General features: G+C 33.1%; 20 protein-coding genes, 4 long non-coding RNA genes and 2 other non-coding genes across 42 annotated transcripts; 16 read left to right on the top strand and 10 right to left on the bottom strand.

Annotated features, from left to right (window-relative positions):
- The first annotated feature begins 11,219 nt into the window (after positions 1-11,219).
- On the top strand, positions 11,220-14,857 carry LOC145726617 (protein charybde-like). Its single transcript, XM_081975790.1, has 3 exons — positions 11,220-11,428; positions 13,393-13,744; positions 13,850-14,857. Exons 1-3 carry the CDS (start codon positions 11,383-11,385, stop codon positions 13,932-13,934), a joined length of 483 nt encoding a protein of 160 aa, XP_081831916.1. The 5' UTR covers positions 11,220-11,382; the 3' UTR covers positions 13,935-14,857.
- A 62,200-nt stretch (positions 14,858-77,057) lies between these two features.
- Positions 77,058-78,759, top strand: LOC145733055 (uncharacterized). The gene is made up of 2 exons (XR_014179113.1): positions 77,058-78,079; positions 78,144-78,759. It is a non-coding gene; the product is annotated as an uncharacterized LOC145733055 (long non-coding RNA).
- A 3,185-nt stretch (positions 78,760-81,944) lies between these two features.
- LOC145739719 (uncharacterized) lies at positions 81,945-82,950 on the top strand. Its single transcript, XM_081995022.1, has 2 exons — positions 81,945-82,043; positions 82,135-82,950. Exons 1-2 carry the CDS (start codon positions 81,945-81,947, stop codon positions 82,948-82,950), a joined length of 915 nt encoding a protein of 304 aa, XP_081851148.1.
- A 10,648-nt stretch (positions 82,951-93,598) lies between these two features.
- Positions 93,599-95,151, top strand: LOC145726075 (uncharacterized). 2 transcript variants are annotated; one of them, XR_014177482.1, is made up of 3 exons: positions 93,599-94,280; positions 94,345-94,474; positions 94,543-95,151. It is a non-coding gene; the product is annotated as an uncharacterized LOC145726075 (long non-coding RNA). The 2 variants fall into 2 exon arrangements; XR_014177481.1 differs by having other exon boundaries at positions 94,345-94,432; positions 94,543-95,150.
- Positions 95,152-98,889: 3,738 nt separating this feature from the next.
- LOC145739709 (uncharacterized) lies at positions 98,890-99,502 on the bottom strand. The gene is made up of 2 exons (XM_081995006.1): positions 99,485-99,502; positions 98,890-99,438 (listed from the first exon to the last, which is right to left on the bottom strand). The coding sequence occupies exons 1-2, from the start codon at positions 99,500-99,502 to the stop codon at positions 98,890-98,892; spliced, it is 567 nt and encodes a 188-aa protein (XP_081851132.1).
- Positions 99,503-105,786: 6,284 nt separating this feature from the next.
- On the top strand, positions 105,787-106,447 carry LOC145739558 (uncharacterized). The gene is made up of 2 exons (XM_081994952.1): positions 105,787-106,186; positions 106,239-106,447. The coding sequence occupies exons 1-2, from the start codon at positions 105,787-105,789 to the stop codon at positions 106,445-106,447; spliced, it is 609 nt and encodes a 202-aa protein (XP_081851078.1).
- Positions 106,448-108,019: 1,572 nt separating this feature from the next.
- On the bottom strand, positions 108,020-119,561 carry Pif1 (Pif1 DNA helicase). The gene is made up of 10 exons (XM_081977890.1): positions 119,082-119,561; positions 118,813-119,025; positions 116,351-116,568; positions 116,099-116,292; positions 115,806-116,046; positions 111,208-111,351; positions 111,047-111,153; positions 108,567-108,720; positions 108,328-108,514; positions 108,020-108,274 (listed from the first exon to the last, which is right to left on the bottom strand). The coding sequence occupies exons 1-10, from the start codon at positions 119,381-119,383 to the stop codon at positions 108,103-108,105; spliced, it is 1,932 nt and encodes a 643-aa protein (XP_081834016.1). The 5' UTR covers positions 119,384-119,561; the 3' UTR covers positions 108,020-108,102.
- Positions 119,562-120,136: 575 nt separating this feature from the next.
- On the top strand, positions 120,137-121,903 carry RpL38 (ribosomal protein L38). Its single transcript, XM_081996013.1, has 5 exons — positions 120,137-120,211; positions 120,378-120,407; positions 120,528-120,588; positions 120,732-120,854; positions 121,829-121,903. The coding sequence occupies exons 1-5, from the start codon at positions 120,152-120,154 to the stop codon at positions 121,852-121,854; spliced, it is 300 nt and encodes a 99-aa protein (XP_081852139.1). The 5' UTR covers positions 120,137-120,151; the 3' UTR covers positions 121,855-121,903.
- On the bottom strand, positions 121,832-122,962 carry LOC145740436 (uncharacterized). The gene is made up of 4 exons (XM_081996012.1): positions 122,621-122,962; positions 122,331-122,559; positions 122,101-122,274; positions 121,832-122,050 (listed from the first exon to the last, which is right to left on the bottom strand). The coding sequence occupies exons 1-4, from the start codon at positions 122,811-122,813 to the stop codon at positions 121,936-121,938; spliced, it is 711 nt and encodes a 236-aa protein (XP_081852138.1). The 5' UTR covers positions 122,814-122,962; the 3' UTR covers positions 121,832-121,935.
- Positions 122,963-123,015: 53 nt separating this feature from the next.
- Positions 123,016-127,901, bottom strand: LOC145740434 (UPF0764 protein C16orf89 homolog). The gene is made up of 5 exons (XM_081996010.1): positions 125,387-127,901; positions 125,193-125,330; positions 124,560-124,833; positions 123,387-123,544; positions 123,016-123,320 (listed from the first exon to the last, which is right to left on the bottom strand). The coding sequence occupies exons 1-5, from the start codon at positions 125,568-125,570 to the stop codon at positions 123,079-123,081; spliced, it is 996 nt and encodes a 331-aa protein (XP_081852136.1). The 5' UTR covers positions 125,571-127,901; the 3' UTR covers positions 123,016-123,078.
- Positions 127,902-128,164: 263 nt separating this feature from the next.
- On the top strand, positions 128,165-133,203 carry LOC145740435 (L-xylulose reductase). Its single transcript, XM_081996011.1, has 5 exons — positions 128,165-128,363; positions 131,683-131,763; positions 131,821-131,992; positions 132,576-132,893; positions 133,056-133,203. The coding sequence occupies exons 1-5, from the start codon at positions 128,312-128,314 to the stop codon at positions 133,165-133,167; spliced, it is 735 nt and encodes a 244-aa protein (XP_081852137.1). The 5' UTR covers positions 128,165-128,311; the 3' UTR covers positions 133,168-133,203.
- A 181-nt stretch (positions 133,204-133,384) lies between these two features.
- Positions 133,385-135,136, bottom strand: LOC145740438 (uncharacterized). 2 transcript variants are annotated; one of them, XR_014181427.1, is made up of 3 exons: positions 135,122-135,136; positions 134,642-134,861; positions 133,385-133,690 (listed from the first exon to the last, which is right to left on the bottom strand). It is a non-coding gene; the product is annotated as an uncharacterized LOC145740438 (long non-coding RNA). The 2 variants fall into 2 exon arrangements; XR_014181426.1 differs by lacking the exon at positions 135,122-135,136 and having other exon boundaries at positions 134,642-134,912.
- A 1,703-nt stretch (positions 135,137-136,839) lies between these two features.
- LOC145740433 (maltase 1-like) lies at positions 136,840-140,211 on the top strand. The gene is made up of 10 exons (XM_081996009.1): positions 136,840-137,061; positions 137,119-137,238; positions 137,291-137,505; positions 137,567-137,795; positions 137,844-137,982; positions 138,037-138,244; positions 139,304-139,436; positions 139,496-139,615; positions 139,673-140,009; positions 140,074-140,211. Exons 1-10 carry the CDS (start codon positions 136,848-136,850, stop codon positions 140,144-140,146), a joined length of 1,788 nt encoding a protein of 595 aa, XP_081852135.1. The 5' UTR covers positions 136,840-136,847; the 3' UTR covers positions 140,147-140,211.
- Positions 140,212-142,294: 2,083 nt separating this feature from the next.
- Positions 142,295-154,948, top strand: LOC145725592 (uncharacterized). Its single transcript, XM_081974393.1, has 6 exons — positions 142,295-142,638; positions 142,733-142,881; positions 148,533-148,662; positions 151,834-152,160; positions 152,959-153,227; positions 154,445-154,948. The coding sequence occupies exons 1-6, from the start codon at positions 142,419-142,421 to the stop codon at positions 154,928-154,930; spliced, it is 1,581 nt and encodes a 526-aa protein (XP_081830519.1). The 5' UTR covers positions 142,295-142,418; the 3' UTR covers positions 154,931-154,948.
- On the top strand, positions 149,693-149,811 carry LOC145740538 (5S ribosomal RNA). The gene has a single exon (XR_014181475.1). It is a non-coding gene; the product is annotated as a 5S ribosomal RNA (ribosomal RNA).
- On the top strand, positions 150,717-150,835 carry LOC145740514 (5S ribosomal RNA). The gene has a single exon (XR_014181453.1). It is a non-coding gene; the product is annotated as a 5S ribosomal RNA (ribosomal RNA).
- A 4,613-nt stretch (positions 154,949-159,561) lies between the features above and the next one.
- LOC145727386 (uncharacterized) lies at positions 159,562-212,869 on the top strand. Of its 4 annotated transcripts, none has more exons than XM_081976932.1 (6): positions 159,562-159,953; positions 165,215-165,733; positions 171,970-172,086; positions 183,489-183,641; positions 209,618-209,761; positions 210,585-212,869. In XM_081976932.1, the coding sequence occupies exons 2-6, from the start codon at positions 165,334-165,336 to the stop codon at positions 211,070-211,072; spliced, it is 1,302 nt and encodes a 433-aa protein (XP_081833058.1). In that variant the 5' UTR covers positions 159,562-159,953; positions 165,215-165,333; the 3' UTR covers positions 211,073-212,869. The 4 variants fall into 4 exon arrangements, with proteins under 4 accessions (XP_081833058.1, XP_081833067.1, XP_081833042.1 ...); XM_081976916.1 differs by having other exon boundaries at positions 159,564-159,953; positions 183,486-183,641; XM_081976923.1 differs by having other exon boundaries at positions 159,564-159,957; positions 183,486-183,641.
- An 872-nt stretch (positions 212,870-213,741) lies between these two features.
- On the top strand, positions 213,742-217,304 carry LOC145727248 (protein-lysine N-methyltransferase SMYD4-like). The gene is made up of 10 exons (XM_081976760.1): positions 213,742-214,053; positions 214,105-214,276; positions 214,621-214,950; positions 215,000-215,204; positions 215,265-215,487; positions 215,974-216,103; positions 216,202-216,403; positions 216,459-216,677; positions 216,736-216,951; positions 217,003-217,304. Exons 1-10 carry the CDS (start codon positions 213,847-213,849, stop codon positions 217,091-217,093), a joined length of 1,995 nt encoding a protein of 664 aa, XP_081832886.1. The 5' UTR covers positions 213,742-213,846; the 3' UTR covers positions 217,094-217,304.
- LOC145727262 (putative inactive peptidyl-prolyl cis-trans isomerase-like 6) lies at positions 217,095-219,255 on the bottom strand. Its single transcript, XM_081976784.1, has 8 exons — positions 218,989-219,255; positions 218,743-218,940; positions 218,519-218,581; positions 218,370-218,452; positions 217,941-218,141; positions 217,706-217,892; positions 217,337-217,544; positions 217,095-217,274 (listed from the first exon to the last, which is right to left on the bottom strand). Exons 1-8 carry the CDS (start codon positions 219,175-219,177, stop codon positions 217,168-217,170), a joined length of 1,236 nt encoding a protein of 411 aa, XP_081832910.1. The 5' UTR covers positions 219,178-219,255; the 3' UTR covers positions 217,095-217,167.
- Positions 219,256-221,551: 2,296 nt separating this feature from the next.
- On the bottom strand, positions 221,552-224,016 carry LOC145727255 (uncharacterized). The gene has a single exon (XM_081976772.1). It carries the CDS (start codon positions 223,944-223,946, stop codon positions 222,468-222,470), a length of 1,479 nt encoding a protein of 492 aa, XP_081832898.1. The 5' UTR covers positions 223,947-224,016; the 3' UTR covers positions 221,552-222,467.
- Positions 224,017-225,820: 1,804 nt separating this feature from the next.
- swi2 (Protein singed wings 2) lies at positions 225,821-258,843 on the top strand. 3 transcript variants are annotated; one of them, XM_081974123.1, is made up of 11 exons: positions 225,821-225,973; positions 239,516-239,800; positions 239,861-239,939; positions 254,529-254,802; positions 254,860-255,010; positions 256,367-256,506; positions 256,599-256,816; positions 256,928-257,045; positions 257,121-257,240; positions 258,436-258,519; positions 258,579-258,843. In XM_081974123.1, the coding sequence occupies exons 3-11, from the start codon at positions 239,884-239,886 to the stop codon at positions 258,762-258,764; spliced, it is 1,347 nt and encodes a 448-aa protein (XP_081830249.1). In that variant the 5' UTR covers positions 225,821-225,973; positions 239,516-239,800; positions 239,861-239,883; the 3' UTR covers positions 258,765-258,843. The 3 variants fall into 3 exon arrangements, with proteins under 3 accessions (XP_081830249.1, XP_081830258.1, XP_081830268.1); XM_081974132.1 differs by lacking the exon at positions 225,821-225,973 and adding an exon at positions 239,319-239,468; XM_081974142.1 differs by lacking the exon at positions 225,821-225,973 and adding an exon at positions 239,320-239,456.
- Positions 227,471-233,534, bottom strand: LOC145725393 (uncharacterized). Its single transcript, XM_081974149.1, has 2 exons — positions 233,166-233,534; positions 227,471-228,353 (listed from the first exon to the last, which is right to left on the bottom strand). Exons 1-2 carry the CDS (start codon positions 233,377-233,379, stop codon positions 227,773-227,775), a joined length of 795 nt encoding a protein of 264 aa, XP_081830275.1. The 5' UTR covers positions 233,380-233,534; the 3' UTR covers positions 227,471-227,772.
- On the top strand, positions 249,722-251,584 carry LOC145725370 (uncharacterized). Its single transcript, XM_081974114.1, has 2 exons — positions 249,722-249,874; positions 249,942-251,584. The coding sequence occupies exons 1-2, from the start codon at positions 249,860-249,862 to the stop codon at positions 251,508-251,510; spliced, it is 1,584 nt and encodes a 527-aa protein (XP_081830240.1). The 5' UTR covers positions 249,722-249,859; the 3' UTR covers positions 251,511-251,584.
- Positions 258,844-259,122: 279 nt separating the features above from the next.
- On the bottom strand, positions 259,123-260,486 carry LOC145725401 (uncharacterized). The gene is made up of 2 exons (XM_081974163.1): positions 260,329-260,486; positions 259,123-259,813 (listed from the first exon to the last, which is right to left on the bottom strand). Exons 1-2 carry the CDS (start codon positions 260,378-260,380, stop codon positions 259,371-259,373), a joined length of 495 nt encoding a protein of 164 aa, XP_081830289.1. The 5' UTR covers positions 260,381-260,486; the 3' UTR covers positions 259,123-259,370.
- A 4,424-nt stretch (positions 260,487-264,910) lies between these two features.
- LOC145736958 (uncharacterized) lies at positions 264,911-287,493 on the top strand. Of its 10 annotated transcripts, none has more exons than XM_081992041.1 (9): positions 264,911-265,092; positions 268,225-268,307; positions 268,381-268,404; positions 276,159-276,271; positions 276,323-281,331; positions 281,383-281,672; positions 281,722-281,766; positions 284,145-284,255; positions 286,846-287,493. In XM_081992041.1, the coding sequence occupies exons 2-9, from the start codon at positions 268,272-268,274 to the stop codon at positions 286,906-286,908; spliced, it is 5,691 nt and encodes a 1,896-aa protein (XP_081848167.1). In that variant the 5' UTR covers positions 264,911-265,092; positions 268,225-268,271; the 3' UTR covers positions 286,909-287,493. The 10 variants fall into 10 exon arrangements, with proteins under 10 accessions (XP_081848167.1, XP_081848242.1, XP_081847978.1 ...); XM_081991852.1 differs by lacking the exon at positions 264,911-265,092 and adding an exon at positions 265,279-265,300; XM_081991683.1 differs by lacking the exon at positions 264,911-265,092 and adding an exon at positions 265,630-265,772.
- On the bottom strand, positions 273,487-275,279 carry LOC145737481 (uncharacterized). Its single transcript, XR_014180402.1, has 2 exons — positions 273,839-275,279; positions 273,487-273,704 (listed from the first exon to the last, which is right to left on the bottom strand). It is a non-coding gene; the product is annotated as an uncharacterized LOC145737481 (long non-coding RNA).
- Positions 287,494-288,358: the final 865 nt, after the last annotated feature.

Genomic DNA, 288,358 nt, shown 5'->3' with positions numbered 1-288,358 from the left:
ACTTTAACGTTGAAACTGTCAAAAATGTATTTAACATTTTATTAAAAAAGTAAAACCTGTGAAAGTTGTCAAATTAACGAAAAAAGCCAAAACGACTCTGACAAGTGATTTTCACGTGTCAATTTTGACATCAGATTCTGACGATTATAACTATAAGTTTAAATATGGTCCATTTTATTTCCCGTGGCGGTTACGTCATCATTTGCCTTTCTTGTCTATTACATGCGTTCCGAGCGCGATAGAATATTGACGTCATCTAGTCACGTCGGCAATGAATCAGGACGACAAGGCTCGGAAAATCGGCCGTCATTGTTCGCAAAAAGTAAACAAAGAGACATTTTTTATTTTTAATGTAAATTTTACAATATTTTAACGAGTATTTCGATTTAACTGCGATACTACGTGTGAGACTAGATAATGTGTGTGTGTTTTGGTAGTCAGTTTTGAAAATGCCACCTTCTTAATACACTTTACAACTATCAAGGGGCCCAGTGAATCATTCTGAAGGAACTAGAGTTTGTGGAACAGAAAAGGATGCCTTTTCTAATAGAAAACAGTGTCACAATGAAACAGCCCATATATTTACTTACTCCCAAGAAGAGTTTTTACAAGAACAATACAAAAACCAAGTTTATTCAAGCCAGTGGTTCTCGAAGAAACATGGATATAGAGTAAAGGTGTATTTAGCAGAAGCTGACAAGGTGATTTACCTAATATTATAAAAAGACTCTGGTAGAGGTATTAATGAGCTGCTAATACTAAATAGCTTATGTTTCATTTATGTTATTTGCCTAATCTGGAGTTTGCTTATCATGCTTTGAAAGCGTCCAAATTTAAAAAGTCCCATTAATTGCTCTAAAAGACTCTGAACAAAAGGTGTTTGAAGCGATGGTTATAATGGTGTTGTCAAAATCCATATGCAAGGTGTTGAAAAAAAAATTTCTAATAAGTTTCAGGTAATATTAGAAAGATACAAGTTACTTAATACATAAATTTGATCAAATGCCATTATTTTGCAGAATTAGCCCTTATAAATTTTGTCGTATCTTCTCTGAATCTAAGGCTAGAAACAGATGGTGCTACTGTTAAATACTTTTACATCAGATAGTAGGTTAAATTACTATTTTAGTTGTATTATTTACACATTATGAAATATACAAATAAAATCTTTAAAAAGTACACTTGAGTTTCTTTTTTTCTGGTCTAGTTTTCTTCATAAACAATCATAAAATTAGATAATTTCGACCTTAACTGAGGTACCTACCTGCTCTTACAATAAATTGAACTAAAATTGAAAAAACATGTTAAATAAATCACACAACAAAACCAAATTGATATATATTTAATGCAGCTGAGTAAATTTACAAAAGGAAATATATAAGCAATCTATATCACAAAACCAAGAAGCAAGTTCTTAAAACACCAACAATTCTGTTATAAGTTAAAACACTGCTTTAGGATCATCACAAAACTGCAAGGATTTAATAGTCCCCAGGATGCACACATTGCCTTTCTTTTCTTGCAAATTTTATGGAATAATTCTTGAAACGTTGGTATTGGGCTGTTAATGACCCATTTGAATGCACCTATCTGTGATGTTTTTTTCCAGATAATTAAAATTGAATGTGGTTGTTGTTCCCAAGCCAAAGTTTGATTGGAACTTTCCGCCTTTGTTTACCACCAAATGTTGCAAGCTTTCCAGTTTGGTGAAGAAAAATCTTAAATTCTACGAATGTCTCGCAATAACAACACTAATTAATAAACTTAAACAACGCTAAATTAAGTTTTTATTTCTTCTGTTTGTAGTTTTTGGTGTTTTTCAACTTTTTAAAATTCCTATACAATAACAACCTACAGGACAAAATGCAAATAGACAAAACAGCCTACATATTGCAATACGCTGACGACACCGCACTTATCGTCCATGACAAAACCACTGAAAAAGCGGTAAACAAACTTCAATCTCTAACAGACATGACAATGACTTGGTTTTATACTTGGAGACTCACACCCAACGCGACGAAAAATCAACTCCTGCTTTCCAACCATAGAATTAACAGAAAATCCCCTGCAATAACAACAGACGGTCACATAACTGAACCAAAAAATTACGTAAAATATCTAGGACTCACAATAGACCAAAAACTTAAATATACAAAACACGTACAAAACATCCGGACAGAAATAACTAAAAGAGCAAAACATTTTCGCTCACTAACATACAAAGACAAAGGAATAAGCATAAGAACCGCCACAAAAATATACCAAGCCATCTGCAGACCTTTGTTAGACTACGGACATTTAACTATGACAAACACAACTGAACGAAATAAACGGCACTTACAAACAACAGAACAAATCGCACTAAGAATAATAACACGAATAAGACATCCCCAAAACCCACTCCATAACCCCTCAAATGAGTTACTATACCAACGCACAAACTTACCAAGAATAACAGAAAGACTACAACAAATTCAAACAAAATGGAAAAACAACCCACATAACTGGACCATACTAAATCCTCTGTGTCTCACAAGACAGACAAGACAATCTCGCTTCCTATTTCCTACAACTACCCTACTAGAACACTTACACATAACATAATCCTCAAAACTACTTTAGACTAACTTTTTTTTTTAAATATGTTATTTTGTAAATACTTTACCTAGTTAAGTTATACTTTATTTTGTAATCATATTACAGTATGTATCTCTTATCACATAGGCAGAAAGACCAAACTGGTCGATAGCCTGTTTCGTTGTAAACGAAATAAAGATTGTATATATATAAAATTCCTAACCTCAAAATGTTAGTCAATACGGCAACGTCCAAAAAAATGAACCATATTTACCTTGTTATACCATTTATAGTGATTTGCCTGTAACTATTATTTTTCTTTTCCACAATATAGCCCTGAAGACAAAAACAATTCGTAAATTTGGAGTAGCTAACAAATGTCTTAAACTATACACTTTCACAAGACTGAAAAACCAATAAAACTTTTTAAATTAATGATTAAGCAAACTGCTAAAACTCTATGATAGTAAAGCAAATAATCTGCATTTATTATAGGAAGTTTCCATTCCTTGTAGCCGTAGCAAAAAAAAATACACGACGAGCGATTTGGTTGTTTTATTCTTCTGAACAAGAAACCGAATCAAACGGTATAAATCTGGGCTGCGTGCAGGCCTGGCTCCGTAACGATCGCTTATTTCTGTATCGCTCGAACGACAAAAAAGCCTCGACAAATAAAATTAAAAAAATCAATTATAAAAGCCATTTCCCCAGTTTCTTTATACAAACCGAAAGAAAAAACCGTTCCCGTAAACTTAATTTGAAAAGTTTACGCAATTAAATTTATTTATTTGGCTTTGGGGGAGCCGTTTTATTAATAAGTCGGGGCCGTAGTCGAGTCGGTTTCTTCGTGAAAATTGAATGACACCAACAAATCCTAACGAGAACTCCTTAGTCATGTGATCCACTAAAGCCGGATCAATGCGACCCTTCTTTGTTAACGTCAGGTTCGTCGACTAACAAAGAAAGTGGTCCCTTTGTTATGTCTTTTTTTGCCCTGAAGAAACATGTTAATACTTGCTTTTTTTGTGCATACGGTTACTGTTACGAATTGAAGCCAAGCATGCAAATTTTATTGCATAAATTGTTCGAAATGATTCATTCAAAATTCTGCTTGACACATTAAAATGGTTTGCTGATCGTAAATCAGATGTTTTGTATAATTTCCAAATTTAAATGAATCATTTCTATATGATCTGTTCTTTTGTTAACACCTGTCACGGACTGTCAGAGTCTACAAAGTTGAATTGTCTTTTAATTAAGAAAATATGGTAAACAAATCATTTATTGTTAACTTTACCAGATTTTAATATATGCATTAAATTGTTGATCTGTGTCCAATCTAATACAATAAGTGTAAGTCAATTGGCAACAGTACTTTTGCTATCATTTAATGAAGTGTGACATCTGCGACAGTTGGTTCCTTTTTAAACTTAGCTCACTTACTTGTTTAATTCTACACGCTAGTTTCACATAAATTGCACCATTTTGAAATCCATTAAAATTCTACAAGGGTTCTAAACGTTCTGTGATTATTATAAAATTTGCCAGAAGCCCCTTATTTAAATACTACTGAAAACACTTGAAAAAGTGCCAGAGGTCTCCACCAGGTGCCCTAATTTTTAATATTTTTGTAAAGTTGCCATTTTCCATCGTTTTGGCATTGCCAAAGCGAATATACCCATACATTTTCCAAACCCATACAGTATACCATACATTTTCCGGAAACTATTTAAAACTCTTCAAGTGTGCTAAATCTTTTTTAAATTTTTTTTTCACAATTCTAGAAGCTTCTTAACAGTAGTAAAAACTGTAAAAAAAATGTGAGAAGAATATTTGGTATAACAATATTTGGTTATTTACTATATTTGGCCTAAATCTTCCATAAGTTTGTAAAATTGTCAGAGACATTTAGAATAATGTTGGTATCACCAGAGATTTACAAATACTATTCAAAGCCTCTCAAACACTGCCAGAGCTCTACAAGTGAATTAAGCCGTCCAACATTTTTTTTTACATTTGCTAAATCGTCCATAAATTTTGTAAACTTGCCAGATACCTTTAGAATCATTTTGGCACTGCCATAGGCTCCTAAATACTACTTAAACCTCCTCAAACTCTGTCAGAGATTTTACAAGTGTCCTAAACCGATCATAAATTTTGTAAAACTGCCTGAAACCTTTAGAATCCTTTTGAAATTGCCAGATACCTCTAAGTACTACTCAAAGCACTACCAAAGACCTCTACAAATGCTTACTTACTTAAAACTGGAAGTGGCCACTAGAATTAATTTAGAAATATCAGAAACCTCCAAATACTATTGAAATTCTGTCAAAATATGCCACAAACCCCTACAAGCGTCCTAAATCGTGCATAAATTTTGTAAAAAAGTTAAAGACTTTCAGATTCATCTTGGCATCCCCAGAGGTCTCTAAATACTGCTGAAAACCTCTCAAATACTGTCAAAAGCCTTTACATTTATCTGTCCTAAACATTAAACATTCTGTGAGTTTTATAAAATCAATTTGAAAATGCCTGATGTCTCTAAATATTACTGTAAACTTTCCAAAAAGTATCAGAAACTTCTACAGATGCCTCATATGTTTCATAAAGTTTTCTAAACAACCCTACCCTTCGTTCTCAATTGATAACTGCAGTAAGTCGATAAGTGACACTTCAATACTATAGTTAGTTAACAATTTATAGAAACCTTTAGTTAAAACTGCCTATTTTAGGTTCTAAAAAATCACAAAACATGGGCAAATTCGTGTTTTTGATCAACATAGGCTTTTAAAAGGCAAAAAATGGGTGTCAAATATGATTTTCATTTAGAACCTGAAAACAAGACTTAAAAAAAATACGAAAAAGCATTTAGCCTAATATCCGGACACTAGCCATTAAAATCAAACGTTTCAACATCAAAAGCATATCAAAATTCACCTAACCTAACAAATTTAAGCAAAGGTTGGCAAAACAACTGTAATTACAATAACTAACCTAAGTTAACAACCAGTCTTTAACGTGTTATTCTATCGCTAAGTACATCACCAAATAATCTAAATCATAAACAATTTATCAGAAACGTATTAGAAACTTCTACAGAGGCCCTAAATGTTTCATAAAGTTTCCTAAACAACCCTAAACCTTCGTTCTTATTGTAACTGCAGTAAATCGATACGTGACACTTCAATACTATAGTTAGTTAACAATTTATAGAAACCTATAGTTAAGACTGCCTATTTTAGGTTCTAAAAAATCACAAAACATGGGCAAAATCGTGTTTTTGATCAACATAGGCTTTTGTACACAAACAAGGGCAGAAAGACCACTTCGGTCGATAGCCCATTTCGTAATGAAATAAAGATTGTTTATTATTATATTATTATTAAGGCAAAAAAATGGGTGTCAAATATGATTTTCATTTAGAACCTGAAAACAAGACTTAAAAAAATTACGAAAAAGCATTTAGCCTAATATCCGGACACTAATCATTAAAATAAAACGTTTCAACATCAAAAGCATATCAAAATTGACCTAACCTAACCAATTTAAGCAAAGGTTGGCAAAACAACTGTAATTACAATAACTAACCTAAGTTAACAACAAGTCTTTAACGTGTTATTCTATCGCTAAGTACATTGCCAAATAATCTAAATCATAAGCAATTTTATTTTCTGTTTGGCTTACAGTACAATAACTTAAAACAATCAACAAATCATTTTACAACCATTGTAATTGCTACGTACTCAACATTAAACAATACCAAATAAATCATAAAAGGTGCTTATTGCATAAGGTGTTAGTCAGACAATTAAAAAAATACACTGGACACTTGTTTAATAAATCGATTGGCTAATAAATTGTTGATTTGCACGGTAATACATCATAATTGCATGTAGGTTCAATTTTACGGCAGTAACCAGTGTTGCCAATAATGGAATGACATACTAGCAATTTCACCAAAAGTTTTGCTTTAATTATATTTTCTTATATGTACTTTCCAAAATCTGTAAGTGTCCACTTAAAATGTTATTATTACTTCTACTCAACATTGTGTTGTTGATCTCAAAAAAAAAATAAATAAAACAATAAAATTAATTTAAATTTACTCATAAACATATAAAATGTACTTAAAATGATTTAGAGTTGTTTTTCTATGGTTTTTTTACTTTTATAGCTTCATAGAGTTGTATTTGACAGCTTCACCTCACATATGTCACGGTTCACGGAGATGATTTTAATAATTTTTCATACTCAAAATAAACAGATAAACTTTACGACTGTCCAATTTCTATTAATAGATCTATAAATAACCATTTAATATAATTTACAACTGTCTTAACTATAATAGTGTTTTTAAGCAGGTTTTGTAGTTTTGTAGCTTTATGAAGCGGTATTTGACAGTTTCCAAGTTTATAACAGATTGAAATATGATTAAATAAACATTTTTCCCAAATATTCAAATGTGGATCGAATTCCCCCTGAATGGAGAATTTTCCCCAGACCTGGCAACACTTGCAATACTTAAATTAAATAAAAGAAACAACACACGGTATTTGACAGCTATAGTTCTCCGAATTCGTTAAAATTGCGTTAAGTACATAACACACTCACACAACTTATCAGGCTTTAGCCTCATAAATATTAATTACATGTTAATTATTGTGAACAGAAGAAGAAAAGGATTTATCGGTCGACCATCCTAATATGTAAAAAAATTTCATCAGACTGAAGTAAGTCCATATATAAACAGCTGATTGACTGACTAATAAAAGAGTCATTACATTAGCAAGTGCAAAGGCAAGCAGCTGAAAGGTTTCGTCATCCTAGTTGCGAACAATTATAACAGTTAGGGCCAGTGCAACCTGCTGTATTTATTCCACTGTGCGGGTAATTAGGATTTTGCTGTTTTATTAACCGGAGGGAAAGTTTCGTATAAAGGAACGTAATAAAGACAATTTCCAATAGCGAACGTTTTGATTTTTCTTTGTTGCCCGGTTAGTCATTGCATGCATCCAAACAAAGACAGTAAAGACGGCCAGTTCAACAGCATACATAATTACTGGGCCTTAAGCGTGGTTTATAAAACTAAAGTTAACTTTACTAATAAAATTAAAAAAATATGTTCATTCAGAGTGGTGCAATACTGTAAAAGTATTTTTTCTTAAGGAAAGTACATATTGTACATTAGCAGCTTAACTTACACCAGCAGCTTATATTTACTTATTGTCTGCAAACATCCATACTATGATATAAGTAATTTTCAAACTTGTTTCTCGAAGCTCACAGCATCAATTTCTCTGTATTGACATTAAATGTTGACAATTTGAAAATCCAATTAATCACTAGGTGCAATCTGCCTTTGGAAAGATATCTATTGTAACAGAACATTTTTAGTAAATTATATTTTTTGTTCTTTCAAGAATTTTCAATAATCAAAAGATTTGATCCCTGTGGTATGTTGCCACTTACAGTACTTACTATAGGTAGTGGCATTATTCACTGCAACAAACTGTAATCTGTAAACCAGTCACGTCAAACCTTCCGTACAACCACAAAATTCATATTTCTTAATAAAATGGCATGATTCACAACGTCAAACGCCTTTCTTAAATCCAGCGACACCAGTAAGGCTTTCTCCCTTGTCAACTGTAATTTGCAACTTTTTTGTAGTATCAGTCGTCACAGATAATGTTACCGAACTCGAGAAATTCGTATTGACAACCATACAAACGTTGAAAATGTATCGTAATAATATTTGTTTTCGAACTTTTTTGATATTGCTGGCAAAACAGACACTCGGTTATTTTAAATGAAACACACTGTATATTGATTATTTTTTGGGTATTATTACACACCCTAGACATATTTCATGTATAATGTCACATGCCTATCGGTACCCGTTTCCGAGATATTTACCAATTTATGTAAAGTTTGACATTTGCTATACCTAAAACTTTGTAATAATTGTAATTTTCATGTAAAGCGAGTAAACGTTTTTTTATATTTGTGTTTTGTCCCGAACAAGGTTGGTTTTGAAAGAATATATTTTCATAATTTTGATGACAATTTCCAGTTTTTAAGTCAATATCCTGTTTCAAGCAATAAAATTGGTTTAAAAAATGTTGAAAATGACTTGACTGGTAAAATTTTTGTCAAGTTAGCTTTCAGGAATTTGACGTAAATTTTCAATTTTCATAATTTTTTTGTCAATAATTTTCATGAATTTTAAGTAAATATATAATATAGATCACAAAGAAATTTTCATCATTTTGATGCCAGTTTTTAGTTTTTGTTTTTAAGTCCATATTATTAAAAGATTCAAGCACCTAAACTTGTTTAAAAATTATGAAAATTGACTTGACCGGCAAAATATCATTTACCAATTCAGTTTTTCATGAATTTGACGTTGATTTGAAGTTATTAAGTCAATTTTTTTGAATTTGATGAAAATCAGTTCTCAAGTAAATTTTCATACTTTCTATGACAATTTCCAGTTAGCAAGTTAATTATCAACTTTCTAGAACTAAAATTTGACTGAACAATTTTGAAAAGTGGCATGACTGCCAAAATACCAATCATCAAGTCAGTTTTTCATGAATTTAACGTCAATTTGCTGTTTTTAAGTCAATTTTTATGAATTTGAAAAAATTCAAAATTGACTTGGCTGAAAATGTCAGTTGTATCAAATCAGTTTTTTATGAATTGCTGAGAAATCATTTTTTAAGTAAATTTGCATAATTTTGATATCAATTGTCAGTTTTCGTCAATATTCAGTTTTAAAGTCTTTTAATAAAATTTGTTTAAAAGAAAATCAACTTTGAAGGCACAATTTTAGTTATCAGGTTTTCATGAATTTAACAATTTGCAGTTTTTAAATCAATTCTCATTAATTGTATACAAATCAGTTTAGAATTAAAATAGAAATGTCCCAATGACGAATAAAGATAACCAAATCATAATTAAAGATTGTCTTAAAGTGCTTTTGCATTTATTTTAAGGGCCTCCTTAAAGAGTTACTGCGTTATTTGAATAGCTACAAAAAAAGTATAAAAAAGGAAAGTTGTAGGAAACTTAATCCTATACAAGATTGTATTAAGGAGTTTTTGCTCTTAAGGGTCTTCCTAAAGAGTTACAAGGCAAAAAGTGACTGGGTGCAACATTAAATGGTTTTTTAAAACTAACTTTATTTCGACTGAGCTTAGCTGCATTGTTTCAGGAGCTACAAAAAGTGTAAATAAGGAAAGTTGTAGGAAATTTTATATCTTCTACAAGATTGTGTTAAGAAGTTTTTGCCTTTAAGGGCCTCCTTAAGGAGTTACAAGGAAAAAAGTGACAAGGTGCACTAAACTGCTTTTTAAAACTAACTCCATTTCGACTGAAGGTAAGCTGCATTGTTTTAGGACCTACAAAAAAGTATAAATAAGAAAGTTGTAGGAAAGTTTATCTTCTACAAGATTGTATTGAAAAGTTTTTGCCTTTAAGGGTCTCCTTAAGGAGTTACAAGGCAAGTAAACAAATTTTCTTTCTACTGGTTCTAACTAAGCAGTTAGTGTATAAAAAAAAATGTAAAATCGAATACGATTAGAGGCAAACCAGATACGACGAGAACGAAGAAACGAGACTGACGTTGATGACAATATTACAGATACTACATTTGAGTTTTGACGATTTCACATCAACTGAGTGGAATCGTTAATTCCAGTTCCATTCGGTTCCATCAACAGAGGAACTCAATGAAACAAAGTTTCGAAAATCCAGGATGGTCAATTGGCTGTGTCACTAAAATAAAGAATTTGTGCAAACCATTCATTATTTTTATGGCCTCTCTGACATGATGACAATTCTAAGAGCTGTTATTAACAAAAAGTATAAACATTACAAAGACAGTATTAATTAATCACAAATTGTTCTATTATGATCTTGTAATACAGTTTGAGTTTGAGTCGTTTTTTAAAAATCTGTCTTGTAATAATAAAACATTGTCTCTTTAGTTCCTTATTAACGACGTTTTTTACGTTGTATTTCAATTATCCTGAAAGCAGTGGTCTTAATTACGAGGTACCAAGAGATATGAGGTGTTACGAAGATAAACAACGTACACAGGAGGTACGGGGATATATGACTAAAAATGATACCATTTGCGCTCAAAAAGCACCTGTGAGGAACCCCTCACTTTATAATAAACAAACATCTTTCTTAAAACTGATATTTAAATTTAATTGCTACTGCTATACTTACACCAAAAGTTAAAACATATTTTACATTATACTGAGCGTTATTCTTTACAAGCCGAAGGCAATAATTAAAAAAACATTTCACGTATAAAACAAAGCAGATAATAATTATCTAGTTTTTCGCTTCACCTCTTCATAAGCCATCAACAAGCCTGAGATCACGTACACACATCCGAACCGAAACGAACCAACCCGATGCGTACCTCAAATCAGCCGGTTTGCTTTTCTAGCTTCTCACTCGGTTGGCACAAAGTGCCGCCCACGAACATCAGCTGATATAAAACACCGGCGCGAGAGCGAGCGAGACGGAACGTGAACGGGGGGGATCGCATCACACCGCAACAAAAGAACATCGCGTTCGGCAAGTGGGGAGCGCTATAATGTTATAAAAGCACCGGCACAGCTGATCGGTGCAAACAGTTCACTCAGCGTTGCAGCGAAGATAAGATCAGCTACAAGAAAGAAGCGAGAAAAAGCCGGCAGCCGGTTTTTTGGCCTTCAGAAAGTAGAAAGTTTTTGTGATATTAATTTTAGTTTTAAACTGTAAAATAGTGATTCTTTTCTAATAATGGAAGTTTTACCCATCAGCAATGAAAAATACATCAATGATGAAGGTAAGTTTTTTTGGTGTAGTTTAGTAAATATTGCAATAAGAGTAAACAAACTTTTTTTTTGTTTATTCCAGTTTACTTGACCATAAAACGACTTTTTTTTGTGTTTTGGTCAACAAAAGTTTATTTTTCCTTTATTTACTTTCTTACTAAATCAAGGAAGTAAAAAATTATTATTATATTTGAAAAGGTTGATAATCAGGCTGTTTTACGGTGTAAACTTAATAAACTAGTTTCGGTAGATTAGGCTAGTGTAAGTCGGTCTAACCTAAATTTTCTCGTTTTGACACAACATTTTTAATCACTAAATTACAAAACTAAATAAAAAAAAAATAATTTTGCGAGAGAATTGTCCAGAAATTAACACGGAATCTCCGATTAACGCTTAACCCGTCCCGGTTTCCTCGTAATCAGCTGTAGTCAACCGGTCTCTGTATTACATGACCTTCTATTCTCGCTTAGCAACAACTTGCCAGAGAGAGAGAGCGACGTTGCCACATCTCACCCGATTACTTTCCACTTTACCGCCGGTAATCCATCCCTATTCGATTATTTGCCCATCTATGTGGGGGGTTGTACATGAATTTTAACTGAAAATTAAATATTTCAATGCCTAAACGAGGTTTGTCGGTGGTTTGTAACTGAACCGGCAACGTCGCGAAAGTTTCACTTCTCGCCGATCTTCCACATTAAAAAATCGTTTACCAATCACAGAGATAGGTTTCTAGATTTCCTTTTTTTCTCTCTCTCTTTCTCGTTCGGCGCTGCCGGTTGCCGTTTTCTCTTTTTTCGTCCACCTTTAATTCGTTATTTTTGCTCTGATTACGTCATTTTAAACCACCCTCTAATGAGAAAAGTAAATTGGGATTTTGGTCTGAAGAGGGCTTAGGACGAAACGCTGTAAAATTGTGAATTAATGGTTTTTATTTTACTTTAACATAACAACTTATAGAATGACAGAATTAAAGTAAGGAAATCGCGTGGATTTAAATCAGGTCGGCCGACAGGCCAACATACAGTCTTATTATTAAGTAAAGGTGGACAAAATTGATTTTTTAAATATTGTAATGTTAATTTTCGTTTTCGTATATTACTTTCTTTTTCTACAAAAATCGAAGAGGGACATTTTGCCCTCAAAGGCTTCAGAAGAAGTTATTTGAGTCCCTGAAAAACAATTTGTATCTTGATCAGAAAAAATCTAAGAGAAAAAGTGTAGCTAGATTAATTATTTTCTAAAACCTTAGAGAAATATTTAATCTTAACCTAACCTAACCAATTATAGAATGACAGAATCAAAGTAAGGAAATCGCGTGGATTTAAATCAGGTCGACCGGCAGGCCAACGCACAGTGTTTTTTATTATTAGGTTAGGGTGAACAAAATTTATTAACTGGCTTTTCTTTCCAATGCCTTTTTTTCACTTCTACTGATGGTTTAATTGTTAGTCTTTCTCAACTGTTAGTAAATTTGTTTTTCCATCTTTCCCTTTAAAATTAAAACACAGAATTTCTTTTCCTGGAAAGAAAAAAATCATTTTCTTTAAGTTCACAAAAAATTGTTTTTCTTGGTTCACATATGTTATTTCTATTACTACTATTCTTTTCTCACTGTAAGTATACCAAATGCAGTAAAAGATTCTGAAAGCAACCACAGAAAGTACTTATGTTGCATGTCTACATTACAATTTGTTACTTTTTTTGAAAAATAGTTTATTAGTTTTGACACAAATATACATTTCAAAGAATACATTAACCCAAATTACACATTTTGCTAATGCTGAAAGTACTTTAAATTATTAAATAAATGATATTTGCCTACACTGTGTAACTGACTGAACTTATTTTGATACAGTTTAACGCCAGCTGCGCTATATTTACACACAGCGAAGGTCAATACTCTGATAAACAGCGATTTGTTAAAGTTGAAAGTTATGATGCAAAAACTAAATATAGCTTTTCTTGGTTCCAGGTTGGGATTATCCAGAATATGCGGACTCCAACGAGCCAGCCCTGGTGGAAGCGTTATCAAAGCGACTCGAAGCTGAACTTCGAGAAGCCAAGAACACCCACCTGATGGTGGGTGAGGTGCTCCTGCCCAATGGGCTTACGCATAAGATAGCTCAAGATATCTGCAAATTGGCTGATACCGAGCCTTATGGTTTGCGAGGCTGCGCCCTGTATATCAATTTTGAGGGTGAAGGAATCAACAAGAAAATTAGTACATTCAGATGTGATCCTAGCACACCGCCTACTTTTGAAGTATACCTTACTTTGAAGCAAAGCACAGCTGGATGGAATGTTTTTCTTCCCCGATTTTTCAAGTAAGTTTTTTTTCTGAACCTTCAACCACCCACATCTTGCACCAACCTATACCATCAACAAACAACAAACCATAAAAATACTAATAAATAATCTCATTGTTACAGAAAAATCACTAGAAGTGGGGAAGTAATGATAAGTCCAGAATATCAACTTCAACTGAAGAAGCTCTACAGATCTTCTCTATATTAGAGAGCGTCCTTTCAGTGTGAAAAAAAAGTTCAGTGTACCTAGATGAGAAAGACTGAGATCTATCACAATGATAGGAAGTTTATATATCATACATTCATTTTTTTTCTTGCATCTACGTTTGTTATACCGTTCATTATCATCGTGTTTGTTATTTGTGATCATCAACGATTTTAAGCGCATCAAAGTGCACCAAGTTGTTTTTATTTTTGTCAAATTTTATATAAGTAGCGTGTATCTCTAAGTGTGATGAAAGTATTCAATTTTTGTTTCAACAAATTGTAGGTTTTAACTGAGCAATAATTATTTAATATGTGCATTTGTGACGACCAAAATCGGGATTCTAGGGTCACAAAGTGTCCGAATGTGATATCAAGTTTTGTGATCTTAAACTCTCGAATATTTCACTGATTTCCAAGAAATCTGCTGAAAAATGTGATAATAAAATTGATGTTTAGTTTTTTCTTTAATAATTATTAATAATTGTTACTATATTTCTATTAATAATAAGGAAGTTAGTATTTTGATTTCATCTTTTTTATTATTAACGAAGTCTTACTTTATTTTTTTTTTGTGATATTAGTATTGTACAATCAGTCCAGCCGCGGTATTAGCAAATACGCTTAAGACGAAAAAACAAACGCTAAACAGTATTGATATCATTATTTGCTGGTACTCGGCCGGACTTAAAAATACAGAGAAGTTTGATCTCAATGGAATTGTGTGGGTCAAATATGCGATTAGAATGTGACGAGGATGTAATGCTAAGGATTTTTGTACGTTTTATAGATGTAGATTTATGTTTTTTTTTTATATCTATCGCCAGTGTGATAGTACAGGAATCTGTACAAAAGCTTTTTTTATATGAAAAAAATTTATCAAAAAAAGTCTATTTAAAAAAAATATTAAAAATATTATTCTCTTGATATTGTGGTTTTATTGTTTTTTACCATCCTAAAATGATCTAAGTTCTAGTGTAGAAAAACAAAATTGACTGGAAAGGTAAGTGTTTCTAAAAAAATGAATTAAAAATGTTCTTTCAGACAAAATCGTATAACAAGCAATAATATACAAAGTGTTACATTTAGAATAAACAAGGTAAGTTCTTTAAAAAACCGCAGACCACCAAGGTGAGAAAACTAAAAAATTTACAAAAATACTTTTAAAATTTATTTATTTTAAAATCCAGAACTGTCAAATATTACTAATATCGATTTTTTGAAAATGTTATGATTTTTTAGTGCAAAATGTCGCACTTAACGAAAATTTATTTTCGGGGGTAATATCGAGAAACGAGTATTCCAATTTTTCCACAGGAAAAATTGGATGCACGAGGGATATTTGGTAAGATTATTTCCTGAGTTAAATAAACATTTTGTTTTAATTAAAACAATAAGAACAATAATTAATAAGAACAATAACTTTCAAGCTAGAAAGGGTAACACTATTCTTTATGTTGCTGTGAGGAGTGTGAAATTTGTTCGAATTTTTTTCCGGAAAAACTGCTGACAGCTAAGTTGACAGTTGTTAAGTGATTTTTCCACTTAAAATTTACATTTGTTATACTTTCTTGATAGCGATTGGTCAAAATTGATAGGAAGGAAATAATCAACATAAATGAATAAAATTAACTAATAAATGACTGACTTTTTTTTTGAGGATTTTGTCACAATTTTGTAGCTAATATAATAAATATACTATAATACAAAAATAGTACGCTTTTTTACTCATCGAGTTTTTTGATTTTGCATCAACCTGAAGATAATATTGAAAGTATAAGCTATACAACAAAAAGTAAGAAAATTTTTTAATATACTGCTTTTGGACATGTTTTGTTCTAAGCTTCTAAGAAAATTAGGAAAACACAAGAAAAAAGTAAAACGCGCAAAACTGTTTAAAATTAAGTAATTACGCAATATTTTAAATGGTTATATGTACCTAGTGACCCAAGGCAGCAATGAATTAACCAAACTCATGCAGTTATTGAATTTTCTATATTTTTTCATCATTTTATGAATGCACTATTGTTTTAATTCTGAACAGCGTACCAAATATCCAACTTACCCAAAAATCTCATTTAAGTGACCTATAAAATTAACAAATTAATAACCAATTAGGTTCAATTTAGAGGTCATCTGTTTGCACTACGATCCACAGTCAATACTAATCTGTAAATAACGGAAGCCAATACTTAGCTAAGCGTAGTGATAAAAACCATTAGGCATTATCTGGTTAAATGCTGTGGTGTGGTAAAGTGTAGTGGTAAACTAAACAGCTTTTTGACAAAAGACTAATCGCTGTTTTGACACCTTAAAAATATGATTTATGATGTTTTTTTCTGTCATTATCGATTGCTACTCTTGCCTATATAAATGTAAACCTTTCTAGGATCAGGTACGAAGATTGGTTTATTTGGGTCTACCTATTTAGGATAATTTGCAAGAAGTGCAATAAAGTAGGGCGGAGTTTTGCTAAGCAACCAATAGTGATGTAGGAAAATGGGGTGAATAAAAATGTATTATGCCCTTTACACAATGTTATTTAAAATATTTGTTTTAAATTGTTCTTTCTTTAAATAATAATGCTTTTTTACCTTAGTTTTATCAAATTTACTAACTGTGTTATTATAAAAAGATAATTAAATTAAAAACTGCTGTACATAAATTTTTAGTTTTAATGCTTTTTGTGATAATAATTATTATTTATTTCTTGAAACTAAAATAGAAATAGGTACATGTGTCTGTTTACTTGCTAGTTATTTATATTCAATTAGCTATTTATCCTACTATACTAAAATCAAATACATAAGGGCAAAACAGCTTGTCACGTCATATTAACCCTGTATGTAAAGGGTGGGTCAAATTGGACGCTTTTAAATGGAAACTACCATTTATTACAGAGAGATTATCTGAGGCTCAAATTTGAAAAAAAACTTAATGGCGAAAATCATTTGTCTATATCTAACATCATTTGGCAGATATAGACATTCTGAATTTTTTTTTGTGTCTTTCAGTTGCGTTATTTTTTATTTCTGAAAATACATTTCCACATAAACTTTTTGCGTACAATCCAGCCGTCTAAATAATTTCCATCCATTAAACACTGTTTGTGAAACTAACCAAATTTTTTTTTTATGGAACGTTAAAAGCTCCCAGGGCTGAGTCAACGATAGAGTTCATTATCTCATTTGTTTCGAAAAATACAAAAAAAAAGTTAAATACAAAAGTTTTAGAGAATATTGAGATGCATAATTTAAAATTACTTTTGGATATACAGGGTAGATCATAAAGGCGTGGAAGATAAAATATTAGTTTTTTTAAATGGAACACTCTGTGTATTATGTCATATACCTAATTTTAATAGTCTGCGAGTTATTTAAATTTTTTAACTTTTACCTTTGTTTTTTGTTATATTAACTAAAGTAAAATCTGAACATTGTCTTTGAGATATCAGTTGAGTAAGAATAAACATTTTAAATTATTGTAACTGACGTAAATAATAAAACATTTAAGTTATTTCTATAAAAATATCTAAATATACTAGAATCATTTTTATATACGTTTTTGGAAAGACTAACCTAAATAAGTCATAAATATAAGTAATAGTTTATTTTTAACTAACTTACTTATTTTGCATGTCAAGTTTGGCAACACCTGCATATTTAATTTGTCGTAAGCAATTTAGTTATAAAACTTAGTTTAGTTAAAATAACCAAAACGAAAGTAAAAATTAAAAAAGTACAAATAAATCGCAGACTATTAATATTAGCTACTTGACATACTTTATAAAAGTTAAAGCGTTTCATAAAAGCTATCAGAAAAAAAAAATAATGCACAGGGTGTTCCATTTAAAAAAAAAACGAGATTTTTCAAGTTGAATTAGTCAAAAAGAGCACCCTGTAGCATCTAATGCAAGTTTACTTGGATAAATCTTTTTTGGTCGTTTATGTAGAACGTTCGCATCAAATATGAGTATTCTACCTTTACAAACAATGGCGATACAGACAATTTTCCATCATAGTAAAAACTAATATTTTACTAAAAAAATTGAAATATTGGAAAAACTATTAGGTTTAGGTACATGACATTCTTAACAAAAAAGTTTTAAAATTTCATAGAGAATCTAAATATGTGTCAAAAAATAAGGAGTTCTATTTAAAAAAAACTAAAATTTTATCAACGGCTCGGGTAGTCGTGGGATGAGGAGGGTAACACAGAAACACCCAATTAACTGTAGTGCGACGTTTCTTTATCTAATAATTGTCACTAATATTTTATCTGCCACGCCTTCATGAACCATCCTGTATATCCAAAAGTAATTTTAAACTATGCATCTCAATATTCTCTAAAACTTTTGTTTTTAAAATTTTTTTGTACTTTTCGAAACTAATGAGATAATGAAAACTTTTTCTCTATCGTTGACACCCTGTACAATTACGAAGATTTTGACAAATTTGATAATAATATAATGATAAATCAGAATGTTGTTAGTTTTAATGATCTTGATTAGTTTGTTAAATTTCTCTTAATAGCGTTAAAGACCTGGAGTACTTTGACCAACAAAAGCCAATCACAAATCGTTCTGTTCCATTACACAGTAACGAAAATCAAATTGGGTTGCCAAACCGGGCACATAACATATTCAGTAGATGTGCATATTAACGCACACCGGGTGTTATCGAAGGCGAACGACTGGTTTAATGCTCGAAAACCTTATTAATAAATGTAGTAATCTAGACTCTGTTGCGTAATTTTTTTTTAGGCTTACGCACTTCCTTGAACCTCCCGTATACATTACTCGTAACATCAATATTTGCCATTGCTTATAAAGAGCTCTTCTGTGATTGAAGTAGCCGACAGTTTTTTCGACTGAACCGTCGGATATTTATACAAACTTTGAAATCTTCCTGTAGGTTGGTTGACAATCTACATACATATAGAAAGTACTTTGTGTATTTAATGATTTCTATACCTATTCAAAGAAGGCTTGCGGTAAAAGCTAGACTAAATATGCAAGTGCTGGGGGAATCATAAACTTTCAGTTAAAGCTGGGTATTAAAGCTCGAAAGCTCTGCTCTGTAATCCGATCTAGTGTATGTTATTGTTAATAGGCTTAGCAAAAAGGCAGTGCGGTATGGCTTCCTTTACCTAACACTAAATTGAAAAATTGTCTGCTTTTTCAGTTAAAAAAAAGACGTTCACCGGTATCGATCCGCAAGGTTTATTGGATGACTTCCAAGTCTTGGCTTATTTGGTAAAGACAATATTAATTCCAATAAATCTTTAAATGGGAGCACACGTGGCGAAATTGCCACTGTATTTTAATACATCCTGTCTCTTGTAATGTTACTTTTCTTTAAACAATAAGGAAACACCATGTACTGTTACCGTGTCTTATTGGGTAATAAGTAGTAATTAAACTACACAGGTGATTAATATGATTGTAAAAACGGTTCAACAAAGTTCAAAGAGACATTGTAAGCATTGAAAATTGTTCCCCTGATGTAAGTTTAAGCATACAGTGTGCCACAAATTTGTTAGTGGGGGATCTCGAAACTCGATTTTTATTTTTTTTGCTTATTCAGACATATCTCACTAAAGCGACCGTCACACGATTAGTATTATTGTCAGTACTTAATATAGTAAAAATAACAAATTTATTGAGTAAACATACTATTTACTCTTGTGTTTTTTGTACGTATATAAGTCGTCATTAGCTTGTAACAAGTTGTCACCTCTAAAAGTGACATTTATAAAACTACTAAAAAATGTTTAGCGCTGAAAACATTAAAGCCTGGTTTATAAAACAAAATTTAACTTTACCATTAACTTTAGTATTAGCATTAAGAATAGAGCTAGTAGTTTTAAATTGCGATGTTCATAAACAAAATTTAACTTTAACTGTAAATTTAGCTGTAACTGCTGACCTTTTTTACATAAAATTCTAAATTTTCTTACAGCTAATACTAAAGTTAAATCTGCAATGTTTAAACTTTCTCTTAAGATTGAATTTTTGCTTTATTTATGAAATTTCTAAACAGAAATTCAAAGAATATCTTTTTGCTATTGATTTAGTGCAGTAATGTGACATTAGGCAGCAAAACATGAAAAAAATAACATTAGAGTTAGGTTACTTTTCAGAAAACTGTATGGTTAAATTAGGGGTTTTATAAACACCCTTCTTTTTTTGGGGTTAATACTAAATTTATTACTAATGCTAAAGTTACAGCTAAAGTTAAAATTTCTTTTATAAACTAGGCTTAACATGCTTAACCATGAACCCTAAATCATTGTGATATAAACTGAGAAACATTAAGAACCAGTTCAAAATTAAGCCGACTAATGGTAATAGAAATGTGGAAAAACTGGACGTGGCTACCATCCAGCAGATTCCTAAAGCATTAGAAACCTTGAATTCCACAACAAAAGGACATTGTTAATAGTTTTATCGAAGTAAAAGATATACCAGCTGGAGACAATTAGTAATTGAAGTCAGACATGTATTTTTTTTTTAAATAATTTTTTTGAGGATACGTTTTGCTACTAATTTCAAACTTTATTTGATTGTAGTGTCTTGAAAATAAGGATTTTTTTTTTCAAGAAAATAAAGAAAATTTATTTATTTAATTTATAGAAAAGGTACATTTTTGTAGGGATGTCAAGTGTTTACCATTATAGTTAGTTTTAGTAGGATTGTATGTGGTTATTAAGAAAATTAACAGTATTACTGATGAACTTCAAAGGAGGTGAAAAAGGTGGTACGTGGAGGTAGAAGGTGGGAAAAAAAGGTTTTTTTTTTGTGTTTATGGTGGTTGATTGTCAGAGAGACTTTGAGAGAGCTAAAAAAAGTCAATTTTAAAAAAGAGAAATTCGAGCAAAAATCAGACTATTGAAGATCAGGGGATCTTAGAAAGCTTTTTCCTTCCGGAACGGAAGTTACTGGGTGTAATACCGAGTGCAACCAGCAATTGTACCGACTAGTCCACGTTATGACATCGAGCAGATTGTGATAGAGGACCTATTCCAGACGGTTTATTTTGGACAATTTGGACTCTTTGACGAAGAGTATTAGTTGTAAGTAGTTTGTAATTTTTTGTATTAAAGACATTTGTAGTTTCACTGATATATTTAGAAGCAGGATTTTTAGGTAGAAAGTAAGTTAGTTAGATAGGTTTAGTTATTTACCTTAAAAATAACTTGGCATCCCTGTTGGTCTACTAAAATAAAGATATCTTCATCCTTCTTATTACCTGTTACGGAGAAGTTAATTTGTTATTTTTTAAGAGTTTTAACGACGTTTTAGAAACAATGTTAACCCTGGTCAATATGGTAAGGGATAAGTCACTACAGAAAGTATCATTGATTTTACATACGACAACAAACAGACAACTAAAAAATGACATGAAACAAACAAGAATCGCTGATAATGACGTAATTGCTATTTATTTTAGTTTGGACCTTATCATGGTGACTGAATAAGAATAATAAGATGAGAAAATTGTGGTAAAATCTAAAGTATTTTCCCAAACTGTCTGGCAGACTTTTCAAGTTAAAAGAGTTTGCAATCAATGTTCGACTTTGTGGTCAAACAAAAAATCTACTCTCTAAAACCACTGAGTGATACTAAAATCTATTAATTATTCATGGCGTAATAAATAACGTAGCTCAAATCCAAAGGAAGCTGAAATGTGTGGTAACGTATCCTTAATATATTTTCAAGACATTGTTTACCTCGCATATCTAAAATGGTGTCATAAAACGATTCTAATGTTTCCGGTCGAATTATTATAGTCGCATATTTAAATTAATTTCAGCTTATTAAACTTGTTCGGGAACAACTTTTTCATGTTCTTATTGCCTTAGGCAAAACGCGTAGAAAATACACGTTCGATTAGTAAGCGTTGATTAAAGAGTGTATGCTGATTGTTTATTAGAGAAAACGGGTAAATATAATGAGTACCTGTGAAGATACGAAAGGAACCAGGTAGTACTTAATAAAACCGGAACAGTTTTTAGATTGAAGAGTAGCCGTTATAATAAATTTACTGGACAAATAAGTTCAAGTTATCTTACTCACCCTGTAGAGATAATCACTTATTATATCAGCAAGGCTCTGGGACTCTACAAATATGTCGTCAAACACTCATTTTGTAATAAAGGTGTCAAAGTTTTGATTTTTTAGTATTTTTATCAAAACTTTGACACCCTGTATCTACATTAAGAATTCCATTTTTAATCTTAAAAAAGTCACGTGAGTCAGTGTATCAGCTTAAAACTAAAAAGTGGTTACGTGACGCTTCATAATTGTATTTTGACGCCCTGTATTTTAAAAAGGAAAATTTTCAACTGCTTCATGGAATGCCGGAGTCTTGCTGTGCTAGTATAAACTAACTCACCATGTATAAATGTTTATATTGCTAACGTAATGTTTGTAATGTTTATGTGTTAATGTATAATTGTTTCATAATTTTGACGATCACATAACAATACAGGGTGGTCCAAATTGATTGTAGGATACTTTAAGGTAGAAAGTACATAAAAAATAAACTCAACTATGATTCAATGATCAACTATGATTGAAAAGTGCCCCCTTTCGGATGTATGAAATTTGGCATGCTTGTTCATCATTTTGAAATAATCATTTGGCGTTTTTTTAAATTTTTTAAATGAATCTGGACAGGTACTAATTTTTTTCATTATGGATTAACGTATACAAATGACGGTATCTGAAAAACTATGCAAAATGAGAAGAAATGTTCAGGCAAACTTTTCTTAGGAAAAGTATGGGCTATTCTATCATCACATGTGCCCATCAGAACGATCTAAAATTACAGTTTAAAGAAATTTAATAAAAATGGTGAACATGCATGCCAAATTTTATTTGAGTAACTTTTCGTCTAGGAATTACAAAAATGGTTTTAGTGGCTCACCTTTACGGTGTTCCAAATAAATTGAAATTTAATTGATAAAAGTGAGATTTGTTATACTTTTTTGTGGATAACCCTCAACGACTGAATGTATGAAGTATTTGGTTACACACTAAACATTTAAGGAAACATTTTATGAAAAAAGATGTGAAAAAACCAACTCGATTCTTTACCAAGTTTTATGAGGTTATAACCACCTGGGGTACCAAAGAGCTAAGACATTAATCCGTTCTTATTCTTTCGCACGTCCACGTTAACCAACGAGTTTATTTTTTTTTAACAAAGAACAAAAGGTCGTTAAACACACCAAAGTGCGAACTGTAATGTATTATACAATCGTTGAAAAGATTGATTTTTTCTCTGTAAACGAACGGGTCCGTTGACCGAGCGAGGTCTTTCACCCTGCCATTTTAACATATAGAAAAACGGTTGCGGCAATATATTGCGGCAAGGTGAAATTTCGTAATTCCGTAGTGTACGTAGTTTGTCGGCTTGAAATCGACATCAAATGGTACCAGATTAAATAATGACGGTGGTTCTTTAATTAGATTGCTTCTTACAGTAGCGATTCCGCGTTAGCGATTAAGCTTAAACTGGTAGCAGCAAAATGAAAAATAACATTTTTAATGTTCATTTATCAAAATTATAACATAAATTTAGAAGTCTGCATTACAACGTCCGATAACCCGCTATTATACAATTTGTGTTGCAACGTGTTTATTCACCAACTAATCTATTTTTACATTAAACTTTTAACAAGAAAAAACTGGTTTTGTTAGTAAGTGTTATCTCGTATTTTTGACCAGAGAACTGACCCGCTATTAATTAGAACACCACTGATAAACGAAATTAACTAAATAACAGTGGCGCAATATTTAAGTAAACAAGTTTGTAAGATCAGTGGCGGAAAATGTTCAGTAATGCAAATTTTGAGATTGTCCCCTTGCTACGTAATTAGCTACATCCATGTATGAGCATGTTTGGAGAAATCTTATCTAGACTCTCAATCAGTTGATTATTTTGACAGATACATCATTTTGTTCGCAAAAATGTCCAAATCGTTATTTCAGACTTTATTTGAGACCTTTAAAAATTTCAGTTTTGTGAAAAAACACTACAAAAGTTTGAACTGTCAGAAACACAGTTTGAACGAACAGTCAAGGACAAAATCACCTGTAAAATCCACTTGAAGTGAAAAAAATATAAGTTACCAACACATTTTTATAATCTTTATTATATTTCCTAATAACCTGAAAAAACACTACAAAATTTGGTAAGACAGGAATTTTAAAGAGACAGCGACAAAATTGCCTTTGGAAACCCACTTGGAGTGAGAAAATGACTGTTTTAAGCACATTTTTGGAATCCCCATTAACTTTCAAAACACTATAAAAACTCCAAAAGCTTTTAAAACAGTGTCTAGCAGCTTCCAAATGCCTCTGAAGAAATATAAAAAGCTTCCAAAGTCGTTTGGAACAGTCTGAAAGATTCTAAATGCTCTTTAACTAGTCTAGAAGCTTTCAACAGATTTCAAAACAGTCTGAAAGCGATTCTAAAGCAGTTTAAAAGCTTCCAATAATTTCTAGAACCGTCTAAGATTTCCAATTGGCTCTAAAGCAGTCCAGAACCTTCAATATGTTGTTGAAACTGTTCTAAAACCTCTTAAATGCTCTTGAAGTCTAAAAAGATTTTGGAAGCTTCCAAAACACTATAGAAACTCCAAATGCTTGCAAAACAGTGTCTAGAAGCTTTAAAAAATATTCAAACCTATCTAAAAGCTTCTGTATGATTTTAGAGCAGTTTTAAAGCTTTCAACAGTTTCTAAGATTTTCTAATGCCTCTAAAGCAGTCCAGAACCTTTAATATACTCTTTAAACTGTCAAAAAACCTTAAAAATTCTCCTGAAGTAGTTAAAAAAATTTCAGAACTTTCAAAACACTATAAAAATTCCAAAAGCTTTTAAAACAGTGTCTAGCAGCTTCCAAATGCCTCTAAAGCAGTATAAAAAGCTTCCAAAGACCTTTGGAACAGTCTGAAAGCTTCTAAATGCCCTTTAACTAGTCTAAAAGCATAAAAAAGAACAGTACAAAATTTGGTATAGCCAAACAGAAAATCAAGGAGAAAATCATCTGTAAAACAAACTTGGAGTGAAAAAAATATTAGTTTTTAGAACATTTTTATAATCTTCACTAAATTTCCTAATAACCTGAAAAAACACTACAAAATTTGGTACAGTCAGGAAGGAAAGTATCAAAGTTTATACTGCCAGAAACACAGTTTGAAAAGATAGTTAAGGACAAAATCGCCTGGAAAACCCACTTGGAGTGAGAAAATGACTGTTAGGGTCAAGGAGAAAGACGGTGTCAAAATTTGAACTGCCAGAAACGCAGCATTTGTAATTTACTAGTAACTTACCGGTCAAATTTGCGTGGTAAAGTAAGATATTTACTTTACCGATAATAAACCAATCACTATTTACCAGTATTTGGCCAATTTTGCCCCTGATTTTTAACCTAAATCAATGGCTTTCTTGTGTAGACAAATTAGGCTCTTTATGGCTCAAAAATAAGGATTGTCTCTAGGTTTTAGGCAATTACGCCCCTAACTCTCAGTCCAACAAAAAAAATCCACTCCGGTCAATTTCTAGGCACTTTATAACCAAGAAATCAGTATGTTTTATCTACCTCAAACAAAATTAATATATAAATTTGCTTTAAAAAATTAAACTTCAATTTTAAACTGCTGGAGATGCAATTTGGATCAAAATGTTGCCAAACTGACAAATTTTACAAATATGGTTAGGTTATGTTATATTAGGTACTTTGAAATGATGTCGACTTGAAAACTTCTAATAATTTTCTTCAAAATGTTGCTAAACTGACAAATTCTACCAATTTGCTTCAAATTATGTTAAACAAAAATATGAAAATACAATTTTTTATCAGCTGGCACTGTGTAATATGACTGATAAGTATTCAAACAGACTACTTAATTTGTAATGACTGCCAGCACATCCATAAGCGGTTATTTATCAAACACTCGAGGTCAAGCATCAAGCCCACTTTCAATTTACACAACAAACTGACCCATCTCAGTTCAGGTTCAGAATGACACCTCAAAGCCATTAAAAACCAGAGAAGCCATCTTTAAACGAAATAAAAACTGTTTTTGTAATGTGGCTCAGCATGTGGTGATGTGTGTTTAAGTCTGTTGCATATGGAAATGATTAGTGCGAGCGGTACCACGCCATCACCACAGGTTTCACTTTAGTCCCGGTACTATCTTCAGGTCGGCAAACCGAGACAATATTATTTTATAGCCGGTAGGAAACTAGAACGTTTCGTTTTTGCGGGCTGTGTACCAACAGGAAAGTAAACGGCATTTCGAAAAGGATGTTGGCACATTTTGTGTGCACAAAATGAGTTTGACGGTACCGCCCCCCTGACAACAGTACTGTTTATTTCTCCGTTATGCTTTAAAACTGACTACCTCTTATTAATAAAAGCTTTTTTTGCTGCTGGATCTGCGATTTGTTACAAAACACTTACTACGTTTATCTCGAGCGATTTCGATACGCTTATTCAATTGAAAAAACACAGACAAGACATAAACGATGAAATACTGGATACGGTTGAAGATTGCATGATTTGGATTCAAATTTGGCAAACGACAGTGACAAGAAGGTTGGAGTAACTTAAAAGAAAAATGCACAAAAAAAACTGGAATCTGACTTTAAAGAACAAAGCAATAAGACACACAAATACTAAAAACCAAAAACAATTCGGTGAGGTTAGGAGTCAAATTTGTTTTCTCTTTTCAGTTATATTGCTGTACTGTTTTGATTCCTACGAATTGTTGAAGCTGACTGGTAAATCCAACAAAACTGGATTAAATTGTTAACTGTCCGATCTGCTTCCACGATTGGATGGAAGAAATAAACGTAGTCAGTGTAAATCGGCAGTGTGTAAACGTGCCCTTAATTTATACGTCACACCATAATTACACTGATGAAGTGTTGAACGCTCGAAGACAGAAACTGTCAACTGTTTTAATAACCCATCCACATAACAGTAATTATAGGCAAATATGCGAAATTTTGTAATCGCAATTTACTAATTTATGTGTCGTAAAAAATCTGGGTATGTCATTCAGCATGAATATCGCCGGTTCCGGATTTGATAATATAACCTTGAATTTTAATTATTTTGATATGCATGTGGCAACATTTACCGCAAAATGTCCATAGTTTAATGCTAATGGATCTATTGTTTTTTTTTAAAGTTTACACCGTTTATTAGAAAAAATACATTAATAGACAGAACGGAATCATAACTTTGTAATTTATACCTCTCTTGTAGCAAACCTAGTTTAAAAAATATTGGAAATTATGCGTAAAAAGAATCAGAACTAAAAAAAAGAACAAGAAAATAGAATAGCAATATTTTTTACTAAAGATTTATTTTAAAGTTAATTATAAATTTGAGTAGTAACTTAATACTACTCAAATAATACATAAAAATCAGGAAAAATCCTGAATTAACAGCTATACATCCTTAATTTTCGTTATCACACCTTTATCTATCATAATACTTGCGGTGTGGCTTTACTAAAAAACTGAATCAGATAACAAATCTTACGCTACAAAATTACATTCCATATAAAAAATCCGATTAAATTAAAGTGGTAATGAAGAACTAATTTGCCGAACCGACTTGATGTTTCTATAGATATGACTTTTAATAAGAATTTCTTTACAAGTGGTAAAAAACCATACGAAGTCACTACTCATTAAATATAACATAAATTCCTCAACAAATGTTTTAATCAGTTACAAAAAAACGCTATTTACTGTTACAAGCAAAACCACAAAAAAGCTGAACACGACATGCAATATGTATGTATACTTGTGTACTACGTGAAATTCCTTGCAACTAATGCCCAACTGTCTATATCGGGCGAATGATTAATAAATGTCTCTTCTTCTTCTTCTTATTCATATTTAAGATCTCGCGATTTGCTAGATTTGCAGGTTTCTCTGGATCAGTTCCTGAGAGGTGGACTGCTAGCTGTCCTTCCATCTCTTAGGTGGTCTTCCGGGTGCTCTTTTCCATATTGGTTTCCCTTCAAGTACCCCAAGTTCTTCCCTCTTCCATTCTTCTCACGTGAGCGTATCAATATATTTTTCTTTGTCTCCCCCATCTTACGATATCTTGCAGCCCACATTGTTCCCTAATGTCAGTGTTCCTGATTCGGTCTATTCTTGTTTTTCCCATTATAATCCTGAGCGTTTTCATTTCGGCTACTCGAAGCATTCTTTTCGTTTTTTTGGTTTATTCACTGGTTTCTATTCCATATGTCATGATTGGCCTGATACACGTCTTAGAGATCTCTTAGGATCTTATAGATCCTGACCTTGCTATCCTTCTATCTGCCTTAAGCAGCCCGACATGGCAGACGCTTTGTTGATCTGGCTTCTTAGGTCCTTCACTGGGTTGTGATAACTCGACAGATCCATACCCAGATATTTGAATTGTGAGACTTGCTCGTTGATTTTGTCCTGAACTACCAGCTTACATCTTACGGGATCTTTAGCAAAGGTTATGCTTTTCGTTTTTCTATAGATATGGTCAGGTTCATCGCTTAACTGACCTGGCAGAATTTGTGTAGTGATCTCTGTAGATCGTCCTCCTGACTCTTTTATTCTGTCCCATTCGGTATCCCATATTTAGTGATGATATTTCCTCTATAATTCTGTCCATTAAGGGATTGAACAGAAATGGGTTAACGCTGTCACCTTGTCTGATGCCTCGTGGTGTCGGTAACTCTTCCGTATAAGTGTCTCCTGCCTTTACTTTAGTCATGTTGTTCATATTGAGACTGCGGACTGCTCTTACGATGGTGTCTGGGGTTTCTTTCGCTATCAGTATATTTATGATGTCATAGAGGCGAACCCTATCAAACGCCTTGGTCAAATCGATGAAGCAGACATATGCTGGTGTATTAAATTCGATTGATTTTTCTTTTAGTTGTTTGATAATGAATATGTCGTCGGTCGTGGATCTGTTTCGTCGGAAGCCTTGTTGTTCTTCCCGGTTTGTTATTTGTGTTTCAAGTCTTTCCTTCAAAATGCCAGAAGCGTTATGCCCCTGTAGTTGTCTGGGTGCGTCTTCTGTCCTTTCTTGAATATAGGGATAGTTATACTTTTGTGCCATTTTGTAGGTATTTCCGATGTTTCTAAAATTTTGATGTAGAGGATTTTTAGATGTTTTCCTAGTTCAGGTCCGGCATATTTCAGAAGTTTGTTTGAGATGAGGTCTGTCCCGGGAGCTTTTCTGTTTTTCAATTTTTTGATTTTTGCCATTCTTCGTTCAGTGTTATTTGATGGTTTGTCTCGTAGTTTTCGATGCTTATGGCTTCTTCGGTGTTATAGAGTTTCCTGAAGTATTTTTCCCATACGTCTTTGGTGACTCCTTTTTGTTTGCACAAACTCATTTATTGGCTTTTTCCTGTTCTTGAGCATCTTCCAGACTTTCTTCGGTGCTCCATACAGGTCGTGATCCATATCGCTTGTAAATTTTGCCCAGTAATCGCCTTTTATGGCTTTGATTTTGTTTCTCACTTTTGTATATTCGGAGTGTTTTTCTGGCGTTGGTGAGCTCCTGTATATGAGGTAGGATTTCTTTTTTTGTTGTGAAAGTTCTTTAACTTTGTGACAGTATCAGGGTTTTTTGCTATTATTGGTTCCATTTATGTTGACTTTTCTTTTACCAATGGATTTCGGCTGCCTCTACGATACATGATTTGATTTTATTCCAACAGCTCTCCACATCACACTCCAGCGTATTAAGTCCTTTCAGTTTATTTGTTAATCGGTTCTCATACAGGCTTCTCTAGCTCTATTAATAAAGGTGTGATAACAAAAATTAAGGAGAATATAGCTGTTCATTCAGGTTTCTTTTCATGATTATTATTATATTATATATATTAGTTACTAAATCATACCTCAAATTGTTAATTAACTTTTCTTGCCATTTTAACTATCTAAAATGCCTCGTTTTTACAAAATAAATAATATGGAGTTGCAATAAAATTTGGTTTTATCCATCTATTTTTCTTTTTTTTCAAGAAAGTGTTTATTGATAATTGTATGTATTTTATGTTTGTGAAATAAGAATTATAATGAAATTAGTGCTTCATATCATAACTGTTGGAATGGCTCTTGTAGACTTAGTAAAACACTTTGGAAACTTTAACTGTTTTTAATAAATGTCTGGTAAAATGCGAAAAATAAAAGGATTAAATACATAATTTTCTTTACAACTTCCAGACTACTACTACTACTTGACAATTGACGTACAGTGTTGCCACATAAACTAATTTTTATTGTCTTTTCCAATAGTAGACTTATTGGAATATTTTACACAAATATTTTGAGAATAATTTCTAGTTTATTAATCTGTTTCCCGTGAAGGATTAAAAAACTGAAAAAACTAAAATTAGGCACAGAAAAACTAACACAGAGAATAGAGCAAAATTACTAATTATATTATTCAAACATAAACAATAGTTTCATTGTAATAAACAAAATAACTAATTTTGTGTAATATCTGAGCAACAATGAATCACTTGATGGTGAAATTGATATGATGCAAACTGTTAAGACCAATATTTTGATAGTCGTTTTCTCTTTTAAATCGACGTCATTATCGCAGATTACCGAGTCGAATTTCAGCTTCTCCTACAACAATCAGTTTGCCATCCAAATCCCGTTATCCAAAAAAAAATTAAAATTAACACCTGCGTATTGTTTAACACAATAATCAAAACTATAAATATAAACAGTGTTTGTTTTGCCATTTAATGCAAAAAAGCTGACACGAAGAAACGTTATTACCCGGCTTTCTGCTGCTAACGCAAAAATAGATATGAGATAATGTCTTTAACTACCATATGCTAATTTTATTGGCTTTGCAGAAAAAAATTATGTTGGCTAGGCATTGAATTCGATGCGTGGTAACTTTTCATTCAAGGATTCAATTATTGTTGTTTTGCTATTAATGATTTATGGTTAAGTGCGTTCTTTGTAATTAAATTCAATCAGAACTTCTGAAGATTTCATATTCTGCACTTGTCTCTCCTATGGTTTCCGTTCACTAAAGAAATTAGCACTTTAAATAGGTAGGGTGAAACGATATGGTTATTAGTTATCTACTCGAACTGGATTGAACAGGTTATCAGAATAATTTTGCATAGTTTGCCTATGTAATATTCATATTTGTTAAATGTCAAGCGTGTTTTTTTCGTTTAAATACTATAAAAAACATTAGTTTCAGATCGTTCAGATAATATTGTAAGGTCACAGTTTTTTCTAGTTTTTATAGTGGTATATTTGTTATTAATAACATAAGTTGCAGTTATGTGAAAGTGTAGGTAAAAGTAAAATAAGGAGAGCTTGTTTTTTCAGTAGTGTGAACAATAAAAATTGTCATTTTTAAACTGGATCTCCAACAGAGTCTTATAGATAGAAGATTACTAAAACTGCAGAAGAGTAATTTACGTCAATTCATGAGACACTCTGTATGATAGATTAAAAATTGGTTAAGAGCATTCTAGCATTTCCATATAACTCTAAAGTTTACAGTTTTGTATACAGTGTAGATAAGGGTGCACTGCATGGAATTCTCCAAAATCGTAATAGATATGTCGGTAATATAATTATTAAGTTTAATTAGGAAAAAGTTGCGCATTTAGAAGGACATAGCGTTTTCAAAAATAAATTTATGTTTTATTAACAACTGATTTAGAATAAAGCAATTTTTCGTATTTTATTTCTCTTCAAAAGCGTTTATGAATATTTTAGCAGAAATTAGGCATTTTTTAACTTATCAGACTATGAAGGCTTTCACGGCCCGTCAAAACTGAAATATGAAAGTTATCCAGGCTTATAAGCCGTGATCCAATGGAATTTCTTCCTGACGTTTCGTCCACATCTGCGGCTGAGTGCGGCAGACATTATCCAAGGCGATGACGTAACGGACGAAGTGCTCTTCCGTACCTCTCGACGATGACTCAATTTCAATTTTTTAACTTAATCCTAAATAACTTATGTATGTCACAATGACGTAGTTTGGTTTTGCCATATTACATAATCGTGACGTAACATTTGTTGTGTTTACAATCTGGTATGGCAGCTCTAACAAAATAGTTGGCAGGGTCGCTGATAAGTCTAGAAACGGTCGATAATAATTGGAGAAATTATCAAGTATCGAAATTTTTTTCTATGAAGAGCAATAATTAATGAAATAGCGTATATGAAGGTGCTCATTATTGACTTCATAACAATAACGAATTCACTGAATAAAGTTTGGCACTGAATTTAGAAGAGCATTTTGAAGAATTTTATTGATTTTAAGTACTATTCTTGCTTGCAATTGGCCATGACATTTTGTGGTTTATTTTTGTAAATTAAATTTTTGACATTACCTCACGAATCAAGTCAAACGGCGTTATTTCGGGAGACTTCGCTGAGCTGTCAATAATACTCAATAACTAAATAGTAGTATACGTTCGGTTTTACTAAACCTGTTTACAGGAAATGATGATTTATTTACCTTGCGGAATTGCCTGCAGGGTTTTGTTAATTAAAAATATTGGTGATCCAAAAACATAGTAATAGAGAAAATTACAATTTTAGAGCTAGGATTATGTAATAAACCTAAGTAACCTAAGTTTCTTATTCAATAAATTAATTTCAAAACTGGATAAACTGAAAGCGGTTGAACTTAGGTACATACATTATGCTTCTTACCAATTTTATTTAAAATTGACTGAAAATTTAAAATATTAAATAATATAACAAGGTGTTACATTTAAATTAATGAAATTTTGGTGTGGCACACCTTTATTACCAATTCTGTACATACATACATAGTATACAGGGTGACTCTAAAGTTGGGGTTTTCCATTCACCTGCGAATAAGGCTTAAAGGCAATAAATAATGTATTTTTTTTTCGTCTGACGCTTTTTTGAAATATGAACAACGCAGATACAGGGTGTCAAAGTTTTACCCGAAAAAACAAAATTTTGTAGGTATCAGTAAATTTTTTTAAGAAACAACTATTTTCTACCGTTTACAAGTGGCGCGCATATATTTTTTGTCTGTTGATAAAAAATAACCTGTCAGTTAGTTTTTCTTCGTAATTTTATTAACGCTAGCAATTTAATTTTTTTTAGTAACATTCTGACACTCTGTATCTTCGTTATTGTTCATATTTTGAAAAAACGTCAAACGAAAAAAAAAACTATTTTTTGAAGCCCTAGTCGCAGGTGAAAGGAAACTTTGTAATCACCCTGAATAATTGATTGTTTCCAGACTTATTACCCACTCTGTATCTCAAAAACTGTATGATATATAAGAGAAAAAATTACGAGCTTAAAGGTGTCAAACAATGACAAATTTTAAATCTTTTTTTTATAGGTAATTTAAACAGACTGCATATGACTATTTTTTTAATGAACGCTGCTTTATGTATCCAAGCTCAATCACACCAAATGTAGTACCAAAAATAAGTGTTGATTTACAAGAAGAGATAACTAAACTTTGTTTTACTAAAATTTAAAACTACTAAACTACTACCAATAAACTTCACAATATCAAAACAATTCAAGCATATTCACCATATTTTAGAGCTCGCTTAAATTGCATAATCATCATATTCTTTACAAAACAATGCATCAGATAACCCCCAGAGGCTGAAGGAGACACAAAGGCACACAAACACGAAACGAATATTTAAACATGTTTAGGATGTCATAAGGACTAGAGAAAAAAGCGACCTTCTTGCTTTCCTGTTTGGCTGGCAAACAATTAAACATGCTCTTATGTTTGTTTCTTTTTTGACACGACAGTAACTTTCGAGTGTCTATTTTTATTTCTCGAGATTACGACTTTTATTATGCTGTTCCGAGATAAGGACGTTTTTAAGGTGTCGTCTGCATCGACCCGAAAGGTAAACGGACCATGTTGATCCAAAAGCAATCATACAATTCCGCTTTACAATTAATGAGGACTAACTAATGTAGATCGTAATTTTCACGTTATGATCCTACGGACCAGTGAAGGTTTTTGCAGTTGGTAGATCGCAAACAACAGCCTCTAATTGAATATTAAGTAATATGTGCTTGTTTAGTTCAAATTGGTACAATAGCGAGTTTATTTTTAGCTTTGTAGAGATGATAGCGCGAATTATTATCCACCATGATTAACTTCAATAAACATCACGTCAATAATCCAATCAACCGAGCCGCATACGAGGGGGTCAATTGATTGAATGTCGTTTGTTTGATTTTGCTGATTAGCATGGGTCTTAATTTAGACGTTCCGGTTAATTGCACCAAATACACAAAAAAAACGAATACGAATCACTCTCGGACAGGAAAAACAACTCGGTTGACATGTTGTACGTTAACAAGCCCAAAAAACAAAGCCTAGTTTACTCTTGCTAGCAGAAAGCAATAAAACAGTCTGCGAGATGCTGAGTGGATGTACCATTAACATCTCCTGAACGGGACGGACCGGTTTTACTGCAGCAAACTTGTTTTTGTTCGTTGTTTCTTGAGGCAAGTCTTTCAATGGGATCGTAGTCCGCCTGCACCATCAAAAAACACATTTTTTTTTTGGACAGACCAACTCGAATCTTAACTTATTTTCTCCTCTTTCTGATTTAATAGGAACAAATATGGATTCTTCAACTTCTTCAAGAATATTGGTTAATTAGCGGATAATGCCAAGTGTGCACAGTGAAGAACAAAGGGTAGTTCAGAAAAAAGCGTATATTGTGAACCGGTTTCGGTCTTTTAGGCCATCATCAGCACTCAAATCTGCCAAGAGAGAAATAAGGGACAGCTCAGAGAGGTATACTTGCTGTTTACAGGTTGGAAAAGACAGTAAAATGCCAATGTTACTGAATTGTCAGATCAAGGCTGATTTACCGGAGACCACCACGCAATCAGCCACTAAAATTTAAAAAATAAAAACAGTTCTTTTAACTTTTCAATAATTATTACCTCTCAAAACAGTTTTAACAATTGAACCCATTTGGCAGTTTTTAGTGCTGATGATGGCCTAAAAGGCCGAAACCGGTTCACAAAGGATCAATAAACAATATGCACGTAGCATACCCTTTTTTCTGAACTACCCTGTATTGGTTAACATTGTTAACAATCACAGGCGCTTTTAGACGTGAGATATCATATGAAATTGACACTTTCACCGTGCGATATGAAATAGATCAATTACAGCTAATCTTGACCGTATATTACCGTACTTACCTTACCAGAAGTACTTATATTTCAGCAATTTGTAATTTATCAGTAATTTACTGACAATTGTCAAAATAACTGACATACATCTCAGAAACACGTCTTGTTTCGAAAACTGTAGCAAAAAAACTGTGTTAAACTGTAATTCTTGCAAATTCTAGTCAATTTTTTACAGTTTTGATATTAGTCACAGATATCAGGTGGTTTAGTCACGTGACCACTTTTAAAATAATTCTCATAAATCTCGGAAACACGTTTTGTATCGAATACTGCAAGAAAGCTTTTCTAAAGCCTGATTTTTGCAATTTTTGAGCACAGTTTGACAGTCAGAGACAAAATTGCTTGCTGTCAAGCCCACTTGGAGTAAGAAAATGACTGTTTTGAGTCCATTTTTCAATCCTCGTTACATTTCCTATCCAATATGTTGAAAAAACACTACGAAATGTCAGTGAGAAAAGCGGTGTCAAAGTTTCAACTGCCAGAAACATAGTTTGAAAGGACAAAATCGCCTGTAAAACCTACTTGGAGTAAGAAAATAATTGTTTTAAGCAAATTTTTGAAATTCTCATTAAATTCTCTATCCAACACAAATTTGTTAGTCAGTTAGAAAAGCGGTGTCAAAGTTTGAACTGCCAGAAACACAGAGGAAAACAATCAACAAGTAAGAAAATTACTGTTTTAAGCACATTTTTTGAATGCTCATTAAATTTCCTTCCCAATAATAAGATTTGGTACAGTCAGGAAGAAAAGTGGTGTCAAAATTTGAACTGCCACAAACACAGAATTTGTAATTTACTGGAATTTAGTGGTCAAATTTTTCTGGTAAAGTAAAATATTTACTTTCCCGCTACTTTCAAAAATATTATATTTCAGCTAGAATTGGAAAGTTTCCACTTTTATTGTTCAAAACTAAAATTCTCTGAGAGTTACAGTGTGATACATTATATCAATTTGTAGCTCTCAATATTTTTCTAGGATCATCTTATATAATCTCTATCATGACAACTGTTCTTGTGATGATTCGCTTCTTTCTGATAGGAATACTCAGATTGGAATCACACACTAATTTTTTGGCTTGATTGTTATAATCGTATATTATTGATTGATAATAGTATTGAAGCTACACATTAATTGTCGTGCTAAAGATTCTTGAAAGGAAAAATAGACTTTCAACGTGCTTAACAACTTCTATTCATGATAGTTTAGTAGACAAAATTGTAAAAATTGTAATGTTAATAAAATCTTAATAGCCCGCGCGGTCCTCATCATACCCCACCAAGCTAGGTTAGGTTCTGTCTCTTCTTAACAAATATTCTTAATTTATACCACGTTGATGGCACTAACTACGGAACAACAACGTCAAATAACTGTCATTACTTATTTAATAATAAAGACAGATTAACTAAACTACTGTTTCATTTGAGTCATTTGCCAGTTTCCATTTCCAACAGTCTAAGGCCCGAATTTAGAATCACAATTGAGGATCTCCTCATCCTCACTTTACAAGCTCCTAGTTTACCCTCACTTGAACATAAACTGAGGCCGTCCTTAGAGAGAATCCGGCGTATATGTGCTTCATAGATCTGAGCAAAGCGTTTGATCGAGTGAGGCTAAATGACACAACCATATTGAGACGAGGCAGCTTTACCTAACCTAACCTAACCTAATCATGAACGAAATAATAAAAGACGTTAAAAACGCAGGGAATGGTTACAGAACTAACAAAGGAGAAATAACAATAATGAGCTACGCGGATAACGCAGTAATTATATCAGAAAACGAAGATGAGCTGCAGATACTACTTCATCAAGTCTACCTGACAGCCAGCGAAACGCTACAACATGTCGATTGCGATAAACAAGACCAAATCACTAGTTGTAGCAAAAGAACCTAGAAGATACAAACTAGCTATTAACGACGAAATAGTAGAACAGGTGATGTCCCTCAGATACTTAGTGGTAGAAATAACCGCCCATCAAGACAGGAAATCTGAGGTAAAGAATCAAATAGATAAGGCCTCTAGAATAGCCGGATGTTTGAAAGACATTATATGGAAAAACCAGTTCCTAAAAATAGAAGCAAAGACCAGAATATGTAAATCATGCGTAAGGCCAATAAACACATATGCCGCAGAAACCACGGAAGACACCAGCAGAACCAAGAGCATAACCCGAACGGTAGAGATGAGAACGCTCCGAAGTATCACGGGACACACGCTACGTGACAGAAACCCAACCAAGAAATAAGACGAATCTGCGACATACAGGACATTGTAAGACTGACGAGGCAGGAACGGCGAGAGTGGAATCAACACATCAACAGAATGGAAGACAATAGAATTGCTAAAATTGCGAGAGACGGAAAACCACACTCTAGAAGACCACCAAAGAGGTGGAGGGATAGCTGGATGTCGACGTAGTAAGGAACCCCGTAAAGCTGGAAAAACAGACTGAAAGACTATTTCAAGAAGAAAAAGAAGAAGAAGGAGGCAACCTTATTTTTGACAGGCTTTAGTTTACGTGTGTGTGTGTGTGTGTTGGAGAATAAAGAGCTAAAAGGAATAAATAATTATAAAATTAATTAGATCCTTATAGAGTAGATAATTTTTGTCGTTTATCCAAGGTTTTTGGAGTTTCCTTATACAGATACGTTTCTAGTGGTTACTTCACAACAATAAGCCTTCATTTTAATGCTTTCGTCATTATTAATTTACAATAACTTCAGTTAGATTCTAAATTGCTTCTGCATGAAAAGCTTTTAGAGAGTCGAGTATCTATCTAAAATTACCAACTATTGTGCTCGCGTCACTTTAAGTGAAACATCAGATTTAAGCTAACATTTGATGCCGGTTCTCAGATGTCCGATGTTTACCTTAGCATGTCGATTCATTTTGGTTATTAAACAACTCAATATAACACGGATATAAATTACATAAAATCTGTTCAGTAACTACGTCACAATCTTTATTAAAAAAATCGAATAAAAATGTAATGAAAATCAAGTCTATAATGGGAAGTAAAATTGATCTTGTTTTATGCTTGTACTTGTGTTCTGTTGTCTCGACCTATAAATCCAGCTTTAAACTCTTCTTTGCCCCACTTGAGAAATTATCCGTCAAAGTCACGTTAACTATGATCTGGACAGTCAATCAATATGACATCTAATCACCGATGGTGACGTAACGGTTAAAAATCGTGAAACAGACTATATTACTGGCAGTGTCTCCTAAAAATATTGTCAGTACGAGTATGTTTGTGTCACACCACTTATGATAAAATGGTAATTGCTGAGCGTGGCGTTAAAAACAATATAATAAAACTGAAAATATACCGTCTCAAGGCTCCCGTTATGTAGGTGAAAAAAATGGCAAAAACCAAAGAGTAATGCCGTTTTACTTAAAATAAACTTTGGTTGTTTATACGGATCGGGTGAAGTAGGTCTGCGAGCACGTTCGGCACCGCGCAACGTGTTTTTCAATAGGACTATTTATATATTTTATTTTAACTAACCAGTTATATGTTATATGTAATCGAGCGGAACCTAAACAAGTACACAGCTATTGGGTTCGGATTACTGCACCAATAGCGGTAATCCAAATTTAATCCCGTTTAGTTCAGCCTAATGTAAAATAAGAAAAACCGTACACGAATTCAAGAAAAATTTGAGTTTTTAGGCAAAAACGAATAGTGAATAAGATCACATAAGCTACGGAAAAAAGTGGATATTGAATAAGTAAATACAGGAAGACGAAGTCCTACAGATCATCAATCATCCTATCTGTATTAAGAGAAGCGTGAAAGAAGGCGTAATGTATACTGATGATATATCGGATATTGAATGAACACAAAAAAGTTTCATTTAGTAGTAGTAATTTGGGCAATTACGTTATTGCAAAATATTTTCTTTTCGTATACATACAGGGTGTGAAAACTACCAATGCTAATATCTCTAAAAGTAATCAAAAAATTGATTAACTTGGTTGTGGAAACATTTTGCTATAAATCTTACAATGTCTCTATGCAACGTTTTAGGAATAACAAGAATTTTCATAAATCTGTTCGTCAGGTATTTAAGTTAAAAACCATTTCATCTATCCACAGAAACTGTAAATACTTCAGGAATTGTTTGAAAATACAACTTTGCGAAGAAATTACAGAGAAATTGCGTATTGGCTGTAAAAAAATATTTGTTTTAGTAATTAGTATTACTCTTAATCTCGAAGAAATTGAAAATCGGTTAGATATTAATGGAGAAATGAACGTAAACGAAAGTTTAATCCTTTGTGTGGCAATTTTTTTAAATGATACATATCCAAATTAGTGGATTGGGAGAAGAATGTAGAATGGCCGGCAAGATCACCAAATCTAACACCCCTCGACTATTTTCTCTGTTGTATTTAAAACACTATCAACTTCACTGAATTATTACTGAATGTGCATCATTTTCAAGTATTTCAGAATGTAAGATATGAATTTGAAATTTGATTTTTGTTTAGTCGAAAATAAGCATCGACTTAAATAAAATAACCGCATTTCATAAAAAATACAGTTTATATTATTTCAATTGTACTTTTTATTTGACCCTTTATTAGATAATAGCAAAATTTTTGGGTAGGTAACTACTTAAAATAACACTATAATGACATCAGAGAATAAAAGAAGAATAATTGACAGGAGAGAAAAAGAAGTAAAAAGAAAAGAAAAACGTAAAACTTAGTGAATATTTTTTTGCGTCAAAAATTGTATTCTACCAAATAAAAAAAAGAAAAAGAAAATATGGAAAAAAGAAGAATTGAAAAGAGATAATAAAAAAATTTAAATTGACGACAGAGAGTGAGAGATGAATAACAGGAGAGAATAAAAAAAGACGAATTAAAAAAAGAAGAATAATTGACAAGAGAGAAGAAAAAGTAAAAGGAAAATTGTCAAACTTAGCGTATAATATTTTTGTGACACAAATTGTATTCTGCCAGATTAAAAAAAAGTGAAGAAGAAATTGAGAGAGGATTTAAAAGGAGAGAAGAAAAAAGAATAATTGACAAAAGTACAGAAGACGTGGTAAAGTTTGTTCCTAAACGGTTCAGAATCATGAACCCGAAAAAAGTTAATGTTACATACTGTATGGTATATCCAAAGAAAATATTGTATTATAAATTTTAAATAGTTGGCTAAACTGTTCTTCTCTTTTGACCACATTTTTTATGGCTTTTTACGGCGTAATCCACAGCACAGCAAAGTGTCCATTTTGGCTCATTTCCTGCAAATCGCTGAAAAAATATTAATAAAAGAATACACTTATAAACATTTATTGACCCGCATAACTATTGTAGTATCAACTCTGTTATTTAACATCATTTTTTATTTTCATTATTCACCTTTCTTTAAACAGCTGTATTATTCAATTAACGATACATTTTCATTCAAGTGTTAAATTTTCTATTTTAGTCACTATATTGAACCGCTTCCGGAAATTATTTGTGAAATCCAACCTTGCAAATTTCTCACGAGCCTTAAAAATTTAACAGGATGTTTTTTTTGCAAATTTTAATAAAAATAGCCAGAGATGTATCAATAATCTGCCCACTTTTCGTCACCTACAACTGCTCCAACTAAAATAAACCGTGACTGCTATTTTTTTCCTTCCGATCGACATTTCCCCGTAATTATTTTTCCCTTCACGCCCCCTGGTTTCCCCTCGTCATTGACGTAGGCCAATCCTGAAAATTTTCCATTCCTTTGACCGCAATTCAGGAAAATCTTTCACAAGATCGAACTTATTACTCCGGGAGCCAGGAAAATAAATTCGTCTAATCCGAGATAGAAAAAATAAACAATGCGGCTGGTAAACGTAAACTTTTATGTAATTCAGTTTTAATCAGTGGCGCGCTTCAATATTTTTTTCAGGACGTTTCATAGTGTTTCCGGTATAGTTGGCACTAATGACAGCACACCACTGGCTTCCATTTCGACAAAAAAAAATACATTCAGTGGCTACGTGATCATATACATATGTTTTGTGTTATAAGTAGTTTAGTTGTACCGTTTTGCTTTAAGCGTAAACAGAACTGGATATAGTAAAATGGATAAACATATCGAAACTGGATTTGGGTCTTAGCGATTGTAAAATTGAAAGGAAAAAAAACAGGTCGAACTGGTATTTGTTATTGACTTGGTATAATGAATGAAATTTTAATCTTTTAATCCGTTAGCTTGGTAACTGGCTGATAAAGCGGTTCTTTATTAGACTTGTAAAAATCAAATAGTGATTTATGATCCTGTTTTTCTCAATTGAAATTAAACTACAGACTAATTATAGGTCAGTGCTTCTAAAACGTTTCTTTTACAAGTTTATTATCAAACATTTTTCAATTACTTGAAAAGTAATCAAGATTGAAAAATGTTAGTTCAAACAAATTAAAAGTTTTAGACACTACAGAAAAGAAACCAGATTGTAACACTTTATAAACTTAATGGAACTGTGTCTGAAAGTGTGAAAATTTGTCTAAAATTGCATAACAAATGTTGTAAAAAGCATTATTACACACGAATGAGGGAGTTACAGCTCTACCAACGCTAGATTACTAAAATGCTTCTTACAAACTTTGCAAAAAACTTTTGTATACAATGAATCATGTAGAAATAAAATACACATAATAATAATACATATAACAAAATTAAAAAAGTTAAGTAAAATGTCAAAATTCAGTGTGAGTTAGTTCAGTGCCGGAGTTAGGGGGATGCATTACGTTACTTGACTATTAAAAACATGGATTTTCAATATTTGGAAGCCTATAGCAGGTGATCGGTTAAAGATAGAACAAAACGGTTTACATGTTCCGATCTTACGTTTTCAGATCTAGGTTACGATGGTATTTTAAAAAATTTCAAAAAAAAACAAGAAAAATATCCAGATTTTAATTTTTTGGAAAATGTGATGCTGTTACTATTGGAAAACTTATGCAAAGTGTCATTTTCTACTTCTTTAAGTATTAGCATATTCTAAAGTATCTTTTTAAAAATGACTTGCAAATAATAGCTATTTATGTAACCAGTTACGAAAAGTTTGATTTTGTGTAACGAATGAATGTTTGTAGGGCGAGCGCAGCGAGGTCCTACAATTTGAATGAGTTACACAATAAGACATTTTCGAAACGTGTTGCATACATAATTTTTTCTAATTTTGACCAAAAAGCTGTGAAAACCATCTTTTAAAGTGATTTAACACAAATATTCACTTTCATAGCACCTTGCATAAACTGTGACAACGACATGTTATGATGGATGTCGCCCATATGTTTCTACGGAAATGCATAAAAACAGGGAGTGATGAAATAAACTTTTCATAACTAGTTACATAAAGTGATAGAGACTAGTTACGAAAAGTAAAACGTTTTGTCACTCTAATCAGTTTTGAAAAGTGTCACTTTATATGCCAAAATTCGAAAAAAATAATGATTTTTTGTTTTTTTTAGGGTCTGAAATCTTTGAAATAGTTATTTATCTACTCCTAGCATGGTAATCATTCATTACATAGCTCATTTTGAGTTACGTAATGAGCGATTTTACCGCACTAGTGCGATAATAATCGATTTTATCGCACTAGTGCGATAAAAAAACTTTAAATGAAAATTTCTGCTGTAATTATTTATTGAATTTAAACATAACTTTGATAAAACCATGAACAGACCTATCTTAAATAATAACTATATTTTACTTTTTATAAATATTAAAACTATACTACAGGTTGCTGCCAAGGTTTCAAAGTACACGAGTAACACTTTTTCTTGAAAGGGACTCTTTATGTTCTTGGTCTCGCACCAGGTGACAAAACGTTGATACATTTTTTCATATTTCTCCTTTGACTTGGCAGGCAACAAGCCAGATACCACGTTTGCGGCAGCTTCTTCAATATCTGACGGAAGTTCTTCAGACATGTTCATAACGAAATGCACTTTTAAAAATTTGTGACTGACACTGTTAAATTGTCGCTTAAGTGATATGTGGAAACAAATGGCCACCATAGCAACAACACCAAAACAGTACAGCGTAGATGACAAGATTTAAGGGTAACAAATAACTACCCGTAGCAAGCATATACGAGACGTTCCTAAATAGTTCACATTGCACAAAATATGAATTTTTTTCTATAATGTTGTAATAAAATGTTGTACATCACCCGTGGGGTATGGCAAATTAACGTACTCGTGTGATCACCACAACTCGGTCTACGACCTCGTCGTGGCAACACTCCCACTCGTGACTATAAAAATGCTCATACCCCACTAGTAATGTAAATAACTATTATGCAACAAGTGCAAAATGTACATCTTTTTTGCACGTAAGTGAAAGTTGTTATACAAGACCGAAGGTCGATTTAACCTCGAGTTTAACAACACGTAAGTGCAAAAAGACTTTGTTGCTTTGTAAAAAAGATCATTAAAAAAGTGTACTTTTTGCACTTTATAAAAATACTATATTACAAGCTTTCGACTATGAGCCCTTGATTCTACGTTTGAGAGCCACTGTCGTAGGTCATGAACTTTACTACCTATTACATCAAAAATTGCCACAATTTAAAAATAATCTCCTCGTCTGATCGCTTTATTCAATAACATCATAAAACAATGTTCAATGTCGTACATTCACATCAGCTATCACCCCACCTGTTATTTCAGCCTGTATGATTTAAGGATGGAGACGTATACGTTAAATGCAAACCCTGAATTTCCAATTTTAATGAGTTCATTTTAAGAATATCTCGCTCGGCCAGTTGCACAATCCCAGGAAATTTGAATAAAAGCAAAACACGAGGAGACATTTAAGTTGTCACGTATGCATGTCGCATAGCATTGAACCCAATCTCACCTATCTCTGATGTAGTGGTAACTACATTTACAAGTTAGATACATGATTAGTAGCCGTAATTTGTGTATGTTTTGGTTTCCCGTCCCCTAATACATTCGTTCTAGTGTTAATAATTGCTGATAGATGTGTGACAAACAGCTTAGCAACCAACTTTCCTGGCATTGAACGCGCAAATCTGAAATTGACAAAACTCAATTAGCAAACAATAAATCTTCCTTGAAATCGTGCATTTGCCATTTGATAATGCTTTGCCCAGTTACGACACTGGTAATCAGCTATTCAATTGTCGAAGGATATTATAACCGTATATTCCAATAAAGTAAAGGTTTTCTGGGGTCAGTGTTACTGTCTAATCAACTAAAATAATTAACCAATCAGTGTTGAATTGAAAAACTGCTTCACTATAATAAATAATGCTGAGCAAGAGGAAATTAGTTGTCAGTAAAAAAGTAACTAAGTAAATTGAGTGGATTTACAACGTTGATTAGTTTGCTAGGATGAGCAAGCAAAATACAAAAAATTGAAACAGAATGAAGGTGAAAAGTTATGAATGTTTTGTTGCCACCAGATGTCATTGCTATATTTTTGTGCAAGTCTTTAAGATTTTCAAAATGATTTCAGATAGTTTAAAAGGGGAAGTTTTCAATAGAATTTATAGAGACCTGATGGAAGGTTCTCAATACTATTTAAAACCTTTTGGCAATTTCAAATTCTATTAGAGGCAACTGGCAATTAAAAAAAAATTAAAAGTTTAATACACTTGTACAACACTCTGGCATTTACTAAATATTTTTGGAATATATTCAGTAGCATATGGATGCCTTCGGCATATCCAAAACTATGTCAAAGGCCTTTGGCAAATTTAAAAAAAAATTGTAAGGTTTGGAGTATTTGTAGAGTCTTCTGGCAATATTAGAAAATTCTCAGAAGATTTAGGTAACTTGGAAAGTTTTGACATTTGTCAATTCTTTTTTATTGTTGTCAGTATCATTTGGACACCTCTGGAGGTTCAGCAGTTCCAAATGGGCAAATTTGAAAAAATCTTGTAAGATACTAGAACACTTGTAGAGTCCTCTGACTATTTTTTAGAGGTTTTCAATAGTATTTAGATGCTTCTGGTATTTCCAAAATCATTCTAGAGGCACTTGGCACTTTTAGATAATTAAAATCATTGGTCACTTAGACAATTATCTGACCATTTTTAGAATGTATTCAGTAGCATCTAGACGTCTTGAGTGTTTTCAAAATGTTTCTAGAGGATTATGGCAAATTTAAAATTTAGGAGAGCCTTCGGCTATTTTGAGAAATTTTGAAAATGATTTAGAGACCTCTGTCTTTCTTAAAAATTTATTAAAAAGTTTGGTCACTAGCACAGGCAAATGGCTTTTTTAATTAATGTATTTAGTAGCATTTAGACACCCTTGGAAATTCGAAAATAATTCCAAAGGCCTCTGTCAAATTTAAAAAGAATGTAATGTTGACATTCCAGTTCTACTGTTAATGTAATTTCTCTAAACTAAACTTTTTTTTTAGTTGTCATCCTCATAAAAACTGCACAAGCAATGAGTAATAAAACTTTAGAGGAACAAAAATATACGGTAGAAACGCACCCAAAATAACTTAACGTTACAACTTAATTAAAGCCTTTCCTGGTATTTTTTAACAAACCAGGCCATTATCAAGATTAAACAAAATACCTTTTAACTATATTATAATGATTTTCTTTTGAAAGTGTATCGCTCCTTAATGAGCACCGGAAAATGCATGTTTTCAGGTTGTTTGCATGGGAATGCTTGCAAAATTAATATACAACGCACGCATAAAATACTTATTGCAACATTACAGATTTGAGATAGCGCAAGAAATGCTGTTGAGGTAGGTTTTTTTTTTGATTCGTGGCAGTAAAATATCGAAATTTAAGTGGTACAAGCCGATCCAGAAAATCCTGGCGCCAGCGAATGTTTTAACCGCAATTTCCGCGAACAACACATTATTTTAAATTGTAATATCAAAACGTATAGAACGTTTGTTTTTCTTAACTTAAATTATGTTTTGCTACTTGGAATCGAGGGGAATCTGTTTTATCACGTTTCGTTGTCATTTGCAAAACGAGAAGGATTTCTTTGAAAATTACTCTATAAACATTATACTGAAATTGTTTAAGTGACAGTTTTATAATCATGTAAACAGGTATAAAATAGTGTCAGTTTAATTAGTAGACGTTTGCTAAATGGGTAGTGCATTTTAAAATTATTTTTACATTTAAAATATGGTTTAATTTTTTATTATTTCCTTCATTTTACTAGCAGCCATTCAAATTGAGAGAACCTTTCCATAAATTCCACCAATCCACAACTTTGATATTTTTCTACGAACAACAATAACCATTATAGGATGTGGGTAATTTATAGTGAATAACCCTGATTTTAAGAAAAACTATTTTAATGAAAAACAAGATTTTAATATTTTGAGGGAGTTTTTTGTCACTTAGATTCTTAAGATTGGACGCAATAACACCAACTTTATTACACTAAAATATCCATACAGTAATTTACTATGAGACCCAGAATTTCACTGTAAGTTGTGTTTACAGCTGCACGAAGCCAAAATTGTTAGTTACTTTCATCAGTTAAAGTCACAAATGTCAAATTTTGCTCCATAGAACTATAAAGACAATGGACACTGTGTGTTTCACGAGAATGTTTTATGAGTTTTGACAGCTGTCAGGTGACTATAAGCCTGCTATTAACCGTCATAGCTAGTTCAGTTCGTCAAAGCAGTCCACGTTTTTTCAACCACACGAATTAAAATCTTCTTGGGCTGTTCGACGTTGCCAATATGACTCTTGAAGAATCAAGAGTTTTGGCTTTGGCAACGTTGATTTGATAATAATTTACAAGCTTTTCCGCGTGGAAGAGGTGTTTTTGTTTTAGTCACAAAATTCACTTGCTAACTTTACTTGTTCACCAGCTTTCATAATCTTAAATTTTCTATTGTTTAAGTTTTAGTAAAAAACTTGAATTTTTACTTGAATTAGGATATTTTAGGCACCAGAACAGTTATCGTCGCCATTTTTTGTGTGAATTGTAGGAAATAATGCTGAATAATGTACCCAAAATTTACTTTCCTAACTTTACTCCTTTACTAGTTTTCATATGCTCCAAGTTGGCTATTGTCTTTAGTTGAAAATTTGCAATTTTACTTCTATCGATGCCAATTTTTATGTGCATTATAGGAAAATAAGTGCTGAATAACATACATATCCAAAACTCACTTTGGTGTATTTGCTCTTTCACCACTCTTCATAAACTTAATTATGTTCAAGGTGATATAATTTGCTTGTTTTTATATTGAAACTGCCAGAACCATTAAGAAATTTTAAAATCAAAAAGTTGTGGCCGGGGTCTTTTTTAAAGGTGAGTTTAATGCTGCAAGCAGAATTTCCCAAGTAATTGTCAAATTTTGAATTTTTGACATTTTGCACAAGTCCCTGTAACTTCGTTATTATGAGAGTTTATAGATATAAAGTAAAACAAGTGTTCAAACGTTCCTCCATTATTATTAATGCATAAGTGACATCTTTTAGAAACACTTCGAAGTTCGAATTGCGTTATTTATATGAATATTTAAAATTGAATTTAAGCAACGCAAAAAATTGTTAAATAACTCGTCCTAACGTTGTTATCCTAACTAAATTGTCTTTCAAGTGGCCCCATAAAAAATTCATAGGTGTTTAGACGATCCTTAGGGGCATTGGAGCGCTTTTAAAGTTCCATAGCCAGATTCTACGTTTAATTCTTAACAATTTCACTGTAACGTAAAATTTTCGTATCTTTAACCGTATGCGAGATATACATACCATACATATAATAAAAACCAGGTGGCTGCGACCCTTAAATTTTCAAAATTGAATAACTCTGCCATTTTTTGACTTACAGGGTGCGCAAACCACTCAAAATAAAGCTCTTTGAGTGCTGTTTCTTATAATACCAGTCAAATGATTAGTTATTGTGACAGGTATACAGGGTGTGGCAAATTGTAGGGTTGTGTTTGTTTGTCGGCTCCTTACGACCCTTAGGGGTCTTGGAGCTTTCTTAAAGTTTCATAACCAGATTCTACGTTTAATTATTAACAATTTTGATCTCTTTCAGAATGTTCGTGTCTTTAACCGTTTGCGAGATATTTAATAAAAACCAGTTGCTTGATACTTTGACCCAAACGGACCCTTAAATTTTCAAAATTGAATAACTCCGCCATTTTTTGACTTACAGGGTGCGCAAACCACTCAAAAAAAAGCTCTTTGAGTGCTCTTTCTTGTAATACCAGTCAAATGATTTGTTTTTGTGAAAGGTATACAGGGTGTGGCAAATGCAGGGTTGTGTTTGTTTGTCGGCCCCTGACGACCCTTAGGGGCCTTGGAGCTTTTTAAAGTTTCATAACCGGATTCTACGCTTAATTCTTAACAACTTTGCTCTCTTTAAAAATTTTCGTATTTTTAACAGTTTACGAGATATTTAATGAAACCAGTTGCTTGATTTCTTGACTAAAACTTTCATAAAGGACACTTTATCCAAAAAATGTATCCAAAACCATACATGTTATAGGTCATTTTAAAGGACAAAAAAATCGTTCTGACAGGGTAAAAATAAAATATGACTCGTATACGAAGATACAGAGACTTGTCCAAAATGTCAAAAATTCAAAATTTGACAATTACAAGAAAACAAAAGACGATACCAAAATTCTATTTGAGGCATCAAACTCACCTTGAAAAAATACCCCAGCAATGCCTTTTTGATGTTTAATTTTCTTAATGTTTGTGACAGTTTCCATATAAAAAACAAGCAAATTGCAAAAGCCACCTTGTACACGATTTAACTTAGTTCATCGATTTCAAAGTAGTTGAATTAATTCTAGCAGTACAACTACTTTACATAAGTAATTGGTATTTTAACTGCTATTTAAAATTATTTGCAATTGATAATTGAATTATATTCATATATTTTAGAGTAGTTGGTAATTTGGTTGGTAGTTTTCGACCAAATTAAACTTTATTGTTTGACAATTGCAACTTAGCAGTAGCTGATTGATGATTTTGATCAAGCCATACATTCTGCTTAACCAACATGAGAACAAAACCGAAAAAGAAAAACAATGGGACACGCAACAGTTAAAACCTAAATCATGTTAATACTGGTAATAAAATCATCACGGCCTGTCACATTTAATACTACTTAATAACCACTATGCATTTCTTTTGTTTGTCTTAATGATCATCATCAGCTGTCAAGTTTCATGCGAAAAAATCCAACATTTCGTACCTCGAACGAGATATAGTAGAGATACGTTCTATACGTTTGACATTAATGACGGTCATTAAGATTGTAAATGGCCTATTGAAACTGAAGTAATCATGCGAAAACGGTTAGTGATGTTATAGTAGAGAACCAGTTTCTTTGCTGGGGATTAAGAATAGAAGAATATAGAACACTTGTGTTGGCTTGGCTTTAGGTCGTGTTGGTATAGTTCGATCGCAACAACTTAGAAGCCTACTCAGACTAGTTTAGCAAAAAAATATCATTTCAAAATAACCAGTTATATGCAGGATGTGTGAACAGGAAGATGAAATTGTCGGGCATGTCTTATGCGAGTGTCCGGAGTTAAGAGAGAGTGATAGTAGATCGTAGATCGTCAATAAGAGAGTGTGTGTTCGGTGAGTCTTGTCCTACACCTTTCGACGTAAAAGAGATGTCCCCTAGTGACCTGTCCACCTTCCTAGGAAAGGCAGGATGGACGGTGACCTAGTAGGACAACTCGGGAGGATGTGGATCTACACTCACCCTCCCCACTCTACAGATACAGATACAGAACCAGTTATAGAAACTACATTATTTCTACTGGTAAAACTTCTTAAACCTGAAATTTTTAACATTGTCAAGAGTTACAGCTTCCAGCAAGAGTGGCTACGATTTTATCATCGCGTTAGACTATAAAGCTCTTATACAACGTGCAATGAACTTTCAAGAGATCAGCTGTTGTTAGGAAGCTGGGTTAGATCTTGCCTGCAATTTTAAAGCTTTCATACACTGTACTGTACAGTTTTATGTATTTTTTATTAAATTAACTGTTTCTCCAACATAAACGTAAAATGACTTTGACTAGCTCTTTTGACAAATAAGTGTTGTCTAGAGGGATTCATAAAGAAATTTACAGCATTTTTTGTTGAAAATGACTGCTTTCTATTGACTATTTTATGATCTACATAAAAATTGTCTAGTTTCACAGCTGAAAGCAATTAGTAGTGTATGAACAGCTATAGCAGCATTTCTAGTGTAAATGTGGGCGCAGGTCATATTAGGAACACAATAAACGTCCAAAGATTAAAAAAAGAGTTAAGATTGGTTTAGACGATTACAGGTTATACCGGTTTGGTTTGAAGTGCGTGCTTTATTTTCTGCGTTACAGTCGGTAATTGCGATTGGGGCCTTCGAGCAGTTCTCGAAAAGCGTTTGGAAAAAAGAGCAATTTGAAGAGCGAAGACGCATAAAAGCTTCAATAATAAATTTGCCGGAACATAGTTACCTTAATGGCTCCGGCCAGAACACATGGGGACACATCAGATTCACAGGATGTTCTCGCCCCATAAAAATAAATCAACCCCCCAACGTTTCCTGCGGCACTTTCGTGTATTTTATGGTGCGAAACGTTGTTGTCAAGGATGTTGCCAAGTAGCGTGAGATCAGAACAAACGCACAAACTTTAAGTAATTAAAATCCAAAGAAAAGAACGCAAAATCATGAATTTGAAAAAGATTACGTTATTAAATAACGTAATAAGAAATTTCGTTGAGAAAATTTTAAAATACTGACTTTCAAGAGTCTTTCATATAATAAATTTTACGTTACATGAGCAATAAAGCAAGTTTTAAAATTTGAAATCGAAGTTGTATTACAAAAATGACTAAAGTGTAGTACATTGTGCATGACAGAATCATTCACGCAAACGGAAAATGGTAGGTAAGCTCAAATACTTAGGAACACCTGTGAAAGAAGGAACACTAGAGAAGTTAAATCATATACAGGGTGGTCCAGTTTTAAATGTCAATAATTCACCAATCGATAGCCCATCAAAAAATAAGTTGACAAGCATTATGTCATTTTCCTGAAGAACGCTTCCTAAGGAAGACACAGGCCTCCAAAATTCAATTTTAAAAATGTTTTTTTTGCTACAACTGTCAAACCGTTGGACCAATTTTGATCAAATTTGGAACAAAGTTCTAAGAAAATGAAAAGCAAAGTAAAAAAAACTGAAAAGTTAGTCTTAAAGACAATTTTCATGAATCTAATGTCAATATCCTGTATTTAAGACTAAAATATTGAAATGTATTTTCAAATTATAAAAACTTACTTCAAATGCAAAATTTAAGCTTTTGATGTGACTTTTCATTGGTTCAGAGTCACTTTCTGGTGTCCAAGTCAATTTTCAACGTTGAAATGTGTCTAGATAAAGTGGTTTTCATGGCTACAAGTAATTTTCACTACTAAAGTTTTTCAACTTCTCTGAAATCTATAACGACTGACTACAAAGACAACTTTTAAGCCTCTCAAGTCAATTTTCACAGTTTTGAAGTAAATTTTCTGTCAATTTTCAAAACTAAAGTCTTTCAATTTGTCTGGAAACTATGAAAACTGGCTACAAAGACATTTTTTAAGCTTCTTATGTCAATTTTCACCGTTTTCAAGACAATTTTTAAGTTGGGTTGGGTTGGTTTTGGGTCTTTGAACGTAAGAAATCAATTATTTCGTAAACGAAGTTTCAAATGATAATTTTATAAGAGATACTTATTTTGTCAAATTGAACAAGTAAAGTAAAAAAAAACTGAAATTTTTGAAAAATATCCCGTGACGTAGAGAATAAGGCAGAAAAATGAAAACCATCTTTCTGTATTCACACCACTGGAGACAGGAGACAGTTTTGACAAATGTCATTAACATCACATAATGGATATTAATTTCATATGTAATTGTTCTAAATTTGATTAAAATTGCTCCAGCAGTCTGACAGTTATGACAAGAAACTGATTTTTTAAACTGAACATTTATGGACTGTATTTTCCTTGGGAAGCATTTTTCAGGAAAATGACATAATGTATGTGAACTTATTTTTTGATGGGCTATTGAATGGTGAATTATTGACATTTAAAACTGAACCACCCTGTATAGGGCAAGCCAGTACCATATTTAACAGAATGAGAATTGTGTTATGCTGTAGCGATTTTAACTTACAACTTAGAGTCAGAATATTGAGATGCTATACGTTTTCTCAGTGTTGCTATATGGGATAGAGTTCTCGACGTTAAAGAAAATTATGAGTGATCGACTAAAAGCATTTGAAATGTGGTCATATTGAAGAATCTTAAGAATAAGACATCGGGCGTAATCTTCTATCGGCACTATATGGTACACGAGGCGTTCAATTCGAACAAAATTCGATGAAATAAAAACTCAAATCAAGGACCAATTAGATTGTATTATTAATGAAATGAGGAGCAAAATGGAGAACAGGATGGAAAACTTGGAAGGAAAAGTGACCCACACCATTTAGGAATTTACTGGAAGAATAGGGGGAGTAGAAGAGACTGTCCAGGATTTACGAAGGGAAATTGACAAACTGCAAGAAAAGTCATTAAAGCCAACTTTAGTCGCCAGTACTAATGCTTGTTCCAACATCAAACCTCCAGTTTACGATGGTAAGACCTCGTGGCAGATTTACAAGAAACAGTTCGAGGCTGCTGCAGAGGCAAACAACTGGACATCGAGAAACCAATCAGACTAGAGATCTTACGAAAGGAGCTAATGAAAATGTGGAGTAAAGTAAAGATGCAAAACAATCGTAGTAAGCAAACGCATCCATTTTCTCGTTCTTTTGAATGCTGGAACTGTGGAGAGAAAGGGCACATTTGACCCCAATGCCCTAAACCGAGAAGAATAGAGAGCCAAGAAAGATGGGAAAAGAGAAGGCAAAACTATCAAAATTCTTGCGATGGTGGAACTGCGAGGAAGAAGGACATAAGCAACATCCCAAACCAAAGAAAATGGTGAATTATGGAAGAGAAAGCCTAGCCAATGTTAATCCGAAGCAAAAGCTGGCTGAAAATCATCATTCACCTTCAGTTATTAAGGTAGCTCGTCTTCAGCAGAACAATAGCAGCTTAGTAGTGAATGGCAAGATTTGCGGAAGAAATTGTCAAATTGTTGTCGACACTGGAACTGGTTTCACCATAGTAAGACCAGACATAGTGAAGCGTTGCAGAATTAGTGATACCGGAGAAAAGTTTATATTGAAAACAGCCGGGGGTGATACAATGTCAGTATTGGAAATTCATGAAGCTAAAATCCAGCTTGGACAGCATGAATTCAATCACTTGGTTCTCCTAGCCAACATAACCGATAAAGTACTGATGGGATTGGATCTTATGCGGCTTCATAAATTTCATTTGGATTTGGAGAATAGCGTCATCAAGACTAATCGAAAGGAATTTAGTGTAAAGATGGTCGAGCAGACAACAAGAAAGGTTACATTGCAAGAAAATGACTTGCCCAGAGCCATGGAGGCAAGACCTTGTCAGGAAGGCTGCAACATCATCGTCGAGGCATCGACTTAAGAGTACCTGTTGGAGGAAAGAACAAGTTTGGAAGAAGTTGTCGACAAGGCAGATGTTATAGAATCAGTAGCAGCGGTATTCAAACTGGTAACCTGGGCTGGTTACTCCTGTTCGGAAAAAAGGAAAATTGGGCAAGTTACCATCATTATACATGCTCATTACATGGAGTAGAATACTATACTCACGGGTAGCCAATGGGTGTTATTATCTATTCAAAACTAGTGAATAATAAGCATTTAAATAGTCGTAGAAAAGTAACTATTTTAATGACCCGACTTTAATCATTACAAACAGAAATTAGGTCAAATGTTTGCAAAAAAAAGCTCGCAAAAACAATAATAAACTGCGACTTTTAACTGGAATGATCTAATCCATTCCCAAGGTCTAATACCGTTCCTAAAATACCAAGTCCGACTATTATTGTTTTAAAATGCGGAAGATCGTTTTGGCTCGTTATAGTAGGAGTGATGTATGCAAACTGGATTTAAATGACCGCTGGTCACGTTAACGTTCGAGGCGATTCTACGCAACAATTTTATGACATTTTACTGGGAAATTATGTAGATTTCCTCCGAAGATTGTTTCTGATTGTAATAGTTTCGTAACGAGTTTGCGGTAAATTGAAATTTTGAAGGGCTTTCTCACGGCTTTGTGTACGAACGTAACAACAAGAAGTCTTTTCCTGTCAGGGCCACTGTTGTCATGTCTACCTTGCTGTTTTGTAAAAAATACGGAATTCAGGCAATCAATATAAAATATGTTGGTATAGTCTGATGATTAAAATATGGTTGAGTGTAACTAGGAAATTTGTAGAAAACGATTTACACTACTAAAATTTACATTGCATCAGTTTGTAAGTAAGTACACACTTTACGATAAAATTACAAAAAAAAACAGTTTAATTTTGCTTTTACAGTAGTACTACATACCAAAATGTACTTATTAGAATTCCACACTCCCTGATATTCTACAAAAATATTATTATTCTTATAGACTTGCACATACAGATTTCGATTAGTCTAGTTTTGTTTTTACGAAAATGCAGCTTGGCTTTTCATAACAAGTGTGGGAAAAAGCATTTGTACCAACATAACTTTATAAATCCATCTTGATTGCTTTACAACACAAAGAATTTACTATAAGCTTTACTTACGATCTACTTATACGGTCGCCAAATATGGATATTTTTACCAAAATCCGCCACCAAAACAACATTTTTGCACTATTTTTGGTCTCGAATGATAGACTTTTCCGCACTAGTGCGGGAAAATGTTGTTATACCTTACTAGCGTGGGAAGTACAATTTATATGAGTTTTAACTTTTCTTTGAGGTGTTAAATAATAATGAATATAAAATGTAACAAACAAATAGCAATACCTCAAAACTTGCAACACGATGGAATATAAGTAAATATATGGTTGAGCATGTTCAAAAATGAACTCACTTATTATCTGCTGTTGGTAATTTTTAGTTAAATAATTCAATAGAACCTGTCAAATCTGTCAATTTAAAATTGTCTCTGTCAAATTTGTTTAATTATTGAGTTTTTCTATTAGTTCTGCTGCTCGTCACTATTTGATCAACAAAGCTCTGTAAATCTTCTATTGTTTCGGCAATAAATATGGTGTCGTCTGCATACCGGAGATTGTTTATGAGTATTCCATTAACTTTAAGTCCCCTTTTTTTCTTTAGTGATCTTTAAATGATTTCTTCTGGATAAAAATTAAATAAAAGCGGCAAAACCAAGAATAGGTCTTTTCTCGAGTTAAAAAGTCTCGTTAGTCACATGGGAAAATTTTTGCAAAAAATTGATTTGCAAATAACTATTTAATTCAATAAACATTTACAGTAGGATTAGTCAAACCCACTGCAAAGACAGTTAAATCCCGTTATAAATCATTAAGTGCACTCGAAAGTGTGAAGGGTAAGAAAGGACACTTCCTAGCTATAAATAGGTTTCGTATTTGCTTATCGATAACAACGATTTGTCTAGTTTTAATCTTAATAACCTACGACAATATATTTCGACAAAGCCACTCATGATGTGCATTTTGTTGGCCTAACAACCGGTGCAATTAATTGAATTACGAGCGCAAAACTTTGCTATCTAGCATTAAATCTAAGCCCACCTTATTTTCGGCAAGGTTGAATAGGACAAGTCTAAATTTACTTAAAAGATAACACTGTAGTGGTTAATAGCTCGAAAACTAAATTGTCTGAAATGTGTTTATTTGTTGCTAATGAGCAATTGGCAATTGTTTGGAATTTTGTTGCCACGCATATTAGGAAATTATGAATGATGAACAGTATTAAAATGTGATTGTCCAAATAGTTTTGCTTAATTTAAAGTCACCATTTATAAATTAAAAAAAATATATAAATAATACAGTGACTTGTAATTTTCAAGAATTTTATAATACTTAATTATAAAACGTTTACAAAAGTGTCTTTTCCCCGTTTTAAAGTCGTTACCATTTATTAAAATCAACGAAGAAAATTAACAAAGCCATCCAGTTAATTAATTGGGTACATAATGTAAAAAGAGTATTTTATATAATAATTGTGATAAATTACGGTAACTTGAGTGGAAATTTGTAAACAAGGCGAGTCTCGCATTCTTGGAGGGCATTAATAACAAAAAACCGCACCCTTTGTACAGGGTTGTCCACACGCGATGACGTATTTGGCATTATTGGAAATTGTGTGCTATTTGATTCATTGGATGGGTAATTAAGCTTAAATTAAGTGATACAGTGTTACTTTCACGGCAAATTAGCAGCTAATATAGAGTGCAATTAGTAAGTTTTTCATATGTAAATGAGTTATTGTGATAGAAACATATTTTGATGATGTAATAAGAAAAACAAGATTTTTAAATGGTATACCCTATTTAATTTTAGCTTGTTAAATAACATTTATTATTCTGATGATATAGCAGTTGTAGCACAAAATAAGTTTTAATTTATGGGTTAATTCAAAAAATATAATAATAGTTTCTTCTCTATACAAAAATATTAGACGCCTTTGATGTACCGTACTTAGAAAACCTTCTGTATATTCAAGTTAAAATATAAAAAACAAGACAAAACAGAAAGGAAGAAAAAAATAGCAAAAAGAATAATAGAAAACCAGAAAAAAAAAATAAAAAGGAATAAAATTTAAAAAACGTTTTTAAGTCGTTTGACACCACGTGACATCATTGACATTTTCAAAACGATGATCATTTCATGTGACACACCGTTAAATAACGTCACAAAGCTTGTTCTAAACCTTCGATCTAATTAATTGTTGATCGACCTGCAATCTTCTGACTTTTTTGTGTTATTTTTGTTAATTACTGAAAATAAACGACACAAAGAATGCTTTCTTGCATTGCCAATTTCCAAAAGATTTTTTGACTACCCTGTACCAGGATCTCAATTCAATAGGAATCTCGACCAGTAATCTGACTCGTTAAAAAGTTTGAAAGCAATTAAAATAAGATTTAGTCTTGTTTTCAACATAATAATGAAGGAGTAAAAATAATGGTCGTTTTTCCAGCCTTTTTACGTCAGATTAGTTAATTTCTTTCGTAATTTGCGGGTTTAAGAATGATTGCTTCAAGGGAACACAATTTCTATAACAATGGACATTTTAAAAATTATCTGTTTGTTACGTTTAAAGGGTCAGTTTTTTATTTTTTTTCTGACATCAGAAAAATATGGCAAAATTCAAAGTTAAATGTCATGGCGTAGTAATGTAATAGAAAGTTGTTTTGTATTACGTTGTTACGTCATTCTATTTTACTTTGATTCCTGTCATATGAAAATAATTTGCTGTTCAACAAATTACCGAACAGTTTCTGTATCTGCCACCAAAGGAAGGATTAATGTTTTCTTTCAAATAAATACTTAAATAATGTAAAGCTTAAGACAAATGAGATTGGACAAACTAATTACATTCACGTTTTGTATCAAGCAGGGAGATTGTGACGCCAAAGACACTCCAAAAACTAAATCCCCAGTAAATTAAGCAAATTAGGTACGGTTCCTAAGGAATCGATCTAAAAACTTTAGCGGGCGGTAATTTATTAACCTGAAACTAATTAAGTCAAAAATAGCAATTTAATAATATCTCACCCCGAGTGATGGATAATGTCAGTGGCGTTCCACAGGGCTCTACACGATCCGGCATTGTTATCACAATTTATTTGGCTCTGGTTCTGGCTTACGTTCAAACAAACAATGTGGATTTTTAGGGTAGTGATTTCAAAACAAACATAAAGTAAATACAAAAGGCAATAAGTAACTCAGCTCTGACGTTCTAGTTACGCCCCTGCATTTCTAAAGGCACACATGTGTATCATTCCCCGGTTTGCTTTGGTTTGGGCTCAGTTCCACGGTAATTTTGTATTTTAAAATTCCATCTTTGTGTTTACAACCCGAACGTGCCGAGCCCCTGTCAAAAGACTCTTTTATTTATGCACTCGGGGCAAATGAATTTTTCGTCCGGTCCCGTTCTAGAAGAATTACGTCCCGGGTTCGGAATAATTAGGATTTTTTAATGGTCCTCGGTTTTGTTACTTTTGCTTTGTGTACGCCCTTTTTACATCGAAAACTTTAACAAAACGAACTGAGAAAAAAAAAAACAAAAACTGTGCACAATGAGTCACGTACAGGGTCTTCAACGAAAGATGATTCTTTTCTCGCCATCAAAGATTGTATAACTAATACAGACGAAGACAATGTACAGGGTGTTTATTATTGCTCCTTTCTGGTTACACAATAATTTTTCTCTGATTTTGAAAATGCTTTGCTGACTTAATAATTCTTTAATAGGACTAACCAGTAAGGCCATTTACCACAAGGAAAAGGTGTAAGCTGTATAAAACGGATACAGTTAAAGCTGCTTAAAAACCATAAGGAAATCGTACTAATTCAGTTTAATAATAACTAAATGGTAAAAGACACCATTTTCGATCAACTTATACACTGTTACGAAACCGCATATTATGAAAACAAACTTTAATAATTATTATTCCTGCATTAACACCGACAATAAATAATAGCGTTTTTAACATTAATAATTAAGTCCCATATCGGGAACTTGTTCTACCTACATAATATGAAAAGCGTTGCGTTTAGGTATTTGTCAAGAATAACAACTACATTTTTATGGTAATCGCACAATGTATTGTGTTTAGTTTGCTAAATTTTTTTAACTCTCTCAATTAATGTTATTGTTTACAAATTCACTATATAGGGTGACCGAAAATGTTGGAACAAAAAGCATTTTAAACAGGACACCCTGTATATTATTTTGTCAGTCGATTCTTTTGGTCGAAAGCTACACGGTGACTGAAACATTATAATACAAAATATTTACAGTTTCTAAGATATTTAGAATCTCACTTTCCATTCCTTCCACAGGAAATTGCTCTGAGTCATCAAAAACTTAATTATTTTAAATGAGACACCCAGGAGGTTTCTAAATCATACCATTCTACATAGCAGTTTCCAAGATATTTAGAATCACACGTGCACTCACTTTCCACAGGGAATTATCCTGTAAACCCATCCATTTCATTTAAACCTAACCTATAACGACGGACACACTGTATATTGTTAGATCAGTTTACTTGTTAAGAGATATACAGAGTACGGATATTATTCTATGCAATTTCTGAGATATTTAGTGCAAAAAGTGATGAAATTTTTTTTTATTTACAGTGTGTTCCAAAAAACTTTAAGTAAAAAATAACATTTTCACACTTTATTTTGCTGCGGAGACATTTCTAAGTCAAATGATAAGTATTTTTTGTCTTTTAAATATGCGAACAATTTTTAGCCATTTTAAGTATACCAGAAACACTGTCAAGAATTATCCACTACTTTAGCGTCCTCTAGCCGTCAACCGGTAAAAGTAACAACCTCAAGTAGTCTAGATTATCTATCAACCTCAATGCTTTTAAGACGTACCTCTTCAAATAGTTATTTTATTAGAGATCAAAGTTAAAGGTATCTCAAACTGTTTATTTGAAAAAAGGGTAAATTTATACAATTTGGTTTACTTGACTTTGAGTGAGCCTCGATAAGGAAATAGCAATAAGGAAAACGTCATTAAAGGCAAGACTGGTGGTTTTTGGCCCTAAATTGGTGATTTTCAAGTTTGGAAGGTATTTTTTTTCTCCAGCGTCTGGCTATAGTTTTACCACGATTGGTGCAAAAACGTTTTTAAATTTACAAATGTGGTCAAAGGAAAACCGACCATCGGAAAACCGTGTAGTTGACAACAAACATTGATAATATAAAACCCTTATGTTCTTATAAAACTAGGAAAAACGGCACTAACGTTAACGTTTTGACTTTTTGATTCTAAATTGGTGGTATATTTCAAGTTTGAAGACTAATTTTTCCTATTTTTCAGCTTATGGAATAGTTTTCCCTTTTAAAAGTACTCTAAACGAGTTTTAAAAAATCAAATTTTTCGAAAAACGTCTGAGAGACTTTCCTTTAGGGGGTTTTCAAGTATTCCACTTTTTCCTATTGCTTAGATTTACGACAAAATGGAGTAAATGAAAAAAAAGGTCCAATTTTTCTCCAAAATTCAGCTCGCTAACTCAAAGTGTTTCAGAGATATTGCAGCAAAACAGTCTCAAAATAATTATTGTATTTTTACGCCCTCTGGCGACCAAACCAAGAAAGCATAATATTTTTGAAAACTTTATAGTCTTTACTATAATTTATCTTAAATAAGTCCTAGGGACCGAGTTCTTTTAGGGGGTGAAAACTAGCGGTGTCTAAAAGATGTCAAAAATTGTAATTCAAGCATTGAAATTTAGGATAATCAAAAAAAGCAAAACATCAGCAGGCAGTAAATCCGTACATTTTGACTCAAAAAAGACTCACGTGACCTCGGTAGTCTCTAATCACTGCATTTAAAATAGGTCAACGTTGCCAAAATGTTACATTTTTAGCAAGAATTTTTAGGAAAAAATATATTTACTTTGTTCAATATTCGGATTATTCAATTCATTAAGCTTATTCTAGCTTCTGTGCAATTTGAAATTATTTTAATTTTTTTATTTTTAAAAATAGGGTTGGGTTATATTTAGGTGCTATTTTTAATAATATTCTTTAACAAAACGTCGACAAATGTAATACATGAGTGAAATTAGAAGAGAAGAAAAACAATTCGGACCCGTAGTTAAAAAAGTGCTACATTGTTAAATTTAGGTTCATGTGGTTGCATAATTAATTTAGGAAAAAATCAGATTTTTAACAGATTTTTACAAATTTTTGACATTCGTTAAAATGTGACTTAGACAACACAGTCATTATTTTTACAAGACTGTTTTAACGTAAGCATAACTTTAGTAAAAATCTCAGTAGCAATTAGCATTTATTACATTTTTCTCCCCACTTTCATATCACATATGAAACAAACTTCCTACAGTAATTATGACAATTAAAAAAAAATTAAAAATACCAAATCCATGGCTTAAATAGCAGATGTATGCCAATGATAAATCTTAAAAAATTCTTCTTCAATTTTATGATGTCGCTCAGTTGTTAAAAAATACGTCTAATCCTCTAAAACAATTAAATTACAAAGGATTACTTATCTAAAGTTGGAAATATTGTTAGATAATAAACTAAGAATGCCAAACTACAATAATTACAAAGTTTCTAATCCTATTAGAAATACAAACGGCACACACACAATCTTCAAGTATTTTGAAGTTGAATTTTGCGGGAATTTAAAAGCCAACTTTGATTATCCAAAGTTTCGAAACATTTTCCATCTCAGGCTCGTATTAAACTTTCGTTCAATTAATTTGGAAGTTTGTTGATATTTGAGAATTATACCATAGTAACCCTTTTAGCAATTAAAAGTTTGGACTGTATAAACGTAGATCGTATCGTTAATTCAATAGCACGTTACTTTGAGGAAACCTCAGACAGACTTTTAATCCAAATTAATAAAAAGTAGCTCTGTTTATTCACGTTAAAGATGCATAAAGTTTTAAAAAATTGCACTTGATTTGTTGCGAAATAATTTATATTTATTCAATTTGATTTTGCTTTTATAACAAATAAGAAAAATTAAAGTTGATGATGGTAACTAAAAACCGAAACGTCGGAACTGAAATTTGATATTATTACGCTGTAGAAGAGGAAAAGTGACAATGGTAGGGTGTCTTGTGTTTTCAGTTATCTTATGAAATAAATTAGTAAAAAAATAAAGACTAATTTCAAAAATTTCGTTTTTTTCCGGAAATACTAAGAATTTTTAAATTTTTAAAGCGTAAAATGCCGCTTAATCGATTCCTAATTGCTCAAATTTGCCCCAATTTAAACTTCCTTGCATCTCTTCAAACAACCGAGTTTTCCATGGTAAAACGGGCACCCTGTATGCACAAATCGCACAAAATTAAATTAAAATTTGAAAAATATTCCGATCAATAAACTTTTGAATACATTTTTGTTGATTTATTAATAAGAAGATAACAGTAGAAATATAGTCTGTAAACTGGCCTATGAAACGATTATCTAAATCTGTAATAATATACAGAGGGTTCCATTTGAAAAAGGTGAGTTTAGTTTTTAATAAATATTAACATCCAGATAAAAGTGTTTGCGTGTTAATGAACACGTTGAAGTCATTTCAAAGGGCACACACAATCTCTACATCTGAAATATTTTCAATTTTAAAGTACCACCATAGGCACCCAAAGTTGCCACTAACTTCACGATTTCAAGTATTTATCATAATTTATAATGAAAATCTGCAACGGTTTTCGAGATATTAACGATTGAAAAATGACTGATGATAATCAAATTTTGGAGTGTCATAACTTCTAACCAGAACGAGATAGAGCAAAATGGCTTGCATGTTCCTATCTTAACCTTTTTGTGTCAATCGTGTCAATCATCGAGTAAGTCATAACCATTACATGTAAGTAGAATATTATACTTTTTCTACTTTTTTGTAATATTTTGCTTAGTTTTTTTATAAACAATCACCTTGTACAGATTTAATTATTTACCTGCTACTGGTTTTAAATAAGATGTAATTCACCTCGTATATAAATATCTGCATATCGCACTTTACGATACAATATAAAACTGTCAAGAGTAATGGAGTAGTTATGTTTATTGCTCCGGGAAAACGTTTAGCACATTTGCTTTAAAATAATATATATTTTATGGTAAATAAAACTTGTCCTGTTATTTAATTTAACGCAATTTGTTTTACTGCGAGCCTTGAAATAAGTAAAACACCAACAAGATAATTTTAAAGAAAATAAACAAGTGAAATGTTCGTTTTTCTGCGCTCAGGCGCCAGTTAAATAGTTTAATTGTTTCATAATTAACGCCCGGTGTGTATGTGTGTCACAACAACTTATTAAATGTGGGAGTTAAGCTCTAATTGCACGAAAGTGTCAACAGGAAATTTGCTTTTTTTCCAAATCGTAATTGAAATTGTTATGTGGTGGTCGGTTTTGTTGCTCGCTCACCTTCTTAGAGCGCCTAAAGGCAAAAAAACCATACACACTAATGCAGGATACAATTAACAGTTCAAGTTGTAATTGAATAAAAATGAACGTAACATATCCTTTCATTATATTCGTTATAGATAAATTGGACAATTTTGAAAGGAAAAATAGTTATAGAATTGGCATTTCCTTTTTGCGGAACGTAGTCACTTCCTAAAACACTTGCTCAAACTAGTCAAGAATATGTATCATTAAAATATGTTTAGTAATGCTAAATTATAGCTAATTAAAATTAGTTTTATTACTATTTCATCTAGTTCACAACTTTTGATTTGATATCTTTATAATCTGATTTATTATAATCAAATGTTCAACAATTTTAAACTTCTGGGAGTTGAAAAAAAAATACTACAGTTGTGCTAATTTAAACACAACTGTACATGTAGTAATTTAAAATGAGACACCCTGTACATGCCTAATCCTTAAAACCGTAAACTTGGTGTAGGCTACCGTTAAAAGTGTGCTTCGGCAACCTTCTACCAGCTTACAAGAGAAACGTTTCAAAGCTCATACATACAAATTGTTAATATAGCAAAGTAGCATCTTTGCATAAGAACACGTGTTCTGAAGGATTATTTGTTTCTGTCAAAAGAAATAATCTTATTACGAAACATTTCCACGACTCTTTGTCAAGATTTAAACTCGTTAATAAACAACGCTTTGTATAAACTTTTGGATTTTGTCTTAAATCATTCTATTTGCATATTTCAACCACATTGTATTATAATAAAGAAAGTAGGGTAGATGAAACGGTTATAACAACTAAATAGCACCTTATAACCTACAACTATTAATTATTGCAGATATAGTGAGCATATTATAGTAATGTGGTTGATAACATTTTTTAGTAAAACCTGGTTATGTTATTTCTTATCAAACTGGATGATTAGCGGATTCATTAGTGGTATGTTGAACCATGAAAAAGCCTTTTGTTGTGGTGTTAATAAGGACAAGTTTTTTTATCCAATGTAATAATTACTATCTAATAATAGCTGGAATATGGCAATTACTTCAGATTAAAAAGTGTAGTATTTTATAACATTATCTGTGTTTGCTGTAGATATCATATCAATGCAAGCTAAGTCTAGACCAACAATTTTTTAAAAGCATTAAGTTTTTAGGAGTCTACCAGGTAGACCTAAAACACTTTGAACGATTATTAATCATGTTTACTGTCGTACTTATCGAACTAAAGTTTTTAGTCATGTTTTTTGTTCTCCATGATAACTACTTAATTAAAGTAAACAGACTTGTCACTATTATTTCCAGACCCGTTCCATATGAATAAGAATACTGCATATGAGAATACTACTTAGAGGAAAATTTTTGAAAATATTTTCAGATGCGACGTTGTCATTTATACCAAAAAGTGGTATCAAGATGGATTTTTTAAATGAGACACCGTGTGTATTATTGTACTTTTCAATCCACTTTTTATTTAATGGTGACGCCTCAATAAGTACGTAACTGCATTTTTCAATCAGGTTTTTTTCGAATTTTGGAATTATCAGACTTTAGGTATTACTATAGCTTGTAAAGAAGTTTGGAAAATCTTGGTAAACACTTAATTACACCTCACCTAGAAAGTTTTACGGCTTTAGTACGAAGGTTTAGCACGATAATGTACGCTCTATTATAGCGCTTAACTGTCCGTATAATAATAAGGAGAATCCTGGAGTAAATCCTCGTTCAAAATCAGAATTATTAAAGTGTAATTTCAGTTCTATGTGTAAATGTAAATTATAATTTCTGACTAAAAGTTTCACAAAATTACAAGTCGGTACAAATTGTTCCATTCAGGATGATTTTATAAAAATAACGGACTAGAAATATCCAATCATTAAACTTGGCCTAATATTGATTGAGGCTTTCCTCTCTCAGTTTTCTAAATGTATTTTAATGAAATGTATGTTTTTTTTGTTTTGTACGTGCTTTATTAATACTTATTGATTGATTGGTTAATAAATAGATATGGGTTCAGTTTTGATCATAAAAGAAATGATTTTAAAAAAGTCGACGCTTAACAGCTATTAGTAGCTCAATTACTTATTATTTTATAGAGCAAAACTCAACCTGCATCAGTAAATGTTTGGGAAAGATACATTTTCAAGAAATTATGGTTTTAACTGAGGTTTTTCTGGTTTGATTATTATGCTGTTCGTGATGATTTTAATAGTTGACTAGTTGCTTCTGTTGAAGTCAATGCAAACTTACAAAGGTCGTCAAATTGAATTAGCTCTCAACGCAAATTTGGCTGAATTCTCTGGATTGTTGTGATGTAGACTGTAAACAAATCAAATTGTCGTCTTTTTCTTGCTTTCACCTGCTTTCATAATTATTGTGTCATCTAAAGTACTTAAACTAGTCAGGTCTAGACTTTAGCAATAATTCTCACCCTATTAAAGAGACTCTCCCTGATACTTCTATAGCAAACTAACTAATCTGCATAGACGACACCAGGGCATTGTACGATAAAATTAAAACACAAACTATCGATTTCCCGTCGTTGGAATTAGCGAGGAACGTTCCTGCCTAATAGGACACTTAATCCAGTAGAAAGCTCATCGAGACCTTATCGAGCTTATCTATAAATTTGTTTACGGTGCCTAGCGTGAGGGTAAACAACGTTAAGGACTGAACAAACTCATATATTGTCAGGGAAAAATCGTCTAGTAATGGTTGGAAATTTGTCTGTTTGACTTCACTTAATGATTTTTCGCTTCTGCTTTCTGGAATTTTTCCTTTGTGTTTGATCTACCCGATATTCGTTTCTGCTGGATGGTTTCGGTGATGAAATTTCATTATTAGGTTATTGCTGAGCTTTATTACGACTAAAACAAGATTGCTTAATCAGCAGTTGGGTTCGATTCTTTATACCCTGGATTCATATAAGAACCAATTAATTACTGGCCTAGTTAAATATGTTTTTAGGAATTATATACAAATATAAAGGCCTTGCCAAACATGGACCATTGTCCCTCTAGAATAAAAATATTGGGTAAACTCTTTTTGTTATTATCGAGTTAGAGTTAATTTCTCTATTATATTGGAAGCCTTAAAACCTTTATCTCAAAAAGGAAATAAAGCAAATTGTTATGTTTTCATTCATACTTTGGTAGCCAAATACTTGGATTTGATGGAACCTGTTGTAAATCTCTTCTAATCTGTGGCTGTAAACATGATCAAGGCAACATGTTAAAAGCATTTTGCACTTGGGCTTTTGTGACTATCCCAAAAAAGTCTCAGATGGAATTATAAAGAAAAAGTTTCTCATTTACGAAATGGTCAACCAAACAACCAGCCTGAAGAAATACCTCTAGATTTCAAGAACAATAAGTTTTAATAACTCAATAACTGGACCCATTATTAGCTTCAATGAAGAACGTTTTGCTGCAGAAAAGTTGTGTTCGTTGTACGTCTGGAAATAACAAAAAAAAATTGGAATTGTGTTCCAAAGAATTTTAATCTTTCTAAAAATTGAAAAATTACAGTAATTTAATTTTCTGAAAAAACTGTACATTTCCGAGAATTTCCGGATTATATTAGAAAAAAAATCGAAATTTTGGAAATGAGTATTTGTTCATTTACTAAGGAAATAACTGAAAACATCATCGTTGCCACTTTTGCCACATCCAGCCGGTCGCCGTTAAGTTGTCCTTTCTCCGTAGGTCAAGCTATAATTAAAACAGAAAGGGAAATACTGAAAAAAATATTAAAACCTTATTAATACATTATCTCCACAGATACAATTTTCGCAATTATATGCAACACTCAATTTATTACTAACAAAGCTCGCTTAATTTTGACCGTATGAGGACATTTTCGAATAACTGATTAAACAGGGTGGTCCAGTTTTAAATGTCAATAATTCACCATTCGATAGCCCATCAAAAAATAAGTTGACATGCATTACGTCATTTTTGTAAGAAATGCTTCCTAAGAAAGATACAGTCTCCCAAATTTCAGTTTAAAAAAATTGTTTCTTTGTCATCACTGTCAGTCCGTTGGAGCAATTTTAGTCAAATTTGGAACAAGCACTAACAAAATTCTTCTTCTTGAAATAGGCTTTCAGCCTGTTTTTCCAGCTTTAAGGAGTTCCTTGCAACATCGACATCCAGCTATCCCTCCACCTCTTTGGTGGTCTGCCTGGCGGTCTTCTAGAGTGTGGTTTTCCGTCTCTCGCTATTTTAGAAATTCTATTGTCTTCCATTCTGTTGGTGTTGATTTGTCAATGTCCTGTATGTCGCAGATCCGTTTTATTTCTTGGTTCTTCATCTGTCACGTAGCGTGTCCTGTGATACTTCCGACCGTTCTCATCTCTGCCGTTCGGGTTATGGTTTTGGTTCTGCTGGTGTCTGCCGTGGTTTCTGCGGCATATGTGATTATTGGCCTTACGCATGGTTTATATATTCTGGTCTTTGCTTCTATTTTTAGGAACTGGTTTTTCCATATAATATCTTTCAAACATCCGGCTATTCTAGAGGCCTTATCTATTTGATTCTTTACCTCAGTTCTCCTGTCTTGATGAGCGGTTATTTCTACCCCTAAGTATCTGAAGGACATCACCTATTCTACTATTTCGTCGTTAACAGCTAGTTTGCATCTTCTAGGTTCTTTTGCTACAACTAGTGATTTTATCTTGTTTATCGCAATCGACATATAGTAGCGTTTCGCTGTCAGGTAGAATTGATGCAGTAGTCTCTGCAGCTCATCTTTGTTTTCTGATATAATTGCTGCGTCATCCGCGTAGCACAGTTGCGTTTATAACATCTTTTATTATTTTGTTCATAATTAGGTTAAAAAGAACTTAGAGACTCTCCTTGTCTTATTCCTGTTGATATGGGCACTTCTTGGGTCAGGCTGTTGTTCACAAGTATTCTGGTCGTTGTATTGGTGTTCAAGTTTTTAATATTTCTAACTATTTCTTCCGGAATGCTGCCCCGTCTCAATATGGTTGTGATGTCATTTAGCCTCATTCGATCAAACGCCTTGCTCAGATCTATGAAGCACATATACGCCGGTTTCTCGTATTCGATTGATTTCTCGACTATTTGTCAAATGATGAAAATGGCGTCTGTGGTAGATCTGTTTTTCCTGAATCCCTGTTGTTCTTCCATTATGGGTATTTGTTCTGAGATGATACAGCATATGATTTTCGTGAATAGTTTCATCACGGCGCTTATTAGAGTTATTCCTTTGTAGTTTCTTGGTTGTTTTTTGTCGCCTTTTTTGAAGATAGGGATAGTGATGCTTTTCTTCCAGTCGGTTGATATAGTTGTTTCATTTAAGATCTTCTGGTAAAGATTGGCTGTGGTTTACCTCCGTACTTTATCAGTTCGTTAAATTTTGGAGGACTGTATCTTCCTTATGAAGCGTTTTTCAGCAAAATGACATAATGTATGTCAACTTATTTTTTGATGGAATATCGGAAAGTGGATTGACATTGACATTTAAAACTGAACCATCCTGTATACTGGCAATATTGATCGTGGCCGCCTTACCATAAAACTTATGACGTCAAAATTTGTAAACAGAGTCAATAATGATCATGTGACTGCCTCTTTGGTTGAACTGGACCTTGGTAAAATACAAACACGTGTAAAATGATTTATGGTTGTCAAGATATCTGCTTATCAACTTATCTGGTCGTACATAGTAAAGTAACATTTGCATAAAGACAAGCAGGATAACAAAATAATTGACCTATCGCAAAAAATCAGGCTTTGACCTCGTGAGAATAAAATTACGGTAAGATGTACAAAACAAATTAGGTTTATTAGTGCTAGGGTTATAAACTACATTGACGTGCAAAGGAAATTAACATCTGGCCGCAAAATCTAAATGTAGCTTTTTCCTGCCAAAAATAAAGGCAAAGATAAACATTCTCATCAATATTTCGTGGGCTATGATCCAATGCAATCTCATTAAATCGAAATTATTTGTACGTGTCATTAGAGCGAGACCGATCCACTAATTTCTTCGTTTTTTCACTAATCGCTGAACAAATTTATTTAGCTAGATAGTAATTCAATTTTCGGTCATGTGTCGGTGCCAGCTTGAATAATCGTGGACCGGCCTACCAAAAATGAAAAAAAATGACCCTTTTCGTTACACATGCAAGCCAATTTCTCTGCCCAGCAACAGATTAATGACTTAAACGTTTTAAGCTAATAGCTCGGGCAAAAAATCTAGTTTAGCGTAATGTCAACAACCACAAAACAAAAAGAAGCTTTAGATACAAAAGTTGATGGATTAACTTGAAGGACGCCACCACTAAACCGTTTTTTATTTCAAATGATATAGAAACATAAAATTGTTATTTGTGTTGCAAATGAGGTTTTAGTTTGGTTTGATAGAGGTGGAATATGAAGAACTATTGCAGTTTAACTGGTTGTGAGCCGAAAGAATATAAAATAAAAAACTGTTAAATGGTAGCGCTCTTCTACCTAATTTATCCAAGCACGGACTTTCTCCATTGTATAACAATTAACCGATTGTAGTGTGTTATTTGGTGTGTCTCTGGGGGTCAGGCTTTACAGCGCGCCCTCCATTGTTCTCCAGTTTTTTTCTACCAACCGAAAAAATTGGCGATTCTCCGGTTTGTTGCTGGGCGTATAAGCGACCAACATTTCTGAAAAGCTTTCCAAATGTGTTCTAATTTTTTTTATTACAATAATCAGTCAGTCTTTAAGCCATGAATTACTAGCTGTCATCTGAAGAAAACCCAATAACGGCCTGAATAAACTATTTCAGTTTTTTAAGATATTTTACAATGAAAACAAAATAAAATTTACAACTTTTTTTAACTTGAATATGTAGAGATTTAAAGAACAACAAATTTAGACAATTTTAGACAATTTAGATCTGTGTAAAATAATAATGGAAAAACACCACAGGATACCACAAAAAACCTACAGTAACCATCGAAAAGCTTAATATTGAATCACTGACAGATAATGGCACGACAAGCCTGTATGAAAACCGATTAACAAATAAACTGAAAGGACTTAATACGCTGGAGTGTGATGTGGAGAGCTGTTGGAATAAAATCAAATCATGTATCGTAGAGGCAGCCGAAGAATCCATTGGAAAAAGAAAAGTCAACATAAATGGGACCAAAACTAGCAAAAAACCCTGGTTCTGTCACGAAGTTAAAGAACTTTCACAACAGAAAAAGAAATCCTACCTCATATACAGGAGCTCACCAACGCCAGAAAAACACTCCGAATATAAAGAAGTGAGAAACAGAATCCATGCCAGAATCAAGAAAAACGAGATTACTGGGCAAAATTTACAAGTGTTGATCACGACCTATATGGAGCAAAGAAGTCTGAAAGATGCTCAAGAACAGGAAAAATCCAATAAATGAGTATGTGCAAACAAAAGGAGTCACCAAAGACGAATGCACATCTAAAAATACAAATCGACATGTCCAAGCGTTTTTCCCAACACGCTCTCATTTATTCGTTATCGAATTTATTCCATTTGGCTGTTCCACACTGTATATGGAATACCGAATGGGTCAGAATAAAAAAATCAGCATGGTATGCTACGGCGATGATGCAGCTATTTTCTTGGAAACGGAGGATGATCTACAGGGACAACTACACAAATTCTGCCAGGTCAACCAAGCGATGAACATGACCATATCTATAGAAAAAACGAAAAGCATAACCTTTGCTAAAGATCCCGTAAGAAGTAAGCTGGTAGTTCAGGACAAAATCATCGAGCAAGTTTCACAATTCAAATATCTGGGTATGGATCTGTCGAGTTATCACGACCCAGTGAAGGACCTAAGAAGCCAGATCAACAAAGCGACTGCCATGTCGAGCTGCTTAAGGCAGATAATATGGGCGAACGAATACATGCGAAAGGATAGCAAGGTCAGGATCTATAAGACGTGTATCAGGCCAATCATGACATACGGAATAGAAACCAGAGAAGAAACCAGCAAAACGAAAAGAATGCTTCGAGTAGCCGAAATGAAAACGCTCAGGACTATAATGGGAAAAACAAGAATAGACCGAATTAGGAACACTGACATTAGAGAACACAGTGGGGTGCAAGACATCGCATGAAGATAGGGGAGATAAAGAAAAAGGTATTGATACGGACACGTGAGAAGAATGGAAGAGGGAAGACTGCCACGCATCGCACTTAAAGGGAAACCAATAGGGAAAAGAGAACCCGGAAGAAAACCTAAGAGATGGAAGGACAGCTGGCAGTCCACCTCCCAGGAACTGATCCAGAGGAACCTGCAAAACTAACAGATCGCGAGATCTTCAATATGAAGAAGAAGAAGAAATTTAGACAACAATTTTTGTTTTCTAGCATGACATATACAGAAAGAAAAAAGAAAAAAAAAGAAGAAAAAGAAAGAAAAGAAAATAGAAAATAGAAAAAGAAAAGAAAAAAGAAAATTAGAAAAGTAGAAAAGAGAAAAGAAGAAAAGAAAAGAAAGTAGAAAATTACTAATAACTTGAATTATTTTTTTATAAAGGGATTTTTTTTACTACATTTTTTCAATTTTACAGGAAATACTGCTCCAAAAACAAAAACAAACTCTTGTTCAGTTCTTGCTGGTGGATCACCTTGTACATACAAAAAATTGTGGTATCTTCAATTGTTTCGGATACTCGGAAGATTTTTCGAAATTGTCCGTATTTGATTCCTTTCACTAACGTCACTAACTTTTTTATGTTTAATTGTTGATGATTTTTTTTGTTATTTCTATGCAAATGAACTGATTGTCACTTTAGAACATCTAAACTACCTAATTTTTGAACTATTTTATGGTCTAATTACTGTAAATCAGAACAAACTACATAGATTGGTAATATTTTTAACAATTTTGGGCCACCTAATCAAAATAATTATTATAGAATTTACCTCAAGCAAGCCACAGTCAGTCCTACACCGCCCACTCCAGAGCCCAATAATTCGATTACATTAAAATTTTAGAACGTTTCGGTGTTTTCTTCAAAAAGATTTTCCATATATTTGTCCAAAAAAATTGCAATATACCGTACTACACTTCAAGTTCTAGCTTTTGCTATTCTGGTTTGCTGCCAGCAGGCCGTCAATGTCAAATTATCTAGAATACGTTCGATATTCTCCGATATCCTGCTTTGTGACGTTACGAGGTTACGTTTTACAGTTTTTTTGCAGCTATCCTGTCAGAGAGTGGATCGAATGGATGGATGAGTGGATATTAAAAAAATCACCCTGTATATAAATAAATTACCATAAATTTCGTATACTTACATATTTTCATGCGAGTGCATTCTTCCCTAGTGCATTAAGCCTTAATTTACTGTCTATGCCCTTTTAGTCTGTCACAACATTACTAATGATGTAGTAAATGATGTGGCAGTAATAATAATAGTAATCTAGTGAAATTACCATTAATAATGACAAAATGTTATAAATAAGGCATTAGTAAGTCTCTTCGTCGTCGACTTTTGCTCGGCAATCCATTTTTCCAAGCCATTTCGACCTTTTTCAGCCGGTGAAGGAGGGCCTGTTTAGATATTCATCACGAGGTAAATTTATCGTCTGCTTGGAATTGGAAAAGGACCCCAGAGTGCAAGGGAAAGAGGAAATACAGCTGAAAGTCGTAAGGAAATACACGATTTTTGATGTTAATCAAGGCGAAACGAATTTACCTCAAACCTTTTGGGAAGTCGTCTACGTGTTTTCGCTCGAAAGATTCCAGAACATCTTTTGGCAAGGCCGAAATAATTAAAATTGGCCTAGAAAGTTAATTCAATTTTCTGGCGGGGTAGACGTGATTCATTGAACGATCGGCGAAGACAGACTGCGACCCTCTTGAAAAATATGCTGTGAAAACATGTTAATTTGACAAGGGGCACCCTCTTTTGCGTTTCGAGTATACTAATCAAACAGTGATGTATCACTTTTGATCTTCGCCTATACAATATTTATAATGCTGTGCCGTACACCCTCAATAATAGCTGAGAGGAATTTTTTAAAAGGGAATAGCAAAAAAAGGAGAAGTTATTTAACGATCCCGAAAAAAGCAGCAAAGTGGGAGAAGGCCAAAGCTGTAACGTCCGTCCTATGGCTTTTTTCTCTAGGTTTTTGTTATGGCCGAGTCGAGAGTGCTAATGACTCATTTTATGTAATTACAGCTTTTTTTCTTGTTTTGGGGTTACGCTTTCAGCCATTAACGTACAGTATAATGTAGAGTCTGTTCTGTTGTACAATCCTTCAACATAACCAACTAAAAATTAGGGTGTATTAACGGTTTTATTTCTGTGATAATTGTTTTTCAGGTGCAGTATAACATCTTTCAACTACCACCACTGCTTAATAAGCTAGAAAGACTGGAGTTAAACTAAAATAACAAGCAAATTTTCTCGCCAGAATTGTCACGAAAAGGATAACTAAAAACCAAAAATACTGGCAACATCCAGGTAAACCAGCAACAAACAACATTTCTCATGGAACAAACTCTATCATTATGATGTCCTAAAGCAACGTTCTCATCTCTTTTTCTCTCAACGATGGAAGTTTCCACTGACCATCATCAGCTGGTCGGACTCGATTTAATTAACCCAGCGTATAATCGTCTAAGCTTACCCAGTAGTTGGGTCTAGTCTACTGTCCACTGAAAAAAAAAATAAATTAACGGCCCGATCCGCTTTTTTCAACACGACCATTATTTTCGATGAGCCAGTTTAAAATGGAATGGGGAAACCTAAATCTTGATGTTGCAAAAACGACGTATTGTTAGCGATTTTTAGCGTGCCGAACTAAAAATACAAGCCAAAGAGCAGGATGTGTTTTCTAAAGGTTTTTTTGTCGCACACTCGGAAACTTACAATGAACAGTAGCCAAAAAAATATGGATCATCAATGAATTACAAATACACACAGTAAACAGTATACAGAGTGATATTATCCATGCTGTTATGTTTTTAATGTACTACTTAGCCAATGGTGTTGTGTGGGTTGTCCTACCTTGTTGTGACAGTAAAATCACTCAAATGTATTAAATTAAGTATGAAAACTACTCAACAATTTAACTCAAAAACAATATATCACCTAATTTTGCTAAAAACTGAATTATAAATAATAGTGATATAAGTAAAAATTGGCAAGCACTATGGTGCTCAGTCAACATGTACAGCATTTGGAAATATTGCAGCACTGTTTGTAATTTCTGATTGGTTAAGAAAAAGCAGCCAGCTGAAAGCTGACTTTTTGATCATTAAGCAGTTGTCTTCTAAACTATTTCTTTCACGATCTTCCATTGATCAGTGCCATTAAATAAACTGAACAGTTTTAGAGACCCTCGAGGCATAAAACTAGTATTTAACTGTTTTAACGTAATGATTCGATAGCTCAGTTTACTAGACTATCATTTAAAGACTATCGAGCTGAAAATGTTTAAGTGTGGGAAATAATCTAATGATGATTTTTGATACAGATACAGGGTAATTCAAATTCGACCCTCATCATTGGGATCTCGGAAACTGTAAGAGCCGTTTTAAAAATTACGATTTTTCAAATACTTTCTAACTTTATTTGCAGAGATATCCCAAAACTAAAAAATCATTTTCATCAACTTTCTTTTTTGTTATGGACGCCATATTGGATTTTTACACAACCAAATACAGAATTTTATTCTGAATTCAATAATGTATGATAACAATGTATGATTTGCTTTATAAATGACAAATTAATTCAATAAAAATTAATTTTGCCTGAGCTGGCTATGAATACCATCAAAAATGCCCTAATTTAAAAGTCAATGACAAAATGGCGACAGTTACAGCAAAACGGACACCAGATTCATGTTTTCCATGCCAAAATTACTTAAATTGGCCCCTTGACAAGGGTAAATCCAATATGGCGGCGGTCAGTTTAGTAGGCCAAGAAAACCCTTCATTTGAAGAAAATGTCGGTGCATTTTTCCAAAAATGAATTGATTATTTAAAACATTCCGTAGACATGTCATATGATCGTAGGTAGCTAATGAATGGAGCTATCACGTGACGTTGAGCGTGCACTGTTAAGTTGCCCCGTTTTGCCGCTAGAGGACGTCAAATTTGACTACCTTTTTACGGACATTTAGCTAAATCTCTCGAAAACGTTTGAGTGAGCAGTGTGAAATTTTTACTATGTATGCCCTTCAAAGAGACGCTTTTTTTTATTAAATATAACATTTTTCCGTACAACTCACCAGTTGACCTTAAAACTTAAAAAGTTTTTTATAGTGGGTGCCACATAATTTTTTTCGAAAATGTTTGAATTTTGAAAATCATCTTTAACTGCCTTTATTAGTTTAGGATAATGGTAAATATGTGAGGTAAAGTGTCATTTGTCAATATATCATTTTTTATAGGTGCCATGTCTTGAAAACTGCTAAAAATGTCATAATTTCAGTGTCGGTGACAAAACGGCAACAGTTACGGCAAAACAGACACCGGATTCGTGTTCTTCATGCCAAAATTAGTAAAAATGGCCACCTCGGTATAGTATCCTAGGAAAAAGATTCATTTGTGCTAAAAAATTTTAAAAAACCAAGGTTATCTAACTAACACTTAACGTTATAGAAAAAATAAAACTTAAAAAAAACTGAAATTTTCAAAATAACCCTTTCATTTGGAAACATAAAAGTAAGTACGTTAATTTGCTTTCAAAGTGCTCGTATTAAATTTCTAATAAATCTTAAAATAAAAATAATGTGTAAAAGTGAGTAACAAAGTTTTTCATTTGAATAAAAATTTAATTGAAAGTAGTGCAGTCTAAATAATCGCGTTTGACATATCCTGTAAAGTAATGTTCATCAAACTTCTCATAAATTATAAAAATTGGAATAAAATTGGTTTTTATTGAATTTTTTCGTCATTTATGAAGCAAATCATAAGTTGTCATACATCACTGAAATCAGAATTATGAATACCTCTTCAAATAAAGTACTACATAAATACAAAAAATCAAAATTTCAGTTTTTTTCGGATATTTTCGGAAGTACTAGGAAAATCGAAATTTCTAAAACGACATTTGGTTCAACTTTAAATTGAGCAACTTTGCCTCAACTTTCTCGTATCTCTTATAGTTTCCGAGATCCCAATGTTGAGGGTCGAATTTGAATTTCCCTGTAAAGCTATAAAATTGTCATTTATGAGTAGGATCATGCAGTAGGAGCAATTTAATCTTGTTTACTATCATAGAAACTCTATCTGTAAAATGCTTGGTTTGAGTCTTGAAATTGATCATTGAACTATTAAATTCTGTCTGTCTTAGCAAAGTTTCAAAACGTGTTGTGTGTAATATACATTTGAATATACATTTTAACTTAATGTGCTGTTTTTTAATACTAAAATGCTCTCTAAGTATTTTCTAATAGAACCAACATTGTCTTAAAGACATAGAAAGAAGACCAACGACCTCAGCCAGCCGCTGATTTGACATGACTGCACCTTATGAATTTCAAATGTTAACTTAGATTGCGACAAGTGATTGCAGAATACGCGCATTGCAAACGAGACATTAACATTCAATGTGTATTTTTCAATCGCAGAGTATCGATAATATGAATTTGTCGATCGTGCCTTATTGTCTCTACGTGACGGCCCTTCCTCGACTAAAGACGATTTTTTATTCCAAGAACTAATACAATGTTGCTATAAATCCGCACATTTTTAGTAAGAGAAATCTGAAGCAGCCAACTTAAAGAAATAAATAAATGTATAAACAACAGTGGTCCGACACGAAGCAAGCGTCATTAATACCTTGTCCCCATTAATGTATTTTTTTAACAGTGGCGCTGACCTTTTGACGCCCACACTATAAAAATAACCAGATATCTTTCAGAGATCTGTCTTAAAAATGTTTAATTTCCGATTTGGCCGAAGGCTAGTTTTTTTGATATTTTACTAGAAAACCGAGTAGAAAACGCATGTGTTATGACAGCCGGCATGAGAAACGTAGTTTCTAAAAATATTTTTATATTAATCGTTTGTTTCTGGTTTTGTAGTTTAGGACGGATCTATTTTTCCAAGGAGAATCAAAATAAAAGCAATGTGCTTTGATCGAGTGGGTTGTAAGTAGTCTGGTTGGTAATCCCGTTACAAATCCCGATTTAGTGACAAAATTCCCGCTTGAAACTCGCATTTTTCGGGATTTGTGAGATGTTGTCTTGACATTCTTTTTTTTGTCAAGATTATACAAGGTCCTTTGCAGCTTAAGAAGCTGATAAAGTACCTAGTCTAGACTCCACTATGCATTAATTTATCTAATCTCTATTCATGCCGATATTATAATGAAGTGGAGCCTTTCCATTATTTTTTGGTTTAATTTTATAAAAGAGAAGATTTAAATTTGTCTAGATTAAGTTTAGTAAGCTGTTTCAAAAAATGTAGCCTTTTATACATAATATTGACTGGAAACTATAAGTAATCTAGGTATAATCAATGATATAAATATAAAAATATAACCGTAGATATGGCAATGTCGGATAACTCCAAAAAGGCACGTGACATAAACACTGGAACTGATTTGAAAGTTACATGTTGATCGGCATCCTCAAAAAATGAGTGATAATCTCTTCATTCCTACTGAAATTCAGCAAGAAACAACTTTATGGCGGCTACCAGCGAAAAGTAAAAGTATATGAGGAAATGGTGGAATTCAACAACTGGAGAAAAAAAGGGGTATAGCAGAAGGAGCAATTACAGAAGAGGTTCTATTATCCTATTTGTTTAATTTGAAGAAACAAACCGAAGAGGGCAAAGATACTGGAGAGGGAGCAAACTGAAGAATTTCTAAGAAAAGCACCGGGTCAGGAATATATACAAGTTAAGGTAGGAAGTTCACGAAGTTAATATTGCAATTTACATATGAAATATTTTTTTTAACCTTTTACAGATTGCAAGGATCATAGGAATTGTAGGTGCTTGTCGATGCAACGAATTAACCTTCTTGGATATCAGTCAAGTCCAAGACAAAGGCAGTTACTTCCATGTGCTCATTCCGAATACGGAAACAAACATTTCAAGAAGCGATTATTGAAGAAGCCTTTTCAGTAATATGTCGAAAATACATAAATTTGCGACCTAAAACTGCTGATGGGAGGTTCTTCTTGCGATATGTGGATGGAAAATGTAATTATCTCACAACCAAATTTTTTAAAAGTGGTGTCGTTTCTTGGACCTTCTAGTCCAGAAAGTTTTACCGGACATGGAATGAGACGCTCTTCGGCAACATTATTGGTCGATGCTGGAGGCGATATTACCACTCTCAAGCGCTACGGAGGTTGGAAGTCGAGTACGGAAGCGGAAAGTTATATTGAAGATTCATTGTGCAACAAAATGGCAATTGCTGAAAAAATACAAGTTTTACCTAAAGACCGCAAAGTTGGCCTTTCCAGTTCTTCAGACACTCCAAATCAAGTGGATTCGAAAACTGCTGACCAAAATAAGTTTGTTTTTTACATAAATGTTAATGTTAATAATAATTCCAAATAAAATACTATAAAATCGAAGGGTGGTATTTATTGTGATTCCGACTACGTTTGTCTGTAAAAATAGGTACTGACTTTGCAGGAAAGCGTAGTGTTATGAGTTTAATACACGATAGTGTATTAGAAGGCCTTTAATACACTGTCGTGTATAAGAAGGTCTTTAATCCACTCCAAAAAGACGTATTAAACCTTCATATAATATACGAGTCGTGGATAAATGTTATTTATGTCTTTTAACAGCAAATTTGTTAAGAAAGTTGATAACTGAGATAATAGAAATTTTGTGTCTAAATCAAGTACTTTAAACCAGTTAGGGCCGGTACTTTCACCTCCGAATAAATTTATTCTCAGGATAATTTCTATAGAAAAGACGGAATTGACCAATAGCAGCGTCTGATTTCACGGTTTCCATAGATATTATAAGAATAAAGTTATTCTGAACTGAAAGTACTGGGCCTTAATCAAGCGTTTTACACCTCGATAGTTTACCATATAAAAGACAGTCTAGTTTACTTAATAGCTCAATCATCAATAATTTAAAACAGTTAAATAATAATTTTATAGTCGGATGAACCAAATCAGAATTTATATCTAGGAAATTAATACTACAACCAAAAGTTCGAGAGAACGTTAGGCAAACTACTTGGGAGAGTAGCCGAGAGCTGCGGTTACGCATTCGACCTCAAAGATGCCATTCTAAATGAATATTTAGTCGGTGGGGCTTTAGAAGTTTCGTTTTGCCCCAAAATGGAATTTAAAGTTGTGTCAGACGACCGACTATCTGAAAAATGTGGAAAAGTTTCGTCTTAAAGTTCTAGCGTCTTCAATTATTAAATTAAACTTGCTCCAAGTTTTTAACCTTGTCGTGGTAACTTTTTTATGACTGTTCCTCGTTATAAATTTATAATCATCTTCTAAAATTCTGTTTTTAATAGCTTTGTAGCTAAAAGTTTCTTGAATAACTAAACTCACTTAACTTCTTTTTATGTATAGTTCTACAGTAAATCTATTAACTCAAACCTTAAAAATTAACGTTGTTGTTTATTTTAATATCGTTTTTGAAAAATTGCTCAGTCTGATTTGAAAAACATACATGTCTGTTCTTTTATCAACTTTGAGACTATTGTTTTGAAAATTTAAGATGTGATATTTTTCACAAACAACATAACGTTGTACTACTACGTCATTACTGAAACCAATAATATTATTCCGATTGCATCCAAGTATATCTACATATGTACTTACATACTTTTAACTATGTTGTTTGGATGCATATTTGTACTATTGTATAATAAAGCCATAAAATTAATGAATACATCAATTTCAGGGCTATTTATTGTATTCGTATTTAACGTACAATAAGCATTTTGTTCTATTTACAGTAATTTAGCGAAAGGAAGTTTCAACCAAACATTGACATAAAAATAAGGTAAAAAATAAAGTAAAATAAATGAAAGATTTCCTTCTTGATAACTTATCATTCTAATGAGAAAACGCTAACTTGAACGTACAAACTAGTCACTAATTATTTATTATTAAATATAAATAGTAAAAACTAACCTACTCAAACAATTGGGGTAACGTTACCTTTTTCCATATTTACAGTTTGGCATTTATACTTGATTCTACATTTAATTTCGGACCCAGAAAATATAACTGGTTGGGCATTTAATGGTCTAGATAGTTAATATCCTTTATACGTGTGCACTTTGACGTCGGCATGCTGAGCAAATCGAATATGGCACAAGCCTGAAAATACCAACCAATAATAAGTAGATACTGTAAGTAGTAGCCCAGAGCTAAATTTGACAGTTAGGACGTTAAGAAACACTTTAATACTTTGCATCATGTGACAACTGTCAAAACTCAGTCACCAGTGACCTGAAAGTATAAAATGCCATATAGATGTGTTTCTTTGAGAAATTGCACTCTAAGTTGTGTTTACAGCTCTATGGAGCCAAATTTGTCAGTTCTTGACCTCACAACTGTCAAATTTTGCTCCATAAAACTATAAATACAATGTACAGTGTGTAAATACAAAGTGGCCTACGTTTTTCCTACCACACGAACTAAAATCTTCTTGAGCTTTTCGACGTTGCCAAAATGACTCAAATCAAGAGTTTTGGCTTTGGCAACGGTAAAGTATAAAAATACTAAAAATAAAAAATTGGTGTTATACAGCTTATTGCCTAACTACAACTTGAAAAACAGCTTGGTGCTTTTATTCTGGAACTTAATTTTCCGAAAATTTTACATCCCTGATTAATTTCGTTTGATGATGAATGTGGATCGATATTTTTAGAAGTTTGTGAAGCTTTTCGGCATCAATTAATCTGACAAGACACTCGAAACAGTTTAATCTCTATTTTTTCCAACCTAATAACTTACGTAATTTAGTTAAAGAGCACTTAAAAAAAGCTCTTCATGTAAATTGCGGCTCTTCCTTTAATAAGTTAAAAGCCTCGGAGAGGAGAAAAAATATACTAAAACAGGATGTTGTTTTGTTCTGTTTTAATTAAATCAATTAGCTAACGCCGACCTAGATAAATGACTTTTAAACCTTTAGTTTAATAGGCGGGTTCTAAATTTGAGCTTTAACTTAAATGGTGTTGTGCAGTGTTGCCAAGTCTGGGCGAAAATTTTCCACCACTGGGAAATTCGAACCACATGTGGATATTTGGGAAAAACATTTAATTTTTTTGAAACCTGGGTAAATACTCATTTAACTTATTCATTAAAACAATAAAAAAATATTTGTCTATGTATATACAGGGTTAAAAAAAGTTAGATAGTCGTGCTGTGGATCTGTTTATTTTAATCATATTTCAATTTTGGAAACTGTCAAATACCATTCCAAGGAGGGGTCTTATCACCCCTTCTTTGGAACATAGTTTTGAATACCCTAATTAATCACGTCAACAATAATGGATTCTACACAATTACATACGCAGATGACATAGTTATCTTGCAGACCGGCAAAATTGTGTACATGCGATAGAGCGCAGGATGGGCTCAAATTAATAGAAACATGGTGTAAAGACTGAGATGGTCCTTTTCACCAGGAAAAAATATTTATCGGGGTTAAAACCTCCCGAAATCTTCAAAAGGCAAACTAAACTTCTCTGAAGAGGTGAAATACCTTGGTATTACCCTCGACAGGAAGTTAACCTGGAACTCTCACCTACAAAGCAGAGCAAAAAGAGCATATGTGGCTTATGAGCAATGTCGGAGGACAGTGGTACATGGGGTCTTTAACTCCGCGTGATCACCTGGATCTACACTGCAATAATAAGACCTATGTTAACGTACGGAGGTTCTACAAGCAACGGCTATCGGAAAATTATATCAAATACAGCGAATGGCTAGTTTAAACCCTACAATATACAAATAAAACAGAACTCAGAGTCAGATGCTGCAAATGCAATACGTATTTACACAGACGACTCAAAAACCAAAGAAGGCTTAAGATGTGGAGTTTACTCTAGGTCACTAAGCCTAAGTACCAGCGTGGTTCAAACGGAACTGGCTGGTATCTCAATTGCCACGAAAGAACTAACCAGAAAAGGCACGGACAAAATCTGCACGGACAGTAGACAAGCCCTAGTAGCACTGAACAGACAACTTGTTACCTCAGGGCTAGTACTAGAGTGCCACCAAGATTTAGCTAACGCCTCGGTAGATAACAATATTATCCTGAGATGGGTTAAAGGGCACGATAGGAGCAAAGGTAATGGCATTGAAGACTCTTTAGCCAGGGAAGCGGCTGGACTAAAAATTTTAGGCCCCAGTGACACCTACGGCCTGATGACTTCGACAATTGCGGAACTAGCCAAACGCTACACCCATGCTCAATCCCTAAAGAGATGGGATGGAATCAAAGGATGCAGTCTTGCCAGGATCACCCTGGGTGACCCTGGGAAGCTGGCGCCGAAGAAATATTTGGCGATGACCAGGAAAAATCTACGTTTAACAGAAGGATTTCTGACTGGCCACTGTCAACTAAGGAAACACCTCCATACTATGGGGCTAGTGGACACACCTCTATGCAGGATGTGTGAACAGGATGATGAAACTGTCGGGCATGTCTTATGCGAGTGTCCGGAGTTATCTTCAATAAGAGAGTGTGTGTTCGGTGAGTTTTGGCCTACACCTGCCAACATAAAAGAGATGTCCCCTAGTGACCTGTCCTGGGAAAGGCAGGATGGACGATGACCTAGGTGGACAACTCGGGAGGATGTACAATGGGTCACATGTGGCCTAAGTGCTGTGGGTCTACACTCACCCTCCCCACTCTACAGATACAGATACCATTCCATGAACCTATAAAATTACAAAACTTGGTTAAAAGCAATACAATCAAAGTAAATCATATTATTATGCATTTTATAGTTTTATGAGTTGTTTTTTGGCAGTTGTGATTTGTCACAATAGTGGTAACTGTCAAATACTTTTCATAAAAGTATAAAACTACAAAACTTGCATAAAAACACTGTTTTAGTAAATACAGTTGTTAATTATGTTAACTCTTTGTTTATAAGTCTATGAGTAGAAATTGGACAGTCGTGACGTATATCGGTTTATTTTGAGCATATTTCTATCTGTCGCAAAACTTGTAAACTGTCAAAATTTTCTCTATGAAGCAAAAAAATTACAAAACTTTCTGAAACTAGAACAATCAGTTAAAATTCACATTAATAGCTATTTATGATATCAGTGTTAAAAGTGCGTATTTAAGGCACGCATGTGAAAGTTTGTAGGATGAGCAAAGCTTTTATCAGTGCTTTAAAACGCTTTTTTAATAGTTCAGTAGCGTGTTAAAATTTGAATTTTTAATCCGTTCGTAGAGCTCCACGAGTAGGATTTTTGACAGATGTGAAGTAAAGCTGTCAATCTGTGAAAACCACTATATGAAGCTATAAAAGTAAGAAAACCATGCTCAAAAGCAATCATCATCCTCCTTTAGCGCTACAACCCTGGGTGGGTCTTGACTGCACCACTCTCTTCCACTCAGTTCGGCCTTCCTGTCAATCTCATCTATGGTCAAAAGAGATATTCATTTTTTGGAGGCTCAAAAGCAATGCATTTCTAAATTAGTTTAAGTAAATTTTATAGGTTTATAAGTTGAATTTTGCATGTGATGACTTATTCTAAAAATGTTTTGAAAAATCCAATAAGACAATATTCTGTTAGTTTTGAGATCAGCAAATCCATGTTGAGTAGACGTAATAATAATATTTTAAGTGCACACTGAAAGAATTTGCAAAATATAAGAATGTAGAATTAAAGCTTTTCGGTAAATTATATCATTCAAAGGTTGGCAACACTGGTGTTATGAAAGGAGTCCATGGGTGATGAGTGTCAGATACTTATCTAGCCGAATATCGTGTCAGGATTTAATAACGCCCTGTAAATTATCAGAAACGGACATGTAAATGAACAAAAAAAAAACCGACAAAAAACTCTTTTGTTCGGCCTGGTTGTATCATGCAAATCACTTAATATTATGATTTTAGTTTCTGATACGTGAGTATGATAGCAACTAGAAGCGTAACGCCCTAAACAGACCACTCTGGTTCTAGTGCTCTGCAACTCTATAATCACTAACGATCTAAGCACTCCCCTACTAACACACAAACCACAACACCAAAGAAGTAATTTAAATAAATTAACAGACATTATGTTTATTGTGGTGTGCGTATGGAGAATTCTGCGTTGCGTGAAAAAAACACGAACAAAATAATATAGTAAACGAATAAATTTTCTACTCTTACGCCCGCGTCCAACACAAAGAAGAGATTTAAAAACAATGCGTTGTTGATTATGTGCATACATTTTTACCTATGGCTCGTATGGTAAAAATGAATATATTAAACAATATTAACATTTAATTTAACACATTTTGTTGATGCCGTTAATTAAGTATTCAATTACTGCATTATTAAATGTAATTACACGTGGGTCAATATTGTTAATGTTTACTTATTTTGACGCACAAATTATGCATTTATATTAATAATTGTATAAATAAGCAACGCATACTAGAATTTATGTTAATAAATGTTATTTTGTTGACAAGCAAAAATAATAACATACAATTATCAAAATTTAACTTTGCATAAGTAAAGAATAAAAAAAAAACACTGTTCTTACTGGTAACAATGTGAACATCAACTCTCTAACTACATTTCCTTTAAAGTGCGCTTTTAGCCTAGAAATCTATGCACCGCAAATTAAGAAGAAACCAGAAAAATAAACATTTATGAAAGTTTTGTGCCAGGTGTCCTTTCTTCTCTCGTACAAAACGAAAAATTTCCTTCAATTAATATTCGTCTGTGACTAATGGGCCTTGAATAATGACTGGAATAAATAATGACTTTAGTTTGCTAGTTCTATCTAGTGAATAATACGCGGGTTTACATTGAAATATTCTTTTCAAATCTGACAATATTCGAAGATTATGTTTTGTTTGTAGATACGAGCAGGTATAACATAAAGAAAAATGTATGTATTGTTTGTCAATTTAATTATCGGCTTTTTGGTTAGACACTTTAATACCTACGATGTTTTCATTTATTTTGAAATCCGTTATAGCGTTACAGATCTTTGAACAGGTTATATAGTATGTTACGTTTTTGTAACATTTAAAGTGCTTTTTTTCGCTTATTTCCCCTAATTTAATAAGGTCTTTTGGTATAAACATGCCCTTTGCTGTTCATTGGAACCCTTATGGAGCAAAACAAAAAATTGCCAAAATTGCACTTTTGACTAAAAATGTCATTTTTACAACTTTTGAAAAGTTCTAACTCTTTTATTTCAACTCATATCAATTTCGCTAAATTTCCATTAGAAAACGGATAAAAGATACTACAAAATGAGACAAAACTCGCTTCTCTAGCTCTTCCTGTTACCGAGATACTGTATCTCAAAAAGTAGTTACAAAAGATCCCTAATTCTTAAAATTTTTTTGAAAACTAAAAAATTCTTTGATATAACATTTTGATAAAAAATTGTATTTTTTCAATTTTCGAAAAGATCAAAGTAGTTATTTCACCTAATTTAAGGTTCTTTGGTATAAATATGTATAGTATACCTTTTCCTGTGCATTGGAAACCTTATGGAACAAAATAAAAATTTGCAAAAATTGCATTTCTGACCAAAAATGTCATTGTTTCAATTTTTGGACGGTTGTAGCTTTTTTTGCCACTAGTGCTGTAAGAGACATTTTACGTGAATAAAATGCCTTACAGCACGAGTGACGTACTATACTATACCTACGACCAAGTGTAAAGTCCTGACTTTCGCAACTCATATAATTTAGAATATTTTTTTGTTATAAAAAATATAGGTATTTTTAACATATTAACATCATGTTTGTAGTAATCATAAGAATCTAATTGTTAGTGTTGTTCCTAAAATAATGATTTATGGTAATATTACAGTTAATAAAAACAAATGGCGTATCTGTTTTATTGCTTGCTTAGATTTAGGTAAGTGTTACATTATTGCTATGATACACCTCAGATGAGTTATTATTAGTATTAGAAGTAATATTTACGGTAGCATTACTTGATGTGTTTGCTATTGCAGATGATATTCTAGACGAACCGAAATTTATACTTAAAACTGTATAAACAATGCGTCCATCTAATATCCACATCTCCATCTAATATACTTTGATCAAGCAAGAAATGGAAACAAAATCAATTTTCTCCAGCATTAGAACAGTTAATTTTTGGCCGATCTAAATACTGTGCGCCTTTTTTACAGCTGAGCTAAAACTATGCGTAATTAGCTATTTACACTGAGATCGTAGGTAAAAGTAAATACGATGGGGGTTCCAAATTGTCATATTTTCAAAATCAACCTGTAGCTCAGAAACGGGGGCAGCTGTGGAAGATACGACTGCTCAATCGTTCCTTTCACAAAAATTGAGTACAGGTTTGCGAAAACAGCATTGCTCTTCCTTTGCTAGTTTTAGAGATAGCAAGTATAGAAAATCAAATCTAAAACAAGAAGAAAACTTTTCAATTCAGTAAAGTTCAGTAACTTTCACACTATACAGAGTTCTTAATTATATGACCTAAAAGAGAGTTAGTAACGCAAAAGTGAAAAGTGGAATGTACACCAAGAAAGCAGCAGATATAAATACGCTTCTCTTTTTATTCTGAGCTTAACAAACTTCTATTGACAGAATAATTTAAGCAACCAAATGCTATGGTTGGGCTGTTTTGGCTCATTTTATACTATTTTTTATCCTTTTTCTAATGGCGTTTTAGTGAAACATAAATGAGTTCAAATAAAAAAGTTACAATTGTTCAAAAATTGAAAAAATTAAATTTTCGCAAAAAGTGCCATTTTGGCAATATTTTTGCTCTAGGAGGGTTCCAATGCTCAGCAAAGGGCATATTTATTTCAAAGGACCTTAAATTAGTTGAAAAAAGTACAAAAAAAGCACTTTATTTAATTTAAAAAAAAAATTAAAGAATGGCGGGGTATTAGGGGTCTTTGTTAACTCCTTTTCGAAATTCAATATCTCGGTAACATGAAGAGCTAGAGAGGCCAGTTTTGTCCTCCTTCTTTTTATCCTTTTTCTAAAGGCGATTTAGCGAAATTGATTGGAGTTCAAACAAAAAAGTTACAACTTTTCAAAAAATTAAAAAATTACATTTTTGATCAAAAGTGCAATTTTGCAAAATTTGACAGTTGGGTCATAAAAGCAATTATTATTGAATATTGTCACAAGTATCGATGACGATCTCAGTTTTTACAGCATCTCATTTTACCATATCAAGTTCTATCATGCGACAGTTTTACCTTGACATTGTAATGAGAAAGCAGGTAGACACCACTGCATCACTGTCTGTGCTGTAAGTATAAAATGTAAATGAATTACTTACAAAGCGCACCGCAATTTACCAAAAAAAAGTCAACAAAAAACCTCGATTATCATTCGCAATGTCAAGGTGACCTAAAAAATTCATGAATCATTCATTCTCCCCCAAGTCTCCAGGCCAAGCCAAAAAAAACAAAGAAACTTAACACCACGAACCCTAAAACCGCTTTCAGACAATCAATACTCGATTTAGTAACAGGCCTGCGCCCCACGTTCAACCTTGGCCTTGACAGTGAATCCCTTTCTCTGCCCTTGTCGGGGCGATGATGTAATGACCGGGCCCCCCATTTTTTTTATATATACACGGTGTGCCCCTCAATTACGTAACCCATGTTAGGAGTTTGCGTGTGCAAACTAAATGATTACAAGCGTCCCATCATGGGTGGAGTAGTGCGGCACGAAACCACGAACCTAATTGCGTACAAATATCCTAGTTTTTTTTCTCTTTCTCCGGTTTTAATGGAAAAATCTTTCAAGATATCTTCGGAAGGGTCCTAATGGGATGTTTATGTAAATCACTGATGCTGCTCCATTTAATGGAGCATCGTTCCGTCACATATTTATGTCCAATTATAGATGCGATAATCTGAGCAGTGGCTATTATAAGGACTGACGTGATACATTGTTGATTTATGATTATTAGGGAAGATTTATGTTGTAAAATCAATTTATGATAATGCAATTTGTCTGTGAGGCGATTACAACAAGTTTCGTTTCGAGTGCTCCAAACTTGGTAGCTGTTTATTTTATTGTTGCGTTACTTTCGTACGTTTAAGTTTTGATTAATTAGTTGGTTGCAGTAGTGAAACACGGGAAATGTCAGAGAAACGCTGTAGGGCCGAACAAGGTCTGTCTTATCTACAATGGAAAATGAATAAAGTATGAGAGCTGGTGTTGTCGTTAATTTAAGCTGATGGTATTTAGATACAGAGGCTATAAGGCTTGCTTACTTTATTGCCTTCTTGCTAAATAAGTTTCAACTTTGACCTTTTATTCTGTTTGAATTATTAGCATTAAACATTTTATAGAGTGAATATCTAGGTAAAACTCTTTTTGTGGACGTTTCATAGGAAGGTATACTATGGACTGTTGATTGCAAATTAAGCAAGTTAAACAATATCTAAATGAGTTTTGTTCTCCTTGTTTTTTTAATATATAAATTTGAGTTTGAGTTCAATATGACGATGCCAATACCGCAAGAAAACAATAATCATTGTCAAATCTCTAGTTATATCATCATGATCAAAATCTCTCTTAAATAGAAATAATATTCTAGAAAGCATATTTTTACTGGTTTAAAAAATACGCTTCTGACTCAAACTATAAATATCATGTAATAATTAAGAATCAGTAGATTGTTAACACATATACTAACTTTCTGAAAGATTCTTAACAAGCTTTTTCTTTCACAATTTGAAATTAAAAATCAACATTATTCAAAATTTCAAGATTCGGTCAATAAAACTTTCCACTCGATAAATTCATGAAAAAACCAGCAACTTAGTCAAAAAACACCTTAGTAATAAGCCATTACCCACGATCGTTAATTAGTTAAACCCTAAATAGGCTACCAACCGGAAAAGAATCCAAATTAAATAACCTCTCATGGTATTGCAAAACATGTTTTGTTGAATTAATCAGACGTTAAAATGTGATTAAGATCATAAGTTGAAAAGTAACTTAACTAGAGTATTCAAATATTATTTGCAATTTTAAAATATACGGCACTGACAATACAATTATCATTCTTAAATGCACAAAATGCAAAAAAATTAACGGATTATATATTTTTCAAAACAAAATAGTCTATCAATTAATTCAAAAATATATAATGTTTTTTTTCGGCATATAACAACCACTACAAAATGCAAATTACTAAACCCACCACCCTCGTTTTTCCAATTGCGCTATACGCAGCAGAATCCTGGACCTTAAAAGCCACAGACATCGCAGTTGGATGCGTTTGAGATGTGGGTCTGGATAAGACTACTGAGGATTCCCTGGACAGACCGCAGAACTAACGTATCCATACTCGAAGAACTTAACATGTCAGCAGGAGGAAAGATGACAATCTCGAAAAACTTATGGTCCAGGGGAAGGTAGAGGGAACACAACCTAGAGGACGTTCTCCAAAACGATGGCTGGACCAGGTGAAGCAGTTTACAGGAAAATCTTTCCAACACAGCATTAGAAGCACGTCAGATAGAGAGGAATGGAGGGAAACTGCTAAAAACACAACATGAGACTAACATAGGATCACGACGCCTCAAACATGAAGCTAACGACTAGAGAGAGAGATGATGTTTTATTTAAAATAATCAAAAAATGTGTTAAAAATTTGACAGGAAATTGACATCTGTTATTTTTGGTAGGCTGTGTGTTGAAAGTTGCAAGAGATTTTGGTGTAGGTGATTCATAAATCAACTTGCAGTGATCTGACAAAAAAAAATTAGAATCTGTTGGTACGTAAGTAATACAACTTCCTAATGAAGATGAATCAGTGAGAAATTATTTGCAAAGTTTCTTAATGTTGCAGCCTCCTGTTCAACCTCCAGATTCATAATACTGTAGAATTTCAATTAATCGATTTGGACCGGGCCTAATTCACATAATCAAAAATGAAGATTATTGATTTTTTCCGAAAAAACAATATATTTACATTAATTTATTTTTCTTAACAAAGTTCCAGGTTTTCAATAAAAGCTTAAAATAAAAATACAATTTGACATTTCAATTTGACCATCCAAACTCCAAACCTTGTTTGTCTTTTTGACATAATTGACGTGCACACTGACACACAAAGGATAACTACCGTCTATACAAATCTATGAATTCTTTAACTGCCAATTAACCGTCACTTTAAACTTAAGTTTACTAAAACATTAGACAGGAGTTTAAAAGTTCGGCTTAAATGACGTTCTCGATAAATGAAGACATTTTGCATTCATTCAAAGAGTATTTTCATGATTGATACATCTGCAGATTGTCGTGAAAGTCATCTTCGGAAGCTTTCAATATTTCATTTTCCGAATAAAATTTTAAAATAAAAATATCAAAAATACAACACAGTACAAACAATCATTAAATTCTAATAACATTTTTCTCTAAAAAGTTCATGAATTTCTTTCAGGCATAAACTTGTGTCCAATTACTGTGATTTAAAACTTTGGTTGTACAACCCAAATTAAACATCGTATGCCTTTGTGCCAGTTGCTACCTGCCTTCTGGTCACCCATATTAACTTATAATACCCACCTTCTTTACCATGATGACACTTTGGAAGCAATCATTTCTGCCTGCCTCAGAGAATTATGGTTTATGGTTTCCAAGGGTTTGGCGACAAAAGAAATTAGCTACCGTTGACTTGCAACTTTATGGCTTTATTTTGGTTGCCAAAACGGATTTTCAATTGTCCCAGAGTATTGTGGTAAAAGTTTGAGGTTTGCAAACAAAAATAATTAATGACCAAACAACCGTCAACAAAAGTAACAGATTAAGCGCCGTTCATAAGCAGATTGCCCATCAGCAGATATACATATCGTCATCTACATAATTGGACATAACTAACCGATAAATTCTTGCGGCACATAATAAATCTTAGCTCGATTTGCATAAACGTCGCATATTAAGTCCGAAAAAGCTTTGGAAAACGCACGCAAAACGTCCGTATCTGTAGTTGCGTTTTCTTCTCGTTGCGTGCGAGGTTTCTGAAATTAAAACCGGTTTTAAATTAAAAATTTAATCGGCCGTTATTGGACGTAATTCAGTAGCCCAACCTAGTCGCTTGGTAACAACTAACAACCGGTGAGTTTTCGATTCTTCGGTTTTACGAACGCTAACTTGACCTTCCCCGACCCATTCTTACAGATTTAAAAAAATCGCCGAGACAATGAAGCATCTGTTGTCCTTCCAAGCCTGATTATCAAATTTGGGTCAGTAGTTTCAACCATTTGGATGCAGGGCACAATGGCGGACACTGCGCTAAAACTCTGCGAGATAATAATTTTTATATATTTGCAATGGGTACATTGCCTGGGGACACCATATTATTCTCTGTCAAATTAATAATAATGCATGTGCATTTCCTTTCGGTTTATGTACTCGTCAAGCCCGACCAGATAACGTTTTGTATGAACATGACAAAGAAAGTTGGTGTAAATCTCTTTCTTTGTTACAGCAGAATATACTGGTGGATTATAATATTACATGGATTGTACCAGTGGATTTAAAGATATCTGAGACGAAGAAGTTTTTACTGTGACGTTTTGCACCAGAATCGTCACATTTAAATTCCTATTTGGCTTAAATAGGTTAGGCAGCAAATGCAAAACATATAAATGAACAAAACTACATACAGTAAGTGGGTGTGTGAGAGAGGAAAAGAGAGAAGACCTCTTGCTCTGAATAACGTTAGAGTGACCTATCAGTTATCTGACATTGGTAATCACCTGGGAAAACGTATCTCTGTCTCCGGTCAGTCTGAAGAGTTCTCCAATAGCTCGGACTCCAGTCCAGTCGCGGATGTGACTCAGCCAAGACATCTGGTTTCTGTCCACTCTTCGTCGACCATTTATCTTGCTTTCCATTATAGTTCTGAGAAGGGAATATTTTTCGCCAACTATCAGGTGTCCTAGATACACCACCTTCCTGCATTTTACTGCTATGATGAGCTCACGATCTGTCCGCGCTCTTCTTAAAACCTCATCGGCATTTTTGCAGTCCAGGGAATTTTCAGAATCGTCATCTCAAATGCTTTCAAGCGATTCAACGTATTGATCTTTAGTGTGTAGAATTCAACTCCATACAAAAGAATTATTACAAAATAGTGGCTTCATCGCTATCTCAATCCAGCTCTTTTAATTTCTACACGTCAATATCTCTGTCATTTGTTATAAAAGAGCTTAGGTATTTGTCAATTTTGACTCTCTTTATCTGTTCCCTATTCAGCTTCAATTCGTGTAAGTACAGCTGATTACCATGAATTTGGTTTTCTTTGTATTTATGATTTGCCACATTTCCTTACCGTCATAATAACTGTATCATCTGCATATCTCAAGTTGTTTATAGGAAGTACATTGATCTTAATACCAATGTCAGTTTCCTATGCTTTCTTGAAACTAGTATCCGAATACCAATTGAATAAAAGAGGAGACAATATGCAGGATAACAATATAAAAATGGAGGAACTAGGATAGAACAGTCGGGGTACCAAACAAGAGAAATAATAACGAGGATAGAGATAACCAGACCATTATTTGTAAAAATGACGTGATTTATGAGTCGGGATATAACTTAGGGTGAAGATGCTGTCCTGTAACGTTTTTGCAGCGCTGTTGTACGGACTCTAGAAGAATCACATCGACAAACTATAAGCATTCCAAATGTGGTGCTACTATGCCAAAGTGCTGAACCGGATACGGAAGAAGAGCGAAGTCATTATCATCAGAAAGAAAAGCTTCAATACCTGAGTCATCATATAATGACAGGACAGAAATACACACTTCTCCAATTGATAGTCCAAGGAATGATTAGGGGAAAGCGAGGCACTGGCAGACGACGTCTGTTCTGGTTAAAGAACCTAAGGGATTGGTTTAACTGTACCAATATGCAACTGTTATTAAGTTCAGCTGAAGTACCAATTCAAGCTAAACTCACCTGACTATGGCAAATTGTATGTATCATTTAGTACCTCTCTTGAATACCTGCTTGTCTGATTTTAGGGCAACCTGTTATATTTTTAAAAAACAACTGTCTTTGATTTAATGAATGTAATCCAAGTTAGAAACGCACTGTATAATCTTGGGTACGTTCAAGGTCCTCAACAAAAATGTAGTAAACAAAATTAGCAGCGTAAAAGTTGTATTTTTCATTTTGATAATTACGTAACTAACAAGCAAACACATTAAAAATATCTAATAGAATGAAAACAATAAACAAAAAAAAAACTGTAAACGTGCCGTAAAACAAATTGAATAACAATCAGACTTTGTAGATGTTTACAGTCACAATATGCGACTTTAGAAAATGGTAATTTTTACGAAACTTTAACCTTAATTTTTATTTTCAAACAATAATGTTTTAATTAGGAATACATTTCGTGTTTTAAAGTGATGATTCATAGTGAAATAGTTAAGTTAAGTGATTATTTCAAACACAATTTTTCCTAAAATTGTGTGAAACCTATGATGATGCATCTAAGTGCACCTGTAATATTGTTTATGCAGAAGTTACACTTTTAGAATACCAAAACATGGGTGTTGACGTGATAAAAGGCTGGATATGTGTGTTTTCAAGTTGAGACTAAACAATCGGCACTGGAATAGCATCTGAATACAATGCCAACAGAAATGTGAAGAAAATCCGTTATTTAACACTTTGCCAAAAAGTTATCAACACTACACAATGAAACCAGATTGGTCTCATTAATACTCACAGATGTTCAGAATTGTTTTGTATCAGTAAACAATTTATTTGAATAAATCAGTAAAACCAGCAGCAAAAAAAACATTTAATAACATAAACATCGAGGTTTTGTTTTGAAATCCATACCACCTGTTTTTTTTTCAATGCAATTAGTATGTTAATTGAGAGGTTGCTTTTGGTTTTCTTTGACTTGACTTTGAAATTTTCTCATTACACATTTTTCTTGGTAAGATCTGTCTCAATCGCTTTATGTAACGCTTTTAATTGGAAAGCAACTTGTACTTTTGCAGAGTATGCAGATTCTTACAAAACGAATTACTAGAATCGACAACAAAGAAGAAAACTGCCAAGACAATCTACAACCTATAGAGTATCGAGGTAACAAGTGTGTGTAATACTGATATGCAATCACCTATCTCTGTAATAGCTTTATTTAATTAGGCGGAAAACACGACTTTTAACTTGGATTGTTTATTTGTTATTTGCAGTTATTTAACTAACCAACGTAATGCCTCTCTCAAGGTTTCATGGCCACATGTCAGGAAGTGAGCTCTCCATCACAACATATGGGTCTACAGTTGCCGATTACAAAATGAACATTGTAATCGAATTTAAAAAAATAGTGCAAATTGTTGTTTACAGTTTAGTAGTCGTTTGTTTATTGTTATTTATTTTAATTGATTGTTATTGAAATCATAGTAATTAGGTCTTTTTTTTCTAATCGCGTTCTTTTAAGTTCTCTTTCCTGCACTTCGTTTAGTTTGGTTTAGTTTAGAAAGCATTTCTTTTCCGCACTAGTGGGGCAAAGTAATCTGATATTGGCGTTTATAACCGACTTTATTAATGGCAATGTTAAAAATAGGCAAAGGGGTAGAAGAGAGTTTAACAAACTTAGAGGGCCCCAAAATGGCTACCATGTAATTATGTAAAATAATTACATGATGTGAATTAATAAAACTAATAAAAGTGTTTCAAGAAATTTAAGAAATAATATACCTTGAAACTCTGGTACAATATTTAAAAACTTGATTTTTGAATTTTGTTTTATACATTTTTATTTCTTTTATAATAAAACAAATAAAATTTGTAGGTACTTTGTGATGAGTTTACTTTTAGAACAATAAAGTTATAAGTACCTTGAAGTGTGCCTGAAATGAACTTGCTTATTTTAAATGGACCACACTATGTATATTATTACATTGTTAAATACTCCTTACAATTCTAAGTGGATTTCCATCTCTATCTATATCTATATTCGATTGTGTCTTTTTTTAATGTTCGAATTGCAGTCACGTGACTATATTTAAGGTCAAAATGTTGTTTGTGAAGGTCACGTGACAAATTTTAAGATTGAAAGGTATTTCTGAAGGTCACGTGACTTTTCTTAAGGATAAAATAACTACTTTGCAGTCACGTGCCCATATTTAAGGTCAAAATGTTGCTCTGAAGCTGGGAGAAGAAATGGATGGTACTTTTTATCACATATGACATAGGCGACATGTTATCACAGAAATTATAACCATCTTCGAGAATAATTGAAATTTGAATTCATATAGGGGAATAGAGGAATTGAGCTATGCCAACTGTCGATTTGTCACCGAATTGGACAAATGTTTCGTAATAACTATGAGAAACATGAAAAACCATGCTGACAATACTTTTGTGATAAAAAGTTTACAAAGTGATGCTGACATGGTAAGCTTGTGCAAAAAGTACTTTGATCTGAGAAGAATCCACTTTGTGTCCAATAGAAATGGTAACTGCTGCACTCAACGAGATGTATGTATGCAGGTATCTCAGGTGTCGCTAGGTACTTTTTTCCTTAGGAATTAAAAGTACACGTTATTCCATAGGGAAAAAAAGTACAATTATAATCTCTAGGGAAGAGAAGTGACACTTTATTCTTTGAAATTGAGTATTACTGGAAAAGGAACCTTTTAACCCATAAAGTACAAAAAAGTTGTTTGAATTACTAATTGTTTACGCGTGACAATAATTTTCTGACCAAATTCACTGATAAAAAGTTGTGTAATTGTTGTTTTGGCAAATTACCACGAAATATTAAAATGGAATGTGACCAAAACAATGAACAAAAATAGTTAAGGAAAACCTAGAAATAACTCTTATTTACGACCAGGGAAGTGACATATTTTGAGTATGTTAAATATACGACCAATGGCAAAAACAGTTGTTGATATCGTAAACGAGGAAGGTCACTCTAGTATTTTGTATTACTAAAAGGGTTACTACATCTGGAAGAAGCCCATTTTTTAGTCTTTGCCAGTATTACGAAGCATTTTGAGGTATTACAAGGCATTCTGAGGTAATTTTAAGGTGTTTATGAGGGATTTGAGAGTATGTTGAGGCATTGTTTTGTGATATTTTCATTGGAATTTTGAGCGAAATAAAGCCTAACTAAAGGAAATTTTAGTATACAATATAGTGTATCAATATAACAAAATTGACTGGAAATTGAACAGAACAGCATAGGCACATGTAATTTATGGTAAAATCTTTGTTCCTGTACAAAATGTACAGGTGAAAGTTTTTCGGTTGGATTAAGCAGACATGCTACTTAATCCAACCGAAAAACTGCCACGTGACCATAAAAAATTTAATTTCAAGGGTGTATTTTATCAAAGTTTATCATTATCTCAATACCAAGGGACTTATAACTAAATTTAAGAATGCCACGAATGTATAAACATTTTAAGGTATCCTGAGGCAGTTTAAATAATTTATGCCTGTTTCCCTGACACTTTCAAGTCGATTTTAAGTACAACTTAAGCTAAGTTGAGGTTTGAATGTGACAGATCAGGTGATGAAAATTTCGATGTATACCAAGGCAATTTGAGGCATTTTAGGCAGTTTTAAGGCATTGTCTCCATGAGGATTGTCATATTGAGCAATAATATTGTGAGGTATTTTAAAAGCATTTCAAGGTATTTTGTATGGAAAAAGGCATTTTGGTGTACAAAAAATTATCGGCGGTCTACCCCTCGGTTATTTCTGATGCAATATTGAATAAGAGACCTGTGGGTTTGCAAAAGCATTTAAATGTAGAACCGAATTGGTTCGTCGACAGGGGATGAGAATTATAGCCTCGACGTAAAAGGTTTTCCTAACCCCTGGAGCACAGTCCTGACTTGATATATCTTGACTACTTGATGCGAAACACCCAACCATTTATTTTTTTTTTCCAGAAGTGAACTAATCTGGCCGAAATTTATAGGACGTTGCCATACCTGGCCCCGGGGTTGTAAATTTGTCCGAGTATCTAGGACACCAGTCCCTTGACATTTTATTTTATTAATACAGATTTTAATTACGAACCTCGACGACAGCCAATTGCCCTAAATACCGGCCTTTGAACGTCGGTTTGTGTCTTTTTTTTTCATTATAAAAAAGTCTCGACGTGCTCACATATACTCCTAACCTTGATTCTTGTAATTCCCGATTCCTTTTTGTCACACCCCGGAGCAATAAATTGAAAAAAGGCGTAACTTTTTATTGTTCCACAGTAAGCCGACGAAAATAAATCGTGCCAAAAGGCGTCGTAAAACGAGCTTAGTTGCTTTGTGCGTGTGCGAGAACGCACACCGGGGGGTGCAACTTCCAATTTGGGGAAAACCTTTGACGTTTCAAAAGTTCCCTCTCATATTCATAGGGTTCCCTTATTAATTTTCTCTTTTGCCTGTCACACAGTTCAAGCAGTGATTCGCATATTTATAATTTTTTTGTTTGCTTTAGTTAAATATGCGTGCCAGACTCTCCAAATTGTTCAGAATCTTAAATAAAGCTCAGTTAACACTAGATATTTATGAAAATCGTACATTTCGGGGAAAAATGATTGATGTGGTTTGTCATCAGAAAAGATCAACAAAATTTGCAAAAATTTAGATAAAATAGGAAAACACTTGATTAAATGAAATTGCGATCATCAGTTAATGATAATTAAATGAGTTTGAGTAATTAATGAATAGGTTAAATTTAGGACACAAAAGGTTTGTTCAAAGAGAGAATTTTCTAAAGTAATTGGCAAGAAATCAGTAATATTAACTTACCAATTAATGACAGTTTTTTGGGATTACTAGTTTGTCTCGGCGAACAAACCTTCTAAATGTTGAGCCTCATTAAATTTTCCTAGTTGGTGTTGATTTTATGTTAGTGCATGAAGTCTTTGTATGTTTAAATTACTGCAAAAGTCTCTGAGAGGTAGGTATATCAGAAACAACACCTTGGTCCTGTGCTTATCAATCAAAAAATCTACTACTCTCAAGATCCAGAAAAGACAAAGACTCTGCTATTGCCACTTTCCTAGATGCTAGAAGCTACTTTTATTGCTAGAGTGCTGATGGAAATATACGTGGTAAATGGATAGAAAGTAGTCTAAAAAACAAGGCAGTAATAGTTGCTTTAGAAGTAAAACCACTACAAAGGCAGCAGTGAAAGGGAAATGCTAGGTGTTCTTTATTTTGTTGGCGACAGTTTTGTATTGCCAAAGATACGCAGACGATATAACGATTAACAGTAATAAAAAGATGATATTACATGCCAGACAAATAAAAAAAAAATGAAATTGTTGAAGAAGAAATTTGGTGTTTGGAGCCAAGACCAGGCGACTTGTCATCCTTAGATTATGTACTTTTGGTCTTTTTATTGACTTTGTATTAAGATGCTTTTCAGTCTGTAATGACATAGAATTAGCTACATTAATATTAATATCTAACATGCTTGTTGTTGTTTGTTGTTTGTTTGTTTGGCAAACCGGGGGGGCAGCGCCCCGAAACGTATAGGCCTCCTGTATGGGCCCGTCACGTCCCGGTTGTTGGTAGCTACAGCAGTCCAATCGACTTTATAAAGCCAATCACTCTGCTGGGTCTTAGCTCCTTGATTGCCCTGGGCGTCATTATTGACTGTCCCAGGAATGTTGTCCGCGAACGAGTGAAGGCTGGACACCACATTAAGATATGTCCTGCCGGCTCTTCATCTTCCAAGCATCCTCGACAAGTAGGATCATCGGTTATACCCATCAAGTACTGACGACGTCTCAGCTGGCAGTGGCCAGTCAGTAGGCCGGTCACCGTCCTTAAGTTCTCTCTGCTTAGTTCCAGCAGGTATTTCGTATTTTTGACTGAGGGGCCCCTGGTGAGTTCTTTGGCCTGCCTCATACCTATGGCGGAGTCCCAGCGTTCTTGAAACAGCTGCTGGGCTAAAGATTTTAGCGACTGGATCACCCTGCTATTGGCGATCCCCACAGTCGGCTCTGGACCAACAGGCACTTTCTGAGTTCCCAGTTTTGCCAGTCGATCCGCCTCTTCATTTCCCGGAATAGCAGCATGCCCCGGAACCCACACAAGACGTATGTCGTTCTTTTGGGCCAACTTTTCCAAGTTTCTTTTACACTCCAGAACCAATTTGGAGTGCTACCTCAGCACTGATTGTCATGATGGCAGCTCGGCTGTCGGAACAAATGTTAATTGTGTCTTCCTGTCACAGGCCCGAAAGTAGTTCTAGCCCACAATACAGGATCCCAAGCACCTCATCCTGGAATACAGTAGCGTGTGTACCCAATGCAAAGAGCTTCGCTGTTTGGCCTGTCTTAGCCCAGATACCTGCCCCTGTCAGCCCCACTCTACTGGATCCATCCGTAAACCAGTTGGATCCATCATGAACGACCCCCCTCCCCATCCTGCCTTAGACTTGCCATTCTCTAGACGAGACAAAAAGACAACGAGACGTCGCAAAATCGGTCTAATAATGGCTTAAGTCGAAACCTTCCAGGTATGAAAATTTCAAAATTATTTATAGAAGATCCATGACCTGAATAAATGGATAAAGAGAGAACCATTACAAATCAGTGGTCTAAACACAGATGGAAAAACACTTAAATGTGTCAAAAACTTGTTTCTCCACCTTTGACGAGACGATTGATTTACAATAGTTTTCTATTTCTTACTATAAATTTCCTATGAATAATTTTGTATTTTTTATATAATGTTAAATATGTTCATATTTGTGAAAACGATTTTAATAAGTTTCTCTACTTTAAATAGATAACTAATTAATGACAGCAAACTGTCAATCTGGCAAAAATACACACAAATCGTTAAAAATTGAGATTGGGAAGGTCATTTGTATTGTATCTACGTCAGTTATACCTAGTAGACTCTCTAACAACTCTAAAACCACACCAAAATTATAATCTTTGGATTAAGGGGGGCTTAGTTTGCACAGATGACTAGCTAGCAGTTTAGAAATTTCAGCCTACCATAAATAAAGTCTATAAAAAATAGTATAAATAGCAAAAAAAGCCAAAAACGCACTTTGAAAACTTTCTGCATACAATAGGAAGGAACCATTAAATCCTGAGTTATGGTCTCTACTATTAATAGTAAAATACGACGAACGAAAGTTTTTACTGCTAAATAGTGACATTTTGTATATCTGAAAGTTCTAACGAGTACAAATAAACTGCAGAGTTCCTCTGAAAAACTTTTTAGACTGAAAGGCGTCCGATGAAAAAATAAGGCCCAATTTACCAAACGACCGTCTAATAAAAATCAATTCCTTTTGAAAGTATCGAATAATCCGGGGTCCGTAAAAGCGAATTTCGCGCCAATAAAAACTTTCCACGACTTTTTTTTCGCATACAAACAAATAAAAACCTTAAAGCCCCAATCTTTTAGATAATCGGGAGCGCCAAACGAACCCGAACAATAGACTGAGCGTAGACTTTACGAGGTTTTTTTCTATCCGATTTGGTAAAATTAGATTTCAGAGTCCCAATTCGGGCTTTATGTATAGAAGCTACCATCGACCATCATATGTGCATAGGGTCACTTTCCGATCCTGTTTTACTGGCGGTCGTAAAAAGTTTTTACTGCACTAGTAAAGTTAGATTTATTGCCATCGAGTTCTTATTGGCTCTAGCCCAACCAACGCTAAGGAGGATGCTAAAAGCTGCTTTTTTACATACTCTCAACAAACAAGACAGTTATAGTTGTACCGTGTCATATAAGCAGAAATATGTATTAACCCGTCTAACCGCCATTTGCAAGCTTAAGTTAAGTGTAGTTCAGACTGTGACTCTTTTCGCTTGGCTTAAAGTACAACGGTCCAAATGGGAGTTAATCATTAAGGCAACATTTTACACCAAATTTTTCTTTTTTAATGTGGTATAGAGATTTGGAAACTATTCATAAAGGAATTCACCAAAAAGAAGAGAATATTCTTACAAACAATTGCACTAGACAAAGATGTAGAGTATGACTTGTGTCAGTGTGCTGGAATGGATGTGATAGTTGGTCACATGACCACTTTACAAAGTCTGATTAAGATCTTGTGACCAGCTATTACATGACGTTACATCATTCCAGCAAACTGACATACATAAAGTTTTTTCATCTTTATCTGGAGTGTTGTTTCTTTGATTATTCCATCTTATGCCATCCATTACCTAGAGATAATTTTGAAAAAATTAAAAACAGCAACCATTATTTAGGTGAGGTTAGGTCAATAGAATAATGGACCAGAATGATATATCACTGACAGTTGAAATGACCAATGGGAACCGAAAATAGTGTGACGTTTGAACACTGCATACAATCTTGCTTTCACCCTGGCAAATTTGGTCTAAACTGTCAAAATTGACATTTGTCTAAATTAAAAAATGTTTTTGGAGAAATTATATCATTCAAAAGTTGGCAACACTGCTAATAAATATCTTCGAAACCACTATGTTTTATCAAATTTCGATTAATGAAAAAACCTCCCTAAAATGTGCACGTGTTTCACGCGTATAATACAGACGGTAAAATTTAATTCAATTTAAATCTCAGTAATTCCCAGCTTAAACAAAAAGGAAGCAAACCTCATTAAATTCTAAAATGGTTAATTTATTTTTCACGAGCGACAATTTATTTCAACTTTCCCTCTGTATACACCCAGGACCCCGGAACGAGGGAAATCCTACAGAAATTTTATGTATTTTTTCTACTTTCCTTGTTGTAGGCTTTATTTCGAATATATCTTTTTTACATCTTTTGATAGAGTTTACGATGTCGTAAACGTTTTAATATTTCACAAAACCTTTTTTCAACCTGGATTTAGCTTTTTTATTTTTCATTTATCTCTGGAAAAGGTCGTTTAGTTATGGTCTCAGATGGCTATTTTGTTTGAACATTTGAAAGATTTCTCAAAAATTCTTATACATTTTTAAGTCGTTAAGTTTTTATTGCTTTTATACAGAAAGTGTCCTATTAAGGGAAATGTGAAGAAAGTGAGCACAAACTTTAAATTTTGTTATTTTTAGATGACCAAAAAGGGCAGTTTTGTTAAAAAAGAGCTTACGTTTTTTCGAGTAATTTTACTTTAGAAAATAAAATCCATGTTATTCATACCTACTATACTTACGGTTATTACTTAAACCATAAAAAAACGTATCAGAAGAGCTCAATCAAAAATGATCTAATATAATATAAAATTTTTAAACTAATCTTTAAAAGATTAACATGAGTGAACTGCGAGATTACAAAAAATGCTATAAATTTGCATAAAATTGGAAATATTGTTATTATTTTGTACTGTCACTACACCAGTGACCTATCTAAACAAAATTAGCTTTTTACCAAAGTATCTTGGTATTTTAATCTGTAAATTTACATGAAAAACATTGACCAGTAGATAAATTATTGTGTTAGTAAAGTGATTAGGTATGTCAAACATTGTAAATTCTAATTTTTGCATTAACAAATATCATATCTGTGCAAAGTTGTAGTTTTTTCCAATAGTTGATCATGATGTGTCGATCTTTGATTTAGTAGTAAATGTCCATTGAAGAAATGAAGAATAGCACAGTTATTTAATTACTAATATGGATATCAATAGACTACTTTAATTTCTGGTCTTTAATCAATATTTTAAAACAAAATAATAACAAAAATATGTGCAAACATGGATGAAAAAATCTAGAAAAAGAAAGTAGTTGCGCTATTTTCTTTAAGCTTTTTTATAAGGTCTTCATGGGCATTCTGTGTAAGTTCTTAATCTAGAATATACGTTAACGTATGGTATGGCATACCAAAATTTGAACACACTGTGTAATTTAAAAAAGTTGAATTAAAAATATACTGAACGATTTGGTGGATAGAAGTTTCAGTTTTCCTGTGAGATGAGAAACAGTATTTGTAACTAAACGGCAATTCAAATAAAAATGGGATGACGCAAGAATATAATTGACAAGATAGTTTAGGAGGTACATTCTTCTTTTAAAATTTAGTACAAAAAGCTTGACCCATCCTGTATAAAAATTAATAAAAGGGGTACATGATAGCTGTTGTATCTAGCATCCAGTTGACATACTGGAATGAAGGTTTTGTTATCAAGCCCTATAACCTCTGATAAGGCGTAATAAGGCGAAACCGGTCAGAAGATTGGGATTGATAATAAACATCAAAAAAACAAAACTTTACTATTGTTAAAAGGGGTATATTTCACATATAGTTGGGTAGATTATCAAGAATAAAGTACTGCAGATCAGTTAGATTATTTATGCAGCTACGTTTCAACCCACATTCGAGTGCAAACGAGGATGTAATAAGGTGATTATGGCACCGAGCAAACAAGACAACTTTTTAGAAAAATGTGATTAAAAAATATTGCAATGATTGACATACACAACAAACAAAAATTAAAATGAGCAATTTAGAAACGTAAAAGAAAAAAAAACACAAAGCCTGGTATGATTTCAAAACAATGAACAACAACAAAAGTCTAAAGGAAGTAATTTCAACTTTGAGGACTTAGAGCAATAAAAGCATCCAGTTAAGAGTATCTCTTATAAATGTCTCCAACTCTGTTAACTTTAATTTGACTTACTACTTAGTTTTTGTTACGCAAATTTATACATCACATAAACAAGAAAGGGATATTGTGTCCTCTCCTGCAGCTAATAATAACACCCCTATTTTTATAGTTTCTTTATCGCCCAGTCAGTGATATAACAGCTTGGATATAAACGAGCTTTTTTGAGAAAATTACACTGCGACGCTCGTAAAGAGTATGTTTCCGCCCTGGCTGAATATGCTTCGGGGGGGTGACAATGGAAAGGATTTAACCAGGGATATAAAAGCGTTTTATGCTATGGTAATAAAATGTATTGCAGCACAAAGGCAATTTTACGAGCGGTTGTCGTTAAAAAATATAACATCGACCGGGACACTTTATATCAAGAGAGATTTAAATCGCGGGGCTCATACCGCGATGTCAAGGAGTCTTTTTGAGATTCCTGGTTGGGGCATTACGTTGACCTCGTTCTGTAAGAACTGAGGACAGTTAAATGGGGCTGCCACGAGCGGCACGTGGCCCAATTACCGCAGTAATATTAATCGAAACGAAATTGTAATCCAGTAACCTTCCAATGCCACGGATGATTGGGATGTACAGCATAGGCTGGTTAATTAACGCAATAAATGCGCTCGTGTGTACTGTAATTTGTTCTTTAATCTCTGTATCTTTGGATGTGTTCCCTTTTCGAATTACATCGCTGGTTTGAATCGGTGCCAAATCGAATTTAACTTGAAATAAAGTTTGTTTACCAGAGTTTCGTCTCCCAGATAATGATAATAACCCCCTTTAAAGCCCCCAATCTTAATATCCTACTGCTTCTTAGTTCGTAAAGTAACTTTACCAAGAATGCTGATGTAGAAACTGTGTTTTGTTTAAAGTTAATTTAAAGTGCAGTATAAGCTGTCTCGTTACCCAAAGATAAATATCAAGTTATATGCACTAGAGTGAAAATTGGAAAATACACATTCAGGTGTGTTAAAACTAAAGCCTGCAAACTATGTTATTCTAGAGTGACAGAGATTGATAAAGTAGAAGGAAATTTACCTTAATAAATTATATAATTTTAATTATATAGGTTAATAAATATAGGTTAATAAATTTTACTACACCTGTATATGTAAAACCACTTGTTTGTGAATACCTATAAAATACAATATTATCAAAAAACAATGTATAGGCTGAATATCGTAGTAGCTGAATTCTTAGTTAGTGTTTAGCGCTTTTAAATTTGTCTAAGTATGTATCAAGACAGAAAACCTTAACTTAGACAAATACAAAATACAACAAATTTAGGACAATATCTACATTTCTTTATAATTATCATAAGAAACCACTCGATCTTCAATTAAGAAAGCACAAAAAAATTAAAGCCTCGGAAGCGGACGGATACAACGATGACGATCCCAGCTACAGACACGGATACGAACAGGAAAAGGAAAAAGAAAAAAAAGTGGTGGAGGAGAAAAACACGATAAGATGCGCCTGTTAAAACATAAGATCTTGGAACGGGAGAGAACAAGAGATTCTGCTGGAAATGAAAACACACAAAATAGATATAGGTATGTGCATTATCCGAAACTAAACGCAGAGGGAAAGGTGATCTTACATATAAAAGAATACATACTCAAATACTGTGGAGGCGAGAAATACAGCCACAGCCGGCGTAGGCCTGCTAATTAGTAACAAATTGACAAAGAATATTAAAGATACATTCTACGTCAATGAGAGAATACTCAAAGTTGTTCTAGATATCGGCAAGGACAAAATACATCTTCTCAGCGTCTACGCCCTCGACGCTAACAAAACCTAAGAGGAAATGGACACCTTCTACGAGCACCTGCAGGATGAAATCGAGGAAAAGATCGTGATTATGGGGAATTTGAATGTCAGTGATAAAACGAAGGAAACGCGAAGTCAACGAATATGTATCAGTAACAACTATCCCGGGCGAGGCATGGATAAATTACTTCAAACAAATGTTCGACGAAGATGAGACTCAACACCAGAAAAAGCCAGCAGTGGCAGAAGCAACTACCCGTATCACCCACGAACAAGTAAAAAAATATACCAAGAAACTAAAAAACAGAAAAGCTCCAGGAATCGACGAATTGAACAACGAACTGATAAAGTACGGAGGTAAACCACTAAGCAAACCACTAGCCAATCTTTACCAAAAGATCTTAAATGAGACAACTATACCAACCGACTGGAAAAAAAGCATTACTATCCCTATCTTCAAAAAAGGCGACAAAAAACAACTAGGAATACGAAAGAATAAGTCTAGTAAGCGTCGTGATGAAACTATTCACGAAAATCATATGCGATATCATCTCAGAACAACAGGAATTCAGGAAAAACAGGTCTACCACAGACGCCATATTCATCATTCGACAAATAGTCGAGAAATCAATCGAATACGAGAAACCGACGTATATGTGCTTCATAGAGCTGAGCAAAGCGTTTGATCGAGTGAGGCTAAATGAAATCACAACCATGTTGAGACGGGGCAGCATTCCGGAAGAAATAGAACTATTGAAATCTTGAACACCAATACAACAACCAGAATACTTGTGAACAACAGCCTGACCCAAGAAGTGCCCGTATCAATAGGAATAAGACAGGGAGGGTCTCTAAGCCCTCTTTAACTTAATCATAAACGAAATAATAAAAGATGTTAAAAAGGCGTGGCATTGCGATAAACAAGACAAAATCACTAGTTGTAGCAAAAGAACCTAGAAGATGCAAACTAGCTGTTACCGACGAAATAGTAGAATAGGTGATGTCCTTGAGATACTAAGGGGTAGAAATAACCGCCCATCAAGACAGGAGATCTGAGGTAAAGAATCAAATAGATAAGGCCTCTAGAATAGCCGGATGTTTGAAAGACATTATATGATGGAAAAACCAATTCCTAAAAATAGAAGCAAAGACCAGAATGCGTAAGGCCAATAATCACATATGCCGCAGAAACCATGGCAGACACCAGCAGAACCCGAACGGCAGAGATGAGAACGCTCCGAAGTATCACGGAATACAGGCTATGTGATAGAATACCCAACCAAGAAATAAGACGAATCTGCGACATACAGGACATTGTAAGATTGACGAGGCAGAGACGGAGAGAGTGGAATCAACACATCAACAGAATGGAAGACAATAGAATTGAGAAAATTGCGAGAGGCGGAAGACCACACTCTAGAAGACCGCCAGGCAGACCACCAAAGAGGTGGAGGGATAGCTGGATGTCGACGTCGCAAGGAACTCCTTAAAGCTGGAAAAACAGGCTGAAAGCCTATTTCGAAGAAGAAAAAATTGGTTTATTATTTGATAGTTATGCATCATTCACCACAGCTCAAGTTAGATGTTCGCCCATATTTGAACAATAATTAATAACTATTTTTCAATCGCTAAATTGTCTACCGCAAGACTTTGAACTCTGTTTTTTCCAGACATAAATCCTACTATCGACTTTTATCTGCAAGAATATCATAAGAATTCAGACACAGATATAAAGAAGATTCAAAGCACGTTAGACCAAGCAGATTCTACTTTGAATTTGATTGTTAAAAAGCTGGATGAAATTCTGCAAAAAGGCGACAATAGCAGAAGAAACAACTCTCCATCTAGAGAAGATATAAAATGTTACAACTGTGGACGCAAAGGACACTACAGTAGGAATTACAGGCAGCGGTCTCGTTCACCAAATCCACAGTACCGAAGAAACCAGGACGAGGAAAACTCGAGGTTGCCGGAGAAAGGGGGCGACCCCTGGCAAGTAACTCTTCAGCCCCCAAATTAAGGATTTCTATGGTTAAAAGGTGTAAGGGTAGTTTAATCGCTCAAGGACTATTGAACAACGAAGAACGTGAGTTTACGATTGACACTGGTGCAAAGCAAATTTTTTTGTCAGGTTCTCTATTGTGACAGCCTTGGTTTCAAGTTTCAACTCAACTAAATTTTCAAAAAAAAAATGAATTTATAACTTTTTTTATAAAATCTTGCTGAAATGTTGTTCAAATAATAATATCAAACATGCTGTAGAGAGTTCTCCTGGTATAGTCTGGAAAAAAAAATGAATATACTAAAAAAACTATTAACTTGAATTAAACTCTCAAGCATGTAAAAATACAAAGTGATATAATTTCCCTAAAAAGCAGTACAATTTTTCACTTAAAATGTGAATAAAGTAAAATTAAAAATCAGCATATAGTCACAATAGGTTTCTGCATCAACAATTTCGACTTCAAAGTATGTTTGCTTTTACTAGGCTTTTTAGCTAACCTATTGTTCGGTCCCAACGGAATTATCCTAACTTGATCCAGAGTTTTGTAAAATGCCACAACATCCGGATTTGCCCACACTTGAGTTGATCTAAAACAATTTACAAAACATTACCACAGATTAGACTAAAATAATCAACTTACTTAAAGTCCAACACCCTCAATGTGTCTAAGCTTTGAGCCCTACTTAAGGCCACATAAGCTTGACCGGCTTCAAACACTCGTCCCAAAGACATTTCCACACAATCCAAAGTCAAGCCTTGTGATTTGTGGATTGAAAATGCCCAAGCTAATTTCAAGGGAACTTGCTTTCTGACTAACGAAGCGCCACCTACAAAAATATGTCATTAAAAGATGATTTTGTTTATGCAGCAAGATCGTACCTGCAGTTTTGACAATCCATTGTTCCCGTTGCGCTGTGTACTCTTTTTTGTTTCGAAATTGGACTACTGGAACGCCATTTCTGAATTCCTTTATTACCCCTCGAGCTCCGTTTACTAGTCCGGAAGATACACTAATGTTTTTGAGAAGCATTACCTTAAAAAGTAAACAGTTGATCAGGCTGTCTAATGTATCGAATGATAAACTTTAAAATTTTATTTAAAAACTATTTTTATAGCAGAATATTAAGTTTTTCGTTATTGAAAAGACACACTCTCACATCAGTTGTACTATACTAAATATTGAGTGAGCTTATTTTCTTCCATAGAAGGCACTATACAGTGTGTCCAGATACAAGTGGCTCTCAGCTTTTTTGACTGGTTAATAGTAGAGAACTTCGAAACCCTTTCTCGTAGATCATTGAGCTAAACACTATTGAAAAGAGAAGGTTTTTTTCTATTATATGCAGGATAAATGATTGAATGGAGTTAATTATTTTCGACAACAGGTGACGCTTTTTACTATATAAAATTGAGCTGATGTCGATTATGGTGTATAAAAAAAAAACAAGAAAAACAAAGTTGCTTACAAGATGTGAACCGGTTAAAGCATTCTAATACAGGGTGGTCCAGTTTTAGATGTCAATAATTGACCAATCGATAGCCAATTAAAAAATAAGTTGACATGCATTATGTCATTTTCCTGAAGAATGCTTCCTAAGGAAGACACAGACCTCTAAAGTTCAGTTTTAAAAATCGTTTTTTTGCTACAACTGGCAGACCGTTGGACCAATTCTGATCAAATTTGCAACAAGTACACTGAAAATAGTCAAAAAACTAGATTTTTTAACTAATGTTTACTGGCGTTCAATTTTTTAGACTATAGATAGTGTAAAACTGGTAACAGTCCGAAGTTTCGAACTCATTTAATTCTAAAAATTAGTTTTTAAAACTAATATCGTAGCATTTAATGCCAAAATTGTTTACTTTCATCAATGAAGTGTCTAAAACTTTTACTATAAAAAATAGTTTTAAAATTCGATTTTTCAGTCTTAAAGCACAGTGAAGCGTCTAGAAGTCAATTTAATACTGACAAAGCGTGAAATGGCATGTTTAAGCCTATGGAAAATGTAAAAATAGTTTTTTAAGCCTGCTATGTCAAAAACTTGGTCAAGATAACCCTAAAACTCGATTTTCCAAGCTGAAAGCAGCTTTAAAGCCCTAAAAATAATCCAGAGTTCTAAGAAAATGAAAAGCAAAGTAAAAAAAACCTGAAAAGTACGTCTTCAAGTCAATTTTCATGAATCTAATATCAATATCCTGTATTTAAGACTATTTTCAAGACTAAAATATTGAAATGTATTTTTAAATTATGAAAAGTTTAAGCTTTTGATGCCACTTTTTGGTGTCCAAGTCAATTTTCGAGGTTGAAATGTGGGAATTTGTAGTCAAAAATTCTAGATAAATTAGTTTCTCATGGCTACAAGTCAATTTCCACTACTAAAGTTTTTCAACTTATCTGAAAACTATAATGACTGACTACAAAGACAGTTTTTAAGCCTCTCAAGTCAATTTTCACAGTTTTCAAGTCAATTGTCAACGCTAAAGTCTTTCAATTTGTCTGAAAACTGTGTAAACTAGTTACAAAGACAATTTTTAAGCCTCTCAAGTCAATTTTCACCTTTTCAAAGTAAATTTACTGGTTTCTAAGTCATTTTCCAAACTGAAGTCTTTCAGTTTGTCTGGAAACTATGAAAAGTAGCTACAAAGAATTTTTTTAAGCTTCTTAAGTCAATTTTCCCCGTTTTCAAGACAATTTTTGAAAGTTGGTTTTGGGTCTTTGAACGTAATAATTATTTCGTAAACGAAGTTTCAAAACAGAATTTCATAAGAGATACTTAATTTGTCAAATTGAACAAGTAAAGTAAAAAAAACCTGAAATTTTTGAAAAATATCCAGTGGTAGAGAATAAGGCAAAAAAGTGAAAACCATCTTTCTGTAATCACACCACTGGACAGTTTTGACAAACGTCATTAACACCACATAATGAATATTGATTTTATATGTATTTGTTCTAAATTTGATTAAAATTGCTCCAGCGGTCTGACAATGACAAGAAACCGATTTTTTTAAACTGAACATTTATGGACTGCATTTTCCTTGGGAAGCATTTTTCAGGAAAATGACATAATGTATGTTAATTTATTTTTTGATGGGCTATCGAATGGTGAATTATTGACATTTAAAACTGGACCACCCTGTATATTGCACGCAGTATACAAAGTGTTTCTGTTGAATCGTGAAATTATAGAAATATTCACTTTTTTCAATTAACGTGGTTGTGTTAGTATTTATTATTCACATTACGCCATCTTGCGGACTTCTCACCTACTTGAGAAGATTCTCTATCGATTATTTGGGATCGTCTTTGATACAGAAATTAATTTGTCACTCACTAGATGACCGCACTAGAAATGACTTACTTGAGCGCCAATTTTAAGCTCCAAACGTCCAGGAACTGGAGTTTGACTGTTTAACTGTTTAGTTGATCCGGGGGTAGCGTCTTCCGCTTCAAATAACCTACTTTCTCCTGATAAATTTTAAATTAAAACCAAACCGAGAAGAAATATTACCTAATACAAACCTGTTAAAGCGCGAAGTTTGGATTCATTAATAATATCAGCGTCTTTAGTGTGGGAACACAGTCTAGTGGCCAAAATGCCGTCGTTTTCGATATTCTGCTTGGCAGTAGCAGCTAGGATATTTGTCACTTCATTGTCCACTTTACCTGAAGATATAAAAAATATTGGTTTTGTCGGAGTAAAGAAATTTGAAAAAAATTGCATATACAGGAATAAAACACCGTTTTAAAAATTACATAACCGAAAAAAAATACACTTTACTATTTCCACATTTCCTCCTCTACAAGTCTATAATGTGGCAATATTATACAGGGTAATTCACGCTGATGGTATATTATAAGTATCTAGAAAAAAGCCCAATATTTTTCGATAAAATTTGTAGTGTAGTCTAGGTTGGATCTAAACTCTCTCCTTAAAATATTTACTTTGCGGTGTTGCCAGATCAGTCAGACAGAACCCCCTTTTGATTTTCAAATGGAACACCCTGTTTCTAATCACAGTTTTGAATTCCTCACAAAAAAGCTAGTAATTATTCCTAATACTTCCCTATACTTACTTATCTTGCACCATTTCTTAGATATTCCATAAAAATAATGGATTTGTCAGCAAAATCTTAGTCTAAACAATAATTAACATCTCAAGTTCTGAAAGGTTTGCTGATGTGACCTTTTGTCCTCAGTTAGCCAATACTACTAAGAGACAGAAAATTTAAAAAACCTACAGGATGGTCAATATTTACTTGTCTGACAGATAGAAAAACTGCCATAAGTTCGTTTTTTAAATAGATCCACCAATGTATTATGGTTTGTAATAGAACATTAAATTTAGAACAAATCCATGTATACATTTCCTATACCTAACTTCAACCGTTTCTAACTTATTAACAGTTTTTACTTAAAGTGCACATAAAATCGTAATCCATACTAATCTGAATACGGACACATGCTTGTGCTAACTTTGAACCATTTGACAAATATCTGTCAGAACATGTTTAGAACTAGTCATTAATCAAACTACTGCAAGAGATGCAATTTAGTACTGCCATCCAAAATATAGGAAAATATAACCAAACCTAAACTGTTATTAGAACACTACACTGTTGCCTGACAAGAGAGGACCAACAAAGCCAAAGTTTGAACCACTTAAGACAGAACTTCTACAGGGTCCCTGAAAGGTCTTTACAACGTTCTGCCGCAGTTAGCTGGGGTCAAAATAAAACGATTTAGCTATATTTGCCTCAATACAAAAGTTGATAATTACAGAGCTACTTCTGGAGACTGTTTTAGACTGAGATTTAGTAGTTCAAACGCATTTTTCTCGAAAACGGTTGCCCATAGCGACATGACTAAGGTATACCTTTTCTAAGCAGAAATAACAGGCAAATACGCCTTTATACTCAAAAGTGATTTACCGTTACCGAGAAAAAACAAAGCAATTAAATAAATTGCTTGAACCGTATGTGGTGCCCTCTACGATCAATGTAAAAATCTTTGGCAGATATAAATTTCCCATCTTGGAAAACCCCCTGATACCTAATTTCTTAATTTTAAATGGTTTGGTATAAAAACTACGATTAAAAATTGCTTTATTTTAACTTTGCCTACAGGGCGCTCTGTAATTATTAACTTTTTTACTCAAGGCAAATATGGCTAAATCGCTTTATTTTGACCCCAGCTCACTGCGGCAGAGCGTTGTAAAGACCTTTCAGCGAGGGGTAGACCGCCGATAATTTTTTGTACACCAAAATGCCTTTTTGCATACAAAATACCTTGTTGAAATGCCTTTAAAATACCTCACAATCCTTCTATTATTGCTCAAAATGCCTCATAGTAATAAACCTTAAAACTACCTCAAATTGCCTTGAAACACCTCAAAATGCCTTTAAATTATATTAACTACTTCAAATGTTTACAAATTTGTGGCAATTTAGTTATGAGGCTCTTAGTATTGAGACAACGATAAACCTTGATGAAATACACCCTTAGAATTTTGTTTTGGTCACATGACAGTATTTAGATCAGTTTAATTAAGTAACATGCCTGCTTTTACAATTTGTACATTAGACCCTTGTCAAAATGTCATAAAGACTAATAAAAATTACTTTCTCAGGTTACGTAATGCTTTTCCAAATTTTGAAGATCCAAAAACCTAAAATAGATTTTTTAAAGTCACGTGACAGTTTTTAGGTTAGGTTAGGTGACAACGTAAACATTTTTTTATTATACTTAACAGAAAATACTACATTTTCAACTGTTTATAAAATACAGTAAATATGACATTTTCGGAACAGCGCACGGAAATTTTTTCCCGATCCCTCTTTCCGTGCGCTTAATAATAAACATAGATATCCATGATACTAGATATCCTATGGCAACCCGAAGAAAAAAAAGAAACGAGTAATGTGTCTATAGCAACGATTTATTTATTAATGACAAATTTTATTTTCTGTCAGTGAAAATTAAGTATTTATGTATTTATTACATTTTGCAAAAATGAATTCAGATTGTGAAGAAAATCGGGATATTCCCGAAAATATCTTACAACGAGCGGCAGAAGTGAGTGCAGATTTATTACCAGTGAAATCCAGGTTGAGATATGAACAAGAATATAACAGTTTTACCGAATGGCGGACTCAGAAACGAATCAAAATTGTGAGTGACGATATTCTTTTAGTATATTTTTCTGAAAAAGCCAACACTATGAAATCCTCCACTTTATGGAGTCGATTCTCTATGTTAAAGAGTTGTTTGGCAATAAAAGAAAATACTCACCATCAATATCCAAAAACGATTGCTTTTTTGAAACGACAAGCTGTAGGATATACTAAGATACTAAAGAAATTCAAGATTCTTACAGCAGAACAAGTAACCAAATTTTTATGTGAAGCTTCAGATGGAGAATATCTACTAGCAAAAGTAATTTTAGTGTTTGGCATCTTCGGTGCATGCCGCAGAGATGATTTAATACGTTTGAGTTTAGATGATGTGGAAGATAATGGGCGTTTCCTTGTCGTGTTCTTACGAGATGGAAAAACTCACAGGTCAAGAAGTTTTACCATTACCAATAAAAATTGCAAATTCGATCCCTGTACAATTTACCGTAAATACGCAGATCTCCGCCCTAAACATATGGAGAGTAGAAGATTATTTGTTGCATACCGAAACCAAAGATGTTACGCTCAACATGTTGGGTGCCATACTATCAGTGGTATTCCAAAACTTGTTGCAAAATACCTAAAACTAAAAAATCCCGAAGAATATACCGGACATGGGCTAAGGCGCTCTTCGGCAACCATGTTGGTGGAAAACGGCGGTGATTTGCTCACTTTGAAAAGACACGGAGGATGGCTTTCTTCCAATGTAGCAGAAGGATATATAGAAGAGTCCATACAAAGAAAAATTGAAGTATCACGGAAGTTGTTTAGCCCTTGTAACTTGGAAACTACAACATCTGTAACAGTCAATCAAGAGAACCAAAGCACACACGAACACTCCGCTTCAACATCTTTAGCAGAGTCTTTAGTTCAACAAAAAGAAATGCAAAAGGGATTGAGCTTCAACAATAATACGAATTGTACAATAAATATTACTATTAATAATAACGGTTCTGTCCAAAATTAATTTTCTTAGAATTACCTACTTGTATTTTTTTTGTTAATTTGAGTTGTATGTACTTACATTTTTACTGTTTTAAAAATAAAAATAAATATTCCCGATTTTCTTAATAATTTTTTGCGATATTTTTTGTTTATGTTGATTTCAGGTACCTAAGGCCAGTTGACATTGTCAAAAACAGTAATGTCACCTTCAAAACGCAGTTTAAACTTTAGAACATTAATACATTAAATTTAGACAGTTGTAAAAACCTAAATTGCAAAATACACGTCACGTGACTTCGATAATTCAATTTTTCAGTTTTCAACACTGTAAAGGCGAGGCGACATTGTCAAAAACAGTCACGTGACTTTCAGAACGCAATTTAAACTTTGAAAAATTGATAAATTAAATTTAGACAGTTGTAAAAACTGGAATTGCAAAATACACGTCACGTGACTTTAATAACGCAATTTTTCAGTTTGCAACACTGTAAAGGCCAGTTGACATCTGTCTAAAACCGGCATGTAACCTTAAAAATGTAGTTTCAAGGTTGAAAAATTGGTAAAATATTATAATTGGTAATGATTATTGTCTCAACTCAATATAATGTAACAAAGATTTTACCATAATAACTACATGTGCTTATGCTATTCTGTGCAATTTTCAGTCAATTTAGTTATTTTGATACAGTGTATTGTCTACTGAAAAGTATTCCTTAAAATATCGCAAACTTTCTATTAAAAAGGCTTTATTTTGCTCAAAATTCTAACAAAACATTTTGAAATATTCAGATAATGCTTCCTAATACTGGCAAAGTGCCTCATAATACCTCGAGTGTGTACACCAAAATACTTCAGCGATCTACCCCTAGCCACACCCTGTATAATAATAAATACTAGACAAAACTTTTAATTATTCAACAGACTCTAAAATAATAACATAATAAACACAAACAAAATAAAAAAAATATTTGGCTTTTAAATAAAAACAAATAAAGCACTTACCCACTCGAATCTTATTCAAAATTGTAATAAACTTATTATCAGTCTGTCTATGCACATGCTTCAGTTCAAAAACATTAAGCATGCAGTTTTGCCACGCCTTCGTCTGGAAACAAAACTTCGGCCCTTTTGACTTCTCACCAGGAATGCTTCTTGATACTGGCGGTAGTTGAAAGAAATCCCCACACAGTATCAGTTGGATACCACCAAATGGTTTATCATTTTTGCGAATTCTACGAGCAACCTGCAAGTAAAGGTTTAATTCACGCACTGTCACACAAAATCTCGGCTCGTACCTCCTCAATTTTTTCGAAATAATTCCCGTCAACCATGGAGATTTCATCAATAATCAAATGTTTACATCTGCGCCATATTGTGACTGTAGGGGTTTTGGAAGCTAATTCAACACTTCTTTCCAAAGTGGCATCGCCACCTCCAATTCCAGCAAACTGGTGCAGTGTTATACCACCAATATGACAAGCGGCCACGCCTATTAAATTAATCATCACCTAATTGTATCTTAATAGTATAGAAAATAGGCTACAAACCAGTAGAAGCGGTGGCTACAGTTACGTCAGGTGGTAAGGCGCCGATTATCTTCTTAAGTAAGTAACTTTTCCCCGTTCCAGCGCTTCCAGTAAAAAACACATTTCGGCCGGAAAGACACGCATCCAGAACATCTTTCTGTTCTACATCTAATGGATCATTTGGAACTGGAGAACTAGCGTATAGTTTCTTTGCAGCAGGTGCTTTATCCATACTAGTTCTAAAAAGACGTAAGGTACTTAAAATCTTAAATTCAACTATGGTTTGCAACCCCATTGAAAAAAGTAATTGAACTACTAAAACTGAATTACTTTTAAAAAACAATCATTGTAATATTTGTAATTCTTGGTTTTTTAATTATTAAGCAAAAGTAGCAAATGAAAGTTGCAATTTACTACTTTTGTACTTATTGTAATGTAAACTTTTTTTACAGTGTCATCAGTAGTTGAACTACCTTAAAGTAGTTCAAATACTTTCAGATTATTTTGGTTCTAATTAAGTTTCTCATACCTTAAAATATTTTTATTATATTTGTATGTATCAAGTTGCCTGTGTTTTTGGTAAATATACATAAGTAGAATATGTTTGTCTCTCTCAATTGATGCCAAAACAATAGGTTTTAATTTTTTGATTATGTATTTCCGAGGGGTAAACCTCTGAGTGAAATTGTATACACTAATTCCTAATATGCCAGTAATGCCCACTATTTTCTTACTTTTCTAACTTAACCTAACCTAGCCTAACAATTTCAAACCAAAAATTATTACATTAGAAACTTCATGAATTATTACAACTGGAGAGTCTAAAAAAACCTTTTTTAAATAAAAAAAGTAAAAATACGAAAATATGCCTGCAACAAATTAACCAGAATGGGATACCCTGTATATTTTTTCATTTTTGTATTCTACGTCAAATTATAGACATATTTCGTGTATTAATGTTGTATACCTATCTGTATCCGTTTCTGAGGTATTTACCATTTTATGTAAAATTTGATATTTTTGGTCTCCTAATCATTTTTAATTTATACATATCAGGAAAGGTTTTTTTCTTGGTTGTTGTGTTTTGTCATGTTAGACAAAGTTTGTTCTAGGAACGGGTGCAGAAAAACGTCCAAATATATAATACAGTGTGGTCAAAAAATCAGTTCTAAAAAAGTACAGAAAGTCTAGTTTTTCAAACAAAACACTCCTAATTCTTTCTGATTCTCTGTTCAAAGTTAAAGGAAGTTTGTATTACGTCATTTATTTAAAAAAAGCATTTTTTTAGATTGATACATTGAACCACCCTGAAACTTTCAAAATAACTGAATTAAAAAAGGTTAAAGTAGTAGTTGTTAAATTCAGTCAAAACTGTCTTTATTGTTACACACAACACTTTGTATAGACTTTTATATGTCAATGGATAGAAAATAAAATGGGCTTTCAAAAAAACATGGCCGTCTGTGTTGATAGGTTGCTTCGTTTGGCCGCCAGAGGGCTCCAAAGCTAACTAAATGTTTTCCTTCACTGTTACCTCTCTAATATCTTTAAAGGATTTTTTTAAATCAGGCGGATATGGCCCGGATATTTGGCACAAACCTAGCACAATGATTGCCAAATCTAGGGTAGTAGCAAAACTGTAGAAATACAATCATTAAGGTCGATTTTCGCTTGCACTAACTGGCCAACCTAACGCGCAAAACCCATTAGGATAGTGGCAGTTGTTTCAGGCAAATTTGACCCTTACGAAAATTGTCATTTGCAAAAACATTTTTTCAAAAAATTTCCAAGCATTACGTCGTGGTAGATCTAGTAAGTCACGTGACCGTATTTTCCTAATTTTCTATAGTCAAATTAGCATTTAATCAATTAAAAAATGTTTGTGGTGCATCCTGTCACTAAACTGTATTTATATTTTTGTTATTTTGCGAATTCCCAAGTAATGCCCACTAATTCCTACCATAAAGGATCATCATCCACAAACTAAATACTGATCTATTATTGTCATTTGCCAATAATTAATTAGGTATGTATGATAATGAATTATCTCCAATTTTAGAGTAGTTGCCAAGTGTAATTCAATTACTTTTTTGAGTAATTGCAACAGCCCCAACAGCTCTGCTTGTCATGCCTTTTTATGGATATTTTTAAAAATATAGGTATTACTTACTATTTATTATTGGCGATTTACTTAAAATTGGTCAAATTCAACTAATTGGTTAAATTGTAAAGCTCCCATGATATTACCTCTGAAAAATAAACTGCAAACTTCAGTTATGCAGATATGTATTTTAATTACTTTTTAAGTAAATATAAAAATAAAATAGAAATGGATTTTCCTTTCATCTTTTATGGTAAATAACTTAATAAAGAAACTCTGGATTCTCTTTAAGTTATAAAGGATTTTCTTCAGCTGGCATTATTGTAAACTTGAGTATAACCAAATGTAAGCTAAATTTGCACTACAGTACCTACTTACTTACCGATCTATTGACCTTTTTCTCTTTGCTAATGGAGATGGAGTAGTTTCAGTCGATTTACCATTTGCTTTCCTAAATGCAGCATCTAATTCTCCATTTGTTACAGGAGAAATTTCATCATAATGATTAGGTTTATGTGTCAGTGCTTGAGCTCGTAAAGATGCAGTAGGTTTGGGCATCAATGATTTTCCACTTGACATCTTTATAAAAATCATCCTACAAAATTTAACCAGCAACTATGATTGATATAACAGCTAATAAAATACACTTACTTTAAAAAGTTTTTCAATTTTTCTGGTGGAGCATTACTCAAAAAAATCGTGGCATTCTGACTGGGAAACCTCATAGATGATTTGCCTTCCCTCATAAATTTGTTATGCACTTGTGTGTCCTTGCCAAAATTGAATTTAACTGGAGCTATTTTTTCAGCCGTTACCTCGACAAATAGGTCCTGACCGTCGCCTCGTAAAAGCCTCAAAAACGCCTGTTTGCTGGCTATTTTGCGTTGCGTGAGCCCCTGCTTGTTCAGCCATTGTATGTTTACTTCACAGCATAATACTGTATCGTTACTCATTTTTTTCCTGTATATATCCGCTTAAATTGTTTATTAGGATATAGTAAAAGCTATCTGTTAATAGGAAAGTGACTAGTTTAGTCAGGATTTTCCGAAAAATCTAATTTTGAGAAACATTCAATGCTCCATCTTTTCTGTTACTTAACCCCTCTTTTCTTGCCAACGTCAACACAAAAACAAAACAAACCGAAATATTTTCAAAAAGTGACAATGACATTGACAGCTAATCTTCCTTCCTGAAAGTGTGGTAGTAGCGTAGTAGTATGTATAATGTGCGACTTTCCACTAACAACGTAGTTTTCATTAATAACCATGCTTTAATACTTATTTATTAATTATTCTCTAACCTTCATTTGCACTTTCGTGTCGTTTTGTAAGCCTAGCTTAAGAAGTTAAGTGTAGTCCAGACTGTGACTCTTAAGGTTAAAGTACGACGGTGCAAATGGGGGTAAACCACACTTAACTTAAGCTTTGCTTATGTCCGTTTTCCCAACATTGGTTAAGTTGAGTTTGACAGCTTAGGTAAGTTTGGTTTAGGCTGTGTTATTTTGCACCGAATCTGTCACATTCAAACCTCAACTTGACTTAAATTGTACTTAGAATCGACTTGGAAGTATCGGGAAAACAGGCATTAAAGAAAGTACGACGGTGCAAATTACGGTTAGCAAACGTTTACCTTACCCGTACTTTGTATATGAATTGAGCTTTAGGTATATGAATTGACTCACTTTGACATTCGACAGCACGTCACCAAAGCGTGTTGGTTGTATGTCATTTGTCACAAAAGTCAAATTCCTTTCCTTTGAAAATTGTCATAACAAATCGAAGGTAAGGAAATTTTATTAATAAAAATCTTTAAACATCTTCTAAAATATATTTTATTTACTCAATATATAAATTATATTAAAATCTAAAGACTTGGCTTGTTACGCATAAACAAGAATTTTTCAAATTAATTGAACCAAATTCCTAAAATCAATTTTTTTATTTTCAGTTTCAGTCAACTTCGAACAGCTCCAGAATGGTAAGTTGCTTCACACTTTATTTAGTTTTTTACTCACTGAAACAACACAGTTTTATTAATTAAACTGCTTTAAACGGGGCTTTTGCAATGTTTTAAATGTCTGGTTTTGTGTAATTTCAGCCTAGGGAACTCACAGAAATTAAGGACTTCCTCCTGACAGCAAGGAGGAAAGATGCCAAATGTAAGTAGTGCAACACACATTTTAATAATATTTTATTAAAAAATGCAGCTAGGAGACACTGTTAAGTTATCAAAACACACAATAGAATCTACACTGAAGCTTGTCTTAATGCTCTTAATGAAAAAAAAAAAATTATGTTTTAGCTGTAAAAATCAAGAAGAACCCAGAAAACACCAAATTCAAGGTGCGTTGCTCCAGGTTTTTGTACACTTTGGTAATCACCGACAAAGAAAAGGCTGAGAAGCTGAAGCAGTCTCTTCCACCAGGTTAGTACACAAAAACTTAGGTTATAAGTCTTGTTTTTTCCTGAACTTATTTATCAAATAAAATGTATGTAAAGCAAAACACATTTGCATGAAAGCACAGTTTGTCTAGTGTCCATTTAGGCTGTATTCGAGGCTGTATTTGACAGTTATTTTTTGAAGAGAGAAATTTTAAGTAAAAGTTGTCTAATGCCCTCAGGATGCAAGGAAAGACAGATCATTAGTTAACAGTTAGATGACAAGTTAATATTAAACTTTTTGCCTAGAAATATACTGGAAACTTGTAAATTCAAAATTTACAGCACTTTTCTCTAAATGACCCGGATGCTCCTGATTTTTACTTTTTGACTGAACATTTATTTAAATCAAGGAAACAAAGAATTGAAGTAATGCTGGATATCCTTCATTGCTTACATAACCCTAATTGCCTTTTTACTTGGCCCACCTGTATGAGTTTGTAACAGAACTTTGACTTAGCAAACTAAAAAACTTAAAATTCATGAGATAAACCTTATAAATTAATTACATAAATTCTTAGCTAAGTTGAGTAGCACTATTGGCATCAACAGATATTTTTAGTAACTTTGAATTGGCATGTATTATTACAGCATCCAATAACCTAAACAGTCTAAAACATATCTTTTCTGTTTCTGATGATAATATTGAATGTTTGTCAGTTGTCTGTCTTATAAAATGAACATCACCCACAAAAATATGTCAGGCAGGATATAAATGCATCTGAAAAAAGTGAAATACAAAAACAAAAGTAGTTATTGAACTTACCAATATGTATTTATGACTTTAATAGGTAACTTCTCAGGACAGCAAAGCAAAATATTTTCAAAACTATAGCATTTTGAATATTTGGATAATTTTATATTGGAAATTAAAACAATGATTTTCTTCCTCTAATATTTAATATTAAAGCATTTTAGAAGACAAATATTGTGTACTTATACATTTTTTGTTTGTTTCAGGTCTGCAAGTTAAGGAAGTGAAATAAAACATGTCTTGTATTTTACTTTTTTAACAATAAATGTATATTTAAGGTTGTGGTTTGTCTTAACACTATTGCCTGATGATTTTAAGTAGTAACATGACTACTTGAAGTATAATGTCTGATATCAAACTTGCTCACTTCTGTTTCCGAATCCGATGTGTCACCATCCACAATGTCATAGTCATCAATTTTCCTTTTCCTAAAGTCAAACAACTATTTTTAAATGTTAAGACATCAAATTCAACCCACTTTTTCCTGATTTTGTTTCTAATATTATCCCATAATAGTTTAAAACATAAACTGAAGATTGTTAAGGAAAGCCCCACTGCTAAGGAGAAACAGAAATAATCTAGAGTACTGTAGCTGGTTGGATCCTCAATTTTGGGTACTAAAGGTTCCAGCGTAACCACTGGCAAATCTAAACTAAAATTCCAAGTTCAGTAGCCAAGAATATGTTCCTTTTATAGGATTATAAGGACCTTTCTTCTGTAGTTAACAACTCTAGTAACCCTTCTGTAATACTCTTCTCCAAGTCGACTCCTAATTGGTGAAAAACTGTCTTCCCAAGCCATTCAGCTAGCTTTTCTTTCCCCATTTGTCTAAGTCTATGCTGCAACACTTCATGGGTTTCCCCTTTCCCTTCACCTGCTTGAGAATTCCAGTAATGTAAATGTTCAATACACGGCACATCTTTTGGTATTTTTCTCTCTGTAATTTAAATATTAATACTGCAGTATTTTCGAATAAGAGGTATCATTTGTCTCTTCACCAGCCTGATCCAAAGCATTGGGTTGTTCAAAATTAGGAAAATGGGCGGCCGCTACGAGTCTTCTGCATTCCTCTGGTGTGAGGTGGTCCGCTAAGTACTGCAATTCTGCTATGTTTATGTCTATGGTACCAAATATTTGATTTATCCACAGACCGCAATGCAGGGTAAACAGTTGTGTTATCCAGTAATTCATTCTGGTTTCATATAAAAGAACTTAAAAAAACAAAGTTTTTGTTGTTCCCACAATATTATGTCAGTGTCACAATGATTGTTTGTTTAATGGTAAAACCACATGTGCAGTATGCATTTAAGTAAATGCTTTGAGGCTGCTTCTTTTCACAAACTGTTATAGCCACTATGCAGATATTTACGTGAACCTAATTGAAACTCGTAAACATGTTTTACTCCTCGTTTTATTTATTGTATTATTATATCAAGGCTTTAATTGAAATGTCACATCACTCTTCAAATTCCACATTTATCAGATAATTATAATACAAAGCAAGTACAGCGACTCCGAGTCCAGTAGTATGATCGTTGCATCCGTCTCCAAAATAAACAAAATTCCTCTTGATCCTTGATTTTAGTGGGTCTGTTAAATTATCGGTAAAGCATCCAGACAAGTGTTGAGATTTCAGAATGTAGAAAAGCCAGTTATTTCTAATAAACTCCGTAAACCCTTCATAACCACATAACAGTACTGAAAAGAAATAGAGTAAATTAGTAGTTCAGTTGAACAATAAGTTACATTTAAGTATAATTATACCTTGTTCAAGAAATAAATCAAAAAGCTCATCCAGGGATCCATAATGATTAGAACTTATTTCGCTCATAAACGAAGAGCAAATGTTACGAACCTGCATTTGATAGAATGGCAGGTCCAGAAAACATTTTCTGGCTTTGGCTACTTCCAGAAGTAGTAATCTACAAAGTAATATTACTCAGTTTATTGATTTTTGCAGTTAGTTTTTCATTAGCAGTAAAATCGTTCAACATTGTTGATATGTTGATTTTTATTACCAATTCAGGCTCTACCTATCTAAAACCTTCCAAAAATTGTCAGAGGACTCTACAAAATGTCCTAAAAAATAGGTATCTAAGAAAAATCGTTTAATTTAAAATGGTCAGAGGCCTCTACAAGTGTCCCAAACCTTAAAAACGTCGTTGATGATCAAAATCCTCTATAAGTGTCTTACACCTAAAAACAAAATGGTTTATAATGGCGAGAGGCTTCTAAGAGTGTCCTAAACCTAAGAAACATCGTTCATAATGTCCAGATGCATCTATACCAGTGTCCTAGCCCTATACAAATGTCCTATACCTTAGAGAAATAATTGTTTTAAATGGTCAGAGGCGTTTACATCAAGTGTCCTATAAACCTTAGAAAATCCTTTATAATGACCAAAGGCCTCTAAATACTATAAAAGATTCTAAAATCTCCTTATATGTACAAAGATCCTAAAAAATAAACCATACATTAAAAATGTAACCAACTCTGAAATCTGAAAGACTTCTGTGATTCTTAGTGATTCTTGTGCACAACATTTAGTGTTGACAAACCATTTTCCTTTTAGTTTGAGACACGAGCAAAGGGACAGTTAACAATAACACTAGAACAGACAACATGCCTCGTGACGTCACACGGCACTTAGATCGAAACTTGTCGATTTGGCGCGCTTGGTTTTCGTTTAAACTTCAATTGCTAACAAATGCGTTATGGCTTGTCAGATTTAAAAGAAACATTGTAGAACCGCTTTTCATATGTAACAAACCAATTTAACAAAATACAAAACATAAGCAACAATCCTATTTAAAAAAAATATCCTAAAAATTACTAACGGCTTTCTGCCTGTAAGTTTTATTTTTAACTAAGTACTTCTTGCTCATTTGCTCATACACCTTTTCATAATTAATTAGCAAATAAAAGCAGGTAACTTACTTGTGGGTCAAGTAATATCCATGTCCAGTACCATACTGGAAAAAGGTAGTCCAGCACTTCATTGACACTATACAGGGTCGAGTAAATTTCAAATCAGTAGAATTGATGATTTCTTGCAGACAAACATCAGAAGTATGGCTTTGTAACATAATATGTTCTTGAATATTCTCGTTGCTATCAAGGATTCCGTTTGTAAAACTCCAGGGCAATAGTTCATTCTCTTTGTAGTCAATGCTTTTTGTCCAAAGATTGATTTTCACAAGATTTTCAAATTCTGAAATCAAAAATAGGACTTTCAATATAGTTTAAATAATTTAGGTTTGATTGATCCAACCACATATTAGTGAACATTTTTCAGAGATGACAAGAAAAGCAAGGATATCATAAGAATAAGAAGTAGTAAAATGGTTTCGTCCAAGTCAAAAATAATAAAAATTAACTAAACTTTGACAATAACTGTTTGGTTGACCACAACGTAAACATTTTTGTGCGTGTAAATATAAAATAAGAACAAATTATCGGAGGTTCTCATTTAACAGTTTACTTTTTTGGAATGACTCAAAAATCACTCGTTAAGATTCGAAATTTGGCTCATGTTTTATGTATTTAGACTAAAAAATAACTGTCACTCACTCCAAATATTGCCATTTCTCTGATCATTCTCAAACTGTCCTCGACTGCTTTCAATGATCTGTGTGGCTTTATCCAGAAGATCCCGGGTGCTCCTATCCATGACATGAGTACCATTCTGATAGGATGTGGTCAACAAACCTAAAAATTGATCCAAATTAATCACACGTTATTTTGAAACTTATAGTAGTACGTACCTCTAGCAAAATTGACTCCCAACAAACAATCAACAGTAATTCCTTTCAAATTTCTTTGGATATAGTCAAACGAAGTGTCTAAGCCATGCCTCACTGTCGTGACCATTTTATAGTCGAGTAACTGAGAATCAACGTATCGTCCGCATAGGAAAAATAACGCAATTAGTACGGTCTTTTGTAACATTTAGGTAGATTCAATAGGAAGAACTAAGAAGCCAAATTACATTTCGAGAGCTTATATACTTTCCTGAAGTGTAAAGCCGAGTACAAAGGTGATATATTACTGGATTTAGCCAGGGGCGTTCATTCTAAGTTTGTTTATGTTTACCTGTAATTTCCAGTCTCTTACTTGAAAAGTTCAAAGCTTTTTTGCTTAAATTTAAGCAGATTAAAGAGCGTATTTCTTGCTTTAAATTTAGGTTTTTTGTATCAAAAAATATTTAACTTTCAGTTCATAATGCTATTGCACTGGATTTTTGTTAATTTCTATGGTTTTGGTGAGAAAACGTCTATTTGAAACATAAATGGGTAAGAGACAAGATCAAAAACAAAACTTTTGTGATTTCTGTTTTGCTGCAAGGATTTTGTTTTTGCTGTCAGTGGGAGAGCATTTGGCGTTGTTAATAAATATAGTAAATTTACTGATTTAGGGATTAAATCAAAACTTTAAGTAACGCCTTTGCTAAAACATTTTCCTTATCGTTATGCAAATCTCGCACATAACTACGAACCATCCATAGCAACATTAAAGGCCCTGATATTGCCAGACATAAAAGACTTATATGCTAATCAAGATGAATAAATTTCCGTTATATTAATTTTCCTTCCGGATGATTGAATTAGAAAAATTTTAGTCAAATTGTGTTCCAAATTTTTCTCCACCACTGTGCTCTTCAGTCGTTTGATATTCGACAGGTGATTCGTATCGTGGGATGCAAATTCAGTAGGCAGTAATTTGTTGTTAAAGTTTAACGTTGACTTATAGGAGGAATTTGTTGTCATTTTAGAGTTTCTTCACTAAAAAAACATACCGGATGGTTAAACCAAAGTAGGAGAAAAAACAATACTATTTGAAATACTATAATGAAACTTGATTGTAAATATAAACTAATTTTGAGTTGATCAAAGCAAACTATTTTGACTTCTGTTAAAACAATGTTGATTATTTTTTCCTTTTAATTGACGTTTCATATTTTTGAAACAAGTATATATAACCCAAATATATAATATATATAGCCCAAATTGAAAGAGGTATAAAAGCTCTATAGAACCATTTGTGCAGTAAATGTGACAATATTTAACAATTGATCACAAAAAGCAAAATGTTATGTATTATTAGCACTGGTGTGTCACAATTATAGTTAAAATACATGTCATAGTTCCTAGTATTTTAGTGGCTTAATAAGTAAAAAAATACTTAAAAACGCAATATGAAGAATGAATAGGAAGAAATGTTTGAATAGCTTAGTCTCGCCAGAGACCAGATTTGACACCTCTTAACACGTTTTCATACGATTTTAGATTTTAAATACAGGATGTCCCTGAATTGGTGCCACAAACTGTAAGAAAAGATGGTGCATCTAAAAATATGAGAAAAATAATTCCAATAAACATACCAAATGCACCAAATTTTCTAAACAGGCTCTTAAATTATTTTTTCTTTTACTAATAATATGATTATTACGCAATAGTTTTGAATAGATAATAGGTCTGTTTGCAGAAAGAATCCCCAACTAATAATCAAGGAAACATGTCCAGCTGTTGTCAATGTGATATGAGCATTCAACCAATAAAAGCTCACATTTTCCGATTATTAGTTAGAAACCAGTTTGAAATTGCCTCTACGAACAGACCTAATAACAACCACTGTAATAACACCCATGAGTAATGAGTCATTACTCACGGCGATTACTAACTGGTTCAGTCCACCCGCGGACACTATCAATATATAGCGAAAATCAAAGTAAAATAGAGTGACGTAACAGTTAATAGAAATACAAAATTAAAAAAGACACACAGTTTTCTCCACAACAAATTTATTCAACCTTTTTAACTGGTAAAAGGACCGTTCAACATGTTTCGGGCCTATAAAGAACCCATCTTCAGGAACTTACATTAGATGGTAAATATCTTTCTAAAAAGGGCAGACAAAAGTAAACCCATGTTAAAAAAAAAGTTTTAAAGTAATGGTATTATCTTACAGAGTAAAATGATTAAAGTACAAACTTAAAGTACTATACTTAAAGACTTTAACTAGACAATTTTCGTATGAATGCAATGAAATAAATCGATTACTAATCGAAAAAGCATTACTTAAACGTCATTTTGTCGATCGAATTCAAAATCCGATTTTTCGACTGGTAATCGATTTGTTCTTATGAATGATGTGAACGGTGGTTCATATATGTAGAAAATACGGAGCTGTTTTTGAAAAAGTCGATATTTTTCTGTCACTAGTCAACAAAAGATTTAATGTAGTTTATCACAGGCTTATCGTGCAAGGTGTAATGAATTAATTATTACCTAATAACACCATAATCCAGATAATTTTTAATCTATTTGTTTACAAGAAATATATTATTACATGCCATTATAATTAATTTCAAACCATCAATTTGTTTTTTTTAACTCATTACAGCTATACGAGTTCACAGTGATAACCCAAACCGTTCTTTCATAATATTATTTTTGTAACTCCCAATACGAAACAGTGTATAAATTCTATACTGTGGTATAAAACAACTACATAGGCAGCGATTATCGCATTCTAAGTTAACCTTCAATTTGCTGACCTTAACTGTTGATTAGGTTTGTCGTCATTCCGAATCAAGATTAATAAAAAGAAGCACTGATCAGTCGTGGCCTGTAAAGAAGAAAGTGATCATTCAGTTAACAGTGAAAGTTACTTGTGTTTAGTGAACTATCATGGAAATTAATTTTAAAGGAAAACGCACTTTAGTTACCGGTGCCAGTCAAGGTAATATTAAAATAGCTTATTTTTTGCATTTGTGTTTACTTCTCAGAACTATAAATATTTCGATAAATTCAAGCTGCATAGATGTGGATTTCATTTTTGTTTAGTTTATAGCGCAGTCCAGTGATATTTTTAATTAAAACTAACTACTATTGTATAGGGACGAATTTTCAAGATACAGTTTTTGTTCTTGATTTAAACATTACTTCAATTGGCATATTTCATCTACCACATCAAGTTTTCATTTTTGATAATTTCACAAATCGTATAGAACGGGTAACATCAGATTTTATAAACTTATACAGCTGTAGAAATTTGAAAATTGAGACATTGTCTATTAGTGACATAAAAATATTCAAATATTCTAACTCAATGCTACGGATAAAAATAACCAAGTAGTAAACCACGACTTTTTACTTTTTAAAAACATCTAGATGTAAAGATATTTCTCACTAGAATTCTTTAAATTACCTAACAAGTTTCGTATTTTAGTAACTATCAGCCTGTAGTCTCTATAGTTTCTGACGGCACTTTTTTAGGGATGGGCACAAAGGTAGACTTAAGCCAGTCTGATGGAATTTTCCCTGTTTCATAGATTTTGTTGCATAGATGTGTCAGAATTTTTGTCTCCAGCGTCTTCAGAACCTCAGCATGTATACAGGGTAATTCAAATTCGACCCTCACCATTGGGATCTCAGAAACCATAAGAGATACGAGAAAGTTTAAATTGGGGCTAAGTTGCGCAAGTTAAAGCTCAACCAAATTCTGTTTTAAAAATTTGAATTTTCCGAGTACTTCCGAAGATATCCGAAAAAAACTGAAAATTTGATTTTTTGTTTTTATTTATTTCTAAACTTATTTGAAGAGATATCCCAAAACTAAAAGCATCTTTTCATTGCCACTTTTTCCTAGCTATTCGATGATGGATTCAAATTTGCCACACGACGTTTCGTTTTCTGTCAGTCATCATCAACTTTCTTTTTTCTTATGGGCGCCATATTGGATTTTTAGCCCACCAAATAGTACGTTTTATTCTGATTTTAGTGATGTATAATAACTTATGATTTGCTTCATAAATAACAACATAATTCAATAAAAACTGTTTTTACTTTAGTTATTGGCTTTGAGTTAATGGGCCGTTTTAAAAAATGTCATTATTTGACAGTACTTGTCAAACACGATAATTCGGACGATCATTAGAGCGTCAATCATAGTTAAAAATGTATCTAGAAAAGAAACCCCTCCGCAGAAAATGTTATTATTATACAAGCATTGCTGAACTATTTAGGTTAATCAGAAAAAGAGATTTGTTAGCATTATCTCTAACTTAAAAGGCTTATTTATGTATCCAAGAGAAAGATCATCATTTTAGGAACTTCATTTTTTGCCAAATTTCAATTTTTTATAATGTTAAGTGCAAGTTTATAGTTATTTATACAGTAAGTGACAAACCATTTTTTATTCATTCATATTTATTCGAGTGAATAAACCGGTTTAAGTCACGTGTCTTATACAGTATTTTATTAAATTTCGACCTTTTATATTAAAAAAAACTAAAATTACAGTTCTATTAAATTTGCACCGCGCCCCGTAGATGTAACATTGATGTTTGTTTGTTTACATCTGTAAATAGGCGAATGTCATTGAGAGTGATTTAATAGTTATTTATACAGCAAGTGACTTAAACCATTTTTTATTCACGAAAAGAACAACTAGGTCCACAAGCGTAGCGAGAGGCCTAAGCTCTTCGAGTGAATAAACCGGTTTAAGTCACGTGTACACCTTTGTGACTAAGTATGTTCAGGCCAATTGCGTGTGACAAGTACTATCAAGTAATCTTCATAAAACGTCTCATTAACTCAAAGCTAACTAAGGTAAAAATCTCTAAAAGCTCTATGACAAGTACTGTCAAATAATGACATTTTATAAAACGGCCCATTAACTCAAAGCCAATAACTAACGTAAAAATAGTTTTTATTGAATTATTTTGTTATTTATGAAGCAAATCATAAGTTATTATACATCACTAAAATCAGAATAAAACGTACTATTTGGTGGGCTAAAAATCCAATATGGCGCCCATAAGAAAAAGGAAAGTTGATGATGGCTGCCAAAAAACGAAACGTCGTGTGGCAAATTTGAATCCATCATCGAATAGCTGAGAAAAAGTGGCAATGAAAAGGTGCTTTTAGTAGTGGAATATCTCTTCAAATAAGATTAGCAATAAATAAAAACAAAAAATCAAATTTTCAGCTTTTTTCGGATATCTTCGGAAGTACTCGGAAAATCGAAATTTTTAAAACTGCATTTGGTTGAGCTTTACATTGCGCAACTTTGCCCCAATTTAAACTTTCTCGTATCTCTTATAGTTTCCGAGATCCCAATGGTCAGGGTCGAATTTGAATTACCCTGTATTGTCATGACCAGGGCTTTTTCGATTTTTCATGCTCCTAATAGCTTGCTGCACTTCACTCTCCAGTATGTCCGGGCTACTTAGTTGTTCTGTAGAGCTAAACAGGTCTTGTATGTTGCGTTGATCATGGAAACGTGTTTCCGCATGTTGTTTCCATTCATTGCATAGGTCGTCTGGGTTAAGGATGAGTTCTCCGTTTTCATTTCTAAGGGATGGGATTGGTGACCCTTTGATAGAGCCAGTTATTTGCTTTATCTTTCGATGGAAGTTAACTGAGTCATGTAGCTCATGGAGTCTCTCAGCCTCCCCACATTCTGCAATGATCCATTGTTCCCTGGCTTCCTTACATTTGCGCATTATTGTCCGATGAAGTTCAGCATATCTTTCAGGTTCTTGAGACAGTTTCGCGCGGCGCCGTTTTTCCATTGTGTCAAGAATTTCATCCGACATCCATGGTCTAATCTTGTTACGTTCCTGTTGGCCTAGGACCGTCTCACAGGCGCCTTTAAGATTTTCTTTAATGTTGTTCCATATATCTTCAGGGTTGTCTTTGCTTCCTGGGTCATTGGCATTGCAAAGTCGGTTCAGTTCCAGTCTCATGTTCTCTTTGATGCCCGTTTTGTTAAGCTTCTGAACATCGTATTTTCGAGGAGCTTTTCTTTTCCTTGTTATTTTAAGGTTTAAAATTGGCTATTCTAGGGTTATGGTCAGATCCAACATCAGCTCCTGGATATGCTGCACACTCGTGATACTATTCTGGTATCTGTGGTTTATCATAATAAAAATGTGTGTAAAAGATTTGGTTGCTTTTTAAAACGACCACTAATTGTGTTAAAATTTAAAAGCATCACGTTAGGTGATCTAGAAGGTCACTTCTTCAGTAAATTCAAGTTTTTTTAAAAATTTTAGGAATTGGTAGAGACCTGGTTAAAAAACTGGTAGTTTGTGGTGCGAAAGTGGTGGCTGTGGCCAGAAACAAAGCGAACTTAGGTCAGTTGTATTCTTATTTTTAATTATACAAATAATGTTTGATTAACATTTCTACAGAATCCTTACAAAAAGAGTTACCAAGCATTGAAATATACGCCGCAGACTTGACAGACTGGAACAAAACTGAACAAGTGCTCAATCAAATTGGTGACGTCGATTTACTAGTCAATAATGCTGGTTTGGCTATTCTTGGACCATTAACTGAGGTGACTGAAGAGGACTATGACAGGTAATAACATGTAATTTTTTTTTCTGTGTGCTAAATAGATCCCATACACTACCAAATTTTCTTTCCAGAAAGCCTTTTGAGGTCTTTTGAAATCGTAGAAAACCGATGATAAGAAGCGAAAACCATTAGAAGTCAAAGAGCTGGACAAAGATGGCAATAAGCAAGTGTCAAAGCGGATGTGACGTAATTTACCAGTTAGTCACAAGATACCAATCGGCAATCAGTTTTTCTGAAAAATTGGTTATTTGTAACCAACTGTCAAATGACGTCACTTTTGTTTTGGAAGACTGACACATGTTATTTACCATGTACCAAGTTTTTTTTGCTATATTTGTCTAACTCGATGATTTCTAATTGTTTTCTAGTCTTATCACAGGTTTCTGACGTATTATTGTAAAATGTTTATCTGTATAGGTACTATATTAAGGCGAGAGTTTCAGTGAAAAAACTTTCTGCTTCATTTTTTTTGAGGAATTACCCAACAAATCACTTTTCTGTTATTCATTACATTTGCGTAAACATTTCTTACACTACAAATGATTGCTAATATAAAATTTATACTCATAGAAAATCTTTATTTTAGGGTATTTGCAATCAACGTTAAAGCAGTCATCAACATCACCAAATACGTAGTGAAAAACCTTCTGGCTCGTAAAGTGCCAGGCACAATAGTAAACATATCCTCACAAGCCTCCGTGGTTGGTTTGAACGAACACACGGTATATTGCGCTTCCAAGGGGGCTGTGGACGCTTTTAGCAGGGCTGCAGCGCTAGAATACGGACCACATGGTATAAGAATAAACAATGTGAACCCCACAGTGATTCTAACCGATATGGGACGATTGGGCTGGTCCGATCCTAAAGTGGCTGGACCCATGTTGGAAAGAATCCCGTTAAGAAGGTTAGTTGGTAAACAAACTCATAAAGTGATAATGTTTGCACTAAATTTTACTATAAAATGATAACTTTATGGTTGGCTAACAATTTTTGTGTAACAATCCAGTTTATACAATTTTGTTTTTCTTCTCAAATAGCAGCTATTAAATTAATGGTTGTTTTTCAGATTTGGAGAAGTTGATGAAGTGGTGAACGCCGTGATATTTCTGCTCAGTGATATGTCATCTATGACTACAGGACATAACGTTTACGTAGATGGTGGATTTGTTGCTGTTTAGACTCCAATAAAGCTCAAATTTTTGTATATTATATAACTAGCGTTTCTTTAATTATGCAACGTACGTAGGATAGCGAGTATATAACTTCAAATAATAGTTTCACCATCTAAAGCCACCAATAAAGGCCCCACATCCTACTACTATTCCTACATCGTAATATTAAAAATATGGAAATAAAAGTCAACCTGTTTGGGAGGTTATTTCAATAAAATTACCCTTAACTTAAACATTAATTTATTCCATACAATTTACATCATAAAGTATAATACACTTTGAGTAGGGATAATCTTTTCTGCACCCCATAATAATAATAATAATAAGAAAATCACCTTGAAAATTACAAACTATATTCGTATCGTAGGTACATCGTAATGCCCATCTATTTTTATTTTTAGTTTATTTTAAAACTAATTTTCAGTAGTAGCCGTACACGTTCCATTTACACATGTTAAACCGTTTTTGCATTCACTTGTTTGAACATATGAGAGTCCCAAAAATATTGACAAGCAGCTTTCTCCTTCCTCTAAAAATGCAGTTATTAGAATACATTTATTACATTTTTATTTACATTTTTGATTACAATATTGCACGGTGCTGAATATACAGTGCGTTTTTTTTAACGCGTGACATAGGATTTTACGTGTTGAATTTTTTAGCCAATGTTATTTTGAAGAAGCTTAAGTCGGTTTACCAAATTGATCTAAAAAGTGATTAAAAACTCACAAAAAATTATCTGTTTTTCGAAAACCTTTCCATACTCCCCGTAGGTATGGTAGGTGCTTGTTGTTTCTGATACTGGCAGGGCAGGTAGCAGGTAAAATTTGGTGTAGAAAGTAAAACAGGATGGTCAAAATGCGAATATTAACTTTATATCACACTGTATGAACAGTTTCAGGTATACGAACAATCAGAGTAAAATAAGATGACATAAAAACTACAAAACTTTTCAACTAGATTAAATGCAAATCATATTTTTCTTGATGAACAAAAAGTTATTAACATGAGGAACCTTCAAAATTATCCATAGGAAAACAATGATGGTAACTACCTAACTGGTCAGAAATAAAGAAGTAATCATGTTACTATTATGTTACTATTACATTACTACTCCGGTAGAGTGACACATCATGTCATTTATAAAGCTTATTGTCATCTTCGTCTGTAATTGTACTCTTTCCTCACCATTGATTTCCTCTGGACAATTTTGACATTTCCGTAAGTTATAACCGCTTTGAAATGATTGTTCTCTCGTCATTTTTTGTAAAAACAAACTAACTGAATTGATGGTTCTATTTAATCAATAAACAAAAAATAATGAACATCTGGTGGCACTTACTCCCAACGCAATAACCGACAAATTAACCTGAATTTCATTCAACAAGTTTTTGAAGTTATGTGACGTCATCTCATATTACCTTGATTTTCCGTATAGAGAAAGAGATGATTCAGATTTTAAGCAAATACTAACACTCACCCAGCAAAGTATAACAAATATCGCAACAAGAACAAAATCCTTTACGTATAACTTGATTTTTTCCAGTACAAATAAGGTTTTCTTCACAGTCGACATTTTCGCACGTAGAAGAGATACATACTATTGCTTGCCCCAGCTCAAAAATTGCAAAAGCGAATAAAATAGAGCACGCAATAGTCGTGGTTGCCTTCATCTTTAAATTGTGTTGTGTGACTATTTACTATAACAAACAACAATAATAGGAATTAAAAAAATTGCCTGGTACATTAATTGTACGGTTTGACCTCGAGTGTGTGATATTGTTGAGTTAAAAAGCCTCTTAATTAGCTTTGTTGTGTTAATTTCAGGATGCGTGGTATCAGAACGTTTGTAATTGGTTGTTTTTAGGTTATTACAGTTACCTCAAAGTTAAAATGTGCAAAATATGAAGTAACATTTTTGCCTATTAAGATTATACAACCACTAGCTTAGAATACATACGAATGTAAATTTGAGTGGTGTTTCCATTTAACAATTACCAAGATAACATGAGCACTTGTAAATTGTATAGGGTGAGCTAAATTGGACGCTTTTTGACCAAATCTGATTTTTGTGTCTTATACGACAAAAATACTTAATTACAGATGAACACAACATTTATCGCCTCTTACGCAATACGATACAAAGTGTTCAAAAAACCGTTCAATTTGAAACTAACGCTCTGCCAGTTGTGACTGCGTTTACGCGGTTTTAAGTAGGTGTAAACCTAATCCACTGGATGCAGAAAGTAATTCTGAACATTTTTGGGTATCTTGCCAAATTTCCATAACTCTAACCGCTGCCAAGATATTCGATCCTTTTTACTTTTTTTTGTGGTGTTTCAGCAAATCAAAAAGCTCAAAATGTTCGTCTGGAACTGCTCTTTCACCTCTAGCTAGCCGTAAGACGATTGAACATATACAGGCTGTCCACCAAATTTGAAACTATTTTTGAAAATTGCATCAAAATTTTGCATCTAGATCATTTTTGGGGTTTCAGTTCTGAACCTTTTTGATACATTGCAAAAATTTCGCAAATCTAACCGTTTTCGAGATATTCGACTCTTTTTACTTTTTTTGAAAACTGTCTCAAAATTTTGAAATTTACCATCTCCAGTATTTCTGAGCTTTCAGTGACTGGAAAAAGCTCAAAATGCTCGTTCTGAACTGATCTTTCAACTCATGCTAATCGCAATACGATTGAACATATACAGGGCGTACAAAAAAACAGTCAGATTTGAAACTAACGCTCTGCTTGCCCAAGTTGTAATTGCGTTTACCCGGTTCTAAGTCGATGCAAACCCAATCCACTGGGGGTGCAGAAAATTATTTTGAACATTTTTGGTCTCTTGTAAAATTCTCGTAACTCTAACCGTTTCGGAAATATTCGACTCTTTTTAATTAATTTTTTTGGAAATGGTTTTCAAAAAAAAAATTTAAATTTCTGTATCACCGTTATTTTTAAGGTTTAAGCGACTGAAAAAAGCTCAAAATGCTCGTCTTGAACTGCTCTTTCACCACGTGCTAACAGTAACAAATACACGGTGTTACATTTTAAACTGCAATACATACAGCAGCTGAATTTTTTTTTCAGACACATTAATATGATTCCTATTCAATTATTAATGTTTCAAAGAAAAAAATAACGTAACAATAAGAAAATAATCACAAAATAGAAAATAAAGTACAAGTGTAGAAAATAATTATTTTTCAACCGCCGAATTAATTTTTCTACAGTGAACTTAATAATCTTAGTTGCAATAATGTAAACCAGTTAATATAAAGAATGTAACATTATTAAATAAAATGTTATTACAAAATATCTAATCAGTAATAATTAAACTATTTGTCAATATACTTAACATAAACGCACTTACTATACGATTAGTAATTTAAGAGTCAAGTTCTGATTAAATTACAAACATATTTTTACTGTCGACAGATAATTGTACCATTAACTTTTGTCGCATATCCTGCATATTATAAGTTTTTTTTTGGTAAAGTATTGTCAATGTTAACAACAAATTACACTATACTTTCAGTATGTGATGTATTGATTCAGAAATGTTCAAATTTGCATTTTTTTAGTCAATTCCTATTAAGTGTTTACTTACTGAGATATATTATCTAATAATTGCTTAGCAATTGAGGAAGAGAAGTGTATAAAGGTGAAGAGCCACTCATTGGGAATGTCATTCACAATCATGGCCTTTGTACAGCAGCTAGGGCTAATTTTGGCTATTGTTTTTACATGCGGAGCAGAAGAAGTGCATATTTCCAAACAATTTGCTACTCAAGATGGTGAAGAATTGTACAGTGATTGGTGGCAGGACGCCATTTTGTACCAAATTTATCCTAGAAGTTTCAAGGACAGCAATAAAGACGGAGATGGTGATCTACAAGGTAAAATTACTCTATCAAATTCAATAATTGATTAATTAATCCAAATGAAAATTTCAGGGATAATTGAGAAATTAGATCATTTTACAAAAACTGGAATTAGTGGTGTTTGGTTGTCGCCTATTTACAAGTCACCCCAAGTGGATAATGGTTACGATATTTCCGATTACCGGGATATAGGTAAGTTTTGTCACTCACAACAGAACTGCCTGAAAATAAGTAATAATTACAGAAAGTATGTACGGAACTTTGTCCGATCTTAAAGAACTTCTGGAAGCAGCCCACAGTAAAGGTCTAAAAGTCATTCTAGACTACGTTCCTAACCATACAAGTGATCAACACGAATGGTTCCTAAACTCAGTAAAACGACTTAGTCCTTATGAAGACTACTATATTTGGCACGATGGTATTGTCGTAGATGGTGAACGCCAACCTCCCAATAATTGGGTAATACTGTTATAGTCTTGAACTGCACCTTGATCATAAAACTTCAAATTGTATGGTGTAGATCAGCACGTTTAGAGGATCAGCTTGGGAATGGAACGAAGAAAGGCAACAATATTATTTCCATCAGTTTGCGCCAGCCCAACCGGATTTAAACTACCGAAACCCTTTGGTTGTACAAGAAATGAAGGATGTTCTCACTTATTGGCTTGATTTTGGTGTAGACGGTTTCAGAATGGATGCTATTCCCTCATTGTTTGAAGATCTCGAATTAAGGGACGAACCATCTTCAGGTAATTACGAGGAGAGTCAAGTTGTCACTGGTTGACTGTGGTTTACAGGAGCAGAAGGTCTGGACTCTGATGATCCAGGCAACTTAAACCACATCTACACATTCAATCTGGATGAAACTTACGACATGGTTTACCAGTGGCGTGAACTGTTGGATAGCTACACCACAGAAAAAGGTGGTGACACTAGGTGAATTACACCCCACAGTAACAATTCAAATTTTACATTAATATATTTATGTAGAATAATGATGACTGAAGTTTACGCTGATATCAACCAGACGATGCTTTACTACAAAAATGCAGACTCTTCAAGATTAGGAGCTCATTTTACCTTTAATTTCATCACTTTCATCGATAATACTCACAAAGGATTTACGGCCTTTGATATTGTTTCTAATATTTTCGGCTTCATTGGTGAATTACCGGAAAAATGTATTGCAAACTGGGTGGTAAGTAATAGCAAGTTTTGATTGCCTACTTTAAGATAAAAAAATTTTGCTTCCGGTATAAACGTAGTCATTTCTGATTTCAAAAAATAGTCCAAAAGTGTTTTATAATGAAACTAAATTCCGAGTTTAACTCCTTCTATCGACGTAATCCTAGCTTAAAAGCCCTGTTTGTAAAGTATCAGAATCTGTCCGAATAATTTAGTTAGAAGAGATGTTCTTTAATTTTTCACAGCAAAACGAACTAATTTACTTGCAATCAGCTCCTTTATAGAGATAGAGATTCGCTTATCAAGACGCGAGCAATGAAAAGCGAATTTCAATTATTTTTGCTTTATTTTAGTCATTATTTGAGGTGATAATTTTTTAAGCATTTTGATGTCAGTAAGGTTGATTCTTAGTTTGCAAATATGTATGCAATATGGAAATAATTATAAATATGGTTGAAAATAATGTGAAATTTTATATGACAATTTTGCTTGAGTTCAGTATAAATGTCAATTCTGATGAGGACTAGGATTCTAAAGAAAAATCAAAGTTTTTCACGCTATGTTGAAATTTTCAAAACGAAGGGTATGACTGATATCTCGTAAACCCATGACAATATACATTTCTTCTTAAATGCGATATCAAATTTTTCATTAAAAATGCCCCAAAATATGTATCAATTTGAAAACAAATACCAATTATAGCTTTTAATTTCTGAGTGAAAACACTCTGTAAATAACATTGGCGGAACAAACTATATATATTAAATATTTCTTCTAATTAGAGCAAAAACAACTCAACAAATTTTTAAGTTTCTGACAAAACAACTGAAACACATCACTTAAAACACAGAAATTCTGTGTTTTAAGTGAGCGTTTTCTAAATATCTTCTTTAGAAACCCCTTTAGATCTAACACCATCTAACAAACTTACAGAAAATGTTAAATGTTCTAAACGAAATATGAGAAAATGAAAAAATTTCATGAATATAGATCAAAAATATTCGCATAAACAGGCTATTGCAAAATTTGAAACATTGTTTCTATGCATTAACTTAATTATTTTGTTTAATAGTTGGGTAATCATGATCAATCTAGAGTTGCCACCAGAATAGGTGTGGAACACGTCGATTTCTTGAATGTGCTGGCTGCCATTTTACCAGGAGTTCAAATTACTTATCAGGGAGAAGAAATTGGACAAGAAAATGGTACAACTTTATACATTGCAACACTTTGCCTTATTATCTTAAAAATTCTTTGTTTTTAGGAGAGGTAACCTGCGAACAGGGTTACGATCCGCAGGCTATTAAAGATTGCTCTACCTTTAACGAAACCAGTAGAGACTTTGAACGCACTCCTTACCAGTGGGATAGCACCAGAAATGCTGGTAAATATTCATCAATTATGTAAATTTTTATGACAAAATTTACAACTCACGTTGCAGGATTCAGTGATGCCACAACCACTTGGCTACCAGTAAGCCAGAAGTACCTGGAAACCAACTTAGCTGCGGAAGATCAAGACGAGCTAATAACCTCCCATTACAACATTTATAAAGCCATGTCAAAACTCAAAAAGGAGTTCAAAGAAACGACTATTGATTACTTAAACGTAGCAGCTGATACTGCCGATATATTTTATTTGACTCGGGAAACTGATGGGGCTTTTTACGGATTGATCTACAACATAGCAGATGAGGATCGTACGTTGAGTGCGTCCATATACGAGAATGCCACAGCTACTGTAGCTTTGACTGGGTCTAACAGTCAATACGTCATTGGGTAACTGAAAAAAAAAACTAACTGAAACTTTATGGCAACACTAATCTTTTGACTTTCTTTTTAGTGAAGTGTTTGACGAAAGTCAGCCATTGAAACCCAAAGAACTGCTGGTCCTGAAGTTAACCAAAAGGGAATGATGAAACAATTATTATTGTAAAATAATGTTAATATTATATTATTAAATTTGTTGAAGAAGAAATAAGTTTGATTTCACGTAATAAGTACAACGTAACCGAACCTTATTCAGGCGCACGATTATAAACGTTATCAACAGAGTCCGGATTAAAAAGCACTAAAATCGTGAAAAAAGAGCTTAAAAAGTAAAATTACTTTCATAAAAAATGAATAAAAACCTGTAAAAAAGGCACAAAATTGGGAGATGTAAAACTTTTTACTTTTTTTGAGTTCAAGTTCTAAACATTTTTTGAAGCTTTTAAAGTGCTTTAGAAGCATACGGAAGGTTTTAAATTGTTGTGGAAATTTTTTTTAACTACTTGAGAAGCGTTTGGAAGGTTTTTGGACAGTTTTTAAATAGCATATTGAAGGTTTTGGAATGCTTTAGAGGCATTTAGAAACTCTTAGACTATTCTAGAATTTTTTGGAAGCTTCTAGACTGTTTTGATATCTTTTGGGAGCGTCTAGACTAGTTGAAGAGCATTTGGAATCATTTAGACTGTTCTAAAAGTGTGTTCTTTTGGAAACTTTTAGATCGTTTTGGAAAGTGCCCGTCTGCTTGGGAAGCATTTTGGAGCTCGTAGTGTTTTACAACCTTTTTAAACTACTTGAGGGATATTTGGACGGTTTAAAGAACATATTCTGTTCTGGAATGCTTTAAAGGCATTTGGAAATTCTTAGAAGGTTCTAGAATTTTCTGAACACTTCTAGACTGTTTCGATGTCTTTTGAGAGCTTCTAGACTAGTTAAAGGGCATTTGGAATCTTATAGACTGTTCTAAAAGCTGTTGAAAGCTTCTAGATTGTTTTGAAAGGCTTCCGACTGCTTCAAAAGCATTTTGAAGTTTCTGTAGTGTTTTGAAATCTTTTTAGGCTACTTTAGGAGTATTGAAGGTTCTGTACTACTTTTAAGACATATGAAACCTTGTAAACGGTTCTAGATACTTTTGGAAGCTTTTAAACTACTCTAAAAGCATACGACTTTTAAACTGATTTAGAAACATACGGTAGCTTTTAGACTGCCTTGAAATTATTTGAGAGCTTCTAGACTAGTTGAAGATCTTTTGGAAGCTTCTGGACTGTTTTGGAAGGCTTTTGACTGCTTGAGAATTTGATGATGAATTGAAGCATTTTGGAGTTTCTGTAGTTTTTTGAAACCTTTTTAGACTAGTTTAGGAGCATTTGGAAAGTGTTTGAATAGTTTAAAGAGCATTAAAGGTGTAGACTGCTTTTAAATGCATTTGAAACCTTGTAGACGGTTCTAGAAACTTTTGAAAGCTTATAAACTACTGTAGAAGCATACGGAAACTTTTAGACTGTCTTGAAATCTTTTAAAAACTTTTATAGATAAGTTGAAAAGCATTTGGAAGCTTTTAGACTCTTCTAAAAGCTTTTTGAAGCTTCTAGGCTGTTTTGTAAGCTTCACAAGGCATTTTGCAGCTTCTATAGTGTTTAGGAATGTTTTTAATTTTTTTTAGACTACTTTGAATTTTTGGTAAAAATTTCGTTTTGTATGCAGCTGGACTCGAATCAACGACTTCCATCTTTCCTGGGCAAATCGTTATTGGTTCGCTCGGTTTATCGAGAACTAGTTTTTACTTGATTTTTAGATGCTATTTGCTATATGAAGGACTTTAGATAAAAAATTTGAAATCATTCACAAAACCGTGACTATAATAAGTTTCGTATTATCTCAATATTTCAGGATGGCCAAATATGTTGACATCGGCAATAGTTGCCCCGGAAAGGTAGAGGTCGTTGGTTCGAGTCCAGCTGAAAACGGAATCAAATTTTAACCTGATTTTTAATTTATGTCGAATGCGAAAAGTTATTTTCTTTGGTTTTGTATATTTACGTATATACGTATTTTGTATATTAATAATTAATATTTATATTAATGTCAGCTTTGTGGCTGCCTTGGATTAATAAGAATTTGTGCTAAAAAAACAAAATTATTGTTGGTCAAAAATGATAAAGTATAAAGTAAACATGGCACAGTAATAAGCGTTTGCACGTAGTAAAGAATTTCTAGATTATGTTTGCGAAAACCCCTAATCTGTCATCGCAAGTTGACGGATTGCAGAATTGACAGATGGCGGACGTAGGATAGACAAAAGTGACAAAGGACTAACTAAGGTTGGAAATCGTTTTGTTTGTTTATTGAATCGTAAAAGTTTCTGTTTCTGATTTAAAATTATAAAGTAATAATTAAAGTGGTTGTTTATTGATATTGACAATGCCATCGTTCTGTTCGGTAGTTGACTGCAGTAATCGCGGTATGAGGGATAATGTTAGATTTTTTAAAATTCCAAGAGCACTGAACTTCAAACATAAAACTTATTTGAATGTACTTTCCTCTATAAGAAGGAAAAAATGGATTTTTGCCCTCAAAAGAAATGATTTAACGGAAACTAAACTGAAATATGCTCAAGTATGTTCAAACCATTTTATAATGGGTAAGTCAATTTTACTGAAAAACTTTATTAGTGCCACCCAAATTGATTTCTGTTTTGAGCTTGATCATTGACAATTAAAATTCATTTCTGGTAGGTAAACCAGCTGGACTTACAGATTATATGAATCCAGATTGGATTCCATCAGTAAATATGGGATACAAAGCAAAAATTAAAACACTTGGCTGTAGTAGTAGATTTCAAAACTTAAATAAAGGAATTGCTTTGAAAACTGAGATAACAGAGGTAAGACTAAGTTTAGAATGCTGTAAATGTATAATCAATGTGATATTGGTTTTCTTTCTTTGTGTATATGATGTTGCCCTCGAACAAAACTACCCGTTTTGCCCTTGGAGTTGTCTCTTGCACTCTGGATCGGGAAAAAATATAACACCCTTTACTCGAATTCAACTTTATTCGGTGTTAGAACTAAACTTTAGATTGGGATTAAAACCCTAAAAGATATCAAGAACATGTGCCTATTTTTTACTTAACGCCAATAATCTCCCTTTTTTAGGTTATAGTTACACGTTGACATTACTTTTCAAAACAACATTTTTCAGCTAACAGATGACAGTTGAAACTAGAAAATGTACATAGATACAACATTCTCCCACCTGAGTCACTTAAAAAGTACAATCAAGTGACTCACAAATCAAATTTAAATTTACAAGTATTTTTTGGGCATCTTAGACACACGCCCGCTTCTAGTCATCTTCTGCATCACTGGAGCCGGTCTAGGGATCAGAACTTCTTGTTCTGGATCAGCCTCATCTGTACCATTCTTTTTGGAGGTGGTTTTCACGACTTGAGGAACACATTCGGACGAACTTGGTTCACATACCTTAACCTGCTGCACACATTCCAAAGGGTAAAGTCTCTGAATCGGCCGCATAAAGGTTCCTCGGTTAGTAGACACTTTGACCAAACGTACTTGTCCGTCTTTGCCAGGCATCAGCTCACAAATCCGTCCCATAGTCCAATCGAGGCGTTTCTCATTGTCATTGCCAATAAGGACAATATCACCAAGTTTAGGTTCTGTTGTACGTTTTCCCCAGTTTAGTAACTTTAACTGACCTAAATACTCAGTTCGGAATCTTCGATGTAGATCTTCTCGGATTTTCCTGAGATATACAACTCTTTTGCAAAGTGACTGACCATCTATTGCATCAATGTCACAAACGCTACTGCTCGCCTGGTCTCTCAAAAAGAACATGGGAGTGAGAGGTATTAGTTCTTCGGGATCATCTGACAAATACGTCAACGGTCTGGAGTTCACAATTGCTTCGCAATCACACAATACTGTGACTAGCTCCTCGTAATTCAACGACGCCCGTCCTAAAGTCTTACGGAGAAGTTGTTTAACAGCTCCCACTAACCTTTCCCAAAATCCTCCCCACCAGGGTGCGGACGGAGGGTTGAATTTCCAGGTAATACGTTCTATACTGGTTTCCGTAGTAATTTTATCCCAGTCCAGCTTGCTGAACAGTGTCTCTGTCCCTACGAAATTAGTCCCATTATCACTGTAAATGGTCCGTGGTCGTCCTCGTCTAGCGATAAACCTACGAAGAGCTTGAAGAAAATTAACAACCGACAGTGAAGTACACAGTTCCAACTGGATTCCAAGTAACGCAGTCACGGGTTCGCTGTTTTCTGGTAACGTCTGATGAGAAAACTCCCACCCTCTCAAGTCAAATAATGCTTTCTCCAAAAATGTAGTGGCTTCTCGTCGAAAAGTAATCAAGCTTTCTTCATCTGGAACACTACAAACACAATTATCTACATAAAAGCTCTTACTAAGTCTTTCTAAAGTTTATTTGGAAAACTCAAGACTACATTCCTTCAAACCTTGATTTATATGGTACTCTAAGGTAGCCCCCAACAAAAATGGACTACTTCTAATACCAAAGACTACTCGTTTGTGTCGATAAATTATTTCATTCCCTTCAGAATCGACCCATAAAAAGCGCAGAAAGTCTCGGTCAGCTTCGTGAATACTAATCTGTAGAAATGCTTTTCTTATATCTGCAGACACACCTATTTTATGTTGACGGAAACGAAGAAGTATGTCTGGTATCAGCTCTATTAAGTTGGGGCCAGTCTCTAAACATTGATTCAGTGAGGGTCCCTGTTTGTCTTTGGCTGACGCGTCGAACACTGGTCTAATTCTGGTAGTGCTATTTTCCTTGACGACTGGCCTGTGAGGTAAATAATGAACCAATGAAGTTACCTGGTTTTCTCTAACTTCTTCAATGATCCCAGCTTTAATCCATTCCAAGAAAACTTCATCGTAAGGTTGCCTCAATTGACTGGTGATTAATTTCGTCAAAGTGTTTTTCAAACGTTTTTGTGCCAGCTCATAATTTGAAGGCAATGGCGGATGTCCATCTACCCAGGGAAGCCTTACTTTATAACGACCCCTTGGTGTAACTTGAACAGATTCTAAAAAGAGCTGTACTGCCGCCGAAGCTTGTTCTCTTCGAGAGCGTTGTTCATAAGGGTCACGAATTCCTAAAGTATCTAAATCCCATAGTTGGGACAGTAAAGCATCATTTATAAGTAAACTTATAGCACTTAAAGTGTGTCCTAAAGGTCTATCAATTGGTACCTTTCCCATCAGGGTCCAACCAAGTAGCATTTCCACAGCAACTAAACCGGTTGTCAGCTTAAGGGTACGTCCAGTATACAGCTTCCCAGCTACATCCGACCCTATCAACACCTCTATGGGGCCTGGAGTATTAAAATCAGAGAGGGGAATGTCCTTCTGCCTCAAATCGTCCATCCAGGGTCCATAAAAAACAGGCAAAACATCTGTACAAATAACATTTTGAGATAAAGCTTCTAAAGTACACTTGTAATTTCCTTGACTTAAACAAATATCATAAACATTGTGGTTCTGTTCAGATGACACTCCTCCAAACAAACAGTGGCGTATTTTAAAATTCTGTTTTATAGAAAATCCTAATGAGTCTGCTGTGGCTTTTAGTATGTAACTGTTATGTGAACCAGTGTCAATAAGTACCCTCACGCTTTTGGAACCATGTGGACCATTCAAGTTAACCTTCAAAGTCTGCAAAAATACATGAGAACCCGTCCCATTAGTACAAGTCAAAAAATCGTTGGACGTCGACGCGGGAGTTTCGTCGGCTTTCAGCTCTGTCACTGCTTTTCCACCTGTTGATAGACTGAAACACATAAGGGTTACATGTGACTTTCCACAAATTATGCATTTAACCCTGGCATGGCACTGCCGTGACTGATGACCCAACTTCAAGCATCGAAAACAAGCCCTCATGGAAGACAACAACTCTTTCCTCTTCTCCAAAGTCATACCTTGGGCTTTAAAACAGTTTAGGCTGTCATGACAACTGTTGCAAAATACACATTTATTTGGTTCTCGTTGTGGTGGACTTGGCTTCTGGTTTGACTGCACCAACAGTGCACTGGCACTAGGCTGTCGACGGGAGTTTGCTTTCACAGGGGTCTCTTGAAAATTGTCCACAGTTTCACTACGTAGACCAAATCCCTGTGCTGCAAGAACAATGCGTTGCTCATTATTAACCTCATTTCGCAGAAAATGTAGCAAATGTTTTAGTTTGGCCTCGAGACTGACTGCTTCAACATCTGGTGGCTCTGATGGTATACTACTACTAATAAACGATCGCTGCCACACTCTTAATAAGTCCTCAGGTAGGCAAGACTCAATCAAAGGAAACAACACTGCTGAATATCCACTTGTGGTAATGCCTAAAGTCTCCAAAGCACGAATTTGTGTTTCCAGGCCATCATAAAGTGAACATACGTCTATATTATTACTAGAGGTAGCATTGTTAATAATAAGCTGCAGCAGACCACGTATATACACCTCTATTTGCAAATCTTCCCTGCCAAAACGAGATTTTAGTGACTCAACGATCTTAGGATAATTTTCTTTAACAGCAGGGAAACTTTCTACTAGTAACCTGGCTCTACTGCCAGGAACAGTAGCCTGAATAAGGTATTCAATTTTATCATTGCAATCAATGTCAGGGTCTTCATGAACTTTGCGAAATTGTGACCAAAATGGTAACCATTCCTTGATATTACCGGAAAATGTCTTAAATTCAATAACAGGCAACTTAAACTTATGTTTACCTTGTAACGGTGCAACACTATTGGTTTCCGGGTTTCCTGAAGCTGCATGGTATCCATTTCTATCTTTCTGCATGAGGGATTCGTAACGTAAACTTAATAAGGAGAATCTCTTCATGTAGTTATCACATGCTTCTAACTCCGTCATTATGAGGTCCTCTTCAGTATCTTCGCTCAACAGTAGATCATATATTTCCTCATTGAGAGCTTTTAACTTCTCAGCTTTATTATTCAACATGTCGAAGGCCACTCGAACATCTAAGTTCACCTCTTCACCAGTTAGTAGCTCTTCCAAATCATTGGCACTCTTTGTAAACATAGTACGCAGAATTTTTCTATTCTTCCTTAGCTGCTCCATACTATGTCCCCAACAGCTCAAAAAATACACTACAAAACTGTCCAACCCCAACCAAAGTCACAAGAGTCCTGTCACGGTCGCCACTAATGTTGCCCTCGAACAAAACTACCCGTTTTGCCCTTGGAGTTGTCTCTTGCACTCTGGATCGGGAAAAAATATAACACCCTTTACTCGAATTCAACTTTATTCGGTGTTAGAACTAAACTTTAGATTGGGATTAAAACCCTAAAAGATATCAAGAACATGTGCCTATTTTTTACTTAACGCCAATAATCTCCCTTTTTTAGGTTATAGTTACACGTTGACATTACTTTTCAAAACAACATTTTTCAGCTAACAGATGACAGTTGAAACTAGAAAATGTACATAGATACAACATATGAAATCATATGAATTTGTTCCACATAGTAATGTTTAAAATTACACAAAATTATGGATAAATCTAATTAAAATGTAGAAGCAATTTACTGGCTTGGGTTATAATTCAAAATGTGGTCAAGAAGTAAGTGCCCTTAGACAGTACATACTGTATACAAACTTATTTGGATGTCATAATAAACTTTCTATTTGTTCATATTAATTAAAAACAGTCAGTTTGAGCTAAGAACATAATGTGATGGACAAAACAACTAAAACAAGGCAAGGCTGCTTGTACTAAATAAATGACATGTCCTAAGGGTCCTAAATAATTTAACATTAGGCACCAGTGATATGTCAAAAACAGCTGGATGAGCATTTTTTAGAAGGACAAGCTGTTATAGTACACACATTATATTTTGGTAAATGAGCAGGAGAAAAAGAAAAAAACACATTCAGCTAACAGTGCAGGTTTCTCATACAAAACTAATGATAACTAATAAGAAAATACTGGGTTTGTGTTAATTTATGGTTTATCTGTACTGTTTAGGTAGAAAAATATTGCTACTAAACTGCTGGCCAAATAAAATGTCCAGGAAAGTTTTGGTATTAATTTGAATTTTGAATTTTTAAGTTAAATTATTTTTAGTTAAGCTTACCTGATATCAAACTGTTCTCAAAATAATTACTCTTAAGATTGGGGTTACCTCACTTAATTTTTACAGGGTGACACAAATGCAGAAAAATGCACTTTTAACATACATAGTTTGATTTTTCAATAAAAACTGCAAAAAAAAATCTATGCACATTTTACCTAATAAAACATAAGTATTATACACATTTATAGAACAATCTTAATGACTTTTGTTATAAGGTTAGATTAAGGAGGCTATTTTGGCTAAATTTTGCCAAAAGAGTTAGAAGACCCACAAATTATTGTACAGTGTAATCCAGGCTGATTAATTTTGTTTATTTAAAATAACTTTTGTATTTTCTGTTTTAATTTTTTAGGTTTATTGCACTACATCCTTGTATTTCTTTTTTAATTTAGATGTCTGGAGTGACACAGACATGTTCATATTTTACCTGTGGTATGTCTGTTAAAACTGAACCTAATAGAAGCAGGTACAGATTTCCAGTTAGAGATCCAGAACGCTGCAAGCAATGGATTCTGAATTCTGGTGAGTAATGAACTATTTCTATAATTGTTTGATCATTGGTGAGTAGTAGTGAGTTCAAGACTCTTTTTTCCGCTTTTTTCCTATGGCCAACAATAAATAGGTACCACATTTTTTCTGTTTAGTATTCATTTTCTGTAGTTGTATCTGTAATTTTGATATTTTTGATAACCGAAAATGCCTAAGTATTATAGTAAATGCGAACAGCAGCTTATTTTGAGTTGATGGAATATATTCAGGTAGTAAACAAAGTAAATTCCTAGCAATGAAATTGTTCTTATTCAATTAACTTGAAGTGTGGAAAGAAAACATTTTGGGCTCAGTTTTTAATAGTTGCCAAACTAGGATTATGAGAAGAAATTGATTCTAAATTATGCAGGTTTGCTAAAATATAATGTTTTTGTCGCCAGTCATAAAAACATTGAAAGTTCTGTTTTTTTTTAAACCCAACATCCTGTATTTTATTATTGAAAATGAAAAGCCATTAATATTGCATATATTATATAAATGGCAGTCCAATACTAGTATATTTATTTTACTAGTATCAAAAGTTATGAAAATGTATAGCCAGTTTGTGAGTAATAACTATCATTACAGATTACAGGCTTGTTGAAGAATATACTGTTATTCATATACCTATTCCATCATAAGAAAACCATCTAATAGAGACAGAGAACAAAAACACATCAACTTTAGTCTATAGGGGGAATAAATACAAAGGTAAAGTCAACTTTTTAATTCCAACTATCTGAATAGGTTAATCGGCAAACTATAGTTGCCTAACTAATAAACCTAAGATCCTAACTTCAACTAATAACTTGAAATTTTGCAAACAAAGGCTTTAGTAAACCCACTTTGCCCTTTTATTTAAAACATGGAGTATTAGAATTTTCAAATTTATATAATAATACAGATAAGCTTGAGCAGTTATTTTACAGTCTACTAGGAGGTAGGAGGATCACAAAATTAGTGGAAAGTAAGAGCAATCCAGCGAATTAGTGGCTTTTATACCAAGTTTATTACAGTATTGTCAGGCAACTGCCATACCACGCTGGATATACCGGTTCCCGTCCGATCACCGCAGTCAAGCAGCGTAGGGCGTGGTTAGTACTTGGATGGGTGACCGCCTGGGAACACCACGTGTAGTTGCCTTTTTTTTTTTTTTTTACTTGAAGGCAAAATACTACTGATTTAGGATTAGCAAATGACTATTTATGGAATTCGCACATAAACTGACTTATGGAGTTTGATGGTCAACCTGAAACGTATCGCACGTCTGTTTCGTGGGCGCCATTTTTTTGTCGCTAAGAAACCACGTTTCTTGAAGCGGTGTTCAGGGAAATTTGAGGTTGACGACCAAATTCCGCAGCCGATCGAGTGGAGATGGTGGGACCTCTAAGTGGAATCGTCGATTCCTAAAAGTCTACGGGGAATTGTCTTGTGCGGTGCACTTCCTAGAGGCGGAAAGGATGAAAATCTAGGAGAAGACCACGTGGATGTGACAGTGATGGTTATAGTTTCCACGAGGAATGACTATATCTTTTATTCGGATCGTGCCCTTAATCGCTCTTAGACTTTTTTTGTGTACACATATTAGTATTTTTTGTAAAATTCTGCAAGCGGGAGGGATGAGAGTTTCTCAGACGCACGCAAGTGCCTCTTCCGCGGAACTTTAGTAATCGTGTATCGCGTAATCGCGCTGTTAAACTGGCTGAACGTCTCATTGACGAGTGGCCATCGTAACCACAACACACACACACAAACTGACTTATTAAAAAATGTTGCCCACTCTAGAAATAATAAACTAACCTCACTAAGTATTAACATTCATTGCTGAATAGCAAAATAGGTTGAATACAAAATTTAATGTAAAATTGGTGTTTTAGTGAAACATTTAAAACCACATACTACTCGACAATTATTTAAAAATTCTTGAGGTTTACAAAGTAAATGGAAACATTTGTGTTTTAACTTTTGTGTAATAATACTATAATCGCTGAATAAGAGCAATCTTGTGAATTCGTGGCTTTTATACCAAGTTTATTACAACACTTTCAGGCAACTGCCATACCACGCTGGATATACCGGTTCCCGTCCGATCACCGCAGTCAAGCAGCGTAGGGCGTGGTTAGTACTTGGATGGGTGACCGCCTGGGAACACCACGTGTAGTTGTCTTTTTTTTTTGGTTTCCTTAGCCTGTCCAATCCCTTAAGTTTTTCAGCTAAGAGTACTGTTCACATTTTCCTTAATCTTGCCCTCTATAATCAGTTGCAATGAATCTGTACTTGTCTTGTCTCATGACCTCGAGAATTGTTCGGTCCTTGTTCATTCTATGTAAAACCTCTTGATTAGTGATCTTCCATGATCGGTTCATGGAATGCGCATCATTTTGTGAAATACCCACATCACAGAAGGGAGCAAGCTTATTAATACTGCTCACTTTTAGCGTCCCGGCCTCGACTCCATACAGTAACCTGGAATACACATAACTTATAAGTTAAATTTTATGTTCGAATTGAGTGTTCTGTCGGTTAACAGGTTCCGCATTTTATAAAATTGGGTCTTGCTTGCTCTATCCGAGATCTAATTTCTATTTCAGGATTCAGTTCCTCACTGTTCCAACTTCCTAGGTACTTACTTTGTGACTTTCTCTATTGGTAAACCAAAATTTATTATTGATTAGAGCAGTCACTATTTATGTTGATGTAGTTGTTCGGATTGCGACTTATTTGGATGATCTTGGTGTTTGAGATATTAATTCTCAGTCCTATTCACACACATCCCACCGTCGATTAGGCGTTGCAGCCCTTTAGCACTGGGACTCTGTGTGAAATAAGTAGAGTAGAATTCTATTTATCGACTATATTCTAGGTGTAGCATTCTAAGCACAAAAAGCTAGAAAGCCAAAATATGGCTTTTCGACAAATGAAAATTAAGGCGTAAAAATAAATGCAGAAACCAAACAGTATAAACACTCATTCATTGAAATTAATAAGAATGGTGCAATAGACTTAGAATAGCAAAATTATGTAACAAATCCAGTGGATGAATTCAGATAAGCTTCTGGCAACATTGCCCTGGGTTTTTGCCTACTATGCTTTTTATTAGGTTGTCTTTGTCTGGCGTATGCAAATATCAATGTTTTTTTTGGTCACCTAATTGTTCTCTTGCAGGTCGCCCTGATCTTTTAGAGCTTCCATCAGATCAACTTAATGCAAGGTTTATCTGTGCCAAGCATTTCCAAAAAAATTATTTTTTTGGTAAAATGTTAAAAATTACTGCCGTTCCCGATGTGTGTCAACTAGATCATCCAGCTGAGGAAACTAGAACGTATTCTAACATCTTAAAAGAACGGAAATCAGCAACCAAGGCTAGTAACACCTCATTGGAATCAATACCTGGCCGATCAGTGATTCAGCTAGGCTCAAGCTGTGAATCTACAAATTCTAGAATACGTTATTCGGAAGACTCGAAAATACATTCTATTAGTCAACAAAAAAGTAAGGAACTTAGAAGTGTAATCTGTAGTAATTGTCAAAAAATTCTATAAAGGCATTATTACCCACCATTTGCAAGACACAGTTATATCTTTTAATAAATATTGTAGTATACAGTGTGGTCCAAGTTGGTGATGCATGTATGGGGATCGGTTAAATGGGAAAAGTTTTAGGGAATTCATACCCGGTTTTGAAATTAGATTATCATTTGCCGTTTTCTGGGAAATTAGGAAAACGTGAAACACTGCATTTTTAACTTTGTCTTATAGGTCCTTAACGAAGATAAAAATGTTTTTGAAAATGTTACCTTATTAGTGCACTTTTTGACGTAGAATATGATGGTGTAATTAGAAATTTTTTATCGTCACTTGTTTCGAAGTTATGCATGACTACTTTGGAAAATCTTATGGGCGCCATCTTAAATTTTTAAATTTTCGGAAAGCGCTCAAAAAGGCCTTTTCATTGATGTACGTATTGATGCCCTTGTGAGACTTACCAAGTGCAATGATAATCTAATTTGAAAACCGGGTATGAATTTGGCATTGAATTCCCTAAAACTTTTCCCATTTAACCCATCCTGTATCTCTTACCATAACGGATATCCCCATACATGCATCACCAATTTGGACCACACTGTAGTGTAATTTATTAGAAACCTTACAAAAAGCAATTTTACAAGACAAATTAATAGTAATAATAAGTCATAAGGTTTTCCTTAAAAGTCACTGGTCCATGATTTACAATATTTTCGTAATATCTAATTATGTTTGTGTGTGTAATCTGTTTATGTTTATTTTCCAGGAAACAAGAGTTTAGTTAAGTCATCTGTGGATAAACGACGAAAAAATGTTATAAGCAAAAAGCACCTTGCAAAAGATAGAGATCTTAGGATAAAACTGAAAACGAGTGATGTCTTAGTGCCATTTGAACAAGAAGTTAAAGCTATACCAACAGCATTGGACAATATGGATGATAGCAAGCCATATGACACTTCAGTATTGAATTCTTCTACGTCTTCTGAAGTTCCAATCCTCTTTGAAATTCCATCAAAGGAAACACACTCATTAAAGGTAAAAATCTATTTATTTTGAGAACAGGAAAAGGCACAGTTTGCACAATTTCGATATTTTTTAAGTAACGCGCTATAATAAATTTTTTAATACATAGTGTTTTGAGGTAGGTTAGACGTTTACAGAGAACGGATCATATGAGAGAGCTCTCAAAATTGAGTTGCATACAGTGTTGCCAAACGTATTTTCTTTTTCAGAGTAGATGTGTTGAATACAGCATTATTGGGGCAGTTTAGACATTCATATAGATTTTTTTAAGAACAATGACGATCAGGCTTCAGACCAGACCAGGATGAACTCCTACTCCTACTGAGTTCACACCGTTTGGTTTGTTATTATTGGCAATGTTGCCAAGTCAAAAATATTTATTGACGGTAGAATAATCAGTCAAAAAACGGTTGATCAAAACAAATTCATTCATTTTACATTATTATACAGGGTGTCTTTTAATAGGGGTCAAAAATTTTAATAATTTTTCATTTTTTTGAATAATAATCGTTAGATCACGTTGTTTTAAAGGATAATTTAGCTAAACAGTCACCTAACCATTGTCAAAATGGTCACGTGACATATAAAATTTCAAATCTCAAAAACACTCTTTATTATATCGAATACTAAAAGAAAACGTTTCTAAACCCTAATTTTGCAACTTTAGAACATAGTTTGACAGTTTTGACGTTAGTGACAGTTGTCACGTGATTTTAGAACACTATTTAGCTGGACGGTCACGTGACAATTGTCAAAATAACTGTCATAAATCTCAAAAACACGTTTTATATCAAATACTACAAGAAAACGTTTCTAAACCCTGATTTTTGCAACTTTAAAGCATAGCTTGACAGTTTTGACGTTAGTGACAGTTGTCACGTGATTTCAGAAGACTATTTAGCTAGATGGTCACGTGACAATTGTCAAAATAACTGTCATAAATCTCAAAAACACGTTTTATATCAAATACTACAAGAAAACGTTTCTAAACCCTGATTTTTGCAACTTTAAAGCATAGCTTGACAGTTTTGACGTTAGTGACAGTTGTCACGTGATTTCAGAAGACTATTTAGCTAGACGGTCACGTGACAATTGTCAAAATAACGGTCATAAATCTCAAAAACACGTCTTATATCAAATACTAGAAGAAAACGGGTTGAAAAATTGACAAAATGTACATTATTCTAATTTTTTTTGCTATTATGAAATTAATTATGTTTACTTTACAGACCCATAAAGAGGATAATCTGATAGAGCACGAAATACCAGACGTACAGGATGGAATTGAAGAAAACATAATTTTTCAGAAGTTTTCTCTGGGTAAAGCAGATAATTTAACACAGACTGAAGAAAGAAACATACAGGAAGAAGATTATGCTATTTCAGAGAAGTCTGATGGTGAAAAAGATCCCCGTCAACGTATTATAGTTTTAGAGACTGATAGAATTGAACTTATTATCCATGAGGATTTTCATGAAGGAGAATATACTGGTTTAAAAGCCTGTGATAATCCAACTTGGAACCCAACATGTTTTTTAGAAACAGAAGATGGGATTAACTGTGGTACACGATCAGTAGCAGTACAAACAAACTTAGGGTCCGAGTTTGAGAGAAAATCAAATAAAAAATGTCAAAACTGTTCACTCCATTGTAGATTACCGGAGAGATCATCAGTAATTAATTTATTTGAAGAACTAATAGCAGATTTATCATAAAAGTTATTTTTATTACAACGTCTTTAATTTCAAGACCTATACATACATATTATTCATAGATAGATAGATTTATTGGTACATTACCCTTCACAGTATGGTACACGTAATTCATGTAGTTAAATAATTAAATTATTCTAGACAACACATAATAGACAAAAGAATAAATGACAAAAAAACACAGGGTGTCCCAACTAAGACAAAATGAGTGACCTATTTGGTTTTTTTTCTAGTTGTAATACTCAGTAGTGGTGAGATTACTATCACGGTTCTCAGCTTGAAACAAAAAATACACTCTATTCCTATTAGGTCTCTTAAGGTAGTAGTATTGATCAAACATTTTTGAAAAACAAGTTTATGAGAGAAATTTCGAATATGTTATTAGCTAACAATCAAGAACATAATTTGAAATGTGGGTTATCGCAAAATAATACCGTGGTAGTGTGGAATGCTGCAAAATTTTTCCATCCGTTTTTCCATACCGATTATCGACGGTTTATTGTTTCCCACCCTGTATATGTTATACTAAGTCGAGAGACGAAAAAAACTACATAAATTAGAAAAACAACAAAAGAAAAAATAGTTTTCTCTAAAATGTTAACATCAAACTTCGATCAACTATACTGTTGACAAATTCTAACTTGTTTCAGATGTTTTTTGAAAAAATGTCATTTTCAGAAACATTAATTCTGAAATCTTACAGTTATGCAAACTATAAATCGTTATTTTTTTGTCGACTACATGTAAGCGCTATTTTGTTACCAAAACGACAAACAATAAAAGCCACCAAAGCTACTTTTCCTCATCTATTTTGCTATTATCTTAGGCCATTGTTTGATTTTCCTATGAAGCAAAGTAAGGTTTTTAGTTACACAACAGTAATGGAAAACGGTTGATTCGTGGTTTAGGTCTTGCCTTGGTTTCAAAATCAATCAAAATGATTTTTTGTCTATTTTGTAGCAGAAATTGAAACAGGGAAGACGAGAGCTTTCTTTTAACTTGCATTTTTCTGCTTAGTTGCTGGGTATACAAAATTAAAAATTCGTTAAGCTGGAACCTTACAAATTTTGTACTTATATAGGTATATGCAGAACAAACTGTACCCAGCCGTTTAAGTTACCCAACAGGAAGACTACTGAGTTTTGGTCACTTGGGACAGAAGCCTGCTTATTTCTTTAAGTTCTAACCTAACTGATATTCTTGCATGGATCAGAAAAAAAATTGGCAACGGCAAAGAAACGTTGAACTTAATTGGTATTAGTAGCTACAGAAAGGAAACTTTCGGTAAAACGTATACAAATAACAATTGAGTTTAGATTATTAATTACTTCGTAATATTTTCCGGAGTCCGGTTATTCGACCGGGTATGCCGGATACTAGAGATTCAGCACATCATTATCATCATGAGAGCTGAAAAATAACTAAATTACACAAGTACAGTAACAATAACTGAAATATAGATTCTGCTGACTTTGCATAAATAACGTAAAGTAGCTTTAAGATTAAGCACCCTGTAGATAGAAACAACCACTTTTCATTTAGGTACCTTTCATGTCGTACCAATATCATCATCATATTATTTTTCACCATCAATATCAGAACACCCTGTCTGTACTTTCGGATTTAGTAAAGGATTTGCCTTATTTTGTGATAATTGTGAATTGAATGATTGCTTTTTCTTAGTAAAAAAACACAGTCAAGGGAAAAATGGGACACTAAGCGATCGTGTAAAATAATACACAGTAAAGAGTGCAGGAAGTAAAAAACATATCAAGAAATCTAAACTGAATTTAGAAAATGATGAAGAAGAGTACTCCTCCGATTTTTGTCGTCGTAATAAGATGGAAGAACATTTTTCCTGCAGAGTTTTTCGATTGTTATAGAAGTTGGTTGCTTGGTAGTTTTGTAAAACACGGATTTCAAAAAAATATGAACGAAATTGCCTACAAGCAAATAACTACAACAACAAGAAATATTTAGCGTTATAAATTTATTTAGCTAATAAATTTGACGAGACTATTTCACGAAGAAATGTTGTTTCTATTTCTGGTCTGGTTTTCAATTTGGTTGATCTGAATTTTGAGGGTTTTTGATAAGTTACTTGGTGGTTTAAATTACTCTGAATAGTCTGAATCCAGCTGTAGCTAAGATTTTTGGTGAATTTGCATAAGCATGCCCTGTTAATGAATAACTTATTAATACATTACTTAACTTATGTTGTTAAACACGTTGTTTAGCCAGAGTAGATACAACGTATGATCGATGAAATTGATTTGAAATTCTATTTCTTTTCTGTCAGTTCCAATTCTTTCTGCAGAAGTTTTGGTCCACTTTTGGACATGTTAATTTTATTATTAACTGAAGGAATAATAGAACTTAAAGCTTGGGTTTGATGAGTTTGTCGTGTTAATTCCATTCCATTTTTGGTCCATCTTGATGAACTGTTTTTCATGATATCAAATTCGTTTTGAAAATATTGAACTTTGCAGTTTACGGGTTTTTTGTCACTCCAAGCTAGTTCAAAACATAGGTAAGTATAATATAACTTCTTTTATATATCCTCGGGATTATCTTCATCGTAGTTTTGAATTATTTTTATTAAGTCTTCCTTAGATAATGCTTTTGAACTTAATTTTCTTTTTTCTGGACAAGTCTGAAACGTTTTCTTTTTGAATTTTTTGCTATTCTAGCATCTTTGAAAGGGACATTTGCAAAAAGAACAATTTTGATTCCATATTTTTTAAAATATTTTTGTTGTAACATGTTTGGGGTTAAAAACCTGTTCAAAGACTATTTCCAGAAGTAAAAAATGGCTTGGAGAACTTGCTTGATTTAAATTGCCAAAATTCTCTAGGGCCATTTTGAAAGTTCCATAGACCTCTAAATGCTTTTCAGAACTTTCTAAATGGTGCCTACTGATGAGAACCTTCCGAAAAGTAACAAGGTTCTACAGTTAAACCTTCTCATACTTAACTGTTTTAAATTGACAAGGGACCAAGCCAATAAGACAAGTTTGAAAGTTCCATAGACCTCTCTCCTCTTCAATGCTAGTGAAAATCTTAAAAGTATCATAGAGTTTCTACAAAGTGTCTTAAACCTTTTCATAAGTGTTTTAAATTATCAGAGACCGCTAAGACCTTTTTTTAAGTTTCATAGACATGTAAATGCTATTGAAAACCTTCTAAAAAGTGGCAGAGGCCACTACAAGTGTTTTAAAACTTCCCATAATTGTTTTAAATTAACAGAGGCCTCTATAACCATTTTGAAATGTACACCTCTAAATGCTACTTAGAACATTCCTAAAAGTAACAGAAGGTTCTACAAGTGTCATTAAACCTTCCCATAACTGTTTTAAATTGCCAAGGGGCTATATAAGTCAATTTTGAAAGTTTCACAGACCTCTAAAATGCTATCGAAAACTTTGTGCCAGAGAGTCTACAATAAGTGTCTTATGCCTGTTTTCTCGACATTTCCAAGTCGATTTTAAGTACAACTTAAACTAAGTTGAAGTTTGAATGTGACACATTAGGGGCAAAATAACACAGTCTAAACTAAACATCCTAAGCTGTCCTTAAACTCAACTTAATCAATGTTGGGGAAACGGACATAAAACCTTTCCATAAGTGTTTCTCTAGAATCATTTCGAAAGTGTTAGAGATCTCTAATTGCTACTCAGAACTTTCTTAAAACTTACAGAAGGTTTTACAAGTGCTGTTCTTAAACCTTCCAATAACTGTTTTAAATTATCAGAGACTGATAAGACCATTTTGAAACTTTCATAGAGATTTAAATGCTTTTTAAAACCTTTTAACAAGTGCCAGATGCCTCTACAAGTCTTCTAAACCTTTCTCAGAATAAAATTGTTTAATTGCTGGTGTATAAACTATTTGATTGTTTGGTTAATTCATTGTAGCCCCTGCCTTAAGTTATAATCTAAAACTTTGACATTTTGACAATCAATTCATTTCAAATTTAATCACCGACATACGTCTTTTGCTGGCGATGGTGACGCAACCGTCAGAATTCACTGAACAAACTATACTTTCTTATTCATTTATAATCAAAATCAAGCACGGTTTTATCCAACTAAAGGAGGGTAGGAAAAATATCTACTTTTTACCTGTTTCAAAAATTTGTACTATCTTGACTTGTACTACAGTGAAATTGAGTAAAAAACGGTTAGCATCAAATACGTATGTAGAATATTTTTTGATTTTCCGGTCAAGTTTTTGCTAAATAAAGACAATTCTTACAACTTTAGTTTCGTCTTCTAGTAAAATCTTCTAATTTCGAGAGTGCCTTATCATCAAAATGTTGCATTTACTCAAGTGTAAAATCCCTTCAACTAGTTAGTCACAAAGTAGGAAGAATCTGTAACAATTTACTTGAGAATTAATGTTCAGGTGGCGGGCATAGAATGACAATGCGTTTTAAACAAAAATAACAAATTTACCAAACAAAACCGCAAAGGAAGGATGTTAATCCCGCCTCCAAACACGCCTATTTCGCGCTCCGTCACGCGTCGTTTTCTTCACAATTTCCTATGCATTTAAGGACAAAAACCGAATAAAACGGCAAAAGCTCAGTTCCCTCCTTCCATTAGTTTGCCGTGCTTTTATGAATCAAACCCAGACCCAATAACCAGCCCTCGATTGATGACGCGCATTGTTTGCCTTCTCTTTTCTTCTTGTCGGTCAGGTGCCGGCTATTGTCTTTGTTTAGTGGACAGAATGGGAAGGTTAACAACAAATTTTACCATAGAATGACTGTACGTTCTCAACGACCGAACGATTCCGATAGCTAGTTTCATGTTTAACGTCGGCGCGAGTGTACCGTGCGTTATTGGCTATTCAAAACTTTTTTTGGCGCTCAATCCACGCTCAAACTTACCGGCTCAAGTTTGAGCGCTCTATTTGCCTTAGTTTACGTACAGTTTACATTCAAATTTCTGTGGAAAGTACAGACAATGTTTCTCGTGCTATTTGTTCCTCGAAGTCATATGATTGCCGTGAAATCCCGATGAATGGTGAGTAAGTAAACTTGACTTAAAAGTGTTATGTCGTGGCTTTGGCGCGGCAGGTGAATCATCTTCTTGTTGTATTCGAATACTACACAATAGTACACAATTTCGGTTGTTATAGCAACGCGGAAGTGAAATAATATTTTTTAAATTTTTTGCTTCAAAATAAATTATGTTAAAATTGTGAAAATTATCTGAAATAAACTGCTCGTCCAAAAGAATGGGGCAGCAAAATTTGTCTTTTTTGAGCGGCTGTTTCTTCAAATTGATTCACTCGATTTTAATAACTTTTTTGAGGATTAAAAGTTAATTTCTGATGATCTAAATGATCTTTTTGAAAGTTTTTACGGATCCGAGTATACATCAAAAATTCGGTCTAACGCCATTTCTCGCAAAACATTTTTTTGTTTCAAAATAACCTTAATGGAGTCTTGTGGACAGTATCTCTAGACGTTTTTGCCAGTTTGGTGATTAAGGGCCGTTTACAAATTTTATTGCATAATTTAAAAAATGGGGTTATTTTTACTTTTCTTGTTTTTAATTTAACCATTTTTTAAATCTTTTGTGGAAAAAGAAGGCAAGGATAAAACTACCCAATTTAAGTAAAAAGCTTTTTAGCTTTAAAAACTTTGAAAACACACATTTCTGCTAATCCCGATGTTAATACCTTTCTTCTCCCACAAAAAAATAAAAAAAAATGGGTAAATTAAAAAAAAGAAAAGTAAAAATAACCCATTTTTTGAAATTTTGTAATAAAAACTGATGTGAAACAGCTTTTAATCACCAAACTGGCAAAAACGTTTAGAGATATTGACCACAAGGCAAAATAACCTTAATTTTGAAAAAAAAAATATTTGCGAGAAATGGCGTTAGACCGTTTCTGTTTTTCATTTTTTGACTACACCTCAGTCACACCCTGTAAACCCGGATCCGTAAAAACTTTCAAAAAGATTATTTAGGTCATCAGAAAGAAGAAGAAAATGCCTTTTAATCGTCAAAAAAATTATTAAAATCGAATAAATCAATTTGAAGAAACAGCCGCTCAAAAATGACCACCTTTTGCTGCCCCATTCTTTTTGACGAGCAGTTTAAATAAGAAAAACGCAACGACGGTATAGCTAGTTGAGGAACTGCACAACAAAAAAGTCTTTATGGTGTTTTTAGTGATACTTTTTGAAGAGTTAAGTACAAAATCATTTTACTTGTATTATATTTAATATACAGGGTGTCTTAAAATTTATGGTAGTTGTATAATTATTACAAATATTAGCGAAAAATAAACACCCACATTATTTTTTCACACACAAAAAGCAATATTGCGTGAAAGTCCAAAAATGTTGTTATTTATATTATTGATTTTAGATGTTAGTATGTTAGTTTTTTATGTTAGATGTTATTTGATTTTAGAGTTAGTTATTATAAGTTGATGACGAAAATTTTACAGGGTTATACAGGGTGTTGAGAAAGTGCAGGACAGAAAGGAAATTTTTGTTTTTTAAAATAAAACAACCTGTATATTTTTGCATGTTTAGAGTCTTTGTAAAATTCTGCATCCGAATAAGTTTTTAGTTTTGCATAAAGTGGGGACGTTGTCGACTTATTTAACAAAATATTCAAATTAAAGTAAAAACATAAATATTTGCTTATTATTATATTACTTGTAATAAAACACTCAAAATCGGCTTACGGTGAGTCAAAGCTGTAAGTAAAAGCTGAAATAGGTTTAGAAAACATTGTCATACAAAGTGTCTTGTATAGAACTCCCAAGTTTTGAATTTTTTTAGTTAAGTGGGTTAAATCAATTTTTTTTAATAGAACACCCTGTTTTAATGCATCTTATTCTCCTGTCAATTCTCTTCAACTTTCATTCAGATGTCTCTATACCTACTTTTGCTTGTTAATAATAATAAGACACTGGGCAAAACCTGGCCAACATTGTAATGAAGACCAAAGTAAGTACATTTTTCTAATTTTACATAATTATAAAAAAAACATTTGAGTGAAAGTTGAAGTTAAACATTGGGCCTGCATTTTACTAGTTATTTATGTATTAATAGTGTAAATTATGGTAGTATAACAATGCTAAATAATTTTCTTCCATAGGCTTTTCAAGTGCACTTTTTTCTGGTCGTCTTTCTGGAAGTTTAATCATTCAATCACCGATACAACTGAATTTGAATATTTGGTTAAATAAGTTGGAAACGCGACCATTTTATGCAAAACTGAAAACTGAATCAGATGCAGAATTTTGCAGGGAATCCAAATATGTACATATGCAAAAGTAGGGTGCTTTACAAAAAAAGAAAACAAAAACATTTCTGCGCCGAACTAACGCAACACCCTGTATAGCCAAAGGTATTTTTATGTTGTGGACCAAATGATCGTCATCCACTTGCATATTACATTTTTACTTGTTTATGTTTCATATCAATTAATTTCTTGTTTTGAATTTTCTGCATGAAAAAAATTAAAAAAAAGAGAAATTACAAAAAAAGAAGTTGTAACATTTTTGACTCAAAAAGCATAGTAAAACTTACAACCCCTTAAGAATCAATTTTTTAATTAAAAAAATAATGGAATAACACTCCTTAATTATTTTTTAGTATAAGGCGCCTTATGCGCATAGACTTAAAGGTACTTAATTTATAGTAAAGAAGTTGGATTGTAAAGAAATAGGTACATTTTACCATAGTTAACTTATACGTTTATGTTCATATTTACGTGTTTTACGTAGTACGTTTACGTCCCTTGTGAAAGAGGCATTAGTGGTTTTTTGGGATGCCTCAAAAATAAAAAGCTCGATTACTACTACAGTTTTCGAAATTCCAATGTAAAGAAAATTTAAGTTGCATTGTACGTGAGTTTACCATAAAACTTGTTAGATATAAATATCAGAAATACAAGAAAGTCAAGATTTCTATCTTGAATGTCTACGGTTTTCCTATTTCTTCAATTACAAACGATAATTAGTTAACCGTCGATGGTGCAATCTACCATTAAGGAATAGTATGCACAGGCACATGATAAAACTCGATGAAAAACCACATTAAAACTGTGAAAAAACGACATCCTGTATCACGAGGGTTTTTGGACATAAATCGTAACCAAAAGGTATTGCTTTTTGGCTAGAAATTCTTTTTTTTTTTTTATTTGCTAAATAACTTACTTACTTTAACTTAACTTTACTTACTCTTACTTTGATAGGTAGAAAAGTGATACACGGAGTTTAGATTTTACTAACTTTCTGAGTTCTGCATTTTTGAACAACTAACTGATGTGAACATTATGCAGGATTTATTTAGTTATAAGTAAATCTGTGGATTTCTAATGATTCCAAGAAAGTCGTCGAAATGTTATGTAAATGTTAATCAGGAATTAGATGCTCTGCGAAAGCTAACTATTGTGTCCGGTTCTTTTTTTGATTTTTTTTTGAATCTATTATTGAATTTTAAAAACGAATTTTAACACTATTTTCAGTAGAAGGGCAGCCTCTCTGCAGCCTTTTAATCTATCATGTACACATTTTTGCTTTTGTATACAATTTTGTTGCTCTGTTAATGTGATCTGTACTACTAATTCTAAATTTGAAGAAAAGAGGTGGTATATTTTTAAGAAAAAATGTTTTCATCTGCTCTTATTCATCTTTATTCAAATAGTAATCTAAGTAAATTGGCAGTTTTTCTAGTTATTGTATAATTGATTTGAAAGTTTTGACTATTACGAATTGATTATTGAGTGTCAAAATTGTTGAAAACAAACAATCTGATGGTTTAAGTATCCTACCTCAACGACTAGATTCTCGTTTTAACGTAAATTGCTACAGATTTCTTAGAAAGGTATTATTTTTTGAACCACGCTTTATCGTTCAACTTAGCCGCATTTTATTGTATTTAATAAATGATTCACCCGATTTTAATATTAATCTGACCGCAAACCTTTACATTCAATTTACACTCGGGGAATCATAATCACTTTCAACAAGATATTTTGTAATTCCAAATACTTGACCGTGCTAAAATGAAATAGTAGAAAATTTGATGCCTTGACCTTCTAAATTTTTACGACTGTCGCTAAATGGTAATTTTTATATAACTGGGCAGAAGGTGACCATTAAAATTTCAAATTGTCGACAGTAAAATCATAATTTTAGATGTAGGTACTAGAATTATTGCATACCTATATGACCAAATGCATAGTAAAATGGGATGACGTAATGAAATCCCATTTTAATTCTATTTTTATCACCATTCATTTGTTAAAGCAATTAACGTAAAAAATCTTTGATGAAGAAGATAAAATTCGATGTTTTCTAAATGATTATTTCAATATTTTCTTCCATTTAACCAAATCTGTCACTCTAAACAGTTTAAAGATCTCATAGTGGCCCTCCTTATCCACACTGATTACCTAAAACAATAAAATAATATCATTTATTAATTTGGGACACGTTGTCCAATATCCACGTTGAGGTTCGAATTAAATTAGCGATTATTCCGAGTAGCTTTATCAATTATTTCCAGTATTTCCAGAAATTTAGGTATGTTTACATCACCATTCTCTAGGAACAAACAATTTACAGTTTATTTACATTAAGTTGTTATCGTAAGTTATCTTATTATATACCACATTGTTGTTCATTAATCTGAAGTATGCTAACTGGTGATGAAATAAACGTACTCATAAATTAAATAATCTTTTATTTTGTAATTCTTAAGACTAAAATGTCTTTACAGGGATGTAAATGACCTCAACTGTATAACTTGAAGTTATAGGTATTCAATCAGTCCTGAAGATGCAATGCAAAATTGCAAAATGTCTTAAGAATGTAACTATTTTAAGACTAAAATTTACTGTAGCATAAGTAACTTAGTTTACAACGTTAATTCTGGACGAGTTTGAATTACTATTACACCTGAACACTAAACGGCTATGAAGTAAACTCAGTTTTCTTTAAAACTCCTTAAAATAGAGGAACTGTTTACACTCACCATTCTGACAGTTTCAACTAATTAAATGAAGAGTTGACTTAGTTTACCTCTTTGATATAGCCACCAAACGTCAGGGTTGGGGTTCTGTCAAATTGTTGACGTTTTTAGCACTTAAGTACAGATAGTAAAAAACTGTTAATACATAACATAGATAGTTCCTATCTGCAAAAATAAAAGTATCTAAATACATTTACATATATGAACCAACTCTGTACTTTTAGCAAAAGATCTATATGTATTAGTGTGACAACAACCTTAAGTATGTTATTTAAATTTCAGATTTTCATCAGATTAGAGTGGTTCCAGTGGTTTCCTTCGTGATAATGCCTACATCACCACTCAAATTCTAAACGAGTTGCCACTTAAACCGCCTCAAAATTCCAACTTTATCTCCTCCGATGCATCTCCCTGTTCAGAGCTGTAACATATCCGAAGACGCTTGGCCGCAAAGCACTATGTGCGACCCACCAAGTTTCGCAGCCGCCTACCCAACCTACCAAGACTATCTCAACAATATGCTATTCAAAATCCAAGCGAAACACCCGGGAGAACAATTTGCCGCCACCGGCAGTCCATACATCTTGTGCTCCAAACTGCCAGAACATTGGCGGTCGAACAAAACTTTACCGATGGGATTTAGAGTGATCTCCGCCACTGAGGTACTCGATGGTACCAAAGTGGTGGTACAGGCTGGTAACGATGAAAATTGTTGCGCTGACATGAGAAATTATAGTGCAGTGATGAAAAATGGAGAAGCAAAGTTTAATGATTTGCGTTTTGTTGGGAGAAGTGGCAGAGGTGAGTTAGCTTTATTTTTTTTTAGTACTAGTATTAGTTCGTAGTAAGTTCAGTTCCTTAAAGTATTCCATGTTTTCAAAATGAGGGAAAACTAGAAAAATTATTAAATTTAAAACCGATAACTTGGCTGCAAAGAAAAAAGGAAGAGGTCTATATTATTCTGCTAAATAGTACTAGAAATACCGTTTGTAGTCTTACAAAATGCATTTTTAACCAGGTTGCCATTTTACAGAATAGTACCACACGATTTTATTGACTATCATGCCTAAATTGAAAACCATTCAAATAAAGAACTCAAGTTCAGACTTTTGCTCAAGCAACAAGCAATAGTAAACAATAAATAACAAAACTGTAGGTAATAGAAAAATCCTGTTGAGTATTTGATTACTTTTATTGTCCTACTTTTCTGTTTCAGACAAAGTCCTTAGACTTAAACATTCTTCTTATCTTGTGTTCCATTCTATTAATGCTCTATATTCTTTGATTGACTAATTGCCTCCAAGACGTTTTAGTATAATTTTGATGGTTAGAACTAAAAAAAAACTGAGATTGAGACCAGGTTTGAAGATTATCAGGACAGTTTTTCAGTTATCACTTGTCCAGGGGGGAATTCAGATCAATCGTCTTCGAGGTGAATAAAACCGATGGGTAAACCGCTGAGTACAATTTTGAGCACTAATTCCTAATATGCCAGTAATGCCCACTAATTTCCTATAATGCCCAGTAATTCCTAATAATTTCCGATAACTAACTTAACCTAGCCTAACAGTACTAACTTCCTGAATTAGCACAAATCGAGTGTCTAGCAAATTTTTTTTAATTAAAAAAAGAAAAAATACGTGCTACGATTTAACCGGAAGTAGATATCAACTGCAGCTTTTTTTAAATGGGACACCCTGTATATTTTTTCATTTTTGTATTCTACGTCAAATTCTAAACATATTTCGTGTATTAATGTCATATACCTATCTGTATCCGTTTCCGAGATATTTACCATTTTATGTGAAATTTGATATTTTTGGTCTCCAAAACATTTTTAATGTAGTATGGATAATAGGTTTTTGTGTTTTGTCATGTTAGACAAAGTTTTTTCTAGGAGTGTGTGCAGAAAAACGTCAAAATATATAATACAGTATGGTCAAAATATCAGTTGTAAAAAAGGACAGAAAGTCTAATTTTTCAAACAAAACACTCCTTATTCTTCTGTTCAAAATTAAAGGAAGTTTGTATTACGCCATTTATTTAAAACAATCATTTTTTAAATGATTTTTTTGGATGATACTATTGAAGATAGAACCATCCATTGGATGATACTATAGAAAATATTGAACCATCCTGAAACTGTCAAAATAACCGAATTAATGTTTAATAATGTTTTTTTTTGGGTTAAAGTAGTAGTTGTTAAATTCAGTCAAAATTGTCTTTATTGTTACACACAACACTTTGTGTAGACTTTTATTTGTCAATGGATAGAAAATAAAACGGGCTTTCAAAAAATATGGCCACTTGTGTTGATAGGTTGCTTTGTTTGGTCACCAGAGGGCTCCAAAGCTAATTAAATGTTTTCTTTGACTGATACTGCTCTAATTTATTTAAAGGATTTTTTTTTAATCGGGCCGGTACGGCTCTGATATTTGGCACAAACCTAGCACAATGATTGCCAAATCTAGGGTAGTAGCAAAACTGTAGAAATACAATCATTAAGGTCGAATTTCGCTTGTACTAACCGGCCAACATAACGCAAAACCCATTAGGATAGTGGCGGTGTTTCAGGCAAATTTGACCCTTAAGAAAATTGTCATTTGCAAAAACAGTTTTTTAAACAATTTCCAAGCATTACGTCGTGGTAGACCTAGTAAGTCACGTGACCGTGTTTTCCTAATTTTCTAAGGTCAAATTAGGCTTTAACCAGTCAAAAAAGGTTTGTGGTGCACCCTGTCACTTAACCGTAAATAACACTTGTATTTGTAGCACTTTGTATTTACTTTTATATGTTGATGGCCAATGAAATGAACTTCCCATTGACGTATAAAAATCGATTGGTTAGTGGTACCGTTTTCCCGCTAGAGGGCGTCAACGTTGACCAATTTTTTTGGGGTATCCTTTGCTCTATTTTTGGTAGAGTTTTATACGTCAATGGACAGCCAATGAAATGAGCTTTCGAAAAATATACCTTTTTTGTTTGACATGTTAGACGGTTTGGCCGCTAGGGGGCGTCAAAGTTGACTCATTTTTTCATAAATTTTTTGGTGCATCTTCTTGTTTAATCCTCAAAAACTCGAATAAAACAGAAAAGAGCTGCGGCGTTTTGCTTAACACTCCAGAAATTGTTTGTTGTCTTTTCTAACCAAACTTCATACAATCGACTAAAAAAGTTAAACATTCTCCATTTGTTTTACAGTTACTCCAACTCTTTGATCAGGATTTTTATTTTGCTTTTGGATGTTCTGGGATTGTTTTGCTTGGGTTGTCTTATAGACATGCTCGTGAAAATATAAAAGCTCTTTCTTTCTTTGGTCGTTACATTGTTCACCATCATTATTTAAACTAGATTATCCAGTTGTTGAATGAACGTTATGGTTTGTAAATCAGGATTGCAGATATCATATGATTTTGACTTGTTTCATCAGGATTTTGCATTTTAAAGGCGATCTTTCAATTGGACTGTTTGATGATGAATTTTCTGGTGTAGTATAATGAATTTTTATATTAACAATTGACAAACATCTTTACCTTAATCCGAAACTATTTTTTGAGGAGTGTTATGATGAGCAAAATAATGTCTTAGTTTATTTAGAATTGTTACATCATTTTCGTCTGTAATGTATGGGCATACTTTGAGAAAAAATCAATGATGGTTAGAAAATGGCAGTTTGGAAGTTGGAAAATGTTTTTATCTGATAGTGGACGGATGTCTTTCGTATTTATTCTGTAAACATATGTCCCATTTATTTATGTAATGATTGATTGATTCTCTTAATTTTGGTCAATGAAATTTTTGTTTAAGATGGTTATAAAAAGTCTTATGTTATGTTACTTTGTTACTCCAACGTTTTAATCATTTACCAAAATTTAGAGGAATAATTATTCCAGTGAAACATTGTATTCAATTATTACGTGGAATTGTGTTTTCCAAAATTTCAATTACCAAACAGGAACTTCCAGTTAGAATCATCTTATCTCATAGTAATTCTCCTTAGTCTGGACACAATGTATACTAAACAGAGTCATTCATTATGACTTCAACAAAACCGTTTTTATTAACAACGTCCCATCTGTTTAAAAATCACATAATTTATTCAAACTAGTCATTGTTATGAGCTTGACAACGAAACGATGAATTTCCAAGCAAGATCCTGGCTCACTTCCTTGAGCTGTTACTCTCACATGTACAAATATTATACAGTCACATGTGGATCCAATTATAACATCATTTTTAAATATACTTTGCGGTAATACGTCGGGTTTGTCGACTTACTACCAACATTTGCGGTATTCAGTCGCGTGCCATGTGGCACGACAAGAAACGGAAGCCCAACAAAAAGTTGTACAGAAAATAGGGTTGGTAGTAACTGTTACTGTACGTAACACTGTGTAACTTGAGATTACAACTAAAAAAAAAAAACAAATACTTTAAATCGAGCTTATTATTATTTTTTAATCAGATAGATTCTTTAATGGTATATAAGAATTTAAACTTTAGTTATTGGGTATTAGTGGTATTAGTTAAGTTGGGTGAACACTTTTTGTTCTACCGTAGTTCTTCTGCTCTACTCTTTAATTTGTTTGTGTCTAAAATTAAGGCAAGTTAGTATTATGTTGCTTATTTGAAAAAATTATACTTTTTACGCATAGGCATTCTTCAATTTCGTGATGAATTTTTTTCTTCAAATCATACAGGTCCGTGTTTTTCTCTTATTCTCCCTACCTCATTAATGAGAAATTCACTGTCTGTGGCGTAGTTTTTTAAGTAACATTTTGTAACATTTATATCATTAGTCAAAATTAGTATATTACAAACATAAATTTGATTATAATATTTGACTAGTATTCTTACCTAAGATTCACACTGGTATAAAACCATTGAAACATAAAGTTAACAAAACCCTGACAGCCTCCCATGGAAACTAAAACTTTGCATTTCATTTGAACTGTTCTCCAGTTTTCTGGTAAATTCACACACGTGAAGCTTGAAAATTGATTTGCAAGCTGAAATTTAAGTTTGTCAACTATCACCACTTCAGGGAAAAGTTTCTATCTTAATTTTCAGCACCTAAAAATGGAAAATTGAGTTGGAAACCAAAAAATAAGAAGACTTAAAATTCATTTTTCAGATAGCACGTTTTAAGTTTGCAAATGGTCTAGCATGAGGTGGTTTTTAAGTACTTTTAGATTTTGAATGTGGCGGAAACGTGTATAGCAAGAAAATTGCCGTTTTATCGCCATTTTGTAGTAATGTTCATGCTCGGTCCAATGGCGTTTGAAGAAACTGATCGGAGTGCAAATTTAAAAAATTTAGATTTTTGTCAAAACTGTAATTTTGACTATTTACGAAATTTCCAAACACCCTGTATATATTATTTAGATCAGAAATAAACTGCTCGTCAAAAAGAATGGGAAAGCAACATTTTCGGTCTTTTTTCAAAGTTTTATTTGGGTTACCCTGTATAACGCAGATTAAGTATTTTACTTGAATTGGGTAGTTTTAAGTGTAACCTTGCTAATCCCACAAAAGATTTTTAAAAAATGGTTAAATTAAGAACAAGAAAAATAAAAATAACCCCACTTTTGAAATTTTGCAATAAAATTTGTAAACGGCCCTTAATCACTAAACTGGCGAAAACGTCTAAAGATATTGACCACATGGCTCGATTATAGTTATTAAAAAAAAAAAAACAGGCGTTAGACTGAATTTTTTCATTTTTTGACTACACCTCAGTCACACCCTGTATAGTCGGATTCGTAAAAACTTTCAAAAAATTATTTAGGTCATCAGAAAGTAGAAGACCTTTTAATCCTCAAAATTTGACCCCCAATTTGACCAACAAAAACACAAAAATGACCAAAAATTTTGCTGTCTGTCCCATTTTTTTTAACGAGCAGTTTATAATACCTGTTTATTTGATTTTTTTTAGTAAGAATGTACTTTTAATCATCTTTGCAAACTGAGACTTCCTTCTCTTTGAGGAACTACTACAATATTATAATAACGGTATAATGACATTTCATACAAAACTGGTACCCTACCATTTTAAACTAAAACTTTTTTTATAACTATTCCAGCTTCTGATATAATTAGATTTATAAAGCTATTACAGCCTTGAAAATTCCTTCTTACGTAATATAAAAAGGAAAGGAAATTTGTTAAGGATTCCCGGAATTTGACGTAAACGTATTATTGTGACATTTTATTTACACTACTCCAGCAAATTACTGCAAAAAGTTGAATATATTAATATGTTTATTAAAAAACCCACACGAATGTGCGGCTTTCATGATAAAGGAGAAATTATTTATACAAATTTTTATTAATTCTACTGTATAATGGGTTTGAATAATACGTGATTTCCTATTCGTCACGAATCTTAATAATAATACAGTAGATTACTTGTTAATTTCAGCTACTCACAATATTTACTGTTATGCTAATAATAGTTTTTACCCAAACTGTTAATACTTAGTTTTCAAGTGCTCCTGGCTGAAATTTTCGATATAAAGTTATATTTTTATTAACTGTATAATATAATATGGCAACGTCTGAGGTTTTGCGGTATATTTGAGGAAATAAGCAAGTGGAAGTCGCGGTTTTGTTGCCACTAAATTAATTTAATAATTAGGGACTATCTGTAAATATTAAAATGCATCTTATACATTCATTCATAAACTGATGATTATATGGTAATTTTCCTAATTAAGTAAATCACATCATAATTCGAGGATGTTATTATTTAAAACCGAAAACGAATAGATTTTTAATAAAAACTTCTAATCCGTGTAACAAGTGTGAAAGTAATAAAATTTGGTGTTAATTTTTAAATTTTACTACCAATTATTGAACGCCTTTTCACTGTGAAATTACTTGTTCCGCACGCAAATAACCTGTCAAATCTACTTTTTACGATCAACAAAGAACCTGATTTCATTGTATGCGTAGGTTGTAAATTGATTTGTTTTTATAATAATTCAGTTAAAAATGTGAGAAAATCATTTACTGACACAGTTTTGTCTATTTCCAGGTAAATCGTTCACGATTACCATTACGATTTTCACATCGCCACCAGTGGTCGCCACCTACCATAAAGCTATAAAAGTGACAGTGGATGGACCTAGGGAACCACGGTCAAAAACAGTGAGTAAGTACATTTGACAGTATTCTCTGTTAGAAGAATTGATCAAATTAAATGTCATTACATTAGTTTTTTCCTTAACTCATACTATTTTGCTGCACTAATTTTTGCAATTTTTTAAATTATTCTGCATTCTTGGCTTCGAAATACCACAGGTCAGATACATTTTGCAGCGTTTTCTGTATGAATTTGAATTATCAAAAATATACAGAGTGTTAATTGCAGAAGTTTTCAAATTTTTTTTGGGTCATGATGAAAATAACATAGAAGTGGCAAAAAGTAGAAATTTGCATGGATAGGAAATCCATGGACAGGTTTTTGAATTTAGTTTGCTTTGGTATACCACAAAAGAATTTGACAGTCAGATGTATATATCAGTTTGGTGAATTTATAAAGTGATAAGCCATATAGAGTTCTTAAAATTAAAATAATGTTTGATGATTACACTTTTATTATGAGAAACGCAATAAAATTGAGTAAAAGTATTAAAGCAAAAATGTAATAGGAAATATGAAATAGCACAAAACTGCGTAATGAACCAGCAACAAATTTTCTGAACGTAGATTCTACTAAAACGGGTACAAATTTAACGAAGAGAAATGGCGTTGAAAATAAAGCAATAAACTAATGGTAAAAACAGTCAAATGTTTGCAACTTTTCTCCAGTTTTTTCAGATTGAAAATATGCACAAAATGTAGTGTTCACAGCAAAATGTTTACAAAATGTTTACATAAAGAACAGTTGAATAAATTCTATAAATATACTTCTGATGGAATTAGGCCATTTTTAGGTGCCTTTCTTATGTCCGTTTCCCTAACCAAAATTAGTTTGAAGAACCGTTTTTCATAGAACCAGATCAGCAGATTCATTTTCCATAAATAGTTATTTGCGTAACTAGGGAGGAAAGTGCAACTTTTGCTCTCGCGACCAATTTGAGACAAGAAGAAAGTTCAAGTGTGCAAAAAGCAGTTTACTCTGAATGTGACAGAAGTAGTTGATAATGGCACGTTTCTGTCACATTCTACATACCTACGTTTCTCTTTCTTTGTTTCAAGAATACATACCCTGGTGGCACTTTCACTCCCTGGGTATTGAAAGTCATATTTTCATCTCTTAAATGAGGGAGGAAAATTTTATTTTCTATAGGGGTCGTAGAAAAAGTTATTTTTTTGGAATATACTGGGTAAAGAAAAATGCACTGCAATTTTTTTGAATTCTAATCCATTTTTAATTTTAGATGATATTTCGAAAAATGTTTAATAATTTTAAATTATCATACTGGTGCGGTAAAACAATTACATATTACCGCACTAGTGTGGTAAAATTGCTCATTACGTTACTCCCAGTTAATGTGATTTGACCTGGTTTAATCATCTTCATAATTCCATGGACTTGGACATTGATTGAGACGCAATATAACACTGAATAGATCATCTTATGAGTTTAAAGCATTTTTAAGTCAGTTCATCAGATAATAAGTCAAAAACAAGAGTTAATTCTTTACACTACACTATCCTAGACTTTGCTTGATGTAATTTTTATTTTCTAGTGGGACGAATCAAACTTCAAGAGGTTTTCTATTTCTGTTTCCTCGTCTGCAGGTAGACCTGATGAAAATTTAAATCATTTTTAAGGGTTTTTTTATCGTTTTTAGGTCATGTGTTTTTGATTTTTAATGGGACATTATGCTGTGGTGCCTTTTTTAACTTTTGTGTAGTTTTTCCAAAGTGAATATTCTCTAGCTTCTTTTGGGGTCAGGTTTTTTAAGTATATTTGAATCTTGAAGCACGGATTAATAACCTTACCTACCATTTACTATCTTTTTTTGCCGGGGAAGACTACAATGCTAAACATTCCGAATTAGGCTCAAAACTGACATCTTCGAAACGTAGACAACTTTTTAAAAAATCAACATATTGGCCGTTTGACATAACTAAAATTCCAGATATTACAGACTGTGTAACAAAAGGAGATAATGTTAAAAAATGTAAGATAGAAAGTTGTTTTGATCTTTCCTCTGACCACTCTGTAATGAATTCTAACAGTTTAAAAAACCACCCATGCTTCACAACCATAAAACAAACTGGGATGTGTCTAAAGATAATTTAGTTCAACTTATACTGGGTATGGTCTGTTACTCCACTAGTAACAGCACATTTACCTAATGGCAAAATTTGCAGAAAAAAACGGATAAGAAAGTAGTGGCAACATAACAGGAGTGCTAGAAAGAAAATGAAGTTGAATTGAGTAATTAAAAAATTGAAAAACATGATTCAACAAAATCAAATTAAAAATGTAAAGTGTGTTACTTAAAAGAGTATTTTTTTCGAATAAATCTTACTGTGATGCTTTAGAGATCAGTAGCAAAACATAATAAACGAATACGTCAAATCAAAACGTACCATACTAGAAGAAAATCAACCCATTATACAACCATCAGCTACCTACTCCTTATTTTATAGGCACCTAATAGTTAACACAATATCGATCTCGTCTTGATTATACTTTCATGGTTCTGAATGGGAATCATTCACATTGGTATTTTCGTTTTGTTTTGTTTATTGCTTGCAGTTTTGTTTTCATTTGGTAATTCACGCAGACCAGTTTTGTAGTACTGTTTCTGATGAGGTCCAATCTCTCAAGCACAGGAAGATTTTTTTCAATCCACGAAACAACGACGGCTTTGAGTGTAAAAATACCGAACTGCCGATCGTCTGTTCCTAAGACACCCAGAAATCCAATTTACGATTCTCGTTCACAAATTGCCGTATCATTTTTTCGTAACCTTTCTTGTTGCTCCCGAGCATCGGTAAAGAGTGATTGAATGATGATTTCATGGAAAGATCATTAGGACTTCCTGTCTTCGATTCTCTTCTATTAAATGATAATTTGTTTTCCAGGCGTGATTGTTCTTCATGATCTTTAAATAAATTTGTTTAGCTGTTGTAGAGAAGTTTTTTTTTATTAGAATTTGTTTACGTATCTGCAACCAGTTCAGGAAGGGTCCAGTTATCCAGATTGGATAATAAATGTACACTACATCCATCGAGGGTTAATGGGGTAATTACTTACAGAATAATGAGGCAGTAATTGTCGAAATGGCAGATTTGTAAATTGCTAATCTCACGCATTTGTCGTTGATTGGTTTCGGTGTGTCCAAGCGGCTTGATTTGCCTTTTATTGCAATTTGCATTTTAACTCTCTTTTAAATTTTGTACTGTCCATCAAACAGTCCATAAAGTCTTAACCGCTTGTTATCAAATATATCAAGAATTATGCCATATGGTAATCGAAACATTTCGCTCGAAATCGCCGATTCGAATATTACTGGAAATGTCATGACAAACTAATAATGCCCAATAAAGCCGGGTTCTTTTGTATTCATGACTCTTTTCATGCTAAATATCCTATACGTTTTTTGTGCCCGAATTAGTAACACATATTTCAAATTGGTATAATTTGTAGCACGCAACCGAAAGTATATCTATTATGTAGCGAATTAGGCAAAAGGGTCCTTCAGTTTTGTTGAAGGCACCTACCTGATGTTTTACAACATATTGCGTTCAGGATTGTTTGCTTTCTTTCGTATTTTTGGCACTGTTCGAATTTATGTGAATGTCGGCCGACTTGTCAGCTGTTTTTATCAGTAACTGCGATTTATATTATAAAAATTAAATGGGTTCCAATTTTGATGTTATTTTTCAAGAATTTTATTGTAACCAAAGTTGAAAACCTAAAAAACAAAGCATTATACGGTGTATTATAAGAACAATATTTTAACAATGTTTAAGGTGTGATTTGTTAAATAACCATTTTTTGCGGAAGAACTATGAATGCTAGAAGATTTTATCCAGAGTAGTAAAGCCTTAAAAAAGGACCAATACAGCAGATTAAATAATAAAAAAATAATTTTAACGACGAAATAAAAAGTTGAGGTAATTTTTGGAACCCAGTCAGTGAAAAACTTAGCAACTGGACGTGGTTGTTTCATCAAACCATGAGCCTTACTTAGAGACAAGTCCACAGCAAGTTGTATTAAAATCCATCAAAACGTTCTCCAAATATTTCCGAAAATAGATTTTTTTTCAAGAACTTTGACCATCAATAGCATTGGAACCATAAACTTTTTTCTAATGACAATTACATCAAATCGTCACCTCTCGATCTAAAGAATGTCACAGTACCCTTTTGATCATGTGCTTACTTACACCCTGTATATTCAACGATTTAATGTAATCTCTGTCTTTAAAAATAGATGTAGGTAAAACTGCAATTTCTGTCTTTACCTAAAAAATCTCGATTTTTGGATCGTACAGCCAAAGAGCCAAAAAGTAAAACTTTCAAAACTAAATGGGTACAGAAAAGCAAACTTTGAAGCACACCAGTAAAAAAATAAATCCAGAGAAAAACGTATATTAAAATCTATTATAAACCTATTTTTGTTGTTCAATTTCCAATTTCCCATTCCATTAAAATGAACGAAGGACCGCAAATATATTCCGTTCGGTGCGGTTATCTCTGTTGATGAAAATCAAAAATATTTATTTGTTTGATTAATATTATAAATTTCTGCTTGATAATAATAATCCCGTGGGCATGTGCTATGTTTATGCGTCTCTGTCGCGTGATTTAGGACTCGGAGCCGCAACGCGTTAATTAACAAATATTTTTCCGGCCAATAATAATGTTTTATTAGTCCCGCTGGTAAATTGTCACTAACACCGATTTATTCGCAATTTCCGATGAAATTAAAATGTTGCCATTTCGATGGGAATTTTTTATTTTGCATTTTTGCACCTCCTTTTTAATGCTGCATAAAGCTTTCCATTACATTTTTAAACTCCATTAAGCGATTTGGACCAATTTGGATACAAGACTTCCTATACAAAAAAAAAGAGATTTATGTGAATGGTGATTAAAATTATTAATTTAAATCTTGTAATTCTGATCAAAGTTAACGATAAAAGAAAACAATGGTAACGGCTATCTCATAATTCATTAGTAATAAGCCACTGTAAAGTATTAACAATATCAAACGCTCAAAAAAAAAATTGTGCCATCAAGAGAACCGTATCAAAATAGCTAGAATCAATATTGCACTTTTTATTGGGATTTGTATAGTTTTGTACTTTAGCCGAATGGTTTTTATTAATTTCTAACAAATAAAAGTGATACACTTGATTGTTAAGTAAAGAGAAAAAAGGTTGCAATCGATGGGCTCGGGCATATTTTTAAACAAAGCCCAAAGCAAAATTGTTAATAAAAAAAAAGACAGGAAATTTGTTTGTTTTTGCTATATCTTTGCATTTAAAAAGTGTTTAGTATCTTTAAATTAAATAAAAATAAATTTAAAAACTTCTCTTTATACACATGGAGTAACTCCAACGAAAAAAAACTATTTTATAGCAATACAAAATAGATCATAGGACGAATGCTGAAGAAGTATTAAATATTACTAAACTAAACCTACATTTTTAAGGTATGAAACAAAAACAGATAGAAATATAACCGAGGGGTAGATCGCCGAGGTAATTTGGTGTACACACTCGAGGTAATTCGAGGTATTATGAGGCACTTTCCCATTATTACGAAGCATTGCGAGGTACCTATTACAAGGCATTATGAGGTATTATGAGGCATTTTTTGATATTTATAAGGCGTTTGAGAGTATTTTGAGGTATTGTCTATACATTTCAAAGTGTAGTGTATTAATATAACAAAATTAGCTGAAAATTGAACAGAACAGCATAGGCACATGCAATTAATATGGTAAAATCTTTGTTACATGATATTGAGTTGGAACAATATTCATTACAAATTATTATAAAAATGTACCAATTTTTCAAGATTTAAACTACATTTTTAGGGTCACGTGACTGTTTTTGACAGGTGTCAACTGGCTTTTACAGTGATGCGTTCAAAATTGTATTATTAACGTCACGTAACGTGTATTTTACAATTTTAGCTTTTACAACTTGTCTAAATTTAATTTACCAAATGATCAACATTTAAATTACACTTTAATGTCACGTGACTGTTTTTGACAGGTGTCAGTTGGCTTGGACAGTGTTGCAAGCTCTAAAATGACATAATCAAACTCACGTGGTGTGTCACTTGCAATTTCAGCATTTACAATTGTCTAAAATAGTCTAAATTTAATTTACCAAATTTTTAAATTTTAAACCACATTTTAAAGGTCACGTGACTAATTTTGACATATGTCAACTGGCCTTTGCAGTGTTGCAAGAACATGCACAATTGCATTTTCAACGTCACGTAACGTGTATTTTTCAATTTAAGTTTTAACAACTGTCTAAATTTAATTTACCATTTTTTAAAGTTTAAACTGCGTTTTGAAGTTCACGTGACTGTTTTTGACAATGTCAACTGGCCTTTACAATGTTGCAAGCTCAAAAATTGAATTATCAAGTCACGTGACGTAGTTCTTACAATTTTACTACTGTCTAAATTTAAATTATCAATTTTTCAACTGTTTCTAATGATAAGTGTCTTTATTTGACACGCGCTAACTTGGTTACTATGACAGTTAGAAGATTCGTGTAAACGTCAAAATATAATAAGTAATCTCAGGCAACCGTGTGTTTGAAAATTTGGAAAAACAGTCAACTGACCTTAGAAAATCAATTAAACTGTCACGGGACCTTTAAAAAAATCAATTTTAAGCTTTTGGGTCTTTAAAATTTGGAAAACAGTCACGTAACCTGAGGAAGTAATTTTTATTGAATCCTTAATCCTTAACGACATTTTGACAGTAGTCAAAAGTCTTGTTCAAATTGTGAAAGCAGACATACTACTTAATCCAACCTAAAAACTGTCACGTGACCGTACAAAATAATTTCAATGGTGTATTTCATCAAGATTTATCATTATCTCAATACTACTTATAACTTATAACTAAATTTAGGAATGCCACAAATGTGTAGGTAAGGTATCCTGAGGCAGTTTAAATAATTTAAAGGCATTTTGATGTATTTCAAGCCAGTTTGAGGCATTTTAGGCAATTTTAAGGCATTATCACTATGAGGCATTTTGAGCAATAATATAAACATTGTGAGGTATTATTTTAAGGGAATTTCAAGGTATTTTGTATGCAAAAAGGCATTTTGGTGTACAAAAAATTATCGGCGGTCTACCCCTCGAATATAACTGTCAAAATTTCCATTGTTGTCAGATCGTCCCCGAATCTATTTAGAGATTACATGAGAGATATAAATATTGATAATAATATTAATAATTCTCTATTCAATAACATGTAACAAAAAGAAATTTTAACACAGGTTAGGTTTTACCCAACTTCTTAATTCTTGAAAATTATTATTATAAGTTTGTAGCATTTCCAGTTTTTGTAAATCCATTTTTTTCCAATCCAGTTTTAATAAACAAAGGTACATAAGTAAAGTTTAATATTAACTAAATTTAATAATAAACCGAATTATTAACAATAAAGAAAAGGTAAACACGGCTTTTAGGGTGGCGAGCTTTAGCATAGCTACACAGCTAAGCAGCTTACCAAAAGAAAACATATGACAATAAACTTAAATCATATTTGAACAATAAAAGTGAAATTGATCAATTATGGAAACACTATAAATAAAATAAACTTCTTAGGAGAAAGTACAACATTAACTCAAAAAATAAGAATATTATTAATAATAATAACAACAAAGGGGAAAAAAAAAAGATAAAAGAATAATGTCAAAAACTCTCATTATGTACGAGTACAAATGTAAAAGTAAGGTCATTAGCTAAAAAAAGCTTAAGAGGCAATATATTGATTATTATTGATCACTTTTCCGTACTAGACTAGAAGTAAACTTTTAAGCACAGTAGTAGTAGGAAAATAACAATTTTATTATTTGTTAAAGTGTAACTTAACTTAAAACTCCATGCAGTAAAAATTATACTTGATCGGTTTGTAATGTTATAATTAAATCAACCGCAGTTAATAATTGCGTGTAATCTAAAATGGAATTCGCCTGATTAATAACCAACTTATACAGTTAATCGTAATTTTTCAACACCTTTTTCTTTTCCTCTGACATGCTGGACGTGTATACGGAAAATCCTTTTAAGTAATCTCTATACAACTTGAGCTGATCTACCGCAAACGCGAAACGACAAGAAGTTGTGGGAACTTTGTTGGCCCTGGCTGATAAATTTGTTTGTTTCCGTTAATTTCGATATGAATTTCTTTTTGTTTTTGAAGGCGATAGTATTATCCCGTTTACATTAGTTCCCATAAAGGTCGTCGTAAACACGTGCAGATTATGCTTACAAGATAACATACGTGAGGATCAAAGGATCAAGTGCAGATTGGGAAAATCCCAAAGTTACCCATGAATAATGTGTGACTTTTACTTTCTTTTTTATAAAAAGTGACTCATATTTGGGAATTTATAAAAAATTATCAAAATATTAATAAACCGATATGTTTGATAGTTTTGCATGTAAAATGCATTTTAGTATCTTTTAGAGCACTTACCCGAGCACTTATCCTTAAATTAGAAAAATACTGTTATTTTCTTGCAAGTTTATGTAGCAAAAGCTGTAAAATAAAAAGTGGACTAGTAGAAAAAGAATAAGTAATATAATGTGAGCAAAGTTGTCACCAAAAATTGTACTTTTCTCACCCAGACGATTGAGCACATTTAACGACTTAATAAGTCAACTTTGCTTTCGATTTACTTTTTACAAAGTTGTTTAATGAGTTTTTAGTTGTTGTAAAAAAAAAAGTTATATTTTTTTACAACTATTTATAGCTTACGTCTAATACGACCCATGGTGCCTAGGATAAATAAATTGCTGAGTACAATAAATTTAATTGAAATTGACACAATCCTAATAATTGATACTATTTTTCAATTTTGCTTTTTGTTCTAAAAACTTTCTTTCTAAATTTTGTCGTTTTTGAGATATTTACTTTTGTTAATATTTGGAAGGCTGTAGGAGGCAAACGGTTGATGTTACGAAAGAACGGTTTGATGGATGTTCCTATCTTACTTTTTTGAGATATATTTTAAGAGTGCATTTTAGACTACTTTGTACAACTGCCAAGAAAGCGTTACTATTTGGTCAATTGTAAAGCTAAACCCCAAGCAAGATTTCAACCATTAAAATGCTATAGTAGAAGGTGGACAAGGTCTATTTTTGCTTCTAATTATTATGCTTTAGCATAAAAAATCTCATTGAAATAGCAATTTGTTTTACGCGAATTTGTATTAAAAATTCAAATCAAAATGTTATTATAATTGCAGGGTAGATTTATCACCAATTGACAGTGTGGAAATTTGTCTTTTGATTACCCTGTATATTAAGAACGCGTTACACAATACAAATAAGTTAAACCCTAATCGATATTTAAGCCATTAAAATACTAGTGGAATGTGATTAAGGTTTATTTTTGCTTATTTTCAATATGCGTTAACATAGGAAATTTTATTGAAATCGCAAAATGTTTTGCGACTTTATGGAACGTTTTGTTATAATGTGAGGGAGGAGTTTTTACTAACTGGCAGCTCGGAATTTCAATATTCCACGTATTAGGGACTTTAAGAAACTGTCATAGCCAGCTGTTGGTAGGGCAAAATTAGGTTACAACTACCATTTGTCGCCATTTGTGTGGTTGGTCATTTTAACAGTTATTTTATGTTTTTTTTTATGTGAAATTAGATCTTACGTTTAGTTTTGTGTTATAATCACAGATTGTCCTACGTAAACATCAAATTAATTATTTTCTTGAAGTGTCTAACATGATCCAAAACATCACTAGTCATTTTGGCGTAAATAAGCACAGTGGGTATGGGTAGTTTGTGATTGAACAAAAAAAGCAGTTTTTAGCCTGCTTTATCCAACTCCCAAAAACATCAACAATAAAATAATTAATTAAACATAAATTTTAAAATGTTCACCTTTTTAAAGCAGCTCAATGCAATGATGTTAAATATTTGAAGAGTGATCAGTCGCACACAAATGATTAACTCGTTTATTTTAATTAAAACACATTTTTGAAACCAAACTGTCTGCTTTAAAACCTTATAATACACAAACACTGTGAAAATAAATAAACAAATAGGCCGTAAACTGTCGTATATAATTATATTATCGGACGGTTTGGATTCCGGTCATGATGCATAAATTGTGCTAGAAAATCTGCTGAAAATAATCTGGTAAAATAGTCCCTTTATCGTTCGTAAATAAATACTTAAATACTAAATGCGGAAAATTACGCACGTCAACTATTAAAACAAACAAAATGACAAAATAATTCCAGTTTGTTGGGTATTAGTGCAATATTTATTAACAATAATTCTACAGTAAGATTTTTAAGGCAGTAGTTTCAATTGATCGGTTGTTATGTTAATTTTGCGAAATGCAGAAGTTTTTTATTTTATATACCAATTGGTAAACCAACTTCTGATGGTTTTAATTTTTGCATACAAAAAATGAATTTGAATTGAAAATTTGCTAGTGACTTTCCGGCTGTATGTGGCATTTTTGGATATGAAGCTTTTTAGAGAAATAAGGGACAAAACTCAAAACTGAGATAGTCATATCCTAAAATAAATATTAACTTCGTGGTTTATTCTGTACATACATTTTGAGGTGAATATTTTAGGAAACTTGTTTTTTCTGTTTGTAAATCACAACCAATTCGTCATTCTTTTGCTTAAATTGTAAAAATTCGCTCAAAACTAATATGTATAAACATTTTTTACAGGCCGCATTCGTTTTCAAGCTCCATGGACCAGCCAGAGCGTTTTTGACATCACGATGACGTAATTTGGGAAAACCATAATTTAACCAACTGTCAAATTACATCATTTTGACGTCAAAAACGCTCAGCCACAGAATGAGATTTGAGTGCTGTGTCAAAATAGGTTAATTGATTAATGTTGCCAACTTAATGATAATAACAGATTCTAGTAAAACGCTTATGTTTTGATTCTCGTACTACCCCCTTAAAGTTATTTTTGAGGTTGATACCTCAAACCATCAGCAAAAGGAAATAATACGCACATTGTTTCCGAACCGTTCAATAAGTAATAAATAGTGCAATAACGCATTTTCCTCCCCTCAAAACCGCCGTTTCCACCTTTAGTGGCACTTAGTGCGAGTGAAAACGCCATCATATGACAGTCGGGTAATCATTTCCGGTTTCGACCAATTCCGCCACGGTATTACCATCTATTACTGAATTATTTGTAGAAATTTGTCCCTTGTCCGGTCCTGGACTTGATGAACGGACCCGTTAATGATTTGTTGTCCGATTCGCTATTTGAAAATTAATTGACCGGAGTGTATCCTTTAGTTCTCTCAATGGGATTAAGCTCTAAACTAGTCGAATCAAATGTGACTTAGAAATTTAGTTTCATTTTTTTGCTCAGCAGGTCACGGCCATTCCTATCCTACAATCGGTTCTTTACGACGGCCCTTTGGCGTGGAAAGTACTTACGGACATTTAGGGACATTTAGCAAGGCAAAACGTGCATCGCCCAGTAGCAGCACGGGATCTCAAGGCTCGTATAAGCAAGAACCTCAAGGTAAATCTAAAATAGTTTATATTCACTAAACTTTTCTGGAGTGCAAAATTGAAACAAAGTTTACTGTACAAAAAATCAAAAGTAAATTAAAAGGTTATCATAAAATTTCAACTTAAAACAACCTCAAATGAGTGAAATTCGGGTCACTTGTGTTGTTCCGTTGGTAAGAATAAGCATTATTGCCAGGTTATGTGCAGGGTAGGGTGTCCAAGATAAGCATGGGAATCGAAACCTCTAGAAATACAAAATCAGTGAATTAGGAAAAGTTGTGCAATCTGAGAGCCATGAAAATGGCGTTTTCAGAAAGCAAATTCAGATATTTACAAAAAATTGCCTTTTTGGTTCTACGATTTTATTACTTTTTAACATATTATATAGCTCTTTTAATAACAAATTCAACGACGTATAACACGGTACGATTTTTATTAATTCTTGCGTTTAAATAATTTTTTTTATAAATTATGCCTATTTTACATCTTGTACAACAACAAAATTCCTGAAAGAAGACAAATCTGAGACATCTAGTTTTCAACTTAAGGGAGTACGCGTTATTTACGAAACTTACTAAAACCAGAAAAACTACAAAATAGAAATTTATAATAACCGTGGAAATAACTGGATACTAAATCTACAGTTATAGAATTAAATTTTTCGGTAACTCCTCTCAAAAGTTGGTCTTCATTGTCAAAATGGTGAACGTAAATTGTGGTTTTTAACTCGACAGGAAGCAAGTCGAAAGCGGTCAAGTCTGGCAATCATGCTGACCAGGAAACGTTACCATATCTTCTACTCGATCTTTCTGGTTGAAGACGTGTGGCAATTTCAAACTTGTCTGCTGTGCGCAGGATCTTGTATATGATCTAATGGTAGAATCTAAACTTTCTTCTAATTGACTTTCCAATAAGATAAGGTAACGTTCTTTGAAAAAGTTTCACACATGACAGGTTTTCGAAAGAAGTCTGACAGTGGCCAACCGGAAATTTGCGGCCGCCATATGCAACGACCACTTTTGTCTCCTGTTTTGGTCTCTTTTGCTCCTTCCTGCTCTCATGTTTACAAGCTTCTTATTAGTTGCTTAGTATGGACAAATACATCAAATATGTCTTTATTAATTAATACTGAAATGTGATGTCACATGGATGTAATTTGACCAATTGTCAGAATTGAAGTGAATAGTGAATGATATCAGTTAGTTTAAGGCCGAAAATAACACTTTATTAAAGTTTTTCCAATGTTGCGACTTAAATTGAGTAAAACCTAAGATGAGTCAAGACGCGATATGAAAACTGTTATGTGGTGTTATTTTCGGTCCTAATTCCATCAAGATTTGTCTAAAAAACCTTCTGGGCGGGCAAAAACTAAAGAAATTTTCTGATAAAGACAAAATTGTATAGTAATCAAACATTGATTAAACAGCTTGAAACACTTAACAAGTTTTGCATGATCCTAAAGATAACAGACGTGACTGACTGGTTGCTTCTTGGTTCACTGAAATGACTTGAGCCCAATAGCAACACCATCGACTGTTGAGGATAAAAACTCAATCAACTCTTTTTAAAGGAATTGTCAATTTTGCTAGCAGAAAAACTTGATTACATCAGTGGGTGAGACGGCCCTACACAATTCAAAAAATCGGACTCGAAACAGGATGCTGCATTAAGTGTTGCCCCTTTGTTGTTCGCATCTCTTTAATATTTAGCCAGAGCAGCATGAAATTGTTGTTTAAGAAAATAACAGAAAGGAGAGTTTGCACTGGACGAATTAATTCCAAGTCGGTATTCAAAAGAGATGCATTTTCCTCAGACACAGACCAGCTCAGTACTGGTATATACAGTTTGCTAAAAATTGCGGTCGATAGTAGAGCGAATATAAAGCCTGATTGCAAACCAGCCAACCGGCAAATGTATCTTACATTACAGCAGGCCGTAACGGATAGGTAGGCCTGTGGATCGGATTTCGGTTGCAAAGAATTTACACGCCAACGATTCGTTAAATATAGAATTCTGTTTTTTTGATTTTAGACTGAAAAAAATCAGAATTTTACCACTTTGCTACCCGTAAACCATGAGAATATAGTAGAAAGTAAATAGTAAATTCAAATTATAGAGCAACAGGCAAGACTTTGGAAGAAGCAGATACTAAAGGCGGATACTTTCAGATGTTCTGATAGTTTTTTGATCCTTCTTCTTCTTTCTTTCTAATATGGGTGTCCATATAGGTAGTCTAATGCCTGTTTTGTCCTATTATGCCTCTTCGGACGTTGATGTCCAGCACTCTTTCCAGCGTTTTGGAGGTCTGGATTGGGTTCGTTTTCCGACAGGATGATTTTGTCTTCCATTTTGTTTACGGGTTTATTCCAGTATTTTATTCTCTGTCTTACCCACCTTTCTATGTCCTGTATTTCGCTCTGGTGTCTAAGGTATTCGCTTCTGATTCTGTCGTGTCGTTTTTTGATCCAAAGTATAAAAAAAGGCAATCAGTATCAAAGAAACCTGATACTTACAGTTTACAGTCGAACAATGCTAGTTACACTCAATTACGATAAAGTTAAGATTTAATTTATACAAATAAACAATACAATCATTAGTAGATTTAAGTGAATCGCTTTAAAATTCCTATCAATTTGACGGCAAATCCGCCCAATCTGCAGGAGTAACGAGGTTACAGTTGTTTCAGCCTTCTCCTAAGACTTTTTTTAGAAAACAAGAATATAAAATCCTTAAAATCCTTAAATATCGGTTTATAACGTTCTATGTCTTTTGACTCCTAATCTCCATTCATCTCTCTCTTACCATATTTCTTCCTTTAGTTCTAGTTTTTGGATCTCTTCGTCTACTCCATCTCTCCAGCTTCTTTTGGGTCCTCTACGTTTTCTCCTTCCGCCTGGTTTCTACTGCATGATTTGTTTCGGTATTCTTGTCTCAGACATTCGTTGCACCTGCCCAAACCATACTAGTTGTTTATCTTGAATATCGTCCACTATTGTATGCTTGACGTTCATTATTTCTCTGATTCTCTCATTTGGTATTCATTCCATCTTTAATCTACCCGCCTTTCTTCTCCAATAGTCCATTTCTGTTGCTTTTACCATTTTCTTTGTTGTCTCTTTTAGTGGCCATACCTCTGAGGAGTAGCTTTTACGATGGTATTGTAAATTGTTGTCAAATGGAGAGAAGCAGTAACTACCTTTTGGAAAGGGAACATTTCTCCCCCGGACACCAATTTCTCAGCAGACTAAATCTAAACGAGCACATTTTCATACAATTGCAACAACTGACCCAAAAAAATAGAAAAACTTAACCAAATTTAAAAAAAGCACTACAAATCCACCAAAAGAGTGATTTAATTGGCTTCAACTACAACTAGATTCGCTGGCCAAAAGAAGCTCAAAATGACTTCCCCGTGTTTAAATAGTCAGGGGACAACCGGAAACGCGATGGGAGCAAACAAATTTAACCGGATCTGTCAGAGCACATTTTCATCCACAAAAGAACAAAAAAACAAAAATACCATAAAAAAATTAAACCAAAAGAAACTCAAATTGACCAGCTGAACTGAGGGCTAAGGGTTGACAGCAGCAAAGTGAAGTTAACCAATTAAACGAGAAAACTGTAATAGAAGAAAAAAAGCTCTTCCAAAGGAGAGCAAAATCAAAACGAAGAGAGGCACAACCTCAAACTTCATAAAAGTGAAATCAGAATAAAAACTACGTAATTAATTACGGCAAAATCAGGTAAGTTGCTAATTAACAATTTTGAGCTGCGGCCAAAACCAAAAACTAAAAGTGTTTTACTGGTGGTTTGCACGCATCTTTTGTATAAAGAGCGGTTAAGAAAGATGAAAAAAGTGAAAATGTGTTAAATTGACTGGTGACGGTCGACCTGGCTAGTAAATTTGCAAACATAATTATGCAGGTGAAGCGCAATAATGAAAATTTTCACCGTTTACATTTTTTTAAATAGGCCGTTATTGTATTTGCTTCTCAATCTATAAACGATCTGGTAAAAGTAGAATAGTAAATCAATCAGAACTGTTAACATAAAAAATTGCAATTCTTGCATGGATAATCTGGTCTACTAAATTTGCCATTGAAACCTGGCCTCAATATTACCATCTCATCATCCGATTCTATATTGGTTGGTTGATAAGTTTGAGATCATATATTCACTTTTTAATTTGAAATTGATAAAGCCTGCCCTAATTTTGTGACTCTGTTTACACTACAGAAGATTATCATTTCTAAAATCGTTGGACACAGAAATTTTGGTGTTAAGTCACTAAACTCTTCTGGTTGCTAAAAATTAATCATATCAAAAAGTAATAGTAACTTATCTACCATCGTCTGGCATCCACTGATTTTTTGCCCTTTTAGTATTGTTTGGTACTTTTTTTACGCGCCAATATTGTTTGGCAGGGAATGCGGCCTCAGATAGATGGGTCAAGCAAGCTTAATGCTCTTTACCCTCCCATCGCTGTAGACTAAAAGGATAGGTCTGGAAGAGGAAGTCGCTACAAAATGAGGAATTTTCCCTATCGGGAAGTTCCCAGAGATGCAGCGGCGTCCTCTGTCCTCGGAAAAGGATGACCTCGCTGAGGGAGGAGCTCTTCTGGCGCTCTTCTTGTCCTACATGTCTTCTTTTTTCGTCAGCTCGTCCATCTCTGGTGGTACTGGCAAACTATAGGATGTCCAAACAGCCGGCTTTCGTCCGTCTGTTTTTACATCCTAAAGTTTTGGGGAGTTAGGATCTGGTGAGTGAGGGATGGTTTTCCCCCTTTTGCCTAGGCAAAGCGGGGGAAAGTGCCAGGAGTGCAGTCAGAGCCCAGTTAGCACAACTGCGGAAAGGTTCTACCCAGATTTTGAGAATAAAGTTCTCGCCACCCTGGGGGAATCTCTGGGGAAAGTTGTGGTCCTCTTCTTGGCTGGTTGGTCCTGAATTAACTGTTTTCATATATTTCATATCTTACTGTTAGGATTCTCTGGGATTGATCTGTTGCAATTGCTGACTTATCTGTCCTCTAAACTGTTGAAATTGATAAAGCCTGCCTTAATTTTGTGACTTTGTTTACACTACAGAAGATTATCATTTCTGAAATCGTTGGACATCTTGTACACAGAAATTTTGGTGTTAAGTAACTAAACTCTTCTGGTTGCTAAAAATTATACAGATCAAAAAGTAATAGTAACTTATCTACCATCGTCTGGCATCCTCTGATTTTTTGCCTTTTTAGTATTGTTTGGCGTACGTATTTTTTTTCACGCGACAATTTTCTTTGGCGGCCTCAGCCGGCTATCATCTGTCTGTAGGTTCTACCCAGATTTTGAAAATGAAATTCTCGCCACCCCGGGGGGAAGGTCTGGGGGAAATTGTGGTCCTCTTCTTGGCTGGTTGGTCCTGAATTAACTTTTTTCATATATTTCATATCTCACTGGTTAGGATTTCCTGGGATTGATCTGATCAGCAATTGCTGACTTATCTGTCCCCTAAACTGTTAGGAATAAAAAAACTAATTTACAATACAATGTAAAATTATCATGGTAGAAATGTATGGTATACATTTTGAATGTATAATCTTGAAAGAGTTACATTGAGTAATAAAACACGATGAAGTAACACTTGTGAAGATAAACCGCAGTGCATATTTTATTACCCGTGGTGTCTGTTCGAGGTTTATGGTTTAAAACCGCTCGTGTCACATCTTTTAAACCTTCTAACCTCTAAGTCGTTTTTTAGCACTCATAACCCTTACGACTAAATTGCACATTTCTTTTAACACACCAAAACAATAAATCAATAAGGTTCTTTTGAAATCATATAGGTAAATAAAATTCCAAAATGCAGTGGGGTTAGTCAAGCACAAAATTAACGAAAACTAATTAACGCTGTGTAGTGTACCAATCGATTTCTTAAACTGAAAATAATACGCCTATCCGTGCACCCGTGAAAATGAAAGTATAAAATCTGTCAACCATTTCGTTTTTTTCGATTTCCGTTATATTCTCTAATGTTGAAGTTCTACAAGTTTATGAGTTTGGGAAAAAAAACGGTGACCGAATAGTTTCTCTGTAACTGAACAGACAGAACAAGAAACTGGTAGAAAAAAGTCTCAACTTTTTATTTTTGGTGTTGGTTCTATAAAAAAACCATAACATTCTTCATTCATTCATAGTTCTGTTATGTTTTCGATAGTAATTGAAAATTTGATAGTAATGGTAATTATTTCCACAAAAGCCAACAAAGGTTCCTTTCTGAATCTTCCTTCAATCTTCTTCTATCGTATATTGATTAAAATTTTACATTCAGTAGATTCTCTTCTTCTTCTTCCTTTTTCAAATTTTATCGTTAGATGATTTGAGATCTTTGTTGTGAGTAATATATTGAGCTCAAAGCTCAAAGCATCAAATTTAAAAAAAAACCTACAAAGGTCTCTTATGCGTTATTGTCCTAAAGCATTGATTTGCAATGGTACTCTCTTCTTACCGTTAATTTTGTTTGGATAATTTAAAATTTTCCATATCCGTATCATTGCTTACCGCACGTTTGATAATTGCGTACCTAACTAGTGCTTTAAGTTGTTTAATAGGGCTTTTGATTGATAACCAAACGACGCGCAGCGGAGTTGAAATCGTTGTAATCGCCGTGCGGTAAAGTATCATTTCACGCACTTGAAAGGTAATAATATACCATTATGGGAAGTTCCGCATTTAAGGCCATCACACTATAAAGAAAAAATATTTATATTTAGGAATATTCTTGCTTAAACCTCGTTATAAGTATTTTCAGTTATTAAAACTTTATTTTAAATTTTACGGTTGTGGTACGTTATTTATAATAATTACGTCTAAAGTTCTAAAATGTTAGCTATTGTAACTTTCTGTCTTATTAGACATTACCACCGGACAAGCCCATGTGGGAAAGACCTATAAAGGGCGGTCCATATTTGTTTTGTTTTTTAGTCGACCAGATTCAGAAAGTATCAAACGTTTTTTTTTGTTAATGGAACGTGATCTGCGTATAATTAATTGGTGTTGTCATGACTGAAAATTTTCAATTTTGATTTTAAAATATAATAGTGTTTGATGAGTATGAAATCAAGTCTAAAATTGGATTTAATTTCACCTGAAAAAATCAGAAATATCCTTATTAAACCAACTTGAAATATAAATCATTCGTGATTCTTCTTTGAGAAGTTCCTGTGAAAGAATTGATTTAATTTAAATACTAAATAATAGAAATTTAGATGTCACAAGGGAGTGCCTAGCCTACATATCAACCCACAACTAGGGATGGGCTTAGCACTAGCAGTAATTTTTAACAATTAGTAATTGGGTTTTGCTATTCAGTATAAATGGTGGATTAAAAGTTCTGATTTATTTTTTTCTTTTAATCCATGTTTTTATACCATTTATACTGATTTCTGTGACACACTTGTCTTGTTATGATTATGGACGTACAAGTAGAATTAAGCAATAAAAAAAATCTTAATTGGTTTTTGTGGTATTTAAAATTTGTAAAGTCTCTTTAAATTTTGTGAATTTTTTTATTACAAGATTATATTCTTTTAATTACAAGTGATGTAATTTAAAAAATAAAGTGGTGGAGGAATTTACCCAGTTTTTGTTAATAAAAATTGGGATGAGTGAAAAGAGCTATTTGTGGAGTACGAATGTTATAAAATTTGAGAGTTTTGATAGATTTGCATGTCACCACTAGATACCTCGGTATGACAGTATGATAAAATAGGACTTTTTCATTAAAATGATGCATAAACATTCTCGCAAAGAAACGTATATGAATATCTTGTTCCAAACCTAAAATACCGACCAAGAAAACTACCTGAAAATGGAATTTAAATTTTTTTCATATATTTTTCTGAAAAGTAGAAGTTATAATCATTTCTGTCAGAATGGTCGAACAAAGCCCTCTATCGGCAACATGTGAAACTAACAAAACTTGAAATATTACAGCATTTTTAGTCAAAACATAGCTTTTTTAAAAGTCTAAGTTTGCTAAAATCGGCTTTAGCCGTTTTGTAGATACAGGGTGTTACTTACTGAATAGCACTCACCACTTTATTTTTAGAGATAGGTAAAGTATTAAACAAAAAAGTTCAGATTATCCTCGACTTTTTAAAGATTAGGTATTTGTTACTAGGTTTATACAGGGTGTTTCAGAGTTATGGTGAGAAAAGCTTAGGAAAGATCTATCTGCCCAAATAGTGCTTTGTTCTTCTCGTTATACAGGGTGTCGAAGTTAAAACATGTGTTTGATACACCCTGTATGTAAAATTTTTAAATCTCTGACATATTAATACAATCGCCTTGAAGAAATCATTATTTTTGTCAAGGTATTTGAAAAATTGAAATTTTTAGACAAGCTAGACACAATTTTGAGCGCAGCAAGGGAAACGTTTTTGCGCTCTAGAATGATTTTCCTTTCTACCAACAAGGCACAGACCAACTCTGTTTACGTTTTCAGAAGAAAGCTTACATATTTGAAAAATTGTTTAGTTTGATTTTGGATAGTGTGTCCGCCGAATGAGCCGAAAACGTATTTGCTACTTTTTACATGAGTGCAATGTGCTCTAAGCGTCAAAGGCTTACTTTCTGCTCTTAACCTTCCGAAACCACGCTTGTCTGCATTTTAGTTTCGAACTAATTTAAATTCTTTTTCTATGGATACAAATTGTATTGTTGGCATAAAAACTTATTTTGTGATTGACATTAAATAGCGAATATTTAAGGTAGACTTTTGCATTACAGCAAACGCAAAAACTTGTCAAGTGGTGATCGATTGGTAACAAAAAGCGAGTTGGAATTCAATTTCAGCGACATTTTTTGACAACTGGAATCTAGTATTTAGCAAGAAGGCATCATTGCACAAGTTTCGTCCTCGTCATCGTCGTCATGAAAACTAATAAATGATCGATGGATTTCTGCTTTGGGTCGTTTGTCGCAAGCACCGCTATTTAATTTGTGATCTTCCTCATAAATGGCAAAACCGTAAAAAACGGTTCGTAATTCGACGCATGTAATTTTTGATTATTTATAGCTCCTTGTTTCTTGTTCAAAGTTAATGATTTTTCGTTCGCTGGCTTTCATCATCAATGAATTAAAAATGGTCCACTTACATTCACGACTCGAGTAGCTTCACGGCTGATTACTGTCTAGAAAAAACTACAGACTTAGAATGAACGATGCAAAACTCGAAGAAATGGTTTAGAAGATTCGATAAAAACTGTAAAGTTCGTAGTTAGTCAGCAGGTATTCACGGTAAACTTAGTAAATGAAGAAATTTATTAAAGCGACCGTTTCTATTATTTCTCTGAAAACCTTCTTTCAAATTCAAATTTTTAAGGTAGGGTCTTTAATTTCCAGAAACTGCAACTTGTGTAATTAATACTATATTTTTTAATATGGGTGCAGTACTTCTAAGTACTGTATTCTATTTATGGGATGGTTGGCAAATGTAGGTGCATTGGGACTTCCCAATAAAACAAAACTAATCATTCATGTAATTTTCACATATTTAATTTTTCCATACGCAATGTTGCAATTTTAATCATCAAAAGCAACATTTTTAAGAAAAGAATTATTATTACATGTGTCGGTAATTCATGTTTTAATAACTAATTATTTAAACTATCAAGTAAAGATTCAGGTCTACCCAAAGAGTAATTTTGAAAAAATGTGATTTTAGTAATTAAAATCAAGTTTAATATTTGTTTTTTCTAAGTAATTTTTGAAATATATTTATTTGAACGAAACTTGTAACATGAGAAACTTAAATTAGGTTTTGATTTTGCTCTTTCGTGTAGAGGGCGCTAATTAAAATTAATTTTTAACGCCCTGTAGCTCGATAAGTAAGGCTTTGCGGACCCATGTCTATATGGACTTTTTACCTTTAAAATACCTGAGGAATCGCCCTATCAAATTTCCGACACCCTGTATACAAATTATTGTGTAAATGGGCCAAACCCATATTCGGAACGGTTTACCGAAACAAAGCTAATGTAAATTTTAAAAAAATAGTTGTTCATAAACTAAAATTAATATTATAATAACATGATCTTGATATAAGTCTAAGCAATTTTTTTTTTGGTTGCTAATTATTTTTTGGCTAGAAATTTTCGTTAACCTGAAACGTAATTATAGCCAGATTATTAAATTTCGGTAGCCGTAAAGTGAACGAAAGATAAATTACTTATTAAAGTGGAAAAAAGTATCGAAGCCGAGAGAAATTTTCCATAAGTAATTCGTGCAATGTGATTCCATTCGTTTTAGAGATAAATCATTAAATGTTGCTTTTTTGATGGAAAATTATTTAAATCATTATTCCTGAGTGTTTGATTGTCGGATTTCTAGTTATACAGGATGTCTAGAAATAACATCGGAATATTTCGAAAGGTGAATCTAATATGACATAAGATGTCAACCAGACTTTCGATAAAGTGATCTGTTCTCAAATGGCGTCACATTCTTTACTGATATATGGAAGTCTTTGAAGATGGATTTTCATCAATGTTTTCGAAACGGTTCTATTAAAATTTTGAAATTCAGTATACTTACCTTAATGAGTTTGAATGGAGAAATCTTTAGTCTCTAGTTAATTTTATCAGGGAAATCATATGTATACAGGGTGTCTCCCAAGTAAATAATGCAAACTGCTTTGTGATTGAGATTTCTTATTATTTTTTAAGTCAAATTATTGAATAACAACTTTATGAGGTTCTCTTTGTTTCATCTTCCTAGAATACACCTTTTTTTTGTAAATAGTGTTTATGAAACGCTGTTAAATTATAAATTTTATAAATTTTCTAAATCGGACAATAAAAACCCGGAATTATTAACAAAATATAAGCTCATCCACTGCTACTTCTTAAAGTAGACTGGATTGTACAAATAATTTTTAGTAATCGTTTTCAAAAAATAAAAAAAAAATTATTAAGGTTTTCCTTTTGAAGGGTTCTAGCGCCCTTAAGAAACATTTTTAAGGGTACGTCATTAAACTTGTTTTTCTTGTTTTAATCTACAGAATCACTTTACGAAATGTTTTGATGTAATTTTCATCCACCCTGTATTTCAGTTTTTTTACTGGGCCAAGTTTAAAATTGTAAAAATTGGGTTATTTTTAAAGAATATTTTTAAGGTAAGGCATTATAGTAATTAAGATACCAAGGGCATTATAAGGACAATAATGCATGAGGTCGATAGGGTAGAACAGGAGAGCCTTCAGCCCGAGTGTCTACTGTGACGGATGGCATAATTTCCTATAAGGCCTGTGGTGTCTTCAATGTTTAATGTCCGACTTTCATTCTGTAGATATTTATTTAAAAAATGGTCAGAGGGCATTATTAACAATAATCACCTGAGGGCATTATTTCTTAGATAATTGACCTTAATAGGTGTCAGTATTGATGAAATAATAGCCCTGTCGGACATTAATAATTATTTAAAACAACATAATGACGTTCTGGGAGTTTTTGCTAATAGTCAATATTATATTAATTATACCGGATGGTTTGTTTAATTTGAGAAAGCCATATATCTCAAAATGGACTCATTTTATGAAAAACTTTTCTAAATATACGTTAGACAGTGTTAAAAGACAAATAAAATAACATTGCACTTTTTTAAATTTGATCATGTTTTCCAGGGTAAATTTAGGAGAAGTCGTACTTTTTGTCTCGTAAACTGATAAGGAGTAAAACATGATTCACTTTCGTAGGAAATATTTTTTCGTACATCATAAAACAATGGAATTTTCACTCTTTGGAAGCCTATAGAAGTCGAACGGTTGAAGATAGTGCAAAACGGTTTACATGTCCCTATCTTATCATCATCAACCGTTTTGCTGTATCTGATTTCCAAATAGCGAAAATTCCAATGCTTAATAGTCAATATCTCAAAAACGACGACATTTAGTGAAAAATTGATTCGAACAAAAACTGTATAGATTAAGCAACAGAATGGAGAAAATTTTGAAACTGATAAATGATTGGAAATGTTTCAAAACAGCAAATCTTGAAGGTGAGAAGATGGAACACATCATACTCAGGACACCGAAGTGCAAATCTTAGTAACCATTTTAAATTCACCTCTTCTTCTTAAAAAGCTCTATTTGAAACTGTCATTGTGGATGTGCTTCCTTGCTTCCAAAACTGTTGAAAAGAAAAGAGTAACCTGTTCCATCAAAACTACCGACCCATTTTCCAGAATTCCCCCCTGATCTCCAGTATAAAAATGGTGTAAGAAGTAATCATCTTCGAAAGGATAAAAGGGGAATAGATCGTGCAAGTAGGTCAGATCAGGTAATTTTTGAAATGAATCTAGAGATGTCACAGAAAAATATTATGGTCTAAAATTTTCCTTGTCAATCGTGCAAAGTACTACGACTTAATTCGTGTTGTTCCCCTCTCACCTAAATAAAGCCATATAAATTACTCGTTGAGTTTCAAACTTGGAATTGACAGAATCGTTCGGTAAACATATCGCCGTTTAAGTTTACTTTCTCCAATAAATTAAGCCGAAACAATATGGCTCGTAAGCGCATTTAGAATCTTTGACAGAACAACTTTAAACGTTCTAAGTTTCGATAAAGTTACATTGCAGGACCGATGCTGGGCGTGTGACCACAATCTCTCCTAGGGAATGCTCCTGACACCGCTTTAATTGGGACCCCGTTCGCTGCGATATTTTGACAGCGAGCTTCGAGATTTCACCCCTCGACCCCCTACCGTACTTTCCTGTACAACCCCTCATATTCCCTAATTCAGGGCTGGATTTTTTCAGTAGACTTATATCCAATTAAGTCCATATTAGAAAATTACTCAAACAAACACAACATTGCCAATTTTAGGTTCTAAGAAATCAAAGATATTGAATGTTCTACCGTTGTTACAAATTTCTGATAACACAGTTTACTTTCAATTGATATTACTAATATACTCGTATTTGCAAAAATGTTAACTGCTTGTTTCAACCCTGTCTGAAACTCATAAACTCTATTGTATCAGTGCTTATTAAATTGTCACTCGTTTACGTAATTAAAAGGAGCTAAGGCAAGGGCATGCAGTTAGAAGGGAATTTCTTATAACACCTACTTCTTAGCAGGGGAGTTTCTTGTTAACTTTTACCAAAATTGATTTTTCAGTCGATGTATATTAGTAATGTAATTTTTATTGATAAAAATTTGATACCTTAACTTAAGAGAGCTGAAATATAATCCACTAGAAACTTTCCGACTGTATACGGAATTTCTTCTGGCTATTGAACTTTTTAGAGAAATTATGAATATTCTATACATTTTGAGGTAAATATTCCAGATAATTTGTTTGTCTGTTTATGGATAAGTTCAGCGTCGTTAGAACCAGACATACCGGTACCGAAAACTTTCCTGTAAATTACAACCAAATCGTACCTAATTCTGTTATCTCAGAAGATAAAATACGCTCAAAATTAACAACTGAATAAAAACAATACAAAATGAGATTTGATTGGTTTATGTGATGATATTGATTGTCAAATAGATCTTTTGATTAATACTGCCAACTTATTGATAATAACAGACTCTAGATCTTACTTAAGCTAAGCTTAAGTTAAACATACTGTGGATTTTTTCATCTGTTCTGTCATTTTCAAAATATTTTATTTTCAGTATCACAAAAACAATGTAGAAAGAATACAAAAATTACAAGTTTTGATTAACTTTTTGACTCCGTTGTTATGTTAATTGAGTTATTTCTCTAACTCTGTAACTGCTTTACTTTTTATATTTTCACCGATTCTGGTGCAATAAATTTTGGTACATTTTTAATAAAAAATGTCACTCTCAACAAAATTTGAGTTGAATTGGTGTGGAAATTTTTAGTTGATAAATTCCGACAATAGAGAGAACAAAACGAGTTCCCTTGCAGCCTATCCAATCGGCCACGGTTAATCCGTTTCTTTTCGGCTGGGATTTGTAATTATAAGGTGGACGAAGAGCAAATGATTGGACAATATTCTTCCGGTCAACAAAAGATGTTTACCGCCTTCGATTCGAAAAGGTGACGTACAGTCTACAAAAATTGATGGATTTTACGCATAGCCAGTCAACGAAACTATACCGTGTCGTGATTACGGAGGGTTTTCTTTGGACCTTAGAGCGTGAAGATAGCGCCTCTAAACAGGTTTCTTTTGTGTGTGTGCGTGGTTTTTTTTTCTAACCAAATGGGCTAATTTCGGGCTTCCGAAACGTATTGCACCAGTACAGAAGTTTTAGATTATTTTTCTCGATTTGCCGGTCGGTAAGGTTAACTGCAAATTTAACAGTCCCCGGAACTATGAAGTTCTGAATTTAAGCGGAAAAATTTGTTCTCGACCATTGGTCAATCTGTTACATTCCTTTTGCGAAATATTATTTACGTCTTGTTTTTTGAAATTAGTAAGGGTCAATAAAATGTTTAATTAGGATTGATTGGCTTAATAAAAAAACTAATTTTGTTATTTTGCAATTTCTACTATTTACATTTCAAGCCTTAAATGGCTTAGCATTTAGATTATACTATTGCTGGTGTTAAAAAAAACACACAATGCACATACAATTAACGTTTTTGTTACTGAACAGAAAATTAAAAATTATTCGACATGCTTTAAATTTTAGCAATAAAAAATTACGTTATCTAAAATAATTTTGAAATTCAAGGGTGTTAAGCTTAAATTAATTATAAGGTAACCGTAAAATATGACCTACTTTAAATAAAATAATTTTTGAATTTGTGTATAGGTGGTAATTTCAAAGTGAATTTTCATGTATTTTCCAAACTTAGCATAAGAATGTCCCGAAGATTTTTAATGAAAACTTGGATAATTTACTACAAAACTGCATAAAGTATGTTATACCGAATATGCTCAAAATATTTTCTTAATAATCTTAAAATTTGCTTTCAATAAATAATAAGTTTATTGCCAAACATCATTACTAATTGATTTTTTCGTACTTGCAGATTTCCTGTTTATAAATTTGCAATTAAGGTTAAATATCCTGTAATTTGTAGCAAGTAGAATTTTTTTGGGGAATCATTTGTATTGACAGGGTAAGTAAAACTGTCTTGTTTTAGTAGAGAAGACGAAGAAGTAAAGAAGTTTAAACAAATTGTTTATGTAATTTCCATCATTTGCACCGTCTTACTTTAAGCACATTATAAGCCAAATTTAACTTAAGTGAGACTTCAGTCTGTGACAATACGGGTGAAAAAACTCACAGTCTAAACTTAGGAAAATAAATTGAATATACATGTAACTAGAAAATATTTAAATTTTGCATTATAAACAATTGATATTTGAAGGGAGTTGTCATTACGTCTGAAATTTACTGAAAACGACCCTAGTGGGATTTTCCGTAAGCAATGGCATCCAGAGCAAACTAAATACGATTTTGGTGAGTTTATATTTGATTAATTAACTCTAACGGATTATTTAAACGGATTATAATACATTTTAGGGCAAAACTACACTGACAGTTTCTTAAAATTAACAAATTTTTTATTTAAAATATTTGAAAGAAATGTAAATACGGTTCAAATTCGCTTTAAATGAGATATCACCCGAATGAGTTTTTTCCTAAGCATTGGCATTGAGGGCAAGGTAAACACGAATCCTTTTTGTGTGTGCCTAACTCACATTCTAAACATGGTAGAAGAGTTAAAAGGGAGTAAAGAACACACAGCCTTCTCCACAAAATATTTATTAACCCCTAAATGTTAAAGGGAGGGGTAGTCCTCAAGTAGTTTCGGGCACATAGGCACCCATTATCAGGAGCTGAAAAATTTAAAAGTCTACCAGATCGCTTAAAAATTCGCCTTAACATACCTCAAAAATCCTAGAAAGGGGGTTCCCTGTTTAAAAAGATAGCCACCACCCCTTTCTAGTGTTTTTGCGGTATGTTTTAATGTATGTTTGCAGCCTAATTTTTAAGCAATCTTTGGTAGGCTTTTCAATTTTTCAGCTCCTGATGATGGGTGCCTATGTGCCCCTTCTCTTTAATATTTAGGGACTACTAAATATTTTGTGGAGAAGGCTGTGTGTTCTTTCCTTGCTTTTAACGCTTTCACCTCCACTTTGAGAACATGGACTTCTACTTCACTATGGTAGAAGTGTGATTTTTGGTAAAGCGGTGGTTCAGACAGTAACTGAGGCTCAGCTAAAAATCAGAACGTTCCTATTCCAGGGTGGCACTAACAGCAGAAAGGGGGACAAACATGAAAAACGTAAAAATCAGTGTCCACAAACGGCAAAATTGCCAGCACTCCATTCGAAACGTGATAGAAGGAGATTTTTGGTGGAGGGGTTGTTCAGACTGTGCCTGAGGCTCAGTTAAATAAATCAAATCTATCTAACGTCTAACGTACAGAATTTTGGTAAATTGAGGCACTTGGAGGTCAGTTTGGCTGATTTTCATTATTTTAGCCTACATTAGTTATATATTTTCAGATTTTTTTCTTGAATTAAGATATTTTATGCTGTTTTTCAACATTTTAGCCTAAATTTGTATGTTTCAGGGTGATTTTGATGTTGAAGTTAATTTTTAGCATTGTAGCCTAAATTAGTTCCTTTAAGGCATTTTCAACGTTTCCAGGTCAATTTAACAATTTTAGGCTTCTGTCAATAACTTTACCCTAAATTAGAGCATTTTAGGCTAATTTTCAGCTTTTTAGGATTTCTCGGCGTAACTTTGACAATTTTAGGTTAGGTCAGATCAAGTTACTGTTTTCATAATTCTAGTCTAAATCAGTGCATTTTAGGCTAATTTAAGTCATTTTAAACATTTCCAAGAAAATTTAACAATCTTAGACTATACTTTCCATCATTTTACCATTAATTAAGGCATTTTAGGCTAATTTTGAGCTGTGACATTTTTAGGTTAGGTTAAGATAAGTTATTGCAGTTAATTTCTTCGAGATATCTAGAATGAAAGGAAGGAAGAATCGAAAACTAAATGTAACAATGTTTCGGACACGCTAAAGCAAAATCTCTACAATCAGTCGTTTTTGGGATATTTCATTTTCTTCAAAGCAAACTTTGGACCATTTTTATCACTTAATATGAACAGATTAAAAAAAGTTACACAACATTTGTATTTTTGCTATACCATCCCATTTAATTTTCGAATAATTTTTATTTTTGTGGTATAGAAACGTTGGACAGCGATGGATTTAAAAAACCTGAAAATTATTTTCAACATTTATAAGACAGATTTTTTCAGCGTCTTGTCATGTTTCTAGTTTCTATTTAAAAAAATTAATGATACCGACCCAATTTTTTTCTGATTCATCCTGTATAGATACCGCTCTGATCGTGAAAAAAGCGTCTATAAGACATGTTCAAAAAAAAGTTCATTAATTCCATTTTTTATGTACACACTGTATAGTTCCTAAAACTAAACAGGTAATTTTTAATATCGGAATATTACTTAACTATGACAAATTTTGAATTTAACAAAATTTGGTGGTGTAAACTTTGTGAATGAAGCTCCTCTCAGTAATAAGAGTAATGATATTTAAAAGAGTAGTTGGTGATAACTAGCCGCAACAAATCGCAGTATAAAATACAAAAGCCTCGTCCGCAATTTATATAGAAATGCCCATAAAGACACGTCTACTTTTTCTGTGATATTCGGCCGAGTCGACCACAAGACTATCGATTATCAATCAACCCAGATGTGTTGCGGCATTTAAATTAATTTGTGATGATTTTTTTTACGGTCTGTGTATACAACGGGACCACAATTTCATTCATAATTGCTGTTCTCTAATCTGTGGCTCTGCTAAATACGAAAACCAAATAACCACTGGGGAGTTGGTTAACGTTAACCCACAACCGCCGGATTACGGCTTTTTTTTCATTTCGCTCTCTGACTTACGGTTTATTCGCGATTTGAGTCCATTATTTTATTTTGCGTTATCACAATGGGTGGTTTTCTCTTTAGATTTACGCACTTTGAGCCTGATAATTAATTCGCATTGTTATCGATTATGCAACGCGAGCAGAACAGAATAAGGGAAAGCCAACCAACCTAAAGAACGTAATCTCGAAAAGGAGATTCTTAAAGGAAGTATTTCCAGATGGTCATTCTAAGGCGATTAAAACTGATAATTCCATTGCACTTGTCCCTCTTTATACGTTTCTTGTTTCCGAACTTCCGTTATTAGAAGCATGTCTCGGTATTAATCTCTCTGAACAGTCTTGGGTAGGGGATTTTTGTCCTTGAAGGCAAAAAGCAATTGCCTAAAAATCACATGTACTTACACCAAAACAGCAACCCGCCAGAAACAAAGAAAATATTAGGAAACTGGTGCCGTAAGTCGCGTTTGTAATCACTAATAAGCGTGAAAAAAATCAGAAATTGTAGTTTTTTAAGCGTGCAAAATTTGTCAGGGTTCTAATCGATTAAAATTAAGGAAAATCTGTTGGCGACTATTATGCAATCGTTTAAATGCAAAATCACTTTAATTTGACCAAATTCAGGATTTAAATAAGCTGATGACTCTAGTTTTTTTTTTAAGTTAAAATAAATATAGTACAGAGTGATACGTGAAATATGTTAGGTTGAAAGCATTTCAATTGAAATATCCTCATTATGTAAAAGGATAAGTTAAAGGAGTCAACATATTCATTAAGACCTTTTTATGTACTGGCGTTTTGACAATAAAGACATCTTCAGTGAACAAAATTCTGTCACCAAATCAAATGAGTTCTCTCCATATTATTTTTTTTATTTCGACCAACTATACAGGGTGTTACAAATTCGATGCATCCTTCGATGAAACAGCTTTAACTTTATTTTTAGTGTTAAAAGAGCAAACCCTAATTAATAAATCATAACAAACTAAATTATCTACTCATTATGACATATGAATTTCAAAGGCATATTTAAAAAAAAAACAAGTACCTAAGTACACTAGGTATAATTTTTTGACAAGTGTGGCACATCATTAGTTTCGGGAGGTCTGAAACTACTAAAAAATGAAATAAAATGTCCAGGTCCGGATTTGAAAATTTGATGATGGTATCAATGTTGCCAGGTCTACCGTTAAGACGGTTACCGTTTTTATGGTTCTTCTACCGTTTTCCTGTTTTTATTTTTGTATTTAATCTACCGTTTTTAACAAGCAGTTCAAACTGAAATTTCTCCCTGATTATACTAAATTTTGTGATTTAAAATACTAAATTTTTTCAGGTTATTGGATAGGAAATTTAATGAAGATTAAAATAGTCTTTTTCTTGTGGGTTTTTTTCTAGCGATTTTATCCTTGACTGTCCTTTCAAACTATGGCCCATTCGTTTTCACGCTCCATGGAGCGAGCAGAGCTTTTTTGACGTCACAATGACGTAATTTGACAATTGGCCAAATTATGGTATTTCCAAATGACGTCAAAAACGCTCTGCTCGCTCCATAGAGCTTGAAAACGAATGCGGCTTATGTTTCTGGCAATTCAAACCTTGACACGCTTTCATTTTAGACTGTACTAAATTTTGTAGGTTATTATATAGGAAATTTAATGAGGATTCCAAAAAAGTGTTTATAACTGTTTTTTTCTCACTCCAAGTGGGTTTTATAGGCCATTTTATCCCAATTTTATCCCTGACTGCCTTTTCAAACCGTGTTTGAAGTCAAAATTTGGCAGTTCAGACTTTGACACCGCTTTTCTACCTGACTGTACCAAATTATGTAGTGTTTTTTCGGGTTGTTGAATAGAAAATCTAATGAAGATTCCAAAAATTTGCTTAAAACAGACTCTCATTTTCTGTAGGTCACGTGACTGCTTAAATTATCCTCTAAAACCAAATTTGTCAAGAATCTGCAAAAATGAAAGTTTAACAGTTATCGAAACGCGACGTGTTTCTTGGATTTATGGCAGTAATTTTAACAATTATCACGTGACCGTTTAGCTAAATATAGTGTACTAAAACCACGTGATAATTGTCAATAACGTCAAACTGTGCTAGTATTTGATATAAAACGTGTTTCTGAGAGTTATGACAGTTATTGTCACGTGACTGCTTAGCTACATTATCTTCTAATACCACGCGATATCTGTCACGAATGTTAAAACTTTGTATTTTTGAAGTATATGATTTATATAGAATATTGGCATTATTTTTCAATGTAAATAATTGAAATTTTTTGCAATCATTAAAAAAACATTCTGTATATTAATGTAAAATAAATTTTGTTTTTCTTATGTAAATTATTTGTCGACCATTATGAGTTTTTGATATACCGTTCATTTTATTATCTACCGTTTTTTGACCGATTAATCTACCGCTATTTATTATTTTTACTTGGGAAAACTGGACTATCCTGAAAACTAAAACTATTTTCTTGAAGAGAATAAAAAAGAGCCTCCAGAAAGTGGCATTGATTTTCCAAAATAATCAATAGTGTTGAAAAAATAAAATAGAAATTTGACTTTTTCGGTTTTTGTCGGATATCTCCGGATGTAACTAAAATTGTTTGATTTTTTTACCAAATGCGCAACTTTGCCTCCATTTAACTAAAGCTCTATCAACTATAGTTTCGGAGATAGCAATGCTAATCCCTCGAATTTGTAACACCCTGTACTCTCTTTAACAAAAATTCTTAAACATGCTTGGCCGATTTGCATACATTTTAAATTTTTTGTCATCTAGTTTAAAACTGGATTTATTAACTTAATTAATTAGTTAATCGTATTGTTAGATAATCACTTTTCTTCTCTTCTTTCAATGCATTTTATTTTTTTAATCTGATAAATACACCGTTTTTAAAACCTATATTATTAAAATTTTATGCCTTTCATTTTCCTTTTCTCTTATTCTTCACTTTAAAATCTTCCTTTAGTCTAGCTTAATACTTCGCGCAAAAACTGTATCCTACAATTTGAACACTTTTTTTCTTCTTCCAATCTAGTGAAACTACCATTTTCAGCGCAAATTTTGTATTGTTTAACCGCCATTTGACCGTATGCTTGTTGCTATAGCCCGTTTCCAAATCTTAGAGAATTAACAATTAATATACTATAATTGTCCTGAGAATGATCACAAATTGATCAAAACGTCGTCAAACGTACCTTTAAGAAGTATATACTACCTATATTTCAGTAAGGCCACAATTCTTTCTTTCTAAATAAATAATATAATTATTTTTATCATAGACATGTGAAATAAGCAAATACTAAATGTTCAATACTTTTCGGATTTAAGTATAACATAAAATATATATTATATAAAATAATATAAGAGAAAATTCAACTTGTGCTATTCTATATACCAGGTGTCCAAGAGCACCCTGGACATAGGAGATTAACATGGGAAAACGGATTTGATTTTTTTGCGCCTGTATGGTTGATTTGATTGAAAAATCGTATTAATGAAATTTGTAGTACCTATCACGGACTCTTTTTCTGTCTTTTTTTCAGATCTCTAACTTGAGCCCTTTCGTCGTAAAACACGAACAAAAATGCGAAAATTTGAACTTTTCAGGGTGCTCTTGGACACCTGGTATATTCATAAATTTCACATCGATTAATCCTCAGTTTTTCAACAATAATAACCCCTAAATTTAAAACAAATGTATTCTTCATATTTGCAATTTAGCGTATCAAAAAAATAGTCAAAAAATACAAAATTAATAAAAGTGATAGTGACTGTCCTTATTGATTATACCACTCAATCAGGTAATAACCGTTGAATTCCACAAAAAGGCGTAGTTTTGCTCGATAAGGTCTAAAAGCAACTTTTTTGTAATATAATCATACCAGGTTTCTATCGGGGTCAATATTTTATTTGGAATATACATTTCCTGTTTTTAGTTGTGGTCTGATTATTGAAAATACTATAAACAATTTGATAAGGCAAACTGTTAAAGTCATGCTGTCCAACAGGAATTCAACCATTTAATCGCAACTTCCTTCTTAAAATCTTACAAAGGGGTATTTCGACTATGCGAAAAAAAAGTAAGATTGGGAAGACTTATGGGGCTTCGTGATATTCGAACTTGGCAGCAATAAAAGCTTCGCATGAAACTTAAACCCACTTTTCAAAGATTTGCATCGAATCAGAAGTGAACATTATATAGGATGGTTTCGAGCAGTTTGCAGATTTGAGAAAGTGTGTTTGGTGTCACATCACGTATCGAATCGATTAATAAATGTATCAACAATACCGATATTTGTTTTCGAGTTTTCTGTCTTTAGACGATTTGCATACAATGCCACGGTCTGTATTTATTTTTTATTAAGTCGTACGCCATCTCCATACTAATAAAGTATTAGTAGGTACGTATACAGATGTAATCAGGAAAATCCCGTTTAATATGGTCGAATCCCTATGACACACTTACTAACACTACGAAGATACTGGCACGTTTACTTTGACCACATTTGGTATAGTTGTAGTACACCCAGGTCATTAGGAAATCCGCTCTTGTAATTCATTATTAAAATTTCCAGATCCATTTTTGTTTAGTAATTTAAATAGAACGTTTGGTAAGCAGATGTTTTCCTGTTATGTAACAGCTCATGGTTGTCCCATTTTTTTATATCAAACTAACTATTATTAATGTCTTCTTTACCACCCATATGGCGTCATATTTTACAAATTCAACACCCAAATTCCATAACATGACGTAATTTCAAGGTTTGCAAAACTAAATATGTCCTAATATATTTTTAATGTTGAGACCATTAACGCTCAGGGTGGTCAAAGATCAAAAGAACAGCAGCCAACCGCCTTCTTCTAGCCTAAGGATTAAACACATATTATTTATTTGCCAGTCGGATGTTAGGTTAATTTTGCAGACGACTAATTGGACCTCAAATAACACCAATCTAGGAATATCAATTACTTATGCAACGCTCCTAAATGGGTTAATTGTTAATTTTTGTTAAGTGGCTTACAATCTATAGCTAATCAACCACGTCTCTAAATTTTACTATTTGATATTCTTTCTGTTGTATTTTGTACTGTTTATTGTTCGTTCCTTCATTTAACCTTCCAAAAAAAACCCAAACCGTCACATTCACTGATTTATTAAGGTATAAATTAAAACCCAGAAGTCAGGGGATTTACAGAATTATTTAAAACAACAGGTGCGTGAATATCGACATGTTTAGCAACAATTCAGAGAATAAGATTTGATTACAGTTTCCTGAAAATGTTATTGTTGAAGTTAATTTTTACATTAAGTTTGGTTTTCACTTACTCAACTAATTAACAGTAAAATTTTGGACAGTAATTTATTCAAAATAAGATATATTGGGTTTTGTCGTGTTTAATCTATCAATATGTACTCATAAAGTTATGGGAAATAGTATGACAAGGCACATACATGTACTTTTTGAAAGATATTCAAAATTTGTAGTGATTAATAATTTATCCACGACCAGTATATTATGAAGGTTTAATACGTCTGTTTGGCGTAGATTAAAGACTTCTAATACACGACAGTGTATTAAAGGCATTCCAATACACTGTCGTGTATTAAAGTCATAACACTACGCTTATGTTATGTTTTATGAAAAAAAGCAACATACAACATAAATACCTGGCTCAAAAAGAAGGTGTTGTTACTAAAAATATGTTTGTCAATTTGTCAAAAAAGTGACAAACTGTTTTTAGAAAGTGTGACTTTTACTGGTGACACTTTTCCTCCCATGTGAGGAAAATACTTTCAGTCTCTCTGGACTTTCAAGAATTAGGCCCCAGGTGGCACTTTCACTCCCTACTTTCTGGATCAGGGGGGTCCAAGATGCCACTTTTGAAAAAGTTTTCGAAATTGTGTAGGCGCCTATAGGTTGTGTAGTACATTTTCCATCCACATATCGCAAGAAGAATCTTCCATCAGCAGTTTTAGGTCCCAAATTTACGTATTTTCGACATATTTCTACAGCATTGACTGAAAAGGCTTCTTCAATAATCCTGAAGCTTCTGAAGCTTCTTGAAATGTTTGTTTTCGTATTTGGAATGAGCACATGGAAGTAACTACCTTCGTTTTGGACTTGGCTGATATCCAAAAAGGTTAATTCGTTGCATCGACAAGCACCTGCGACTTCTATGATCGTTGCAACCTGTAAAATGCCCAAAATAAAACATTTCATATGTAAATTGAAATATTAACAACGTGAAATTCCTATCTTAACTTGTAAATATTCCTGATCCGGTGCTTTTCTCCAAAATTCATCAATTTGCTTTCTCTCCAGTATTTTTGCCCTCTTCGGTTTGTAATTTCTTGACCTTACCGTACCTACTTCAAAATATCAATACGCACTTTTAACATAGATTTTAACATCGAATATTTTGTGCACATTGAAGAAGCAGCAAACTGTTTCTTCACATTACAAAAATAGGATAATAGAAACTCTTCTGTATGTAATTGCTCCTTCTGCTATACCTACACCTTTTTTTCTCCAGTTGTTGAATTTCACCAATTCCTTCTCGTAATACACTTTTACTTTTCACTGGTAGCAGACATAAAGTTGCTTATTGCTGGATTTCAGCAGGAATAAAGAGATTCTCACTCATTTTTTGATGATAAAACGTTGGATTAAATTCTGTATAAAGTTGTTCATTACTCGGTGTTTTGTGTTGTCTATTTAATAACCAAGTAAGTGTATTTGATCTCTCATATTACTTAATTTTCTATCAGACCAAGAGATTCCAAGGGTAAGGGTTATTTTCCTTCATCTGAAAAGTTTTTTGAGGAAATAATATTCAGCTAGCACACCTACAAGCATATCTGCTTTAGAATTCACTGAATCTTTGTTATTTATAAATTTCCAAGAAGTCTTCTTAATAAAACTTTAAAATGGATTGAAACTACAGGTAGTTATGGATTTAAATGTCCTATTTACGTTGATTTAATCTTATTGCTATTTGACTTTTTTTCTAAATACAAAACTTGGTCAATGTGATCATAAAGTGTCAAATCAACTATCTCAGCCCAGAATTCGAGTACAGTGCAAGAAGTGAACTAAACTGAAAGATATTGGCAACAAACAAAAAAATATTTGACACCCTGAGGAATCTATGTTGTTGGGACACTTATTTAGAACCACCCTGTATGTTAGTTAATTCTACTATAATCTGCCTTTGTTTCCATTTCAATAACAAAATTTACACAATTCATGCACTTAATTGATGATCTTTATTTATAAGACTGTTGTATTACTTAAGTTTGTGCTTTAGGTAATATTTAAACGCATTGTGTTACATATGCTGAAACTCTAAACAGAAAATACTATTTATTCTAGTGGAAAATGCCATTCCAAGATTTAAAATTAACGGAAATCCCGGATTATATAACAAAATAAGAACCTAATAATTGTTAAATCATGTTTACCTAGGTAGATAATAAAAATACAGAATTAAATTTTGCAATGACAAACAGTTGTGTCTGATTTTAACTCATTAACTGTCATTTGAATCACGTACCAATTTTCATAAATATCATACAATACATAATAATAAAACTTGCTGTAATTTGAACGTTTCCTAGAACAGTTAATCTCTTGAATATACTATTGTTGTTTGTTAAAAATAGACAAGTTCATTGAATTACATTTATTAGTCATAATAAGCGTTAGTAGTTTATCTGAGTTTTTAATTGAGCCTGTATTTTTGACGTTTTTGTTGTACCACGTTGTACTTAACACACAGACACGTTTACAGAAAAAATATATAAAACCACATTAATTGCTATTTATCCAAGCTCCACATTGAGTGTATAATGTTATTGCAATCGGAATAAATACGAAATTGAATTCAGATGATCAGGAGCGTCCAAATGATTATTAATAATTGAACAGTTTGCTTTGTTTATTGAATTGCCGAACGTCGTTTTTCCCGTTGTCTACAGTAAATTTTCAAGGTTGTTTTTAACAAAGTTAACGAGAATTTTGGCGAATTCGATTCTTCGAACGGTCAGTGGCGTAACAGATCAAGACATATTGTTTTTCAGATGGTTTAAATGGTGCATGTCCAACCACATCACATTACACCTCAAATTCATGGCCGGATTGTAGTACTTACGGGACTTACAGTCCATCAAACTTCTACGATTCTACTCACCAAGATGTTTCAGCGATGCACATACCAACAACAAGTAAGTGCTTTTTTTAATTGATGTTAAATTTTCAAACTGAAACGTTCTAGTTGTTTGTGAGCTTTTTTTGACAGTACAATATAGGAATTACCCATAGTTTTTTTTCTATATCAAGAAAGTTCTTTTAGAACTTAATTCCATAAAATCTTAAAGACTGAACCAAAAAAATGGAAAAAGCTGATGTATAAAACTAAATTAGTAACAAATCTTTGAATTTACTGCCCAACTATGTGGTATTCAAGCACCAAAAAGGAACAGATTCTAAAACTACCACAATCGAGAACATTTTATTTTGAGCAGCAATTTCAACCCAACCAGTCTGAAGTTAGATTCAGATTCAGATTAAATATTCAAATTTTTACATTGAACTATTTAAATATTATTATATAATATGATGATGATAATTGACTGATTAAAACTTTGACCGAGGGCATTATTTCTTGGATAATTGACCTTAATAGGTGTCGTTATTGTCGAAATAATAGCCCTGTCGGACATTAAAATTATTATGCTCTAAAAACAGCTAAACACTAAAGCAAAGGCTCTACACTATTAGAGGCAAGAAAGAGAAACAACCCTTTCCTATTCCAGATTAAATTCAAAATAAAGTAAATCTGTTGTGTCTTGGTTATTATTTTATTGGAGTTTACATGGAAGTTTTTTAAATCATACTTTTTTGAGTCCTTGAGTCTTAAATATTACAATAGCCATAACATTGAGAATATTTTAGTTGTATTGGACACACTGATTTTACTATAATTTTTTTTTATTTAACAAAAGTTTGTTATTCCATATTAAATTTACTTACTATTGTTTTTTTCAGTTCTTCCGGAAGTAGCTCCTTCATCAGAGTTCCTTAATACCTCACTAACCAGAAACTCTCCACCACCCTTCTCATCTAAAGCCGACATGATGGAGTCCACCATAACCAGCAGAGGATACCAAGACTCCCCCTACTGCCCCAACAGTTGGGGCTCAACCTTTCACCCCGGTGCATACAACAACAACTACTACAACCCCAGTTACAACGTTCAGCATTTCAATACACCAGCTCCCATGGTATACCCGGCGATCATTTCAACGGTTAACCAAAACGAAATTCACTTCCACCTTCATCCCACGTCCAGTGAGGTCACTAGGAACGAGTACTTTATGCCTGAGAGTATCGGTTCCGAAGGTTCCAGACAAGACTTGGTTCCTACAACAGTGAGCGAAGTGGTGTCACAACAAGGAGTGTCCTCTCCGTTGCAGGAGGGGACAAGAGAAGAAAGTGCAGTGCAGGATCCTAGTAATGTGTGGAGGCCCTATTAGATTAAGGGGATTTAGGCAATTTTGTGTTGTTTGGACTGATTTCGGTACCAAAGGGGACTGTTACGGAGTTGTTAAGTGCTTTTATAATACTGTAAGAGTGACATTTGTGTGTTTGTTCCATTGGGTTTTATGAACTGCTGAACAAACAAAACGCACAGTTAAATTGTGTAATAAAAGTAAGAAAGTTGATTAAGAGCGACACACTCAAGTAGGTCAATGCTTAGATTATTTTGCAATACAACTGGAGGATTTATAAATTTCCCAAATTGTGTAAAAATGTTATACATAGTAGACAAAAAGAAAAGTTTATCAATTTATCGATAATGACTGAAGAATGTTTTCATTCGCATGTCTTTTCCTATATCTGTTAGAAGCACTAAATAAAGCATTGCATTTTCCCGCTCATTTACTAGTTCTGAAGAAAAAGTTTTCGGAAGAATTCTAGAACTATCCAAAGAAGCTTTCTTCAGAGTCTCAAATTTACGAATTAAGTGGAGAGGTGTTTCATCTTCTATGCAGCACAGCCCTATCCTGTTTTCAAGATTTCTACCTCTTCTCATTTGATGTAGATGTTGTTGATAGTGTTCTTACCAAAATACCTCATTGTATACTACTTAAATACATTAGTTTTACACCATATAAGGGTGTTGGTCTCGGTGTGAGTCATGTGGCTTTTAATTGCTGTCAGACAATTAATTTTGGAGTTATATGTTTATCTTTTGCTGCCTCTTTTTTTGTCGGAAGGTCTGTAATATTATTTTCTTTGTTTCTGAGTGTCCCAACAGGCTTTAACCATTTCCACCAATGGAGATCTTCTGATTTTCATCAATATTCCTAATAATTTCCTGTTCGCAAGTAGTTTTGGCTGTTATTTCTGTCTGGAATATCATCGCCGTACTGCTTAGGCTTTTAATAACGTTATTCCATTCTTTCCTTCCATCTTCTGTTCCACCTGTACGTGTAGTCTCTTGAAGTCATTTGTATTCCCGTTGCAGAAATGTTTGGTCTGAGACTCTTTTTTCAGAAAGTTATGCTTCGAAGAAACCGCTAATTCTCCGAAATAGTGACATATACTCAAAAATTGCCATTTTGTATTAAGATTAAAGTCCAACCAGAAAATTCACTTACATCAGCAGGAACAACGACTTATTATATTCAATTAAGTACGCAAAAGTATGTTTTAAAGGCTTTGCTTAGAGTAAAACATATTGCTATTCCCAAAATGTTGCAAGTCAAATCTTTATTTTGAAAAGATACTTTTTCCTTGATGTATAATATTCCAGGGAATCAGCAAAATCTACAGCTAAAACATTGTCTTTTTGTCCACTTTGTATCATTTTTTTAATAGAATAGCCTTGTATTTCTCTTAATCAAATAACTTTCTTATTTTTAGAGGTATTTAATTTCAAACATAATTATGCCACACGTTTTCATTGCGTTCCGAATATCCAGCATTGTATGACAAAAGTTAAAGTAAAACGGATATAAAGGGTAAAATGCCTCGAATATTGACGTTTCTTATTGTTAGATCATACCATTTTACTTTGATTTTTGCCATAGTTTTGTAAACATGCTTTTGTACATACCGAATTATCCGTTTTAGTAATTTGGTTTATTTATTATATTTTTTGTATTTTCATTAAAAATGGTTCTATATGTAAATAATGTTTCCAATTTAGATTTATACAACGGCTAAGAAGGGTGTTAGCGATAGTTACTTTTAGTATAATTTTGTACATAAATCTTTATTTTGCTTTAAAACATTCATTTTAAAAGTAATAGAAACCTATTTATTAATGTGTGTGTTTTTTTTTTGTAATTGACCAGTACTAGATAGACCCCAGACCTGAAGTTAGATAGATACTAAATAGGTTTATTATTTTTGTTCAATTTAGTACACGTTTCCATATCTCTCACACAATAACAAGGAATAAAAAAACAAAAAATTACAAATTTTGTGTTTGTAATATAACCTTCAGAAAAGATAAGAACTTGCGAACCGTTTAATTATAAATCACTCAAAAACGACAAAATTTAGAGAGAAACTTTTTTAGAACAAAAATTGTATAGCCATGTAGACACAGAACTTAAATAAAATCAAAACGCTTTCCAGATATTGCAAGACAGATTTTTTTTTCAAGAACTTTGATCATGGCTAGCAAAACTTTTTTAATGACATTTACATTAAATCATCATCTTTCGATCTAAATAATGTCAGATTACCCTTTTTGATTATGTGTTCACTGAACACCCTGTATAGTCATCAGTCAGCTAAAAATTTGCTAAAAGCAGTATTTATAGTGTCATCTATTCGCAAAATGCGTAATATCCTTTCACTTTGTACTCAAGGCTGCAGATTGCAGCAATCGATAAGTCAAAATTATCAAACTTAGCTTGAGATTCAGAGATTTACCGACAGCTGGCGCTATTACCATAATGCCACAAACATTTTAAATAATTCAAATTTCTTAATAGAAAACCTTATCATTATTTTCTAAAAAATTTCTTAATAACAAAATTAATTTTCCATACAGTGTCAATTAAAATATAACAGATTTAAGTTTTTTTTTTTAAATCTAAATTGCAAATTGCAAGGGGCACCTGGCAGCCCTCTAAATTTAGATTGACAAGGTTCAAAACTAGAGTAAAATTATTTTTAGTTTTCCTAATTGCCGGTTACTACACAGATAGATTATGTTGTACTTTACCGGTGTGGCTAACATCTAAAAGTGTAATGCTTTACTAACCACAACCCAGAAGAACCGTATAGAAACATGGCTTCGGGTACCGGTAAAAGATTTGAAGATGCGGAATACCGGCAAATTTGTAGTGAAAAAACCCTACAATCCAACTCTAAGGGTTTTTTCATGGATTTTACCGATTTCGTTGTGGAGGAAGTTGGAAATAAGTGGATCCACAAGATTTTTGGTAGCTTACGTACTGATGAGGAGCGAATAAAAGTGCTGTATTCATCAAAAGAAGTGAGTCTTTTAATTTCTAGATGTAAGCGTTAGTAAAATTTTTGCTTTCAGACCAGTAGTATTCTAGAAAATTTTCTGATAAATGTGCAGGAAGTTTATCGGTCTAAAAGTGGACAAGTGTCGTACAAGAAACGTTTAGAAGCTGAACATTTACTGAAGGAGAAACAATTCGAAAAGGCTCTGATACTTTTTAGTCAAAGTGTTATGAGAGCTCCAAGAACCGGTAAGTAAACTAAAGTTGTAAAAAGTAAGTTTTTAAGCAATTTGCAAGCTTCAATTTGCAACTATTACTAATTATAGTGATTTCAAATTTGTGTTGGAGAATAGTACCCATATGATTTTTTTACACTTATGGCAAGTTATAATTATTAATAAAGTATTATTGCACATTACTACAATTAACCTTATAGTGCCTTACCTAAACTTAATTATTCTTAGACTAATAAGGAAGATTCCCAAGAAACAGTTTTTGCAAACAGGCATAATACACACTTTTGCAAACTTTTGTTTACTTGGCAAACATCTGCTTTACCCTGAACTAAAAAGTTCTAATTTTTGCGTTTCTAGGAGAAGATAAACAGTTTGACTCTGGACTATCCCTGGCCCTAGCCCTTTGGGGTCGTTCTCAAGTTTTTATGAAGCTAGACAACCACTCAAAAGCCTTGATAGACATTCAACAGGCTCTCAAAGAGAGTTTACCAGAAAATTTCAAAGCTCAAGCCTTCTGGAACATGGCGATTTGTTACAAAGTTTTAGGTGAAGAAAACAGGGCTGCTGTTTCATTTAAACTGGCTGAAAATTTGTTGCAAGACAACCCTGAGAAACTTGCTCAATTGAGTCTGGATAAACAACAAGAGTATCCGAAAACGAACAAAACTGTCACAAAATTTGCTTCTGGTATGAGTGAGTTTGCTGGCTGTGTTTGTTATTAAAGGAGAATTTGTAGAAAAACCCCAACTAAACGGAACAACAAACAAATGTCTTCCTGATGCCAGTGAAAAATTGACAGTAAAATCTTCCAAAAACATGGGACGGTACATTGTAGCTAATCAAAACATTGGAATTGGTGAGACTTTGGTGGCTGAATCTCCTTACGTGGCTTGCCTGTTACCTGAAATGTTTGGTACCCATTGTCATCATTGCTTGAAACGGTTAGTACCAGGTTTATACGAAGAAAAGGTGCAATAGTAAAATAAAATATTTCATCAAAGTTTAGAGGCCCCATTTGGTTGCAAGGATTGTTCCAGTGTAGCCTTTTGTAGCGTTGATTGTAGAGATGAAGCAATGTCCACTTATCATCAATACGAGTGCAAATACTTGGACTTGCTTATCGGGTCTGGAATGAGCGTTCTAGGGCACACAGCTTTGAGAATAATTACACAAAATGGACTTCAGAAGTGTTTGCAAGTTTATAAAAATCGGGAAAATGAAAGGGTAAGAATATAGTGTGTTCAGCCACTTCTGACTGTTACGTCACAGTCACAAGCAAAAAAACGTATGTCAGTGTTTAAATATCGTATTGATCTGTTTAATAATATTGATTTCTTGGTGTAGAATACAAAAAAAATAATTTCCTTAAGGCCCAAGAAATAACCAAGAGACAAAATTTTCAAAATTTTGATGCAACTTTAAAAAAAAGTAACTTATCTCGAAAACTGTTAGAGTTACGGAAATTTACCAAAAATGTTTAGAAAAGCTTTCGGCTCCCAGACTAGGTTTACACTCACTTAGAACCGGGAAACTGTATTCAAACAACTCACACTGTTTATTTACGAAACTGACAAAAACGTTAAATTTAAAGACAAATTTTTATTAAATCTTTTAGTTTAATTAGGAATGTGACGCAACAGTCAGAAATCACTGAACAGAGATCAGATCAAAATTTATTAAGCAAAACAGTACAAAGTAAACAAATTGTAGATATACAAGTTGTGCACCAACTCAGACTTACGAAAACCTGAGGATTTTCTTCAAAGAACTATAATGGCGGCTTTTCTACTGAGATTCTTACAAAAATCTGGGTTTTTCGGAAACAAAGATACATCCAGAGGTAATATTAGCTTTAAACCACAATCGATTAATATCGAATTAGCAATTTTAAAGCGCAATTACTGATCAAAGTATGCCGTATTATTAAGAGTTTTTCAGTGTTTCCAACCGACACCGAATATCAATTAGGCGAAATGCTTCTATTCAATCTGCAAATGTTGCAATTTAACGCCCATGAAATATATGAAACACGTAGGAACGTTAAATCTGACCAGAACATGCCGAAAGTTGTCTATATTGGTGTTGGAGTGTATCAAACAGCGTCTTTGTTTAATCATGACTGCTTTCTGGCACTTTCCAGGTGATTTATTAACTAACTCATCAATAATATTTAAAGTTTTTTGTGTTATATTTAGGCATTTTGATGGTAAAAACATAGTGCTGACTTCTGTAAGACCATTAAAAGCTAACGAAATAGTCCCGGAGAACTACGGTCCAGTTTTTACTAGAAAAACGTTGGCAGAACGGCAAAGATCCTTATCGTCCAGGTATTGGTTTGATTGCAAATGTTTAGCATGTGAGCAGGATTGGCCCTGTTTGAATCAAGGTCTGGAAAATGTTAGCAAACGCATAAAGTATGTTTCACTATTAGAATTGTGTATTTGCAAATGTAATTTGTTTGGTATTTTTCAGGTGTCCCACAGATAGTTGCAAGCAAGTGTTAACGATACCAGAGAAGAGACAGACTCTACAGTGTAGTAAATGCAAGAAAAATGCAAACTTATCCAAAATTTTGGCAATGTTAAAATGGTGCGAAAAGCAATATCTCTACGCCTTTGAGTTACTGGACAAGGCTCAAATCCAGGAAGCCATCGATGTTTTACAAAAAGCTTTAGATACTTTTTATAAGTAAGTACATTATTTGATTTGTTTGCTCAAAATGTTGCTTTATTTCTGCAGGATTTCATTACCACCCAATAAAGAGACTCAACTTGCAGAAGAAATGCTGGCAATCTGCTACGCGCATTTCGGAAATTATTGTGAAAAATGAATTTCTATTCTGTGATTATAATAAAATGTAATAAATCAACAAATACAATTTTCGGATAAGTCTGCACAATACTTTTATAAGGTCATATCTGAGCTAGGTGGCGTTGGCTCAAAATCACACAAGTTGTTCTTGAAGGTTACTATTGGATGTGAAGGGCCGCAAATGTTGTAGTCTTCATCACCTAAAATTCATATATAACAATGCAAAAGACTAGTTTTAAACCCTTTTATGTTATCAAGTTACCCTCGTCACTTTCACTGATTGGTAACTGTTCAAATGGAGTATGCGATTTACAGTCGCTGGTAAGACTGTAAAGTCCCGTTTTCATTTTTTCTTTAATTACCACCGAATCCGCTGAACCCATCATATGAAGAGGTTGAAACACCTGATAAAGCTGATCTTCCGGACCGATTACTTGATGGTATACTTTAAGGTAATCCAAAATGTCCATCTGCAAAACGGTTCTTTTACTTTTTTGGTATGAATGTATAGGAAAAATCAGAGTAAATTGGGAAGACGTAACACAATGTTGCCACTTGTATTAACACACTTTTAAAGTATGTGACGTCATCTTAATCATTTATTTTGATTTCTTGTGTATATGGACTGTACTTGAAGTTGAACATCTTTCCACTGCTCAATTTCGTCAGAAGTATATAAAAGACCAGATTCGTCATCTTCCTTAGGCCTGATTTTGTATTCTCCACATTTCACAATCCTTATATCACTAGTAGGTGCTTGATAATGTGTGGGAACGTCAGAGATTTTCTTAAGAACGTCATCACCATGCAAGAGTTGACTATTTTTTTACCATAAATGTGAAGATTTTCTTAAACTAAATTATTACCCAAATGCTACATATTTGTAATCCATCCAAGGGGCGGCATCTAAAGTCAGATAAAACTGTGTGCTGTTGTCCTTATGAGGACCATTATTACATGTGGACAATACTCCTCTTCTGTTATGAGGCACCACGTAGTTTTCGCAACGCATTGGTACTGGTTCCAAATCGTAACCTCCACACTGTATCCATGAGTTTTTCACTATTCTAATTTTAGAAAATACAGGTTGTCTCAAAAATGTATCAATAAACTTTCAGGAGCGCTTCAAAACAATTTTGTTTCACCATATATACAAATTAAATTACAGGGTGTTGAAATTTCAGAAACAAAAATGGCAACGTACACGTTTCCACGTCCTCCAGCGCTCTTCAAAATTTTTCGGTTTATTTATAGGACATCTTCTGTATGTAACATCAGTATTTGAGATGACTTACCTATGAATTGGAGCTCCTGCGTAACCATTATTGCATCGGTTGATAAAGTTTTCACACGCAACTGGTACAATATCGCTATACAACTACACAGAAAGAAAACAGAAAATTTACATGTTAGCAAAATTAACTGGAAATGCTTTTCTAAATACCTCAAACAGTAAAGAACCAATCACTTGACTGTTTATGGCAATGGTTAGGTACACCAGTTGTCTCTAAAACAGAACTGTTATTGTTTAATATACTATTTTGGTAAAGTTGCGTCTATTACTAAAACTATTGTTAAAAACCACACCCATTGAATCTTTAGATAACCGAAATTCCCATAGTGAGGTTCGTGAAATGATTTGCGATGTATAAAGCGAATCTTACTTACACATTGTTCAGTTTTACTTTCCAAATATTCAATCAGATGGTCCGCAGCTAATTTGTACCAATCCTGATTAAACACGTACTTCCATTTCTTCCAAATAAACTCGTTCAGGTCATTGAAGTCTCCCAAGAACTCATCGTTTTTAAATACCACCACTCTGTTTTTGATAGACCACAAACCGTTTCCTAGTCTTCTGCAATACTAGACACCATTCATAAAATTTCAAGTTACTTTGAAGGGATAACCAACTTTGATAATGAATTCATTCCACTCCACATCTAGCATAGGTCTAATATCGGGAGTGGTAAATTCTTTAGGGAAACTTTTGTGTAACTTGGTAATGGAAAATCGGCATTTTTGAAAATCTTCACTAGTGACTATACCGACAATAGTAAATCTTACTGGAGGTGGCAATTCTTCTGCGTCCTTCTCGTCCATTGTACTCAGAGATTTCAAATTATCAGTTTATTGACACTTTTAGGTTGATTATTTCAATAACCTAAACTGGTGTTTTCAGCTTGAATTCCACAAAAAAAAAAGATGAAAAATGACGTTAAAAAGATCAATATCAAGAGCACATGGATAAAGGCTGAGATGTAATTAAAAAAGTGTGTAATGCGGGAAATTTAATTTATTTCATTGCATTTTATTGTGATGGAGAATAGCTGTAGTGTGTAATGATAAGCTAATAATCTATTCCATTAATTTATCAGTTAATAGAAGACACTTTAGCTTTGCTTCGTTATTTTCAAGTATGAAAATAATTAAATTGTCGCATAGTTACTTAAATTTACTTTGATGTCCTTTCAGAGTAGTTATTTATTTCGCTATTACTTTGTCGTTAAACGTTTACAAAAAAGATGATAAAGAATTTTCACCCCTACGAACAGCTGCCTTCTAAATTACTATGTTTTCAGTTTAATTAGGTTGTCAAAAAAAATATTATATTAATTATAATTTGTCAACATAATTCATAAGTCATGACAAATAGCAAAACCGCTTAAATTGTTTAAGATTTTGCTATTTGCTTCAGCCATCTGCCATTCGCCTAGAATTGGTTTATGTCTATGACATACATAATTTGATAAGCTTTTTTGTTGAAATTTGGCTCTAACGTTTGTTATTACAAAGCGCTAACACAAAAACCATATTCATAATCACAAAACTACATTTTTCAACAATTAGCAATGTATAGGTATACATAGTTAGTTTTACTTAAACGACTTTTTTTTTCTCAAAAAGGTAATGATATATGGACAATAACAAGTAACTAAAAATTGTAATTTTAGCTGCTTAATGAGGAAAAAAACTAAACCATTCAAACAAAACAAACAGTGCGTATATTATTTTTTTTGGCTATAGATCAACCTTTTTAGCTTTTGTATCAAGTTTTGAACTTGTTTCTAAAATGGTTGCATTATGGCTAGTTTCTCATGTGTAAAATCAATTAATTACTGTATATTGAATACATATTTTTTCCGAAAGATCAGATATAGTATCGAAAGACAATGATCCTTAGATTAACTCTTAAAATTCGTTTCAGTGAAAGTTTCACTATTATATTCTTGAAATTTGGCTCTACAGGTTCAAACAATTTATTAAAGGCTTTGCAAGATACACATACTAGTTATGAATACACATATACTGAAATAATTCCGCAAAGTACAAAACAATGCAATCATTTAATAAAGTTTAAGATTCATTACATAATCTAATTTTGTTTTGGCAATTTTTTTTCTGCTTATGTTTAACAAATATTGCTAAATTGTGGCGTATGGTAAAAGAACCAATATTGATATTACCTTTTCAAAAAAGTATTGTTTTTAAATTTCGAGATAACTACATTTATTGACTCAACCAAATTCAAAAGAGTAATGTTAAGGTAAATACTAAATGCTTCTATCAGTTTTTCAGTTCTATGAAATATCTTATTTACCATTTTATGGAGTTAGTTTAGTTGTACTTAAAAATTTCTGGATTTTTTTTTGTTTGGAATTTATGTATGTATGCTCCAAAGAAAAGTTGATATTATAATTAAATAACTAGAAAACTTTTATGAAATGTAAAATGTATACAATTTGGCTTACTTAGCCGTAAATTAGTAAAAAAAAGCATTAATATTTACTGTAGCGTTGCCAAACTTCCAATTTTACCAATTTTTGTTATTCTTGGGATAGTTTTACCACGTTTGGAACTAGTTTAAAATTTCAAATAAATTTGCCGCCAACCCTCTTATGTTCTTCTTTTTTGTCATAAAACTGCTGCATTTACAAAAAAATAGTATAGAAAATATGGTCCGTTAAAAAAGTTCTAATTATCCAACAAGTTTCAGTTTGCTACCTCAAAACGTTTCGGAGATTAAAAAAAAATTCCCTAAAAATATGACAAATTTTACGCCCTAGTGGCCAAGGTACGTAATTTTTTCGTCTTTTTGACTTTTTTCTCAAAAAATCTGTTTGAACGTATAGGTTGTCCTAATGAAGTCAAAGCAAAGTGTGTCAAAGAAATGTCATTAATTGCAATTATTGCTTTGAAATTTGACATTCCTACTAAAAAAAAACAAACTTGAATAGTAAATCCATTGTAAATCTGTGAATATCGGCTCCACAAAGGCTCACGTGATTCCGGTAGCATCATTAAATATGTAGTGTTGTCAAAGTGTTACTTTTTCAGGAAATTAGAATAAAAATTTATTTGCGTCATTTGAAAGAATTTTGAAACGATTCACAATTTTTTTGTACTTTTTTAAAGATAAACTAGGACCACCAACTACAATTGTGCGAAAATAGATTACGAAAATTGAAAAGTAGTGAACTTTGAATCTTTCCAAGCATAAAAACATGTTGGTTTTATTTTGACAGTTTTTAGAAAAAGTATGGAGGTATTACACTGAAAAGAGCTAAAATGAGTATTGTGAACATGTGTAATGTTGGCAAATTTTGCACAACTCGACTATTTCAAAGGTAAAATACCTTAATAGTTACAATGATAGTTATAACCGCACATAATTAAACTCATAGTATGACTATATTAAGCTTCCAACAGCTGTTGTTTAACTCAATCATTTGTTATATTAAAACGGAAAAGAAATTACATGAAATAAAGATATTGCAAAAAAATGCTAAAATTCAAAGTTATTTAAAGAATTTAGAGGGTTTTAGAGCAATTTCCAATTTGAGGTGCTTCTTAACTCTTTCAGATTAGGTCCTGTATTTTTATAAATTTACTGTTTCATGTGAGTTTAAAAACATTTAATTCGGGTAATTTTGGTGGCCATTCTACGCACATTTATATACAAAAAAATTATTCAATCCATCTCCATCCAAGTATTGAGTTTAAGAGATAATATTATCTTATCAAAGGTATATCTATAATAAAAAGAATATGTCTTTATTTAAAGCAGTTAAAAATAGTAACTATTTTTAAATTGTTTTAATATTACTGCGTGCATATGTGCATACTGTATGTTTCAACTTTATTAGCAATAACTTACTCAAAATAATAACAAAAACAAAACAAATGATGATGACCCAGAATACATTGTTACGAATATAATATCCACCTCTGTTATATTTATAGACTCTCGCCCGCAAATCTAAATTTGCGATGTTGATATTTGCACAATTTCAAGTAAAAATAAATGTCCTAATTCAGTTTACAAACAAAACAAAAAATTAGCATATATTTTTGGATACACACATCTCAAATTTGACAACCTTTCTTTAAATTTACAGTTTTTTAACAACTCGAACAAAATCAAGTGGGGAACTTTTAACTAAAAACTTTAAGGTTTGGTCAACGCCTTGATTTACAATTTTTAGACTTAGCTCAAATATGTTACTATCACTACTTTCACTGACCCAGTAGTCGATTAAATTGTAGTCGTTACGTCCAAGTTCTTCCTCCAAAATTCTGTAGCAGTCTTCTCTAAATACTTGAGGATATAACACCGCCTCCATAATTTCCTCTATTGATTCAGTCAGTAAACTTCTAAAATTGGAATCAGTGTCAAACAGCTTCACCACAAATGGAGCTTTGTCCACAAAAATAAACTGTTTATAGTCTTCTTTATTCTTTAATAGGTCTATGTAAAACTGTTTGTTGCCACATTGTTGTAGTCTTTGTATTGCGCCTTGGACTTTTATTTCTGGCATAATGTAGCTTACCGACCTCAAGAATTCTTCATACGACATTCCAATTTCATCTGCTGTGATGTTAACCTTACTTAGTTCTTCACTAATAGCTTGATGGTAGTATTTTAGGAAATAGTGGAAGTATCGTTTTCTAACTTCCTGATTGGTGGTTAAGGATATGAACAATAAAACGTCATGTGCTGGGACATGATAACGTTGTAATTGAAAATCTACGAGTAAAACTTTTAGAGGAACATTAGACTGTCCTTCATACTGGAACATAACGTTTTTAGCCCACAAATCACCATGAGCCAGGACGTTTCTAAAGTGTTTTTGTGGAATCATCAATTCCAAACCTTGATCAGCTAATAAGTCGAATTTTTGCAGTACACTTCCTAAAGGTTTTACTTCCTTTTTGTAAACTTTTGAAATTAAGGCTTTTAAACCTTTTGTACCTGCATTGTAAAAGTCCCAACCCAGGAAACCTTTTTCTTTTCTTATTAAAGGTTCTTTAACCAAGTCTTCTTCTCCAGTGAACATTCTGAATGGTTTTCCATTTTTTCTAGATGTATACTCTTCTAAAGCTAAAGTACCTGCGTGCAGTTTAGCTAGAGTTTTCAGCACCAAACAAATATGCTCATTATTCAGAAGGTTTAAACTGTCCTGTCTAGGCATGGAGTAGTTTTTTAAAGTTAAATCCTCAAATACTACAATGTTGTTGGGTTTTCCTAGCAGACATTCGGGCACAAAGTCGATCACAAAATCCGGAACTGTAAGTTCAATTTGCTTGAGAAAGTTCTCAAAAAAGAAAATTTCTCTCTGCCATCCTTGCATGGATAGTAGATAGTCTTTTTGCATGGCATGATCATCTGGGAATTTCTTGGCAAAAAATCTCAAAGTCTTTGATTCCTGCTCAATTTCAACTTCAATTAGGAGTAGAAGGTGCTCACCAAGAAAACCGTTAACTTCATCGAAAAATGGTTTGACAATTACATTTTTTACACTGAAATCGGTCCGGTTTAGATACTTTTTGACAATAGTAAAGCAGTCTTCCGCAGTTAAAACACTTTCCATTGTACAGTAGAGAACAATAATTACTTGACTGGATTAGTATAGTTATTGTGTGCAACTAACCGACTGAAATGATAGAGGTTATCAGTGGTAGTAGATTAAGTAATTTTTGGAACCATTAGACAATGGTTTCGTAATTACGTACAGTCAGCACAAACTTCACAAATATTCTAACGATGTTTACAAATAGTATTTTTGATAGTAATATTTGCCTTGTAATTCTGGTCAATTTCATTCATTTATTACATCAGTATGCAGTCAATTTATTGAAGTAAAATTAATCTTTGCCTATCATACAGAAACTCGTGTGGGAAATCTGTAACAGGGTTTGGCAGATAGGACAGTGACCAACCAATCCTGGATTACAGCAAGGCTTTTGATTGTGTCAACTGGAGACGGCTTTGGGATGTCCTGTCGCAGATGGGGACTCCGCGTCATCTGATTCACCTACTAAAAGAACTATATAACACTAACATAACACTAATGAAGGTGGACGGAAGAACTTTTCAACGTGGAACGTGGGGTACGGCAGGGTTGTGTTCTGTCACCCTTATTGTTTAACGTATATGGAGAATATATCATAAGGAAAGCTTTGGACAGCTGGGATCGAGGAGTTGTCATAGGTGGCAGAAGGATGGATAATCTCCGCTATGCTGATGATACCACACTTATCGCCAAAGATGAGCAGAAAATGTCGAGTCTTATTGAGCGAGTAGAGAGAGTGAACTTGGAGTTCGGTCTACAACTGAACCGTCAGAAAACGAAACTTATGTTAATAGATCGGAGGAACAGCATGGAAGATATGCCTAATATTAAAGATGTCGAGAACGTGGAGGAAATAACTTATCTAGGTGCCCACATCAGCAGAAATGGTGGATCAAGTCAAGAAATCAGAAGAAGGATAGCTCTTGCCAAAACGGCAATGACCAAACTCAACAAAATTTGGAAAGATCGGATATAACAACCACAACAAAATGCAAATTAGTAAACACCCTCGTTTTTCCAATTGCGCTATACGCAGCAGAATCCTGGACCTTAAAAGCCACAGACATCGCCAAGTTGGATGTGTTTGAGATGTGGGTCTGGAGAAGACTACTGAGGATTCCCTGGACAGACAGCAGAACTAACGTATCCATACGCGAAGAACTTAACATCCAAGTCAGATTATCAACTAAAATCAAACAACTGATTCTCAAGTATTTTGGACATGTCAGCAGGAGGAAAGATGACAATCTCGAAAAACTTATGGTCCAGGGGAAGGTAGAGGGAACACGACCTACAGGACGTTCTCCAAAACGATGGCTGGACCAGGTGAAGCAGTTTACAGGAAACTCTTTCCAAGACAGCATTAGAAGCACGTCAGATAGAGAGGAATGGAGGGAAACTGCTAAAAACACAACATGAGACTAACATAGGATCACGACGCTTCAAACGTGAAGTTTTTAAAAATTAATAGAAGAAAGTATGTTTTATGAATGGGCCTAGTTTCGACGTAATAATTGGTTCATCAGGAACCACATGCATATACAATATTTCCGTATTTTTCGAATTCGACTGGAAAAATGCAGTGACCCGCCGCCAGTGTGCGTATAATACTAGAATATTCAGGAGCTATTTTTTTTCTTTTTAGAACAACCGTACAACCGACCACAATATTCAAAAAGTTCAGTTAGTACTTCTACTTCTAACTCCACTTAGGCAATATTCGTTTTTGCAAGACATTTCTTTAAAATTGCAATCATTTTCCAAACTTTCCTTGCTCTCTACCAACAGAGCGCAACTGAATCCAAAGCTACAGTCAGTTGAGGTAGTGGAAAGCGCCGAGAACACGAGTGGAAAATCCGGTTAAAGGCGGAAAACGTAAGCAAATGATGAAAATATTGGTTAGTGTTTTCCCGCGTCTTGGATAGCGAACGCTGACTTTATCCAGTTTGCTGATAACAAACTTTCCACGTGGAGTTCAAAAACTAAACGGTTTCGTATAAAGTTTTTATTTTTTTTCTAAAAATTGCAAAATGTTTCTTTAGAAGGTGAGTAAAAAATATTATGTGCCAGAAAACTTTACAATATTTTTATTAAAAATTTGTTAATATTCAGATTTGTCATTGTCGAAATTATTTAGGAAAATTATGTTGCATTTTAATAAATTTAGCAAAATAAAAAATTCCGTTCTGATTTTTTAGCACTAAGTTTGCAACAAAGTTGTATTATTCAATAATAATACTTCAAAATTATTAGATTATGATTCAGCACCAATCACAGTTTTATCACTCAATTTTCTCTATTTTTTAGCAATTTTCAAGTCATTGTTGAAACAACTACACAAGGTGATGATTCGTAATTCATAATCTGTACATATTTACAGTGTGAAATAGCACAGTTGCAAAGGTGCTTAAATTATCGTATATACAGTGTCCCAAGGTATTATTAAGTCGTCGATCGTTTACAGCTAAACCATTTTTTTCAAAGTTATTTACATTTACAATTATTTGCAGTTTTCTACCGGTTGTCTCAAAAAATAATAAATTATTATAGTTATGTTTTTTATAGAATCCCATATATTTTATACCGGAATTCCATTCTAGATCAAAAATAAATCCATTTCTATAATAACATCACTTTAACTTTATTTTTTACCCTTTTATCCAAAATTGCAATCTTGTAGAGGGATTCACCAAAGCAAAATTATAAATGGGGCTAAAAATTTTAGTACCAGTACTAGTCCCATATTGTCATTTAATATAGTAATTTAGACCTTATCAAATATGTATGTCTGTATTGAAAATGTTCAATAGAAATAAAATAAATTAAATAAAGTAGTAAAAGTAGTAGTCTAATAAATCAGAAAATTATGCTTAAAGTTCTGGTACGTCTAACTTCATTTTATTAATAAAAATCACTTATATTCAAATTTCAATCTCCATTCATTTTTAGTTTAGAGGATACATTTTAGAAAAATCTTCATCAAGATTTTACTTAACTCTTCTAGGCTTCATTCAACTCATAAAATAACCACCAGATTCCCGGATTTGACACCCCTTTATTTTATTTTCATTTTCTTTTTATGATTGTACCTACTATCACGTATTTTGATTTGTCGTTTGCGAACGCAGTGCGTAGATTCACATTTTTCAGCAACGTTGAACAATGATCACTCTGGTTTGACTCTGGTGTCTTCTTTACGAACCGTCTCTGGACTATAGTTTACATATACCAGGCAAGGAAATTTCCAAATTATCAATGCGAAATCAACGGTAAGAAGAGATGAAAACTCTCGAAGATGAGAAAAACTCCAAACCAAAATCTTGTGACGTTGACGAAAATTGGGTCATATCATGACTATTTTATCTGATTGAGGTCTTGTGAGAATCAATCAAATTACGTCAAATCTACTTTAGCAGAATGACACATGTCATTCAGAAAGTTTTTTACCATCTTTGTCGATAGCATTGGTTTTTAATAGTTCTCTTCTTACAGCAAATTTTTTGATAATAAATATTCCCACTTTAATCGTGAAACAACGCAAATTAGATCTGCACTAAAAATGGTTGAATTTTAATAAACTTTACCTTTATACTATTATAAAGAAGGATTTTTCTTATATTAAAAAGTATATTAACTCAGTAAAACATTTTTGAGGGAAACCAAATTTGAAACATGTTTTAATTAAGGAACGATTCAAGTTTGTTACATCGCAGAGGACGGAAGCAGAAAGTTTTTTTTTAAAAATAACTTTGTTCCCATTACTTGCTACTGCACATTTATTAAACTAGTATAATCAAAATATATTTAAATCACAAACTACTTGTTATAATAGTACATTTAGTAATTAATAATCATCGTTATCTTCATCAATACATTCCAATTTTGGTTGCGTTATGTGCATATTATATTCATTTTGACTAGATTCCACATTGGAAGAACTGGCTGTTGAATTTGCAGCACCTTTGGAAAGACTCTGTAAAATCTTCAAAAATTCTATTTTAACTGTAAACTTCTGCTGTTCATTTAATGCCCGCAAACTAGGTAATAAGGATAACAAAAAATACTTGTCCTGGTCAATATCGTTGTTTTGGTGATTTGTTGAAACAGGATCCGGTTCCTTATAGGCGTATACAGGGTGTTGCTGACTACCATGTCGCCATAGAAGCGGTCGGGAACTAGAGCTGTCGGAGTTTACACTACCACCGCCATCTTCATTTTCATTGGCGTCTTCTTCGCCCGAAGATGCCACCAGATCTTCTCGTTTCTCTCTTTGTTGCATAGATGGCAACAGGAATAGTAAATGATCGAAGAAAATGTATTTTCTTCGTTTCCGTTTTCCTTGACCTTCTTCGCATTTACGGTCGTTGTTTAGTTCTTTTCTGAAGCAGTCGCGGATGTTCTTCCATTTTCGTTGTACTTCCCTAGCTGAAAATAATATATTTAACTATTATTATAAACTTTTCGGTTGATTGTCCTAAAATCACAGTAAAACCAAATTTGTGGTGCAGTAGTTTTATTTGGTTGCCTTCTAATTAAGATAAAAACCGTACCTTTTGAACGTTATGGTCTTTATTTTTGACAGTTGATTAAAATTAATGCCTATTCCAAACATATTATTTATGAACGTGAATTTACTCGTTTAGTGCTTCTGTTGTAACTGATTGTAGTAAATTTGACCTTTGACGCATCGTTCAAGAATGTAATTATTAAAGATTCCCATTATTATTCGTAAGTAGTTAGTTTGACCTCTACAGGTGTTACTGACACTGGCACCAGCTTTATTCAATACTATAATATTAGTGTAATAATAAATTTCAATTTTATCTGTATTTTTAATAACTTTGTAGTCTTGAGTAACATGTATACATCTGTCATAAATTTCATCAAACATCACAAACAAATAAAAATACCTCTAAATATTTGGAAATGTATGGATTAGTAGCAAGTTGTGAAATTAGAATTTTCCTTTTAGATACACGTGTGGCATAGATAAATATTAACCATTATTGTTTTTCTGTTACTTATTGCACAAAAATTTTGCTCTCAACGTGTGCTTAACCTTTTGCTAAAAAGTAGCAAAATACTGGTGTAGCACTCATTCAAATATGCTATAATTGCATTTTTGATACTATGGCAACTATGTAAATTTTTGGAGTTGTTATGGTATTCAAATTAACTTTATTGATTCTCCAAATACTGAAACAAGAATCTATTGTTTTTCTTAACTAGTCATGCACCAAATTAAATTTTCCTGTTCTGCTAAATTACATTTGCGAACAATATGAAGTCAGTTTCCGTTTATCTACTAAACTATTCCAGCGCCTGGATTATTAAGTCATAAAATGTATAAACAATGTTAAAGTTGTATAAATTTGTAATGAAAAGTTATTTCCATCATATCTTAAGCGCTGTATGTTTTGTTAACAAGAAACTTTTCTGTAGAAGCAATAAAATAAAAAATGTTTAGTAAGTAGTAGTAGTAGTAACTCTGAAATTTTAAATGTAAAGGTATAGCGAAATTATCATAAACATAACCTTCTGTGTTCTACGAACAACTTTGGTATTTCATTTGTTCTCTATATTTTCAAATGGGTGGTGTTGGTCCAAATTTTGTTTTGAAAAAAGTGGAATATCGGATATCCCAAGAACAAATCGTAGAGACTTCATCTTTTCTTCTTCTTGTTTCTTTCTAATAAGGGTGTCCATATAGGTAGGCTAATGGCTGTTTTGTCCTATTATACCTTTTCGAACGTTGATGTCCAGCACTCTTTGCAGCGTTTTGGAGGTCTGCATTGGGTTCGTTTTCCGACAGGATTGTTTGTTTTTGCGATTTTTACAAGTTTTCCATTCTGTTTACGTGTTTATTCTAGTATTTTTTTCTCTGTCTTACCCATCTTCCTATGTCTTATATCTCGCTCCGTTGTCTAAGGTCTTTGCTTCTGATTCTATCGTGTAGTGTTATACCGTGTATACTTCTTATTATTTTCATTTCAACCTTTCGCATCATTTGTAATGTTTTCGATGTTTTGTCTGTGTTAATGACCATATTTAATTGTTATGCTGATTGACTAAAGGAGTGAAGTAATCTCTAAAGGTCGTCTTCAGAATCCGCAATGGGCACCGCATCATCTGCGTAGCAGACAACATTGAACTAAGTATTTTCCATTTTGTATCCTGCTCTTTTAGGTAGATCTCCGACAATTTTGTCCATAATCATGTTGAATATAAATGGGCTAAGTGAATCACCTTGTCTTATTTCTGTGAGTTCGACAGTGGTTATTAATCTCGTATATTAGTTTTATCAATATCTGGTTCACTTCCTTTTCTCGCATTATTTCATTGTTGTCCGCCAATCGCACCCGGTCGAAAGCTTTAGTCATGTCAACAAAGCACATATAAGCTGGTTTATTGAACTCTACAGATTTTTCTGTTATTTGCTTCACAATGAAGATAGTACTTAATCTTTTCGGTATTTTAAAGGGTGGCCTAGAAAAAAGTTCTATTCGGTTTTTGTTCTAGCCGGTAGGGGACGATTACCCAAAGATCATTTTTCTTTTCAAATCTTGAAAAATTAAAATGCATTAGTATGAATTTATTTTAATTTTCCTACAAAGTAGATCCCTGACTTGTATGTAAATAATCAAGTAGAGTAAGTAATAAGAGTACACAAAGTAATTCAAATTCAACCTTTACCATTGGGATATCGGAAACTATAAGAGATACGAGGAAGTTTAGATTGAGGCAAAGTTGTGCAATTTAAAGCTGAACCAAATATTCTTTTAAAAAATTTCGTTTTATCGAGTACCTACTTCCGAAGATATCCAAAAAAAACTTATTTTTTTTAATTTTTTTTTTAAATTATTTCTAGCCTTACTTGAAGAAATATTCCAAAACTGAAAGTATCTTTTCATTGCTACTTTTTCCGAGTTAAGTATACAATCAATGATGGTTTCAAATTTGCTGCCCGACCATCATCAACTTTCTTTTTTCTTATGAATTGGATATATTATATTATTATTGGATTTTTTTTAGTTGGCTTTGTATTAATGTTAAGTTTTATCAAAATTACTTAACAGTACTTGTCATACGCAATTGGCCTCTACATATTTTCAATCAAAATGAGAAAAAATTTTAAAGTTTTATCACAAATTTGATAATTATTAATATAAGGGCAAGTAATGTAAATCAAGAAACACAATAGTCGCACACAACTTTATTTAGTTAAAACTTAACGAATTTGAACTACCCTGTATAAAAGATCCGATGATCAAAAATCAACAAATAATCAGACACCAAAAAAAATCAGATACAAAAATTTTATGGTTTTGAATGTCTTCAAACTTTCAACTGAATTTCATGTTAAAATAAATCCCGAATGTCATACAAATTTTATAAATGCGGCGTTGCCAGTACTCTTCTCTCCTTTGTTAAGAAACCCTATGCCAATTAAGGACTTGTTCAAATTTAAGATTGCCTTTATTATTTTCTTAGTATCCATCTGGTGCAAACATAAGTTCTGGACTAACATCCAGCATTTTTGATTTTCTGTTTTGACAGTTGACATATTTAATAAAAGAAAAGGACTTTGTCATTAAGGCTCGTATGTACCGAACTAGTATAAACCAGATTAAGTTATAATCAGGATTAAAATTGAATTTTCTAGGCGCCGTACGTCTAGAGCGTCTTGATCACGATTGATCCTTTAATAGCAACGGTTTAAGCCTGGATTTCTAATCTCTAAGTGCGAAACCAGAAAAGTAAAATGTATTATTGCTGCAGAAAAATATAAATAGAAAATAAAATAATCTTTAGAGGACAATTTTCATATCTTCCCATATGATAGATACACATACAGTGTGGTCCAAATTGGTGATGCATGTATGGGGATATCCGTTATCGTAAGAGAGTATTCATAATTCAATGCCAAATTCATGCCCGGTTTTGAAATTAGATTATCATTTGCCGTTTTCCGGGAAATTGGGAAAACGTGAAACACTGGTGGCCATCTTAGATTTTTAAATTTTCGGAAAGCGCTTAAAAAGGCCTTTTCAATGATGTACCTATTGATACCCTAATTTCCAATTACACCATCGTATTCTACGTCAAAAAGTGCTCTAATAAGGTAACATTTTCAAAAACATTTTTATCTTCGTTAAGGCAAAGTTAAAAATGCAGTGTTTCTCGTTTTCCCAATTTCCCGGAAAACGGCAAATGATAATCTAATTTCAAAACCGGCCATGAATTTGGCATTGAATTCCTCAAAACTCTTCCTATTTAACCGATCCTGTATCTCTTACAATAACGGATATCCCCATACATGCATCACCAATTTGGACCACACTGTAGTACTTTTTTTATCTCATTTGGTAACACTTTTCACTTTCTGTGAAATTTGTTGTTTTGTTCGTTTACCGGCATTTCCATGTATTTTCCATGTACCAGCTCCTTTGTGCACGAACCACATGAATTCTATTTTTCCGCACGCGATTGCAGTCGAGTGTTGAAAAGATGCTTTCCACAAGTGTTGGGAACGGAAGCTTGTAATAGCTGGCTAAATCTAAATTTTTTCTAGCTTCGTAGTACTCTTTAACCCTATAGGAGCAGTTCCTCCTTCAAGCTCTTTACTTGGTTTTTATTACACCAATTTGAAAATAATACATATTCCTTGTTGTAGAGTACTGTTGATTTTAAGGGTAATAAATTCAAACTTGGGGCGGTTGATACGACCAATTCAGGAAGTTCTTCATCTGTTAAGTCCAATGAGTGCATTTTGCAATATATTTTGGAAGCAAATAATATTCAAACTGACGTACTCCACGTTTTGCAATTGATTTGTTTACTTTGATTGAAGACTAACTTTCTGCACTTATATGCGTGCGAAAAAGTATCAAATTCTGCACGCGAGTAGAAAAAAGTATATAAAAGCTAAAAAACAAAAACTTTCTAGAAGGTCGATGGTAAAAACTGAACTAAACTTTTTTGAAATAGCATGTGGTGCTGTTTTTTCTGTTCTGTATTTTTCATTTCCGGGCTAGATAGGGAAAAAGTAGTATACAGGTCTAAAGCTTTTTGAAAAAAGATTAATGACAAAAACCGTATTTTGATATCTTGTCAGAGGGTGTTTTTCAAATTTCGCCAATTTTGAAAACTCTTTACACAACTTTTTTGTTTATTAAACTATCAAATATAGTTTTCGAAACACAAATAAATGGAAATTCTTTTGTTTCATATTCTTACCGGTTCTCAGTTTATTTTTCTCGTCAAGCTGACACCAATTCGGTATTATTGCCTGGCACACTTCCTTCCACATTTTTTCCCTAACGAACTTGTCGTTGTAATCTTTACAAAACTTGTGATATAATGGCGGCCGCTTCTTAACTTCCGCTATCAGATTGGCACTGTCGTAGAAATCGATGGTTTCTGGACGTGTATCGTCGCGATGTTCATCCATTTCTGAATCTGATCTAATTAATAATTGTTTTTTCTTACTGGGCAAATAACGTGTAAATTGCTAAAGCAATAACCCGCTTGATGTTCGTTTGATTCTGGACTGCCTGTCGGTGACGTAGTTCGAGCGGCTGGCGGCTCGATAACCGCAGCGTGCAAAAGGGGACGGGCTGGGCGCCGTTGGCGGTTACGACGATTTGCGCATACCATTGTATTGTCCAAGGCTACGTTGCCGATGTTACTCTACGATTAGTTTCTGACCTTTTCGATGGTCAAGGTCGAGTTGAATTGCAGGGTTTCCTACGTTGTAATGATGCATTCCAACATTGCAAATTGCGTTAATATACGGGATAGTTATACAAAAATCAAAAAATATGACTTTTTGTAATTTTCATATACAGGGTTATTCACGTTATTCGACATGGAAGATTATGACTAAGGGCCGATTACACCGATATATTTAAGGGCACCCTAGACAAGGTTTTAATTTGACTATGACAATTTGCACTTGATCTGTCACAGTCAAATAACAACTTAGGTGAACCTTGGGGTGCCCTTAATTACGTCGGTGCAATCCGCCTGTGTACAAATATGTTTGATCAATGAGATTTTTAAAAATATTTTCAATATATACCGATCGTCCCTTTCGACTTTCAACTCTGAATTTAGTTAAATTCTGACTTTCAACTCGGAATTTAGTTAAATTCCGACTTTGAACTCGGAATTTAGTTAAATTTCGACTTTGTACTCGGAATTTAGTAAAATTCCGACTTATGGTAAAACTTGGAATTTAGTGAAATTTCGATAAATCCCGACTTCAAACTCGGAATTTAGTTAAAATCCGACTTCGAACTCAGAATTTACATTGTCACGTTGCAAAAGCTCTTCAAACCAAATTAGACAAAATTTTTCAGTTTGGCAACATTGCAAACATTCTTCAAAGCAAATTAGTAAAATTTGTTAACTTTGGCTACATTGCAAACACACTTCAAAGAAATTAGTTTGAATTGTCAGTTTGGTTACATTACAGACACTCTTCGAACCAAAATTGTAGAAATTGTCAGTTTAATAACATTACATATACTCTTCAAACTAAATTAGTAAAATTAGTCAGTTTGGCAACATTGCAAACACTCTTTGATCTTAATTAGTAGAATTTGTTAATTTGTCAACATTGCAAAAACACTCTTCGAACCAAAATAGTAGAATTTGTCAATTTGACAACATTGCAACTAAATTCCGAGTTTGAAGTCGAAATTTAGTTAATTTCCGAGTTTGAAGTCGGAATTTAGTTAATTTCTGAGTTTGAAGTAAAAATTTCAGAAAAATAACGTCTGTCGCCCTTCTACGCTTTCGTACATATTAAACCTTAATAAAATCATCTTTTACGAAGGGCCACAGACGTTATTTTTCTTAAATTTTTACTTTAAACTCGGAAATTAACTAAATTCCGACTTCAAACTTCGAAATTAACTAAATTCCGACTTCGAACTAGGAAATTACTAAATTCCGACTACGAACTCGGAAATTATTTAAATTCCGACTTCAAACTCGGAATTTAGTTGCAATGTTGTCAAACTGACAAATTCTACTATTTTGGTTTGAAAAGTGTTTTTGCAATTTGACAAATTAACAAATTCTACTAATTAAGACCAAAGAGTGTTTGCAATGTTCCCAAACTGACTAATTTTACTAATTTGGTTTGAAGAGTATATGCAATGTTATCAAACTGACCAATTCTACAATTTTGGTTTGAATATTGTGAATACAGAGTGTTTCCAATCTGTCCAAACTGACAAGTTCAACTAATTTCTTTGAAATGTGTTTGCTTGCAATGTTGCCAAATTAACAAACTCTCCAATTAAGATTGAAGACTGTTTGCAATGTTGCCTAACTGACAAAATTTGGTAATTTGGTTCAAAAGTGCCCTTGCAATGTTATCAAACTAACAAATTCTTCAATTTTGGTTCGAAAAGTGTTTGTAATGTAACCAAACTGACAAGTCCGACTAATTTCTTTGAAGTGTGTTTGCAATGTAGCCAAAGTTAACAAAATTTACTAATTTGCTTCGAAGAATGTTTGGAATGTTGCCAAACCTGAAAAATTTTGCCTAATTTGGTTTGAAGAGCTTTTGCAATGTGACAATGTAAATTCAGAGTTCGAAGTCGGAATTTAACTAAATTCCGAGTTCGAAGTCGGGATTTAATCGAAATTTAACTAAATTCAGAGTTTAAAGTCGAAATTTAACTCAATTCCGAGTTTGAAATCGGAATTTTACTAAACTCCGAGGAATTTAAGAAAAAAAATGTTTGTGGTCCTTCTACGTCTTCGTAAATATGTCTAAACTTTACAGTTTCTTAGATATTCGTTATTTTATAAAAATGTATAACTGTGCGCGTTTTCTTGGAAAATCGATATTTCTCGAATTTCAACTGATTTTTGATGCCGTCGTAAAATAGCCCTTATTATTTTCGAAATATACAATTATTACCATCTGTAGTAATAATAATCAATATTTCTCTACAGACATAAAATCATGATGTATTTGAAAAAAATATATTGTATGTATTAGCAAAAATAATATCACTTAAAATAAGTACCTACTTAAAGAAACAACAGGTTAATATTATATTATAAGATTTATTGTAAAGGAAGTAAAAATGATGATCAAAATGGTGACCGTCTGACACAAACGTTACTCTTTTTTGAAATCCTTTATTGTTAAGCATTTTAGGGGATATGGTCTGAAAGCTTCCCTAATTCGCGCTTTTATATTGTCTGGTGTTGTCGGAGGTGTTTTATAGACAATATCTTTCACGTATCCCCATAAAAAAAAATCCGGCGATGTCAAATCAGGTGACCGAGGGGGCCAATTTTGAAATCCACCTCTTCCAGTCTGGAATTGTTGATTTAAAAAATGTTGAACTTTGCGATGGTAATCTGCTGGTGCCTCATCCAATTGCAACCACGTTGACCTTATTTCTAACAGAATATCTTTCGATTTCTTATAAAGTCCTAAAATATTATGCCATTTGAATTTTCCTGCAATATAATAGGGTCCACTCAAATATCTGCCCATTATACACCCCCATTTACTGATCATCTGTGCTGGTTATGAATTATTCTCATCATAGGCATTCAAATCGCAATAATAATGAAAATTACGTCTGTTGACGGAGCTATTATTGTGAAATGTGCTCTCATCTAAACAGAACTAAATTTACAAAATTTTCATTTTCTGCCCCTTTTTCTAACACCCACATACAAAATTCAATTCGATTCACATAATCGTTCATAGAAAGTTCTTGTTGAAGTTTAATTTTATAGTCATGGTAATTATTATGCTTTTTAAGAACTTGGCTGATATTTAAATTTCTTGCAATTTGGTGTTGTCCTTCATGGTGATTTTCAATGACAGAGCCGATGACGTCCAATTCAATGTTTTCATTTCCTGTACCAGGCTTTTATTTTGTGGGTTTCTGATATTGAACACTCCAAATCACTTTGTCCAAATTTACTTAATAATCTTTTAAAAGCGAATTTGTTTGGATGTCTTCTGTTGGAAAATTTTGTAGCGTAAACTCGTGAGGCCAATAAACAATTTTCCAGACATTCTCCAAGAACAAAGATCATATCTATCATTTCTTCCATTGTATAAACTAACACTTTAGAACAAAGAACTTACAAAAACTACCACTAGAGAACGAAAAATTACGACTAAAGAACAATTTGACAGCTACAAATAATAATTTTATTCAGTGATAATAACTGGTCCCAAAATCCCGTAAAAATTAGTTGAAATTCGAGAAATGTCGATTTTCCAAGAAAACGCGCATAGTTAGCTATAGATCTTAATAATTTTCGATAAATAATTAAATTTTGCGTCTACTGCAACTATAAAATAGGGGGCGTTTCATTTGATTTTGTCGAGTTATTACGATTTAAAGGTTGCAATTATTGACTAAACATTTTGAGACATCCTGTATGAGCTAAACAATTTATCACCCCTGAATCAAAAAGCTTGTTCTTTTAGCAATATCCAAGCCAATTTTTGTTTACAAAAATTATACAGACGTTGAGTGATTTAACTTTAAAATTTGTTCTACATTTTTACAAAATAACGAATATCTGAGAAACTGTAAAGTTTAGACATCATTAACATTTAGACAAAATCATCTTTTATTTTCGTAGATCCTGAAAATTAAGTAAAATACTAGGTATTCCATTTGAAAAAATGTAACGTTGATACGTTTTTTACTTTTGGGACGATCGGTATATATTGAAAATAATTTTAAAATATACTTTCAATGGCCCTATAATCTAAAAAGCCCTATTAATTTAATAATCAAAAATCATGCAATTATTTACTTTTCTCAACAATCAACCACTTGAAATGTAAGTTTTTGGATTGGTTCTTCACAAGCTAATATAAATAAATTAATATTCATTACAAATCAGTTGTATATTGGGTAATACAACCAGTGGGTGTGACGAATAAATATTTTTGAATATGCCTAGTCTATCAATTTGTGTGTGTGTGAAAAGTGTTTTAGCACAACACTCACACAATGAATATTCATAAAATATGTTTATTTTGTTAAAATTCGAATATTTATTTATCTGAAATGTTATCTTAGATCAATTTCTACACCACCCACACAGGATTCTTTAACAAAGTGGGACATAACCAAATAAAATATTTTACATAATCAAAAATTGATAAATTGATGTTTGTTTTTGGTCCTCCAAACGTTTTTTATAAAATTTTGATTTTTGATATCAATTATTGTTAAAAACTACATGCATTGACTAGAATTTAAGAAAAAGTACTGTAAAGATTCAAATGAACAAATCTTCAGCAAATCATTTTTATACCACTTAGCCTTTTTAATAGTTATTTATACAACAAGTGACAAACCAATTTATATTCACGAAAAGAACAATTGTAAATGCCGAAAAAAAGACATTATGTAAAATATAAATAATTATGCCAGTATAAATTAGATGTACCAAAATATTTTGCTCTCCTTATTATTTACCCACAAAGCGCATTTTTGTTAACATTTTTTTGGGTGGACTATTATAGCTATATTTGTAGATTAAAATGTGAATTTTTTTAAATCTTAAATTTTCTACTAAAGAAGAGACGTAAGTAAATAAAACAATACATTTAAAAGTCAAAAAGGCAATAGACAAAAAAGTAAAAAAAAGTTTGTCCAAATGTCACCAGATGTCAGGTGATGAGATTGCGAAGCAACGTTGCCGAATTTGAGCCTGATGACGAACTAACATTGAAGTATAGTGTACTCAATGTTGTATAGGTTTATAACCAGTTTAAAATAACCTTTGAATTGGTTTGCACATTAAATATTATCTTATTTACAAATTTCTGGACAAATAGCCAGCTCGAGCATTTTCAATACATTTTTCCGTTTTTTATTTATTGCGCTGATAGAACTGTATGTTACTGTTGTATGTTACCCTTTGATACTGAATAGTTACTATTTTTTCAAAATTTCTGGGCAAATAACCAGCTCGAGCAGTTCAACACATTTTCCGCTTTTTTTATGACAAAGTTGAAGTTTGATAAACGCCCCTTAGATAGCCAGTTTTTACCTATTTGGCCTCAAAATAGGTTTTTTCTGTCAAAACATTCTAAATTCTAACATCCCTTGCATATATGAACTTTCTGGACAAAACTTTCATTCGACAATGTTGGCAGAAAACATACTTTACTATTTTGCTCGAATAAACTGACTATTATTCACTAAGTTATCTCGAAACATAAAGTCTTATCAAAAATCAAATTTCTTGAGCAATATCCACTCCATAAATACATTGTATTCCAACTATAAATTAAACCACAGCCTTTAAAGTGAAACATACATTATTGTGACATACCTAAATGCTTACCAAACGATTTAGTAATGAAATATGAACTGTTTAACAGCAAAGTGGATCAAGTCCATAAATTACGTTTTTAAAATTGCATCGACAAACCGTTTAAGAGGTAGTTAAACTTTATCGCCTGTACGGATTTTTAAAATCATTGTTAATAGACACAAAAATACTACTCATATGGTATCTAGTATTGTAAGACCAGCTGACCTAAAATCTGAAATGCACCAATTATTTTTCAGATAAAATGCTTCATGACTGTTACACAGATTCCTGCCACAAGACAAGGTCAAATTATGTCACGTTCAAAAATTGTGTAACCAATTTAATTAGAGCTATATACAGGCCTCATCATGGACAAACCTTTAAAAAGGATGGCGAATACACCTTGAAATTGCTGCAATGAAAGCAGCAATTGCATTGGACGTTTTTGTATCGAAGTTACAAGAATTAATCAGTCAACAAAGCACACACACGACATATTTTTGTCAATGTTTGCTATAGGGATTAACTGCCACATATTATCGGTGAGGTGCAAATCAGGTTCAAGTGGAAATCAGATTATTCTAATGGATGGTTTTTCGTAGTTGTAGTGCTGAAGTGAAAAGTGATGCTGTATAAGCGGATACATCCTAACTCAATGAAGATTGTTCACCCTGTAATCTGGTAAGTACCTGTAGTGTAGGTTTTCATAAAAATGTTACCATACCAGCATCAGGAAAATTGTGCAGTTGTTGTTCAATTTCCCTAAATGATTTAAAACACACTTTTTGAATTTTTAATGTAGCCAGTCCTACTATAAAGTTCAAAACAAAACTATGTTTTGAATCTTCCACAAATACCTACTAATTACGAGGATCCATGAAAGAGATCGTTGTGAAATCAATGTTGACCAGCAAACAAATCTGATTTCGGTTTTGTGGAGGTAAAAAGTGTTAATGGACTTGTACGTTAGACAATAAACTTAATTTTTTCATGTGGTCGTTAGATTTTTAAATTTGCATATTGTTAGGTCATTCCAGCCTTCAAAAAAAATTAATATTTTTTTTGTGGCTTTGGTTTGCAATTTTTTTTACTGCCTTTTATTATAATCTATACTTTGAACACATTTACTGTTAGTATTACCTTGACTATTATCTATTACTATGTTATTTATAATATTATCGAAAAAGATGTAGAAGAAAATCGCTTATGCTTCCACGACAGAAAATAACCAATTAAAAAAAATGTCTTCAATCTTCAGAAACTCTTTTCATTACTAATTTTACAGTTTAGACTACCATCAACAAAATGTATTAATTTAGATTTATTGCCATGTTGCCAATTGATTTGACAGACAGTTTTTTGAGGTATGGCGTTTTCAGATTACAAGAAAATATTTTATAATGTGTTACATTATTAAAACTCAAATGTTTGAAGTAAACAAAACTTGGAGCTGTTTAAATCTCAATATACATTATATTACAATTCAATGCTGTCTGAAGCTGAAGTTTTCTGAAAGACAAGTACCTATGGTTTGAATTATTATTGAAACAGCCTAATTTCACACAGTTTGGCAACGCTGTATGTTTTTACAATAACTCATTTTGGACCGTCGTTTGACCGAAGTTTAAAAAACTATAAAACGTTCGTACTGGGGTAGTTTATACAGATTGGCCACTAGAAGGCGTCAAAGTTGAAGAATTTTTTTTGAACACTAACGCCATATTTTGTCCTAAATCTAATAGTTTCTTAACCATGAAAAAGACAAATTGTTGCAAATCTCAAAAGGGTGTCCAAGGATTCTGTCAAAAAATTTCAAAATTGTGAAACTCGTTTAAAAGATTTCTAAACGTGATAAAACTAACCCAGAAACTATACAGTTGAATGAAAAGAATCGTTACCGTTCAATCTTCTTCTTCAAATCCCTTAAAAAGTTACCCCAAATTTTTTGTACGAACACCACGATTTCAAAATGAATGCACTAAATTTTGAATTATTTGGTATAATCTCTATGGATAAAAGGCAAAATAACATTTAATATTTTTATGTTACACTTATTCATTATTAATAAATAAAACCTCGGAAACGGTGTAGGTTAAAGTGTCCATAACAACCTGAGAGCATTATAGGCGGGCGTTATCATATCACCCGTAGTCATATTATGTCCGTTATGTCACATTATTTTCTCTCTAACGCCCTTGGTACATAAATAGCTGTAACGCCCTGTACTTTACATACCAAGCGTTGGACCTCTGCTTATAAGATTTTTTTTGTCTGTTAAATGATTGTTGATTGCTTTTTGGATCATTCTCATACAATGACAAGAAAAACAGAATGGTTGCTAGACCGAATTCTGAATTTGTTTTTGACATTACTGCATCAGTCTCAGTGTAATTGAATTAACAACCTAAAGTTCGCTTTTAAATTCAAGCACATTAATGAATTACTATACTAATCTTCTAAATACGTTTACAAATGCCAACATTTACAAATTAGACGCTTTTAATTCCCAAGAACGGCTTATTCAAACTAAGTTGATTAGCATTGGCAATCAAAGTGATGAATGTGTAAGATTAAACGCCTAACAAATGTTCGATACATTTGATTTAATTTGATTAAAGTCAAAGTGAGAAATTGCAGAAATCTGAATATGAACAATGCTTGTCAATTATTATTTATCTGCAGATAAAGTGGACACAAAAATCGACGTCAAAGAATTAATACCAGCAGCAACTAAAAATTTATTTTTTAAACAGAATTTATAGATTTAATTATACAGGGTGTCCGCCGGGAAGGTATACTACTTTGTTTGTTTATAATTTTTGATTAAATGAAAGAGAATGGATCTTATATTGATAATTGTTTTATTTAATGTCGGCAATTATGTATGAAATACAATATCAGATAAATGTCCGCCTCTGTTAGCCTCACAAATGCGAGCCCTTTTGAGCACATTTTTCATTACATTCTCACACATTTCACGCTGTATTTCATTAATTTCATCACGAATATTTTGTTTGAGTTGCTCAAGCGTTTCTGGTTTGTTTGCATAAGCCTTGCTTTTTAGATATCCCCACAAAAAGAAGTCCGGAGCAGTTAAATCAGGCGACCGTGGAGGCCAATCAACATCACCATTTTTTGAAATTACTTGTTGTGGAAAGAGGTCTCGCAGTAATTCCATTGTAATCCAGGCTGGATGCGATGTGGCACCGTCTTGTTGATACCACATGTTAATCAAGCCCAAAGCATGCAGTTGTGGCGTCATTCACAGTTACCGTTACGCCGTTTTGATTTCCAAAGAAGTAAGGTCCAATGATTCCTCCTGATCAAATTGCACACCAGACTGTCACTTTTAATGGATGTAAAGGTGACTGATGAATAATTTGAGGGTTTTGCATTGTCCAGAACCGACTATTCTGTTTGTTCACATATCCATTTAAATGAAAATGTGCCTCGTCACTCATTATGATTTTTTCATGAAAATCGGGGTTGTCATGGGCGAGCTGTAACATCCTATTGGCATATGTACGGCGGCGTAAATGGTCTTGTGGAAGAAGCTCTTGTGTCAACTGAATCTTAAATGGAAACAAATGCAAATCCTTGTGCAAAATTGTGGCCAAACTTGTTCTTTGAAGACCAAGCTCCTGAGCACGGCGTCGAATTGAGGTTGATGGATTGTTTTGAACACTTTCTTGAGCAGCAGTAATGTTTTCAGCCGATCTTGCAGTACGTTGTGGCCCATGCTTGGGCCTATCACTTACAGACCCTCTTTCTTCGAAATCATTCACTACACGATAAATAGTGCGTTTTGTTGGCACGTTGTTTCTCCCAAAAATTTCACGTAACTTTCTCATCGTCACAGTAATCGATGATTGATTTTGATAAAATGTTTTAACGATTAAAACACGTTGGTTTATCGAATATTTTTCCATAATAAATTTGCCACGTGTGTACTTCACGACTGCCAAATATGAACTGTCAAGACTAACATTTACCACAATGGCGGCAAAACAAAGTAGTATACCTTCCCGGCGGACACCCTGTACAAGTTTTATCCAGTTATACACCAAAAATTAATGTTTTATATTGACTGAAGAATCTGCGTCAAATTTGTAGTTAAAGTTAGTTGAACTTTTTGTTTCGTATATTTTGAAAAACCACTTTTTAACCACAAGCTAACTTAAGTGAAAATCGTAAATAACAATTCAATGCAAAATGCAATAAAGGCAGAACGCATTTATACTCGTAAATACGAATTCCTAGTGATAGTAATGTAATTGTTAATATTAGACGTTCTATTGTAGGACATTCTGAAATGATTTTCAAGGAATCTTCTAGGGCCGTTCCTTTTATTGTTGAACTTATAGTGTATAAAAGGACCAAATCAAAATTAGTACGTATAGCCGGGACGGATTTATGAGTGAAAACCCGTGACCAATTATTTTCTATTGTATTTCTAAATCTCTGCTACATAAAAATACTAGGATGGATATAATAATAATAATAATAATAATAATAATAATAAATTTATTGCCATCAAAATGATACCACGATCACAAAGCAACGTCACATGTTGGTGTTTGAAACACCTAAAGTAAAAGTAGAGTTAACATTTTTTTAAAAATTTAAAACTAGATTGATGTATAAGTGACAGTACATATTTAAAATACAACATTTAATAATATGACAATCACTTAGTAAAATTGAAACAATAATATTGTTTTTCCTTAAGAAAAGTGATGACTCTCTCTCTGAACGAGGCGGCAACCCGAACCCGTCGAATATCACGTGGCAACATGTTGTATGCTTTGATCGCTCTATAAAAAGGGCCTTTTTCGAAGAAACTTGACTGATGTCTGGGTACGCGAAGATCAGTAGCACACCTGGTGCCCATCGACATTTCGGGGGTATAAATATCACAGTTTCTATTAAAAAGCTCAGGGTTTTTCTTCACAAAAACCACCAGTGCCAGAAAATACAATGCCGGAGCAGTTAAAACGTTAAAACTACTAAAATAGGATTTACAACTAGTGGTAGGTTTTAAATTGAATATAGTACGAATGATGCGTTTTTGCGCTATGAATACCGACGATGAGCCGCCGGCTGAAGAACCCCAGAACAGGATACTATATGAGATTAATGGTTGGACACAGGAAATGTAATACATTCGAATCGAATCTAAGGTCAGAACATCTCGGAGTCGACGCAAAAGAGCGCACATGCTGCTTAGTCTGGAAACAAGGACTTTGCTGTTTATTTCCCAATTTAATTGTGGTTCCAGATAAACTCCTAGAAATTTTGTGCCGCTATCGACTGGAATAGAGCCACCTTTACAGGGAACGTAAAGGGAGTAGTTTTGCTTTTGTTTATCAAAGTTTAGCAACCGAGTCTTTTCAACATTCAATCTCAAGATAACTTTAGTAATCCTTTTTGACGTTGCCGGTTCGGCCAAAAGCTGCAAATTTTGCATTTGATTTAATGACATCTCACACGGACTACTTACAAAATAAAACAAAACTACAAAATAAAAAAAAATCGAATACTTACGTTTTGCACTTGGTTTACATGGCTATTTATGTGCAAAAACCTTAGTATTCCCACTGACAAACAGATATTTAAAAGTATCTAAATGAAAATAATTAATTTGTCGTACTAATTATTTTCACCACTATAATTATCCTAAAAGGTATTTTATTAAATTGTCAACAATTCATAAACACTTGTTTATGTTATGTTGTAAACTGCTATTTCCGCCTGATGTCATTATCATTTCTAAAACTGTTTAGTTAAATTTCCACAAGTTGTGTATACGTAAAGTTGCCAAAGTTCTGGTAATGAAGTTTCAAAGAAACCGACTTTTGAATTAAAATTCAAAGACATCGCTTAGGTTTAAATTTGACGGAGTGAGTTCCTTTCTAAAGTTCTTAGAGCGTCACGCAAACTTCAAGCACCAAAGTTCAGACTTTAATTAAATCCTAAATGTCCAATATTCTACACAGTATATTGATTGGATTGTAATTATTGTGGTATATATCTAGTGTTTCACACGTGTTTACCACCGCTTAAATGGAATAATCGTAAATATGATGTTTATCGATTCGCTTTATCTGGTAAGTGGCAGTCCTTTATGCAATCGCTTGGTTATTTTATTTGTTTGCCCGTCTGTTATTACAAGTTCAATATCGTTTAATTGAGTGAATTTATGCGAAATGGTCGGACATATAATAAGGAGAAATGCATTTTTTTTTGTTATCAGTTTCGTGTTTCCTATAATCAATATTTGGTTAAGGAAATGAGAGGATTGCATGGAAAAAAACAAAGAAAGAAGACTTTATCTATACATTTTTTTATAGCAATGTTGCAAATTGTGCAGGTGGACGAGACGATATAATAATAGTAACAATAGTAGGATAATAAAATAAATTCTTTATTTCCCTTGGGTTATTAAATAAAACTTGATCACTAAAAAGTAAGGGAAGTATTTTAGTTCATGCTGTATACGTAACTATATTAGCAACTCCACACAAAAATTAAATGATTGAAAATCGTACATTTATATACCTATTTCACCGTACAATAACGTTTTCTAAAAACATATACAGGGTATCGAGAGGGGTTTATCGAGCTCCACCGTGGAGATCGCGGTTGTTTGAAGAAATACAAGGAAGGTAGGTTAAAAGGACACAATTAGGAGTTTAATAAAAAGTCGCTTTAAAATTAAAAAATCCTGGAAACATTCGGAATAATATAAAGAAGTCAAACTAAAATGGTAGTAGTCCGCGTGATATTACGATTTGCAAACGAATGATCATGTGACAAACTGTCAAATGATGACACGAAATTCACTCTAACCTAATCAAATGTTGATTTTTATTATACTCAAAGCGAGTTTTGTGAAAATACAATTTTTAATATTTTAACTAAACTGTACTCAGTAAAAAAAAACATTTTAGAGAAAGCTGATGTTTGCTCATAACTTAATCAAGCTCAATTCAAAAATGTAAAAAACTAATATGATGTCATTGAGAAAAATGAAAGTGGATGAATGTGTGAACGTGAACTAAATACCAAAACGTCAAACAACAATAAAATAACGTAACAGTGAAATATCGGAAAACGTCACATTCAAAACATTCGGTTCTTTACTGTTACGTCATTCTTCTGGTATTTGGTTTTTCTCATACATCAAAATTGGTGTTTATACAAAATGGCAACCATTTGGAGCAGTATAAAATTTTGAGTCAACAAATAAGATGTATGCAAAAGTGTTTTAAAGTCTTATAAAAAAGTATAACTCAAAAATATGACCGCCTTTAACAATGACCATTAATTTGTGAATTGCTTAGCTTTCTCCTCGTAACTTAGTTATAAACAACTTAGGCAGCAAAAACCAGAAAAGTTGCTCAAAATGTATGTTTTTAGTATAAGATCAGTAACTCCCAGTTTTGTTTTTAAACATTGAATTTTGCTTTCATTCTTACCTTATCTAGCGTTATAAAATTTGTATGACTTTGTCAGTGTAGAATTTTTTCATATAGGAATTTTAGCGAAAGGAAAAGGTGTTCAACTGCAGCAGCTAGAGATAAAAGAGAGCTATTATATATCAAAGTTTGTTATTTCAATAAAGTTACGTGTTTCAGTGTTTTTACAAAAAAAAATGTGATTTAAAAGATTTATACAGGATTTCATGTTTTGGTTTGACTAGCAAGGCATTTGTATGGATATTAATAATAACCCAAACCCAACATTTAAAATTGTTTTATTTTTGTTGTAAACTGGATAAAAAATTGTTTCGTAAATGGGAAATATTTCTATAATCGAATTTTATAAAATGTTTGGTTTTATCTTAAAGATGATATGGGAACATTTGTGTAGTATTAATGCTTATTTGTGTAATAAATAAAAACTTACGTGTGACATCACATGAATATTCTTAATATTTGGCAGTATTATTTTTGATTAACACAAAAAAATCCCAAACACGACAAGGAGTGAAAAGAAGAACTTATTAAACCTAATCAATCATATCCAAATTAACACGTTTCGAGAAAAAATATTTTAAAATGTATAAATGAAAAAGTAAACTCAAACAATCCATTTTCTGTCTGGAATGCTAGAAACAATAATAAACAAAAATATAAAAAATAGGGTTTGTTTAGGTAAAAATAGGACTCCTTTATTGAAAACGCAATTAAGTATTAATGTTGCCAAATGGTGAAACACTACATAAAAGCTCTTCTAAACCACAAAAATCAATTCTTGATGTTGTTCTCCATTGTATAAAAAATTATAATTGGTAACAATTTTAGAAGTTATTTCTTAAGATAGAAAAAGCATGTCATAGGATAAACAACAATGTTAATAATCAAAGCATTTTTAATTATAAGCCATTAGCACTGAACTCAATTTATTTCACATATTTTAACATGTCACATGTGAATTACGACAAATTATACAGGTGACATTTGCATTTAAAGTAACAGTCGATACCCCACGCTGGTTTAAATCGATTTAAAAACAAGTTACAATATTATGTCAACTACATTCTTCTCGCCTTTGAAATGTATGATTTGCATAGATGCACACGTTCTCATTTCACTTTCCTTCACTAGGAAATTACCTACAAAATCCACTTGATAAAGGTCGGCTCTTTTTCTTGCGTAATGATCCATTTTGTCAGAAATGAAGCTATAAAATTCGGCGTTGTTAAAATTGGAGCGTGCATAAATTTACATTTAGCAACCACCAGTGATTCTCCCATAAAACAGGTACTTAATTACCGGCCAATGGTTTAATAATATCGCAATAAAGTAGCCTTGCGTTGGCATTGCTGCAAATTTGGCAAACCGTAAGCAGCAATTGATTTACTAGCTCAAAGCTATTTCAATTTAGCGATGACATGAAGAAATGTATTACAGGCCTAACTGAATTGAAACAGTTTATTTTGACAATCCAATGAATTATCGATCAGAATAATGTTTAATCTGGCTGGAATTATGGATTTTTAGTAGATAGTTTCTTAGGGTAATTTCAGTTTATTTTTTTTAACTTAAGAAGATGGTATCATCAGCATTAAATAACAGAAAACCCGTTTGGTAACCGGTGTTTTCTGTCACCCAGTTTAATTCACCGGAAAAATTATAAAAATGTTTATAATTATTGGCTATTTATTGTAAATTATATAAATTAAGTAAATTTATTATTCTTATTATGCTAATTATTCTATGCCTTAAAAAAGTTGCAATTGTTTGTTGCAATGTTGTGACATTAATTATACACTTAGACATTAACTTCCTGTCCTGGTATAAATTCTATTAGCATATACTCATCTATTTATGTTTGAGGGTAAATGCATTTTTCTAACTGCTACAAAAAGTAATAGTGTCAAGGGCTTAAGAGATGCAATAACCTTATCAAATTGTATAAACAAGTTTAGTAATACGGTAATTAACTCACTGTACGACAAACGACTCACACCACAAACAGATATTGCCAGGTTGTCAATCTTATGTTTTTGAAAAAAATGTGAAGCACAGCATTGTTCAACAAGCATGTAATGATAGCTATTACTCACGAAGATGTGCAAAAGTGCCATTTTAATCCCTAAAGTGAGAATTTTTTAAGACCTGGGGAAATAAAATTGCTAAAACTTTTTTAAAGAAGTATTTGTTTTTACTTTGAAATTAATCCAATATTTGATGAGTTAAGACGTAAAATTTGCACAGGAAAAGTACCGGAGCAAACTAAATTTTGCTTCCGAGTGTCCTTCCACCCAACCACTAATCAATTAGCATTTCGGTTAACAAATATTGCATAATTAAGTGAATGAGATTGACAAATAAGTCCAGATGTTCTCGTAAATTACATTCTCATTGGTCATAAATTACCAAATAGGATGTAGTCAAATAAGTAAAGCTAAGAGAGGTTTTCAATCAATTTAATGAACGTCGTAAAGTTCCAAAACAGTTTGACTGGTGCAATCAGCAAAGTAATGAAAACTCTAATATTCAGCTTGAATGAACAACAAAAAGCATATCCCCTGAAGCCTGAAGGCTTAAATATCAGTAATCGGGAGCTCTATTGTGTAGAAACATTAGGAAGCATTCCTACATACCAAATAATCTTCAGTCAAAAAACCTCAATTAAAAGTGGTATTGAAGTGTTTGTTCAGCATTTATCAATCCAGTCACAATAGGCAAATAATTATACAAGAACTTAAACTAACAAATAATAGAAATTGAAAAGGATTGTAAACGAAATGACTTATTGAAGCGAGAACCGGCGGCGGTACTTTTGATTTCGTTCTTCATTTAGCCTCTGGTGATACACTTTGATTCATGCCATTTATACATGTAGATATTTGTTTAACAATTTATTACTTATGTGAATGATTACGTAATTTCGACTAATCTGAGCATATTAAAAGGTGAACGAAGTGATTTGCCTACCTACGGGACAACAAGGTGATGAATTTTAGTAAATTTTAATAATCTTGAAATGCTAATTCAACCTTGGCAATAGGATGTCCTACTCCGAGTGGGGATCCGGTATAAAAACTTTTCATTATCATATTTTCACCACAAATTTGATCTGGTCTCATCACTATGCAGATCATCCTGGTAAGTAAGACTTTTTATGCTAATGCGGTACTGGTAGACCTAAATTAATTATGACTGTTATTTTTAGGTAGCGTTGCTAGCGACTGTCGTCACTGCTGACATTAGTCACTTAGTCAACCAACAACCATCATCAAGCTATCAATACCCTAGCGCAGTACCGGAAAACAACCCCCTGTCTAGTTATGGTGTACCACAAGCTTCAGTCCTAGGAGATGCAGCCCAAAGTGTCAGCTACAGCAGTGGACAACTATCCCAATCTCAACTCACACTTCCAAGTGCTTCTGGACCATCCGTAGACTTTGTCAGCCGGTTCTCTTCCTCGATACCAAACGGAATACCGGTAGAAACCTACAACACTTTTGTCAACCCACCGCAACCAAGTGCTGACGTTTCAAGTTTCCAAGTGTCTACCCCTGCACCTAGTGTTCAAGTGTCAACCTCGTCACCTACTGTCGATTTCTCTAGTTTCCAGGTATCCACTCCTTCTCCCACACCCTCATCTGTCAACTTCATCCAATACTCCCAACCACCAAACAGCTACCAATTTTTGTCATCATTGAGCCAACCCACTGTAAGCATACCGTCTTTCGGAGTTTCCACTCCAGGAGTCATCGGCCAATTCAACTCTGGAGTTAGTGTAAACTCAAATTCCGACGTGGGAGTTCAAACCAGTGGTGGAAGTTTAAATGAAGCTTTCGGAGTTGTCACTGATTCCGCTGCTGGAAGTGAAGCATCCGCAGAATCTGATGTGACCAAGAAACTATATTTCTTTGCTGCCCCTGAAGATGAAGAAGAAGAAGAAATTCAAGCTAGATACGATCTTCCTCCTCAAGCCCCACCCAAACAGACCTACAAAATCATCTTTATCAAGGCGCCCACTTACCGCAGCAAAGCTACTATCACTGTACCAGCTCCAGTGGCCAACCAAGAAAGAACTCTCGTCTACGTTCTAGTTAAGAAACCAGAATTACATCCTACAGTTCGCTTCCAACCATCAGCCACTGCAACTGAAGCACCCAAACCCGAAGTGTTCTTCATCAGATACAAGACCCAGAAAGAAGCTGAAGCTGCTGTCGCTGATATCCAAAGCAAACATGGAGCTTCTGGTGAAATTGTTGCTAAGCTTGCTGCTGGTAATCAAGCTCCTGCAGGATCAACTATTAATATTGGAGGATCCGACATTGGATCCGGTCAAGTAGGCATCAATGTGGTGTCTTCCACTCCGGCTCCAATCAGCTTCAACAGCAGAATTTTGGAAACCATTGGAGTAAACCAACCTGAAGTCAATCAATCCGCTTTGGAAGTTGCTATTGGACGTGGAGGAATTGCACCCGCAGTAACTCCAGTAACTTTCGGCCAAAACTCCGTAGACGCTCAAGCAGTTTTTGGAGGTGGAATTGCTTCAGACCGTAGCATTCCCGAAATCGAGTCTGGCAATGCAGCCAATTTGCCAGGAGTTTTCGTTGGTGGCAACACTGCCTCTGCTCAGGAAGAAGGTACCACGTCGGTTGTCGGATCTACTGAAGCAACGACAGTAGAGGAAGATTCCCAAAATTTCGTGCAGCAAAGAGTGGGAGATGAAGCTCAGGGCTCTCAAGTAGTTGGATTCTCCGCCTATGGACCTCCCAAATATTAAGATAGATTTTTTTTTAAATAAAGTGCCATTACTTTGAAACCCTTTAAACTGCCAAAATAAATGTTGTAATGTAACTTTTTCAATATCAGTTCCTTTTAAGTCGTAAACAGATTGTATGTGTTTTTATGTAACTTAACTCAGGAAGTTAGATGAGTACAGTGCTCTTATGTAAATTCTGCCCATACGGAAATAAATGATTAAATATACAAGAGGTTTTTCTGCCTTTGACCCAGTTTTGTTACTCCTTTTGAGCAGACAGAAATTTTATAATAAATGAATCAAGTTATTTAAAAAAATCCTGCATGTTTGTGGTATATTTGCACAGTTCCGACAAAACAAATACAATGTGGTTGAACTCAATTTCTATTTATTGTATCCTGATTGTTTTTGCAACGATTCAGTCAAAGTCTATTGGGAGTTCAGGAAAACTCTGGATATTATTCACGGCTGTTAACCTGATGTAAAAAGCAGTAGCAAAAGTTTTTTAATTCATTTCTCTAATAAGTAGTATCTAGTTTATGTAATTTTATCATACTGTAAAAGTTATGTCGATATTGGAGAAATATGAGCAGGGTGCCCCAAACTCGATTGCTATAGAAAATAGCCGAAAAAACAAAATCTTCAAAAATAATGTTTTTCAATAATAATAAAATATATAATAATATATCGACGATAAATATCAAAATCTTAAATCAGTTCTTCCAAAAAAAATTTCCAAAACTGTGATTTTTTTACCACATTACTATATAGACTGGTCAAAGGTCTGGATTGTTATTTAATTCATCATTTATATATGATTTTCCATTAGAACCCAGACGGAAAGTGGCACTTTGCCGCCTGCACCGCAAATACGGGTCGTAAAACTTTACCTCCCGTTTATGTAAAAAATTGTAAGACTGACGAAATGTGTTGTTTATATCAATTACAATTAGCTTTACAGTTCTGGATATCAACAACAATGAATAGACAGCTAGCATCTTAAGTTTTATACAGGGTGCAATAATTTCTAGTGTGAGTACAAGAACACCATAAGTGATACAGGGTTGAGAAAGAAACAAAGAGCGAGACAAATGTGAACATATTTGTAGAGCAAGGTTATTGTCTTTAGTTTCCGAGATATATCTCATTTGTAGCACCCTGTATATCATAGTATTTAGTGTGTCAATATTTTTTGAGTAAACGGTAGTAAAATTTGGTTTTATAATAATTACATCCAACATACATAGCGGTGCATTAAGGAAAATAAAATTATATGTACACATTTTTACAAACATCGAAGATATAATAGGTTTCTTCTCAACCTATTTTGTATGTTTAAAAGATAACTAACATTAGGAGGTGCTTTAAAAGTGATAATTTAAATTTTTGGACCCTTCCACAACCCTTTTGCCAAAATTGCACTTTTTGCAAAAATGGTATTTTTTCAATTTTTGAATTATTGTAATTTTTTTATTTGAACTCCATTAGAAAGAGGATAAAAAATACTACAAAATGAGCCAAAACTGGCATCTCTAGCTGTTCATGTTACCGAGATATAGAATTTCAAAAAGTAGTAAAAAAAACCCTAATACCACCCCATTCTTTCAATTTTTTTGAAAAATAAAAAATTTGAAAGTGCTTTTTTTGTACTTATTTTACCTAATTTAAAACATGAAACTTGATAACAAGCTTACGCACAGTCAACTGTCAATTATCACCCTGTATAATGAGGGATACCATCTAAGAATAACAATATAATAATTGATTCAATCTGGTAAAAGTCATGGGCAGTAGTTTGACGTATTAATTTGTTGGACTCAGTGAGATTTGTTAATCGTATACCGAGTAACCTTAACTTACAGAAGTTTATTTACGATGTGATTCCTGCATCTAGTAAACGGTACAAGTGTTTATCCATGTCAATTATAAAAGAATATCTAATAGACTATGACTAAATAGGAAGTAATTGTTGAATAATGAACTGTGTAGAAGATCATCACTTAAGAGTAGTACACACATGATGTTATGACGTTTCTTGTAAAGCCACTAGAGAGTACATTTGAATGATTGATTGTGTAAAAATAGAGGAATTTAAAAAAAAAATTATACGTGACTGTTACAAATCACAAACAAACCCATCAATTAACAGGACATTAAAATATGGGCAACAATAAAAGAGATCTGGTTCTGACGAAAAGTAGAATTTGACCTTTCGGAAGAATTATGACTAGAAACGATGAGACGTGGATTATCTGAATTCTGGAATCTTACATAATGTTGTATAATGAACCAGTTTATATAATTTGGTTAATTAGTATGCAAACCACGGTCATTTTCTATTAAAAATTGGAAATTGGCCTGATCTGGCGGGACGACTTTACCTTGGGTTTTTATTAAGAGTCACGGGTAGAATCGCATCTCTAAATCATCATTAATGTATTAACTTTCAACCTTGATGATGTATGACGTCTATATTAATTGCAGTGATAGTTATAATAGTGCAGGGAAAGAAGTAATATGTTGGGGTAATGTTGTAGACTTTTAATTTCAAATTCGCCCCTTTTTATAGTCTATCATTTTCAATTCGGAGATTAGTACACATAATTGATGATCAATCACACTGTAGAATATTAGGGCGTGGTCAACAAAAAAATACCCAGTTCTACAAGTCGAAAAGATGTACGACAAGTACAAGGCAGGACTAACAAATACATATAACGAAACTAAAGGAACTACTGGAAAAGATGTTTCTAATTTAAAAGAATAGTTAGATATTGTAGGTATACATATTACCTCTGCATAATTATCTGGTAGAAACAGACGGGCTCTCATGAATTATTTCCACGATTCTGCCAACCTAATACAGAATAATTGAGTATCATTCTGAAACAAGTCAAGCTCGAAGCAGAAACAACTTCAATATAGTGTTTTAATTAATTATCTTGATCGATTTATAGTCAAATTATATTTTTCATTAAGCGTTTCTTTTTAGTTTATTAAGCCAGTTTTAACAACGTTAACAGTAGTCCTATATTCCAGGTATTTGTGGCTGTTATTTGCCTACGTGGAACCCCAAAAATCCAACGAATGTATTCAACAGAAAAACGATGTATTAGTGTGCCAGTCCATTATTCCTAATGGAACCTTTCCAGATGTAACCACACTGAATATAACGAAAATCAGGTTAGAACAACTAGATTTTCACATATTTGAAGAAAAATTTCCCAGCTTAGTTAAGTTGAGCATTATTGGAACTAATACCACTCAGCTTCAAGTAATGGAAATGCCTAGTTTTCCTTTAGTAAATATTAAGGTAAGCTGGCAGTGTCAGTAAATTTGGTTTGACATTAAATTTAAAAATGTATTTCAGGTTTTGCATCTGTCGAGTTTGCAAATTTTGAGTCTCTGTGATAATTTTACTAGTTATTTTCCAAACTTGAAGGTTCTCAACATATCCGGGAATTTTTTCACCGATTTCCCCCAGCTTTCTTATGAAGGTTTAGAAGAAGTGTATTTATCAGGTGAGTTTTTCACTTAGGAGCACTGAAAGTCAAACAAAATTAGAATGACGTCACTGCCAATAAAATTTGCATTATTAATGCCAAAGTTTACTTACTTAACAGGTTGTGACGTGCAACGTTCGTGGTAAATCTGTTACAATCCAAAACGTAAAAATTTGTTTTTTGTAAACAAATTTACATCTTTAAAAAAAAAACAATAAGGTAGCTAAATACCGCATTTTGATATCTTTTTCCTAACCTAAAATATCATAAATTTTTAAAACCTAGTTAACTCAATTGAAAAAATTAGCCAATGTAATTACCTAGAAAAAACTTTTTTCAAATCGGTTTTGTCTTCCAAGGCTTTCCTAATTTTTTATTAGCAACAATATAACTAAAACAATTAACAACAACAATTTGGCAACGCCGCACTATTCTTATTATAGTGCTGGTCACGTGAGCCTTTTTTTCAATCTTTGACTTAATATAATATAATAATAATTCGATTATTCGAACGGAATTCGGTTAGACGAATTACATAAGCAGCAGCAATAAAGACCAAAAATTTACAAGATTTCAAGGTTTTTAAAATCATGTCTACATGATCTGGATCTCGCAGCTTGTACCTTTAGGCCGCTAGAGGGCGTGAAAGTTGTAAAAAACTGATTTTTTTCGAAATGTTTTGGAGTTAAAATCAAAAAAATTATAAACATAAGTGATTTTTAAATGCCCAGGCTTTTTTCAAAAAATTTTAAATCTTGTTCAAAGAACTTCGGAAATATAAATAAAATAGCATTTGAACACCAAAAACAACAAATTTATGGCCAAAAACCATAATGTTAATTTAGTAGTGACGTTTTCCCTATTTTCTAAAAAAATTGACAGTTTGGCAAAACCGCACCAAATAATATTGCTCTTATTTTAGCTCTTTCAGGGCTAAGTATGTTATATTAACAAAATTTAGTCTTTTTCTATTTTAAAAATTTACCGAACAATTTTTAGACTGTATTTGGCCCTTAATATGTTGGTTACTTGAAGAGTTACGCTATTAAAGAGCGTTGCGTTGATATTGAGAGTTTAGAGTCTGGACTATGACTCTAAACTTTCCAAAAATATATCAGATAATAGAGACAATATTTGAAATTATAGAGTCTTTCCGTTTTCCTGCTAGAGGACGTTCAATTGACACAAAAACGTTTCCGGAAAGTCCAAACGAATATATCATTGTAATTTTTTTCAGTTTTGGTACAAACTTTACTTTTGAAATTGATGACATTTTTCTATTTTTGCTTGATTTTCAGCATATCCGGTATATTGGCATACATAATTGACGCTATTCCACTTTTCGCTTAAAAATATCAATATTAAAATTTTCAGGTAATCGGTGGAATTGTTCAAAAAGCATTGAATGGATTTTAGAGCTAAATCAGTCAGTATTTAAAGATCTGGACACCTTAAGATGTTTTAAAATGCCTCACAACAACAAACCTCTACTCGCAATAGCACATTTTAGGAAGGTATGTCTTGAAGGTATATTTTCTTATTTGTTTATTCTAATTATTATTGAACTGCAGTAAAAAGGAATAATGGATATTTAATATTCAATTAGGTAACAAGGGAAACCTGTACCCCAAATTGTGCTTGCCGCTTAATTAAATGTGTAACGGATATGGAGACTGCGGTTCTGGAGCCCATTATTGAAGTGAATTGCTCTCACCGAGGATTTACTCGGTTGCCCGACACATTTCCTCCTAAAACTAAAATATTACACTTGGAAGGAAATTTTATAGAGGATCTCAGTCCTTTGAAATTAAATCCGATTTACAGGTAAGCATTATTTAATGGACAAAGCACGGCTCTTTGTTGGGTTCACTTTGTAATTACTAGTAGTAGTTTGTGAGAAATTAAAAAATGTTAATTAGATTGATGTTTTTGCAGAGATGTCGTCGATATTTTCCTAGACAATAATCAAATATCAAGCATCAGCATGTTGGAGGGATCGTACTGGCTCACGCATTTTCGGATATTCTCTTTACGGAACAACCAAATATCGGAGGTCAGTAAATCCATTTGGCTTACCATTACTAAATTAGCAACACTGTTTAAGTAACAATAATTATTGGATGTCTAGCTTCCAGCTTATGCCATAGACAATGCCTTACAACACAACGTCAATATGCCCAACGCTTTAAGATTAACCCTAGGTGGGAATCCGTGGAGATGTGATTGTATTTTTTCTCCCAGATTTAAGGTAAGAATTAGTTTAATACATTGGATTGCGCCAATAAAAGATACATCAAAAAAAAGTCCCAGTTATCAAAAATATCAACAAACGCTAGTTAGATAAACTTTTCTGATGTAGAGACACGTAAGTTTAACCAAACATGAAAAGGAAATACTATTAACTATTTACTCCCAGATGGGCAGTTTTCAAAGAAAAGCTTAACGTACTTAGCATGCTGGCTATGAATTTTTTTCTGGAAGTAAAGTAAGCTTACATACGAAGTCCTGTTATTAAATATTCTACTTCTTCATGTAGGAGTTTTCAAGCAAAGCAAACTATGGAGGAACAAAGTGTACGGGTCTAGTACGTACAACTATATTAACAATAACGATATGAAAGCTAATATATAAACTAATATGTAGAAAAACTTGGATGTAATGTGTCAACCAAATCAATGATGATTAACCATTTTCTGCTCTGCTCTGGATCAAGAGGCTAAAGAGGTCATTCTCATATTCTGTCAGGCTTTCTCTGAGAATGAAAATACCAGAGCAGTTAATAAAAATATTTTTGAGTGCTAAATCAAGAGTTAACTTTCTACCTTAGAGGCGTTGTTTTCAAAATACAGAGACATAATTAATTTTTATAATATGAAAAATTAACTTTTGACATCGTCCCTTCACGTACAATAAACACCATGTCAAAGCTACGCTCCACGGTATATTCCTAAATTAACAACAAAAGATTGTTACTGACAATCGAATGCTTTTGTCAAGTCACAGCAAGCACACTTGTCCTCGTTTAGTCTAAAATATAGATTTAATAGTAATTAAATCAATACAAAGAAGAGGGTAGGAAGTAACTAAATTTCTTCTAAGTTACGACCTCTACTCTTAATAACAGGAACGAGAGATGACTTTATAATGTAGAAAAATTTGAATAAAATAGTATATCAAAGAGTTTCTTAAAGACTTATCAAATTCAAGTTTTAACTGAATTTTGTTTAAGATGCTATCAAAATTGCTCCCAGTTTACAGGGTGAAACCTAGAAAGATGAATTTTTTATATGTGTTATTTCTCATGTTTTTCTTATTCTTTGATCTTTTATCGTAATTTCCTTTCTTTCTATTTTAATCTTTTTTGTTATAACTTATGGTTCTTATATTTTAGTAATTCTTTCTTTCTTCTTCTAAGAATACGTAAAATTAAATAATTTTTACAGGAAATGCTCCAGAAGTACGCTCCGCAAATCCTAGACTTGCGTGACATTAAATGTTCCGAAAACTCGGAAAATTCAATGGTGGCCGTAAGTTCACTAAAGTTACTATTTTTGCAACAACAAACTATATTCACTAATTATTCCAGATTGTGGACCTATCCAGAGGTTCAGTGTGTCATTCGCCATCAGAGTATACAATACAAGAAGCTCTGGATTTACTAAATGGAATTTTAGGATGCCTGATCATTTTCGTTTTGGGGAAGCTAGCTTATGACTACTATTACTTTAAGAAAACTGGTCGGCTGCCTTGGATTGTCACTAAAATTCCATAAGTGAAAACTCAGTGACCACTTTTACAGTATTAAACCTTTAAAGTTTATAGTTTTAATAAACGAGTTGATTTAAATTTGATTTTTGTGTTTTTTGATCATTCAACCTGTTTGTACAAAGACAAAGCAGTAAAAGGAATTTGCCACTCCAAATCGATCAGAATGAGTTAAAAAGATCACTTTTAGAAAAGATTAGACTAGACCCGTACACTTTATGCCAAAAAAGCTAAGGATTTGTATAATTTTTTTTTATGATTTTGAATATTCATGGAATATAATTTTCTCCTAAAGAACATGGTTAACACCAATTTTGGGACACACTCTATATGTATAAATTGACAAGGAAAGATCAAAGTCTTGGATAAATGGGAAAGTTGCTTTTATTGCTACCAAGTCACCAGATAATTATTCTTATGTATTTTGTAATATATCCCAGTTAAATTATATCATGCTTACATTACGAACTGAATAATCGAAAATTACTACAATAAATTCACCAATAACAAAGAAAAATATAATTTCTTTTAAACCTAATTCAAATCAACATTTTTTACTAAACTTTTGATCATATTAGACAAATCTTTATGAAAGAACCTTTGTCAATAATTATTACAACTTATTCATATCAAAGAACAGTGAATACTGGTCTTTTAATACCAACCGTATAATATCGTACCAGTATTTAAGATAACCAAACATCCAAACACTGCAAGGTCCAACCTGACCAAGAATACGCCCAGTTTTTTGTAAATTTCTCTTCACAAACTTGTCCTGGGATATACTCATTATTTTGGGTACCACACCGGTAGAAGTTAATTCCATTAGATCCAAAAGCAGTGATCGTTTTCTTCTCCAGAATAATCCTCCAGAATATGGTTTCGGTGTGGTTAAAGGAGTGTCAGACTGGTTTGACGAGTTTGTCAGAACAGGAAACAACGCTTCAGTAAGACCAAGCAAGTCGTTATCCATGTCTATAACGCTTATTAAGAAGAGCTGGCAACTTTTACTGTCCATGTCATAGTCGGGAAGTTCGTAGTAATCGGCACATGAGCCTATTAACAACAAATCGTTATTTACGTGTTAAAAGCTGAAAGAAGAATATTACGTCCGAGGTCAAAAAGTGCTTTTACACACAAATGCTTTTTGGATTGAAAAGTTCGAATAACTAGCAGGTATAGGAAATGTATTATACCTATACTTATTGTCATTAAAATCAGTCAATCAATGAAAATGAGCTAAGAGTTATGTGATATCGGAAATTTTGGATTGTGGCATCCTTCCAGCTAAAGTATCATCTGAAATAGATAAAGCTTTATCGAATTTACTGCTAAAAAAGTCAAAAGAACTTAAAAAACAATAATTTTCGTCGAAGCATGAATGGAAAGAAGTCCTTAACTTAAATACTATTAATAAAAAGAACAACAGGCGGTAAAATTTGTTTTCCGTCCGAGGGTGTAAATTCATTTTTTTCCACTACACACAATACCGTAAAAGGTACATTTTCAGTTTATTTGTGAGTAGTAAGTTCTTTTTTGCAATTTAAAATAGATATCTAAAATAAACTTACCCAAACACGCGATAGCAGTTAGAATGACAATTATGGTGTTAATAGACGACATGGTAACTAATCAAAATGGGTAATAAACAGCACTTGGTATGTTAATCGAGTGAGCATTTACAATAATTTGGTATGGCTGATATGCTCGTAAGGTGAGGAAATTTGTACAATCTTAATTGCACCTACATGCTTATGAATTAATTAGTTATGAAATGTGACCTGTGTGTTACTTATATTCTATAGGTACGATAAGTAATTACTGTAATTCTAGTGACACAAACGAAATCTGTACGATATACCGGGTGTTTGAAAATGAATTTTCTAAAAAGGGGTAACTGGTGGTGACCAGATTCATCAAACCTAAAATAAAACTCAAAATATGAATAACTTAACAACTAAACACAATAACAGTGGTTACAAGACGTTTAAGTTTTCAACGCAACCTGTCTCGTAACGCAACCGATATAGCAAAGGTGCATATAGGATGGACTCAAAAATAATGTTTGAAAAAATTTGTTAAACAAAATCAAAAAATTTCCATTACATCCAGAGACATTCGACAAAAACCTAAAAAAAGGCAAATTTCTTTTTACTTGTTTACCACTTTATTATTGATTAATTAAATTGGAAAACCAATGACACTTTCTGGTAGCACTTTTTACGCTTTTTAAGAAAATAATTTTAGTTTTCAGCTCCGACTTTTCCTTTTTTACTATCATCAATTTTTCAAATACGGACCTGGACTGTTTGCTGGAATGCAATATTCATATAATTGCCCATCCCTGGAAATACGCATTCCACATGTGTTAGGTACAACATTTTTCTTACCCTGCGAGTATTAATTTTCATTAAATTGAACGAAAATGTATAGTAAAATTATTAAAATAAAAGTCTCGGCTTAGAAAGATAACTAAAAATTGTATTCTTAGTTAAGACATCAAATATCTATACAGTTAGTGTTTTTTGATTTACTAAATTTATATTTTTAAAAGGATCAAAATGAATGAGGAAAAGTATCTTTGCGGAAAGTGGCATTTTTTCCCACAAGACTGCAGTTCTCCGAAAGACGCAAAAAAAACAGTCACAGGGCGGAAAAGACACTTTCCGAATGTGATGACAACATTTTACCTAAAATTAAAGCCTTTGTTTGCAAATGATTTAAAGTGTATTCTGAATTAAGAAATCAATTATACTGCTATTATTTTTTGATTTAAATGTTCATTTTATAAAAAAAATTACATTACCCCACTCCCAGCCGAGCAGGAAAATAATTAATTTCTTAGAAATTTATTAGACAGTCAACAGCTTCACTAGCAAACAAGAAAGTAGAAGACGTGATTATTTCGTGCACCATAAAATCAAGAGCGGTCGATTTTAACTATACAGGGTGTTTGTAAAATATGGGTATAAAATCTCTAAAAACATGATAATCTAATCAAATTTCTCTAATACTAAAGTGGACAGTTTTCGAAATACAAGGCGTCAAAATTCTAATTTATAAACCAAAAAATATTAGTTTTTTAAGGTAATTGTGGTGTATCTTAACAAATTTTTTTATCGGAGGATTATTAGAAACTACAACTACCCAGTTTGTTTGGGTCAACTTGGGTTAACAGTTTTGCAATCTGGATATCGGAACGGACTAATTCAGCTCTTTGTTGATTATTAAAAATAATTTATTGACAACAAATGACTCAAAATTTTGATATAAAAGCTCAGGAAAACCATAGGAGCGAGTGACAGAAAGAGTAAGTACTCCTAGTAAAGAACGTCGAAAGTAGTCAAAAGTAACAGAAAAATGTAAGTGAAAAGTGAATCGAGTAGGGTTGGGTGGTTGGTACCAGCTTTAATTACAAAGAACGGTCAATAATCAAAATAAGTGAGTGTTTCCAAACTGTTGCACCAAAGTTTGAGCAATTTGTGGATTTTGAATCCTGGTAAAAAGTAAGAATTACTATTGTGAACGTATTTCCTTATTTTGTTTGTTGTTGTAATGTTTTCAAATTTGTTAAAGGTTTTGAATGAATTTTATTCGTTATACATGTAAGAATTGAGGAAAAATTAATACAAATTTTCCGGTACTAAAGCAATTTATTTAATCATGTGACCCGTTTAAGACTCAACAGTAGAAATTATTCGAATCTACCACCTTTTCTGATGGTTACATATCTGAATGTTTTCTAGTTTACTTAATTCCCTTAACTCCAACACACGTCCCACAAAAATCATATTATTACATACCCACACTTATAGGTTATCTAAACCAATAAATGTGTCGCCCAATAGAAGTGGTTGATGCATGACATTGGGATGTATGGATATATGGTGTCTCTTTCTTCTCCCACGATTTACGGAATATCTTAAGGGTATTTGATCACATACATAATTTTGACACATCTAATCTAAAAATCATATATTTTATGCTACTTCAAGCAAAACTGAAAGGCAAAAAGCTCTGGTTAAGTAATAAATTTGTCAAACTCTGTAAGTGGTTGACGAAAGGCATCACAGGTGTTTTTTTTAATTGGCAGGGAAGGTTTGTCATCTACAAGGCAATTGCTCACATATACAGAGTGTTCAAAACAATTCTGAATTATTTGAAATTGTGTAAAAGTAAGTTTAAAAACGGTCCTATATTAGATAGAAAATAAACCCTTGTTGGCATTGGAATTTTAAGTGTCGACTTCTATTAGGGCTCTTATTGCACAATAATTTATTGGGAGCAAAGCTTAGGCACTAAGAAAAATATCGTAATTCGTTAATTGATTTACTAACTTAGAAAAAATAAACAGACCAGGTATTGGTATGCATAATCTGTTTTAGTCCTAAAGTTAGTACCTTTTGAGAAAGAAGTGTTGAGGGTGCGTGTTATACCTCAAGAGTTTAATAATCAGGTGAGTTATTGTACTCACAGGTGTTTCTGTTTCTGTTTCTATTTCTGATAGTTGATGGTTTTATTGCTTGAATAGTTCAGAATATCTATACGGATTCAGGATAATTGAGAAAGTTGATGCTTTAGGCTTGATAGGGCTAGTGCATTCACACATTTGATTTGAATTGAGACTACTTTGTCGGGATAGAGAGCGAGGCTTTCGCAGACTGGGTCGCCGTAAGGTGACTCAGTAAGGCTTTGCAATAGTTAGGGTGCAAACTTTGGCGCTGTAAGGCCCTAGTTGACTGGGTCGAAAGGCTTGAGTCGGATAACTATTGTAAAGGGAATGACCTACCATAGATCCCTGGTCGCATGGACAGTTTTTGCCCAAAACGCATGTGGACTTATCGCTGTCCGGTGGAAAAGACAGCGGGGAAATGAAGTAGTTGGTTGAAGACGTCATAGGTTGATTATGACTCACGTTTTGCGTTGGAAGGCATTACGTATTAAGAATGTAAGTTAGTCAGATTGGACTATGAGATGTGTGGTTGTTACTAGATGTTAGGAATGATTAATTTACAATGTTCGGGGGACTCAGTAATTGATTGATTTAGGACTTCAATTAGGGAATAGAGCACTCACCTACATTTTCTATTATAGTAATCAGATCGTGTGCCAGTTTGAATGAGCAAGTAAAGTGGTGAGTTGACCTTCTGTTAGTACATAAATAAAAGAAAATCGGTATTCTGACGTATTACTATGAACGCCCTCTTTTTCCAACTTTTCAATTGTTTTTCTGAAAATGTTCATTCCGGGTCATTCACAAAGGAAACCAACTGCTTGAAACTACACTACACTTGTTGAACGACCCTATTATCTTGCATTTTATCATTTTTATTCATTTTTTATCATCACAGTCTAAAAGAAATAGACCGGGAGATAACGATTATTTAATACTTTTGAGAAGGTGACTTTCCCATAAATCATACAAAATTGTAATATTTTCCGGTAAATTAAAATGATAACATTCTTCCTTTTAAGGTTATCTAAAACTCTTTTTTCTCTTCGTTTGTTTTTTCGACAGTACAGTTTTTCGTTCAATACACAAAATGGTCGATTTAGTTACTGGTGAGTGTTTAAGTTTCTAATAGTTGAAAGCATGCAATTCTATAAATAATTTCAATATATCAAATTATTTTGTTCTTTCTCTAATGCCCAATTATTTGTTTGCTACAATTTTTTATACTGTTTATTGACATGATGAAATAACACATTTACGTACAGGGTGTTCTAACAATAAAGTTTATTAACTCATTTGCATAAAAAAAATCCCTTTAATTTAGCAAATAGCTACTATTTCGTGCTCTGATTGAGATCGTTTTTAAAAACTTCTAATTTATCTTGACAGGAATAGTAATACAAATTAGGTAATTTTCAAAAATTTCCGCAACTTTCTGTCCAATGATAAGACTCCAAACACAAGTTCTTGTATTCTTTATGCAAAAGGACAAAAGTTTAAAAGAAATAAAGAAAGCAATTTATGTTGTTGGTATTTTTAATGGCTCAGTTAAAAAAAGACTTATCAGCAGTGCATTTTTAATGCTGACGACAGAAATATTTGATATGAATAATATTTCCGTCGAGTTTTTCAACTAGAAAGAGGTACCATGTCCAGTGGTAGGATGTGTTCGGTACAGTTCACTGTTTAGTTCACTAGGAACCAAAAATTTTTAGAAAAGTTTTGTTTGGGTGTGGTTACTGTGTTCTCTTTTTTAGTGACGATCAAATAACAATAAAATAATTGCATATTATTACTGCTGAACACGCATTTCTCAATAACATAATAGACTCGTGCCACTATTGTGGTTAATTATGTAATATAAGCATTTGATAAACACTTGGTAAGCATATTTTTCATACTAGCATGCAATAAATTTCTTAATAATTACATATAAATTGTATATGCAGCGCTATAACTTCAAAATGTAATGTAAAGTAGTGTTGATAAGTCTTAGAATGCTTTATAAGTTACTAATTATTATTAAAAATACAATAAATAAAATTTTCTGACAATAAAATAATTAGTTATAAAAGCAAATAATATGAATGGTAAGTACTTTTTTCCTTATTTTTACAAAAATAAAAAAGTTTTAAGTATACATCGTTCTTCGGGACGGGCGATGTAAATCGCGATTTGAAATTATTGTATAGCAAGTTGAAAGTGTTATTTGATATTAAACATTCCATTGTATATTTTATTGGTATTTTAAATTTTAAGGCGGCACAAAAGTGCATGAATATAAGTGCCAGATAGTTTGTTGTTCCCAACAAACTGTAAAACCGCATACTCATAAACTTACTATGCTTAATTCCTAAAATAAGAAATATTTGAGATATCCTGTCCTCTTGAAAAGGCCAAAAAACAAACTAGCAAATATTTGTTTAGTTTCTAAGTTTAGTCTTAACCCGTGTGATATGAGTGGTGGTGATATTTGTTCTCATTTTTCGTACAAGTGAATAATAAGAATGAATACACTCTCAGTCTTAGATCAACTTCTTTTACTTGACAAAATTCTAAAATGTAAGTACCCTATGATTATTAAACTTTTGCATGAAAACTAAGACTGTATGCTCTTTGTGGATTTCAATTATCTATAAATATTAAATGTATCTATTCTAGGCAGCATTCATTTTCAAGCTCCATGTAGTGAGCAGAGCCAGAGATGTATAATTTTTCCATTTTTGGAAATTATTATGCATTCTAATAAGAAATTTAATGATTAAAATTACAATAAACTTTAATTTGGATTGATATTGGATGGTTGGTATAATTAATTAAAAAACGAATTATTTTTGAATTTTTGAGATTTTCCAATTTTTTCCGAAAACTTTCTGAAAAATATTGTTTACCTAACCTCAACACTTATATTATTTATAAATTTATGCAAGGGTATGGTAATCTGATTTAATTGAAGAGATGTTCTATATGTTCTCCCTTCTGGACAACACATTCCCGGTATAAAAGCTTCAATCTTTCGGTAGCGTAACATTTCTACTACATATGGTGATCAAAAGACAATTTCAAGGGCTATAAATTGGTATATTGAACCACCTTGTAACTGTCAAAATAACAGAGTTATGGGCTGTCACAGTAAAAAAAGTCAAAATCAAACTTTACAACAAACAACTCAGTTTTAACAGTAAATAACTCAGTTATTCGACGTTTCAGGTAAAAACGCTATACAGGGTGGTCAAAAGAGAATTTCAAGAGCTACAAATTAGTATTTTGAACCACCCTATAATTGTCAAAATAACAGAGTTATTGACAATACAATGGAGTAGTTTACAGGGTGATTCAATGAATTTTTAACATCCTTGTCACTTGTTTAATTTTCATTTTATAAAAAAAATACCAAACATGAATCTTGTAGATATTTGCATATACTTTATTCCTAGATAATCAGTATACAGGGTGTCCCAAATTTGAGCAACAAACAAACGTTGAGCGGGGCACGGCTAAGTTGCCCTGTTTAGCCGCAAGAAGGCGTTAAAGTTGACTCTCTTTTTTTGCAGTTTTTTCCCAATATCTCAGGAACGTTTCAGGTTAGAGGTCTAAAATTTTTACTACAAATGCACCTCGATGCAACTTTTACCTTCTATACACTTTTTTGATACCACGCACCGTTTGACTTCAATGCGGCTCTAGAGTTTTTGTTTGATTTGAAAATGTAAACAAAACCGAAGAATAAAAAAAATGTTAGATGTAAATTAGGGTTATATTAATAATCATTCTTTAAGAGTTCCTTGAAACTTAAGGCTGCCATAATATTATTTGTTATTATAATTTACATTCAGTTATAAAATCTGTAACAGGATCTGCTCTCCAGTACGTGAAGGTTGAATTCATTGAATATGATCTTAGCCACCGGCGTCAAATATCAAATATGTTATGGGCTTAATAAGTCAAAGTTTTTAGCTGGTTGGCGCATTGTTGTCAAACCTATTTAATTTTAGAATTAATTGGTAATAAAATTGCATTATTAATAGACCGCAATTACAAGAATATTAGATCTATCTTGCATATTATTTTATTGTTTCACACAATAATAATGAGAATTGAAATCATTTTCTATTTGTATTCATTTCTGAACAACTGGCAACAGCGCAATTTCTGTCAGTTTGTTATTGTTATTAATAATTTTTTTTGTTAGGTTAGAAAAAATTGTTTTGAGTTTGGACCTGCCAAGTTTTGTTTGTATTTTATTTGGACTATTTCTTTCATTCAAATCTTTTGGTGCAGTATATTATGTTATAGTGTTGTTGTTTACTTCCTGCCAATGAATCCTTATAGTAGTGAGTTTTTAAGTTTTCTTTTAGTACTCAGTTTTAATTGATTGAGCCAGTATTACTTCCACAGCCTCATTATTGGTAAAATCATTACCATTATGTTTGATTTCCTGCTGACTTATAGCCATTATAGCTGCAAGCTTTTACACAATGTGTTTAAGTTCATTGTTTTTCTTTATAAATGTAGTTGTTGTGATAACTGCATGAATTTAGTTATTGGTATGAGTTTTACTCTCGAAGACCACAACACAAGTAGAGTCAGACATGTTAGTACATAAATTTAAGTGACAATGCACCCAAAGAATAGACTGCAAATGTATTTTCCTATACAACTGAATATCAGTAAATATTATTGTATAGTTATTATTTTATTTTATTGCAGTAGTGAGTAGATCTTTTGTATCTCAATTGATAAAATGTCTCAAGTGATGAGAATTTAATTCTTTCATAGATTTAAAAAGTGTAATATTGGTGAAATAGATGATGGTCAATCCACATGAGTGTGACAATACAAAAACAGAGGCAGAAGTCTTAACTGTGAACAGTGCTATAGCTCTGACAGTATTTAATTTAAATTGTCACAAATATGTCAGTCTATAAGAGCATTTTGTCTCCATTCAGAACATAAATATGAATATTTGAATTGACTCAACCTTGATATTAATTGATAGTGTAACGTTTTCTAGATTATGGTTCTTGGGATAGTTGGAGCCCTCTGCCATTAAATTCCCAGATGAATTGGCAGCCACCAAACATAAACTTTAACCAAGTAAGTATTTTTGTAGTTCTTATGTAGCAATAGTAGTTAAACTTATGATTGTTTTTTTTTTGATGCTATAAAGAGCTTTAAGTTACTAATACAAAAGGTAAGTTTTTTTAGTAATAAAATAATTAAATCAAATTCTGGTGGGCTTATTAGATAGTCTTCATTACAGTAAACAACTGCTGAAGAATATATGTCACTCACTTGTGGTTGCATTCAATAGAGTATGTTATTGTCTCGGTTATTGTTTGTATTTTGGATACTGTGGTAAAGTATTTAGCTGCAGTACTTTGTAACTTTTTTTATGTATCCTGAGAAAGGAGAATGGTTAAATTAGTATAAAAAAAACGTTGTTGTAGCGGCTTTCCACGGTGCGTATTCTTGAAACAAAGAGAATGATCTGTAGAATGTGACAGGAACCCCTCAATGTCAGCTTCTTCTGTCACATTCTATTAACACTTCTCTTGAAAATTCCCTTCACTGCTTTCAAGAATTAGGCCCCACAAGTGGTTGGAACCCTGATAAATTATATCCTAATTTTTTTTACTCAATACTGAGGAAAAACCTACAAATTTAATGGCCGATTGTAGTTGATGCTCTGTCTCACTGGTCACAAAAGCCCTTTCAAGCTAGACTTTTCTATACAAGGCCTTGCAAATATTTTTGGTTGCCAGTTTTTAAAAGTTATTTATGAGAAGAGGTATATTTTACTGATCAAATCTTATACACTACATTTAAACTGGGAATGGATCAACAAACTTTTAAATGATCCGAGAATTTATCTAAATTTCAAACTTTCTAAATTTAGTTTAATGCATGGTGTAAAATGTGTTTTAAAAAGCTTGTGTTTGTAATTGTTTTGGCTTTCTTCTCTGAATTCCGAATTTTTTGTTATCCCTAAAACCTTATTTTGTATATCATTAATTATTTGAAATCAAATAAACACTGATAAGAGGGCCATTTTAATGGATTTCAATTTTTGGTTTTATAAACCCTTGAGGTTTTTACCTGCTAAATAAGTTTTTTTTTAGGTTTAGGTAGGGCAAAAGCATACAATTGTAAGAATAACAGCATACCACACTTAAAATTCATCACATTGTAGCCGTCAAACATTGTACCTATAGGCCCTTAACATTAAGGAACTATTTCATAAAAAATGATGAGTGAGAACCTTTTGGTCAAGCACTTTTTTCTTTATTGACATAGTTGCCAAATATAATATAAGTCGAACTACTGGAGTATTCATTATTATAAGGAAGACAGTGCAAGTAGGTACATTTGTACTCAGAAATATGTTAATATAATAAAACATTGCATTAGATTAGTATTTTTTCTGCATGAATGTATAGTTGGGCATTTAAAATAAACTTGGCAACGTTCCCTTTAGCCAATATCCCAGTAATTTATAGCAGTGGTTGAAACTTGATACTTATTTAGGGCTTGGTTGTTTAGCAGGTTAAAAGCTATTTTTAATCTTAAATATTGTTAACTATTTTTAGGGGTTCTTAGTCCTTAACATCACTGGGTCCTACAAGTACAGATATAAGCAGGACAATTATTTGCCTTTAAAGCGAAATTTGCAAGGTTTATCTGAAAAAAACGCAATTATCAGATGCACTTTATTATTAAGTAGGACTTATCATTTAGTAACCGTTTATCGATTTTATCTAATTGACAATGTTGTTTAGATTTTTGAAACAATTAAGCTATCATAAATTGAATGATATATTTTGAGAACATCAGTTAATTTCATAGTGAATCTAGTTATCTACAGTACCACAATGTCTAATAAACGTTATCAGAGGCAAAGAAACCAAAGATCAACAAGATTTGACTATGATTATGGAGAATACAGTTGGCAACAGAAAAGTCAATATGAATCTACCTCCCTAACTAATCAATACAATGATAATGAGACCTATTGTAGCAGAGAACGCTATTTGCAACCAAGTAGTGAAAGACGTGACGGGAAGAATAATGAAAACGCCGGAACATTCAGTGATAGTGAACTTGAGCCAGAAGAACGTGTGTCGAAAGAGTATTGGGACTTTTCTAAAGATGAATATTTTTGTGATAGTTTTTATGCAGAAAGAATCCGTTCTCGGAACCGTCGTAGGAGCGATAAGCGAGGCAAACATGTGAGTCTTTCTAAATTTTCTAGTTTGGTAACAATCCAATTTCGTTAATTTAACTTAAGAAGAACCTTAGAAATAGTAGTAATCACTGTACCAATAATTGACTACGTAAATTTATATGAAACATTAGGTCTGGGCCATAATTCTTGAACGCAGGGAGTAGAATTACCGATAGAAGGGTTGATAGAATGTGACAGATCTGGTTGACAAAAGCAGGTTTCTGTCAAATTATGTGTTTCGTTCTCTGGATATCTCCCTTCCCTCGATTCAAGAATCTAGGGCCTGTTTGCAGAGGCAATCCCTGACTGGTTTTCAACTCAGAAACAGTAAATGTCAAGTTTCATTGGTTAAATGCTCACGTGACTATGAAGTTTTCTGACTTGTGGCCAATGGATGTATCTGATTTTCTCTGATTACTAGTTGGAGATTCTCTCTGCGAACAGAACTATTATCTACTGGATTAGTTATTTTGTTAGGTAAATAGCTGTTTCAAACATTTTAAGTTTTGCATAATAAATATTATTTCATATCAATTAAACGGTAATTGAAACTTGAAATGCTTTAATCGTCCCAAACCGTAAGCCACAATGCAATGTTGTGATTCAGATGACAACCAATTTTTTTAGGATCAAGATTAGCTGTAATTGGTCCATTTAATATCCCACACTTAAATAAAATTTTATTTGTTCTGATTGGTCTATTTCATATTAGTAAGAATTAGACTGTCATTACTTATTGGTTCAGACAATGTCAAATGCCTACTTATTTGTTTCCTATACTGTTAATCCAGGAATTAGCCAATATCCCTGAAAGAGCAGACTTTTTTCTTCGGATTATCAATAAACATAATTTATACCCCGACAAAATACGCAATGTGCATGTGAATTTACTGCAATGACTTATATTGGCTGGACAATAAAATGTAATATTTTGCACTCTCATCAACATTTCTTATTAAGCCATACCGTAAAAATATCCTGAAACAGAACACCGTGGGATCTTTATTTCTACTTACGACAAAATATTATGTTTACAGTGGATGAAATTTCAGCGTTGATTTTTTTAATTAGGAAGTTTTTGGAAAACTTAGGAAAAAATGGTTCTAAAATGTTAAACGTTAGTGAGACCAATCTCAGTGACACCAATTTTCTTAAATAAAAATCGTATTTCTGTCTAGAGATCATACTTTAAATTGAAAAGTTTTACTTCAAAAGAAACAACATTTTTGAAACAAAGTTACCAATTAAATTCGTTTTTGATTCTATTATTTTTTTTATTATTTACTATTTTTTTTTTCTCTTTTAGTGAGCCACTTTTTAAGCCTCATACTTAGCCGTTTTTTTTATTTAATACATTTACACCGCATGGACTAATAGGGTAGAGCAACAAATCTGTCAAATGTCAAATTTTAAACACGTATAGTGATTGGAGCATAAAGATTGATTTGTTTGTGTTATTTCTGTGCTATTGTTCCTAGTAGAAAAATCAATTTTCCTTATTTTTACAAAGCAGAAAGTCAGTCATTGACCGAGGCAAGTCGATGACCACTAAAATTGAAAAGTAAGCAATCTACCTTTTTAGAACGGAGGCTAATAAGGTGTCGCAATTAATTTCGAGTCAGCGATAATTAACCAATTTCTCGAGTGGCCCAAATACTTACACAATTAATAAATTAAATTAACTAGAAGAGTACGGTACATCAGAGTTGTAAATTATTAATTAAAATATAAAGTAATTCTATATTATTAAAATCTGTAGGGACAAAGTCCCCAGAGAGCTGCCCTTATCATCTAATCAACTGTAAGTGTGATTTAATTGTTGCATTATTTTATGCATTTGAAAGTTATTAAGTCTTATATTAGGAAAATTTATGTTTAAATTATTACTCTGATTTACTAAATTGATAATTATTGACCCAATTACTTTTAATTGTTATTTAGTTATTGTGGTTTGAATCTACCTCTGCAACAAGATCTCGGGAAAGACCTTTATTAACTTTACAATCTAAACTTGACGTTTGGTGGAGGAGCTGGTGTCAACGTGACACTATTTTCTCAGAAACTCAGAAACGGGTTGTAAAATCATCACAAAGGACGTTCCAAATGTATTGCCTAGATTTTCCTGTTCCTAGTTTATAGTACTACCATATTATAACAAAGAGTAACTGGAGGTCAAAGTAGGGAGGATGGTATATAAAGGATAATTGTTTTGGTCAAGATGAGAAGAAACCAAGTTCTAGTGAAACGGTCAGGTAAACCATCCTTTTTAACTGTTTTAGTTAGTTTTTGATCTTTGTTTGTGTAATGTGTTTGGTTTTAGTGACTTCTTTGCTTGAGTTGTAAGTTTTTTTCTATTTTTAAAGCCTTAATATTATTAGACTTTGACTTGTAGGAGAATGACGTTTTATGTTGTTTAAACGTTATGCTACACACATACCAGTGATGTGACTTTACCACACATCAAGTTTGTTAGGATTCGATACAGCTAAAATGTCTCGAAAATTGTTGTTGATTGGGAATAAATAATAACACAAAATGGTATATAGTCAAAGATGATTTTATAACCATCAATAGCACTGATATTGTGTGCACTGACTTATAAAGAAAATTCGTAAGTTCGTCACGTGGTCTCGTGACCTTTGAAATTGTTTCTTAGATTTTTAAAATAGCAGAAAACTAGATACATTTTTCTAAAAAGTTACTTCAATGTGTTACTTTTGTGCTAACCGCTTCAATTGGTAAAAATCATCAGGTTATAAAAATAATCCTTCAATCACGGTAAAACGTTTAGTAAACACATTTGGTATTCAAAACGAACCTAGTACGTTTTATGCAGATTTGCTATTTTATTTGGTTTAATTAAAGAAGAAAACTAAAAACAATGTTCGATAATGTAGTTGGTACTTTATTATAATGGTTTTTTAACTGATTTTTATAGAACTTTAAGTATTATAAAACCGCGATTTTTCCACTTCCTTGAAGTCGTAGATTACAAGTTTTCCTATGGGGTTCGAGGTCCAAGCGCAAAATCGGAAAGATCACAACACTTGATATATAAATTCCATTTATTCAATCAGCCTCAAATACAGTACTCTTCATTGGTTTCGATAACAAGAGGCGCAAAGCATATTTATTCTGGCGGATAATGCCATTGATTTAACAAACCTGCTGGACATTTTGGAAACAGTTTGGCAGAAGGAGCTGACTTTTCGGTGATGTTAAGTCTTGTCCAATCCAGTTCCCAGTCTTCATTAACTTTGTAATGATGGCTAAAATAAACCCCGAGCATTACAAGTATAAGCATGTTAACCAAATCTGATATTGCCAATACAACATTATTAAAATTTATCAGGTTTTTATGCATTCAATTGTCAATTATTAATCGCTCACTTAAATTACTCACTATAGCAGCCATTAAAATAGATTATACAAAGAAATTTGCGTGTCAACAAAATACGTATAAAATAGATAGACAGAAGCATTGCAAACAAAAAGGATTGTTTGTTTATAATCACCGATTAAGACACCGTTTTACCGTTAAGATAAGATGGTAAATGGGTATTGAAATGGCACCATTGTGCTGCTATCCATATCAAGCTGTTAACTTCTTTAGTGGCTCCGAATGATTCAATTTAATATAGTGCAAACAAACAAAGAATGCAATATTGTAATGTTTACAGAGTTGCCAGCACTTTGACGATCAACAATCCAGCTGAAACAGCTGTCTTACCCTCAATGTATCACTTCTGGGTTACATTAATCTACCCACATGTAAAATATACTTGCAAATTTTTGTAGAAACACTAGAATGTACCAACTATAAGTAGTTCCAATTAAATAGAAATGGAAAACGCTAAACTTGTTTTAATTTGGTAGTTAAAAGGTAAAAGTATGTAATTGGTTAAGGGAGAAGTTTTATTGTCAATTGTCCGATCTCTTCGTCACAACTGTAGGTTTTATTTTTAAAGTATTACTACTCATTATCACACTTTTGACCAGACAATACAGGTAAAACCATTGTTGCCAAATATACACTTAATACGCAAATGATTGATATCAATTTACCATCTCCACTACATCAGTCATTTGAAATGTTTTTTAATCCTAAACTTTGCATAAAATAATTGTGTTTTATAAAATTGAGATCTTATGTTAATACTTCGGCACAAATCTCACTAGTACATCAATACTGTCACGAATGGAAAATCCATTAATTCAAAAGATGGACTTATTGACTTAAAAACATAAGAATATTCGAGGATTACGAAATATTAAGCGCACGAGGCAAGGTCGCACCAAGATGCACTGAGTGCATCATATCGGTGATGAGTCACCACCACCTGCTTTGCAGGAATATGAAAAACAGGCGACGAACAATAACAAACTACGTCAGCCGATCAATCGGGTATAAAACACGCCGATTGCAGCAGTATAGAGTATAGGAGGAGTCTGAACCAATCGACAGTAGTGCGACCAGCTGAACCAAGAGGTCGAGATGTCGACTCTCCTCGAGGAAAGAAGATCAAGTTAAGTAGTCCATTCTTCAAAATTATTCCTACACGAAAGTGACCAAGCCAGCCGCCAGAAAATGCTAAGTCCTTAGCTTATGTATTCATGTAAGTACAATTGTTGAATTATTAACTTTTAGTGTGTTAGCTTATGACCATATTGTACAGATCCATTTATGTATATTATATATAATAGATTTAAGTGTTTAATAGAAAACTCAGTGTTTGATTCCATCCTTAAAACTGAGATCTCGGCGCGACGTTTAACGTCGTGAGTCAGTTTAATTGATGAACCCAGAAGGGCTCATAAATTCAACGTGACAATACTCTAAGAGTATTATGCCCATCATTAACAACATTTATTACAAAATGATGTCTAATGTCAATTTGTTAGACCTTTTGTGGAAAACCGTGATAACTGCCAGTTTTTGCGCCCCATTGTACAAAATAATAGCTCCACATTTCCCCACAAGTTTAAAAAGCATATTTTTAAGCTAAATTGCTTCTTTAGCAGCTTCTGATGCCATATCCGTTTCCGTACTATTTTAAGCAACTTGCTTTCAGTTTATTCAGGATATAGCACGGGCAAATCGTTTAAAAACAAAACCTGTGTAGGATTTGATATATTTCTTATCGTCCGCTCAATCTGCGTCCACAAAGCCCACCAGAAATGTGTAGTAAATACTAAACATTACTTTTTTTGTACCTATTAAGTACCTTTTGGCACATTTCCAGTGCTGCTATAGTCGGATTTTTACATTTTGAGAATGACGTCATCTTTTTACATCTTTGTTTCTCGCATATATATGTGTACTCGTATGTGTAGTCATTTGTGACATTGTCAAATACAATAACATACCTACACTTTATTTTTTTGAAATACAAGAAATTTCATCTTTGGTATACGCAGAGTGCTTGAAATTGAATCTTTTATAGCCTAATCCCAGCAAGAAAACTTTGATCTTACCATTCATCATTCTAGAGGACTGTTTTAAACCATAAACAGTTTTATTCAATTTACAAACTATACTTTTTGGTTGGTCCACATAAATAAGTATAACTTCTTCTAACTAACCATTTAATTTTTTACGACGCGTTGTAGAGAAGGGGTAGAAGAATTTTCCAAGTGCATTATCTGGTATGGTGTCATATTATAATTTATTACAACACTAACACTTAAACGACTGAAGTATTAATTTTACTTTATTGTTTCAGCACCCATCGCGCCCAAACTTGCGCTACCCAGCAGCACAATCAAATTATTCGCCACAATCACAAAACTACTCTCACCCTTATAGATATTCTTCTCTCCAAAGATATGAGAGTTGGTAGGTTTATCAGTGATATTTACCACAATGTTATTAACACTGTAATTGTAGGAATTATCAACCTCGACATGAATATAATCCTGTAAGAAATACAGGTTTGCATTATAATCGACGGGGTGATCGAGATGACAATAGTATTGTAAATAACCAAAGTCCTTCCAGTAGATCAGATAGTAGTAAGAATCATTCATTGTCTGGCTCTAACGAAATGTTAAACGCAACTGTTATAAAAGAAAACGGTCAAAAAGATTCAAATCTAAAATCTAATGTGAGTAAAAATAGTGAAGAGAACAAAAGAAAAGGTGATAATAAGGACAAGCACGAAGCTGATGCGCGTTATTTTGAGAAAAGAACACCTAGAAGAGAGTACAAAAGACTTGCACGATCAAAAAGAAGAGCAGAGAAGGGTAATAGAGATTTATCTACTTTGAGAAAATTGCCTTCGTCAAAGAAGTTAAAGTTAGTTCCATCTACGAGTAGTATGAAGAAAAGAAAGTTAGCTGAAATGAAGTCGTCTGAATCGAAACATTCTGTGTGCCATAAGGATAGGAATAATAGTACTGGCGGTGTTGCCAAAGCTACTAGTTTAAGTGAAACTAGTATGAGTGTACAAAAGAACACTACCGACAGTGCCTTAACTAAAATTAGTGATAGTTGCAGTGATATTGTGAAAGAATTGGAAGCCCTCATAAATACTGCTGCACCCAACATGCATCTAAACGACAAAAAAGTAAATACTAATGACGTGTATGACAGCAATGACTCTCTAAATTTAACGGAAAACGATGTTATTTTGATCCAGCCTGAAATTCCTACAGTGGATCTCACTGTTAATTCCGTGGAAGATATTTCATTCTATAGAAATCCAGAGACTCCTGTTGCTGACATAAAAGTCAAATGTGATAACTCGCCGACCAGGCCTACCGTCGACAATATAACGCCAAATCCTGCACTTGCAGGTCAATTGCAACCTCTAAATACTCGGTTAAGCTACTTAGATTGTTTTACCACTATTTTTGACGATACCAGACCGGTTAACATGGATATATCACCAAGTGAATCTCCAACTGAAACAACCAACAACCAAAGAGATCAATATGATCGACGGGATGTATCGAAACAGCTGTCATTTAGCAAAACCGTCAGTGATCAAACAAAAAATGCGACGGAAAAAGTTTGTGATATTGAACTGACTGCTAATAACCAAATTGAAGATGTAAAAGAAAATTTACTAAGTACAGAAGCGGAGGATTTAATTCCTTATGTTAAGCGAAATTTAAGCCGATCCAAAAGTCTTTCTGATTTACATGAAAATGACGCAAGCGTTACCAAATTTACATCGTTACGAGACCTATCAACCGTTAAACTTGATAGTAGTTTGTTAGTGTCTCGTATTCGTGAAAAGGAAAAATCCGTTCCTGTTTTAATTCCACCCAAACAAGTTCAAGATGATGATGTTATTATGGTTTCTAATCATTACACAGAAGAACTGTACTGGTTACTGTGCGTTTCAGCTACGTGTGCAGCAGGAAATGACCAGACCATTGTAAAAAAAGAAAGCAAGAGCGAGACTGCGTTAAATGACTCGTCGCTAGACAATTCAAAAGTCCAGAACGCTACTAATATTTGTATACCCTCTCAAGGATCCAACTCCTTTGATAAAGTGATATCTAGTGACAGTAAGACCATTGGAGAGATTGAGTTAAATCCTGTTAAGGACATAAAAGTAAAACGCAAATTTGAGAAAGATATTCAAAGAAGCAATATTGTTCATCAGACTTCAAAACGAAAAAGTAAGCACATGGATACTTTTAACCCACCTAAAAAAAGAAGAAGAATCATCGTCCTTGATAGCTCAAGCTCAGATGATGACGAAAATAATTTGACCAAAACTTTAAAACCGGAATCACTTCAAAACGCATTACCGAGAAAGAGTAAAGAGCCTACTCTACAGAAAGTTAAAGAAACCAAAGTGAAATCAGAAACTCATCGTGAAGCAAAGCCAGTTAATTCAACCACTTCCTATACCGCGATAAAACCTATTCCTAAGGAAGAACTGAAAACAAGTAAAAAGTCCTCAGAACATAAATCAAAGTCTACTGCTAAAATTGTAAGCCGGCGCTCCTCTTATAGTGTTGATTCAAAACACCATACTAACTACAAAAATGTTGATCAGATCAAACGACGTGAAAAAATTAAACAACTATTTGGAGATCTTTCTGATGATGAAGAATCTCTAACAGACACTGGTCTTAGTACAGAAGAGGAAAAGACACAAAGAACAAGTAGCCATAGCGCGAAACAATCACACAGAAAAAAAAAGAATAAAAGCAAAGAGAAAAGGAAGTTATCTGTGGAATTAAACCATTTCCATCCCTGTAAAACTTCACGTGAAGCGGATAAAGTTAAAACCAGTAATTTCCTAAAGAAAGAACCTACAAAAAGTGTTGATAACCGTGTCAGTAACGTTAGAAGTAAATCCAGGTCCACATCTAAAGAACGCGTTTATGATATTGATAAATCATTGACTAAAGACAGTAGTAGTAGTTTAAGGCGTTCTTCGAGTTCGCATAAGAAAAGTAGCAGCAAACAGAGTTTTGGTAAAGTGGGAGATCATGAAAGTGTTGCTGAATCACGTAACGTAGACAAACATACTACTAGAAAGTCTGAGCCGATACGAGAAAAGATCAAAAACAAAGCAAAGGAACACAATTCTAAAACTGCGCTGTCAAAAAGAAGGCAATCAGTAACCCCTGAAGCTTTATTACCCCTACGCGAAGCCACTGAAGAAAAACTCCCCCATATCGAACTACAAAGTTGTGAAACTTTCGATGTTGCTAGGCTTGAGGTACCTGTGATATCAAAAATAGTGGACAATGTTTGTAAAGATTGTGGTGTAGTGACTGAAGCTCCTGAAGTGAAAATAGATTGCGTTACAGTGAAACAGGTTGAGATGACCAGTGACGATGATGATGTAGTCGCAGTTGAATCAGATGCACTTGTTATTGATTTAACTGATGAAGACAAAAGCCCGAATAAAATTACTGACAGCTGGTCAGCAGAGGAAGATCTGCAGAGATTGTTGACGAACCCAAAGAATAAGGGAGAAACCATTACAATTTATAGAGCAGACGAAGGTAATTCTAACACGAAAGGCGTGGAAGCAGTGAACATTTCATTAGATTGCAATGGAAAATCCACTATAAAGATACCAGTTATCGATAAAAATATGATATTAAATAAAGACTTGCAGAAAAACGCTGCTGTTTCACATATCAGTGAAACTAATTTGCCGCAAGGCTCCGCAGCATCTAAATCACCTGAGACTAGTATGTCTGAGGTAAATATATCAAGGCAATCAGTTTCCATAACAACACAACAAGTTCTCATTCCAAATAACTTGTCATTAGCCCCTAACAATCAAAATGTGCCATCAATTAGACAGCCTTCAGTCAATGTGATGCCTTCACAGCAGTCAACGTCTTTTCAAAGTGCAGTTTCACCTAACACTTCAATTCAAAAGCAGCCACCGCCACTTCGCCGCAACACTTTGGATTTAATGAATTACCATAATCAAAACTTATCCTCCAGTGAATTTGTAACTGACACGACAACAGAAGAACTGGGGATAAATGATCGCATGAAAATTGTGGAAATTCTGACCCGGCATGTTTACTTTTTGGCGCATTTGTGCAATGTCCAAAAAATGTACGTTTATTCTTTAAGTCAGTGTCTCCACTACAAGAACTATTTCCAAACGGAACTCACTCTATTTGAGGATCAGATAAGGCAACGGCTGCAATTTCAATCTTTGCGAATGTATAAAGATTTAATGGATTTAAAGATAAAGGCAACAAAGAATTTGAATCACACTGTGTTGCTTATCGTGGAAAATTTAACAATCTCGTTAGAATCAAAAGACATGCCCAAGCAAGTTACCAAGCCTATGGTGTTTTTGCTATTATGGGAACTATTGAAGTTTAAAATTGAGTTGTATACACAAATTCCTTTGTTTAAGTTATTGGTTTATTACTGCAATATGGTGATTAAGAAAATTATGTCGAAGTCTTCTGGTGAACAGGAGCATGAAACATCTTCGCAGAGTCATCATGTTAACACTAATGTCAATCGTTCTATTCAACCTAGTGCATCATCAAACACCGTGAACCAGCAGTATCAACAAAGTACACCACAGTCAAAACTTGTTAGCACCAACCAATCTACGCCAAAGAACCCATTTGTATCACCTAAGCCTCTTGGCTTTCGTCATCTCACTCCTTCTGAATTTGCTAGTAAACATTCTCAGTCCACACTGAAACCTCCTCCTGCACCAACCGGTTTGGGCAATATCCGAATTCCCAATCCCAACAATGTTCTTATTCCTAATTCAAACCAAATGCCTTTAAACTTAACAGCTTCTTCAGTTACATACTCGAATAGTTCAGCATCACACAATACTTTCCAACCACAGTCATCTCCTACAGAGTATAATTCTGACACAAACACGTCTTCTGCAACCACAACTAGCTCAGATACAGTATCTCCCAATCGAAACTTTCCCTCATCGTCTACAGACAGACCTGGGAATACTGCTCCAGCTGAACCTACTTACCAAGCTGCTAATTGTCACTCATCTTTGTTGCTATCTGAGTTATTACGAGTTGGAAAAAAAGAAACCCATTCATCGTTAAATAAAAACTTAATGGTAAATCTACCTTTTACAAAGCCACTATCTTATGCCCCCAAATCGCCTAGTGTGTCAACTAACACAGACAAACCGAAACCCCGTATTAATGTACTCCAAAACCATGTTATACCCCCCAAAAAAGATTTGACGAGGAATGTTACATCATCTGCTGAGTTGTTCAAACATTTACGTGGCCAGGCTTCAGTTCAGACTGAAACTAGACCCAATCAACTTGCAAGCAGCAAGGGAGCTTCATCTTTAAACTTGAATGGTTCGAGTAAAAAAGGGACTCTGGATCATTCGTATGTTGCTATATCTGAAGTTGATTCACAGAGTCAGGACATGACTTTAAATAATAGTCAAATAACTAAAGGTAGTTGCCCTACTTTTTTCCAGTTTAATGCTTTCACTTCGTCACTTTTAGCTTCAGTGCCATTCATACCAACAACTGAAGATTCTGATCAGAATACTGTAAGATCTTCAATTCAGTTAGCATCACCTAAACCAACGCATAGACCCGACACTTCTACAGTCTCAATTGAGCCTACTATGAATCTCTCACCATCCACACATGCGGCAATCGACATTATCGATTTAACATGGATAGATGACATGGACGAGACAGATTTACAAACCGATATGGACTTTGTTTTCGTAAAGCAAGAAAATTTGGAAGGTGAAGCTTCAAATCCTGAAGCGAAACAGAATAGAACTGTAAGTTTGACTTTTTATGTTGAGTCTCATGTTAATACATGATTTGCAGATGGAGGATCCTTCAGATAGTGGAGTGGAAAGTCCAGGACTTCAGGTTAGTTTGTTTTTACTTATTGAAATGATGCAGTGATTGAAATTTTACCCGTTTTTTTTCACAAACTAAGCTAGAAAATAATATTTAAACCTAAAGGGGCCTTTTCATCATTTTTTAAATTAATTTTCGAAATGAGAAGATAATTGGTGGGCTTGCATACATTTTCCCGCAGGGATTAAAAGTAATTTTAATCCCTGGGGGATTTAAAGTAAATTCTTCCAAATTAAACAATGATTTTATTGAAATTTTATTTATTTGTTAAAGTGTAAGGACGAAAAAGGATAATTAACATAAACATAACTTAAATCTAGTTCTTATTATTATATATATTTACATTTATATTGACTTTGGTGCAGTTTGCAAGGCTAACGAAGGGTGGACAATTGGAAGCAACATTTTTAGTAGTAAACATATTCTGCACATACGTAGCAGTCGCCGTTGCCGTTGTCTCATTTTCTGAAATTGATCTTTCTATGGTTGATGCTGATGCCATATCAACATCGTAGAAGACATTGGTGAATATTTGATCGGCAACATTCTTCTTTTGATACAATGAATTTTCAACATAACCTTCAGCAACAGAACTGCTTTTCCAGCCACCATGTCTTTTCAACACATCTATGGTTGATCCAGAGTCGGCAAGTAAAGAAGCTGATGATCTGCGAAAACAATGCCCAGTATATAGGTTTGCGTTTGGTAGTCTCAAGTAGCCAGCAATTCTCCTTGGTAGCTGTCCAAATGTATTTTTTCCTATGGGCTGAGTCATGCATTTCCCATTTTTGTAAGACACAAAAAATCGTGTATGCTTTGTAGGTGGCCTTAGACCAATATACTTTCTCACTAATTTCACTACATTCGTAGAGTTTTCGCCAGACGTTTTTATCACAAACAAGCGATCTATTCCTGATTTTGTACCCCGTAGATTTACCAGAAAAAAGCTTTTATGATCCGAGACATCGTTGCAGTCTAGCTGGCAGAGCTCCTTTCCTCGACATGCTCCAGCGACTCCCATAATCAGCACCACCTGCAACAAAATTGTCTCCTGTCAGTACATTTTGTAGTTTTATAGACAAAAATAATCAATGGTGTTATTTTTAGTAGTACTATCAGGAAAATATTCAAAGTAAAGAAAATAATCTTACCTTTTGGGCTAGATATTATAAATAAATACTCCAGATGAACTGGAGCATTTTGAAGAAAATCTCTTATATGGTCCAAATCCAATGTCTTGGACTTCTTCGGCTTATAATGGTCATTCTGTCTCTTTAGAAATGCCTGGAGTTTACTGTATTTGCTGATGTCGACGTTTGCTTCAGATATTATCGTGGCTTTGATCATGGAATATTGGCTCCATAGAGAAGATGCCTTGAGCTTCTTAGACTTCTGCAGGAAGTAAGCCAGGAGCACCTTTTCATCCGTAAAATTCTCTGCATTCTGTTCAACGCACCATTTTTGGTAAACAAGAAACTGTTTTTTGTAAGCCTCGCGAGATTTTTCTGGAAGAAGGCTAGCGATGGCCTCTTGGGCGGCCTCTTCAATGTTCATTTTCAAAAAATACGATTTTTCTGGACTCACCGTTTGATAACAACTGATTGACATTTGTTTTGTGCCATAGCAACACTTCCAGGGCACAATAAATTTTAAGTGAATCCACCATGCCAACAACACAATCAATAACAACTATCAGTAATACGAGAGTACCGTTGTAACCACTGTTAGTTTTGTAATTTTTTTTTATTTTTAGTTTCTCGCATTCTAAAGTGCATAAAATAGTATATAAACCTCGTGACTAAAGTGTCTTTTAATCCCTTAGCAAATTGTAGCCCTCCCTACGGTCGGGCTACAAACCTTTCGCCGCGGGATTAAAAGAACCACTTTAGTCCCTAGGTTTATAATATACTATTTTAGATAAGCCGAATTTTTGCGACGAAACGGGTTTCACGAAATAGAAACCACCGTACTTTTGCCACGAACGTTGACTTCATGTTGTCACATTTTTCAACCCGATTTGACGAAAGCGAAAAACAACTGAAAAGCTGTCATTTCAGATTGTTATTTGCTTAGTTTTCTGTTTATAGGTGAACTAGCTAGTAGGGCTAGGACGGTAAACAATTAGGGTTCTTATTTTGTTTATTGTTATATTGACATATTATGTTCCATGGAACTTTCTTGATTTAGATGCTGCTTTCAACTTTACTACCCGTTGTCAATGACGACGGGCTAGCATGTAAACTAATTGTCAAACCTAGGAGAGGACGAAATTTGTCTCTATTTTTGCCTAGCGTCTAGCCCAGTGATTTGTAATTCTTTTTGTTTTTACCAATGCTTTCGTATGGGTAATTTTAAAGTATCCATCCCTGTATAATTTCCTTTTACAGAACGAAGAAGAACCGACATTGACTTACGTGTCTCGTTTATGTCCGTGCGGTTCAACGGCCTCCTACACTTGTGCTTGTGGTGACGCTTGGTATTGCGGTCAAGCCTGTCAAGTAAGTGGTTTGAATTTTTTAATAATCAGACACTATTAAACAGAATGGGTTCGTATGAAATAAACACACAAAAAAATCCCTTTTAACGAATGTGATTTGTACGAACACTAAAACGCATCTAATTTGATTGCGACTTAAAGCAGAACCACTAAAGTCCGTTCCAGAGATAGTGGCAGTGACGTAATATTTGTCGTTCCTTTTCTATTATACAGGGTTTTTCAATGAAAAGTAGTCACCCTGAATATCTTCCAAAATAATTTCTCTGTTTAAAAATGCTAAGACACGTCAACAAAGATTGCAAGGGGGACATCTTTTTACGTAGGATTTGAATTTCTGCCATCAGCCCCTTTGCCGCCATAGCCACCCCCACTAAGTTTTCAAATGGCACCATACCCTGTGTGGCACATCGTTGGAAAGGGTATTTCATAAGGATTTAATTGCACTATTTTATTTGTACATTTGCTTTGAATTGAGACCAAAAAAAATAAAAACATTTTTTTGTTATTTTGGTCAAACTGCTGATAACTCTACCGAATACCTGTTTTCCATTCCATGTTTTTGCCTCAGTCGGTCAACTTGTAAGTTCGTTTTGAAGGAACATTGTCAATATGGTTTACACGACTGCCGAAAGAATAGAAATTGTACGTTTTTATTTCAAACATAACGACTGTGCACGAGCTGCTGCGCGCGCTTTCAACGCAATCCATCCAGATAAATTAATTGGTCATCAGTATGTCTTAAAGTTGATGCAAAAATTCATGGAAACTGGTTCAGTGACAAACAAAAAACATCAACCTGAAAGACAAATTATTAATGAACCAATTGAAGTTGCTGTTTTGTGACACGTTGTGGGTTTCGACAAGCAGTGTATGGAGAATTTTAAAAAAACACAATTTTCATCCATACAAGGTAAAATTGGTTCAGGAATTAAACGAAGATGACTATGATAGAAGACTACAATTTTGTGAAATTATGTCTACTAATCTGACAAACAACGTGAACTTGTTGTACAATATTAGCTTCAGTGATGAGTGTATGTTTTTTTTGAATAGAGAAGTGAACAGGCATAACTGTAGGTATTGGTCAGACACGAATCCAGATTGGTTTAGGGAAACCCATACCCAATATCCAGAAAAACTTAATGTTTGGGCAGGTATTTTAGGAGACCACATCGTTGGTCCGTTTTTTATTGACGGTAATTTGAATGGCGCTACTTATCTTGAGCTTCTTGACACCACTGTTGATCCGACCATAACAGAGCTACTAGAAAATAATGAAAATTTATTTGAAAATCAACTAATTTTCCAACAAGACGGTGCACCTCCACACTATTCACTTCCCGTTCGAGAATATCTGATCAATCGATTTCCTGGAAGATGGATTGGTAGACGTGGTCCCATGGAATGGCCTGCGAGATCACCCGACCTCACTCCGTTGGACTTTTTTCTATGGGGGCATTTAAAATCTAAACTCTATGCAACACAGCCGGCCAATATTGCAGACCTTAGGCAGAGAATAATACATGAATGCCGACAACTGACACCGCGTCCTCGGTTTTTGCGAACTCTTCCAAAGTCGCTTGTATTATTGTATGGAAGTTAACGGAGGTTATTTTGAGCCATTAATTGCTCAAAAGCCATTAATTGCTCAAAATAACCTCCTTGCTATTATTTCTGCAGTTAACAAAAAATAAACACAAAACGTATTTTTTATTTTTTTTTGGTCTCAATTCAAAGCAAATGTACAAATAAAATAGTGCAATTAATTCCTTATGAAATACCCTATCCAACGATGTGCCACACAGGGTATGGTGCCATTTGAAAACGAAATTTTACTCTTTGAGAATGACGTCATTCTGTTACATCTTTGTTTCTCACATATCAAACATATGAAATAAACAATTTTAGCAAAAAAGGAACGTTGTTGATTTTGTCATCCTGTCTAATTAAAAACGTTGTCATTTGCTGTCACTTTGATTTAAATAAATATCAAAGTTATAAAAACGTCGCGCTGCAATGAGCAAGCTCAAGCTCTCCCTTCCTAAGAAAATGTCGATCAGAAAACCAAAATAACTACATTTATGAAGAACACAATGATGCAAACTATTGGTTTTGAATGGAAAACTATAAATACCCACAGGATCTAGACAGGAAAATCACTATCAGTCAGTAATCTTAATAAAAGTCAAAAATGTTGTTAATTACCAAGCTATGATTTATGTTGCTATGTAGTTTTTTTAGAACTAGATACAGAGACAAAAGATTTCCACTTTGAGTGTAAATGAACAATGAGTGAACCTACTTTTTGATCAATGATATTCAAGTTTAGTTATTTTGGAACGCGCCATTTTTTCAAAGCATTTTTTGTAGGTTGAAATTTGTGATCTAATTCAAGACATGCGTGGTTTTTCACCTGCTTGACGTCATTCTTGATGGGTAAAATTTTAACTATATGCTTTTGATTTCAACAAAAATGTACGATTTGACCGCAGTTTAACTAGTCTGTATACTGCAGTACCATTTTTGTACGTGGTCTCTAAAATTACTTACCTACTTAATATTATACCCTTTAAACATTATTTTTTTTTTAGGTGAATGATTGGATCTATCATCAGAGAATGTGCCATAAAGTGAATGAAACTGCGGCCAATTAGTTATTAAGTTCGTTATTTGCGAGCAAGTACTATCTGTGATAAGAACCAACTGATTAAATTAAGTTTTGCAGCTCTGACGAGTGCTTTGTTAAAGTATTTTTACAACTATAGTTAGGCGTTACGTTTACTAATATGTACTGTAGAAACATCTTTCTATATATTTATTTACATTCATATCATAGTTTTTCGAAACTCATATGGCAACAATTGCTTATTAATAGCCGCATTGGGGTTGGCGCTCTATGAAGTGAGCAGAGCGAAAGTGACAAGAGAAAGAAACATAATTTAACCAATTGTTAAATTACGTCACCCTCTCTCTTCTCATTGTAGTGGCAGCAAGTGAAAACTTCAATTGATTTTCGGTTAAGAATCTTTTTCTAGTTTTGTAAGTCGTTATATGAAGCCTAGTTTGTAAAGTTAAGTTAGTCGTTCAACTTTTTTGTTAGAATGTTTTATAACTTACCTATTATTCATTCAATTATAACGATTATTTAGTATATTAATCAAAGATTAATTTCATGTTGTGTCACGTTTTAATGGTGCTTTTCATTTATTGTTTTCTTTGAAATAAATTGTCTTACGTTATTTAAGTTATATGTTTACGCTAACGTAAAGTTAGGCTTTCTTTGGGTGCTGCATTTCAGCTTACTGCTACCGAAGATAATGTTATGAACGTTATTTTTCAATGTTTTTTTGTTAACACAATTTGTGTATTCAAAGCGCAAAGTACTATATTTCCGCGTTGAGAATGGCTCTAAAGTTGGCTTGTCTAGTTTCAATTATTTTAATCTTCTTGAAGTGCCTATTGTCAAAATTTGGCGCTTTTTTCTTTTGTCCTTTTCTCCTTTTTTCTACCCTTAGTAAAATACAATTTTTGACGCAAAAAATATATCCACTTATTTTGGCGCCTTTTTTCATCTTTTTTTAATTCTTATTCTCTTATAGTTGTTTATGTATGTGGCTTTTTCCTCGTAATGTAAACATTTTCTTTACTACCTTACGGCGTAATTACTCAAAACTCTTCACAATTGAATATCGCTATCAAACTGATGACGCTGACATTTTAAATATGAGTTTGCAGCACCATAGCGGCCAAACAGTCCAACCTGTCAACCAAAGTTGTTACACCGTTGGAAAGCTCATTCCATTAGCTAGCTATCCATCGACGTATAAAAGTCTATATAAAGTGTCACAAGTAAGGGAGTTATTTACGTTTGAATTGTTTGGTGCACCAAGAAGTTGAACCAAAAATTTATCTCAACTTTAACGCCCCCTAGGGGCCAAACAGTCCAACCTGTCAACCAATGTTGTCGCACCGTTGGAAAGCTCATTCCATTAGCTATCCATCGACGTATAAAAGTCTATACAAAGTGTCACAAGTAAGGGAGTTATTTACGTTTGAATTGTTTGGTGCACCAAGAAGTTGAGCCAAAAATTTATCTCGACTTTG

Source organism: Ips typographus, linkage group LG1, assembly GCF_016097725.1.
Source record: "Ips typographus isolate SLU linkage group LG1, UJ_Ityp_2.0, whole genome shotgun sequence".
NCBI lineage: Eukaryota > Metazoa > Arthropoda > Insecta > Coleoptera > Curculionidae > Ips > Ips typographus.
This window is presented reverse-complemented; position numbering and strand designations above follow the sequence as displayed.

Coding starts and splice junctions, on each gene's coding strand:
- LOC145727255 (XM_081976772.1), bottom strand. CDS start 223,946: ATGGAAAGTGTTTTAACTGCGGAAGACTGCTTTACTATTGTCAAAAAG.
- LOC145725401 (XM_081974163.1), bottom strand. CDS start 260,380: ATGTCGTCTATTAACACCATAATTGTCATTCTAACTGCTATCGCGTGT. Junction 259,814..260,328: donor AACTGCTATCGCGTGTTTGG/GTAAGTTTATTT, acceptor TGTTGTTAATAG/GCTCATGTGCCGATTACTAC.
- LOC145740433 (XM_081996009.1), top strand. CDS start 136,848: ATGTCATTCACAATCATGGCCTTTGTACAGCAGCTAGGGCTAATTTTG. Junction 137,506..137,566: donor GCCAACCTCCCAATAATTGG/GTAATACTGTTA, acceptor TGTATGGTGTAG/ATCAGCACGTTTAGAGGATC. Junction 137,983..138,036: donor GAAAAAGGTGGTGACACTAG/GTGAATTACACC, acceptor ATATTTATGTAG/AATAATGATGACTGAAGTTT.
- swi2 (XM_081974123.1), top strand. CDS start 239,884: ATGCTGTATAAGCGGATACATCCTAACTCAATGAAGATTGTTCACCCT. Junction 256,507..256,598: donor CAATAGCACATTTTAGGAAG/GTATGTCTTGAA, acceptor ATATTCAATTAG/GTAACAAGGGAAACCTGTAC. Junction 258,520..258,578: donor CGGAAAATTCAATGGTGGCC/GTAAGTTCACTA, acceptor TAATTATTCCAG/ATTGTGGACCTATCCAGAGG.
- LOC145725592 (XM_081974393.1), top strand. CDS start 142,419: ATGCCATCGTTCTGTTCGGTAGTTGACTGCAGTAATCGCGGTATGAGG. Junction 142,882..148,532: donor TGAAAACTGAGATAACAGAG/GTAAGACTAAGT, acceptor TTTTTAATTTAG/ATGTCTGGAGTGACACAGAC. Junction 148,663..151,833: donor GCAATGGATTCTGAATTCTG/GTGAGTAATGAA, acceptor GTTCTCTTGCAG/GTCGCCCTGATCTTTTAGAG.
- LOC145740435 (XM_081996011.1), top strand. CDS start 128,312: ATGGAAATTAATTTTAAAGGAAAACGCACTTTAGTTACCGGTGCCAGT. Junction 128,364..131,682: donor AGTTACCGGTGCCAGTCAAG/GTAATATTAAAA, acceptor TAAAAATTTTAG/GAATTGGTAGAGACCTGGTT. Junction 131,764..131,820: donor CAGAAACAAAGCGAACTTAG/GTCAGTTGTATT, acceptor ACATTTCTACAG/AATCCTTACAAAAAGAGTTA.
- LOC145727248 (XM_081976760.1), top strand. CDS start 213,847: ATGGCTTCGGGTACCGGTAAAAGATTTGAAGATGCGGAATACCGGCAA. Junction 216,104..216,201: donor AAACAAAGATACATCCAGAG/GTAATATTAGCT, acceptor AGAGTTTTTCAG/TGTTTCCAACCGACACCGAA. Junction 216,404..216,458: donor TGCTTTCTGGCACTTTCCAG/GTGATTTATTAA, acceptor TGTTATATTTAG/GCATTTTGATGGTAAAAACA.
- LOC145727386 (XM_081976916.1), top strand. CDS start 165,334: ATGCATCTCCCTGTTCAGAGCTGTAACATATCCGAAGACGCTTGGCCG. Junction 172,087..183,485: donor ACCACGGTCAAAAACAGTGA/GTAAGTACATTT, acceptor TTTTTTGCTCAG/CAGGTCACGGCCATTCCTAT. Junction 209,762..210,584: donor GATGCACATACCAACAACAA/GTAAGTGCTTTT, acceptor TGTTTTTTTCAG/TTCTTCCGGAAGTAGCTCCT.
- LOC145736958 (XM_081991564.1), top strand. CDS start 270,083: ATGTCTAATAAACGTTATCAGAGGCAAAGAAACCAAAGATCAACAAGA. Junction 270,440..276,158: donor GCGATAAGCGAGGCAAACAT/GTGAGTCTTTCT, acceptor TTATTGTTTCAG/CACCCATCGCGCCCAAACTT. Junction 281,673..281,721: donor AAGCGAAACAGAATAGAACT/GTAAGTTTGACT, acceptor CATGATTTGCAG/ATGGAGGATCCTTCAGATAG.
- LOC145740434 (XM_081996010.1), bottom strand. CDS start 125,570: ATGTTACAAAAGACCGTACTAATTGCGTTATTTTTCCTATGCGGACGA. Junction 123,545..124,559: donor GGATATTACTTGACCCACAA/GTAAGTTACCTG, acceptor ATTACTTTGTAG/ATTACTACTTCTGGAAGTAG. Junction 123,321..123,386: donor TGATTTATTTCTTGAACAAG/GTATAATTATAC, acceptor ATTTCTTTTCAG/TACTGTTATGTGGTTATGAA.
- RpL38 (XM_081996013.1), top strand. CDS start 120,152: ATGTCATTTGTCACAAAAGTCAAATTCCTTTCCTTTGAAAATTGTCAT. Junction 120,589..120,731: donor AAGGAGGAAAGATGCCAAAT/GTAAGTAGTGCA, acceptor ATTATGTTTTAG/CTGTAAAAATCAAGAAGAAC. Junction 120,855..121,828: donor GAAGCAGTCTCTTCCACCAG/GTTAGTACACAA, acceptor TGTTTGTTTCAG/GTCTGCAAGTTAAGGAAGTG.
- LOC145727262 (XM_081976784.1), bottom strand. CDS start 219,177: ATGGACGAGAAGGACGCAGAAGAATTGCCACCTCCAGTAAGATTTACT. Junction 218,453..218,518: donor TTGGTTCTTTACTGTTTGAG/GTATTTAGAAAA, acceptor CTTTCTGTGTAG/TTGTATAGCGATATTGTACC. Junction 217,893..217,940: donor TACAAATATGTAGCATTTGG/GTAATAATTTAG, acceptor GTAAAAAAATAG/TCAACTCTTGCATGGTGATG.
- LOC145739558 (XM_081994952.1), top strand. CDS start 105,787: ATGTCAGTGATAAAACGAAGGAAACGCGAAGTCAACGAATATGTATCA. Junction 106,187..106,238: donor AATACGAAAGAATAAGTCTA/GTAAGCGTCGTG, acceptor ATATCATCTCAG/AACAACAGGAATTCAGGAAA.
- LOC145725393 (XM_081974149.1), bottom strand. CDS start 233,379: ATGGATGAACATCGCGACGATACACGTCCAGAAACCATCGATTTCTAC. Junction 228,354..233,165: donor GAAAAATAAACTGAGAACCG/GTAAGAATATGA, acceptor TATTATTTTCAG/CTAGGGAAGTACAACGAAAA.
- LOC145740436 (XM_081996012.1), bottom strand. CDS start 122,813: ATGAATTACTGGATAACACAACTGTTTACCCTGCATTGCGGTCTGTGG. Junction 122,560..122,620: donor CAATGCTTTGGATCAGGCTG/GTGAAGAGACAA, acceptor TTTAAATTACAG/AGAGAAAAATACCAAAAGAT. Junction 122,051..122,100: donor AGAAACAAAATCAGGAAAAA/GTGGGTTGAATT, acceptor GTTTGACTTTAG/GAAAAGGAAAATTGATGACT.
- Pif1 (XM_081977890.1), bottom strand. CDS start 119,383: ATGAGTAACGATACAGTATTATGCTGTGAAGTAAACATACAATGGCTG. Junction 119,026..119,081: donor AAATTGAAAAACTTTTTAAA/GTAAGTGTATTT, acceptor TAAATTTTGTAG/GATGATTTTTATAAAGATGT. Junction 108,515..108,566: donor ATGGATTGTCAAAACTGCAG/GTACGATCTTGC, acceptor ATATTTTTGTAG/GTGGCGCTTCGTTAGTCAGA.
- LOC145739719 (XM_081995022.1), top strand. CDS start 81,945: ATGTGGCTTATGAGCAATGTCGGAGGACAGTGGTACATGGGGTCTTTA. Junction 82,044..82,134: donor ATAATAAGACCTATGTTAAC/GTACGGAGGTTC, acceptor CAAATAAAACAG/AACTCAGAGTCAGATGCTGC.
- LOC145726617 (XM_081975790.1), top strand. CDS start 11,383: ATGGAAGTTTTACCCATCAGCAATGAAAAATACATCAATGATGAAG. Junction 11,429..13,392: donor AAAATACATCAATGATGAAG/GTAAGTTTTTTT, acceptor TCTTGGTTCCAG/GTTGGGATTATCCAGAATAT. Junction 13,745..13,849: donor TTTCTTCCCCGATTTTTCAA/GTAAGTTTTTTT, acceptor TCATTGTTACAG/AAAAATCACTAGAAGTGGGG.